We start from the raw sequence: 288,358 nt of genomic DNA, 5'->3' as shown, positions 1-288,358 counted from the left end.
CTGGGCAGAGTGGCGGGTCCGCGCGCACAAGCACAGTGGGAGTGGGCAGTCGTTACGTTTTGCGTTTCTTTCATTTTGATGACGGGCGGTCATAGATAGGACTCGAAGTTTGTGATGAATGCCTGATGAGAATCACATTTTCTCAGAGGATAGTCCGTGCTCCTCTCGTTAAAATCCTCAAAACAATTGTCTTTTCCTCTCTGGTTTGCGTGGTTCTTGAAAATTCAGTCCTTTTCTCATCTGTGAGTTGTTTCTAACCAAGCAGAAAACAAAGAAGTTATCTTCGCAAACTGCTACTATTTTGATGAGTTTGGCTTCAAAGTGAGGGTATCTTTTTCCTTCAAATTCGAAATACCGATGTTGCTGAACCATGGCAACTTATAGGTTGAGTGAGAAATGAGAAAGAATGGTGCATATTCTTTGAGGATATGGATTTTTCCTGGTAGATCGCTCCGAGTGGTGTATACTTCTGTTTTGTATACTTTAACTTGTAAATTGTTTTATCCCTTTCCGACAAATTAACTTTTTTCTGTCACTACTAGTTTTTATTCATCTGTAAGATTGTTTCACGTTGTCTCAGCGGATGGGAACCAGCATGTGCGGTTTGTGAATTTCCCATGGACTTCTCACGGGAGTAGAAGTTGACTAGCTCATTGAGAAGCAAAATAATCCTTGCTTTTATGCATCTAGTATTTATTTATTATAAGCACAGGTACAAGGTGGAAATCCTCTTTCACAGGGAAATAGTGAATGGAATTCTCCAAGCCAAAAAACTTGAAGGCAGTCATTTACAAAGAGTAATCAAAGGTTGAACTTTTTCAGAAGCACAGTGCATCATCTCTGTCTTAGAATTGGCCTGTGTGGTAAGACAAAACCCTATTTTTCAAGATTCCCCGATATCTATTATCAGGAGCGTCGCTGATCTGAAACACCCAGAATTATTACGTTTAGGGGAAGCCACAAGGAACAGACAACCTTACTTGAGTAAATAATCGAGAAGCCTTTGAAGACTGGGAACTTTTTGTTTTATTTTCATCCAGGTTATGATTTTTCAGGGCAGCATTCTTTTTTTTGATTCGTTTTTCTTCAGTGATTATTTCACAGGAAAATCCCATTTGACGGAAGGCATATGGAGGGGAAGGGGGGTTGTTCCTAATTGAACAACCTAGCACTCGTGAGGTTAATTACAGATATTAACGCAGTGGTTCTTCAGCTTCTTGCCCTCAAGAAGCCTCTAGCTTCCAAATGACCTGGCTCCAACAAAGAGACTCTCTTTAGCCCATTAACTAATTGATAAAAATGTGAGTGTTTCGAATGAGTCTAATTAAATCACCGAGCCTTACAATTACTAGTCCATTTGGTGGCTGTTGGGGGATGGGCAACCTCAGCTGGCATTGTAGGGGAATAAAAGATAAAAATAAAAGGGGGCTTAAATAAGATCATTCTGAAAGCTGTTCATTTGAGGACAAAGTACACATTTGCCCGAAACGTCTACGTTTGCCACTTCAAATGCGTTCCCTTTCTGGGGTAGCACAATCTGGGAAAAAGAAAGTCATGTCTTTTCTTCTTCTTTAAGAGCGGGCATGCTCCACTTTGCCTAATAAAGTTACACGAGCGGCTGGGACATTTTTTCTGCAAGAGCATTAAGCAAAATTTCCTTAGAGCTTAGAACATTGAGGTTTGTCCCATCGAGCTTTCGTTCAAGGGCCGGCAAGTGTTTTGAACAATAGACACTTGAAAACCCAGAGTGGGTTCCCAAACTTCTTACTTTGCCCTGAAGCTGTTTCTAACTCACCATGGCTGCAGCAGCCCTGATTCGTGGTCTTTCTCGAAGTTCTCAAGGCTGGAGTCCAACAGGGCCGTGATGGGAGGGACAAGAACCACTGACTCGACAGTGGCAGGTTCAGGGGCACCTGGGTGGCTCAGTCAGTTAAGCGTCTGCCTTCGGGTCATGATCTCGGGGTCCTGGAATCGAGTTCCGCCTTGGGCTCCTTGCTCAGCGGGGAGTCTGCTTCTCCCTCTCCCTCTGTTCCCCCCCTGCTCCTGTGTGTGCACTCTCTCTGTCTCTCTCTCTCCCTCTCAATAAATAAAAAATCTTAAAAAAACACGAAAAACAGTGACAGGTTCAGCAGATCACGTACAGCACGCCAGCCATACAGCCCACCTGGTTACTTCTCATGCTGAGAGATGTTCATGGGCTCCTTAGTGGGGGATAACGCAAAGATGATATGATATCCTCCGTACTGACATTTTTATTTTTTATTTTTTAAAATGCTTTATTTATTTATTTGAGAGGGGTGGGGGGACAAGCCAGAGGAGAGGCAGAGGGAGAGGGAGAAGCAGACTCCCTACTGAGCAGGGAGCCCAACGCGGGGCTCAATCCCCAGACCCCGGGATCATGACCTGAGCTGAAAGCAGATGCTTAACCGACTAAGCCACCCAGGCGTCCCATCACTGACATTTTTAAAGCAATCTATTAATCAAAGAGCCAAGGGATTCAAAAGGGGGAAACATAATTTCTGAAGATCTAGTGAATATTTTTCTCCATTTATTAAAAAAGAATACTCTATGGCCAAAAAGCTAATTTATCCTGATATATCAGCTAATCTACATTGACATCAGACTCTACTGAGACAGGCGATATAATGGATGGGCGAGAAATTGGATCAGAGTTCTCTGTTTTTTATAATACCTTTGTAGTAGGTGGTCGTAAAAATAAAACTGTAGGTTCTCGAATGAACGCTCTCATACTTAATCAGGTGTTAGGGTCTTCACTTTTGGCTCTGAGAGATGGTTACTTGTTACTATTGGAAGCATTGGGCTGGTGTCTAAGCAACAGTTTTCAAAGTTTTTGTGATGTCAAATGGATGAATATACATATTAGCATCTGTCAATTCTCCCGAGGCACGTTCTCTGCCAGAGACATTAATATTGATAAACAACGGGCCCATCCATACACTCTACATTAGTATGAACTCAAGCAAAAAGTGTTAAAAGCACATTCCGCTTTTTAATCATTTACTCCTAGTCTCCAAGAGGAGGTATTTCGTTTCTGATTATCCTGTCATTCAACTCATGCTAATTAATGAGTGTAACAGAACTTCAGCAGACAGTTTGGTTGCAGGTGTATTCAGACCAAGGGAGATTTAATTACTTGCTAATTGCCTGGTGTCCAAGGTAACATAATATTATAGTTGCAAATGCTATGGTATTAATCCATCTTAAAGAAGAGCAGTGTGGCTCGGTCTCTATATTCAGAGACTCCTGGAGGACGCAGTTGGCATTGCTACAAGTACGTTGAGGATGGGGGATCGCGTCTTTTGTATTCGCCGCTGAATACCCAGTGTCTGGCTTGGGGCAAGACACATAGTAGACGCTCAGTAAATATTTATTGAGTAAATGAATGTGAATGAAAGTAAGCCAACCACAACACAGTATGAATTATCTGAGCACAGAAAGGAAAGCTGTAACTTAGAACCTTAAAAACAAAAGTAAAGAGAAAAAGGAATAGAACCAGCATTTTCTGAGTACTTTCTGCCACATACCATAATTTACTAAATTCTCTCCCTTTATTATCTCAGCAGGATAACTTAGTAATTAAGGTTGTCTTTGGATGAGAAAACTGTGGGTTCACATCCTAATTCTTACTAGCTCTAGGTCCTTGGCCAGTTCGTCTAAAAGCCTCAGTTTGTGCATCTATAAATGGAGGGTGTGGGAATGATGCTTAACTCAAGGAACAGTTGTAAGAGTTCAACAAGATATATAAGGTCTAGCCGATGTGGGCAGCCAATAAATCAGTCATTACTTTTTATCGTATAATTGTATATAAAGTAGATATTGTAATTGCCATTATACAGAGTGGATACTTAAGACTCAGAGAGCTTAAAGAACTTGCCCAAATTCACGGAGCTGGTAGGGGGCAAACAGAAGGGCCTGACTCCACATCCCATGCTTCTTCCATTACGTGAGACTACTCAAAGGATATCTGGTATCTGAGTAGCCATGGCCTGACAACTCTGATTTTGCAGTGAATCAGCCCCTAAACCCAGCCCGTAGAAGTAAGCCGGGTAGTTCGGAAAGCTGCTCTAATGCTGGAGCCCAGCATACAACATGGCAAAAATGAATCTCCAAGTGTGTCATGGGTTGTGGTTTGCCAGCGTTGAAAGGCCACTTGCTGTCTCATCCCGATCCTGGGGTGGACATACTGAGAGGATGGGGGGCAAAACCATCAGGAAAATGCTGTACAGTTACCGAAAATCAAGTAGCCAAAAATCAGATCAACAGAAGAAATGTAAGGGTATAATGACTTACGCGTCAAACTTCACAGCCTTGTGCTGGATGACCGGGGGCATGCACCTTCTAAGGAGCCAGCTTGCCATTCATCTTAAGCAGTAGAGTGGCTTTTTAAGCCAAAAGTTATATAGCATCTTGGGCCCAACCTCAGGTCAATCTGTAAGTGTCTGTTGCAAAGAAAGTGTTTACTTGTTAATCTGACCAGCCATACCCAGAAACTTCTGATGCCATCTTTGATTAAGGACAATGGCTCCTTTCATCTGTGGGATGAATGCTGGGAAGTAGAGACACCTGGATTTTTCTATATGCTGTTCCTGACGCTGGCTTTGCAGATCTCCATAAACTGAAATCAATCACATTCACCCTTCTTTTCAGAGCTAATTCTGTAAGGAGGTCAATTTTGCAATTTTTTCGATGGCGATGGCTAAAGGCTTATGGTTTCCATCCTTCTGTGTTAGCCACATAGATCTGTTTCTTGGTCACAGGTTTTGGTCCCTCCTCTGTCAGTCATCATATCATTGGCCATAAGCAGGAACTTGTTAGACTGTGAACGGCTCAGGGTGATGTCAGCCTGCTGGGAAGTTGTCTTAAAGAACACGATGGACCATCAGGTATGGCATCGTCCCCTTGGAGATATTGTTCTTTCACCTTCCTCCTCATAGTTCCAGTCTCCTTGCACTTCCCTTCCTAACAAAACCTCATGCCAGCCACTAACATTATTAGCTGATGCTTTATTTTCCCAGGGATCTCTGCCTTTCAAGCTGTGGGGCAGAGACGTCCAGCTGTTCACCAAGAATGTCTCCTCTTCTTTCTCTCTACCCAGACAGTCTACAATTCTCAGATTCCTTTGCAGTTATGTGTGACCATGTGACTGAGTTCTAGACGGTGTGAATGGTTCAGGGTGACGTCCATGCTCTTCCATGCTTTTCCCCATTCTGGCTGACTGGGGTGTAGAATGATCAAGGGGACTTGGGAAGTCATGTGTTGAAGGTGGCAGAACCTCTGGGTCCCTAAACATTCGCTATCTCTGACCAACACGTGCCTGGAGTATTTTAAGAAAAAAAGAAAAAGAACAAGAACCTTGTTGTCTATTTGTGACAGCAGTTAGCATTACCCTAACTCGTAACTGGGTTTCTACTGTGAAATAAACAGCATGATCCAGCACAAAAGGAATACCAGGTGCCGCCGAACAGATGGTGGGAACCTTGAGGGTTAGGCTCGTCTTCAGTTCTGCTTTTCCTACCATAGAGGTGACTTCCCTTCCTACATAGATTTCTGGATTTGGATGACATTTGGGAACAATTAAAATAATGCTCCGCCCCCCCCAGCTTGTTAATTTGTGAGGCGAGCCTCATTTGTAGTAGGTCCCGCCCCATGGAGCTTCTCAAATGCAAAGTCAAGCCATTGGTCTAAACGGCGGCGGGGCTCTCCCTGGTGCAAGGAGCAAGGTGAAGCAGTTACAGGAAAGTCACTAGGCATCCAGATAGTTTCCTACCTTGAGGGTTTTCTCTGTGCTCAGGCCGCAGATGGAGGCTGCCCATATGATGTCAGAGAGAAATATTTCTAAGCAAAGCACACTAGTCTGCTCTTTCCTAACCCATTGTCACCAATTGACCATTTGGGGAGGAAAGGCTTGGTTTTAGTTCTGTCTGAATCTATAGGATGCTTATCCTACTGATTCATGGTTAAGAAATTTATTTAGGTCTGTGAATTGCCTCAGAGGACAATGAACCAATGAATTTTTGACCTGAGAAAATGTCATTAGACAGCTCATGTCTGTAAAGGCAGGTGTTTTAAGATTAATAAACCCATTCTTACGTTAATAAATTTCAAGATTTGCACTGTTCCCTGGAGGGGTAAATCCACACATTTCCTGTCTTAGTCCTATGCAGGCTCCCTTCTCAAACTCTGGGATGTTATCAAGAAACTCAACTTTGGTGGGACTCAGATTTCTCATCACACTTTCCAAGAGAGGTTAGAGGCTTTCAATCATTATCAGTGTGGGAGAAACAAAAAGCCAAAGGCTTTTGGATCAGAATCTAACAAATGCCTCAGACTCGAGTAAATCCCCACCAATAAGCACATTCTCTATCACAGCAAAGTTGAGGAACAGAATCTGAAACCAGAAAGGGAAGCATCAGGCAACCGGGAAGTATATGAAGATAATCATCTGCCCAAATCCCCAGCCATTGTCTGTGGGCCAAGGTGCCATATGCACTGTACGTTGATTATGATAGTAAAGGGGTTATAATTCATCTTGTATATTACTGAAATCCAACAGATGGGAAATTGGCAGGTCCTGTCAAAGAGAGAATTCAACATTAACTCAAGTGGGCTGATAAAAATCACCATAAACCATTTTAGAATATCCCTCAACCACAAAGTCAATGACTAAATCAAACAGCTCTCCGCTCTCACCCCGTGGTCATTTCACGGCGTGTTAGGGCTATAGGTTGCTTCACCTCTGAAGCTCAGAGGTCATAATTTCAACGTACACAGACCCAGGTTTATGACCCTGTCAGAAAAGCCTTTTGAAGTCTGTCCCTGAAGAATATTTAGCCAGGCAACACTTCAATAGGGCAACTATTTTTCAAAGTGGTTGATTTTTCACTGCTTAAGGGCAGGATTCACGTAGTATAGACAGATTCGATCAGTCAGTACAGGGCTAGCTACACGAACGCATTGACAGACGGCTAGAAGATGACAATGTCTCTACATTAGGTTGGAAGCTTTCCAAAAGGAAGTGTCATGGCCGATGCTCGCTCCTTTGTTGCTGAGAGATGGGGAGGAGACTGGAGGCGAAGAGGCAATTTCTTAAAGGTGAATATGGCGGACGAGCAGCAAGTTTCTTCAGAGCAGGGCAGTGCTTGGGAAAATGGGTAGGGTGGCATCAGAGTGGGGAGCAAGCGGTACACCCCAAGTACTGATCACAGAATCCCAAAGGGAAAGGAATCATTGGCTGGACACACGGGCTGCTTTTTACAGTGAAGATCCTTGGGTCCCTGATTGTGGTGAGTTGAGCAGGCCCGTAGTAAGCCAAATATCATACCAATGGGCCTCTCTGTGGGTGGGTTTGTCCTGACATTAGCCTCACCTGTCATCATCAAAACCTGTCCTCATTCTCATATAAATGGCAGTCATTATTCACTCAGCCACTGTTCTTTTTTTTTTTTAAGATTTTATTTATTTATTCGACAGAGATAGAGACAGCCAGCGAGAGAGGGAACACAAGCAGGGGGAGTGGGAGAGGAAGAAGCAGGCTCATAGCGGAGGAGCCTGATGTGGGGCTCGATCCCATAACTCCGGGATCACGCCCTGAGCCGAAGGCAGACGCTTAACCGCTGTGCCACCCAGGCGCCCCACTCAGCCACTGTTCTATGCCGCGCACTGTATTAGGTATTCACCTGCAGCATTACTAATCCACACACAAATCCTATGAAATAATCTTATTTCCATTTTTACAGTGAGGAAAATGAGGCGCAGAGCTGGGAAGTGACTTTCTCAAGGACGCAGAGACATAAGCAACTAATGCTGGATTCGAACCTGGTCCCTCTGATTCCACTCTCCCGTGCTGTATTCCCTTCGCAAGGTACTTACACCTTGCCTGCTTGCGGCAAGTTTTGGAGGCTTACCTATGTCACCAGAATATTCAGTCAAGAGAAAGCAAAGTTTTTGCACAGAAGATATCTTAGAGCATTTTCATTTCCTTGTGTTCAGCTGGACTTGTGTCTTTCTCTCACCCCAAATTGCTTCCTGGAGAAACCTAAGCACCGAGGAGAATAGGAACTAAAAATTATATGCTGTGAACATTTTCCAGGAGAAAACATCATGCTGATTTTATACAGGCCAAAAGCTCAGGTGTATTTTATGCAGATTTTCTCAATTGGTGGCTGCCACCTTTTTGCATGTGGCCCTTGTTAGGGGCTCTCCAGGGATGTCCTGCTCCTCGGAGCCTCCTCCCTCCGAGGTCTCGCAATCTAGTCAGGAGGCAAAACAGACACACAAAGTAAGCAATTAGAGAACAGGGAAGTATCCAATTGTGTAGAGCCGCTGCTGGAGGTGAAAGACTGTAGTGTGTGCTGGGACGGGATGCGGGAGGTGAGTTAGAAACCGGCTTATTTGAGAACATGTTGCATTTCAGGAGATGAGGATTTTTCCTGGCACAGACACCTGGAAAGTGCTGGAAATCCAGAATTAGAGCCAGGGTGAACGGTCAGCACTGCAGAAGGAGGTTTCCGAGTTCTATATAGGGTGGTATGAGGGACACAAGAATAAGTTCTAGACAGTTTGAATTTAGAAAGAAACAAGTAGAGGATTAAGGAATACCCACCGTCAGAGGACCAGAGGGAGAAAGGCCCGGGAAGGCCATGGTACAGAAGTCAAAGGTATGTGTGATGGAGAGAGGTCTGCAGTGACACCAGCGGCAGAGAGCAAAGGCTGGGGTTCCCTTGTGTGGGGGCTCAGCTCTAGTTCAGCGATTCTGAGCTCCTCCTAGGTAAGAGGGCTGGCCCTCCGGCAAAGCTCGCAAGTTCACAGCCTCAGTTGAACCACCCAACAATTTAGACAACCCCTACCTGGAAGCGAGAGGCGTCTACACCAATGAATTTGTACAGATCCCAAGATGTAAGGCATTAAGTGAAATGAGAGTCGACTTCTAAACAACAAGTGTGCACCGCACGTTCGAATAGGCAATGACGTGCTTGCCGGTAGTGTGGGGCACACAGCATGCCCCCCTGCAGCACAAAGCAACACATTTCAATTGCGAACTAAAAAGCGAATGCCACACTTCAGAGGCTGGGCTTCTGCGTGGGCAAGTGCAGGGTGAATCTGGGAAACCATGTCACTGTTCGGAAAAATATTCCTGTCATCTGCAAAGTACTCATTGGTAATATCTATTATCATTTTGTCAGATCTGAAATATGGATGAATGCTTTAGAAATAAGAGCACATGAACTAAAACATCTTAAAACTTTTCTTAAAATTATAATTTACTCTGAGAAATTAAAAGGGCATTAGGATATGCCACAGGCAAAGAATTTGCCAAAAGCTAATGTATTAGTGTCTTAAAATGTTTTATCCAAATTGTCTCTTACTCCTCTATGCTTTGGGACAGTCAAAGCAGTATAATACATACAAGGGACAGATGTGGCCCAGAGAGGTTGATAAGCTTTCTGAAGTAACACAGCTACAGTGAGTTGAGGATCCAACCCATGCTGTCTTCTTTCTCTAACTCTGGTACACACGCCACCTTAATTACAATCCTGACAAGCATACCTCATCCTGCATCTGATCCCTTAACAAATATTTGCTTATATAATGAATAAGAGTCCCAAATTGAAATGGCCAACCGTGGCAATAAACACAAAACAGCTGTCAGAGCTGCTGGTGTAAATTCCAAAGGGTGGTCCATCTTCAGGGTCTACCCCCAACGCCTTAGGGAAGGGGCGTTTTGGAAGTGCAAATGTGACACATTCACTTGTTAGCATATTTCCTCTCTGACTGCCAGAGAAGACCAGAAGAGCCAAGTTGTAGATTTAACTAATTAAAACACTGTCAGTATCAGCAAAGATCCGAAACGGGGTTCCGGCTAATTAGGAGCTGGGCCTGTGCCCTGACGGTGTAGATACTGAAAACAGTGCGTGAGCTTTCAATGGGCGTTGCCCTGACCTAGCGCTTGCCCTGGGCGTCACGCAGGTGCCCCACCGATTCTTCTAGTAGGAATGACTTGATTGTGCCTTACTGATTTCTGCCTCTACTAATAGCAACTTGCTTACCATCACTGTTGTGTCTATTTCTGTATTATAAGAAAATGACAACTGACTCCTTGTCCCTCTCGTCTTCAAGACTGTTCATGGAGGATTTTATGAAGGGTTCTTAAGTTCAAGTGGAAGAATCAGGAAGCCTTTGTGAACTGTCACCGGTCGGAGAGACAAAAGAAAAAGTGGCTTTTAACCTTCAGGAACGTGCCATTTATTTGGGAAGATGAAACGTGCGTATACGCAAGGTAATTAGCACATCATGGTAGGCACGGTTTGACCAGGAGCTAGGCTTTTGGGTTCTGGCTATAAACGTAGTGGGAATTCACAAAACCGCAGGGGCAGCTGTCACGCGTTGAGGTTTTGTGATGTGAAAGTTGTGTGCCTTGCAGAGCGCGTCTGGGTTAACCTCTGAAGCCACCCTGTGGGTGAGGCTCTGTTTGATCGCGAGGGAAACAGAGTCTCAAGGAAGTTAAGTGGCAGCTGGTGAGCCGCAGAGCCAGAGTTTCAACCCAAGTCTCTGGGACTTCGGGTTTCCGCGCGTTTAACCGTCGTACGACACCGGCTTTTCATTCGGGGATCCGGAATTCAATTATCCCCACGTTTGCCCTCCTCCCTTCCCGGCCGTTTGATTTCTGGATGAGGGTCAGAAATATTTTCCTCGCCGTGTGATTTGCTTCGGGCAGAAGGCACTGGCAGGCTGAGAGTGGCTTAAGGAAACCTCAGGATCCAGAGTTCTGGTCCCGCCACCCCTCTTTTCAAAGCATCCCACAAAATGAAGCGAGGCGATGTTTATCAGTGGCCATGACGAGACAGCTTTTATAGGTGAGTGGATCTCTGCCCCCCAATGAGTCTGTGCTTCATTACCGGTGCTGAGAAGTACAGCACGGTTCGGAAGCCAACGGGGGAAGAGGACACGGCAACCTAATTGGTCACTGCCATGAATCTATACTCAGGGGACCGATAGCACGACCAGAGGTAATAGCTTACACACGTATTCTTGAGCTGTGCAATAGATGGAAAAGGGTCCCAGATGGATTGGGCAGGGGCTTAGTTCCGGGATTATGATGAGACAGTGGGTAATTATTGAGTGGCAGGGCCTCAGCCCTGATTAGTATCTGCAAGCTCGTTCCCCTCCTTCCGAGGAGAGCATGATAAAGATGAACCACACCGCACCACGTCCTTCCTGTGAGCACAGAACAACACATTTCAATCTAACAGGATCAGGTCTCCACTTTGATCACAATCTGTTACCTAGATGTCTTTGCAAATTAATCAGTCCTGCCTGTTTAGCTCCAGTCAGTTTATACTGCTAAATTAATAAATATACCGGGAGCAACAGAACACGTAATTAAATTCTACAGTTTAATCTCCACATAATAATTTTGACCTTAGTCCGGGTCCTCCGTTCTAGCCGGTAGAATGCAGACCAGACCCAGCCTTCCCTGGGTGGCTTCCACTAACAGGGAACCCTATAGGTGGCCCCCACGGCCCTGCAAATCAGAGGAGTCCTGGTAGGAAAATGCAGAAACCAACAAATGAAAAATCATGCGCTGGGCTTCAAGGCAGGAAAGGCAGGGGAACGAAGCAGTTGGGATTCTGGGCTGTCTTTAAAATAGAGAGCCCCCTTTTGGAAGAATTACAGAAACTTTCTCATTTCAAAAACAAAGGACATATGTTTGTCAAGGGCAATGCCCTAGGAGATCGAAAAACAGCACCCCACTCACAGGCTGGGAGCTCTTCTGGAAGAGAACTTGGAGCCTGAGCGTGGGCTCTTTCATTATGGTCTGATGTCACGTGTTTGCTCTACTCGAAGGTCATCAAACTGATGACCCAGCTTGTAGGCTTTGACACCAACGCAGATCTGAAGCTCGTAAGACATCCTGGGCCTGAGTTTTCCCATAGGTCTTAAAGGGCTTTATGTAGGTTTTTCATTGGGTCCCTCTTAGGAATGTGAAAATGTTCTGGTTTATTTTGTGAAGACTCGTGTTGTTTTGGTTTGGTTTGGTTTTTTCATAGTGTCTCTCGAACCCTTTTCCCACTTCGGAATTACGTAACGTGCTGGACGTCATGCTCCCGTGTACTTTTAACAGCTGGTCATCTGACTGTTGGTGGAACATAAGCAGAGAAAATTATCCGATGCTCCGCTGAGGTGAATCGTTGCATTTGAGTGGGGTTCCAAGTCTTGGGTGGCATTTTACTGTCTTCATTTAAAGTTCAGCGTTCTGTCTGGCACCATTTCCTTGACTTCTAGAGGCAATGGAGTCAGGTGGCAAGATAAGTGTCAGTTGTAAGGATGCTGAGCCGGGAACTGGGAAATGTGGGCTCCTGACTGGACTCTGCCACCACCTACTAACGACCTGGGCAGGGCGCTTGACCTCTGTGGGGCTCAGTTTTCTCATCTGAAAAATAAGGGGGTGAACTAGATAATCTCTGAGAGACTAAAATTCTGTGTCTGTGATTCCACTCACACTGAGGCAAATGGGAATTAAGGCAATTATGGGGATAATATGAACCAAAGGGACACTTTCTCCCCTCTCCATGATTGCGGTATTTCAGGCAAAACTGGTTGTTGAGTTTAGGTTTTAACCTGAATTATATAGATAATTGCCCTAGTTCTGCCATGTAATTGTGTGTCTGTCAGCATAGGCTTGATGTTTCTACCAGACAACCAATGATTAAAGTATTTGGTTAAATATTTGGCAGTATGGAATTTTCATTCAGTGCTACTGAAAAAAGGAGTGTGGGGTGGGGCCGGGGGGAGTGTGCATGCGTGTGTGTGTGTGTGTGTGTGTGTGTGTGACCCAGGGGTAAGGGAGGGATTATGCATAATTTGAAAGTGTGTAATATTTGGGTCACCAATGTTTTACCTAAAATGAATTGATTTCATTTGAAAAATAAGTTGGTCTTGTCACAAAAGATCTCCAACATAAATTAAACATGAGGAATGCAGCTGTGCAGTAAGATGTTAAAATACAGATGGTTTCTGAAAAAAAAAATAAGAGAGGCTTAAAGGAAAGGTTTTAACCTGAAATTAATTCAAGTATTATTTACTTAAATATTCTGGCATGCATTTGTGTAAATGCACCATCTATTTTTATAAGAATGATTTTATTTTGGCACTTTGAATCATGGATTAGGAACGTCTGATGGGGGAAGAAAGACTAGTTTATACATCTTCTAGTTTTCATCTGAAAAGATTGAGAGATTAAAATAATTAACTTCATTTTTACAATAAGACAACTCATTGCTACTTATACAAAATGGTTTATATTGGAGTTCCCTTTCAGTTTTTCTAAAAGCACCATCGATGTCATTTAATATGTGGAACTCCCTGAGGAAAATCTATTAAAGTGTCCGTATGTCACCCGTGTGAATAACAAATGAATTAATTATGACTGGTGCAATTACAAGGAATAGTTAATGAAGCCATAATGACCAGACTCTGGTGGTTAATTTTCAAAGCACAGTGAGAGGGAAGTGTGGCAAAAGGTCCCCAAAGAAAACAATACGCTTTGTGTACTCACCTTGGAGTCAGGGTCTGTGAGTGTGCCATGAAATAAGGCTGGAGAGCACTTAGTGTGCAGATGGAGCTCTTGCTACGGTCTATGACCAGCGCCCACAGGTACAGGTGTCCTGGCAGCAGCTCAGCCAAGTCAGCAATGACCACCATCCACTTACTTCCCATCGACCAGGGCTCCCAGCAGCGTAAGGGTCTCACTTTGAGGAAGACATGGTTTTCACTGAATGCTTTCATGTACATTTCACCTTTTCCAGAAACAATCAAGGGCAGTTTCCAAAAATACACAGAGTTGAGAAAGACAAATTAAAGTTGGGGTGCCTGGGTGGCTCAGTCGGTTGGGCATCTGCCTTAGGCTCAGGGCGTGATCCCAGGGTCCTGGGATCGAGTCCCGCATCGGGCTCCCTGCTCAGCGGGGAGCCTGCTTCTCCCTCTTCCTCTGCTGCTCCCCCTGCTTGTGTTCTCTATCTCTCTCTTTCTGTCAGATAAATAAATAAAATCCTTAAATAAATAAATAAATAAATGTACGTGATGGGGCACCTGGGTGGCTCAGTCAGTTAAGCATCCAACTCTTGATTTCAAGCTCAAGTCATGATCTCAGGGTCATGAGATTGAGCCCCACAGCAGGCTCTGAACTCATTAGGGAGTCTCCTTGGGATTCTCTCTCTCCCTCTGCCCCCTCCATGCACCCCTCTTCCCACTTGCATGCTCTCTCTCTAAATACATACATACATACATAAAATCTTAAAAAAAAAGGGGGGGGGAAGTGAGAGGGGTGCGTAGCTGCCTCAGTCAGTGGACCGTGCATATCTTGATCTCCAGGTTGTAGGTTCGAGCCCCATGTTGGGTGTGGAGATTACTTAAAAATAAAATCTTTAAAAAAATAGATACATAAAATAAAAGTGAGAAAAGTGAAGTGAAGAAGGGCAAGAAAGTGAGGTGCAGTCAGAAGGGAGGTTGGTCCACAAACTGCAGGCGTTGCACAGGCCTCTCACTTTCTCAGCTGGGGTCAGCTTCTCATCTGAAAAATAAGGGGTAGGACTAGATCATCGCCAAGGGATTAAAGTTCTGCGTGTCTGTGATTCACTTATATTCCATAGTTCTGAAAAGCAGTTTGGACTGTTTATTTCTACTGGCCATGTTGAAAAGGGGACACACTCCTGCTGGTGAGACCAGACAGCAAGTTCTGTATGGAAGTAACACAGGGGCTTGCTTAGAAATCCACCTTCTTGGGGCGCCTGGGTGGCACAGCGGTTAAGCGTCTGCCTTCGGCTCAGGGCGTGATCCCGGCGTTATGGGATCGAGCCCCACATCAGGCTCCTCCGCTATGAGCCTGCTTCTTCCTCTCCCGCTCCCCCTGCTTGTGTTCCCTCTCTCACTGGCTGTCTCTATCTCTGTCGAATGAATAAATAAAATCTTTAAAAAAAAAAAAAAGAAATCCATCTTCTTAAAACACACACAGACACAGGCACAGACACAGACACACACACACACACACACACCCCTCAGGCTATCAGAGACATATTTTTAAGTTAGGAGATACAGAACCGTATTGTAACGTTGTTAGCAATTCCTACTTGTCAGTTTTTAAAAACATGAGGTTGGTGGGGCGCCTGGGTGGTTGACATCTAACTCTTGGTTTCAGCTCAGGTCACGATCTCAGGGTTGTGAGATTGAGTCCTGTGTCAGCTCCGTGCTCAGTGTGGAGTCTGCTTGAGATTCTTTCCCCCTCCCTCTTCCTCCCGCTCTGCTCCTTACCCACTCCCCCACCACACACTCTCTCTCAAAAAAATAAAATTAGGTCGGAGAGCTTGAGTCCTTACAACAAGGAGGAAACTCCTGGTTCGATCGATTGGGTGCTCACGCCAAGCCGCTCTTCCTGAGGTCACGCTCCTCCTGATAGGAGCAGGAACTGGACGACAGTCAAGGACTAAGGGAAGGTGATGATTGCGAGTTCTCCACGCAGGAACCCAGAGGATCAAGTTCTAATGCCACCGCCCCCTTTCACCCCCATGAATGTATTTATTCACCTCTGTGGATGGGAATTAGCTAATATCTGTCAAAACAACAACCAGCAGGGTCCAAAATACACAGAGGACTAAGTACTTACTACCTAGGGTATTTTGATAGTGGTTTATCTATGTAATCTACGTTCACATGTTTTTCAAGGTTTAAAATCCATGTCAAGATCTATCCTAGCTGTCCATCTCTGATTGGCTCACCATTTTTGAATGTCAAGAGGCATTCCATTAGGAAACTCTCTTCAAAGACATTTGTGAGCACTGCCTCAACGGAGAAGGTTCTTACACATTCTGTCTTAGACAAATATTGATGCCCTACTGTGTGCCAAGCACTTGGCTAGGAGCTGTGGATCCGATGATAAACCAACTCAATACCTATCCTTGTGAACCTTCTCATGTGGTGGGATGCCAGACAAGTAAAGAGACACTCATACATGAGTTGGCATTCTCTACGTAGGGGTTGACAGGGATGAGGAAAGCCCCAAAGGAAGGGCCCCTGGTCTTGGCTGGCCCTGAGGGGGCTTTTCAGAGTAGGCTTCCTGGAGGAAGGTGGCTTTAAGCGGATTCTAAAGAGTGAGGGAAAAACAAAAGGGCGCACATGAAAAGTGTGAGTGTTCTAGGTATAGGGGACAGCAAAGGGGAAATCCTGGAGCTTCCGGGGGTAGCTAACACGCATTGAGGGCTTACTATTTGGATGGCAGTCTTCCAAGCACTGTATACATATACACCACCCCCATAATAACTCTATGAAGCATAGTAGTCTCATTTTATAAATGGGAGAATGGAACCTACCCAAGGTCTTGGAGCCCGTAGTAAGAAGATGGCAGATCCAAGTGCAGGTCATCTGCTCCAGAGCCACCATGTTTAAGACAAACGCTAGACTGAATTCTCATGGTGCTTTAGGGAGCCGAAGTGGTCAGCGTGGTAGGGGTGTGGCAAGGTGAGGCTAGATGATGCTGCAGACGTTAGCAGAGGCCCATTCGTGAAGGTTCTTTTATAAGCAGGGCCCTTTCCCCCGTGAGTACCTGAAAATAAACCTGAGTATGGAAAGATGGGGGGAAGGAGAGTCCTATGTGGCTTTGGATGACTTTTGAAGGTGCTGAATTTGTTTTTGGTTTTGGTTGTTTTTTAACCCCTTTTTTCAATTTGTCTGCACTAAATATAGGAAAGAGTAACTTGATATAAATTAAGCAAAATAGAATCCACCGGGCTTCACTAGCGTACAATAAGGTAATATAATGACGACGTGTCAAATAGTGTTAGCAGGAACCGGCTGACGCTCGCCATGCTGGTCCTGCAGACTTTCTTCATCCTGGGCTTCTCAAGGGCTAGAACCTTCTAACTTCCATTTATGACCCCAGTAGTTGGGCATCCATCCAGGAGGCCTCTCAGAAGTTGTTTGTTGCCAAGGCCATAGATAGGAAACCCTGTTCTCTTGCCTTAGGGGGGTCTGAGGTCCCACACCACACCCCTGCTCCTCAGCAACTCTGAGAACCTCTGTCTGATCATCTGACCTCATTTCACGAGAGCGACGAGGGTACAATAAAGCTGCAAAAAATAACAAGGGTGCTTTTCCATCAAGTTTTAGAAGTAAACATGAAAGGGGAAGAGAGACTCTACTACCAGATGTCACAAGAAGCACAATGGATGGATTTGAACACAATGAGAAAGAGAAATGTACTCAACTTCTGTACTTTCGAAAGAACAAAAGAACTATATTTTAAAGAAAGTTGACATTCAGTTTATTTAACCCCCTCTTGGGATCCCGTTCTACCTTTTATAAAATAGGGTTAATGTCTTATCTATACAAGGGGCTGGACCCACACTAAGGGAACTTTTGAAGTCCCCAGCCCTAAGATCTGGGAGCTGGTCGGCCTTCCCTTCGTGCTCACCTTTGGCAGGGCTTGAGTGCAGGGAGAAGAACTGGTTGACAAGGAGGCAGCCCTGTTGTCACTTATGATTAAGTTAAGGAGACAAAGCAAGTACACAACCCTTCCGTGTGTCAGGACTATGCCCTTCTACAGGTGAGTGATGGAGGGCCCGAGAGATTAAGTAATTTGCTCAAGTTCACGTAACTGGTAAATGTGGCACCAGGATCCAAACCTCATCTGTTTTATTCTAAGGCTCACATATTGAGCCACAGGAAGTAGTGTTTCCAAGGGTACTCTGGGGCTACCCAATAAAGTATAAACTAAATTTGTGAAAGTCACATAAAGGATGAAGAGAATGACTCATGAAATGGATATAAAGGAGAGAGAGATGTGCAAGTAAACTTTATTTCTGCTTTAAAGATTTGTTTATTTTAGAGAGAGAGAGTCACGTGCATGGGGTGGCGGCAGGCAGAGGGGGAGAGAAAGTCTTAGGCTGATTCTGTGCTGAGCACTGAGTCCGGAGCCCCTTGCATCGCAGGGCTGGATCCCATGACCCTAAGATCATGACCTGAGCCAAAACCAAGGGTCCGATGCTAAACCGACTGTGCCACCCAGGCGCCCCTATTTCTGCTTAAATATACTATCTTTGGTATTTGGTTATCATCTCTTAGATCGAATACTAAGATCTGGTTTTAGAGATGTATTTCTTTTTTTTTTTTTTTTAAGATTTTATTTATTTATTTGACAGAGAGAGAGACAGCCAGCGAGATGGGGAACACAAGCAGGGGGAGTGGGAGAGGAAGAAGCAGGCTCCCAGTGGAGCAAGGACCTGATGAGGGCCTCAATCCTAGGACTCTGGGATCACGCCCTGAGCTGAAGGAGGACGCTTAACAACTGAGCCACCCAGGCGCCCCGCAGAGATGTATTTCTGATTCTAAGCACCTTAAATTCATCTCTACATCTATCTTATTTTAATTTTTCTTTTTAAAAAAATTTTTAAAAAGATTTTATTTATTTATTTGAGAGAGAGACAGGGAGAGAGAAAGCATGAGCGTGGGGGGGAGGGGCAGAGAGAGAAGCAGGCTCCCCACTGAGCAAGGAGGCCGATGCAGGGCTCTATCCGAGGACCCTGAGATCATGACCTGAGCCAAAGGCAGATGCCCAACTGACTGAGCCACGCTGGCGCCCTTATTTTAATTTTTCAATTCATCCCCGCATCTATCTTATTTTAATTTTTTTCTCTTTAAAGTTTTTTCCTAAAGAATTATGAAATTAGAAAAAATGTTGCTATATTGAGAGATACCATTTAACTAATGTTAAACTCCTATGTCAGTCCTGTACCTGAAACCATTTCAGGAATGCAATACGGTATCTCTTCATATTAAAATTATAAAAATAGTGGGGTGCCTGGGTGGCACTCTTGATTTCAGCTTGAGTCATGATCTCAGGGTCGTGGGATCCAGCCCTGCATCACTGGGCATAGAGCCTGCTTAATATTGTCTCTCTCCTTCTCCCTCTGTCCCCCCCCCCACCGTGTTGTGTGTGCAGGCGGGGGGGGGGGGCGCATTCTCTCTCTTTCTCTCTCAAAAATAAAGAAAACTTGGATGAGGGGGCACGTGGGTGGCTCAATCCATTGAGCATCTATCTGCCTTCTGCTCAGGTCATGATCTCAGGGTCCTGGGATCGAGTCCCACCATCAGGCTCCCTCCTCAATGGGGAGCCTGCTTTTCCCTCCCCTGATCCCCCTGCTTGTGCTCTCTCTCTCTCTCAAGTAAATAAATAAAAAATCTAAAAAAAAAAAAAGAAAGAAAGAAAGAAAGAAAGAAAGAAAGAAAGAAAGAAAGAAAACTTGGATGAAATGAATAATTAAAAAAAAAGTATATAGAAAATTACCCCTTCTACACTTGTTCCCCAGTTCCTTTCACTAAAGGCAAACAATGTTAACTGTTGTTTGCTTATCAGTCTAGAGACATTTTATGCATATTCAAACTTACTTGTATGTGTTCGCGCCCTCACTCCCATCTAAAAAATGTGACAGCCTACTGTACACACTGTTCTCCCTTTGTTTTTCTAACTAACAATAGATCTGGCATATAGTGGTACAGGAAAAGCTTCCTCGGTTTTTATGGCTTTGCTAATAGTTCACATAACCGCTTTCCTATTGATAAACACATTCTGTACCCAAACTGGGATGTCTGCAGGAAAAAGTCCTAAACGTGGAACTGCTGGGTCAAAGTGCACTTGTGAACTTGATAAATAGCCCCGGACGGCACTGATCTAAATGCCCCCGGCTTTTCTATCTGTGGCCATGCCCATCTCCCCACCTTCCCGCCAACACAGCACCTTGCATTACCGTTGATCCGTGCGAATCTGATAGGTGGAAAAGAGATCTCAGAAGAGTTTTAACTTGCACTTCTCTTCCTATGAGTGTTGCTGAGCCAGAGGTGACAATTTACATTGCTTTTATTCTTCTTGGTGCCTCTGGTGATGAGAAGAACAGAGGCAGGAGCGGCTAATTGCACACCGTTTGAAGGATTACCGAGGGAATGACATCGGCACACACTCACATGGTCTGAATGGTCAGGCCTTAAAAAAAGAGAAAAAAGTCAAAAGCAACACTCAGCATCAGTCACTGAAGAAAATACACAAATCAAAGGCAGAGAAAGCAATTTGCAAAAGGTGAGGCAGCAGGTTGTCAAAATTATGTTTCTTCGCCTTGCTACTTAGATTTTTCTAGATTGGGGGAAAGCTCTTCAAAGGGTAGAGATTCCATCGGGAGAGGCTTGAGAATTAGCTGCCAGCCTGCCACCCTTAGACAAATCTTTGACAAATTCCTGCTTGGAGGATCCTGGGAAAAGACCTCACTTTCCTTTAAAAGGGTCTCAGGATCACTTTAAAGTCGGCAGTAAATCCCAAATGCTCCTAATTAGGCCTCTGTTTCGTTAATTGCTCTGGGAACTCCCCGGGAGAGGGTAGAAAGCCCCGGACCTGCGGTGGTTTGGCTCTAAGTGTGTGCGATGGCCCGTTGAGATCAGGACCCATGTCTTTGCTCCAAGCAGCCTGGCTCCTTGCAAGCTGCCCGGGGCCGCCTAGACAGCCACAGGGAAGAAGCCAGCTGGGCCTGGGAACAATACATTTAAGAACAGCATGCCGGGCTCCTGCCTGAAATGGGAATCCGGGAAAGGTTGCCTTTTAAGCACAGCAATGTAAAACACGCTTTTGCAAAGCCCGCGCTAGCTTATCGGGCTTTCCTACAAGTGCTGCAAGGGTCCAAAGTGCCCAGCCCTTTAAAAAGAAAGTCCGAATATGAGCTTTACCACCTCCCTTCTCATCCACATGGCCGTCTAATTTCTAACAAAGCCACTGTTTTGTAATCGTTGCAGTAAAATCAAATAGCAATTTGGGAGGCACATTAGAGGTTCTAAGGCGTTTTCATTTATGTTCACACATATTAGCACATCCGTCCTCACCCCTGGTTGGCAGAGCCAGTATTATGATGAGTCCCACTCTGTCCAGGAGGACCCTTTAGCTCCTGGAGGTCAGGGGACATGCCGGAGGGACACACAGACACAAAGAGTCTGAACTCAAACTGAAACCCATTCTGTCATGTTTCTCATCACTATTCTGAGGTCATAAATCTGGCTCATTTAAAATATATTAATTAGTTAATTCAATAAGTATTAATATCTACCATGTGTCGCCAGTTAAGGTACTAATCGCACAAAACACGCAAGCCTCCTGCTGCCCCGGGGCTGACACCCTAGTGCGTGAGACAAACGATAAACAAAAAATGTATGTCAGGCAGTGATTTCTCAGGTAATTTTTATTTTCCAAATCCTTTTCCTTTTGAGTGTGAAAAAGGGGAGTTTTTATAATTACTTTCGGACAATTGGTGTAAAGTAGGAGTGTCCTGAGCAAAATGGACATCTGTCCACCCGAGCTGTGAAGAACAACAGAGCTAATAAGGTCACAGAGAGTGGCCACACGGACGCAGGAACCCGGAGAGCCGGATTCTGGATTTGAGTCATCTGTGGAGCTCCCGTGTTCCTGTCCTCAGTCACCTGTTTCTGTGGGCTAGTTTGGTCCCACCGTGAAATAGGTGCCGGCAACCTGCCACCTGTATCATTTGGGCGAGTTCAAGGAGTTCTACCTGCAAAATACATGGTCTCGACAGAGGAGTGACTCACGGTCTAGAAACCTGGTCCCACTCCTGCCTTTTCTACAAAGAAGCAATACCTCCTCAGTGTATTTATCCAGTGGCCGAGTTCCATTCTTTCCATCCTTTGCCCTTTTTCTCATCGTTTACTGAACAACTCTATGTTCTCTCCACTGGAGTGTGCTTCCGCATCCTTCTCGAATGGGGGTAAGAACACCTTCCCAACGTGCCTTGTCCATTTTCAAGGGTTGTAAGTCACAGCTCTTAATGCTAAAGGATCCTGCGAGATATTTGATCCAGCTTGGGCTTTTCCGGGAGTGGGGAAGAGTTAAAATAGCATTTTTTTCCATGTTGCAAATGAGGTCAGAGGCCCAGGGTTCCATAGTGTGTGAGCAAGAGAAGGCACGTGCCTCTGGTTGGCAATGCCGGATTTTGCCAGCTACCCCATACGGCTTTCAAACTGGAGGTTCACCGGAAGAATGCTTTCACTGAAGTCATTTGTTTCACTCCCCTCTCCCAGAGCTTAGGGTTGCTTTGCTTTTCCAAGTTGGAAAGCACTGACACAGTCATCGATCCTCAATTGTAAAAATCTCTAACTGGGAAAGATAGTTTTGTCTCCCCTTGTTATGTCCCCCCATTGTTTCTTTTTAGTTTCTTTTTAAAATTTTTATTTGATTTTGATTCCAGGAGAGTTAACACGCAGTATTATATTAGTTTCAGGTGTACCATACGGTGATGCAACTCTTCTATGTATTACCCGGTGCTCCGCACGACAAGTGCACTCCTTAATCCCCATCACCGGTTTCCGGTTGCTTCTCTTTTTAAAAAAACAAGAAAACCACACAGGTTCTATCTTCTGGCATATCTACACTGCATTCCAAAGGCACCTGGATGACCGCAAAGAAAATGCAAAAGCAGAAGGGCATTTTCACAGCAGGAAGGGGCCACATGCAAATGCCCGCGTGACAAGGAGGTGAGTCCTCGAGTGTGTCGTGGTCCGCCCTCCGGGGGCAGGGCTTGCTGACCCAGCCTTCCCCTGAGGGCCTGTTTACCCAACAGGTTGATATTTTTCTCAGTTCTTGGGAGGTGATAATGTGCTCCACATATGAAATTCATATCATTTGTGTTTGCCCTCCTTTGCCATTCTAAGGGTTGCGAGGGGCACCATTTTAGAATTAATTTGCTGGGCGTTCTGTCTATCTGTTAGGAACAGGAGGAAGCAGGCCGGGCCCGAGTATTTATCAGACACATGCCGCCCATCTGCCGGAGCTGGGTCGAGGAGGATTTGCCGTTAATCCTCCAGACCCATCTGTAGGGGGTTCAAAATGCTGACCAGGAAGCTAGACAAGATGAGGTTTATTTAATTAGAAAAACGGCTCTGGAGGTTACTGGAAATCACTCTGAAGAAGGAAGGGCTTTTGCTCACGTCACTCCTGCAGGGGTGGGGATGGGCTGAAAGCGGGGACAGCGCAGAGATTGTTTTGTGCTGGGCCTGGGGTGGTTTGTTTCGGTTTAAAAGTGGTGCGGCCCGGGCAGGGGAGCAAGCTTCCTCCCTGTTCGGCAGGAGCGGACCCAGCTTCAGCTCGGCGGTTCGGCAGGAGGTCCGTGTGCGGGAGGCGACCCGAGCCACCGGAAGACCAGCGCTGGGCTTGCGAGTTTGGATCCGGTGCGAAAGGCCGAGGGAGCTGGAGGAGGCCGGGGCAGGGCTAGGTGGGCCGCTGAATCCCACACTTAGGCTGACCTGCAAGAGCCCGAGGGCAGCTTGGGGCAGGAACTGTTGCCTCCACTTTAGTCTTCAGAATTCACTAGAAGATTCTTGTAACTGGGGTTTATTGCCGTTTGAGATCCATTTTTGAGGAAAGGGAAACAACAAAATTGCATTTAAATTTTCCCCAATGGAAAAAAATGACATCCGTTCAAAACAAAATAACCAGCAATCGTGCATTTCCTTTTTAGTATGAAAATATTATTCACATAATTGGTTTCTGCAGGGCTGCCATTTGGGACAACCGGGCAGGGAAAATTGTGTGCCTTCCCCCAGCTTCTGATTGTTATTTCGTGGCAGTATAAAACATGACAATTTCCATGAAGTGGGTCGAGATAAACGGTCCCCTCTCTGCCTCGGGCTTTTTGAAATGGCGTCCCTGTTGCTCGCCAGATTCCTGGACACTGGTCTCCCAGGGATCACATTTTTGAGGCTGAGGGTTTTTTAGGGTTATCATCCAGGGACCAGAAACCAAAAGCTCACCTGGGGGTAGGTGTCCAATAAAAGCGGTTGTTAGCTGGAAAGAACAAAACATTTATTTTAGGAATTGTCAACCAGAGGAGCACGAAGCTCTGGCCTGCTCTCTGTGCACCCCTGCTTGTCCCAAACACTAGGGGATGCACGGTTTGCCTGGTGACGTGGCCCGAGGGCATCCATCTTCCCAGCTCACTTTCTACCTTAGAACTTCCTGGGAATCCCTTCTCCTTCCACTTGGGAAACTCTGGCTGACAGGGGATGCCAGGAATCCTGGGAAGGCTGGGAAACCAATTCCCCTCAGCTGCCCAAACTCAGCAATGTAAAGATGTCCCGAGCATGCCTGGGAAGAAAGAGAGAGGGGTTCTCAGAGAACCCTCCTCCCGTCAGCAGGGCTGTCAGATGCAGACCACCCCAACCGCGTGGCAACATTTCTTTCGACGCCGAGGACTAACCAGCCGCTTCAGTGGAAAGCAGTCCATCAGGTTTGGGGTCAGGTAGGACACAGAGCCACTTAAGTGCTTGTGTTTCCCATTTCCAGCCATCCAACCAGTTATACTGGAAGGTTTGGGGGAAAAAAAAAAAAAAAGGAAGTAAAACCCAAAGCCTCTTCTGGTTGTTGAAAATAAAATTTAATTCTACTATAAAAGAGAACTTCTAGGGGAACCTGGAAGTCGGTTAAGCATCTGCCTTCAGCTCAGGTCACAATCCCAGGATCCTGGGATCGAGCCCCCATTGGGCTCCCTGCTCAGCTGGGAGTCTGCTTCTCTCTCTCTCTCCCTCTGCCCCTTCCCCTCCAGCTCATGCACTCTCTCGCTCTCTCTCTCTCAAATAAATAAATAAAATCTTTTAAAAAAGAGAGAGAAACTCTTTCCTCAGGTATAGGCTTTCTGCTTTGCCTATTGAAACATACTTCCTTTCTTTTCAGGTCTATAGGAAGGGATATCATATTGGTATATTTAAAAAAATGCATGTTTTATCCCTAATTATTGATGACTCATTTTATCTTTTAACTAAGAACCCAAAATGTCTTTGAACAGGTGGTTATAAGAAATGTGATCTTCAACGTCAGGTTAATACATGTTTGGAAACATGGCTTACACTTATTTTTTAGATTAAGTATGTCTCTTCTTTCGTGTAAGTTGAGAAAAGCAATACGTGAGTGTGTGAAATATTTAGTGTGGACAATTCCTTGCAGTAGCACACACTGTAGAAGACGGAGTAGGGGGGCGCCTGGGCGGCTCAGTCACTAAGCGTCTGCCTTCGGCTCAGGTCATGGTCCCGGCATTCTGGGATCGAGCCCCGCATCGGGCTCCCTGCTTGGAGGGAGGCCTGCTTCTCCCTCTCCCACTCCCCCTGCTTGTGTTCCCTCTCTCACTGCCTCTCTCTCTGTCAAATAAATAAATAAAATCTTAAAAAAAAAAAAAAGGAAGAAGATGGAGTAGAACTTTTTCACCCTTAGGGGCGTCTGAGTAGTTCTGTCCGTTAAGCACCCGACTCTTGATTTCGGCTAGGGTCATGATCTTAGGGATGTAAGATCGAGCCCTGCTTGGGGCTCCACACTGGGCATGGAGCCTGCTTGGGATTCTCCATTTCCCCCTGCCCCTCCCCCGCAAAAAATTAATTTTTTTCACCAGTATTTCTCATTAATCTTCCTCTGCATAGGTTTTTATTGAATACTGGGCAATTCCATGCATTCCTATTTTCTGGAATTGTTTTAAAATTTCCCTATGATTGTAATTAGAGTTTGTAATCACCAATAAGCTGAGAAGTATCAACTCAGCTTCCTCTCTTGGTGATGGCATTACGGATCATTATATGATATTCTTTTTTTAAATGCCAAATCAATCATGAGACTTGCAAAATCACAAAAATTACCATCTTACCACTAGAGAACACTTTCCATGAGGTGACTTCCCTTTTCTTCCCAGCTGTGTAGGGATTTCCACTGAGTTCTCCTAACCTCATGAAAGGGCTAGAGCCCAAGGACAACACATTCTAATGAAGTTGGAGAAAACGGGAGGGCTGGCTACTGGACTACTGGAGGGGTGGCTTCCTCCTCCCTCCCTGCCCCCCGCAACTCCCACCCCTCGCCCCTCACCCCTCACCCCTCTCTCAGTGACTCTGCACTGGCAGGATGGCTCCTCTTGGCTTTATTTTCCTCAGATATTAACTAGTAAGCTTGGTGGGCACCCCGAGGTTGTCAAAGATTGAATTTAGACCAGGAGGACTCTTAACCTGGGCCCATGGTGGGCTTCGGAAGGCTGGAGATCCTCTGGAAATATTAACCCATGTGCGTGTCTGCACACGGATGGTTGTGTTTCTCAAGAGAAGGATCATAGTTCACATCAGATTCTCACAGCAATCCCCCAAAATTAAAACAACAGATTTTAGTGCAGAGGTGGGCTCTCCACCACGCCCTCAGGTAAGGGACACTTGAGAAACCCCAGTGTGGTCTTGGCAGAGCCAGAACTTATTTTATTTGACTTCTAGGCCCTTATCACTGGGTACCTGTATTCCCATATTTGCTTGTAAATAAGTTCTTTGTCTTCATATCTTGCCCCTCGAGAACTTTTTTTACTGAGGTAATACCTTTGTAGGCCCCGCCCTTGGTTATTTCTGGTTTTTGCTGTTGGTAATGCTCAAACTCTTTGTTAACTGATTAATCATTCTGGAATCAGCCATTCGTATTCAAGTTTAGATCTGCCACTTACCGACTATGTGCCCTTGGGTAAATTAGCTTTCCTAACCCCCATCTGAAAAGCCAAGATGACGATAGTACTTACCTCATAGGTGTATTGTGAGGATTAAGGATGATCCTGCCCGTAAAGTACTTAGTTAAATGCTGAGAATATTGTATATTATCAATAAATTGTAAAAAAAAAAAATCAGACATTCCACAAATATTTAAGGACCACTGATGCCAGGCACTACGCTAATTGAAATCAACGTGACTGAATAACAGATTGAACACTTCGTTCTACTGGGCTCCTGGTCTTTCCAGTAAACACCTGTTATCTGCGGCAGGATGCTCGAAAGTCCATTTGCAGCATTTAATTAACACGTCTTTGCCTCTGTCCTGGCCGTTCCTTCTACCAAATAATAATAGTGTAACACCAGCTACAAAATGGCAGCAGACACTGATGTAGTGTTGCTACATGGGGGGGCCGTTCTAAGCACTTTCCACATACGGACTGGTTCAATCTTCACAATATCCCTTTGAGATAGGAACTGCTAATCTCTTCATTTTGCGCATGAGGAAACTGAGACAGAGAGGGAAAATAACGTGTCTAAGTTCACACAGCTGGTACGAGGCTGAGTCGGGTTTGAATCCAGCAACGTGGCTCCAGGGGTGGTCACCCAGACGGCAGCATACTTAATAGTAACTGGGTAAGAAGACTGAATAAGCATGGGCCCCCTCTCTCCTTTCAGCCATACCTCCTTTAAAACCTGCCTCAAAACTCCTTTCCCCCCTAAAGCCCTGCCTGACATGATTTGCAAGTCCTGCCCCTTAATTATTCTTTGTACGCCCCTGATTCATCACCTCAATACGTTGTTTGCAAGTGTTCAGCTGTTTCTCTCCAGCTAGCCTCACATTCCTCAAGGGCAAAGATTGTGTCTTTTGCTTCCCTGGAGACTTTCCTGGTGTCTACTTCAGGGCTGTGCTCTCGAGGAACCATCCGAACATCTGAGGTGATGTATAGTTATCTGGGGACTCTATTATTCATGCAGCGAGTGTTTATGGAGTGTCTATACCAATGCCAGCTGTCCCCAGCACTGCAGAGACAGCAGTGAAAAGCATGGTGCTCAGGGTGCCTGTGACCTGCTGGGGAAGAGAAACATGTACATGGACTCTGGGCAAGTGCTCCAAAGAAGGGCACCCAGCTGTAGGATGGTCTACAAGGGATGCAGTTGGACTTGGTCTAGGAGGTCAGGGAAGACTTCCTGGAGGAAGAGATGTTTTAGCTAAGATCTGAGGGTTATCCTTGCTTTTTCACCCTAAACATTTATCACCTGCTAATGTATTACAGATGTCACTTGCCAAATGTATTGTCATTGTCAATGTGTCCTTGTCAGCTGTTCGAGAGCAGAGATCTTTGTTTTGCTCACTGATGTATCCCAAGGGCCTCGGACAGTGTCTGGCACATGGTAGACACTACCCGATATTTGTTGAGTGGATAAGTAAAAATGATTTTCTTTAGCAGGATTGTTTATAGACTCCCCAATTTGTTAGAAGACTAGAGTTCATGTTTATATGTCAAAATCATGGCGATGATTAGTTGGAGTAACTCCATGAGCAACCTTCGCTGACATACGTTGTTTCAGTGGCTAATATTCAATCGTTGATTAGATCCATTTTGACCCTTTGTTTTTTAGTTTTATGAGGAATGGCTGCTGTTTCATGCTAGGTAGTATTTGTTGAGCTTGTGAAGATGAAAAATTGTGCTTGTGTTTTCTCTTCTGCTCCCTATTTTTCTTTATTCACATTGTGTTGATGTGAACATTTTAAAAATATTTCGCTAACTAGGGCATGGCCGGGTCAGTGGTATATTTCCTTTCCTCCCTCATATCTGATGGCCAAAGCAAATGGTTCTCAGTTTAACCACTGCCCTCAAATATTGTCACAGTAAGTACTTCTTGGAGATTTTTGTCATGAACTGATAGTGAGTCAAAACCAGCCAGAGAATTTTAGTGGAATAGCAAAATGACATGTTCATTCTTCATTGTCCTAGATCCTCCAAGTTCTCTCACTCTAAGTAAAGCCAGAGAAAACACAATAGTTAGCACTCCATTCTCTCAGCCCCTGCTCCCCTTCCCCAAAGCCACCGTTAAACTATGACCGTTATGACATCACAGTGAACGGGTGGATGGAAGAGTTCTCTTTGACTATGTAAAGCCAGATGGGACAGCATTATCCTGTTACCCCATACACTGTATTCATGAAATCACAGCATAAACTTCTCCTGGAAATCAGTTCCTAGAAAAGAATTTTTCATCAGTCAAGCGTGTGTGTGTGTGTGTGTGTGTGTGTGTGTGTGTGTTGTGTGTGTGTGTGTGTGTGCACGTGCATGGGCTTGGTGTAGAAGGACGCCATGTAACCCAATATACTTTCCTCCTTGTTTTAGTTACCTAGAGACTTGAAGCCAAAATCAATTTTCAGCAACACTAATTAACTCCTGTTAGAGAGTTCCTGGAAGACCCACTTCCCTGCTTCCCGGATGGTCTCCGTTCTGTTGCTATCTTTAATTGTTCCGTTCAGTATGATTTTTCACACCGTCAGTCATCTGAAATCCTTTGTGGAAGATGTGAGATATAATCTGAATTGTGGTCAGTTCTTCTGGTCTAGGCTCCCATTTCTTAGAAGGGAATCAGAGGATCTCTGGAAGCAATAACAGGAAAAGTGGACTTTTACTTTCTACCCCAGGAAGTAAAGTGCTAAGCACTTCCCATCCTGCGCAACAGCCCTAACTTTCTGCATGGAATTTTCTGTTCACAAGTGCAAAATTGGGATTCTCTTTTTTTTCTTCTTTTTTTTAAAGATTTATTTATTTATTTATTTACTTTTTTGAGGGAGAGAGGAGAGAGAATCTGAAGCAGACACCCCACTGAGCCAGTCCTTTACAATTACAACAGAGAGCTTGATCTGGACCCTGAGATCATGACCTGAGCCAAAACCAGGAGTCAGACGCTGAACTGACTGAGCCACCCAGGCATCCCAAGGTCAGGATTCTAACTGCCAGATTCTGAAGCCTGTGTACCATAGGCTGGGACAATGGTGTGGAGAGAGCCGCATGTTTTCCCAGGTGTACTGACTCAGGAAGGGGAGAACCCCAAGCTCTGGGCCCAGCTGGGGCCTTCAGAGCATCTCCCCCTGTCCCCAGCACCTCTGCCTCATGGGGCCCAACAGTGGGGAGAGGACAAGGTGACATGGATTCTGAGGCAAGGGTTCCACAAGGCACCCTCCACTCTTGGCACTCCCCTTCCATGCCCCTATGAAAGGAAATAAAAAATAACCCTCCCTCCTCAAGTTGAGGGTAAAAAGACCTCCCAGTGACGTTTACCCCACAGGCTGGGGCCAGCATGGGGCTTGTCCCCAACCTCTCCAGTTTTGTTGGATCCTACGGAGAATGAGCGTCACTACAATGGTGGCTCTTAGAGGGTAGGGTTGGGATTTCTTTTTGAGATTCTCCATCCCAATCTCCAAACACTCTCCTTATCCTTTGTGAATTAAAAAAAAAAAAAAAAGGCAGTTTTCCAGTAGAGCTGGCCGTGGTACCCAACTCCATCCTCCTGCCCCAACATTCCTTTCCCCCAACCCTTCTATCTCCTTACTGGGTTTGCATTTTCCATTCACTGGATTTTAAATCTCAAGCTCCAGTCCTCCCCCATCCCCCTTAATTTTTCTGTTTTTCTTTCTATTTCCCTGAATAGCGTGGTGTCATGTCAAGCCTACCATCCCGTACTTCAGCTATTAAGTTGTTGGCTATATTACACAGTGGATTTTGATTCGGATCAGTTAGAGCTAATAGCAATTTTCAGTAAAATATTAACCAAACACACACAAAAGTCGCTCGTGTGGCTCCATCCTCCCCTTCAATAGGATTAATCGAGTTAGCTATTTACTCTTTCCACCACTCCAGTGTTTTCCCACCTTCCACTCCAAACAAGAAAATGACACTAAATTCATTTAATACAAATTTATATTATTGTCTGAGGCATGTTAAGCAATGCTTAATTTAATTTCCTTGTTTGGAGTGTGGTATTGGAGAGCAGGACCACAGTGTAATGTAAAAATAGGATTCGCACCTTCACCAGGCACCCAGCTATATTCTCCAGTGATTCACGAGAGCTCTGTTTACATTCAATTGCAATTCAAATGTGCCAAATCATCTCTCTGTCCTGCAGTGGAAAGAAAAGTCAGCCTCTGAAAGCAGATCATCCCACCCCAGGCTGAAAAAGTCCAAAGGCTTGACCTTCGGGATGTGGCACAAGTCCTCTGATTTGATTAGACTTTTGACAGGTCAAATGCGTTGACTGTTCATGTTCTCTTGGCGTCATTATCAGTTAGTTAGAATTTTAGTCCTTTCTGCTTGGAGAGATGGAAATAATCTTTATTGAGCTTCTATAATGTGTCAGGCATTAAAAAAAACCCAACAGTGTCCCATTTTGAATCTCTTCAAAGTCCTGTGGGTAAACGGGGTAGTATCCCCATCTCACATCCAAGAACACCGGAAGCAGAGAGGATATGTGATTTGTCCAAGGCCACGTGGCCAGTAAGCAGTTGCCGTGAGTACAACCATATGCCGCACAGTGCTGGCACTTCGCATCGTCTCCCAGGCCCCTGTGGGGGGGTCATCCACTGTAGGGCAGAGTTTCTTAGCTAGGGGTTAACAATGGTGAGCTTCGGTCAGGTCGCCAGATCCCTGAAACGTTATATAAAATTTGTATGTTTGCGCACCATTTGGAAGAGTGACCCACAGCTTTCTTTAATTCTGAAAAGGCTCCATCATTTAAAAAATCAGCACTACTGCCCTGGGTTTTCCAGAAGGCCAGTGACCAAGGGTTCTGGGGCACTCAACATACATGCTGCTCATTCTGCACCTGGCCAGATTACTTGAGTAACAATAATACATCAATAACCAGCATGTGCTGAGGACCTACTATGTGCCGGCTCTGCCGAGAGCTCTCATCCACGGGAAGGGCTGGGGCAAGGTGGGCGGGAGGGCAGCAGCGTCCCCTTAGAGAACCTCGATCCTACCTGCGTGGTAATAAGAACAGAGTGTCCTACAGCTGCTGGCTGTAGGAAGTCTCCAGGCAGCTTGGATTTCTAATATGATGCTCTCCTCTTTGACCCCAGCGTTCCTGGCCCCCTGACTGGAATAACCCCATCAAGCTTCATGGCTCTGCAGCATACAGAGCAGGGTGGCGGGAAAAGAAGGGCAGGTGGGAGAGCCCACAAGCTGGGCTTCCAGCAACTTTTCTGTCATCAACTCCAAATGGCTTAGAGTAGGATACTCTCGTTACGATCAATATCCCCATCTCAAAAATGAAGTTAAGACCTACCTCCAACTCTCCATCTTAAAAAGCAACAAAACACAAAACAAGTCTAAAAAATATGTGGGTGTTACTTAAGATGATCGAACAAATGGGATCCCAGTTATTTAACGCAACTCGCATCAGTGTATTTCATTGACATCTTGGAATCCTTGTTTCCGAACATTACGCTATGGGGATAAAATAGCGGAGACCGACCCCGGGCCTCAAGGAGATTATGATCTGCTCTACAGGGAAAGGCAGCTATATGCAGGGACTGTTGTACAGGGTGGAATGCAGTCCACATCGTAAGAAAGCTGTGATGACTTGCTGTGGGAGTTCAGGAGAGGGAAAAACATCTTGCTTGGGGAGTTTGATCAGGGAAATCCTAGGTGGCAGGTGGCATTTGAAGGTTTGAAAGGATTTCAGCAGGCAGAGGACATCTTTGAAGCATGAACAGAGGAAGCTCTGTGAAGGCAGAAGTCCGGGGCATAGCTAGGCGATCGCAAGCAGGGAAGCCTGCCCGGCCGGTGAGGCCCCTGTAGGCCGACGGCTAGGCTGGTGGAAGGGCCAGATGGATTCGCCAGATGGACTTACATGTCACCCCTCAAGAGTCTGATGTAAAGGCCTCAAAGTTTGTACTTGGGAAAATTTTAAATCCCCGGGGATTCTAATCTGTAGCCAAGTCAGGCTAGATGGTCTTCAGGTGCTTACAGCCCCTGAGAGAGCTGCACCCTTTCTGATAAAAGTGGCTTGGTTTGAAAATGTGGGTGGCTGGTTGTAATTGCTGAAAAGCTGATTTGAAGCCATTTGTCCTCAGGCAATGGGTCCTTGAATAAGCCTGGAGGACTGTTCTTTCTTTTTCTTTCTTTCTTTCTTCTTTCTTTCTTCTTCTTTCTTTCTTTCTTTCTTTCTTTCTTTCTTTCTTTCTTTCTTTCTTTCTTTCTCTTTCTTTCTTTCTTTCTTTCTTTCTTTCTTTCTTTCTTTCTTCTTTCGAAGATTTTGTTTATTTATTTGTCAGAGAGAGAGAACAAACGGGAGGAGCCGCAGGCAGAGGGAGAAGCAGACTCCTTGCTGAGCAGGGAGCCCAATGCAGGACTTGATCCCAGAACCTTGGGATCATGACCTGAGCCATCCAGGCGTCCCCTGGAGGATTGTTCTAAGAGTGAGGTCCAAAGCCCAGATCTACCCGTAATAGCAATGAGTTCAGTGGGTCCGGTAGGGGCTGACACCTGGTAGTCCCGCCCCATCCACAAGGGGCAGTCTCTGCTCAGCTACCAACAACTGCTGCTAAGTGGGGACATGGGCCCGGGCTTGCTAAATCTGGTGACTTTTCTTTCCTTTTTTTAAAAGATTTTATTTATTTATTTATTTATTTATTTATTTATGAGAGAGAGAGAACACGAGTGGGGGGCAGGGGCAGAGGGAGAGGGAGAAGCAGATTCCCCGCTGAACAGGGAGCCCAACATGGGTCTCAATCCCAGGATCCTGAGATCCTGACCGGAGCCTAAGGCAGACGCTTAACCAACGGACTGAGCCACCCAGGCGTCCCAATCTTGTGACTTTTCAAGAGAAGACAGAAATCTGGCATAAGATCCTGATTTACGTTAGTGAAGAAATTATGATAGTAAACAGTTCAGATTCTTGACAAAATACAATGGCAAGCCCGATTCAATCAGGAAGTCTTTGGTTTGATTCCTCAATCTTGAATCGAACTGGCTTTCGATTTTATTAAGTGATTGCTACTTGACAAATAATCTTTAGAGAGGCAATCCTGTGTTGACCTCATGTATTTTGCTTTTTTTTTTTTTTCTGTGATATCTGGCTGAAAAGACATAAAAAACTTCCATGTGCATTTTTCAATTAATGGTCAATATTGTCTTACCTATGCTCACCCCTTCCCATATTATCTTGAAGCAAATCTCAGATATCATATTATTCACAAACATTTAAACATAACCACAATACAGTTACCACGCCTAAAAATTAATAATATTCCTCAGCAATATCCAGTCAATGTTCAATTTCTAATCATCTCAAAATGTCATAATTTAAAAGAAAAAAATCCAGTTGTGTGACTCAGAATCCAAATAAAGGCCACACATTGCAGTTGGTTGGGATATGCTTATGTTTGCTTTTGATATTGTTTTTTGTATGTTGATTTTGCTGAATTGGCTATTATTAATGTGTTTGTGTGGCACCTCCCGCTAAAGGATTTGTAAAAATGTGAGGAAGGTTTGCAAGGCCAAGCTCTGCGATTATATTAGGAGTTAGCTTGATATAGTAAGTCTTATAAACAGCTAAATTCTGTCAAAGAAAAATCCATTTTTAATGCATGATTGAATATTGATAATTAATGGGAACTATGAGGAAGTCATATGCAAAGATTAATTACCAACTGAGCTCTGAGAACATTTTTCTTCCTTTGTAATCTCACCTCCTGAGAGAAATAGTCTATATTGGTCCTAGAGCGAATTGACAGATTTGTCCAGAAAGAAAAGCCACATTTAATCTTTATTGGTCATGCTTAATTGGATGTACTATTATTTTTTATTTGCAGAGACAATATTTTCCAGTTAATTCTTTCTGCAATGCTGGAATGGGAAGGTGGGGATGCTGAGGCCTTTCTCACCGTGCTGGATGTGGAAGGTTCTGAGTGCCAGGCTTCTGAATATCTCTTTGTTGGAAGTGTTTGAACTCCTCTCTATGAGGGAAACTCCAATTGCCGGAACCAAGGTCATCCATCCTCCGTAGGCCAACTCTCTCCATAGCGGTCACTCAACTCTGACAGAAAGTGACGCCCGGGGCTTTCTTCTTCAGAAAGTAACTTGAGGGGAACCACCCCCTGAAATCCAAGTTCATTAACATGGGGGAAAATATTGTGAGTCCATCACGTACAAAGCCAGACAGGCCTGGCTGTTTGCCCCTACTGGTGAGCACAGTATTTGTACATCTACCTAGCCTTCTGCTAAGAGACGCCCGCCGGCCAATCTGCGACTGGCAACAGCTCAGATCCAGTTTGCAAAGGTGGCTGGTGGCCGGTGGCTAATTACACGTTTGATGAACTTCTTGTTAAGACAATGCCGCCCGTGTCCTCCCCCCGGCTGCAAACTGCCAGGTTACTGGAGAGTTTCCTGTATGGATACTAATTAGGCCTAATTTGGTCCTGAGAGTTCCTCATTTGTCTTTCTGTCACAAAGTTTGTGGTTACAAATCGCTCCTGTCGATGGGGAGTGAGGCGGCATTTCTGATGGCTCACACATGTAATAAAGCCATTCATGCAAGCAGCGGTGTTCAGCCGTCTTTACAAAACACAGAACATCCACGGGTATTTGCATCCCCGAGAAAAGTTTGCTTTCTCCAGGTATTTGTTTTCACAGCGCATTAATCACCTGAAAAACAGAGACAAAGCTTCCAAATGTGGCGCCGTGTGGCGAGGACAGCCCCGTGCCACCTGAGAAGGCACGGCCATGAGGTTCCTGGGGGGGTGCATTAACCCCACACAGGCAGGCGGGGGTGTGTGACCTGGTTCCCCAGGGGGTGGAGGAGATGCCATCCCACTGTTCTCTCCCAGGTCTCACCCTGAGAGGCCCTGTAGAAGAGGGCCTTGCTTGGCCACCGAAAATGGCAGGCAGCCCCTTTGAGAGCCTTCACTAGCCAGGGGGCTCCTCTCGACCGGGAGCTCCACTGTCAGCTGGGTTCCTGTCTCTAGGGGTAGGAACACAGGCAAGAACGGAGGCCCTCGGGGTGTGGTTGGGGAGGCCTCTTGCCCTTCTTCACATGTGCCTAAAGGTTTTTGCAAGGAGCCTGATTAAGACCCCACCTCTCCAATATTTTCCTCCCGAGGTAACTCTAATATAGGATTTCCTCTCCGGAGAACAGAGCCTGGTGAATACCCAGGCAGCAGCAGGAAGGCCCTGAGTCCAAGCCTGAGGGTGATGTGTGAGGAAGAAGGGGAGGGAGGGGAGGGGAGGGGAGGAAGCATCAGGAGACGGCAGAGGTGAAGATGCATGTCCATGCTGGTGTGGCTACGGGTATGGGGCTAGACGGAGAGGCAGACAGTGGGGGGAAGGGGGAGGGGGATGGAAGGGATTGAGGTGAAAGGGTCCCTCCAGCTGACCTGGCTGCAGGGAGGGTGAGCGGGATTGAGCAGGTGCTGCAAGGATCCTGCCTCGGGAGAGAACGGTCAGTTGAGGACAGACCCACACCCAGTGGCCGGACCCGTCTCTGTCCTTGCCGGTCTCTGAGCTGGGCCTCAGGTTGCCATCTTTATCCGTCTTTAAGGAACTACAAGTGTCTGGAAACAGCCATGGACTGGAGAACTCCCTTTGCTCGTTTATTTTATTTTAATTTTATTTTAGTGAGCTCTACTGTCCGTGTGGGGCTTGAACTCACAACCCCAAGATCAAGAGTCGCATGCTCAAGTGACTGAGCCAGCCAGGCGCCCCTGGAGAGTTCCCTTTGAGAAGAGCTTTTTGTGCTATCTTCCGTCAGCTAAGTTTCTAGGTGTTTTGCAAGATATTTTGAGTCAGTAAAGTACTAACTGTTAAGGTGCTATGAACTGGTTTTATTTGGACAGGGGGTCCTCTGTTCACCTAGGAGATGGAGGTGACCTTTGCTGCTCTGTCAAAAAAGCCTTCTATGTGACCACACAAATCTGAAATCGAGGGGTCTAAGGCTTCCCCGGCTGCCCGTGTTAGCATAACCAGAAAAAGACTGTTTACTTGCTGTCTATAGGTAGTCTGTCTCCCAGTAGGTGGTCAGAGATCCATACAAAGCAACTAGAGTCACCCATGTGACACTAGAAATGAGAAAACCAATCCTGTTAACTAATAACCCAGATAAAGTCAACATCCCTGACCATAAAGATTAGTCAGGCAGCGGCTCACAAGGCTGTGGAGAAAAGCTAAGATAGCCTTGTTTTCCCTTAAGAATGGCAACGGCCAGGTGACATTGAGGTCTGTAATCGTGTCGCTCTCGGGTCCTTATCTGATTCCACCAAAGGTAAGTATAAATCAGGACTATATATATAACACTGAGCAAGGTCAAGCCACCATGGCTCCATGTGAGGTAATTTTGGTGAGGACCACCACTTACGTCGGAAATGGCATCAATCAGCAAAGATTAAGTTTGCTTTCTTCAAAAAGCACAATGCAAAGTTGCAGTTGTGTTTTCCTTTGGGCTTAATACAGTTCAAGGTGAGGGCTGGGGAGACGGTGCAGGGGTGACTGGTTGACCGAGCAAGGCTTTCTCCGATGGTAAACCCTGCTAGACCCGTTCCGTTTCCTCATCTGGGAAAAGAAGAATCCACTTGATAGGGCAGAAAATGCATTGAGAGCCTGAATTTGGCCTTGCGTTTTGATTCCAGGATTTTCCGCCACTTACCAGCTACTTGAGTGTGGGCAGTACCCCAAAGTCTCCGTGAGTTTGGTTTCTTCATCCACGTGAGATTCAGTTCTTGCCTCAGAGACAGGTTGTGCAGATTAAACAATAATGAGCATAGGGAAGCCATAGCCCCCTGTGGCCCTCAAACCACAGTCACCCCAGCACTCTGTCAGTGACCGAGCCAAGTGCTCCAGCCCTGCTTCCCAGAAGGGATGCCTTAGGGAGACATTCCCATGTGTCCTGCCCATGGAGAGGCCTGGGGGATGGCCTGGCTCCTGATCCTAACTGAGGCAGAAGAGGGAAGCCAGCCCAGTGCCTGTAAAGTTGGGTGTTCCTCAAAAACAGTATCTCTGCTTTACCTCCACCGTCTCCAGCCCTGTTGCCCATGAAAACTTCCATTTCCAGGGTGTTCCAAGTTTTCCTGAGCATCAGAGGCAAGACCTGCAGTTGCAGGCCCTCTCGGCAAATGGCGAACACTTTACTGTTTTTCCTGGAGAGCCTGTCCCGGTGCAGAGCAGACTCTAAGCCTAAGAAGTAAGGGCAGGGGTACGAGTGGATGGGGGTGGAGGTGGAGGCGGTGGGGTTGGTGGGATGACGGTCAGACTGGGCACTAGTTCCTGGATGGGCCCCCCAGCTGACTCTCAGCAGAAGCTGCCTTGGTCGTGGCCTCCCACAGGCTGCCATCTTCAATAGCACACCCATATGTTTACTGTCGCCTGGCTACTCCACGAAAATTTGCTGCGGGCAGAAATCTGGCATGGATGTCTCAAGCCAAGAAGAAGCTTTTATTTTTTTCTTTTGATAGATTTTGAATCATAGTCATTCAGTCCATTTGACCCAGGAAAAGTTACCTCAAAGTAGAGCTCTGCCCCACTCCAATCTTCTGGGGGGTTCTAGCGCCAAGAACAACTTCTCCAAGATGACCTCAAACTACCCTTCTGGGACTGAGCCTTCAGGAGCTTCGCCCACAGCCTATCCTGAGCATGCTGTTACTGTCTTATTGATGGCAAACATCATAACCTCCTCTTGGCATCATTTCCTTTTATTTATTCTGTGCCCAGAACTTCCCTACGCTCTCATGAGAATCTTACAAGTAGGGAGAAGCAACTTCTGTACAGTGTAAAAAGCATTAAAAAAGGACGGGGGAAAATGAAGGATGTTGGAAGTGCTTAAATCTCATGCCAAATTACTAAGAAATTAACATTTTTGCTGGGAAAATTAAAGAAATTTGGAATCGAATACAAAAATCTTTTTCAATGCAGAAATATAAATTTTGCATCTTAGTGTTTGATCAAAGGAAAGTCCACTGACAAATGAGAGCCCTTGAAAATGCAGTGTAGGCTACTTTCATTAGAATGCAATTTATTGATAATCAAGGGCAAATTATAGTACAGCCTTTACTTTTAGGTTACATTTTGATTGATCTTACTGTCCATTCATTGATTCATTCATCAGATGTTATCAAGCATCTACTATGAACCAAGTTCTCATTGAGAAAATGTTATGTGGTTCTTTTTTTATGTATTCCTTGGTAATCTTGTTATTTTACATTACATTATCAGAGGGCATCTTATAAAATGCAGTTCTTATCATGAAAATTCATTCCTTTACACTTAGAACTTCCCTCCATACGAAGCTGAGACGCCAGAGAGAACCCACCATGCTGGAAGCTAGTTTGCATCCTCGACATCAGAGTTGGAACTCTCTACCTTGACTCTCTTGGGACCAAAGTGGAGCACAGGTAGGGAGGAAATTTTCTTGTGTAGCCATTAGAGACCAGTCACTTTATAAAACTAATCTCATTTAATTTTAATTCTCACAACCTATCGGTAGATAAGATTTCCATTTGGTAGTTCAAAAAACTGAGGCTGGGACGGCTGACGAAAAAAACTAGTAGGTTTTGGCATCTCTAACATTCACTGACTTTAGGCACATCACCCATTTCATGAATTCGTATTTATTGAGTGCCTGCTGTATCCTAGGCACAGTTCCAGGCACTAAGGATAAGTCGTCATCCTCATGGGGTTTCCAAGCCAGTGGTTAAGGCAGTAAACAGACTTGGTGAGATGCTGGGCGGCGCCAGGGAGATGAAGAAAAGAGGAAAAGGTGAGGGGATGGGGAACGGGAGTCCGGGCTGGCCGTGCAAGGTGCAACATCTCCAGTCTCTTCCGCCGATGAGGAAACTGGAACGTGCGCATGCGTGGCCACCTGCATGCCTGGACCGCTGCGGGTGAGGGCCGCGAGGAGTGAGGAGGAACAGGAGCCCAAGGAGAATTTGCAAAGAGGGATTGTTCCTCGGGCTTTGGTCCGTTCCTCTCTGTCTGTCCTCTGTCAGCTCTGTGATGACCTCCTGGCGCACCTGGTCTTTCTCGTCCCACCCGTGAGCTTTGTTACACCCTCCGCTTCCTGGGCGAGTCGGCTCTGAAGGCGATCGCTATCACCCCCTTCCCTCCCAGCTCCCTGGATGTCATCATTTCCTAGTGACCTTGCCTTGTCTCCTTGATAATGTACACATCCTGTGTTTCAATCCTCCAGGGCCCATGAAGGGATCAGATAGCTAATTTTTTTCTATACAAAGTTAGCTTATTTTGCATTTGTAATTACAGTTTGATAAGCTGCAAATATGCCTAATGTTGATGCGCCCCAGGACCTCTTTTTATCTTCACCTGTGCCTCCTTGGTGATCTCATCCAGTTTCAAGGCTTTAAAAAACATCTGTAAATAGATGACTCCTGCATTGACAAGTCCATGCCCTCTGCCTACCAGACTTTTCCATGGGGAAGTCCAATAGACATCTCAAAATGCAGACCGTATGCCCGAGCCCTGGTTTCCATTTACAGCCTTCTCCATGCAAGTAAACGGCATCTTCACGGTCCCAGCTGCTCAGGACAACAGCTTGGAGTCCTCCCTTACTCTTCCTTTATCCCCACATCCCGGACGGGTTGGTTTGCCTTCAAATAAATCCAGAGTTCAGCCTTTCCTCAGCTTTTCCTCAGCTACCACCCTGCTCTAAACTGCCATCATATCGCACTTTGGCTGTTCCAACTGGCTTCTCGTGCTTTCTCCTTTTGGTCTACCCTAAACTCAGCAGCCGGAGTGATGGGGCTAAAAAGCAGATCACATCCGCTGGCCCCTCGGTCTACACCCTCCCGTGGCTCCCACTTGACTCAGAGGAGTCAAGCTGGAAACTGTTCTCTTCACCTCTGCTTCTCTGGATGAAACGAAAACAAAAAACCCGCCCTGCCTGCTCTAGGCCCTTCCCTCGTGTTCTCCCTCCCTCTCCTGTGGGAGCGCCCGGGCAACTCATGTTTACAGGGCCGCACCCTGGCTGCGGAGGAACGCTCACGTGCTAATCACTTGGTCATTTGAAGCTTGGTCAAGGTTAGATTTGCTAAGAAATGTCTTCCCTGAGATCTGAGAACTCTCCTTACCAGCCCGGGAAGATAAGACCTTCTAGTGGCTTTATCTAAGGAGAGATTGTCCCCTATGTCCCCACCCCCGACCCCCATAGGAATCCTCCTTCTGTCTGTCCCCACACAGCAGCTCAGAGCCCACACCTACAGGAAATGCCTGTTTGTTTCAACTAACATTTAACTCAGCAGCTTGCTTCTCCTTGGGCCTTCACCTACTCTCTCTCTCTCTCTCTCTCTCTCTTTTTTTTCCCCTTTAAGAAAACTAAGTCCATTTTAATTTTATGGGCTTGACAGAACTAGGACAATAGGACAATGTTTCCTCGGATCAAATTTTTTTGTGAGAATTTTTTTGGCAGAATCAGTGTTTGCAAGAAGCAGATAAAACTTGACTGTTGGAGAACCTCGCAGTAGCAAACAGCTGCCTGCCAGCAAATCTCCAGTTAACAACAGAGCTGGAGTCATTGTTAGCCAGGTAGGAGAGATGGGGGTGTGGGGGGTGGGGGGAGAGAAAGCCCTAGAGCTTCCTTGTTAGGCTCTAAATGAAGTGGTTGTTTAGCAATTACCGTAAGACAGCAGATCTGGGTACGTGAGCTCTCTAAAGATAACATCTCAACTTGGTTCGCCTTCCTTACACAACCCGGGGACATAGGCATCGAGGAAGCCCCACAGCCCCGAGATATTTTATTCACCTCACACTCGGAGGAGTTCACTGACTGGAATTCAATAGAAACTGTTCTCTGTGTGAAAGTAATTTCAGAAAGTAATCTAGTTTATGGAAATGAAAGGCATCAAAACACAAAAAAACACTGTTTCTCTACAAGTGCTTTGCCTCAAATATTTGACATGGAAATTTGTCTAATCCCTCTGGGGGCACGTGGGTTTCACCAGTGTTAACATCTTTTGAAATGAATTTCACAAATGTTTATTTGCCGTGCCAGGCCGACAAATAATTTAGAATATCGAGGCATCTTACCGGAATCAAACTTGATAGGGATCTCAGATGATTGTGGAGGTTAAAAGGTGTGAATCCGAATTGGGTATTGGGGTGACGTCACTTTTAAATACTGCCCCGGGGAGCAAAGGTGTCACTTGGCTGCTCTGGGTCCCCACATCTCCTTGCCACGTAACGCACCTCAGTAGTGACGATGGATCATCCCCCGCCGCGGCCTGCTTTCTTTTTCGCAGAGGAAGCAAGCGTTTTGGCACCGGTCCGGAGGCCCGGGGCGGGAACGGATGGAAACGGTGGGCAGGCTCGGATCCGATGTGGGCCCCCGGTGAACTGGGGTGGGCTGCTCCTCACGGGTCATTACGAAAGGAGTGGGCGCAAGATGAGCCCTTGGGAAGACAGGTTTTAGGGTCGCGTAGACTCAAGGAAGAGCGCGAGAGAGGGAAGCTTGTGTTTCCCATCGTCTGACCTGGAGCGCCCTTTTCTTCCTCTGGGGGAGTATTGGCTTGTCATTTTAGAGGCTCTCCTGGGGTCCCGGGAGAACCCGTTCCCTAGTGAGGGAAGACCCTTGTAATGAGGGTCCTTCCCTGGAGCCATGGTCCCCAGCCAGCCAGAGTCAGCACCCTCCTCCTGGCTCACCTGGCGGCTGGAACTTGGGGTTCACAGGTCGGCTGAGGGGCTGCATCTGCGCGGTGGGTCGGAGAGAGCCAGCTGCAGACCGAGATTTGCTGCTCTTTGGTCCAGCATCCCCCTCGCCTCCCAGTCAGCCTTCTGGACCTCGACGATCACACCGTGCCGGCGGCCGGACCCAGGCCAGAGCAGGGTCCGAGGGAGAAGGGAGAAGACCTAAAGCAGGGGTCTGCGGACCCTACAGACAGATAGAGACCACAGGTGGGACGGCGAGCTTCTGGCTTTACTAAGCCTCCACCGGCGACCTGTTCCGAGTGTGCCCGACACCCACTCGGCTGTCTGGGAGACACCTCAGCCGAGGCCTCACGAGCGCCTCCCACTCCACGGCTTCCACCCACGCCTGTTCCTCTTCCTGAATTTCCATCTCTGCCTATGATTCCAGTCCTCAAATCTAGAAACTTCAGCAAGGCCCTGATTCGCGTCTCCCCCTAGGCTCCTCCTCCATTTCATTGCATACTGAGTTCTGTTGACTCAGCCTCTCGAGGCGCCTTCTGTCTACGAGTATCATTCAACGGGGCACAGTGGACACGACGGTTCTTCATTCTGTGGGGCTGTCCTCTGCATTGCCGGTCATTTAACATTTCTGACCCTGCCCACCAAATGCTAGTAACGCCCGCCCTTCACTGTGACACAAACAGCCCTACACGTTCCTACGTGTCCCCCAGGCTCAATGTCTCCCAGCTGAGAAACACCTGAACTTTCCTTCTGTCCCTATCTTGGATTCTGACAATTTGCTTTTCATCTGAGATGCTGGACTTTTGGATGATCTAACTGGCCTTCTCCCTCCTAATCTCTCCCTTCTCCGAGCCATTTTGCACAAAGCTGTTACGTGACGTTTCTGAAGCACAGCTCTGGTCACATTACTCCCTGTTCAAGTCACTTAGTGGCTCCCTATTGCCCGTGAATAAAATCTAACTCCTTAGCCTGGAATTCAAGACTCTGTACAAACTGGCCTTAATATCCCTTTCTCTCTACCGCTTCCTCTTCAAGACCCTTATGTTCTCAAAGGGATGGTGAGTGACTGAATGAATATTTGACCCGAGTGCAAACACGAGCCAACAGTGGATGATTTGCAGGTTGTCCTGTGAACTAAAGCTGCATGATAAACCACTAAAAACTTAGTGGCTTACGACATCGACCCATTTTATTTTTATTATGAATTCTTGGATCAAGAATTTGGGCAGTGTTCTGCTGGGTGATCTGTTTGTTCCGGTGGTACCAGCTGGGATATTTGCTGGTATCAGCTGGGCTGGTGGCCGGTCTGGTCCGAAGAATCCAAGACAGCCTCACTTGGACGTCCTGGTACCCCAGCACAGACTTGGGCAGGCTGGGCTCGCCTGGACTCTCCCCCATGCAGTCCCACTCTCCAGAGAGGGGGTGGGATTTCTTCCTTGGTGGCTTAAAGCTCTAGAGGAAGGAAGCAGAAACTCTAGGCTGGAAACTTAAAGGCTGGGCCCAGAACTGGGACAGCAGTCACTGCGCCTGCCCAGACTCGAGGGGTGGGGTGCTGGGCGGCCCCGGGGGTGCAGATGCACCTTCTGATGGGAAGGGTCTCGGGATTTGCAGCTGGCTCGTATCCTCCACAACAGGGTAGATGAAACTGTATGGATATAACAGCACAGATGTCAATCTGTGGCTCCCGCTTCTCCAGTTCCACAAATTTCTTCCAGACACTGTTGTTAGCCTAGCCCTAAAATGGGACAAATCTTCTATCTAGTCTCCCTTGGTCTGACCTGCTTCCATCTTCCGCTTTGGAAAACCTTCCATCGATGAGGTATCGTGGCCACACCCAGGACCTCCGCTGGACAGCACGGTCTAGAGGTGCTCTGTCCACCGAAAATAGAATCCAAGCCGCTTGAAGAACTTCACATTTCCTAGTAGCCACATTAAAAAGTAAAAGGAGGGGCACCTGGGTGGCTCAGTTGGTTAAGCATCTGACTCTTTATCGCAGCTCAGCTCTTGATCTCAGGGTCATGAGTTCAAGCCCCGAGCTGGGTGCCATGCTGGGCACGGAGCCTACTTGATACAAAAAAAAAAAAAAAGGTAAAAAGAGGGGCGCTTGGCTGGCTCAGTCAGTAGCGCATGTGACTCTTGATCTCAGGGCTGTAAGTTCAAGCCCCAAGTTGGGTCTAGAGATTACTTAAAAATAAACTACTAAAACAAATGAATAAGTAAATAAACATAAAAAGGAGAAAGGATCAGGTGAAATTAATAATACCTTTTATTTGCCCCAATGTATGAAAAAATGATCCTTTCAACAAGTAATCATTACATAATAATATTGAGATATTTTACATTCTTTTTGCATGCAGAGTCTTCAAAATCCAGGGTGTGTTTTACACATACAGCCTATCCCGATTCGTCCAGTTCAGTCTAGCCACCTCTCACGGGCTCCACAGCCACATGTGGCCAGTGGCTACCACATTGGACAGCAGTGGCCTAAAGCTCTGTCACTCTTATTTGTCTTCTCCTCACACTACCATCAAAAAGTTAGCAACAACAACAACTGCTCTAGAACAAACTAGAATAAGCACTCAGGCATCCTGGAAGGGGCAAGCCACCCACGGATGTCCAGGTGAAGGAAAATTCTCCACTGTCACTTCGGCGAGAGTGGGCTAGAGTGAGGCCTGTTGGTACATTTTTCTGCCCTCTGCAGACCCAACCCCTTCTCAGTGGTTGTCTTTCCAAGTCTGATCCTCAGTCTCTCTATCTTCAGCAAAGCACTCTACATAAAAATTCAGATTTGCTAAGGAGCTAAGTGGTTATTCAATTTAAATAAGAGTCTGCTTTACCAAAGGATTCACTTCAGAATTGCTAAGCTAGAGCATTTCTCTTGTGTATTCCAAATACATCCATTTAATTTTAAAAGATTTAATCACATTTCACCGACATCTATTGAATGAAATAAATTATCCCTTCACATGAAGGCTTCCTGAAAGTTGATTTTGGGGATGAGCATGAGCAGAGAGGAAATACTCTAGAATGTTAGGGCTGTAAGAAAACTTCGAGCTCACGGACTCACGGTCCACAGATGGTGAATGCAAGCGCCTGGGCCAACACTTCTCGTGGGAGACAGCATGGCGGCCTGCCCTCATGACTGTCCAGTGTGGCCCCAGGCATCTTTTCTCCACCTCTCTGTAAGCCCTGGTTACCAAGCATCTTGCAGCAGCACTGAGGTGACATCTGCTTTCTCTGTTCTTACACACAGGACACATAGGCACATAGGTCAGCCATGGGACTACCTGCTGGGCCTCTACCAGTATTCTGAAATTCAGCTGGGCTCCCATGCAGGGTTGACTGGTCTAGAGTGGGCACCTGACCTAATCTAGGCTGGGAGGCCCTTCCCAAGAGTTCACATTTAGGAGACCAGGGGAGCAAGTTAGTGAGTCTCTCTGGTGGCTGAAGCTAGAAGACAGAAAACTCAGGAATGGTCTAGACTCTGTTTTTTCACCAGGGTGAAACTCTTCCTTGGCTTCCATGATACCACAGCAACCAACCACTAACTTACCTTTCTGAGGAATGAGTGTGACTTGGCTTCTCTCATTTGGAAGCCTAGAGTCATAACTGCTGTGTAGTACTAGCTTCATGGGTCTGAGACCTGTGCCTTCCCACATGGCCCTGTCCTTAGAAAGGCACTGTGCTTGGTTTAATGCTCTGCTGCCGCCATCTTGAAATTCTTAATTTTTGCAAAAGGGGCCCTACATTTTTATATTGTATTGAGCCCCCCAAATTATGTAGCTGGTCCTATGACTACAACTTTATTTCATAGGACGAGGTGATTAAGACTGAGACAAAGTCAGTAATTCACCCAAAGTTGCGGAGCTGGGTACAGAATCCATGGGCAGTGCAGTGGAGTCCGGGTTGGGACCAAGAAACTGACATAAACAAGTGAAAAGGGGGAGAGAGAAATACTTTTATTTCTGTTGCTTTTTCCATGACACAGAAGCTCCCTAACCACAACCCCCCTCCTTTTTTAAAAAAGATTTTGTTTATTTGAGAGAGAGAGAAAGGGAGAACAAGTGGGGGGTGAGGGGGGCAGAGGGAGAGGGAGAAGCAGACTCCCCACTGAGCAGGGATGGACCCCAGCACCGGGCTCCATCCCAGGACCCTGAGATCACAACTTGAGCTGAAGGCAGACGCTTAACCGGCTGAGCCACCCAGGCGCCCCCCCTAACCCAAAACCTTAATGACCATTGTTCTGCTTCTCAGTTTTCCCATAAATAAGCAGGAGAAAGGGTAGGTAGGAAAAGGCTGGCTGGTGTCACAGACCAATTGTTCTGAGAGAAGGAAACATTTGCCATGTTGCCAAAGCCGACCTCATTTCCCAATTTCCCAAAGACCCAATTTCCCCAGCTGCTTTGTTGACATAGCAACAGTGAACTCTGAAAGGGTTGTTATAATATTAATATGTATTTCATGGGGGGCTTGCCCTGTGTTCCTCCCTAACCTTGTGATCCAGGCCTGAAAAGAGGGGCTTTTGGCATCTGGCCACTGAAAATAAGAAACGTGAGGCCCAATCCTCTGAGTGGGATGAGAAGGTAAGTAAGGAGCAGGGGCCTCAGCACGTTCAGAAAGGTGGGTACGCCAGCCCCCCAGGCTTCTCAGCCTTCCCCAGAGTGAAGGGGCTGACTATGTAGATATTTTAAGTTAAAGCTGCACCTTGGGATACATTTCCATCCTCCTACTACTCAGGGTGTTAAATGTAGCACCTGTGAGCCATTGTGTAGAAAATCAATTATACCTTGGGCCCAGTGATAAGAATTCATCCCCCCCTGAGCTCAATTTTCAAAAGGCTTCAAAAGGCCTCCCACCTCTTTCCTTTTTTCCAATGCAAATGAGCAACACTCGGGAAATTTGCATGCCAAATTCCAACAAGGGTTTCAAGCGAGTAAATGGTCATATTTATTAGTAATAGCGGTAGTAGCTGAGTAAGAGGTATTTAATAAATGTATGTTCAATGTGAAGCATTTTTGTAGCACTTGACAGTTTTCAAAGCTTCCCCCCTCCCTGTACATCACCTGTTTGATTCTTTCACAGCCAACAAACCAACCTAAAAGCCCTGCGATGAGGATAGAGGGGGATTATTATCCTCATTTCCCTGATGAAGAAAATAAGGCTCGAGGAAGATTTTGTCTTGTCTGACGTCACATAGCTGGTTCATAATGGTCAGAGTTTCGATTAGAGGTTGCGGGTGACTCCGGCTGGCGCCGCGTCACCACTGTACCATCGCCACATGGTGTTTCACGAGGGACAGAGGGACAAAACGGAAGTTGTATGAAGTGACTGCGGAACGTGCAATCAAGAATAGCTAAAATCTACTCAAGACTTACTATGCGTCTGTCATGGATATCAACTCGTTTAATTATTTTAAGTAAACTTTTAGTTGGAGATAATTGTAGATTCCCATTGATTGTAGGACACGCGAGAGAGCCTGTGTGTCCTTTGCCCAGTTTCTCCTGGCGATACAATCTTGCAGAACTGTAGACAGCATCAAAACCGGGATAGCGACATCGATACAGGCGAGATACACAGTATTTCCATCCCCACTGGGACACCCCTGTTGGCCTTCTAGAGACACACCTACACCCCTCTCACCCCCTCTCCTCCATAACCCCCGCGACCACTCGTCTGTTCTACCTTTCTGTAAGTGTCATTAATGTAAGTGGAATTGTGCGGCACATAATCTTTTGTGGGTTTTTTTTCACTCAGCATGATTTTCCGGAGATTCGCCCAGATTGTTTCATGTGTCAATAGTTCATTCCTCTTTCATGCTGAGTAACTATTCCACGGTATGGCTGTACCACCGTGTGTCTAACCATTCACCAGGGGAAGGACATCTGGGTTGTTTGCAGCTTTGGGCTGTTACAAATAAAGCTTCTATGAACATTCCCGTATGGGTTTGTTTGTGAACATAGGTCTTCATTTCTCTGGGGTGAATGCCCAGGAGTAATTACAGGGTTGTATGATAGTTGCACGTTTGGTTTCTTACTGTTTTACATTCCCACGAGGAGCGTATGAGTGATTCGGTTTCTCCACATCCTCACAAGCATTTGGTGTTGTCACTATTTTTTATGTTAGTCTTTCTGGTAGATGTGTACTGACATTTCACTGTAGTTTTATTTTGCATTTCCCTAACGACAGTGAACATAATTCCATGTGCTTATTATCATTTCTATATATTTTTGGATGAAATGTCTCTTCACGTCTTTTGTTCATTTTCTATTGGATTTTTTATTTTTTTACTGTTGAGTTTTGAGTTTTTGAGTTTTACCTATTGTAGATACTAGTCGTTTTTTTTTAAAAAGAAGTTTATTTATTTATTTTTTAAGTAATCTCTATACCCAATGTGGGGCTTGAACCAATAACCCCGAGATCAAGAGTCACACGCTCTACCGACTGAGCCAGCCAAGTGCCCAGACACTATTCTTTATTGGAATATTTTCTCCCACTCTGTAACTTGTTCTTTCATTGTCTTAACAGGGTTTTGTGCAGAGCAAACTTTAAAATTTGATGAAGTCCAATTTATCAATTTTTCCCATTATGGATTGTGCTTTTGGTGTCAAGTATAAGAACTCCTTGCCTAGCCTTAGATCCTAAAGATTTTTTCCTTATGTTTGCTTCTAAAGATTTTATTTATTTATTTGAGAGAGAGAGAGAGAACATGAGCTGGGGGTGGGCAGAGGGAGAGGGACAAACAGACTCCCTGCTGAGCAGGGAGCCTGATGAGGGGCTCGATCCCAGGACCCTGGGATCAGGACCTGAGCCGAAGACAGACACTTAACCAACTGAGTCACGCAGGCCCCCCTGTGTTTGCCTCTAAAAGGTTTACCGCTTTCCATTTTCCATTTAAGGCCAAGGTCCATTTGGAATTACTTCTTGTATGCGATGTGAGACTAAGGGAGGGCCTCCCTGTGCCCCACACCCAAAGGCTGTCCAATTGCTTCAGCACCAGCAAACTTGAAAAGACTATTTTCCTCTATTCAATTTCTCTTGCATCTTCGTCAAAATTCAGCTGGGCGTATTTGTGTGGCTCTGTTGCTGGGTTCTCTGTTCTTTCTTATTTCCTTTTTAACAACCTCTTACAATAGATACTACTGTTATTTCCACTTCACAGATTAATAAACTGAGGGGCAGAGTGGAAGCACGGTTTCTGTCATCTAATATTTGCTACTGTAAGGGGCAAGCAATGAACACCAGCAAACACTTCAGCTTATAAGGAGAGAAAACTATATTAAAAATGGGCTCAGTTGCGTTACAATAAGTCAAATCAGTAAGACATGTCCACGCTTCCTTTGGGGATCTCCTCATCCAGCTTATCCGAAAAGCAGCAAGACGCAAAATAACTCACCTTAGACGCAAGAAAGTGACTGCAGACTGGATTTATCACTCTATTAGGCTCAATAAACATCCTTTGTTTTCCCTCACACACTAATGAGACCCGTTATTTGTTCAATAAGGTAACCATCAAGTGAAGAAGAAAGCAATGTCAATGGGGGGCTCTTTACCTGGTGACAGACTGCTGTGATGGGAAGCCTGGCACTGCGCCGTGACTGCTCGAGAGATGTTATAAAATTCCCGATTCCGGAGCCACATCCTACAGCTATTCAAGCGGAGTCTCCAAGCTGGAACTGCTTCCATTTATTTATTTATTTACCTCTTTCCTCCTGTTTGTACAAGGTTTTAAAATTCTCCTGAGGAATTTTAATGCAGCTGGTCACTGGATGGCCAAGAGTGCTAGAAGAAGTTTTTAAAAATGTGGCAGACACTACCTTTTATTTTTTTAAAAATTTTTTAAAGATTTTATTTATTTATAAAATTTATTTATTTATAAAAACATATGACAGAGAGAGCAGTGAGAGAGGGAACACAAGCAGGGGGAGTGGGAGAGGGAGAAGCAGGCTTCCTGCTGAGCAGGGAGCCCAATGCGGGGCTCGATCCCATGACCCTGGGATCATGACCTGAGCTGAAGGCAGACGCTTAACAGCTAAGCCACCCAAGCACCCCCAGATGCTACCTTTTGGAGAAGAGGGGTCCAGTCCCATTTTGGGAAATTGAGGGGACATGACAAACCCTTTTACAGTGTCCTAGGTTTGGTTTTACAGGAAAAAAGAGCTTCCAAAAGTTTCCCACATACTTCTTTCTCATATCCAGGCCTGGGTGTGATTGTTAGAGATTTAATAGCATTTTATTTTAACAGAGATTGCTCCGCAGAGTGGAAGAGCATATTTTATGGACTCTCAAATAGTCAGTTGTGAAGTGCAAATGTACCCCGATGTCAAAAAATCTGTATCACCCGATTCAAATTGTTTAGGTAGAAGGCACTTTTCAGGTAGAGGGTGGTGGTGCATTTAGGTAAGATTCTAACACAGGTAACTAGAATTGTCATTCTTTTCTCTGATGATCAAATTGAAGATTGAGAAATCAATCTGGTCAGTCCAGAATGACCTACTCTGTGATTTCTGTGTCATTTTCAAGAATCTCAAAGATTTATATTTTTTGTCTCCTTAGTATTCAAACCACCTGGAATAGATAGACGGTTCAGTCCCTAACATCCGCCCCACTCCAGATCAGCCCGTAATCACGGCTTGCTTCTCTCCCACCCCCTCACAAGCTGGACGTGGTGACAGAGACTTTCCAGCACCCTCCTTATGTGGTTCTCCCGTCCATCCCTAGGGCAGGGGAAGATCACACTTCTCCATCCCCTTGCAGTTGGATGGGGCTGTGTAACTAATGGGTCATGAAGGAAAGTGCCAAGTATCACCCCAGGCTTCAGCATTAGATTGCTGCACAAGACCTTCCACCACTCTTCCTCCGCCACGCTGATTGTGGAAGAATGTTTGGAGATGCAGGTGCCGCCAGACTTCTGAGCCAACGACTCAATTTCTCACTTAAATGGGAAACTAAATTTAAAAGATCATGTACAAACTTGCAATTGTTTCAAATGCTTCATAGTAGGTAAGGCTTTAAGACTCCACTTAAGCTAGTGAGAGACCTTCCAGCTGTGGGGATAAGGGTGCTGAGCCTTCCTGGCTACAGAGGGGAGCACGATCACTCCAGCTCCGTTCTCCCATAGAGGTCCTGCCTCCCCACCTGCTGGGCTCAGCATCTTCCCAGGGGGAATATACAGGTCATGGAGAAAAATCATCACAGTTGCACAGGAAGTTTCAGACAGAGGGTAAGGGAATCTGCACGGAGCTTGCTGGCACCGAGACGCCTCTCAGGGTGAGTATCTCTTCTTGGTGCCAGCTTCCCAAGATGGCTTGGTCTTTTATTATAGGGAGCCAGGTAAAATATGGGGACTACGTGCCTTGTCACTCCAGTTCTGAGGGATCCTAAAAACTCATAGAAGACCTGAAATTCTTGATAGGACTCCCTTATCCCCTAGAGGAATGTCTGAAGGAAAGTCTATGCAGATCCAAATTATACCTAAAAGATTACCTGGGAAGGCAGAAAAAAGGGCTCAAGTTGGGACGCGCTCCTCAGTGGCTATGAAGCGAGAGGCTCAAGAATGATGACCAGGGAGGGGCACAAGGATGACAAAGGTGCTCTTCGTGTGTGCGGGCGTTTCTTCCTCTAAAATGTACCTCAATTCTGTGAGATTATTTTTATGCTATATTATGTTTGCATTTGGGGGGATGTAAATGCGGTTAGGTAGGGTGAATTGTTAACTATGAGAGGTGACATGCGGCAATCATGGGTCGTTTGCATTCACTCATCCAATCTTCCATCCATCAAGAATATGTTTATTCAGTATCGACTCCATGCTGGACATGGTGCTGGGCACACGGAGACAGGGGAGATACTGTCCCTGAATTCAGTATATTGGAGAGACAAGCCGATAAGCAGGTCACGACAATCCAACATGACAAAAGCCATAAGAGATTACGCCTTGGTAACTGCGGGAGCGCAGAGGAAGAGCACTGCCGCCAACACGTATCCCACAGCACAGAAATTCTACCTGCAAAGATGCAGTGTCTTCGATTAAGAGAGTCTTCTTAAGAAATCCTGTTAGAAAGGACGTTTTGCCTTGGGTTCGCCCTAAAAGCAAGGTCTGAGATAAGGGCCTATGTGCAGGCAGTTTCTTTTGAGAAGTAAACTTGGGGATCTAGAGTGGGGGAACCGGAGAGAACAAAACAGGGAGGAAGGGAAAGGCAGTCCAGGGGTGCATCTGGGAGCTGGCTACCACTGTGGGCAGGCAGGTCAGTACCCCAGGGGGAGCTTCTGGGGAACCGTGGCAAAGACATGGGAGAGGGGAGTTCTACCTATGGGCTTGTGTCTCTGTTGGTCAAAGTGTGCTCTGGGCAGCGCTGACTCTGGCACCCCTGCAGGCTTGTGCATGTGTGCGTGCGCACCTGTGTGGACATGCACGTGTGTGAGCACGGCCGGGCTGCTTCCCGCAGGCGGGGGGGGGGGGCGGCGGCGGGGGGGGGGAGAGGCCCGGGGGCAGAACGCAGAGGGAAGGAAGCACAGGTGAGAAAAGCGGCTCCAGGCTGCAATGGAGCACAGGTGTTGCTACAGTCGCAGCTGGAGGAACAGGTGACCTGGGTCCATGTGAGCCACGGTCCCAAACCTGTCCGCCATAAAGGAAATGTTATCTCCGGGGGAGGAAGTCACTATTTCATTAGGCTAGCACCAATGGCTGAATGCAGGCATCCAATTCTAATCAAGCTCTTACTAAGCTTTCTACTGGGGTGCCGGGATGCTCCTTCAGGGTCCTCCTAAGGAAACGGAGCAGAGGACGGGTAAAACTTGATACGTCGGTGGGAGGAGAACAGTTTGGGGCCAGCGAGTGACGGTAGAAAGAGGAGACCCATGGGGCCAATTCGGGCCACCAACTGCCTGAGAAGAGTATGGCAAGAAGCCTGGGGTCCCCCGTGGAAAGCAGGAGAAGGCACCCAAAGCAAATCACTCCAACCTCACTCAGGAGGACTCCCTCTAGGAAGAGTTCCGATGAAGATGCTTAAAGACAGGACGACATTAGGGACTTCAGGGAGAGGTCGGCTGACACGTTTTGAGAGGTCTGAGGAGCTGCACCCTTAGCCTGCTTTGTGAACAAACACCACGCTGCAAAACCAGGCCATTCCACATGCTTGAAACATAAGACATGTTTCCGCAGAAGGCGAGGCCAGTTTCTATAAAGATTGGTCACAATGAATAGCCTTCTCATTGCTTCCCCAAACTTGGGTTTCGTTGGAGTTGAGTTACTCCACTGCTGCTTTCAACAGACAGAGCTGGGAGCGGACACACCGCCTCCCTGGCCGTAACTCTGCATTGTAATGGTATTAACTGTCAGAACCACTAGGCATCAGTTCGGACTCCTCTTTCCTCATTGGTGTTAGAAAATACCCTAATGTGTTTCAAAATAAATGCCCAGTGTTTTATCTTGGAAGGCGAAACATAGTCTGGAATTCCTCAAGCAACCTGCCCCCCCCCCCCAACTGGTTTGTTTAATTGAATGTGTGGACCTATAGTTACAAGGACCCATGGCTGTAATTTTCAAACCAGGAGAGGATAAAAGAGAGAAAATCATCCACAAATAAGGAATCAGAGTTTCAGATCTCCCAAGCCATGGACATATTTACTAATTAGAGCTACTGTTTCTCGAACACTTACTCTGGGCCAGGCCCGCACGACTTGCAGTCATCCCATTTGGCTCTCCCAGCACAGCATGAAGTAGGGTTAGTTTCTCCACCCCCCCTTTTATTTTTTTTTTTAAGATTTATTTATCTTGAGACAGAGAGAGAGCACAAGCGTGCGCATGAGTGGGGGTGCGGAGGGAGGGAGGGCAAAGGGAGAGAATCTCAAGCGGACTCCTCGATGAGCGAGAAGCCTGCCACGGGGGCCACAAGGCTGGACCCCACAACCCATGAGATCCCGTGGCTTGAGCTGGAACCAAGAGTCAGAATTTTAACCAACTGAACCACCCAGGCACCTCATTTTCCCTATTCTACAATTAGGAAAATTCGATAAAGTAACTTGCCCAAAATTGCACAGTTTGAAGGCAAAGAGCCAGGACTCACACTTGGGTCTGATTCTGAAGCCCAGGCTTCAGACATTGAGTTGAGAAAAAAGTGATTTTTATAAACAAGAATAAAAATACAACCCATGAAAACACTCTCTCTCCAAAGGGATAGAGTTGAGACTTTTTTTTTTTATTTTTAAAGATTTTATTTATCAGAGAGAGAGAGAGAAAGAGTGAGTGAGCACGAGCAGGGGAGGGGCAGAGGGAGAGGGAGAAGCAGACTCCACGATGAGCAAGGAGCCTAATGAGGGGCTCCATCCTAGGACCCTGAGATCACGACCCAAATTGAAGGCAGATGCTTAACCAACTGAGGAGTTGAGACATTTCTAATAATTTGTCAAAACTGCTCCAGGTTCTTGGTTTCATGAGCAGAGATGTTACCCTTTGTCCTCCTTGATGATTCTTCCATAAAATGAGGCCACTCAGCAAGGGCAACCCCCCTCTCTGCACCCCAAATTACAGCCAATTAGTTCTACACACTCCTGCTAATGACACTGAGTTATTCAGTCCCTTTTGGAGGCAGAGGGAATGATGGGGCCAGCTGGCCATTAAATATCTTTCTTCCATGAGGAATATTCCTCTCTGGGGCTGAAGACTCTTCTTGGCTACCCAGAGCTGAGGACATAGTAATGTCGTTGAGCGGAGGGACTTTTCCTTCCTTTTTTGACTGTAAGGGATGTTTGATTGCATCCCATGGTGCTGAAAGGAGAACGCGCTGGGTAGATCTGTTGTCAATTTTGACTCTCTCCCGACGGTTAGGCTGTGGGATGATTGATTCGCCTCTACAGAGACTTCCTCTCTCACACACGGATGCCTACTGAACCCTTTGGAGGCCACTTGTCAAGTAAAATGAGGCTTTTGCAAACAACTGAATGAACAACCTCCTTTTTCAAATTTTAGTCGATTCTTTCATTGTGCCCTTGCTCTTGGTGGGGGACTTGGTATTTTAAATGCACACCTTTTCTCCACCGTACCCTCTTACCTGCCCTTGCTGCCTTTCACCTCCTTCTCGGGAAGCAGGATCCATAGTCTGTTACTCTCTGTCATTTGGACGTGACTTCGGGCAGGCAGTAGGGGCTTTTTGGGTTGTTGTTGTTTTAAATAATGTCCGGAGCTCTGCTGTCCACACAAATCAACAACGACGAGAAGCAAGAAGTGGATTACTACCGAAATCCTTTTTGTTCTAAATTGTAATCAACTATATTGGATGCGAGGGTTGTCCATTTTAAAAATTTAATAATGGGTTTTGGTCCTCTTGGTTCTATAAAAAGGGCATTTATAAATATTAATATGGAATACCAGGGAAAGAACAATACATAACAATAATGAGAATCACAAAATCCCATCACATTTGACACTGTCATATCACCAGCTTAAGGATTAGCAGGTTAACCTTAGAGTTAAAAATATTGCTTCATGATTAAAAAAAAAAAATCTCAGCATTAAAAAAGCTCCTTGTCGCATTATATATTCCTTTTGCCTTCCTTATTTTTCTTCAGGTTATGGGATCACTGCTTCGATTAACATTGTTGGGGAGAGTGGGCTTCGGGGAAGGTGGTGGGTTGAGTTATCTGCATTCTTTCTTGCCCACGTCGTGCTCAGCTTGGCTTCTGTATAATTCTAACCCCTGACACTGCTTGAGTCAAAGGCCTGGCGACTAATACCCCCATTTTAGCGGGTTTTTTCTTTCTTTTTTTTTTTTTTTTTGTCCACCCGAAGCACCATTTTAAATGATAAAGTTACCCAAGGTGTCAGTTTTCACCAGTATTTCTAAATACATCTAGTAAAAATGCAGCAATTTCATAGAGAATCCAAGCTATTGAGATCGAATCGCGGCTTACGCTGCGGCTTTATACAACTCTGGATCACCAATATGGCCTCAGATGCAAATGGGGTGCAGAGAGAAATAAGGCAAGAACACCTGTGATGGCCTTTCCCTCCGCTATTTGATGCCCGGCCCTTATCGGTCAACTAATGCCGCTCAACTTCAGGGGCAGCCTCGGCGGAACGGCCCCACTGGCGGCTGTCCTCCTCCAGCCCCAGCCAAACAAAACACACTTCCAGTGGCCTGAATATGAAACGGAAAAAAGGGTCAAACTAGACGGGCTTTGCCAAATAAATCCCGAAGATCCATTCTCATTTCCACCCGTGCATCTTTTAAGTCGTCCTGGATGCTCTTTGTGATACGTTGATCCACACTTAGTTTCATTAAAACTTTGTGACTTGGTATTTTTCAACCCGATAGCTTCACTAAACTAGTTCTCAGAGTGTTCGCTAAGCTGCTATGCATAAAACTACTTTGCTGTCATGGGGGCTTCTAATATCACCTAAATGCAGGCAGCGGCCGTTCTGGAAATGAACCTGACCTACATGCATTCCATCTGAGCTGGGGAATTACTTTGCTTTTGCTTTTACTGGATGTCTTATGAGGAAGAGGTGCTGGCCCCTGCAGCCCCCACCCTAAGCTCTCCTGAAACTGAATGCTAAATTATCTACCACCCCGTATTTGTTCTGGAAGCAATCTACACAGAACACGACTTTTATCTGCTAAGGTTTCCAACTGGGATTAACAGATGCTAAAACATTTGGGGAGGAGGGAGAGAAGGAGGGGCCCACAGAAGAGAAAAGAATTAAAATGGTCTCTTCCAACAATGGCACAGCAAACCGAGGAGATTCAGACTAGGCTTAAGAGGCAAGAGGTTTCTCCGAGGGCGCACCATGAACCTGGCTTCACTGACATGAATTTTAAAACGGTGAAAGGAAAAAACAAAAACAAAAACCACTCTGGGCTCCCCTGGACACTACCTCTGGGCTGGCTGGGTGTCCCTGCTGATTAGGGCCACCTCGGCCTCCCTCTGCACCCTGACATCTAACAGAGGCCTTTATTTCTTTATCAGTTGCCGTGGTCCATCTACGTCACTGCCGTCAACAGAATGATTGGCAAAGGGTTTCAAAAGAGGTGGAGATCATTTTTCTAGGGGGAAAGAAGGGATTAAACATAAAATAAATAAATCAGCAAGGTAGGATAACAGATTCCCAGCTCCAGGTGAGTGTGTCCTTGTCCTGTGTTAGGGTGACACGGTGTCCCCCAAAGTTCCACCCAGCACGACAGGGGGATGGCCTTGCTTCGCATCTACTTCCTGGGATTAAGGGTGAGAAACCAGTCCTCGCTTGAGTTGACCTTGCCTTCTTCCGTCAGCTTTGTCTCAGGCTGGGAAAAGTATGGGCTAATATCCGACACCAGGCCTGCATTCACATTTATAAATTGTCAGGCTCTGCGATCAAATCAACCCGGATTGGAAACCTGACCCTTGGGGCAGCTAGCTTCTCTGAGAGATGGTAAGAGCGCCCTCTGCGAGGGGAGATTAAATGAGATGCTTTGTGGGAAGCACCCGCCCAGTGGCTAGCACATGCTTGGGGCCAGGAAAGTTCTTCTCGTGCCAGTAGGATTCTGCAAGTACTGAGAGCTGGCCTGAGTGTGACTGTCCACGGGGCCGACTGAAGAAAACGCTCACACCCCGAGGTGTAAACTTCCACTTGCTGAGGGTTGTGAAAGCCTCTCCCTAGAACCACACCTTGCCCGTGTGCCCCCCTCACTTGGGAGCCGAGGATATTTAATTCCACAGCCCGCCCAGGCCCTACCCCATCACCGGATGGTATGTGGGAGAAGGAGAGGACCACCACGGGGCAGGCTTAAGTGTCCCAGGAGTCCTGGGACAAAGTGAACAAGCCTTTGGGGGAACTCACAGAACACAGCACAGAGGGCTCCGCTGGGGAGACTGGGGCGCTGCTGGCCTTCTCCTCTCCGCTCGCCCCGGGGCATTTCCAAGATGGCCACAGGTGCTCTGCTCACAGGACCCCACCGACCGACAGTTACGGACAACGCTCAGTTCTACTTTCTTTGTTGAGACTCTGTAAGCTCTGGGAACCTGGTTCAGGAAAGCGAAGCCTTGTGAAGAGAGACCGATGGGTGTAAAGGCCAGAGGGGTGGAGGAGGAATCAGACACAGGATGTGTCTCCTGTAATCGGGAAGAATCCAGTTTGGAGCTTCAGGCTTCCAGAAAAGTGTGAGCACCTTTACTGATGCATGAGAAATGAGTTAGTCCCCTCCCCGTCGGTGGCATCAAAAAGTTTCTGAAGACCGGCGGTGCTGCCAGAGGCCTCCTTCAAAGAGTAGGTGGAAAGAGCATTGGGCAGAGGGGTCAGGGACCCCTGTCCTTGCTCTGCCGCAGAATCACGGACTTCACCTCTCTGAACCCAGGTGTCCACATCTTGAAAATGAGGGATTATCTCTGAAGGGTAAGATAACACGAAGAGCTTTCCCTCCCTACTCTGAAAAACTCTACTTGTTTTTAAAGAAATTCTTTTTAACGGCATATTTGTATTACTTTTACGATATAAATTTTTTTGAAGTTTATTTATGTAATTTTTTAGCCATCGCTGTACCCAATGTTAGGATTGAACTCATGACCCTGAGATCAAGAGTCCCATACTCTTCCAACTGAGCCAGCCAGGCACCCCTACAATATAAACTTCCCATTGAAAATGAAACTAAAGCAAAAGGCTGGGACTAGGGGCGCCTGGGTGGCACAACGGTTGGGCGTCTGCCTTCGGCTCAGGGCGTGATCCCAGCGTTCTGGGATCGAGCCCCACATCAGGCTCCTCCGCTATGAGCCTGCTTCTTCCTCTCCCACTCCCCCTGCTTGTGTTCCCTCTCTCGATGGCTGTCTCTATCCTGTTGAATAAATAAATAAAATCTTTAAAAAAAAAACTTTAAAAAAAAAAGGCTGGGACTAGAGGTTCTACGAGATCCAGATTACATGGTACACATGGATTGCAGAGGTGGCCAGTAAAGACACAGTTTGGGACAGCTGAGGAAGCCATCTCTGAGCTCTTGTCAAGCTCAGGCAAGACAGGGTCTGGACTATCAGCACCAATGTAATCCGATGAAATTGGGCCTATAAAACCCAGGTCCTACTGAGACCCGCTTCTCACAAGCTGGACAATCGTTTGACCAACGCAGCCCCTCCCTTCACTCTGCTGGTCCTTTCAAACATTCCCGGGGCACCATGAAATGTGATTTTGGAGGGACGGGGAACAATAGGGCAGCAGCTGCCCTGCAGTCTCTCTCGGCTTGGAAAATGGCCCCTGTTGCTGAGGCTGGGTTTCTAGGATGAGCATTCAAGGTGAGGGTTTGCTTGTGCTTTGCAGACTGACCCCGCTTCCCTGCAGCTTTGGTCTATACTCAGAGGCCGTGGGTCTAATACCCCATGACGAGCCTTTCCTGGCCCAAGGTAATCTTCCTGGGTAGCCCTGCCCTTCTCCCCACTTCATGCCCAGGCCCTTTTACTGGTGGTTTAAACCAGTCATTCTGCATCTCAAACCTGGCTGCGTAACAGAAGCACCTGGGTAGTGAGTTAATAACATAGATTCCTGAGTCCCAACCCAGGAGGTTCTGGTTCAGTGGGTCTGAGTGGGACCCAGCCATCTGCATTTATTATGAAGCGCGCCAGGTATGTCTGATGCCACCAGGCCAGGGCCATGATATCCACTGTGACCCATTACCGGATGGTTTCTTCAGGGCTTCTCAGGTTCGGTGGTCTGGGCCTGAAAACACAGTCACCCATGGACAGACCATCTGGACAAGTGAACCTAAAACTAATACACGCAGGTGGGCATTGGCGGTGGGAGCTCCACACGGGCCACGGGTGTTTTCACTCTCCCAAGTACCTCTCCTCTACCCCCTCCACAGAGCATCACTCGCCCCCCTTCCCCCTCCGCCCAATGGCAAGTTAACGCACAGATGGAACAAACCCCTGAAAGCAAACTCTGCGTGAAGCGCCCTTGGCTTTGGAGAATTCAGTCCAATTTGCCACCAGTATCTAGGCTGGCTTTTGATTATGTTGATGATAAAGACTGTAAACAACACAGCCTTTCTCTACTAATTAATTCCCTTCGAAGAACTCTAAAGATCTTTAATTACACAGTTTGAAAAGCAGCGGTTACCCGATCGGGCTGATGGGCCTCTGCGTCCCTCTCTCTGCCCACCTGAACGAAATATTTTCTTGTTTTCTCTGCTTCACACACCTAGGATGGGCTGGCAGTAAATCCTGTCAACTAAACGCCTGACAAAAGTGCTCTGATGTCAAGTATAAAGAATGCCACCTACAGCTTAATGTCTGAAAAAAAATCCCAAGGGCTGCAAACAATGAAGGTTTTTGTCTTCTTAATGCCCAGTATGCAATCGAGTGGAAATGCTACTTCCATCCGTAATTTACAAATGAAATTAAAGTTGTTGAAAGACACAGGGTAAACCAGAAGCCTTTGTTTCTTTGCAGAACAGGAAAAAATTTAAACCACTAAATGTTTTAGCAGATTTACTAAATTTCCAATTAAATCATGAAATCTATTATTGCAGAGCTCTGAGAGGGCAGTGTGTCTTCACGCATGCGCACGCTCGCTCTCTCCTCCCCACCAACACTCACACATGGTATCAGCAAACCAAACTATGTCCCCCCCCCCCCCCGCCCCGCCCCGCCCCACAGCCTCATTCTGTTCTACCTACGGGGAAACCGGGGTGCAGAGAGAGGCACACACGCTCGAAGGGGAGTGAGGCCGGTTCAGCAGTGGTTTGGGGGCACAGCTTTTGGAAAAAAACAGCAATTTGCCCAAGTGAGGGCTTCAGGGCCCCCAGCTGGTGGAGGCAGCCCAGCTGGAGCGGGAAAGCCCCGGGAGCTCCTTCTGGGGAGGGAGTCCGATCTGCTGTACAAGAGCACCCTCTGCCAGTTGGCACAGAGGGCTGGCTGGAGAGGCCTGTGGTCCAGAGGTGGGGGAAAGGGCACAGGACCCTGAGCAGTCAAAGCCAGCGGGGCTGGGGTCCAGGCCGGAGAGAGATTCCACCTTCCAAACTAGACAGAACGACTCACCTCTGGAACAATAGCCAGTGCGGACAGGGTGGATGCTGATTTTCCAAGGGCTCTCCATGTTAATCCGCCCCACCAAATCCAGCCACTAGGAGCCTGAATGGTCCTCCAGACACCCATTCAGTAGAAAATGACGGGTGATTTTTCCCCTTGTCTCCCGAGATCTCTGGTGAGCACCGCTGCTCTGGCTGACATGTGTTTGTAAAGATAAAGCACCAGGCTACTTTGGGGGCCCTCCCAGGCTATTACAAAGAGCAAGTGGTGCCAACTCGGGCTCTGCATGGCTTTTTAGAATTGAGCTGTTAATTTTTTTTTTTTTAATACACACCTCTCTCTGAAAAGGATTTGAAGCAACTTACAATAAAGGCAAACACAATAAGGTCATTCAACTAAAATTAGAAAAGCAAAGCCATAGAAAGGAGAAAGAAACAAGCGTTGACTGTCAGGTGTACCAGGATCACTGTGATTTAGCCTCAGATTAGGTACCGAGCTTCCTGGCAGCCAAGGCAAAAAAGGATACCCAATTAGATAGTCCACATAACCTACTAGAAGGAAGCAGAACAATTCTCCAAGAGAGGTAAGCTTTTTGTCTGGCATTAAGTCTATTTGAGGAGACTTTGTATAGGAACTCCAAAAGCATCATACAGTGTGTTCCACAATCTTTTCTTATAGCAAATGTAGAGGCAATTCTGATATAGCTATTTCTTGCTATAATCTTTGGCAATTGTCAAGGGCATACATCAGTCACGACTCAATAATGCTAAATCTTGATGGGAGGAAACACAGTGGGAAATAGGGAGTAGCTAGACGAGTGTCTCAAATTTTGGCTTCTGAGTGTTTCATTCACTCATTGATTCATTAGATATTTCTTAAGTCAGGTTCGGATGTGGGGGATAGAACAGAAAACAAGCAGGCAAACTCTTACTCTCAAATACTAAGAAAAAAGTTAGTATCCTCAGAGGGATGGTGGATAGCAGGCAAGCTCCCTTTAGCTTCGTTGTTGCATAAGGGCAGTGTTAACAGATGGGCACTTTCAGATGTGCAGAAATCCCACCTCAAATTGCCTTAAGCAATGAAGAGATGTGGTTTCCTTGACTCAGCAGCTCAGTGATGCTCTCTCTATGCTATACCACATTCGCTGTTGGCTCCATATTCCAGCTGATAGCAATATGGCTATCGAAGTTCTGGAAGCCACAAAGATAGGACAACCTTCAGAGCAAATCAAGAGACTATTTCTTCTCGTGGCTTTCACTTACGATGGAGAAAATTTTTTTCAGTCTCTGTACCCACCCCACTCAGCAGACTCTCTCTTTTGTCTCACTGGCCACATGCCCATTCCTGGTCCAGTCCTGGTGACATGGGTGAGGTCACCCTTAGACCAATTAAGCCACCCCTGGAGTTTGGACTAACGTGGGCTTCCCCTGTAGTACTTGGTAATGTGGGAAAGGAGGGTACTTGAGCAAAACTGGTATTGTGTTAGGCAGGAAAAGAGGCAGGGGATAAACGGATGTTGAGGGAGGCAGTAACACCGCCATTTTGGTCTTTCAATGTCACCTCCCTGGCATATCAAGACTAGTTGAGGTGAATAGTGATCAATGCTGTTGTAAGATCTGTCTGCTTGGCTTCCTCCAGAAAAGAAGATCCTTACTATTTGCCTTATTTCTTGAGCTAGACTAACCATTTCCCATACCTTCTGCCACTTCCTCAGTTTAGGTCTTTATTCTACTTGTACACATTAAAAAAAAAAAAATCTTCCTAAGTTGTCTTCCTATCTCCAGTTTTAGTCAAATTGAATCTGTCTTCCACACTGTTAGCAGAACAATCTTCTTAAACGTAAATATACAATACCACTCCCTTCCTTAGCAACGTCTTTCCTATCTTGTACAATAGAATGTAAACAATCTTGCATTTAGCACACAAAAATGAAATATTTAGGTATACATTTAACAAATATGTAAAAGATCTATAAGAAGGGAACTAAAACAACTCCAATAAAAGAAATCAAATAAGATCTAAATCAATGGAGAGCTATTCCAGGCTCACGGATAGGAGGACTCAATATTGTTGAGATGCCAGTTCTTCTTAACCTGATCTATAGAGTTAATGCAATCCCAATTAAACTCCCAGCAAGTTGTTTTGTGAATGTTAACAAATTGATTATAAAGTTTATATGAAAGGCAAAAGACCCAGAAGAGCCAACACAATATTGAAGAAGAATGAAGTTGGAGAACTGATACTACTTGACTTCTAAACGTACCATAAAGCTATAGTAAATTGAGACAGTATGGTACCGGCAAAAGATGAGGCAAATAGATCAATGGAACAGAATGGACCCACAGAAATAGACTCATATAAATATTGTCAATTGATCTTTGACAAAGGAGTAGAAGCAATTCACTGGAGAAAGGACAGTCTTTTCAATAAATAATGCTGGAACAAATGGATATCCACATGCAAAAAAATGAATCTAGATACTTCACACCATTCACAAAAATTAACTCAAAATAGATTATTGTCCTAAGTGTAAAATGCAACACTGTGAAACTTGTAGAAGATGACATAGGAGAATGTTTAGGTGGCCGTGGGTTGGGTGATGACTTTCTAGATACAATACCAAAAGCATGAATATAAAAGAAAAAATTGTTAAGTTGAACTTTATTGAAATTAAAAACTTCTGCTCTGCCAAAAACATTGTTAAGAGAATGAGAAGGCAACCTACAGACTGGGAGAAATTTGCAAAACACATATCTGATAAAGGACTTGTACCCAAACTATACAAAGAGCTCTTAAAACTCCACGATAAAAAAAAGATACAACTCAACTAAAAAATGGGCAAAAGTTCTCAACAGACACCTTGACAAAGAAGGTATACAGATGGCAAATAAGCATATGAAAAGAAGATCAACATCATATACCATTGGAGAATTGCAAATTAAAACAAGCTACTACTACACACCTATCAGAGCAGCTAACCACTGACAACGCGAAATGCTGGCAAGGATGTGGAGCAACAGGAACTCTCTTGTTCATTAACGGTGGGAATGCAAAATGGTACAGCCGCTTTGGAAGGCAGTTTGGCAGTTTCTTACAAAGCTAAGTAAAGTCTTGCCACATGACTCAGCAATTGTGCACCTTGGTGTTTTACCCACCTGTACGGTCCCATGTGAGTAGTGTGCCCATTCCACAGGGTGGCAAGTGAGGCTCAGGGAAATTCAGGAATGTAGGTCGGATGGCTGGAAGATGGCAGAATTGCTATTCAAACTCAGGTCTTTGGAAGAACGGAATTCCTAACATTGTGCCGGTGGCTTCATCATGGACAGCCCAGAAAGTAGCCTGGTAGGAGTTCATTTCAGACCGGACGCTGGTCTGCCCAAAAAGCCGAGCTAAATCTAGTAGGGTCTGTCCATAAAGTGAAGGATTGAAGAGAGTCTCCAACCCCGTGAATAAATGGAGACACGGACCCAGTCTCCTCAAAACCTCAGTGTGGCAGAGGAGGGCATCATTAGGTTTCACACTATGGCATCCTCTCTGCCTAGTATAGTGTCCAGCCCACACAGATGTACTTTAAGTAGCTGCTGACCAAATAAAAATAAATCATATTTTATTTTCTAATATTTATTAAGTGCTTATCTTTTTAAAGACACTTCCACCTGCACTGTCTCGGATGTGCACATTAGCCATAAGGACGGTGTCAAACAGAATTCATAGCTCTCATGCTATGATGAAGGAGTCAGGACCAGAATCCAAGGCTCCCCCTGCCCAGGGCAGGGCACAATCCCTGTGTCTCAGAGCCACCCTCAAAGAAGCAAAGGCTCAGTGAGTAGAACAGGCCAAGAGAAGAAGGCTAACATCTACGAAGCACCTGTTATTGTATTATACAATTTAACATTCACACGATCCTGGGGGATAGATATCAGTACTGCCATTTTAGAGTTGAGAAAACTGAGGCTCATTGGAGGTCATCACTTGCCTAATGTCGCAAAGTAGATAGGTGCCAGAGTCTGGATTCAAACCCAATTCTATTAGTCTCTGAAACTCATGAATTTTCTTTATTTCACGCCAGGATACCTCCTAGTTTTCTAAATTATGGAACTTTGAAAGGGTTCTATAAAATAAGTCCATTATTTTTGGAATGGAACCTGGCTCTCCGCTATTCAAATAAGAACTAAATAGTGGTAATGCACGAGGTTCGGTGGGTTCAGCGGAGGGTTGCGGATCTACGCAGCCGCCAGCAAAGGGAGGGGCCGATTCACTGTCCACCTAGCCTCTGTGCTGCTCAGCTGGCACCTGTGGCTTTGAACCCATTCCTGTAAGCCACTTTTCCAGAGCAACATTGACCTTTAACCCCATGGCCCCAGAAGTGACCACGATGGCTGGTATGAACCTGCGAAGATCACTGTTTTGGGGAGGGTGTGAGGAGATTAGTTGTGCCTAACCTGGAGAAGACTGAGGGAGGCCTTGTGTTTGGTAAAATCTGGAAAGTACTACTAGAAGAGGAGCAGGGGATTCACCCAATGTGCTCCAGGAAGCAAAACCATGACCAACGTATAAGAAAGCAAGCTTCAGTTCACAGAGAAAAGAGTGCCTCCAGATTAGGGATAAAGTGAAGGTCAATTCTAAGTTAACAGGGCCTCAGAGGCTACTCCGCTCCCTGGCTGGTGGGGGCAAGCGTGAAGAGGGCCTGCGGCAGCTGGGGACTCACTGCTCGGTGAGCTGGGAGGTGGTTCGGACAGAGAATCCAGGGGCCGTCTGCAAATGGGCAACTGCTCCATCACCTCCAACACCTCCGTTCTGGTCTGGCTGAAGCATCCTAATGGGGGAAGCAGGCTGTGGGGTGGCACAGGGCTCTCACTACACGTTTGGCACCTGGTTGTCGTGTGGGGGGCTACACACCACCTTGGGTGACCCTGAGCCCAAGCATCGAGGGGAGGCCCTCCCACTCCCTCTGCATGTTTCTCTGGCCTCAGGCCGCCTCCGCCTCCCCCACAAAGTTCCTTGCCACGAGGGCAGAACTTACCTCCCCCACCTCTTGACGTTGAGTTTGGCCAAGTGACTTGCTTTCACCCGTGGGACGTTGGCATATGGGTTGTCAGCAAAGGCTAGAGGCGCGCTTGTGTGGCTGGGCTTTCTCTGCTGGCTTCCGCCACTGCAATGAGAGGGACACGCTCTGCTGGTCCCAGAAAAATGAGAGGTACTTTGAACAGCCTGGACCCGAAGCCAGCTGTACCCAACCCAGATCAGCTGAACTCCAATCTAATTGCACATGTGTAGGCAAGAAACCCATCCTGGCTGTTGTAAGCTGCTGCCCATTTTTCTGCGGCCGCTCCTGCACAGGACGAGTCCCTCTCTCTACGCGTTCTCCCTGCTGTGTGAGGCGCCTCAGTCTCTCAGCGGTGTCCACACGTTTCTTGGCTGACTCCTTCTCATCAGCACTCAAGCTGGCTCTGCTCTCTCCAACCATGACATTAAAACCTCCCTGTTGACCCCTAGCCCTTCTCCAGGAATCGGCCTGTTTCTCCTTCTCAGTCTGATTTCCTGGAAAGTGGTCCATCCTGGCTGCTCCACTTCCCTCCCTCGTCCCTCCGCAGGGACCTCCTGAAATCGGATGGTTGCCTCTGCCACCTCGTGAAGCTGCCCGTCTCGGACTGCCTCCTCTCAGCCGCACTTGACTGGGGCCCACTTCCTCCCTGCTGTGCTCTCTCCCCTCGGTCCCTTGATGCCACATGGGCTGCTGCCCCCTCCTCTCCTTCTAGGGCACCACTTTCTCTGCCCTTCTTTCAGGTTCCTCGCGGCTCCGTCCTGGGTCCTCTTTTTCTCCTACTCTCCGCCCTGCCCGTGGGAGATCACGTGCACTCCGGAGGCTTCTTGCTCCCTCTCTCTGCCCATGGCCTCCAGTCCTCCTCTTCAGCCCAGAACCCACTCCTGAGGCCCAGACTCATAAATCCAGATCCCTCATGGAATCTCATTCGTTCATTCAGCAAGGATTTTCTTGGGGACTCCCAGCTGCCAGACACTGTTGTAGGTCCTGGACACGCAGTAGTGAAAAAAAATCCTGTGTTCACAGAGCATCTGTTTTACTAGAGTAGGGGAAGTCAGACAATAAATAAGATAAATAGTATTTTAGAGCTTCTGGAAAGTGGTGAGCAGAGGAGGGATATCATCTTCCCATGTTTTTAAGGGCTCACTAGGGTGCCTCCCCTTGATGCTTGTGCTCAGGGTCACCCGAGGTAGTGTTTAGCCCCCTGCACGACAACCAGGTGCTAACCGTATAGTCAGCGTCTGCCTTCTGCTCAGGTCATGATCCCTGGGTCCTGGGATTGAGCCCCACATCGATCCCCGCATCAATCCCCACATCCAGCCGTGCACTGGGCTCCCTGCTCAGCAGGGAGTCTGCTTCTCCCTCTCCCTCTGCCTTTGCCCCTACTTATGCTCTCTCTCTCTCTGTCTCAAATAAATAAATAAAGTCTTAAAAAAAAAAAAAAGGCTCACACTGGCTGCTGTATTACAAACAGATGGGCGCAGGGTGGGGGTGGGGCAGGCAGAAACAGGGATACCAGTTAGTTGGCTTCTAGTTTTGACTGCCTTACAGGCACCTCAGACTCAAAACTTTAAAACTGAACTTAGTACCTTTTCCCAAATTTGCTCTTCCTCCTGCGTTCTGCAACCCAGTGAAGGGCGCCCAAATCCCTGACTCCAGCCCAAATCTGGCTGCCCCCTCCCCTCACATCTAGCCAGTCATGAGTCCTGTCCATTCTAGCATCTGAATACCTCATTCATCCTGGCATTCGTTATTTCACCCATTCACCAAATAGTACTGAACACTCACCAGGTTTCAGACCAGTATCAGAGAGGTAAACAGATACGATCCCTGCCCTCTCACTGCTTAGAATTTAGGGTGGGAAAGAGACAATTAAAAACAAAAATGAGCCAATAAATATATGATTTCCTTTCACAATAAGGGCTATAAAGAAAATGCCCTAGTTTCAACAAAGAAGAAAGCATGCGAGAGATCTTCAATAAGGGAGGCCCTCCTAAGGAAGGCACAGGGCTGAGAAGGGCTGGGTCGTGTAAGGATGGGGTCTTCAGTTCCTCAGGCTGCCATAGCAAATGCCCACAACCTGGGTGGCTGAAGACACCAGAATTGTATTCTTATGGTTCTGGAGGCCAGAAGTCAGAAATCAAAATGTCAGCAGGGCCATGCTCCCTCTGAAGGCTCTAGGGAAGAATTTTCCCTTGCCGCCTCCTAGCTGCTATCTTGTTGGCACTCCTTGGCTCCTTGGCTTGGAGAGGCACCACTCCAACGTCTGCCTTTATCTTCACATGGCCTTCTTTGCACTGTGTCTATGTCCTTGTTTGTTCTCTCCTCTTCTTATAAGGACACCTGTCATTGGATTCAGAGCCCACCTGAACCCAGTATGACCTCATCTTAATTACATTTACAAAGACCCTACCTCCAAAGAAGGTCACATTCCAAGGTTCTGGGTGAACCTGATTATTATCAATTACTATTCAACCCGGTGCAAATGGCAAGATCGTTTTCAGACAGGTGGAGTGGTTTTCATGCAGGCCCTCAGGTAGGAAAGGGCTTGGATCAACAGGGGCCAGTGAGGCTGAAATGTGAAAGGACCCAGAGGAGGGAGCTTGGAGAGAAAGGCAAAGCTGGATCATGGAAGGAGGACAAAGGGAGAGAGAGACAGAGAGGGAATGAGACACCCGTGATGCAGAAGTGGCCCAAAGGAACAGAGTCGTCGAGAAGGCAGCCAGCACAGGATTTCAGGTTATCATGGGGTTGGCGTATGATGGGCGGTCTCGGGAGCACAAAAGGGGAAGAGAAGGGGCACAGAAGCAGGTGGATCTGATGGTGAGGGAGAGAGAAGTCCTTTCGAATGGCTTCTATTTTCTCAACTACATAGGAGACAGCTAAGAGGTGAGGGAAGGCGGCGGGAGTTGAGAGGAGAGAAGGAAGCTGGTTGTGTTGAGGGTGAGAGATCACGCTTATGGGGGCTGCTGGGGGCCTTATGGTTCTCTAGGACATGCCCATTTCCTTCATGCCCACTGCCACCCAGCTCCGGCCACACCGCACCTCTGCATGATGGCAACCGCCTCCCATTGGGCTTTTCTTCTGCCCATCCTGCCTCTGCTCCCAGGTAGTCCCTCCACCGCATCCCACCCCAGTCTGCAACTTCCCATAGTGTCCCTTTGCCCTCAAGATACAATCCAAACTCTTTAATGTGCCTCCTAAGGTCCCGTATACACCGGCCCATCACACGGCTTCCCGATTTCATTTCTTGCCCCTTCCACTTGCAATTCTGCCTCTCAATCAGCCAGAATTCTTTTACCACCCTTAAAGGCGCCATTCTCTCTCTCCCCTCCAAGGCTCTGCACTTGCTCTTTCCTCTTCCGGCAATACTCTCTCGCTCCTGCTGCATAAGCCCCCTCCCCTCCTCTGCCTGCTAACTCTCCTCCCCGTCCCCTCTCCCCTCTCCCCTCTCAGCCTGGCCTGCTCCCCAGTACAGCCTCCCACTTTGAGTCTGGGTAAGTGTTCTGCATAATCCTCTATGCTTCCCTTACTACCGAAGTTACCATGTTGTCATGTAATTGCATCTTTACTGACCTTCAGCCCTCTAAAACTATAAACCCCGTAATGGACCATACCTCTGTTTTTCATATTACTTGACATATAGTGGATGCTCAAAAAAAACAAAAAACCCTGTTAAATAAGTAAAACAGTCCGTGTCTATGCTGAAGGTCATAAGTAACTCGGAGCTTTTTTTGTTTGTTTGTTTTAGATTTTATCTATTTATTTGAGGGGAGGGAGAGAGCACTAACAGGGAGAGGGGCGGAGGGAGGAGCAGACTCCCTGCTGAGCAAGGAGCCAGGATGCAGGGCTCCATCCCAGGACCCTGAGATCATGATTGGACCCAAAGCAGACACTTAATTGACTGAGCAACCCAGGCATCCCTAACTCAGAGCTTTAGAACAGTTGATCCTGCTTCCCCTCCAGGCATAATGCCATTGCACTTTATACTGGTGACATCAGGGAACCCCACTCTGCGTGGCCGTCAGGACATTACTGCCTGTTCATGCTCTGGTTCTCAGTTGGACTTGTAACTGTCCAGCTTAAATTGCATGAAGCGTTGTGAGGTTTTCCACCGGGATAATCTCTGCTGTGTCTTGCTGCAAACGTCCACCTCCTGTCTCTTCTGCAATCTCTGGTCTCTTTTATTCGGTTGTAGGTTATGCTTTTCTTTGTAAGTGGCCTTCCAGTTTCTGAAAGCCTTGGGATGGTGTATGTATTGTAGTCTCTTGGTCATTTGAATTTGAGTTCCCCAAAATTCTTTTCTTAAGCTGTTCTTTTCCTGTAGCACTGTCCCAGTTCTGACACTTGAGGGGCACTTCCTACTCTGCCTTCCAGCAACGTCCCAAGGATGGACTTCTACTCATGCCCATGTTGTCCTAACATGGCTTCTCAAGTGACAATGGAAAGTGGAAGATGCTCTGGTTTCTGTTTTGTGTCTCTCCTATGGGCATGCCCTCTGATCTTTCTGGAAGCATGTTGATTCCATTGCTAATGCAGGCACACCCAATTCCTACAGATGGCCATGACCACTTTATATCTGTTGCCTATTCCATTAATGATGCAGTTGTTCTGTTTCTTACTTCTAGTCTTCACAGCAGGAAAGTTCCCACCAGCCTCCATGTCATTAGTGGGTAAACTCAGCTGCCTCTTGCCCTTCTGCTCCGTGTTCTAATCATGTCCTGATTACCATCACAGAAAGAGACACAACACACTGATCTTTGCTAATTCCTCTATTCTATTGCTAGGACACAGGAAATAAAATAATTCCCTTCCTCCCCTGCCCTTTTTGTGTTGACCCCAGTACCTACAAATTCCTATTGGAACAATCCTGCATTACTAATTTGTCCATTTCTAAATGCACATTTTTTTTTGTTAAAAAAACCTATTTGTTCTTGGGGCGCCTGGGTGGCTCAGTCGTTAAGCGTCTGCCTTTGGCTCAGGGTGTGATCCCAGCGTTCTGAGATCGAGCCCCATGTCAGGCTCTTCTGCTGGGAGCCTGCTTCTTCCACTCCCACTCCCCCTGCTTGTGCTCCCTCTCTCGCTGGCTGTCTCTCTCTCAGTCAAGTAAATAAATAAAATCTTAAAAAAAAAAAACATACCTATTTGTTCTTGTGTATAGCTTATAAACAAACTTTTTTCTTAAAGCATGTTTTCATCTCTGTAATTGTTTGCAGTGTAGCAAATACAGTGTATTAATGCTCCACATTTACTCCAACTACCTTCTAGAATGCTTTCTGTACTATAGAGGCTGGGACATGAAAACTGCATTTCCCAGATGCCCTTGCAGCTGGAGTTTCAGATATGAGCATGGCTCAGCCACTCAGATGCACTCCATGGGATTTGTAAGGCAGGAGCGAGACATAGCCTTCATTTCTGCTCATTTTGTTGGCAAGCACAGTCAGGTACATTAAGTTTCCCTCTGTCTGATCACTAGCTTTGCGAGTGTTGAAAGCAGTGGTGGGCCAGCCATTTGCTGGCATGGACTCCAGTGGGCACTTGGGAGGTTCTGGTTGGAGCAGGTGCAGGGACTTCGTGACCATGGTGATGCTGAGGTTCTGGAGCTGAAGGCAGGAGCAGTAGCGTCCAATTTTGACAGAGAGCTTCCTGGTTGTAGAAGGCTATAGCTCTGATGGTGGTCAGGTTCTGCAGAGCAGTATGGAGGTCGTTCTGGAAGGTTAATGAGCCTGACTCTTCAGACCTCCCTGCAATCCTGAGAGCCAGTTAGAGCCTTGGAATCGTCCCTTTCTTGCTTCCCTAGCCGGCATGGATTCTGTCCTTTGCAACAGAAGCCTGACTCATATACCACGGGAGTACTTATTCACAGTATAAAATATAATTTCTGATTAGAAAGATCTCAAGGCAGGAGAAGCAGCTATTTGAGAGGCAAGATAAAGGCATTTTATTGGCAGCTGCAGCTATATAGGAGCCAAATCAGGGCTCTTGCCCCTTGGGGTGTGCATGCGACTTTCTGTGACAGCACCAACAGGATTTTGAGGCATGGCTGGGAGGCAGAGTTCTGGAGACCTTAACTTTCATATTAACTTGAACTTGTCCTCAAACTCAACCCTAAACTGATAAGCCTGCTGGTCAAATTCTTCTGCCACAACCTTTCTAATGACAAATGGCCTTTCTCTCTTCTCTCTCTCTTGTCTCTCTGTCCTTCCTTCCCCTCCTGCAGGAGTCCTTCAGCACCACCATCTATTCGCACAAGATACACACACACACACACACACACGCGCGCGCGCGCGCACACACACACACAACCCCATACACGGGAGGAGTCCATTTGTAAAGAAACCTTGTGATATAAATGACACACCGAAGTTTCAAGGGAGTCATGATGACAAGCTCTGCGGTAGAACACATGTCTGGGAGAAAGGGCCAGTATTCCTATATGAAAAGCACAACAAGAAGAAAGTAGTTCCCATGGCAGGGGAAGAAGCTGACAAGAAGCACAGGTCTAAGAATGGGCAAATCACTCCTTATCTGCAGGTGTGGGTTCCATTTTGCTAGATCAGGCAATACTTGCTCAAGGTACAAAATTTACAACTAAAAAGGACACTCAGCAAGTCTCCTGCCACCCTGGAGCCCGTGCTCCCGGTTCCCCCTTCCGAGGCCCCCTCTCTGGTGAGTTTCTGCCCCAGCCCATTTTCCCCGTGGAGCACCTCTGCTCTGGGTTGGGTGTGGAAACCTCCAAAATGGTGGTGAAGAGCTGCAGAGGGAGAAGAGTCTGTGGTAGGGCCTAGGATGCTGACAATCAGGATTCCAGAATCACCGGCCGGTGCCTGGCCACGGATCGGGTCAGATCACCCATGTGGGCAGGACCCCGGGGCTTACCTGCTCCTGGCCACCCTTCAGGAGATGGCTGACTTGCTGGCAGGAGGTGGGCCCATGCCCTTCCCCTTAGCACAAGTTCTGTCTGCTTCCGTGATGCTGCGTGTCATGCCCACAGCCTTCCCTTCAGCAGCGGGGCACCCCGCTTGTGGTGAGTGTTTGTTTATATATGTCATGCCGTTGTCCTTCTGGGTCACAATATGTGCATCTGAGGCAGAAGGCTGCTTGGGTTTTAAACTAAGAGGGACTGCCAAACACCCTCTCCATTGTGGAACGTTGCCGTACTAGGAGTTGCCGTACTAGGAGTTTACACAAGAAAAATCTGTGCCAGGGGTGCCTGGGTGGCTCAGTCGTTAAGCATCTGCCTTTGGCTCAGGGCATGATCGCAGTGTTCTAGGATCGAGCCCTGCATCGGGCTCCTCCGCTCTTCCTCTCCCACTCCCCCTGCTTGTGTTCCCTCTCTCGCTGGCTGTCTCTCTCTGTCAAATAAATAAAATCTTAAAAAAAGAAAAAAAAAAAAGAAAAATCTGTGCCAGTTATAACAGGTATTGAGAACGAGGGAGAAGAAGAGAAGAGGAAACCTGAAAAATCCTTTGGCAATTCTGAGTGTGACACAAGATTCTCTTCCTTCTTAGCGATTCTGTGCCTCGTTCCTGATAATTTTAGGGTCTGCTATGTCTCTTGCTATGAGAATTAGCATCAGCAGCTTTCAAAATGACTTACCAGTTAACCCCTCCAGAAATCTTAAGACATTATTCTTTTCTTCTCCAAATTTCCCATCCCTAAGCCTTCTAATTCTCCTTCAAATTTCCATCTGTAAAGTTAATACAATCCAATAAGAAAATAATGTGCTCTTGAGACGCTGACATGCTCAGAGCCATTTTATCCTGCCCTAAAGCCTGGAAAGTTTGAATTTTCCTTAGGATAAAAAAGTAAGAAATAATAGAATAATTCACTGTACTGTAACAATTAAATCCAGCAATTTAACATTGTGCATTGGTAAATATAATGCTCGCAACAACCAAAAGTCTCCCATGTATTGACAGACAAAAACAAAGTTATAAATCTAAACTTCCTATTCCGAACCACATTCCAAAATGTAAATAAGCATCCAAGCATGTTGCTACATATCTTTACAGAAGCAATTACAAACAAGCCTTATCAGTCGCTAAGTCGCCGACGCACACAACGCTTATCTGCTATGCCCTCTACTGGATAGAGCACACAAGGCAAGTCGCATTATTTCCAATTAATTTTTGGCATCATCACACTGCATCTGCTTTAGGAATGCAAGGCGTGAAATTTATAGTAGCAGGTTTAATATTCTATCCAGCCAAAATTATTTCGCTACAAGGACTTACCTTTGGTGGAATATTTTGGGTTGGATTTCTTTTTTAATACATAGATTGCTTCTCCCCTTCTTGCAACCCACTGTCCAAACTCTCAAGCTGTCACCAAACTCAGTACGTGGCAGGAATAATTTCATGCTGAGTAAAATGTGTTTAATTTCACATCCTGTAAGAATAATTACTTAGCATAATGCCACTTAAAATGTATTTCTATCTGCAAATGCTAATGAAGCTACGAAAACCTGAATCATCTTCGGAAAGAATTAGGGTATTAAGGGGGCTTCTCCTTCACTCCCTCTTCTCCTGTAGTGACTGCCTGAAGAGAGAAACCGGGACCACAGAAATAATCCGAGACTAGATGCTGCTGTCTTTAAACTGGGTGTGAGTCCAGTGGCTTGCGGGGAATTTAAACCCACAGACCTCTGCTGGGCCCCCACTAAGATGCTGAAAACAGAGCCAAAGGCTCCCTGGAGATGCCCAGCCCTCACCCTGGTCCCACTCAGTGGCTGCTAGGAAGGAGATCAGGTCCAGGGCCAACAAGGCCACCTAACCTCATGGCAGGGATGGCAGCAGACCTGTGGCCTCTGGCCTTAGGGAGCTTGTCTCTTGGTCAGTGCTGTGCCCAGGTAGTAAAGACCGCTGTTGTAACTACTGTTCATCTTGAGGCTTATAGCAGGCAACACAGAGTGACGAGGAGCAAAAGGGAAGAGGAGTCCTTTGCCATTAAAGTAGTTAAACACACACACACACACACACACACACACACACACATACCACTTTTATTTTGAAATAGTTTCAGAATTACAGAAAAGTTGCAAAGATAGTTCAGGGAGCTCTTGAACACCCTTCACCCAACTTCCCCTAATATAAGACCTTACATGACCACAGTACAAAGATCCAAACCAAGAAACTGTTAGTACAGTGCTGTTAACTACACGACAGACTTCAATTGGAATTCCACCCATGTTCCCACTGATACCATTCTTCTGCTCTAGGACCCGAGCCAGGACCCCACATTGCATTTAGTTGTCGTGTCTCCTTGGTCTCCTTTAATCTGGGACATTCTCCATCTTTTCTTGTCTTTCATGCCTTTGACACTTTTGAAGAGTAGTGGTGAAGTGTCCCTCCGTTTGGGTTTGTGTGATGTTTTCTCACAAGGAAAGCAGGTTATACATTTTGGGCAAGAATACCACAGAAGTGCTGATTTCTTCTCACTGCTCTGTAGAAGGGGGACCTGGTCCTTTCCTGCAGTGAAGTTAAGCGAGGGCACGTGTGGAAGGCCTGCATGAATAAGCGCACTTCTAGAACCCGAGTGGTGGGTCTCAAGAGAGGTAGGCACGAGCCTAAGAGCACTTGACCGGCTTCTCATACCTGTGTCCTCCTTTCTCTGTTACTATGGGAGGCGATGAGAAAAGTGAGGACGTTCCTTTGCTATTGGTAGACAGCACTGTATTTCTTTCTTTTTTTTTTTTTTTAAGTAATCTTTACACTCCCCATGGGGCTCAAACTCACAACCCCAAGATCAAGAGTCGCATACTGTACCGACTGAGCCAGTCAGGCGCCCCAGCACTAGTGTTCTTTTTAATCCGGTGCCATCGAGACATGCAGGACAAGAGGTAGCCAGGGAAGGCAGAGTATAGGTGGATGGTAGTGGGAAAAGGGTGGGGGGTGGGAAGAGGAGGACCACATGGCAGTGGGCCCAGTGCAGCCCTCTGTGGACCCAGCAGGACTCTAGATAACCTGAGAATGAGATGCAGACCTCTCCATGGGTGGGAACTTGTTCATTTGTATGGAGGGTGTGGTGGTCAACAGTTTCTCATCAGCATTTGTGACAGAAGAAACAGGTGTGATACCCTCAGTGGGGTTAAAGAGTAGTAGTGGTGGTGAAAAAGGACCCTTGGGCAGATTTGGAAGATTTGCATTTTGGCTTTCTCCCCCTCTGCAAATAGAAGCTCCACAGGGGACAGACCCTTGTCTGTCTGGTTCCCCCCTCTCTCCGAAAACCCAGTATCCAGGCTTGGCACGTTGTAGGAACTCAAAAAATGTGTTTTGATGAAATGAATTAAAAAAAAAAATAGGTGAGTGGATGCTGTAGTCATCTGTTGAACATACTGGTGGGCACTCCACTCATCCCCACGGGGAAATCCAGGACGCTGTCCCAGCGTGGTTTTAGGAGCCCAGCAGCAGTCCTGAGTTCAGGACTCCAAGCTTTCTGCCCCATGCCAGTCCTCTAAGTGCTCCGTGAAGCTGGGTCGAGGAGGAGACTATTCTTCCAGAGGTCTCTGGGAAAAATGGAATCCACGCTGTTTGGGGGAAGGTAGAATCAGACGTCCAGATGGCAAAATCCGAGTTGGGGGAGAGAATGCAAATGGTAGTAACGTTGAAGCTTCCTTGCAGATGCACCAATAGGAAGAGGGAAGGACCGTCACGGTACCGGGGTCACACGGGACGGATCGTACTTGGGTGCACGCGCACGCATGCGTGTACACGCACCCGCTCACAGACTGCGATGCTTTTCTTATTCACGGGACTGCTTTCAATTCTTCGTCTGCTCAGTGCTTCTTGGCTACTCTCTTCTAATTGCCAGTTTCCCATATAAGTTATATAATATATATATATTTATATAAAGTATATATAAAGTAACACGTTATTTATAATTATCCTTGTAATTTAAATTGAACTATTTAAGTTTCCCAGAAGCCTATTTAGTGAGGACTTTTAAAAATATACAAGAGAGAAGCAGAGCAGCAGTCCGCGGAAGGCTCTTTAGACTTATTTTACTGAGGTGTAAAAGTGGGTGCGAGCTGGTTTTGCTGGCATATTAATGAAAACAGCTGGCACTGTGAACAGCTGGTATGTTCGAAGCCCTTTATACATAGCCACCCACTTCATCCTTACAGACCTGTCCTCAGGTACATCTGATCTATCCCCATTCTACAGAAAAGGAAATTAAGGCACAGAGACTTGCTCCAAGTCATCCAGCTAGTAAATGGCAGAGCTGGGAGTCTAGCTCTGATCACCACACGACACAGTGCTTCTAGTGCCATCCACAAAAGGCCTGTGCTTTCTGAAATAGCCTGGAACCTGGGAGAGTAAGTGGAAGAGTTGGGAAGGACTAAGTTTCTGCTCTTTGCTCTTTTAGGGACAAAATGAGCCCAGGAGGGCACTGAGATGGGCACTTTCAGGGACGAGACAAAGGTCTTTGTTAGGGTATTTCTTTAATCCTGTAACAGTCCTGCACTATAAAAAAAAAAAAAAAAAAGGAACATAGAATCTCCATCTTACCAAAATTCCAGGAAACTGCTTTAAAACCAAGTTCTAGTTTTGTTCGATTCCTGTGTCGGTTCACACAGTACCTTGTTACGGGCTCATAATATTCAACAGGCACGGGTTCTGTGGATCGACGGACTGTTCACAAGGGACACGGAGAAGGAGAAAAGTACTGTCACATAAATGCTAACGCTGCCAACGGGGTCACCTTCACCTTTAGCCCAGAGAGTGTGCAGCACGGTTCGTGTGGTCTTTGTCTTAGGGCTACACCAGACGTGTTTGCTTCCCAAAGAGGAAGGGCCAAACTACTTCCGACTCTGACAGTAAGTGCAGGACGTTTAGGTGATTTCAGATCATTGAAGCCGTTCGATGGCTACTAAATGGAATTAGTTGTTTTAGCAACAACCATAATAGTTATTGATATTACCATAGTTATATATTTTTACAAATCATACATAGGACTCAAGAGCCAAATTTGGAAGAAATCACTATTACCTAAACACTGAATTGGTAATGTTCACAATTAGGAAACCAGACATTTAGGCCTCCAAAGAGGAATCTGCCTTTCTGGACACTTAAAAAATTTAATAGACTGGCCAAACCAAACAGAACTATCATGAACACTAGCTCTAGATGACCTTCGTTTCTGGGAAGAAAAGTCTAATTCCCAACTCAATGAACATTCCAGTGGAGCTGGGACATATTTCCTTCTGCAAAACACAGAAATACTATTATGCTATGAACCCTGCTTAGAAGGGGTAAGGGATATATAAATTAGGGCAACATTTTTCAAACCGAGCTTTCAGTAGATGATTCAGCTGGAATATAATCTATGCTAACAAGTCCCAAGATTTCTAAGTGACTTCTTCTTACCACACCAAAGCATTTTAATTTAGATATATGTTCCTAAATCCAGGAAGCATAGGGAAATTCTCTGTCAAAGGCCAAGGATGCAGGCTCTGCCTAAAAGGGAAGGGAAAAAAAGAAATTATGTCCCAGAAGTTTGGAGAAGGGGAAGAAAGCTGGTCAGTGTATAGCTTTTAAACAATATCCTACAACACAGTTCTCAAGCTTAGATACAATTTACCTCTAGAAAAGTCTATCATAATTTTAATATGGCCGCATTATTTGGGAATTTTAATGTGACACACAACAGACAGTGGAATGTAGCTGGTTTTACTTACCTGTGATGGAAATCACAGTCATGCTCTGGTCCCAGCTCTGCTATTACCTAGCTGTGTGACATAAATCAAGTCGCTTACTGAGTGTAGGCCTGTTCCTCATTCACCAAACTAGATTCATTGTGCTGGTTATATGAGATGATCCCTAACTAACTTTTTGGCATTCACGTTCACTAAAGTTAGATAAATTCCGCTCAGCCAGTGGCTTTCCAATCTATTCTTTTCTGTGACCCGCAATAAGAAATACATTTTATATTATGACCTAGTTCACACACATATATATATTTGTACGCAAGTGCTTTTTACACACAGGCACACACCACACACATACACACACACACCCCACATAGCATATGTGTTATACATGCAACTACACACATATGCAAGGAATGAAACTAGAAGTTTCATGAAAGAATACTTATCCTTGTTGCCTTGGATGCATCATGATATTTTTACTCTATTTCATTAAGAAAAAGATGGTCCTAATTTTCACTAAATTGACTCCATGACCCAGGTTAACAAACACCAGAACCAGGCATAATCCTGGGCCCTGAGGAACGGCCTCGAGGGGAACGCAGGTGGTCGTGTAGGTTAGTGGTTAGAATTCTGATCACTGAGGGGCGCCTGGGTGGCTCTGTCAGTTCAGCATCTGTCTTTGGGTCAGGTCATGATCCTGGGGTCCTGCGATCAAGCTCTGTGTTGGGCACCTTGCTCAGCTTCTCCCTCGCCCTCTGTGCTCTTTCTTCCTTGCTTTCTCTCAAGCAAATAAATTTAAAAATCTTAAAAAAAATAAAGAATTCTGATCACTGAAAGAAAAATATAAAAACTATGGAGACACATAGTTGCAGGAATATTGAAGGAATGTATTCTAATTGTAGTGAACACATTATGACATACTAAATAAAAACTACCACTAAGTACGAGTGCTCTCATCAGTGAACTTTCCTGTTTTAAGTGCTGCACAGTTGAACTTTGGGTTTTCATTCTTTTATAAACAAAACTTTTTGAAACTTCCTCTCACTTGTTAAACCGAAGAGTCACAGGAACCCTAGTGTTTTGATAAATGACTCATCTTCCATTTATAAACAACCTCTTTTAAAGTTTCTGTAGCTTTTGCTAGAGTAATTTTTTAAAAAGATTTTGTTTATTTACTTGAGAGAGGGAGAGAGAGCATGAGTGGGGGGGAAGGGCAGAGGGACAATCAGACTCCCCGCTGAGCAGGGAGCCCAATGTGGGGCTCAATCCCTCCACCCCAAGATCATGACCTGAGCTGAAGTCAGACACTTAACTCACTGAGCCACCCAGGCACTCTTGCTAGAGTACTTTAAAAGAGTCTTTGTTTTTTGTTTAACTTTTAAAAGCACTATTAATAAAAATACAACTATATAATGTTTTCCTTCCACTTTGGGAACGTATTTTTAGGGGAGATACTACAAGAAGACCCTAGTCCTTGCACCTTTTACCCTGTCCTCAGATCCTAGATGGCCCCTGTTGCAGTTTTTGAGTTCACACCTTGGCATGCCAGGGTATCACTGGGATTTCTTGTGTCTTGAACGACACTCAAGGATCTAGGGTATCAGGTGACCCATGTAGGTTCCATCCCACCATAAGCCCACGATGAGAAAACTGGGTCTCACTTCCCAAGCAGCGTTCTCTTTTGGGTTCGATGGCCCACACTTTTCCATATAAGCAACAACCACAGGTGGGAAGGGTATTTCCAATGGTTCAACCATCCAGGGAATATTTCATTGAGATGAGAGAAATCTCACAATTATCTTTTTTAAAAGGTTACATTACAAAATCACCTCTTTTTAGGTAAGATTTCTACATAGAAGATGATTATGGTGTGCATATTTTCAAAAACAGGACATAATGTCCATTTATCAGTTTATAATCTATAATCTACAATTAGCTTACCAATATAAAGACTATACTCCTATTGTACTTCTTTCCCCTGACACTATTTATACAGACTTGCAGCAAATTATAAACAACTGAAATTATGAGAGGGTGAAATCTTAGATCTGGATTTCTATTTACCTTTTGTTAGAGTGTTATTTAACATCCTCCTCACCTAATGGCAACTATGGAGGCGGCAAGACTACTGGGCTGCTGGAGAAGCTCCATCACTAGGATGGAAATCGGGCCAGCTATTTGCCTTTGTGTTCGATCCGTATCTTGCAAGTTTCTCGACTTTATCAACACGACTTTTCTCAAATCATCACAATACCTATGTCATTGAAAATGAACCCCAACCAATAACACCTGGGATCTGAGGAAAAGATTCAGACAACTCCACTTACAGGTCAATAACTGCGGGCTTCCTGTTTATAGTTTTGGAGCCTCTAGCCATCTCTCCCCCTACTTTTTTCTTTTTGCAATATGACATAAGCTAACCTTTTGTACATATCCTTTCCACCAGATATATATTACAGTGTTGAAGAGCAATCAGAATTTTTTTTTCCAGAAAAATCCCTTTCTCAAGATATAGTCCTGTTAGTTTGCTTTCCTATATCCAGGTAAACACATTGTGTTATTCCTGAGGCTTTTTTTCCACCGTCCAATGCTGATCCAAATCAAACAGACCTTTTGAGGGTACTGACAATGACGTCTTCATTGAATATGATCGCTGCTAAAGCTGTAGCTCCCTGTTTGCTCTGTAATGCTGTGCCAAGATCCTGGCCTTTAGATGTTCCCAGAATCCCTGGAAACAGGACTTATTTGTTTGTGAGTATACGCTCTAGAATGATTTTGCATCCACAACAAAATATGAGGATGAATAGAGCAGTGTGACTCTTTTCCTGGGCTGGAATTTTATTTCTTCACCTAACCACAGGACTTGGAGCCACTAAGAAGAACAGTAATACCCTACATTGGTGCATTTATAAAATATACCAGCATTAAAACAGAGTGAAAGGATTTGCTGTAACAGGATCCATTTTTTTTTCAACCTCTGCTATTAAAGCTTTTTTTCCCCTGAATATTAAAAGTATCAACATTTCTAAATTCTGAGGGATATTGGTGGAAACTGTGATTAAGGATTCACATTGTTTAACTTTTAAAATATAAATTTAAAAAACTAGTCTTCATATATCCTAGCCTGATGACCTAAAGAAATCAGCTGGGTATCCAAAAATTACCCTGAACACTCAAAATGAGCTTTGTTTAGGTATCATAAAAGCTAAGTAAACATAACGGCTCTATCATCAGAAAATACAAGGAAGACGAACGGAGGTAACATTTCACAATGTCTATTAGAAGACCTCAAGAAGTCTACTAGTAATTGATGCCTTTCCATTTTGGCTTTATTTTGAGTCACAGGACAAAAGCATTTTTTAAAATGGGACCTTTGAGAAACACAGAGCAAAGGGGAGAGTCAACAGTAAGAACGGAGCCTAGCTCCCCTCCGTGGACGTGGGGCTGGGGGGCTTGGTTCGAGGGCCCAGAGCCGCAGTCCCTGCCCCACGCTCCAGTGTGCAGCCAGCCCGGGGCTGGCCAGGAGGGCATCGCAGAGCGGGGAGAGGCGGGCAGTCTTGCCGGCTCCCACTTGCTCCTCAGGCCAAAGTCCAGGCAGAAGTTGGCCTTGTGGGGTTCCTGTCGTCCTGCCAAGCCGCGGCACTCCGGGGACATTGCTAGGAGGATCCTGGCCAAATCCTGCATGAGAAGTCACCTCCTTCACATGCTCTTCCATGTCCGGGGGTTAGACTAAAGGAGACCCCTTCTGTCGGGTTTGGTGGTCGTTGTGCACCAGCCAAGGAAAAGTAAGGGAAAGAAAAAGAAAGCAACTTGCTTAACGGCACACAAGAGAAAGAATCCTTCAGAACGGTTGATCTGGGAATGAAGCCCAACGCGCCCAAGCTGGCTGTTTTTTTCACGTACTGATGGTTTTTAGCGATTTCAATAATTATGACCCTACCTTGGGCCATCATATATATATTACTGCTTTTGCAAAGAGAGAGTGGTCCAAAGCCACCGCTGCGCAAAGTATACTGTAGAGAAGAATCTATGTGCCATTGACCACAGTCAATACACGAAGTATATATTCAGACATACATACGGCGCGCCTCCTTATAGACGCAAACTCAACAGGCAGATAGCCTCAAAAGAGGCCTTCATTTGCCATGCTTTAAGGCCACACATAAGAAATACTCCTTTCCATAAGGTCCTTCCGACAGCACGTGTATACAGATGCCCAAATGCACATTCCCGTCCATGTATGTACTGAGGTGCCGTCGCCCCAAGGCACCGCGCAAGCCGTCTCTCTCCTGAACCCAGAAAAGCAACGCATGTCCAGGGAATGTTCATTTGAATTTTATTGTGCTTCTCCTCTTTAAGAAAAGTGGAAACCTGAATCTCACCCGATTTCTTTCAAATGGATCAACTTAGACAATTTATCAACGCTTCCTTAAATTTTTACGCCACGCTGAATCCAACAGGTTTTTGTTTTAAGGTAAACCAGGTTTTTGGTTCTTCCCTGTGGAGAAGTTACTTTCAAGTCAGTGAAAGTTCTTGGCCCATGATTAAAAGTCTTTGCCAATTAGTACTCAACAACTCCAATTCATTTTTTTCTGGTTCAAGATGAGTAGGAGCCTAATAAGGCTGTGATAAAAGGGCAAAAGGCACCGAGAGCCAAAAGCGGATTAATGAGCTCCTCCATTTATTTGTCTTCCTAACAGCTGAACTGTTACAACTATTGACACTCTTCAAAAGGTCCCGCTCTGAACCCTGTCCAGGCTCTGCAGGGTCCAATGGCCATCTTCAAATCCGGAGAATGGAGGGGCAAGAGCTTCCCCTGTGTGATGCCAAAACCAACAAAGCCCCATGGATCAGGTAATGAAACTTCAGCTTTTCCCCCTTTGAGATTTATTTACTGGCAGCTGACAAGGGGCAAATTCAGCTCGAATTGTGCAGTCAAGGCCCTGTCAAGCTTTGAGAGGCACCCTTGTCTTGAAGCACCTTCATGACTGGCATTTCACTCAAAAGCCCTCGGCACTGGTCCTTAACAGCTTATGACATCACAAAGGACACTCCAGACAGATGCCTACATGGCATCCTGCAGCATTTTAAAAGAGAATTAGTGGTTTTAATTATGGTCGTGGTATGAAAGGGAACCATGCAAGCTCCGCAGGAGACCTTTGATCAGCCCCTTTTGCTAGTACAATGCCACGGAACTGTGACTATTCCTGGTAAGGGGCCTTTTCTTGCTGAATGACTCACCAGTGATCTTTGAATGCAGACAAGCTTCTAGCCCTCCCTCTTCATTAGTGAGCATTTCTATACAGGGGCCTATATAGCGCTTGGAGTCTAGGAGCTATACAATTGGGGGGAAAAGAATCCCTACAGATTCTGGCCTCTACTTAGGAAGTGCTGAAGGACTCGGAGTGACTTTATTCATTAAAACAGGTTGCTATTAATTAACTGTCATAATAAAATAAAGAACTATTATTTGCATTTCTTACTATGTTCTCTTTAGTAATATGTATAAAAGATGCTTGTAACAGAAATGAATTTATTGAACCACTTCCCCATCTCCCCGCCCCCCAATCCCCGCCTTTTTTTTTTTTTTTTTTTTTTTTTTTTTTGCATTTTGGCAGCAGTGGCCTCCTAATTATTGGGCCCGGATTTATGAGGCCAAACAGAAGTAAAATATAAATATAAAATGAACTACGGAAATACAAAATCCTTTTTATTTGCCACTTTATGCAACTGAAAGAAAGCAAACAAATCAGCTTTATTTTTTTCATGATTTCAGAGAATTATCAAAGACCATAAAACTCCCAACTTTTTTCAAAATATTCACTGGCTTGGTGTTTAGCTTGAAGTGTGAGATTATGTAACAACTATAGCTACTCAAAAAAAAAAAAAAAGGATTTTAACTTGAAGCAGAGCAAGGTTCACTTTAAAAAAAAAACACTTTTGGGAAACAAAATGTGTCTTTGGTCTGTTACCAGTATTTTATGAATTTTAACCTTCAAAACTGATCCCAATAAAAGAGACAATTGCTATTTAAAGTACATGAAAATAGCCCATTCTCTTCTAGCATCTAATCAAGCAAAGTCATTAGGTGAAAGAGTGAGGAAGTAGGAAGGTTTTCTGGAAGATTCTCACTGAAATGCTAATTGACATGGGATACACGGAATTCACATACGTAGCACATTGCGATCACTCAAACACCCCACTAAACAGTACCGCTGTACCATAGCTGCAAGATGACTTCGTCTTCAATTTTTTTTTTTTTTTTTACATTTTTTTTTCTTGGAGGAAAAACTTTCGGACTTTGGAATTTTGGAAGCTGAACGATGAGCAGGTTTTTCACATCCTGCTGCCTCAGACATTTTTCCTATTTCTCAGACTTTGCAGTTCTTTTCTTAGGTGCTTTAGAGCAACGAAAATGTCAGGCAGCTGTGGATCATTCCCTGCTTTCTGGGTGTAGAGACGGAAGTGTCTGATGGTTTCAGATAGCAAGACTTCAGGGTCTGCACCCCTTTCCCGAAGGCGTAACATCCGCTCACAGGCGATGGCATAGTTCTTGTGCCAATTCGCTGGGTGTTCCTTTTGTAAAGAGACAATCTCCTTATAAAGCTGAAAAACAGCAGAGATGTTGGTATTCCATTGTTAGCCCCTGACTTTTTTTCAAAACACAGAAAACACAGAGGAATTAATCACACAAGAAGAAAAATCCAAGCAGCCTATGGTAAAAATCGAATCGTTGCTAGGCCATGCAGAAAATGCAAGAATGTGACTGTAATTATTACAGTGGCAGGAGGCAAATGTGCTTCATCTAAAACTGCTTCTGGGGGTTTTCGGATGTTACAGAGGGAACCTAAGACACACTGTCCGGACAAAATGCTCTTCCTCCAGAAAGATGTTCTGGGAAAGGGATTTAGTTCTAATTCATGGAAAGCTATTTACTCAACAGGCAGAAAGGCTGAAACTCTAAATTTAGCTGTTGGAGGAAAAAAACAGCTTTCTTTAGAAAACTGCATGGAAAAAGAACAGGAAGAAATTTAAAATTCTGACCCTCCTTTTCACATAAATTTCTCTCTACATTAGAAACAACAGCAATAACAATGGCAACAATAAACCAGCTCAAACAAATCCATCATCGATCGAATAGGCATAAGAGAATTTAAGAGACATCCTTTAGAGCGAGATACTAAAAATCTTCAGGGCACCCTACAATTACAATTTCGATAGTTAACATTTTGCCCATGGAAATCAGGAATTTTGCTTTGCAACATCACAGATAGTATGAATTTGGACAGAGTCTGAGTCTTTGATATTGAGTTTTCCAGGGAGAAACACCAAAATTTAACAAATAACGTAGACCTAAATCTGCACAATGGAATACTAGACTTGCTTATTTGGAAATTCCACAGGCTTTTTGAGGGCTGGCGAATTGGGAGTTCGATCTGCAGGAACGGGAGGTCGGCCACAGACTCGGCAAGCGCACAGAAGAAGGAACGATGCTTTCTCCGGGGCCAAGGGCTTCTGCAGTTAGAACTGCATCCTTCACATCATTCAGCCGGAAGGGACCTAGTATGTTAGCTACCGCCCCACCTTCTACTCCAGGGCAGATAAATGCACCCTACCTAACCTACTGTTTAAACAGCATCCACAGGAAAAATCCCAGAGTTCATGTCTGATGTGTCATTTTGGTATTTAATAAGCTTCAGTCTTCAAGCTGGCTTTAAAGCGGTTCTCCCCTTCGCTTCTTTCCCTCCAGAAAAAAGGGAACAGTCACCTTGTGCTTGCATGTACATCAAAGCTATGAAGCTAGCCTCCCCCTCTTCCGTTCTCTTGGTCAAATATCCAATGCTTTCCCAAGTTTTCAAAGTCCTACCAAGGTTCTGGAGTTCAAAACAGAGGCAGGCCTTCAGTGAGCATTTCCCCAACGACTCAAGAGAATGAGAGGCTCAGTCGTGTCCTCCCCATTATATAGTCACTAGCTATTGGAACGAGCATACTACCTATTTCTAGAACACTTGTTACTGACACATCATCGACTTATGTTGGGTGTCCCTTAAGCCACGTGTGATGTATCTTAAGATGCCGGTCATTTTTCATCATGTGGAATTATATTTCCTCCTGTATGTCTTACTGTGACATTCGTCTTAGCAGACTCTGTTCTGTTTACTGGGGACACCCATTTAACAAATGTATTCCCAAAGATAGTAGGGATATTCCCTGCTCCCCCACTACACCCAAACTTAAGGTCCCCCAAACTTAAAGTTCTGTATGAGCTATTGAGTGGATGACTATAAATAACAACAAAAATGTCTTACACCTAACAAGAATATTCTTGAAAAGCCAGTACCAGGGGATGGATTTGTGTAGACCCATCAAGTATTTGACCCTCTTTGTCTTGCAAACAAGATCACACATCTGGAGACATATGCAAAGAAGAGACCTATGGTCTTGTGTCCACTGAAAAGAGTAAACTTTACAAGCCCAAAGGGACCAAAAATCCATGAATTAGCTTCAGTAGTGGACTCGCAGCTGATCACCACCAGGTCACTGATGAGAATATGAAATAACAGTAAGTCTCAGATTTCCCCCCACTAAATACTACTTGGTTTTCACATAATCACAGGGTATTAGAGATGAACAGGTTAGGACATGACAAGGTCACAAGAGATAATCGATAAAGCTTAAGCCCCACTTTTATTTTTAGAAGAAATTGAGGCCTGGAAAGGTGAACTGACTTACAGTTGACAATTCACGGTGGAGCTGGCCTTGAACCTGGACCTCCCAACTGCCAGACAGAACTCCAGCTCCCGTCTCCCATAATCCACCCCTTGCTGTCCCCAAGTGGGCACCTCAGAGGGTTCTGCCTTTGTCCCCATGGACTGTCCTCCCACGCCCACCCTCTCACTACTCTGCCCCACCATGTGTCTGGCCAGCTTCTTCTGCTCTTTCAAGATGACGCTCCGGTGACGTCTCCTCCAAAGGCCCCCTCCCGTCCTCACCAGCCCCTCTCCAGGAGGGTGGACGCATGTACAGCTTGCGGTGCCCACAGCTCCTCTGTAAACCCTTCACGTCCCTTCCAAGACTGAATGTAACTGAGGACTCTACCTTCTGTCTCCCTCTGCAGGCTGCTACCTCTTGGGTAGCAGGGACAATGCTTGGTCGTCTCCACAATACTGGGTACAGACTGGGTGCTCAATAAATGCTCCATGAGCAAGTGAATACATGAATAAACAACGAACCCATGATCACGACATTCAGGAGTAAAATGAGTCGTACCGATGGGACACTGTGCGCTCTGGACTCAGGGCTAAGCCAGTGCCCTGGCTGGGCAGCCCCACCGCAGCCTGGGGGTGGCTCAAACACCTCAGTGGCTCACACAGACGGCTCCGGGGCTCGGCTCTCACGGGCCCCTGCCAGGACATCTGTTTCCTAGACAGCAGGCTCCCAGACGGTCTCTGAAAGTGTCTGAAGAGCCCAGGGCTATGAATCACAGAAAAGCAGGGGCTCGTTAAAACGGGGTGACAGCAAGCCTCTGCTCTGTCCTCCTGATCCCCCGCAGCGAGGGCCACCTGCGTCAGAGCCTTCACGTGGCTGGGCCCTCTGATGGTTGGTTTGGCCTCCCGGAGCCACAGTCCCAGGACAGAGCCACTCTCCGAGACCCGTAATCTTTCTCACGAAATCCCAATCAGCCACAAACCTATCGCTTCAAGGGCAGCAAGGTCAGGACGTCTGCACGGAGGGCCACCTGTCAGAACTTGTTTGGTGGGGGCTGTGTCTTGTTCCAATTGTTTCCAACTGTTTCCTATTCCCGTTGCTGTTGGAACAAATCACCACCCACAAAGTGGCTTAAAACAGCATACATGTATTATCTTACACTTCCGGAGGTAAAAATACATAAAGTCAAGGTTTTTGTAAAACCAGCAGGGCTGTGTTCTTTCTGGAAGCTCTAGAATCTATTTCTTTGCCCTTGGCAGCTTCCAGAGGCTGTCTGCCCTTCCCAACTTGTGGCCCCTTCCTCCCCTTCCAGGCCAGCCACCCAGTACCTTCGAATCTTTCTCTCTGCCCTCTGCTTGCATTATCACCTCTCCCTCTCTGCCTTGGACCCTCCTGCCTCCTCCTTAGAACGGCCATATGATTACACTGGGTCCACCTGGACGATCCAGGATAATCTTCCCGCCACAAGATCCTTAACTTAATCACACGTGCAAAGTCCCCTCTGTCATGTAAGGCCGTCCGTACACTCACAGGTTGTGGAGATGAAGACAAGGGCATCTTTGGGAAGGGGCTATCATCGGCCAACCACACGGTTTACTTTAGACATTACATACACGACACGGACACACACAAGTAGTCTTCCACTTATACCGCTTTATAAAGCCAAATAAAACGAGAAACGACAAAGTAAAAACTCTACTGCGATACACACTCTCCACTCCGATCACCACCACCTTCCCACCAAACATATTCACAGGTATAAAAAGTGTAACGTACGTTATACGCATGAGTGTAGAGCTGAGCCTTCACATCTGAAGGTAAGTTCACGGTTTCTGCCAAGTTAAAGATGAAGAACGGTGTTTTCATCCTGGAAGGCGGGGTGGGGAGGGGAACCTTCATTAAAATCATGTTGTCAAATCCCACATTTAAAGCTACATCTGCTAGACTTCCCACGGATAAGAACATACAAAACCCTTTATTGCATACTTTTTCCTCTCTCATATTCATCGAAGTTTACTCTGAACCAGCAGCAACCCCTTCTTTCCCCGCAGCCAACACGCTGCATTCACACTGTTTGTCAAAGCTTTTAGGAAAAAGCTTATGTTCGTCGTCACGATTATACATCGGTTCTCCGCCAGATGTACACCAGTCATGCGAGAGCAGCTGGGAAGGGGAAGGGGGACTCGCTGAGTTTGTCAGCACAGCCCTGAAGGTACCCATCGCAACGGCTCATGCCATGTGTGACCGGTTCTTCAAAGGTAGCTAGACTCTTTGACCACATGAACTCATCCAAATTGTCTTCAGCAAACCCATTAAATCAATACCTGCCTGAATAATGACCTGCTTTCTTCTTTTATGTGATTTCTTCCCCAGCTTCCCTACATTCAACCACAGCGAAGAATTGTGCAAACACACGATGCATCTTTGATCAGTTCTTCAAAGCAAGGATTTGTCCCCATGACTAGGCTGATAACTTGCAATACACTGTTTCCTGACTTTTTGGAGAACACTGCTGCATAAACAACAGTACGGCTATTTTTGTAATTGCTATTTTGAAGCTCTATTTCTTGACAATTTTTTAAAGACCTCTTTAAACTTATGTAAATCCTTTATATCATAACTGAATCCTCGGTGCAAAGCAGTCTCTGGCTCAGACTGGGCACCCTTCCTTTGCTGAAGGAAATGCTTCCTATGTACTTGGTATCCCCATCTGAATGCCACTGAGGACTTTTCTATTATATTTAGGCCAAAGTCTGTCAGTGTTAGACATTTTAAATATTTTAAAATAGCGACAGGAACCAAGAACATCCAGAACGTCACTGCGCAGTGGCCCAGACAGGAACAACAGCAAGCACCTAGCACGTTAATATTCGAATCTCTTAATAAGTCCGTCTGCTCCATTAGACTGTGAGCTCCTTGAGGGTGGCAACTGTGCTGTCCTCCTGTGTGTAGCTTCCAAACCTGGCATGGTGTCTGGCCTCTAGGAAGTACTGAGTAAGTGCTTAAATAATTAACCGGCACATTATACCCATGGCTTCGGGGCATCATCAACTTCTCCTCAATCAATGACACTCACTTTGGTTTGGTTGAGGCAGGAGAGCATCAGAGCAGAGCAGTGTTCCTGAGTCAGGCACATGGGAGTTCTAGACTCTATCACGTGTAGCCATTTGGCTTTGGACAAGTAACCTCTCTCCCTCCAGTTTGTCCTTTTGTAAAATGGGGATAATAGCAACTTCTTGATAGGTTGTTGTGAGGGCGAAATGAGACTATGAATGTACAGCAATGAGCACGATGCCTCAAACAAAAGGACTGCTCGTCAACACTATTTTATTATCACCACTGACCCCAAAACAGACAGCGAACACAAAAGTGTGGGCTAGTCACCTTGCTTGCCACATCTCTTCGTTGGCCACAGATTCCCAAGAAGATGGGTCAAACCTGCAGTTATAAGAAAACAGTGACATTTTCCGCCGGCTACAGACACGTAATCCTTGTTTTATAATCTTCCAAGGCAAATAAAATAGGTTGGATCTTGAAGTACTGATAGGGACCGAAATAGGTCCCTCCTAGACAAGTCTGATCGCTCGGAAGTTGAGAGTTTGGTACATGTGTTCTTAATCTGCGTAATGAGCCCCGGTGCCCCATGGGAGCGGACAAAGGATTAGTGGGAAGAGGCTGGAGGCATCTGAAGAGCCAGCTGTTCCTTAAGAAGTGCTAGATGGGCAACGGGGCAGGGGCGCGGCCTGCGCCGCTCTATGGACGCAGCCGAGAGCCAAAGAGCCAAGAAGCAAGGCGATAAGCCTCAGAGAAGGGGCTCCTGGCTTTGCTAACATCACTGCTGGAGCCAGGATGCTGCTCACAGGACACTGGCTAAACCATCTGCTGGATTTTTCTTTCTCCCAATTAAATTTCTTATTATGTGTCTATTTTGATGGAATGGACATAAAGAGTAGTGTTAGGTACTTGTACTTTAGGCAGCTGTTTGCAGAAAAGGTTATATTCTTTCCTTTTTTTTTTTTTTTTTTAAGTGAGTTCTATGCCCAACGTGGCGCTCAAACTCACGACCCCAGGATCAAGAGTCGCGTACTCCAATGACTGAGCCGGCCGGGTGCCCCAGAATAGATGATTTTCTACCTTTTCCTCATGATGGTTACTGAGTACTTTGACACAGACCTGCTTAACCATCTCTGGTTGGTGCAATGTGGTCTGTTTGCTCATAAATGAATCCAAAGCCCCTTTGTAGCATTTTTCATATCATCTTGCCAGTTCTTGAATTATAAGCAATAATTATCTAATCTTTGAATAATTCATAATTTAAAAATAGGCAAGGGAGACCCATTTCTATAGATGGTGACTCAATTTCCATACGGGAGTCAGCTCTGTAGGGATGCTTGTAGGGAGACTGATCATGCCCCAAACAACACAATCAGGCTAATGGCGAACAACTGTGAAGAACGAGTTACTCATCAAAGGCCAGTCTCCCCCCAGAGAGAAGTTATCTGCCATTCCCAAAGAACGACAAATAGGGTACATTCATGCATTGTGCAAACTATCACGGGACACGGTGACTCGTAAAGCTCTACTGCAGGCAAGGGATGTCTTCCGCTTTGAGGGTGCGAGACAGAGGATGACGGACAATATGGCATCATGAGAGCTGGCGGTGGAAGGTGCCGCGCCCCGAACTGTTGGGGAGCCCACCCAACCACAGCCCCCCTTGCCCTCCCATCTCCCTACTGTTCTTCAAACATGAAGATAAGAAATACATATTCTCTATTATGATTCGCATGGGCAGCAAATAATAGTATTAATAACTAATAAAAAAAATAAAAAATATGCAGGGGCACCTCAAAATTTAGTAGGTTTTTTAAGCACACAAAACTGCTATGAAAAATACAGCTGCTGGTCATACCTTCCATATTCTTCAGTCCAGTTATAGATATTTCTTGTAAGTTTAATCCACTCCTCAGGGTTGAATACAATCTCTGAAGGAACTAATTTGTCACAAGAGCCCCAAGGCCACAGTGAATAGTTCTTTTTCCAGGTTGGGTCACCTTCATGAATTCCTATGCAAACAAATGTTTTTTTTCTATTGAAAACAGAAAAAAAAATATTTTTAACTCAAAGTTCTAAATGTTAATAAATATAATTCGTGAAGGGTCATTTTTGACTCCTTAAACCTCTGTGATCAATAAAACGTCTGCAACCCTTCTGGTTTGTTTAAATCTTTCCCAAATGGGCTGTTCAGAATTTACATTAGTATAAAAAAGCTGCTTGGGGAGAGCTGGGGGGGAAGTTAACAGACATAAACGATAAAACTGATCTGTTCATAACATTGTAAGAAGTCACTTGGGGACAAGCATTGTTAGAGTGACAGTTTCTGTGGTCCTGTCTCACATGTAAACAGATACTTTATTTGACACCTTTTTTTTTTTTCTCATTTTACCAGTGGAAATATAAGGCTGCATTTGTTTCCCTACTTAGAAGTATGTCTCCCCTCAATTCCAATTGCACTTTATTTTTTGTCTCTTTTATCATTATTGTATTGTACTTATTGTTTGCATTCACAAATCTCCCGAGCAGGGCAGAAACATCCTGAGGCTAGGCTATCTCCGAATTAACTCTGAATCGCACACAGCACAATGCTTAGCTAATTCACAGTATTTGCTGAATAAAATTAGTTAGATTGAATAAAGCATTAGAAGCTTCAAATCCTGCAAAATTTAGGAATAGAAATGGTTTAAATAAGCTTGGTTCAAATTCACTATAATTGAATAGTCCTGTTCCAATTTGTGGTGTATGCCTCAGTAGCTATGACTAAGTAGGGGGAAAAAGCATATTAGAAGAAATTACTTGAAAGTAAAAAAAAACCTGATGAACTTTGAAACAAGATACTTCTGGCTTAGATTTTAGATTTTTCCCCACCGCTTATGACCTCTATGATTTGGAGGAAATCACTTCACCACCTGTGTCTAGTCTCCTCTCTGAAGTGGGTATAACCCTTCCAGAGCTGTTTCAGGTTAAATGAGGTATCTGACCCAAAGTGCAGTGATAGAACGTAAGAGCTCTGGACTCTCCTCTGTCTCTCGCACTGCACGCTAGACTTCCTGGACAGAATGCGTGGAATCTGAGGACTCCGAAAAGCAAATGGTGTAAAGCAGGATGGGGAAAGACACCAGAATTCTAAGTTCTACCAAACCTGTAGTGAGTTTGCCATTTTTCCCCTTCCGGTAGTGCCTCGCCTGGACTCCAGGGAAGCCTAAAACTTGGAAGTACATACCAAGCAAGGACAAAAAGAGCTCCAAGTAAAGCCCAAGGAGGAGGAAAGGGAACTCATAAACTCTGTGGAGAGCAGAGGGAATCCCCTGGCTTGCCCCCATGCTCTTCTTCCCCGGGCACCAGGCAGTGCTGTGCCAGCAACGAGGCAACGGCAAGCAATGGCAGTGGCAGGTGGGCCGGTTCCTACAACTCGGAGAGAAAAGAACACTTCTCTCTAATCAGAGGAGCTGTGGTTGCAAGAGCGGGGAGCAAATCCTCTCTGTGTCTTCTGGCAGTCTGGTCCCAGACACAGACACGGTCACAGGAAGTGCGTGGCAGAAGAGGGAAATTAAAGAGCCAGTTTTCGGGCCAGAGAACCGGAAAGAAGCCTCCAAGGAGGGGGAAGGGCCAGGGTGAAGACAGAAAGGAGGGAAGTCAAGAGAGCAATCCCATAAAGTTGTGTATGAACTCCTGGCTTATCTCTGAGCTCAGCATGTGTGGATCTGACCCTGAAGAGATTTTGGGAGATGAGCCACTGGACAGATGGCCACGCAGGTCCCAGACTGGGTAATGGGCAGCACACACAGGGACTGATTCAGATAGCCTGCAAATGCTCTGAAAACAGAACCATCACTGAAAATAAAGGCCTCAGAAGGCAGGTCAGAACTTGCAGCCTGAGATTTACCTGACTGACGGCCTGCTAAACAAACAAACAAACAAAATCAACATTCTCCTTAGGTTTTAAATAAGGCCCAAATATTTAAAATGTCCAGGATACAATCCCAAATTATTTGGCATATGAAGAACCAGGAAAATCTCAACTCACAATGGAAAATGCAATCAACAGATGTCAATTCCAAGATGAAACAGATGTTAGAATTGTCAGACAAAGCCTTTAAAATACCTATTATAAGTATGCACCAAGAAGTAAAGACAAGTACTCTTGAAATGAATGGAAAAACAGAAAATCTCAACAAGGAAATAGAAGATATAAAAAGGAAAAAAAAAAAAAAAGAAGATATAAAAAGGAACCACATGGAAATTACAGACCTGAAAAATACAATGATGGAAATTAAAAACTGACCAGATGGGCTTAATACTAAGTCTGCAGAGACAGAGAGAGAGAGCGCGAGAGCGAGCTGGCAGGCAGTGAACTTGAAGACATACGAAGAAATGATACAATTTAAACCAAGAGCAAAAGACTGAAAAAAACATACCGTCTCATGCACCTGTGGTCTAATGTTCATGTCATCAGAATCCCAGATGGAGAACAGAAAAAATGTGAAGCAGAAAAGGTAAAGAAATAATGTCTAAACAACTCCCAAATTTTGTGAAAGACACACTCTCACAAATTGAAGCAGCTCAGTGAACCCCAAACAAATTGGACTCAAAGAAATCCATGCCCAGATACACCATAATCAAACTGCTAAAAACTGAAGACAAATCATCTTGAAAGCAGCCAGAGAAAAACAACACATTTCACACAGAGAACGATGACTTGAATGACTGTGGGTTTCTCCGACAGAAACCGTGTAGGTCAAAAGGATGCAAAATAACATTTTTGAAGTGCTGGTGGGGGGAAACAAACCCCTAACAACCCAGAACTTCATATCCAGAAATATTCTTCCACAATGAGGAAGAAATAAAGATATTTTCGGATAAAGGAAAACTAAGAAAGACCGCAACCGCAGGGGCCATGCCCAAGCGTCTGTAGCTTGTACAGTTGCTGGGGCATTGTGGCCACTCAATATTTATTAAATAAATGTGGAATGAATGCTCCCGGGCAGAATTAATTGCTTCTTCATCCATGCTCCCAGTTAAATGATCCATCCGGTAAACACATACTGAACTGGGTATCACACTTGACAAAGCTTGTCAGTATAGTAGAGAGCTTCCGCATTATATTACAGCCAGTCATACGCATATCTAGGTACAGATGCAACTGGATTGTGGTCTATTTGAATCTGGAACTGAGTCTCACTTTACTGCCAAGGCCTAACAATGAGCTGGAACATAGTAAATTCAATAAATGTTTGTGGGGTTGAATTAAATAAAATTCACCAAAAAAATGCCTCTTTAAGGATGTTAATGGCTCTTGATATTTTATTCCAAAAATAGAACAATTAAATGTTACTCTCATAGCACACTGATACTGATTACTTCTTACTTCAGGAGCCACAGGAAACTTCAGGCTCTGAACACCAAAAGTACCACATTATCATATTCTTTTTTTTTTTTTAAGATTTTATTTATTTTTTTGACACAGAGAGAGACAGCCAGCGAGAGAGGGAACACAAGCAGGGGGAGTGGGAGAGGAAGAAGCAGGCTCTCAGTGGAGGAGCCTGATGTGGGGCTCGATCCCAGGACTCCGGGATCACGCCCTGAGCCGAAGGCAGACGCTTAACGACTGAGCCACCCAGGCGCCCCACATTATCATATTCTTAGTAAGGGATAATTTTAACTTTGGAATTTAGAATTTCTCTAGTTCCCTTTATAAGAGAATAGAAATTACAAAACAAGTCTTCCCACTCTGGACAATCCCAAGCACTTCATGGCTAGGAAAAGTGTTCAACACTATACCACTGAAGGAGTTACTCATTCTTGACCTTAACTATGAATAATTTTATATTCTTAAGTATAGAATTCACAATTCTCATATGTTATCTCAGCCAGCATAACTGTAGGTGTTTTTCTTATTTACAAAAATGCCTTATCCTTTATTAAAAAAAATCCTTAAGCTATTTTTATATAGTGATTATTCCTGGAAAACATTTGCTTTACACTTAAAAGGGGGCCACGATGTTGATCGGGGGAAGCTGTAACTGCTTACGACCCACCTGCAATGATTTCAAGTAGACAGGCACATCTCCAATTTCTCTCAATTGTACTAAGATCTTATTTGCTATTCTTGTTAATCTGTCTTTATTTTTCCTTTACCCAGAACAATAACATTTATTTCTGCCTGGCTTCATTTATGCACAGATATTCAATTTAATTACAAAGATAATCTCACCGGTGACAGGGAAATAGGTGCAGAAAATTGGTCTTTTGGATGAGGCACAGCTGCTACATAAACAATTTTAGAAAAGCTTAAGATTTTAGAAAAGCTATTATATGAAAAGAATGCTTACTGTTTATTTATTTCAAGAAAATGATAAAGATTAAATGTGACCATTCCACCAGGTAATATTCCTTCCACAGGATTCCACCGGTCTCCAGGAAAGTTGACACCTGGTAAATGCTTTGCCATCTTGGGTAAATACCACTCGTAAGTCATCATCTATCAGAAAAATAACAAATGATGTCATACTTTTGATATGCTTCTTAAAAAAGAATCAAGTTTATCAAGTACAATGAAGAAGTTCTAGGAGGTGGATATACTCATTAAACATTAACATCACAACTCACATATGTGGCACTGACTTCTCTAATGACTGAAACCTTGGACTTCATTTCTTAAGCTGTGACACGATTGGTAACATCAGCACCTAGTTTGATCTCACCTCCGTGCATTTGACGGACTACCCAGAATGACCTTCTCCCAGCCTCCTAGCTAGAGAATGTGTACCCAACGTTCAGACCAAGCCGAAATGTCACTTCCTCGGTGATGCCCTCCCCAGGTTCCACAGCAGAATGATATGCTCCCACAGCGCTTTGCACCTGCCTCTGTCACAGCTCTGACCCCACTCCTCGCTAGCCTGTGAGCTTCTAGAGGGAAGGGACTGTATGTCTTCAGCTCTGTGCCTCTGTACCTAGCACGGGGCCTGGCATTGAATGGTTCTCAAATTCTGTTTGCTGAAGTGAAATGTCTATGGTGGCCAGACTAGAAAACCTGTGCTGTCCTTGAGAAGCTCAACGTATAATCACCTAGCCCTCAAAGAGAAAAACCCTTTTGGCCAAATCATCTGAATTTACTAGTATGTCCAATTAACTACATATCTGCACATGTTCCTTTGATTAAAATAAATCATTAATATCAGAAAAAACCACCTTTTCTTAATTCTATACTTAATTCATACTTGTCTATACTTTTATATGCACAGATTTACTTTTTTTAAAGAAAAGACTCCTACTTACACTTTCAAAGCTTTGTTATGGTTTAGATATCATCTTTTGAAAAATTATGCTTATGTTTTACTTGTTTTATACAAGTAATTTAACTAGAAATGACAAATTTTCATCTAGGTGTACATTGTAAATACTCAAAACATACTTATTGAATTAGATTTTATTACCTAACAGTTTCAGTTCTTGGGGATACTGACATTAATTCTATACCTGCTATATGCTATGACCTCAATATTTCTCATATAATTCTCACTGCAACCTTACTGTGCGAGAATAATTACATTAGACACCGCTGATTGCCCACTCAACAGCTAATACCCTCTTCTTCCTCACTCACATAATCCTGACTTTGATCCGGTCGTCCAGGACAGCAATATGCTTGGGTCTAGTCTTTCTCCTTTACTAGAAAGTAGTTTAGGAATGGGCATATGACCCAATACTGGTTACGGGGACCCGAGGGGAGGTCTGCTAGGGGCTTCTGGGGCACATGTTACTCTCAACAGAGAGAGAGAGAGACAGAGAGAGAAAGGAGGGGAGAGAGAGAGAAAGAGAGAGAAGAGAAGGGGAGGGGAAAGGAGCAAGGGGAGAGAAGGGGAGAGGCACTCTGCTCCACTTTAGGATGTGATGTTTGGAACCGGGCATTCATCAGTTCAAGATGGATGTAGAAAAGTGGCCCCAGAACACTGACATCGTTGAACTGCTTATATTATCCATCCTAAAACCTCCTATCTTCAGACTGCTTCTTATGTGAGATTAAAAACTCCATAGTTTAAGCTACTCGCAGGTATTTTTTTCTTGCATTCAAAAGCACCCTAACTTATATGACGATCATTTCCATTTTATAGATCAGGAAACGGACGCTGTGAGAGGAAAAATCATTAGCCCCGTGTCACACATCCTGGAAGTGACAGAATGAGGACTGGAATTTAGGTCTAATTAACTTTGAAATCCATGCTTCTCAACTATAGTTGCTGCCATCCTAAACGGTATTTAAAATCATGGTGGGATACCACATTATCAACTAACAGCCTAGCTTTTGTCAGAAACTAGACAAGATCAAATTGATCAATCTGTGTAGATGATAGAAATGCAAACTGCTTATAAAAATATGCATAATTTTAAAAAAGTTTAAAAATATGTGTAATTTGCAAATTTCCCTATATTTGCAAATCTCTTTATATAGTTTTCTTCAAAAAATTTGAATTATTCAACAAAATTTATTGAATATTGTGCCTAATAATTTGCTCAACCAAACTAATCATAGTATTAAGATTCGTGTCAAGATGAGGAATTGCTCTTTCCATGATGACAGCTCTGAAAACTACCAGAGATAGATTTGTTCCTTTTAGGTATTTATGGTTTAAATTATAAATCTTATATCTTAAATATATTTCTTCTGTTCCAGAAGACTGTTTTAATAGACCTGGAAATTTTCACAAGTCCTCTCCAAACATATCTTTGTCATAAGACCAAAAAGTTTACACACACATTCTATAGCAGAATTATGGTTGATAATTTCTATTTTGAGTGAAATGTTTACTCACCTGCAGTATGACTTATTTTATATCCAACCTAATACAGTTTAATCCCTGGACCAGGGGGCAGTGTTCATTTGAATGGCTGGGTTGGCTGAATGTCAAAGAACTATTTAAAAATAAAATTACAACACAGTACTTTCACGGTTTGTCATATGAACTAGAGACCTGGATTATTATCTGATTCTCACACAAAAAACATAAATTCTTAAGACATTCAGTTTAGATGAGAAGGAAGCAATTCATATGGCTTGTTCTATTAAAGTAAACAAAAGAACATGATAGATATTCTATCTAAGAGTGGTTGAGAAAATCATCAAAAGTTAGTTTAAAAAGTATTTGTTTTAAAGTGATTACTGTTACTACATTCTAAGCATATTTTTTGTATACTTACTTCCTGGTCCACTAGTGAAAGATCCGGCCTCAGCCCTTCACAATAATGCATGTAACGGACAGAATTCCCTGGCAAGTCCCCTCTGAGTAAGATAATTGCGTCATGAGGCATAGAGGCTAGAAGGTTCTTTGCAAATTTATCAATCACATAGTTGGTCCTTTGGTCACAAGCGCTAAGTAAAAGGATAAGGAAACAGTAAAAGAGCAACATCCTGCTAAGGTTTTAACAAGAATGGGGTTCGTTTCTGCTCCATTCTTTGCCCATCACGTACTCTACATGTAGTGTTTCAAAGCATTCTAGTTTGTATCTTCCAAGAGGATGCATATATTTGAAAAAAGAATGCTATCATCTGAAAGAAAAAGAGAAGGAACTCGTTGTGCAACTAACTAAAAATCAGTGTACTGCTTTACTGCTGGAATTTATAATCATTCCTATAAAGAGGGAATTAGTGCTCAAGAATAAGTCCTTTTTTCCCCTAAAGGACATCTAATTTCACTAAAAAGAAGTAAGGCTTCTGATTTCGCTTGAAATTCAAGGTAATTGCATGTCAATTCCATTTAGACCAAACGGATTTTCAGAGATGCAAAAGGAAATCTGCCCGTTTCTAGCATAACTTTGTATTATAGATTGGTCTGACTCTCTTACATGCAAGCTTGATTCTTTCCACCACTTCCCCAAACCACAGGCTCCCTGTGGTCCTCTATCCCTTCTAGACAGAGAAATCATTAGGGAACGAGACCAATAAGAAGGAAGGGAAGGAGTAGTTGGTTGAGTTGTTTACTTCTCTCCATATATTTTTGGATATTGCCAACAAGGGCAGTACAACTCCTTTCAATGATAGAGTGGACTTTCAAACTTCAAAGAAAACTGGCATGAATTCTGAGAGCTTCCCACGAAAAAAGAAAAAGACTACAAGAGAGTAAAAGCATCAAAAAATGGAACAAGCATTGTCCTTCCTGTTATTATCAGGTCTGTTACATGTAATGGTTCGTAGAAACACAGCTTCAAGTTGAATCACTGGGCTGGCATCACAAAGCAAATGAACATTGCTAGGAACAAAATATGCACCCTTGCCTTTGTAGTTGATGCAACTGCTTCTTACTGTGACTCCCTACTTTGCACGGTGATGCCTCACACAGCAAAGTTGCTATCTATTCCATTCCCCTGGGACAAATACAAGAATCAAAACAAAATAAAACAGTCCAGCCTGTACAAGCATCCTTGGTGTTGAACCTGGGTTGCAGACCCAAGTCAGGAGAAGACTGGGACAAAACGAACTAGGGAAACACAGTGGGCTTTGCAAGCCCCTGTTGAGCTAGCTATGGAGTTGTATCTGGGACAGGCATCGCCTTTCCACCAGACCTCCTGGTGACGCAGGCTTCCTAACACTGGCTCTACTCTGGTATAAAGAACATCAGTTTTTAAAGTTAAGTTGAAAGGGGAAATTCAAGCGCCTGAGTGGCTCAGTAGGTTACGTATCTGACGCCTGGTTTCGGCTCAGGTCATGAGATCGAGTCTCTCCATAGGGCTCCCTGCTGAGTGCAGAGTCTGCTTGAAATTCTCTCTCCCTCTCTCTCTGCCCCTCCTCCTGCTGTGCTCTCTCTCTCCCTCACGTAAATAAATCTTAAAAAAAAACAAAGGGGAAATTGAATCTTTTAAAATACCAATCAAATCTCACTACAATGAAACTCCAGTGTACTCTTCCGCTGCTGTAATGTTTACTCAGTGCTGCTGGAAATGAATGAACTTTCATCTAAAACTTGGACATGTTTTATGCCAGACTTAGATTTTCATTGGAAAGGTTACTAAACAGAGTTTGAAAAGTATATATAATTTCACAATGCATAAGGGTTAAGAAACCTTTAGAACTTCAATTATTTCAAAATAATTAACATTCACTACTATGCAGTGAACTGGACAAGGGCCAGGTGTTACTCCAAAGATGGAATCTTCAAAGCATAAAAGGGAATTATTTTAGGACATACAAAGAGGCCCAAATGTCTTTAGTCTCCATCTAAGTGGTATTTTAGATCACGGACTTCTATTACATCCTCCAGATCCTACCTAGTATCTCTAGGGTTCCTCAGAGGAAAATACACAACTAGTTAATGTTTCTCACCCCAGCCCTTGTTTGCAATGGCCTGCAACCACACATCACTCGTGCTGAGATTCTGTTCAGAAGTTTAAGAAGCACTATATTCAGACGAAGCTGCCTCACTCTGAAAACCAGGGGAGGTTAAAGGTGAAATAAAGCCCAAGAACCTAAATATCTAAGAGTCTCTTGCTTGAGTGCTACTTTTCATAAAAATAAGCACGTGTTACCTGAAATTAGAATATATTTGGTAAATGATAAAAACGGCTGCTGACAGCCATTCCAGACACTGAAGTCCGTTGGTGTTCAGCACTCGGTTGCTCTCAGAAACCAGCGTGGCCAAGCCGATGCCAGCGAGGACAGCCACCACCGCATTGCTCTGCATCCAGAATCTTTCCACCTGCGACAGAGACAGGCAGACAGGACACCCGGCTGACTGGTTTACGCAATCCATCAGGTACTTGTCTATTTAACGAACACTCTGTGTACAGACAGCTGCTTATGCCCGCTGTCACTCAGGTCTCGCTCACGGACTTCCCCAACCCAACTCCATGTCACTTGAGTTTCAGTTTTCAAGTATCTCTCCTTCCCAGTGTGACACACGAATCTCCCTCTTTTGGATCCACACGTTCTTTTCGATTCTACGGCGTGCACCTTGAACTCCTGCCACTGGAATGGTGGAGGAGATGGAGAAATGTTCTTGCTTTACTCCTGAGGTCTCCTCCCCGGTGGGGAAGCGCCCCTAGTCTGACTCCCCTCACTTCTGCCTGCAAGACTGTAGGCACTGAGCTGAGGCGGGGTCTGGGAGCTGGGAGTGGGCCCACACGGCCCTGCCCTTTCCCCCCACTCTTCCTCTGGGAAGCGACCTGCCCACAGGACAGGACGCACGTGTCCAGCGGCAGAGCCCGTCCCTGTGGTGGGATGTGGGGGGGGGGGGGCCTGCGACAGCGGGGGGAGGGGTGCAGCATGAGGAAGCCCCCTTGCCCGCAGATACAAACTACCCTCTCCAATCTCAGCGTTCGCAGTGTAAAGGTGGTTCACCCGTTGCTGTGGTGCTGGTTTATCTCGTTTCTCAACGGACTCAGAACGCAGACGATCCCAGGCCTTTGAACACACACGGGAGACTTGGCCTTAGCCACTGAAAAGCAGCTGCCTACATTTACAGTTTCTACCACAAAGAGAAGAAATGGCGGCCGGGGGAAAACAGAAACGTGGTGGGTCTTTCGCGCGGGCCTGAGCCCGCTGAGGTAAAAACCACCGCAGTGTGGGTAAGAGCCCCCAGCTACAACCTTTATCTCTTTGCTGCTTTTCAACAAAGTTCCAGGAGATCCGCAGGAGTACTTATATCTGTAAGCACATACATAAAATAACTAACTTCAAACTACGTTATGTTTATTTTTCTACCTAACTATTGTGTTAACTAAATGCTGCATTTTTTTCCCCGTAAAAAAAGGCCACAGTCTTTCTGGTTCAAGAATTTAACTTTTGATCTATAAAACTGTATACACAATTTTAGCTATTTCTGAGATCAGTTGCTCTTTTACAAGATTCATAAGGACAAATTTGGTCACCAACTTTCTGGTCAAAGGACATATCTAAGTAAAACTTACCACACCCATGAAGAGTGGTTTTGAAATATCTAAATTCGCCCTCCAAGCAAAGAACAATGAATAAATGCAGAACATTCCAGTAAAAAGCCATACCAACGATGGATTCTGTCTATCCCTATAAAAAAATTAAATATATCCAAAATTATTTATGTGCATGAATATCAATAATAATATTACACAGTTTTAAACTATAGGAAAAAAATTATATCTATAAAACTTTCTATTTTTAACTAGGGACAAAGAAAGATCTCAATTAAAAAAATCCGAGCTGGAATAACTAACTGAAACATAGGAATCAACTACGTACTGCACTGCATATTACAGACAACTTCACTTGGAACTATGCAGCAAGAGACAGAAAGTTAAAATTCGGAGAAGAAATACAAATGATCAATCTTGTTAAATTTAAGATGTAATTAAACATATGCAAAACGAAAGGATAATTTCATGCCTCAAAATAATAAAGATTTTAAAACAGCAAATCTCAATATTGGTGAGGCTGCCACAGAATGAACGTGTATGTGAGTATAATCCTCAAGAAAAATTAATTTGATAATATATATCAAAAGCCTTAAAAATAATCACACTTGGGGCACCTGGGTGGCTCAGTCGGTTAAACAACTGCCTTTAGCTCAGGTCATGATCTCAGGGTCCTGGGATTGAGCCCCACTTTAGGCTCCCTGCTCGCGGGGAGCTGCTTCTCCCTCTCCCTCTACTCCTCCCCCCTCCCCCTGCTGTGCTCTCTCTTTCTCAAATAAATAAAATCTTTAAAAAAAAATAATCACACTCATTTACCCAGTAATTTGACATGTAGGCATAAATCTTTAAGCAAAACCAGAAATGTGGATAAAGATTAATCCATAAAAATGCTTTAACACTACTTATAATAGAAGTGGAAGCAATCTAAAGATTCCCAAATAGCAAAACACTTAAGTTAATTCTCTTAGGTCAGAGAATGGAATTTTATATAGACATTTAAATGACCATTTAAGTCTTTTTACGATATGGGCAAATGCGTACAATATAACGTTAAGTGTCAAGGAAACAGAACTATAAATGTGTGTACAAATATAAATTTACATAAAACAGGTTAGAAAGTAAATGGACAAAAAATTAATGGAGGTTAAGAGTGTTGTATTTTTTAGGCTTTCTTTCATCATCAGAGGTTACTTTCTTCTTCAGAGGAATTCAAATAGTTGTTTACTTCTTTTGCAATGCAGCAAAAATGAGTAGCTACGGGTACATTAAGGGATCAAACCAGAAGTTTAAGACATCAAATGACTTGCTTACTTAGATTGTAATATACTGCTCAATCTTCCAAAATCATTCACTTATAATCGGAAAAAAAAACCCCAAAACTAGCAACAAAGCAATACACACTTGCTGTAACAGAAATGGTTAGAGTCATTTATTTGGAATATAAAATAATACTGGCAATGTTCTTCCATGGCATATTAAAAATATGAATTGAATTAATGAATATGGAAAAAAGAACAGGAAAAGAAATTATATTACTCACTTTCTTGCTAAACATATATTTGCCCAAACTGCAAGGGCTTGAATGTTGAGTGAGAGTTGGGTCCTCATACTTGTTACTTGAGAACTGTAAAAGACAATCTAACTTATCATGGGTAGAAAACAAACTTGGTTAGTTCCAAATAAAACATTCTTTGTAAAATATGTCTGATTATGCACTGAATAGTTCTAAGGGCTGAAGGCAGATGTTAAAATTATTTTGTCTTCTTTTAAATTTGGGAGGAAAAGTACCATAAGAAAGAGTTAAACTGTTCTAAGATGTTTTCCAATTGTAATATTTGGTTACCAATTTATTATTTGGGATAGGCTCAGAGCAAGTAATTCTTCTGTATTTGTAATGCTGGTATGCTGTATTGATAATATAAACCAATTTGGATCCCTCAGTTGGTTTGGTAAGAAGTCATCTGAAATGGGTTTTTCAACTTCTGTCAGCAGTGTAGACATGGCTTCCTGTGATTTAGCAACTGAAAACAAAATTAACACGGGGTGCCTGGGGGGCTTAGCTGGTTGAACATCCAACTCTTGATTTTGGCTCAGGTCATGATCTCAGGGTTGTGGGATCAAGCCTGCTTGGGATTCTCTCTCTCACTCTCCCTCTGCTCCTTCTCCCCACCCTGCACATGCACTCTCTCTTTCTCTCTTAAAAAAAAAAAAAAAAAAAAAAAAAAAAAAAGGGTTTCCTTGTTTTCTATATTGTTTGGTTCAAAAATGTTTAAGCCATATCTGAGAAATGTATTTTTTTCCTATAGTTAAACTAAATTCTTCCATTAACTAATAAGCATTTCCCAGGTGTTATCTGAGTTCTGAAATAGCTCTAGCAGTCTCCAGTTTTTAAAAAAGAAATGACTCTACACCAACTCGAAGAACTTTCTTCTCCCTGCTGGCAATTTTACTGGAGAAAATGTGATGCCATAATTATGGAGACCACACAATGTGTATTTTACTAATGGAGACTCATCTACTATGAGAAGATATTCTTACTCATTTTCAAATACACTTGAAAAAATTGATTCCAGCATGAGGCCCATTTCAAACCATTCTTCAAAAGGAACGAAGTCAGTCTCAAAATTAATTCTTGGAGATCTGTTGCTTAAATGTGAGCTCTAAATCATGGTCACTGCCTAGGGTCAGATTCAACAATTTCCTTGTACAGGATTGCAATTTAGAGATATGCATGGGGGAAGAATTTAATTTGCTTGACTGGAAAGGGAGAGATGATTAGGTCCCATCATTTTGAAGGATTTTCTAGTACGTTAATTATGAGTTGCTTTTCTCAACACTCCTGTCTACTTGAAACAATTAAAGACTAGAAATTCTCTCACTCAGTCAGAGAGTGCTAGGATCACGCTTCCATTCGACGTTACGATTTGGTTCGAACGAATAGTGTGGGTATGAGTGATCACCACTTCCGTCAAGTACTTTTTCTAGGCATATCACCTAACTGCTATTACTTCAAAAGAAAGGAGGTTCTTACGTTCCCCAATCGATGAGTTTTATGTGCAACTAATAAAAGTTAGATGGATGGTCCAGCATTGCTCTTGAGAGTGCTTTGGAGTTCATGTGTGATTTGTTAAGGCAAAATATACTATCAATCTCAAATGTGACAACAACGCTATATGACGTTGGTAGAAAAGAGAAGGCAATGAGTCTTCCGGCATGCAGCAAAGTAGAATCAAGCAAAAGCCCACAGACACTGGTAAAGCTGTCTTTCATAACGGAGCTTCTTGCTACCTTTTCCCCAACCAAAAAGAAAAAGGAGGCACAAAAGTTTCAGTCAGACATAAAAAAAAAAAAATTTAAAATCAGTTATGAGGGGGCGCCTGGGTGGCACAGCGGTTAAGCGTCTGCCTTCGGCTCAGGGCGTGATCCTGGCGTTATGGGATCGAGCACCACATCAGGCTCCTCCGCTATGAGCCTGCTTCTTCCTCTCCCACTCCCCCTACTTGTGTTCCCTCTCTCGCTGGCTGTCTCTATCTCTGTCGAATAAATAAATAAAATCTTTAAAAAAAAATAAAATAAAATCAGTTATGAGAACCAACAAAAGGTTACATAAGAATAATTGGTGGCAGGGGCGCCTGGGTGGCGCAGTCGTTAAGCGTCTGCCTTCAGCTCAGGGCGTGATCCCGGAGTCCTGGGATCAAGCCCCACATCAGGCTCCTCTGCTGGGAGCCTGCTTCTTCCTCTCCACTCCCCCTGCTTGTGTTCCCCCTCTCACTGGCTGTCTCTATCTGTCAAATAAATAAATAAAATCTTTAAAAAAAAAAAAGAATAATTGGTGGCAGGAAAATGTTTTCAAGATACAGTAAAAAGTGCAAACAGGCGGGCTCATAAAACAGTATGCACAGTATGATCCGATCTTTTAAAACAAAAATATAAAAAATATTGAAAGGATACGAACAAAAATGTTAATGGATTAACAATAGTGGTTATCTCAATACACTGGAATTATAGTAATTTTAATTTTCTTGTATTTGCTTACCTGGATTTTCTAAACTTTCTATAATGACTGTGTATCACATTTTGGGAGCAGGGGAAAGGGACATTTAAAAAGAAAAGAAGGGGGGCGCCTGGGTGGCACAGCGGTTAAGCGCCTGCCTTCGGCTCAGGGCGTGATCCCCGCGTTATGGGATCGAGCCCCACATCAGGCTCCTCCGCTGTGAGCCTGCTTCTTCCTCTCCCACTCCCCCTGCTTGTGTTCCCTCTCTCGCTGGCTGTCTCTATCTCTGTCAAATAATAAAAAAATAAAATCTTAAAAAAAAAAATAAAAAATAAAAAATAAAAAGAAAAGAAGGATGGAAGGCAGCAAACAAGCTAGCAAGGTAACAAGACGGACTCTGAGAGAACCTATGACCTGCCTCATACATAGAGCTGAAATATTGTCCCCGTATTTTAAAAATGGTTTTCAAATAGTCCTGGGAATCCCAAATTAATAATCAGTTAGGAGATCACTTTAGAGTCATAGAGGACTATTCTTCCATAATTTTATATTGAAAATAATACAAAAATAGTACAGGATTGGTATGGATATTTTTCAAGTTGTCTTAATCTGTGTGGGTTTTAAAGCAAATATTAACCCATTTTTCAAAGAACTCTAGTGGGTAATACAGATGAAATATGTGTGCTTAAGCAGCTCTAAAAAGGTTGGATATTAGAAATCTTTAAGTCCAAAATAGAGCTTAAGGACAGCCTAAAGAAAAAATCTTAAGAGACATTAAATAAATGAAGCTCTAAAGAATTTAAGAACATAGGTCAATCCTGGAAAGAAAAGAATCAAATTGCTAAATATAATGTTATAAAATGTCTGAAAAAAAGACGAAACCAGAACAAAGGACAAATGATGTCTAAAGCAACACAGCATTGGGTCACCTCGTATCCAAACGGAAACATTCTAGGTTGACAGTCTACTAATAACTGTGTGCTTACTGCTCACTTCTAGCTTTGTCTGAAGGAAATGCTCGAATGTTTGCCAGTACACACAAAAGACGAGTGACCACGCCGGCGAGAGCCACTTCTCAGCACACTGCTTCACAAAGACAGCCCAGAAGCCCCCCAAATCACTTAGTCTAGGAACTAACAGAGAATTCACTTAAAACCAGTTTCAAATATTTCATACTCACAGCAGAATTTTAGACATACTGGATCCTGTTTCAGACTTGGCCTAAACATAAAAGAGAGAAAGAAGTCTATTTGCGTCAGCCTTCAACTGCAGCTTTGTTAGGCTACTGCATTTTAACTGTCTTGATTTCGAATATACATGTTTTAAGTAGACAGTGCAACATCTCTCTTCATTCGGTCTTTGCTTCAGAGCCTTACTGAGTTTTTGAAGAGAAGTCAGTGGAAACTGAACACAGACATCCTGGAGGAAGAACTACAGAAATAATGATGGGCTAAAAATCAGTTAAACTATTTCCAGCAGGAACGATTAACACACTGAGGAATTAACAGACTTTACACTCTTGTTACAGAGTGTCTTTAAGGCACTTTGATTAGAGCTCATTATCACATGTTAGTCTATAATTTCACAATTATGTGTGAATTATACAAATTTCAAATCTGGAGTGGCCCTCAAGCAGTATTGTAATGGAATAACCCACAGAAGTAAGCCAGAGTATAAATTTAAAGAATCAAACTAAGTCAAAAAGTAATTAATAATTAACCTTTCATTAAGCTATTTTATTACGAAATATCTCCTACATACGAACAACACATACAATGTATATTTAAGGGATAAAGAGTTTTTAAAAATCTAAAGAGCCACCAGTCACTTAAGAACTGGAACTGCGTGAATACCATAAAGTACCTCACAAAGCGTCCCCAGGCCTCGCTTTTCTCACCCCCCCAGTGATAACGACTACCTTGAATTTTGTGTTAATCATTCCCCTACTTTCTAAAAATATATAGTTCTACTTCTTTCGTAGGTACCTTGAGCAATAGATTGTTTAATTTTTGCATGGTTTAGAATTTTGTACCAATGGTGTCATATAATACGTAGTCTTCAGAGACCTGCCTTCTTGGGTAAGGCACAAAAAGCACAGAGCAGGACAGAAAAATCCGATACAACGGTCTCTATTAAAAAAAACAAACAAGCAGGGGCGCCTGGGTAGCGCAGTCGTTAAAGCGTCTGCCTTCGGCTCAGGGCGTGATCCTGGCGTACGTGGATCGAGTCCCACATCAGGCTCCTCCGCTATGAGCCTGCTTCTTCCTCTCCCACTCCCCCTGCTGTGTTCCCTCTCTCGCTGGCTGTCTCTCTGTCACATAAATAAATAAAATCTTAAAAAAAAAAAAAAAAAAACAAACAAAAAAAACCCACCATGTGTTTGTCCTTTTATTTTGCAGAAAAACCTTCGGTGTTTTTTTTTCCTAACTTACGTTTCAGGGAAAGCAAGGCCTTTTGAACTTTAAAAAACACGTCCAGTGAAATTATATCTTATAAGGTATTTACACATAGGTATTACACTAAATACCACCATGAACACTATTTGTCAAATATGAAAAAAGAAAGTGTTTTGGTCAAGGTAAATTAAAAATTTTGAGGGTTTTTTTTTTTCCTTAATCTTTTCCAAATATTTTAAGTCACAGACCAAGGGACCAAAGTGATACCCAATGCTAAGAGGAAAGAAATGTTTCAAGTGCTGGCAGAAGAGTCTTTTTCATGTTTATTATTCTGGAAAGCACATTCAGGATATACAGCATTATGATGTCAGGTTAAAGGATTCCAAGTTCTTCCTAATGTACGTTAAAGGCCACATTCCAAGGAGCAAGGCTGTTACACAGATAACTGAAATGAAAATTCTATGTGCTGTCATTGGTAGACATTGTTTTTTTTTTTTTTTTTTTAGTCAAGGCCCAGGCAGAACACTGAAGTTTCACCACTTACTTCCTTAAAAGGGCTTTAAATATAAGTTTACCAGACTGAATGTTCCGTATTCTTCCCTGAGAAAATGCGTCAAAAATCCTGGCAATGTTGTCTGGTCTCCCCAGGTCCAACGGGCTTGATTGAGGTAGGATGAGACAGGAAGGTAGGCGTAAGGCAGTAAGCCAGCAGAGAAGCACAGACTCAGCTTCAACAGGGTGCCCAGGGGGAGCTCCTGCATCAAAGCGTAGTGTGCAACAACGTTTACGTTTAGTCCAGTCATCCTGGAACTTCAAGAACACGTCAAGGAAAACATCAAAATGTCCACTCAGAGCTGATCTCTCAATTTCTATTAAGTCACCACAGAATACTACTTTGTTAAACCTTCTGAGTACTGTGGATTACTAGAAAATTCCATCAGCCTGAACTCCTTTGCATGGCAGGTGAAATCTGAGTGAAGCAAATAATATTAGGGGAGACTCCAGAGTATCGTGTTTATATTTAAAACTATGTCATGACATGCAGCATTACATGGCTGAGATAACACACGTGCGCGTGATGGTTTGGCTGGTTTTGAATATACCCAAAATATTGTTCCAATACAATTCCCTTCATCACCATCACCAGCAGCAGACTTCAACTATATTCTCTATTATGATGACACACTGACAATATGATTCTTTCCGCAAGGGTTTTGGATATTTCATGGAAATATTTGTCACAAATATTTTAGCTTTTAAATAACCTCCCAATTCATCCAAATGCTCTTTTTCCTCAATGTACATATAGGACAAGTACTGATGGAAATTTCTTATGTGTAACAATGTTGCCTCATAAGAGAAGGTATTTCTCATCTGTCCTTTTATTTATTTATTTATTTATTCATTTATTTGAGAGAGAAAGAGAAAGAGAGAGAAAGAGCAGGGGGGAGGGGAAGATGGAGAGGGACAAGCAGACTCCCCGCTGAGCACGGAGCCTGACACAGGGCTCGATCACACGATCCTGAGATCATGACCTGAGCTGAAATCAAGAGCTGGATGCTTAACCGACTGAGACACCCAGGCGCCCCCTCACCTGCACATTTCTAAAATAAAGGACAATACTGACAAAGTCTTATAAAGATTACAATCAAAAGAATTCTGGTATCCGAAAAGATTCAAATAGTGGTTGCTTTAGTACTTGGGAAAAGGGGTCTCTTACAAATATCATAATCGGAAATTCCCAACTTTTCCTTTACAAAAAAGGAAAATTCACATGTGACAATGAATATAAGAACCAAGGTTCACATTCACCAGAAGTAGAACAAGCAGTTGACTTATATTAGCATTTTCAAATAAACACTCTTAATTGAAAATGGAGTCTTTTTACTATAGTACTGATTTCATTTGATATTTCTAAAGTGGTAATGAGATGCATAAAAATAATGGCATGAAAAGAGTATAAGAAATAACTAATTGAGCAACATGCCTTTGCTATTCTTAAAAGTAGTTTCAAATAAAACAAATGTTTATATTTTGACAGTTTCTGCACGTTATAAAGTTCAATTTAGAGTGGCATAATGCAATTGACGGAGAATTTTCCTTTTGTGTGAGAAATCAACAGGGAGACAATTACACGAGAGCTTTTTCAGAGAGCGCAGGAGAGTGACTCTGAGTCCTAACTACATATACATTAGAATCCCTGCAGAGCTTTTTGAAAATGTCCATGTCTGGGCCTCACTCCGGACCAATTAAATCAGAATTATTTTGGAGTGGGATTGGCATAAATATACATACATATACAGAAATATATGTATGTATACAAGCATATACACATACGTACACACATACACACACTTTTTAAAAGCTTCCCAGATCATCTGAGTAGACAGGGTTGCAACCAACTGACTCAGGACTTCTTACTCTGCCTCAAATCATCTGACCAGTGAGATCCAACTCCCCTGTCGCTTCATTGGTAGATCTTATTTTCCTTACTTTCTCTACTATTTAACTAGTGAAAATGAAATTGTCCTTTGAAGAGTCATACTTCCCCAAATTTCATTATTCATCAGTAGCTGACCTAAGTACAGAATAAACAGGCTCTCAGATCAGGCTCCTACCTTGTCCACTCTGAGTCCTGCACGTTTTATACAAAGCATACGGTTCTCCTTTCAATTAACTAACACAAAATATTTACTTTTTAAGTTCCTGTCAGTCAACGCACCTCTCTATTATCTGAAAGCCTGCCTAGGAGGAAAGCCATCAAGATGGCAACACAGATCATTCCCGACTTCAGTCTCCCTCACAAGAAGACCAGCTAGTAGCTATCTGCAGACAAGACATCATTGTGAAGAATCCCAGAATCCAGGGGTGAGGCTAAAGCACGTCCTGGACCATACAGACTGAGAAGAACCACATTCGAAATAAGAAGGAGCACTCTGACTGCATCACTCCTCCCCAACACCAGCCAGCACTGCACGAACAGAGCTCCCCTGGGGCAACAGTTTTTCCAGTGGGAAAACAGAGTCCAAGGTGGACATCCAGCTCCCCCAGCACGGCAGGACACTTCCCAGGAGGCTCATTCAGTTCTCACCTCTTGATGACCATGGTGGGAGGAAGGGGTCTGCTGGGATCAACCACTGGGGATCACGCAGACAGAAGGGAAGCAGGGCTGTCGGCAACCGGTGCTCAGATCTGGCAGACTGTGTTCCTGCTTGCAGCTGTGCCCAAGCAGAGATCCCAGTCGTTCTGCCCATCTGCAGAGCTGAGCCGGTAGCTGATCCCACCCTAAACTAATTCTGATTTAGTTGATCTGGGGCATACTTTAACATAATAAAGTCCATATATGCCAAGCCCATAGCTAACATCATCCTCAATGGTGAAAGACTGAAAGCTTTTCCTCTAAGATCAGGAATAAGACAAGGGTGCCCACTCTCACCAATTCCTGTTCAATACAGTCCTGGAAATCCTGGTCAGAGTATTCAGGCAAGAAAAAGAAATAAAAGGCATCCAAATCAGAGAAGAAGTAAAACTGTCTCTATTTGCAGATGACATGCTCTTATATAGAGAAAATCCTAGACTCTACCAAAAAAACTGTTAGACTAATAAATGAATTCAATAAAGTTGCAGGATACAAAATTAATGTACAAATTTTGTACATTAACAATACATGTTTTGTAGTACATTACCAATACATGTTTTGCACACTAACAATAAACTATAAACTGAAAGAAAATGATCTCATTCACAATAACATCAAAAACAATAAAATACTTAACAATAAATTTAATCAAGGAGGTGAAAAATCTGTACACTGAAAACTACAAGGCATTGATGAAAGAAAATGAAGAAGACACAATAAATGGAAAGATACCCCTTGTTCACAGATTGGAAGAATTAATATATTTTAAGTGTCCGTATTACACAAAGCCATCTATAGATTCAATGAAACCCCTATCAAGACTCCAATCTCATTTTTAACAGAAATAGAAAAACAAAACCTAAAATTTGTATGGAACCACAAAAGACCCCAAATAGCCAAAATAACCTTGCAAAAGAGGAATGAAGCTGGAGGCATCACACTTCCTAATTTCAAACCAGATTATGCAGCTATTGTAATCCAGAGTTTAAGATGGCGGGGTAGGAAGATTCTCAACTCACCTCCTCCCGCAGACACGACAAATCTACAAAGACCTGAACACTATCTGAGCAAGTGCTTCCACAACAAAGAATAAAAGGGCCACATGAAAATATGTGGGAGAAGCAGAGACGTGGTCTCACCAAAAACCCCACCCCAGTGCTGCAACCCACAGTCAGGAGGGATCTCATAAATACAGGACTTCTCCCTGAGGAGCAAGGGGTTTGTGCCCCATGGAAGGCACCCCAACCTTTGGGTCCTGCACCAGAAAGATGATCCCCCACCAAATGTCTGGTTTTGAAAGCCAATAGGTCAAATGTTCAGGAAAATTATAGGACTGTAGGGAACAGAGACGCTGCTCTTAAGGACTCATATACAGACTCGCTCACCCCAGAACCTGGTACAGAAGCAGCAGTCTGGAAGCAGTGCAAGACCATAAGTGAAGAAGATTCATTTGCTAATCTTAATATGTCTGTTGTAAGGACAGAAGCCTGGTAGAACTCTCTCTGGGGACAGAGACATTGAAGCATGCCATTTCTGGCGTTCTTCCTCTATCCTGCTAGTGCCGTGAGTGTGCCCACTCCTGTGTGCCACTCCATCACAGCTCTGCCAAAGCCAGCCAGGCAAATGCCCAACCTCACATACCCCTCCACCACGGCTCCACCAAAGTCAGCCACGGTGCACAGCCCACACAGTGGATGCCCCTTAAGTGCCTGGATCTGGTGGCCAAGGGGAATTGCATTTTTGGGTCCAATGGGTCTAAAACAACTGGAAAGACAGTTCTTGGCAGGCTACCATCCCCAAGGGACTGCACTGACAACAGACTAAAACAGCCCCTGGTCTTCCTATGAACAAACTTCAGGCTGAGGGGTAGGTTTCAGGTTTACCAACACATCTAAAGGCTACAGACGTGCTCTCAGGGAACACAGGCTGAAGGATACCATCTCTGAGTTCTCACCTGGCCTCATTACACCTTGCCTGCACCTGCCAGAAAGAAGCTCATACACTCATCTGGAACCCTGAATTTGCAATAGTCCTTAAGGGGAGACTCCCTCCCCCCCAGATCACTTGGTCTGGAGGCTAGTACGGTCAATGATTGCAGTCTCTCAGGACTATATACATTTGTATACCTTAAAGATGCTGACTGAGGGGCTGGTTTCCAATCAGCCTGAAACTAGGTGCTGACTGAGATCCCTCCCTCTGGAACACTCACAAGTCTTGACACAATAACTAGAACCTACCAAGAGAAACTCAGGCTGCTTAGACAATCATAAAGGTTTGAGAGAAAACCAAGAGCTAGAGCAAAGTTAAACAATGAGGCTCATCTCCTACACAGAGCCAATCCTGCAAGACTGGGAGAGACAGCTATTTTATCTAATGCACAGAAACAACCACAGAGAGTCAAGCAAAATGAGGAGAGAGGAATATATTGCAAACAAAAGAACAAGATAAAAGCCTGGGAAAAAATCTTAATGAAACAGAGATAAGTAATTTGTCTGACAAAGAGTTAAAAGTAATGGTCATAGGGGCGCCTGGGTGGCTCAGTTGTTAAGCTTCTGCCTTCGGCTCAGGTCATGATCCCAGCGTCCTGGGATCAAGCCCCGCATCAGGCTCCCTGCTCAGCGGGGAGTCTGCTTCTCCCTCTCCCTCTCCCCCTGCTTGTGTTCCCCCTCTTGCTGTGTCTCTCTCTGTTAAATAAATAAAATCTTAAAAAAAAAAAGTAATGGTCATAATGATGCTCACCACACTTGGGAGAAGAATGGATAAACACAGTGAGAAGTTCAACAAAGACACAGAAAATATAAGACAGTACCAAACAGAAGTCACAGAACTGAAGAATACAATAACTGAACTGAAAAATACACTATAGGAGTTCAACAGCAGACTAGATGAAGCAGAAAGAATCAATGAGCTAAATAAAACACAGGGCAATGGCACTCAGCCAAACCAAGCAGCAAAAAACTGAAAGATAGCTTATCTTAAAACTGAAGATAGCTTAAGAGATTTATGGGTCATATCAAGCAGAATAACATGTGTATTATAGAAGCCCCAGAAAGAGAAGAGAGAATGGGGCAGAAAGCTTATTTGAAGAAATAATTGCCAAAAACTTCCCTTACCTGGGAAAAGAAACAGACAACCAAATCAGGAAGCCCAGAATTCCAAAGAAGATGAACCCAAAGAGACCCATACCAAGACACATAATTAAAATATCAAAAGTTAATTTAAAAGCAAGAGAAAAAACAACTTATTACATATAAGGAAATCCCCATAAGGCTATCAGCAGATTTCTCAGCAGAAACTTTGCAGGTCAGAAGAGAATGGCATGATACGTTCAAAGATCTGAAAGGAAAAAAACTCTCAAACAAGAATACTACCTGGCTAAATTATCACTCAGAGAGATAAAGAGCTTTCCCGATAAACAAAAGCTAAAGGAGTTCACTGGCACTAAACTAGCCTCATAACAAATGTTAAAAGAATTTCTTTAAGCTAAAAGGAAAGGGTATTAATTAGTAATAAAAAAAATATTTTTAAAATATCACTGGTAAACGTAAATATGTAGCAGTGGTTTAATCACTTATAAAGCTAGTATGAAGGTTAAAAGATAAAAGTAGTAAAAATAACTGCAAATACAGTAAGTAGTTAAGGGATACGAAAATAAAAAGATGTAAAATATGACATCAATAAACCACAGGGCAAGAGGAATGAAAATATAGTTTTAGAATGCATTCAAACATAATTTGTTATCCACTTAAATAGCTTGTTATATATCTATACAGGCTGTTATATATGAGCCTCGTCATAACCACAAAGCAAAACCCACAGTAGACAGACAACAGATAATGAGAAAGGAATCTAAGTGTAATACTACAAAAGTCATCAAACCACAAGGTAAGAAACCAAGAGAAGAACAGAGAGGAATTACAAAACAGATGGAAAACAATTAATAAAATGGCAGTAAGTACATACCAATCAATTTCTTTAAATGTAAATGGACTAAATTCTCCAATCAATGGCAGAAAATGGCTGAACGGATAAAGAAACAAGACCCATTTATCTGCTGCCTGTAAGAGACTCACTTCAGATACAAGTACACACACAGACTGAAAATGAAGGATGGAAAAAAGATGTTTCAAGCAAATGGAAACCAAAAGAAAGTAGGAGTAACTATACTGACATCAGACAAAATAGATTTAAAACAAAGACTGTAATAACAGACAAAGACAGGCATTACATAATGATAAAGAGGTCAATCCAGCAAAAGATGTAACATTTGCCAATACTTACGTACCCAATGAAGAAATACCTAAATACATAAAGCTAATACCAACAGACTTAAAGGGAGAAAATGACAGGAATAAAATAATACGAGGGGACTTTAATACCTCACTTATATTAATGGATAGATCAGCCAGACAGAAAATAGTAAGGAAACATCAACCTTAAAACAACATTAGATGGAATAATGGATATATATATATATATACAACATTCCAACCAAAAACAGCATAAAACACTTTCTTCTCAGGTGCACATGGAACATTCTCCAGGATAGATCATATGATAGGCCACAAAACATGTTTCAGTAAATTAAAGACTAAAATCATATCAAGCATCTTTTCTGAACACAATATGAAACTGGAAATCAATTACAAGAGGAAAACTGGAAAAGTCATAAATATGTGAAGATGAAACAACATACTACTGAACAACCAATGGGTCAATGAAGACATCAAAAAAGAAATTAAAAAATACCTTGAGACAAATGAAAATGGAAATACAACACACCAAAAAAAGAAAATAAATACAATACACCAAAATCTATAGGATGCAGCAAAAGCAGTTCTAAGAGGCAAGTTCGTAGAGACAGTTAAGAAGAAAAATCTCAGATTAACAATCTAACTTTACAACGAAAAGAACTAAAAATATGAACAGATGAAGCCCCAAATTGTAGGAAAAAGGAATAGATCGGAGTGAAAAGAAATGAAGTAGAGACTGAAAAGACAATAGAAAAGACCAATGAAACTAAGAGCTGGTTTTTTGAAAAGATTAACAAAATTGACAAACCTTTAGCTAGACTAAGAAAAAAAGAGAGAGGGCTCAAATAAATAAAATCAGAAATTAAACAGAAGTTACAACTGATACCAAAGAAATCCAAAGGATCATAAGAGACTGCTATGAACAATTATACACCAACAAATTGAACAATTTAGAAGAAATGGATAAATTCCTAAAAACATACAATCTTCCAAGACTGAATCATGAAGAAATAGAAAATCTGACTAGATTGATTACTAGTAAAGAGATGGAATCAGTAACTTAAAAACTCCCAACAAAAGTCCTAGACCAGACAGCTTCACTGATAAATTCTACCAAACATATAAAGATATAATATCCATCCTCCTTATACTCTTCCAAAAAAACTAAAGAGTTGGGAGTGCTTCCAGACATGTTTTATGAAACCAACATTACCCTGATATCAAAACCAGAGAGGGACACCAAAAAAAATAAATTAAAAAAATTATAGGCCGGGCCCGAATCGCCAAGGAACTGTTGAAAAGGAAAAACAAAGCTGGGGGCATCACAATGCCAGATTTTGAGCTGTACTACAAAGCTGTGATCACAAAGACAGCATGGTACTGGCACAAAAACAGACACATAGACCAATGGAACAGAATAGAGAACCCAGAAATGGACCCTCGGCTCTTTGGGCAACTAATCTTTGATAAAGCAGGAAAAAACATCCGGTGGAAAAAAGACAGTCTCTTCAATAAATGGTGCTGGGAAAATTGGACAGCTACATGCAAAAGAATGAAACTTGACCACTCTCTCACACCATACACAAAAATAAACTCCAAATGGATGAAAGACCTCGATGTGAGACAGGAATCCATCAAAATTCTAGAGGAGAACATAGGCAGCAACCTCTATGACATCGGCCAAAGCAACCTTTTTCATGACACATCTCCAAAGGCAAGAGGAACAAAAGATGAAATGAACTTATGGGACTTCATCAAGATAAAAAGCTTCTGCACAGCCAAGGAAACAGTCAAAAAAACTAAGAGGCAGCCCACGGAATGGGAGAATATATCTGCAAATGACACTACAGATAAAAGACTGGTATCCAAGATCTACAAAGAACTTCTCAAACTCAATACACGAGAAACAAATAAATCAAAAAATGGGCAGAAGATATGAACAGACACTTTTCCAATGAAGACATACAAATGGCTAACAGACACATGAAAAAATGTTCAAAATCATTAGCCATCAGGGAAATTCAAATCAAAACCACACTGAGATACCACCTTAGCCAGTTAGAATGGCAAAAATTAACAAGGCGAGAAACAACAATTGTTGGAGAGGATGTGGAGAAAGGGGATCCCTCCTACATTGTTGGTGGGAATGCAAGTTGGTACAGCCACTCTGGAAAACAGTGTGGAGGTCCCTTAAAAAGTTAAAAATTGAGCTACCCTATGACCTAGCCATTGCACTACTGGGTGTTTACCCTAAAGATACAGACGTAGTGAAGAGAAGGGCCATATGCACCCCAATGTTCATAGCAGCATTGTCCACAATAGCTAAATCGTGGAAGGAGCCGAGATGCCCTTCAACAGATGACTGGATTAAGAAGTTGTGGTCCATATATACAATGGAATATTACTCAGCTATCAGAAAGAACGATTTCTCAACATTTGCTGCAACATGGACAGCACTGGAGGAGATAATGCTAAGTGAAATAAGTCAAGCAGAGAAAGACAAATATCATATGATTTCTCTCATCTATGGAACATAAGAACTAGGATGATTGGTAGGGGAAGAAAGGGATAAAGAAAGGGGGGTAATCAGAAGGGGGAATGAAACATGAGAGACTATGGACTATGAGAAACAAACTGAGGGCCTCAGAGGGGAGGGGGGTGGGGGGATGGGATAGACCGGTGATGGGTAGTAAGGAGGGCACATATTGCATGGTGCACTGGGTGTTATACGCAACTAATGAATCATCGAACTTTACATCGGAAACCGGGGATGTACTGTATGGTGACTAACATAATATAATAAAAAATCATTAAAAGTAAAAAAAAAAAAAAAAAAAAAAAAACTTAAAAAAGTAAAGAAAAGAAAGAAATAAAATTACAGGCCATATCAGATATCCCTGATAACATAAATGCAAAAATCCTCAAAAAATATTAGTAAATTGAATTTAACAATACATCACAAGGATCATATGCCATGATCAAGTGGGGTTTATTCCAGGGATGCAATGACAGTTCAACATCTGCAAATCAATCAACATGATACACCACATTAACAGAATGAAAGACAAAAACCATATGATCATCTCAATAGATGCAAAAAAAAAATTTACAAAATTCTTTTATGATAATGACTCTTAACAAAGTAGGTATATGGCCACTGAATGGCCATATATGACAAGCCCACAGCTAACATCATACTTGACAGTGAGAAGCTAAAAGCACTTCCTCTAAGATCAGTAATAAGACAAGGATGCCCACTCTCACCGCTCTTATTCAACGAAGTATTGGAAGTCCTAGTCAGAGCAATCAGGCAGGAAAAAGTATGAAAAGCATACAATTGAAAAGGAAGAAGTGAAACTGTCACTATTTGTAAGTGACATGATTTTATATAATGAAAACCCTAAAGACTCCACCAAAAAACTGTCGAACTATTAACTGAAATCAATAAAGTTGCAGGGTAGAGGGGGCGCCTGGGTGGCACAGCGGTTGAGTGTCTGCCTTCGGCTTAGGGCGTGATCCCAGCGTTATGGGATCGAGCCCCACGTCAGGCTCCTCCGCTATGAGCCTGCTTCTTCCTCTCCCACTCCCCCTGCTTGTGTTCTCTCTCTTGCTGGCTGTCTCTATCTCTGTCGAATAAATAAATAAAATCTTTAAAAAAATAAAAAATAAAAATAAAGTTGCAGGGTACAAAATCAATAATCTGTTGCCTTTTTTATACACTAACAGTGAACTATCAGAGAGAAATTAAACCAATTCTGTTTACAAGTGCATCAAAAAGAATAAAATACCTACAAATTAATGTAACCAAGGAGGTGAAAGACCTGTACACTGAAAACTGTAAGACACTGATTAAAGAAATTGAAGAAGATATAAATAAATAGAAAGATATACCACGTTCATGGATTGGAAGAATTAGCCTTGTTAGAACAGCCAAAACAATCTATACACTCAATGCAATCTCTAACAAAATTCCACTGTCATTTTAGAAATAGAACAAACAATCCATTTCTATGAAACCACAAAAGATCCAAATCGCCCAAGCAGTTTTGAAAAAGAACAACAAAGCTGCAGGCATCACACTCCCTGATTTCAAACTATACCTACAAAGCTATAGTATTTAAAACAGTATGGTATTGGCATAAAAACAGATACATAAATCAATGGAACAGCATAGAGAGCCCAGAAATAAACCCATGCATATATGGTTAATTCATTTACGGCAAAGAGGCAAAAATATTCAAGGGGAAAAGGACAATAAATGGTGTTAGGAAAACTGGACAGTCACATGCAAAAGAATGAAAATGGACCACTATCTTACACCACATACAAAAACTAACTCAAAATGGATAAAGACTTGATTTTAAGACCTGAAACCATAAAACTCCTAAGAGAAAACATAAAAAACATACATACATACTATGGAGTATTATTCAGGCACAAAAAGAAGAAAATCCTGCCATTTGCAACAGGGATAAAACTTGAGAGTATTACACTAAATGAAATGAGTCATATAGAGAAAGACAAATCCTGTATGACCTTACCTACAGCGGGACCTAAAAAAAACTGAACTCACAGAAACAAAGTAGATGGATGATCGTTTGAGGCAGGGAGTAGGGAATGAGGGAAATGGGTGAAGGTGGTCAAAGTGTGCAAACTTTCAGTTATAATATGAATAAGTTCTGGGGAATGTAATGTCCAGTATGGGGACTATAGGACTGTACCATGTATTTGAAAGATGCTAAGAGAGTAGATCTTAAAAGTTCTCAACACAGCCAACCGAAACTATGTGAGGTAAGAGACGAGTTAGCTAACTTCACTGTGGCAATCATTTTACAATATATCCAAACATCAAATCATCATGTTGTACACCTTAAATTTCCACAATGTACTATGTCAACTGTATGTCAATAAGCTGGGGGAAAAAAAAAGAGAGAGAAAGAAATGAAGACTGGATAAAAAAAAAAAGAAGCCTGGCCAAGATACCTGACAGCAGGATATTAATGCACCCATCTACGCATCCATCAATCCACAAGAAAAATATCTGGGTCTCTTCAGGTTTGTAATCCATAGAAAGGTCTTCACTGAATTATATTTTTTATGTCGTATCTCCATTTTTTAAAATCAAGGGTTTATAGAATAAAAAACCAGATAAAGAACCTTCTGTATATTCTATAAAACCACTGTTAGACACGACCTGTTATGCTGTTTAATATTCCTCATATAAGGTTGAACGTGACTGACTGAACAGAATTCAGCTCCAAGAAAAAGTTGATCTTTCCTGTCAATTGTTATTTCCGTTTTTTTAAACACATAAGAATTTTATAACCTCCATGCTATCCTTTTTGCTTTGTTGCCAGAAGCTAAAAACAAAATATGTTCAAGTACAGTAAATCCAATTACCTAAAGATTTGTTATAATTTCCCTATTTCTGTATAATAATTTTACTAAACATGTGTTTTCTAATATAATTCTGAGTATAGCAATAAATAATGAAATGATAAATAAATAAATGTAGCTTAGGTATAATTAACAAACAAACAAACAATCCAGTGAAATGACTCTAGTACTGGCTTTGTATTTAGATTGTTTTAACCTCTAGGAGGAAAACTGACAGAGTAAAGGGCTTCTATCTCTCCAAAACCTCATGTCTAACTCAGCTCCCTGCCTTCTTCAGTCCATCTCACAATGCCTTACACAGTATAGTAATTTTCTTACATTATTTTACACCGCCATTTAAATCAAGAATCAGTTTTCCTTTGAGGGAAAGGGAAAACTAAAGTAAATCATTTTTAATTCCAGACAGATCTGTTCTGAGAAAACGAGGTTGTTATTTACCAGAGATTTCATTACTTGGTTCACGATAGCGGCGATGAGGTCTGTTTTGTCGGGGGCTGAATCTCTAACACCTAGAGCGGCATGTAGCACAGCACAGGCCCACAACAAACAGCTGGGTCAACGAATAAACTATTATTAATACACTATCCTTTGTTTCAGGACAGATAATAAAACAACCAAGGAAATTTGCTATTTTGTTTTAACTCCTTGTAGCCTATTATTATCAAGGTGCTTCTCAGAATCAGTAAGAGAATTATGAATCAGACCAGATGCCACTGCAATCAATACTGCATAATTTTTGTAAATCCTATTTTTTTTTCAGTCAATGTTGTTAGACCCTCGGGTCATTTCTACTTTATATAAAACTAAAAAAAAAAAAAAAAGAAAGCCCCATGTTTTATGCCACAAATGTTATATCGGGCCTTAATAAAATATGAATTTTCATTAAAAACACCAGAAAACCTACCTTCTCTTTTAAAAGTCGAAAGAGAATCCATGGTATTATGCACAAAACATACAGTACTATTGTATGCTGATTACATAAGCTAAGGCCACAGCAGAAAGCACCAATTTTAGCTATCTGAAAAAAAAAAATAAAATCTAAGTTAAAATTTACCTAAAACTCTTAAGTAAGCACAATAGCAAAAAGTTATTCTTTATATAAGAACCAAGCATTTGTACCATAGGTCAGGCTAACATCAACCCCTTAGACAACAGTCTTGCTTCCACAGACACTAATATTTAGCAATATTTTTTTATAATATTTTTTATCACATCGTTGCAGTTTGACCTGAAATGACTGCCTTCAAAGTAAGTTTTAGAAATTCCGGTGTGATAACTAGGTAAGTCCTACCAGTAATAGGATATTGTGTAATTCTTATTAAAGTCTGTAACTAACACTCAGGCATTCTTTCCATTTTACCTTTTCTCCTATTAAATTAAATAAATAAAATAGAACACTTTTAATTTAAAAACCAGGTTATGGGTGCTGTTTTTGCTCTTTTTGAACTTTGGAATTTTCATAATCAGAAAAAAGTTTACTTTAGACAAAAAACGAACTCTAATAACAGCACACATCTGTTTATGGAAACCACTGATAAACCACGGTTTTCTTCTGTTCGGATATTCTTTAACAACAAAAGGCCGCCTTTACTAAGATGGTTTGTTACCTTCCAATGTGCAGACTGTAAGCTCTTAGAAGACAGGGTTCCTTCACATTCCAAATGATCTTGATATTATGTTTGCCTTATAATTCACTGTAACCTCTTCTGAACTACTTTGTTTATACGTGTGATACTCTTCTTTTAGTTAAAAAAAAAAAGTACAAATATGGACTTTTTTTGCAATTGGAGAGTAAGTCAATGTACCATAATGGTATATAATTTAAGGTGGTGAGTCTAGAGCTTGGCATCTTACAATCACACATGCACACGCACAGTGGTGGAATCAACCAACAAGCCTATCTTTCCCATAGGACTCAGAGGGGATTTCAATCCTCTCATTCTCCAAAAAACTTCTGAACTCTGGGAGAAGAAAAAAAAAAAAGGCCCATGTTTTATAAAGGCTATCATGGTTCACAGTACAAGAACTCAGAATATTTTCTCTCTCAACATGCCTAGATTACCTTGACAGTAATCAGGACAGATCAACAGCATCCAAAGTTAAAAAGAAATATAGCATCTGTCTAAAAATTAAAACAAAAAGTGATTTCACTTTGATCAAAATAGGTTACCTTTGATCTTTCTTTTGCAGTTGCTGCCTCCTCAAAATGTACAGTAAGAGCCATAAGCAGCCCCACAAACAGATTGTTTAAGCTAAAAACCTCTGCTGCAGTGGACCACTGCCATGTTAGACGGGAAAATGAAAACACCCCCGCAGCAAGGATTCCTCCAGCATGTGAGCCAGAAAGCCTGCAAATACAGATAACATGAAATCTTCTTTCCCAACAAAAAGAACCGACTTTCTTTTCCTTTTTATAAACTGTAGCAGCAGAAATGATGACAGTCACCCAGCACTATCCCAACACATTATATGGTTAATACATTACTTCGGATAATAATTTCCTCCAACAGATTTTAATTAGGCAGTCCATATATTATTAACAAACAAATGAACACACCCGCTCGGTCTCCTATGGACTGAATGAGGCTTAGTTCTCAGATGGAACCTCTAGGATTCAAGCCAGTTCGGAAAGCCTGAAGAGATAGTAGCTAAAGAGATAAAAAACCTGTGTCACTTTTCTTGCTCTATCCACAAATTACAACGATGGTCTGGTTGAGATGGAAATATGTTGAACTGTAAGAATTAATGAAAGGGCAAAATACCTATTCAGGGACACTGACTCTCACTTCTTGTGGAATGCTTGGGCCTAGGACCACACCAAAGTTTATCTCCCAACATATGGCAAAAATATCCTTGTCACGATATTTGGTGATATCTTAAGATCTTGACAGCTAAGTTCTTAGTTTCTAGTGATTTCTTCTTCATACAAAGTTGAAGTTGAAAATGATGTATTTCTTTAAAGAGAGGGATGGCAATGTGAACTTCAATAACACAAGAAGAATCAAACGCCACACCTGGAAACAAATTTCTGGACCCCAGTGCCAACGAGAGCCAGACATTTCAAATCAATCAGGAATCCGCATCTCAATTCCAAGATTTGATTTGGAGACTAGTAATGTGGTAGACAGAGCATATCAAAGCAAGACAACTTCCTACTTCCCCATAAACCTAAAGTGATGAAAAAGCTACTACCAAATATCTCTAACAAGTGTTATGATTCAGCAAGCATTACCGTGTCTAATAGTTAATGATAATATATGGCCCTAAATCATCACTTTTAAACTAAACTGTATCGTTTTGGATAAAAACTTGTGGAGTCATTCCATGGCTTTTAATTAAGCGTCCCAGAAAAAAAAAAAAGTTAAAATAACATTCTGATATCACCGAACTTGTTTTGGAGCACCTCTTTGCAATATACTTGTTTTCTTTCCCTTATAAAAATCAGTGTCCTATTTCTTTCATTCCCCCAGTGATCCTGATTCATCGCACTGAAGGCATTTCTTCCCTCTAAAGTACTTTCCAAATTCCTTTCAACTTGTATTCCTACCACCTTAGACTTAATTAAGCTTCCTAAGTGGTCTTCTGTTTTCCAAACTATTCTGCAATATAACATCACATTAAACTTCTTAAAACATACTCTTTATAACTACCTAGCCCCCCAATTTAAGGACTCTTCACTGCCTGTAGGAAACATTCTAAGTGAGTCAGGCTGGGATCGAAGCTCCCAATAAACGGCACCTAGCCACCAATCACCAACATTATTATCTCCACCAACCAGTTAGGCTCCTCAAAATTCCCTGATAAGACCTGCCTATTCCCAGCGCCATTACCTTTGCTCATGCTGTACCCATGAACCCAGTGTCTTCTTGGATTCCTCCTACTTATCAAACTCTACTCTTTCCTCCAATTTCTCTTCAGTTCGGTTTCTAAGTCATCTTGGAACACGTATAGCGTGTAGTTGCCTCTAATAATTACTTCGGCTTTGTTTCTGAAATGTACGCTGGAGTTAAACTTCATTTCTATTTCAAGTCCTTAGCCCCAAGCACAGAAAGGAAACTTCGTGAATGAGAGAATGAACTAATCTTAAAGAATGAGTAACATTTTTAAAGGAATTTCTACGTTTCGTCTGTCAATATTACTTTGGAAAGTCAGCACGAGATACGAGATTCCTTTCTCTACTTAAAACATAAATTAACTTCCTTAGAAAAATGGCTGATTCCAGGTCTGGGGTAGCTCAAGTACAAAATTAATCTGAAATATCTTGTGTCAGAAAGTAAAGAAGAGTTCAAAAGAGGACATGACAAAAGGACATGGAGCCAGCTTACAGGGGTCAAACCAGGGATAACTTGAACAGCAGTAATTCCAGTAATAGATTATAATGCAGTGAATAAATAATCTATGACTCTTATAATGCAATGAATAAATAATCTATGACTACAGTGATATGACTAAATAAATAGGGGAAGAGAAAGTCCACAGAAAGTCAACATAGAAGAAATTACAGAATTTGGCAGCCATTATCTTAATAATGGATACCAAGATCAGTGGGTAAAAGTTTTACAGAAATACCTACATAGTCTAAAGCGATCCCCCTGTAAACAGATTAATTACAGAGGGAAAAATGATAACTTTACAGGGGCAAACCCGGCAGACACAATCTTAACCACATGATCAAAGTTAAAGCCCAGGAATGGGACAAACTTCATATACTTCCTGATCTGTTCCAATGAAAAGAACAGAGCAACATTTCTACAGAATTCTTGCCAAAATGTATTACCTGAACCTACACACTCAAATTGAAGAACATTCTACAAAATAACTGGCCGATAGAGATCAAAGAAAATGTCAAGGTCTTGAAAGACAAAAATAAAAAGCAAAAGACCGTGCATCCATATGAAAGAGGCTAACGGGAAATGACAATAGAATAAAAGGCATGCTCTTGAATTTTCTTCTGCTAAATAGGATATTATTGGAACAACTGGCACAATCTGAATCACCTTCATAGATAACAATGTTGTATCAGTGACAACTTCCTGGCTTTCAGAACTGCACTGTGGATGTGTAAGACAATGTGCTTGTTTTTAAGAAACATACCTTGAAGCATTTAGGCTAAAAGGATAGCATCTATGCAGCTTACTCTTAAATGGTTAAAAACAAAACAATACACACATATTGTTTGTGGCCAATGATACCGAGCATCTTTTCAAGTGTTTATTGGCTATTTGTAGGTCTTCCTTGGAGAAGTTTATTCCGATCCATTGCCCATTTAAAAATTAGGTTGTCCTCTGTATTGTAGAGTTCTTCTCAACTTCCTTTTCATACATTCCTTTCCTGCTAAACACAGCCAGAGTCCACTGCTTGCACCCAAGAGCCCCGACTGAAACACACTGCCTTCCCTCTTTGTTATTCCTATTAAGGTTTCAAGGCAAATTGTGTGAGCAAATTCTGAAAATACATGCTGAAGAGGTCATAGCTTTGTGAAAAACAGAAGAGAGGGCAGTATGTCGAAGAACGGAAAGCTATGTGTGCATCCATATACAGAATATGTAGAATAGAAAACATTTTGGGGGCCTCATCATTTTACTGTTCGATTCGGGGGTTTTGTAGTGCTGTACATAAGCTAAGCTTGTATGAATTTCATTGATTTCAGCAGCCTTTACCAAACTGTGAATGCCCATTGAAACACACGTATTTTAACATACTGCCTTTAGGTTTGCTTATGCTAAGATTCAGCATCAATTAACATTTACTGACCATGTAACATGTACCAACTAGTGGACTAAAAAACAGAGAAAAGGCAAAACATCTGTTGTGGGAAAACTCCACGAGTAGAGGAGGGACGCATACAAGGATATGTAGGTAGCAGTAACTGCTGAGCTGAGGCTGCAGAGCCCGTGGATACGGAGCGGCAGGATCTGTCAGCATGGCTGTGCAAGGTCTGAAGCAGCCGGAGCTGGCCTGGGAAAGCTGGAGAGTCAGGGTTAGCGGCTTTACTATGCAGGCAGGACAGAAGGACAAGAGGGAAGGGAGTTTGTAAGAAGCCATGGGGCCTAGATTGGACAGGGAAGGAAGCAAAGCAGAAGGGGTTGAGGAAGGTAATAAAAAGGATGAGCAAAGGGTTCTAGGTCTCAGTCAAATGGAAGATAAGCGCACAGGCATCAAGGTAATAAGTGAACTGAAAGCTGAAGTCATGCCAGGCAGTAGAAAGTGGGTTGGTAAAGGGACGTGGAATCATTAAAGGATGGAACAGGCCAGTTAAACAAGACTGGACTCTTGTTGAGGGCAGTCTATGATGGAAAAGAGTTTAATAAAGCCGTTTTCAAAATCATAAGATTTTCATTAAAGCTAAGTGTTTGTCCCAAAAGACAAGCAGTACAGCATACACTACTAAGTCTGCAGGGTGAGCGTTCTGTAGGAAGACAGGTGTGCGGCCCAGGGCCACGACACCATATGCAAGCTAACAAGGAGAGGGGAGGGCCCACATCAGCACACTGCACACCGAGTCTGTGATGTGCTGACAAGCAAGGGATGTCAGCGGTGGTAGGTATGAGGACTTTCATTTTATTTTATTTTGAGAGAGAGACAAAGAAAGCACGAGCGGGGGGGGGAGGGGCAGAAGGAGAGGGAGAAGCAGACTCCCCGCTGAATGAGGAGCCTGATGTGGGGCTCAATCCCAAGACCCTGAGATCACAACCTGAGCCAAAGTCAGCTGCTTAACTGACTGAGCCACCCAGGCGCCCTAAGCCATGAGGACTTTCTGAAGATTCTGGAGGTCTTCAATTCATTCTCTGACTCTGTAGGTAGGCAGTCTCATTATATTGTGCAAGGCACATTACATTATCTGAGCTTGCTTCATTTCACCCTAACGAGACAGAGATAAATGACTAAAGAGCAGCTGAAGTCAAGGACGACTTCACCAAGACAGTTTAGGATCATAGCGCGGCTCAGTATTAGCTTCCTGCCGTCCACACCTGTAGACTCTATGCTCCGTTCTCACCCTGGCATTCTATTGAAATAGCACCCAACTGGCATCTACCTGCCAAATACCGCAGGCTCTCAGGACCTCTCTGCTGGATTGATCCCAGCCCCAGGCGCACTCTACCGAGCTGAGCCGGGCTCCACATCCCTCAGGGGTTCCTTCAGTGGTTCTGGATCTTCCTTCCGTGTCTTCTCTGAACGGCTCCTGTTCCTCCATCATCTCCTTTAAAGCTGGTGCTGCCAAGATTTCATTCTCGCATAGTTCTTCTCACTCTTCCATACTCCACCTTGGTGGTCTTATCCGCTATCTTGATGTCAGTTGCCAACCACAGCTGAGGTAACCGAATCTCTCTCTAGCACTACCTCCCCCTTAGTCTCAAACGGACAGATCTCCAACTGACTGCTAGACCTCACCACAAAGCCACTCCAACTCTGTGTGTCCCACTGAACCTTAATATCAACACGTGCAAAATTAATTTCCCACCCTCTTTCCGAAATGATTCCTGTTCCCATATTCTGTCTTAGTGATTGTCATTATCTACCGAGTTTAGTCACCCAAGTTACGAAACCTAAGAGTCATCGTCAAAGCTCCTGGCCCCTCTCCCCGTCGAACATATCACATCTGGCCAATTTCACTTCACAAACATTTTAAAAACTCATCCTCCTCTCCATCCATATGGCCATTGCCCTACCTCAGCTGTTAGGCTCACACCAATTCAACAGATTTGTCTGTGGTCAGCCTCCAGCCCTAAGCCCACTATTGCCACCAGAGTGAAGGATCTAAAACATATTCGATCTTGTACGTTTCTGCCTCCAACCCTATAATGACTCCTATTATAAAACATATTACAGGGTCGCCTGTGTGGCTCAGTCAGTTAAGCCTCTGACTCTTTGTTTCAGCTCAGGTCACAATCTTGAGGTTGTGAGATCGAGCCCTGTGCTTAATGTGGAGTCTGCTTCACATTCTCTCTCCCTCTCCCTCCCCCTTACACACACACTCTCTCTCTCAAATAAATAAAATCTTAAAAAAAAAAAAAGCATATTGCAAGCTCCTCATTACAACAGACAAGGCCTTTTATGATCTGGTCGCAGCCTATCCACAGCTTCATTTTTTGACCCATCTCATAGTTTGTGTTCCAGCAACACTAAATGAGCTGTAAGTTCCTGTACTTACAGCTGTTTCTCCTTCATCTCTGCGTTTTTTTGCAGTTAAGGAATGCTGTTTTGCCTTTATGTTGGTGACTCCCACTGACTGCTTCCAACTCAGCATAGACATACCTGACCACGCCGTTTTTTTTTTTAAAGATTTTATTTATTTATGAGAGAGAGCGCGAGAGCGAGAGGGAGAGCACTCATGCACATGACAGGGGGAGTGGGAGAGGGAGAAGCAGACTCCCCACTGAGCAGGGAGCCCTATGTGAGGCTCAATCCCAGGACTCTGGGATCACGATCTGAGCTGAAGATAGCTGGCTTAACCCACTGAGCCACTCGGCTGCTTAACCAACTGAGCCACTTGGGCACCCCATAAGAAGTTTTTCACTAAAGTATTTTCACTAAGACCAGGGTGTTTGCCCCTTTTCTAGAGTCTATTAAATGTATTAAATGGATACTGAATAACGGGTTTTTCTATATTTCTAAAACTTTGTAAATCTGAGGAATAGAAATTTTTAACTGTAACCTAATCTAAACTTGGAAAGGAAATCAGATTTAGGGAACTTAAAATCCTCTATGAATTACAAAGCCAAGAGAATTATTTTTGGATTATCGATACCACTGTATAGCCATTTCAGCATATTCGTGCATTTTAAAAATAAGTCCATCTCTCTTCACATATATATGTGTGTGTGTCCCTACAAAAGCCTTTTGTTTTTTGAAAACTAAATGTTTTTCCACGTATATATTTCAGACATACTGTATCTTTAGTTTTTAATGCTCTTCAAATTACAAAAGTTTCTAATTACCTCGACCTAAGTCCAAGTTTTCCAAATAATGCTTTACTATAGAGTTACGTATGCCATTATTTAGAATTTATTCTTTATTTTTTTAATTGCAAAAAAAATTGAAAGAAACGATGGCTCGGTATTGAGATAAATTTTGTTTAAGAACCATGTTCTTTCCTGTTGCTGTGCTTTACTATTTATAAAAGTCGTATCTTAGTAACAAATGAATTGAAGGAGAAATTAAAGGATTCATTTCAATTGTTATATTTTTATTACATTAATTTTTGTTAACTGATTTTTTTTAAATAAAGTGATGTCCATATGGATATATCTTACAGAAACTAAGGAATAATCATTTTTCCACCCCATACTTTTTTTTTTTTTTAAAGATTTGAGAGGGAGAAAAGAGAGCGTGCGGGGGAGGGGGCAGGGGGAGAGAGAGAGTCTCAAGCAGACTCCTGGCTGAGTATGAAGCCCGAGAGCAGGGCTCGATCTTACCACAGAGGTCATGATCTGAGCTGAACCAAGAGCTGGAAGCTTTACCGACTTTGCCACCCAGGCACTCCTCCATCCCATGCTTTAATTCAAGTGTTTAAATATTCTTTTGGCTTCAATGAAGCATGAGAGACTATGGACTCTGAGAAACAAACTGAGGGCTTCAGAGGGGAGAGGGGTGGGGGAATGGGATAGACTGGTGATGGGTAGTAAGGAGGCGTATTGCATGGTGCACTGGGTGTTATACGCAACTAATGAATCATCGAACTTTACATCAAAAACCAGGGATGTACTGTATGGTGACTAACATAATATAATAAAAAATATTATTAAAAAATGAATAAATAAAATAAATATTCTTTTGGCAAGCATATAGAAATCATAAATTTAAAATAATTTTTATATTACTTTATTCCTTGTCAAAATAATAAATATTTCAAAGGAAATGAGAACATATAGGTCTACAGTTACTCATATTTTTTCACATACTGACGTGTAAATAAAGTCCCTTACATTTTCTCACATTTTTCTGAAATTTCAAACAAAATACTTCAAACTTTTCATCTTAAGTCTTACTGAGCCAAATATCAATAAACCACCCATATCAATAAGTCACTGCAAGTTTGAGATAGAAGACATTAAATGTGCAGAAGATTTACCCAAGTGATGCTGTAAAAATCACATGAATATGTCTGAGGGCAAATCTAATTTTTAAACTTGTTAGGCAAACAAGATGACTGAACAAACCCTTTTATAATTTGTTTATCTGTATCTTTAAAAAAGTCTTTTGGGGGGCACCTAGGTGGCTCAGTTGGTTAAGCATCTGACTTCGGCTCAGGTCAGAATCCCAGGGTCCTGGGATCGAGCCCCACATCAGGCTCCCCGCTCAGTGGGGAGTCTGCTTCTGCCTCTCCCTCAGCTCATGCTCTCTCTCTCTCTCTCAAATAAACAAATAAAATCTTTTTTTTAAAAGTATTTTTGTATGAATCCACAGAATACCTAGGGCCTCCAATGAATCCACTGTCTATTCTGATTGTTGGGGTCTTTGCTATCTTATGAGACTGGCCAAATATGATCCCTCTCAATGAAGGGTGTCCCAGAGCAAATGCTTAGACAAGTTAGTTGTAATCTCTTTTGGGAAATAATTCTAACCAGAACACATACTCCACAAAATTTTTTTTCCTGAAAAGGCTGTAATACGTATTTATAATTTCGGGGGGGCGTGTGAGGGGAGGCAGTTAAATTACTAAGTAGAAGGAAACACTATTCATATGTCTTACTGAATGCAATACTGTTAAGTGATTGGTAGTCCAAATTTCTGGCTAAATAATCTTTCATTTAAAAACATATGGACAGGGGCGCCTGGGTGGCACAGCGGTTAAGCGTCTGCCTTCGGCTCAGGGCGTGATCCCAGCGTTATGGGATCGAGCCCCACATCAGGCTCCTCTGCTATGAGCCTGCTTCTTCCTCTCCCACTCCTCCTGCTTGTGTTCCCTCTCTCGCCGGCTGTCTCTATCTCTGTCAAATAAATAAATAAAATCTTTAAAAAAATAAAAATAAAAAAATAAAAACATATGGACAAAATGTCCAATCTGACATTATTCCTTAAGTATGAGTTTTAAATGAAATTGTTGTTCTGAGCCCACAAAATGAGCTGTTTGGGATCATCCATAAAGTCAGAGGTACAGATGGACTATAAATATAAGTAGCTCCAAAACAACTGTCGTCTACCCGTAGACTCGGTCTGATGATTTTTTTTTCCAAATGAAAATGACATAATCAGAAACACCACTGTTTCCACCTGGCAATCAAAGAGTCCTACTTTTCATTTTCATTTTATTCTTTTGAATAAACATGCTTATTACTTTTTACAAAGCAACTAAGGAGTTAGGGAATTTAATTATCTACACTTAATGTGCTAAAGTGGCATCTTAAAATGAGCTCACTAAATTAAAAGATACATATTTTTCTACTGACACTGATGAAACTAATTCAACAAAAAAGAGAAGAGAAATTCAAATGGAGTTGTGAATAAAATAAGAGATCTTTTCACCAGAACTCAAGAATAAACTGCAAAATAGTCTCAACTATTTTCCATTTTAATTTAAGGAGGACTTCCGAGGAATTAGATACAGTATGAGAAAAAATGTTTTCCATTCTCAATTTGATTCTCATAAAGCCTCATAGAAGGAGATCAAAAAAGACATTTCTTCAGCTGAAGTACGTATGTTCAGAATCTAACCTGAATTATAGAAGACAGTATCTTATGAGGGCTACATGAAATGATCGCATACTTACAACACCATTACTGCAGTCATTTTAATAACACAACCACTAAGTTGTAAAAGATAGTTATATGTGAGTACTAACAGTCAAAATCAAGTTTTTACACTGCGAGAGAGGTATGCTGAATGTAAGGGCTCATGCTAATGGACTAAAGCAACGACACAGATGATTCGTAATATCAAATAATCTAAACGTTACTGAAGTATATTTTATGTAAATAAACATGTTTTCATGTGACACGTAAAACATATTTTCCAGTGTATTTACAGTAAATAAATTTTCCTAATTGCTTTGGGCTTGGGGTAACACTAACATCACGGAGTTCACGTTCTAGTAAAGCACAGCGGTTAGTCAATGAAGAAAGATACACCTAGAGTATGATAGACAGTATGGGAAGGGTAATCAAGTATTTAAAACCTCACCCAGATAATGCAAATAACAAAAACTCTCCACCGAGCTAAGAAATATGGGGTAAGGATTAAGATCACCCTAATGAGTGTGAATCTCAGAAATTCTATGGTTACTACATAACTGCCTTGTTTTTGGTCCACAAAATCCATGAAAGCTAGATAAGATTCCTAGGAAAGGTAGTGATTGTGCAGGAGTTTTCTCACTGATGGAATACTCCTCATCTGTTGACACAATGGATAAATCAGGAGGTTACAATTCACACCACTGACACAGGTTTGCTATTGATGATAAGGTATATTTTTCTTTCCACTACGTGGTATTTGATTTTCATGTGTAGTCACATGTTTGTCTAACCCTCAATCAAAAGGCAAATAACAGAAACCTGAAATTCTTTCAGAACACACATTTGACGTGCCTCATAAAATTCATGAATGTATTTGTCTTCAGTGTTACTTGCATGCAAAGGACCCAACATGGAGGGTACACCACCCTCCCTCTACACTGAAACTCCTGCTTGAAGGCAGTAGGATCGAGTAGGCAGGCCACAATGCAGCCTCTGAGACTGACTGTTAAATAAATTACTATTAGCGTCAACTCATATTGATGACTAAAAAAATGTGATGGATTACAGGGAAGAAGTAAGGTAAAGCGGGACACAATCAACAGCAAATCTACCACCCCCATCCGCCCGAGTTCTTATCTTTCTGGGTCTTGTTCATGAAAATACATAAATGTTACCTTTTAGCTCAATCACACAATCAACACCCATATATTTATGTCCTCTATGTACCTGGAAATCAAACTGGGAAGCAGCTACTGCCGAGCCCCTCTTCCCATGACGGTTCACTCGACCCAGGGGCAGCGAATACACACTGAGCATCTAATATGTTCCAGATACTCTGTGGGCAAACTATAGCCAGTGGCCCTTTAAAAAACAGTAGAACCTAAACCTTCCTGTTCATTTTAAAGCTTGGACCTAATTAACATAAGTCAATCATTTAGGGCATGGTATATTAAAGTTACATTGTGGAAGCCGCCACCACTGCACCTAAAAAAACGTAAAACTTCTACCTTTAATAAACTTGCGCATAATCCCTTTTCCCACGTTTTATAAAAATTTACTTTCACTCCGGATAAAATCCTCTCAAGGTTTGTTCTATTTCCCAAGATTCAGTCAAAAGGAAAACTGGTTCTAGCCTGAATTTTCAGCTACATAAATACCAACTATCAGTACACTAAAAGGTAAAGTACGAGGTATTATTCCTGATTTTAAACCACTAAATAACACTGGGAGAAAAACTGTAGTCTTCAAAAAAAAAAAAATACAACTGACGTGGAGGGAGTAAGATTATGAATAGCTTCCGAAAATAAGATATAATCACACAATTCCCATTAAAATTCAGATTTATGCAGTAACCAATAAATAATGAAGTTACTCAAGATTTAGAACAATTCCTTTTACTACACTTCATCAACTTCTACCTAATTATCTAAAAGAAAACACACCGGGCTTCCCAGGAATCACCATCATACACTTGACTTTTTACGAAGTTCTCATGGTATGCCAAATGGCTTGCACAACGGGAGGCAGATCTTCTGAAAGCATAGCCTGGTTTAAAATAAGACTCCCAAATTACAAACTTTCATATTTTGTTCAAAATGTTTAAAAACACAGAAGACCTCAAATTACCTCGTTACTCAAGCTTGATGGTGTTATTTTGTATTCAGCAGCAAACCTGAATGGTTCAAGTGTATATTCCAGCATATTGTTCTCAAAGGCCCTGGCCATGGCTTGTCATCACGCTAAGTCCCTTTTCACTCAAAACTTAGAAGATGCTGCATACTTTTTAAAACATTAAGATACTAAACATATGGGAGGTAAACTTAAAAGATCCAAATAACTAAGATCAGCAGAATGTGGGTATGAAACTGTTTTCCTCAGCAACACTAACCAACTCAATAAACAACAGAGATTTAATATTAAGTAGTCTTATCATGCGAAGTTATGAAGCACGTCTTAATACTTCAATTCCTTAAGACCACTTTCTGTTTTCATGGCTTTGAAAAGTAGCAAATCTATGTGAGTTACGATCTAGAATTTTATTTGTAATTTTAAGAAATATATGCATTTATTATTATAGCCGTAATGACTGATGACTAGTTCCAGTAGCAAAATCTCGGCAGGAAACAGATTTAGCAATTTGAATGTTTTATAAGTTTTTGTAATTGAGGAAACTTTCCATAATCTGACATTTGTTAAAACCACTTATTAGAAATTATGCAGCACAGTAGCTGTGGAAATATGAGCTAGCTTCACAATTATAAAGTCAGCCTATGTAGCCCTTTCCTATTGTATATAGTGGCATAAACCCCACAGCGGCCTATCAGCTAACTGGCAGGCAGGGGGCTGCTCTATTCAAAGTGAGAGATACAAGCTGCAGGGCAAAAACCTGGCAGCTCCCATCTGACCCCACAATCCCCTACTGGTGACAGCTCCAAGCTCCATGGCAAATTAGGCCTTCTCATATTACAATTGGAGAAGACAGATTCCATTAGCAGTATCTGAAATTGAGTGGAGAGCTGCACTGTTATCAGACTTGACTCATAAGCACTGCTATTAATCAGAGCTATGATAGCATTTATATATTTCAAGCTATCTGCTGCCGCTGTGATATTCTGCTACAAAGGGTTGATGGGACTTAGGAAAGTGAACAATAGAGCTTTCTGGGAAAAGCAGAGTAAATCAAGAAAGTCTATGACTTCCGCACATTCTGAAGGGATTGTGGTTTACATAAATTTTCTCCCAATTGGAGATTGAGCTCTTCCTCATCTTACACATGGGATTTAGTTGTCACTCAATGGTAACAGCTGTGAAAAGGTGAAGCGGCCCACCGCTCAGAATATTGCCTTCGCTTTTAAAGCAATTAACCCATGAACAGGAGGATACCTGGTGATATCAAAGGGATTAGGCCAGGCAGTGCGTTATTAACATTTCCTTGAACGAATTCTAACTCTGACTAGCTGTCAGAAAAGACTCTACAGTCTTAAAAAAGAGTTTTTGCCCTGCTTTTTTCCCCTTCAAAATGAAGTGCTGCTATTTGAGCCTAATATGTCCCTCTACTTAGAAGAAAATGCAAATGAACCAAGCTCTTAATATGCTTAACCAGTCTGAGTCAATGCAATTTTAATACAAGTATGAGAGAAATATATGATCAATTAACCAGGGATCAAGACAGATATTCTCCTGAATGGAAATTAATGCTCCAGTACTTTCCATTCTTCTTCAACTACAAAAACTTGGTGACTATTTGTTACTTATGCATAGTTACCTCTGAAATTAGGAAGAGCTTCACATTATTCTCTATGGCAATAATCTAAAATACTCTTTGAGCTGGAAAATCCAAATGTCCCTTAAGCAGGAGATTCTACATTCTCTAAGGTATGGCATTTTAATTTTCTATTCTTTATTGAATGGAATCTTAGCTGGAGCTATAAGAATCGCAGACACAGTGCTCAGAATCAAGTATTCCTCTTCCAAAAGTTTAATCAAATTAATTTTTAGCAGCAGCGTAATGTTTAGAATTATGTAACTTATACAAAATAAAATAGCCCATAAATAAAATACTGGCACAAAACGCTCTGCCAGAAGATATTTAAATATCACTGCAATTGGTTGTCGGTTCTCTGTAGTAAGCAGGTACAGTTTCAATATACCTTTAACGATCATTAATATTCATACATGCTAGGTAACGTGGTTGACATTAAGAGATCTGATTTCTTACTGTACAATGTTAACAGTGTTAGAAAGCTTTTTAATGCAAAGTTCCTAAAACAGTACCTTCTAGGAAAAAAATATGAAAAACTGTTTATTCAATGGTTAGTGACTTTGTCTTAATTTCTTCAAATAAACACTGAATTTTGATCATAAGAACTAAAATAGTTTTACTTTCAATTCACAAGAGTCCTCAACAACATTGTTGAATGAATTCTTCCATACTTCCATTTGGCCCATAATAGTTTGGAAAGGATATCCTGACTCTCAAGCCTATTGAGAATAGATTTCCTGCCCTGGACCTACCAAAATAAATGATACAAGATATACCCTCATCTGAGATCATAAGCAATTTAAATCTCCCCTGAGGTAAGGAATTTTTATACAATGCTATCGACCTACTCCATTCTCTTTTAGTGATACCAGAGCATAAGAAATGTAAGCATGTTGAAGTTTCATGACAGTGATTTCAGTGCCCCTTCCTTATTAAGTATACAGGACCTAGTTTGAGGTTGCTTAGAAAATAAGTTTGAAATTCAAGTACTAAGCAATGCTAAATCACATTCATATTAGTGATTTACATGACCTATAACTTTTTAAATTTTGTATTAATAGGCTTTGCTAATTTCACGGGTGACACTTTAGATATTGTACCATCAAATTTAAAAATAATTTACTTCAACGGCCTTGAAAGAGAAAATCCCAGTTTCTATAAATCCTGTGTTACATGGTCTTAAAACACAAATGTACATGTTAATAACATAAATACTATTTCATATAAATGAAATGTATTAGATTAAACTCCCTTCACATAGTGAATGCTGAAAAATACCCCGGAAGGGGACAATACATAAATAAATACATACAGAAACAACTGCCACAATCTTCCTATTTTTAATTCAAGAAAGTATAGGGACACATACAGCTTTTAATGTGCTGTTTTACTCTGATGCTTTCTACATTAGGGCAAAGCGAATATACATGAGTTCTTGTCAACCATTAGGAAAGACTGACAAAAAATGCAGTGTTAATGACATCTTACGGCTCTTAAAAGCAAGAGAGAGATGCAAGGAAAGCAAAAATTACATAGTAATTGGAAACAACGAATAAATTGTTCTTTCAATCTAAGTCATGTTTACTGAAAAAATGGGAGCTTTTTACATCAACACATTTAAACAGAAATTTGCTTTTAAAATACAATCTTTGTTTAAAAGGTACAGAAGGTCTTTATGTCCACCCCAAGAGCTAAATATAGTGAATGCCATGTGAACAATTACCTGAAAAAAACCTAAACCTGTTAAAAGAATTAATTTACTGCACACCAGTCAGCACTAATCCTACGTGTACAGTAATGTTCTCTTAAGTGATGGGGGAAAGAAAGAATAAAACTGTTTCCTGGATCAAAACCCTTCAATATTCCACAACAAAATGGAATGATGATTTGGCCTGTCAATGAATAAAGTAGTAAAATGTCTCCTAAACAAATTCTGATAAAGGAGTCGACCTGTAAAGGAATACATTTACTATGGGCTGGACTGGAAAAAAGCTGTCACTGTAATGGCTGCACAAGAACTGTGTCCTGCTGTTGGGTTTATATTCACAGAAGAAAGGTTTTAAAGGTTAAGTTCGGGTCATACAACAAATGAAATTGTAACAAGCCAGCTGACATTGTATAATGTCTTCTTCCCCTCAATCAATAGGCTACTGTTAGTCCTATTACCATAGAGATGGCTTGCTCTTTCCTGAAGGGTGTCTATTGTTTGACAAAACAGATTTGCCACTTGAACTAGGTTGTTCCCAAAGGACGTGTACCTTGTCAATTATTTGTATTCAAAATAATGAAGTATTTTCATATTAAAATGTATGTAAGAGATAATATTGTTAGATCCCTTTTCTGAAAGAAAGCATGATATATTTGTATATATCATGTACTTCCCAAGTACAATATTACTAAAACATTCTTAAAACCACTCAAATATCCAGTTTAGTCATATTAAGAGTTTTTGATTTAAAGCCTATGTAGCAAATACACAAATTTACCATTAACATTGTATTAAAAAAAAAAGGGTCACAGGTTAAGTGTGCTAATCTAAAACGCATTATAATCAAGCATGATAATAAAAGCCATTTTAAAATGTAGACAACTCAAAGGAAAATTATTGTCCAAAGCTATTTGGATTCTGTAAAGATAAAGATTTTTATGTACGATTTTTACAGTGGTTTTCATGTGGAGTGATATCATCGATTAATATATTGAGAAGCATGGAAAAGTTTTAGAGAACAAATCACTTTATTTGCATAAGAGCTTTTTATAGCCACATAGCATTTAAATATATGTTATGGAAACGATCTTCTAAAATACAGATAAAAAATAAAAAATAAAATAAAATAAATTACAGATGAACTACCAAAATAAATACAAGTATTAATTTTCTTTAAATGCCTTTGTCTTAAATGTCTTGTGAAAATTATCAATTCATATATACAAGACAAGTAGTTCTACATTTCAACCTAGAAATTCAAAAATGTTAAAGATCAGTTTTTCTCTCAATACAAATAATGACAGATTCTTAATTATAAAAGACTCAGGAGAAACAATTCTAAAGAAGATTATTCTAATCATTTAGAAGAAGGTATTCATAATACTAATCAATCCAAGCAGAGATGTTATTTTCAACATTTCATACTGAAAGATTGGCTATCACTGAAGACCTGTAAGACTGAAATACAAATGAATTAAATAATACAGATACAAATGTAGTAAATAATTAACAGTTACAACATTTGAATCTGAAAGTTTTCCACAAATAAATTTACAAGTAAGCTTTAGAGTTATAATTAACTTTTACCTTTCTATAAATAATTAAAAAGCAGATTTAGAAAGAATTTAGTCAAAGGGCAATTTTATGACTAACGCAAATATAAACATTAGTCTCCAAAAAAGGCATTTGAAATTGTCTACTCAAATCATACTAGATATACATATAAAAATTCATTTTTATAACAAAAACTGCAGTAGTTTTTGAAAGAAGTGTTTTAATTTGGTTCTCCCTTTGCAGGAAGTATAACTTGGATTTTTTACTATAATCTCCTTAGGCATAGGTTAGACTGGCTAAGAATGAAGGAGACAAGGAGCAGCAAAGACAAGTAAGTTTACCAACATCCTAAAGTAATGACCCATTCTTTAAATGCGGGGTAGACTTCCAAACTAAGAAAACCTTCCATTAATGAAGTAAGTGGGGTCTAATTTGCCTACCTTCCCTACAGCTATAAGGGAAGAAAGTGAAACCTTACCAAAACCATATCCCAAACCCATCTCCTTAGTTAACTGCCTCATTTCAAAGAGTATACAACATGTGCATATTTGGAATACAATATAATTAGGTATTAGCTCTGGACCTCATAGGCAGCTGCCCGTCAGCAACACTGTGAGTAACTGAATGATATTTACCATTTACCAAAAGATGGACTTCACATTGTTGAATTAAACTGGCCCATCTGCATTTTCATGACAAACCTTATTAGTTCTGCCTAACCTGAGAACTGTGATCACGAACTGGTGACACCTTGACTCCACTGTAGACAGCACAACCAACTGTGTAATCATCTGAGGGGTCAAGCGCATATGAAATTATTGGAAATTAAGAAAGTGAAATCACAGGAATGATTAGGAAAACCGTTCAAGCAACGAAGAGTTTTGTTTTTTGTTTTTTATTCAATGTATGTACTTAGGCCATCAGAATGTGCCATCTCCAATTAGCCAAAATTAATTTTAACTCATCAACTACTTTACCTGAAAACGGTGAAAAAAAGTAACGATGCAGCTACTGCTCCAAAGAAGCCACACAGAAGATTGACGCGGTAGGCAACTGAACCAAAAGGAAAGAGTATAATTGCCAGTTTAGCCACCAGCGTGAACAAAGGATAGCCAGGAGGATGGGCAACCTATGGGAAAATCAGCGGGTTAGAAGGTTTTCACCTCCGAAAAGAATCACACTGGCTTTAATTGCAAAGTAGCCCTTTGCTCGGGCAAGTATAAAGATTAAGAGACGATGACTACATGTTTGAATAGTGGTTTTCTATTGTAATCCTTTTGTGCCAATACAAATAAATATTTTCTTTAGCAGATTTGGCAGTGTCTATCACATGGTGTGTCACCTAGAGAAAGGGTGACATATTTCATTGTCAGTTCTTAAGCAGTTTGTTCTCTGGGTTCACAGTACATTAGGGTCATTTAAAAGGCTATTGAAAAAAAGCTGGTTCTGAAATTTCGTATTGGTTAGAAAGTTGAAAGACCACACTGCTATCGGATTACCACCATGCTGACAGTCCTAAGGTCTTGCCTAAAGGGATCATGCACCATAATAAAGTTTATTAAATAATAAACTTATTAAAACTGTTAACCCGATTTATTTTATTCTCCATAGCTTATACAAAATTTGGGGTGATAATAAGCCAGCTACTGTATATATAGTAAAGGCTTTGCTTTATAATTTAGTTTAATTGGATTTAAAACTTAAAGTAAATTGTCACATACTGTACTTATAAGTTACTAAAAACTGGGGTTTGAAAATAAATTAATCTACTTTACTCCATGCTTAATTAAACTTTCTTAATTCCTAAAACTGTTAATGAGAGCATTGATTAAACAATAAAACTAATACTTACTCCAAGCTCATGTGCGGCTGTGATCAGTTCCCCTGTGAAAAAATAATGTAAAACCAATAATTACTATTAGAAAATGACACTCCTCCAAAGTTTTCAAAATCCAAATGCTTGCACTGGGGTTTTGCATTAATTTGACTGGATAAAACTGTAAATCTGTAGAGATTTAACAGCATGAAATAGGTCTAAGGATATTTTCTCCCTTAGGTCTTACACAAATGATCTTTGATAGTTTTTAATAACTGGTCAGCAGAAACATAGGTGAATTCTGGTTTTTTAAAAAGTGCTTCTTTTCCTTCCTAAAAGTTGCAAATATATAAAAACTCTTCTGGAATGGTAGTGTAATATGCTGTAATGTCCCTCGAGAATTTAGCATAAAAATGTCTACAAAGATGCAACTTTATGATAATGTAAAATGTGCAGAACTCTGAGGCTGGGACACTCATAATATGTATCATTCTGCCCTAAACTGGCATTTGAATATCTTCTCTACATTAATTATGCTGGATATCTTTAACTAATTGCCAAGCTCTTATTAGCTCCAGGTTATTTGGGTAAGCTCTGACTACCATAATACATTCTTGCAAACCACTAAATCATTATATTATTTACATAGTCCTTTGTAATTCCTCACCATCAGTGATTATTTCTAAAATTACGATGCAGTAATTCAATTCTATTTAATATTTTAAGTATCCAGAGCACAGGGTCTATTTCTGACTCATTCCTGTATACATTCCTGTATGCTGTAATACAGGACAATGTAAGAAATCAATGTTGATGGGTTATGAAAGTTATTAGTATCTATTAGGAACTGTATTAATGTCCATTTTCTATCCCTTGATGGGTATCAATGCTCCTTTAATTTCTACTGTCCCAGCCACGATATAGATCTTTACCCTCTGGCCTGGATGACAGCAAGAGCTTTGACCAGTCTTCTACTTCATTTTCATACTGAAATCACCTCTTGCCACCCCACCTCCCCAAAACAGATTGGATTGTATCACTAATCCAAAATTTCTCAATGACTGCTCTCTGCTTACTAAATGAAGTTCAGATTCCTCAGCACGACAGGCTAGCCCTCTAACAGCTTCAAGGTCCCTTTATAAGGCATATCAATGAAACCTATGCTCACTTCAGTCAAATCTGATTACCCACTGTTCTTCTGGAATGGTTCTTTTGCACTTCTTATCACTCATTTTCTCACCCAGTATTCTCTCCTAAATCCTTCAAGACCTAGTTCAATTGCCACCTTCTCAGTGACACCTTTTCTTATACATACCCCTCCCCATCCTCCTCCATCGGAATTAATCAGTTCTTCCTCCTCCATAGAACCGGCTCTAACCTATTTAGCACTTATTTAGATTGCCTTATACTATGGTTAGTTGTTTTCATTTCTGTCTTTTCTACTACGTTTGAAATATCCTATCCATTTCAGGGGTCTGTCAAGACACTACCACCTCTCCCTCCTCTAGTCGCACAAAGAAACTAATTCAAGTCCTGCACACAGACGTTGACAATAAGACAAATCATATTGTCATCCTTGCTACTCAGACACCCCTATCTTAGGATGAATGACTGCTTGTGGCACGGAAGGCCCATAAGGGCATCCAAAGACAGATATTGTTTACCTAAGTCAGTTACTTAAGCATACCTTTTAAGTTTTCTGGAGATATTCAAGAGCACTTCGGAAACCAAAGGCACTTTTTGTATCTTACAGACTTTCTAAAGAAATAGTTTATGGTCTAAAAATATTTAAACTAGGGGCGCCTGGGTGGCTCGGTCGTTAAGCATCTGCCTTCGGCTCAGGGTGTGATCTCGGTGTTCTGGGATTGAGCCCCGCATCAGGCTCCTCTGCTGGGAGGTTGCTTCTTCCTCTCCCACTCCCCCTGCTTGTGTTCCCTCTCTAGCTGGCTGTCTCTCTCTGTCAAATAAATAAATAAAATCTTTAAAAAAATATATTTAAACTAACTTCCCTTTGGAACTACTGTCAAGGACATTTTATAGGTTTACTCCAGAATGGATTAGCTTGTCTTCAGTCCCAAACCGTTTTTAATCAGCTTTTTGGTATTTCTGTAGGTATGATGAAACACAGTTAAGTTCAAATGTTCAAAGTCACCGTTTATTCTCCTCCATGTAAAATGTATTTAGAATTGCATTTAACATGAAGAAAAAATAGCCCACTTTCGCTAACTTCTTTTTACCATTAAAAAACATAATGCCGTTACTCTTTATTGAAGTTCTGTAGGTATAAAAATCGGGAATGTGACCAACTTCCATCACCTACTCTTATCAAATGTTAAACTAAAATCTAAATAGGAAAGATGGCTACTATTCAAAGTCTATAAATACATCCTTGAAAAAAGCTAAAGGGAAACATTACTCTTAAAATTGAATATGATAAAGAGAAAAGAGAATATGACTGGGGGGGAAAAAGAACCTCCTGGATGCTCGGTTACTCCCAATCCTTTACCTTGGGGCTTCCTCAAAGTTAAGTTCCACTACAACCTGCACCAGAATTACCTGGATGCTTTTTAAAAATGAAGATTCCTTGACCAAACCTACCTATATTAAGACCCTCTGGCCCTGGGGCTCAAGTTTCCGAGGCAATTCAGAGGTACGTTCAAGTTTGAGAATTACAGCTTTTCTGTCTGAGATGCAAACGGATGGCAAGCTCAGAATTGTTAGTGGATGCTTAAACTTTACAAAAACCAGCTCCCTCTGTATTACACTTTTTATATTAATTACCCAACTATATTCTCATCTAGCAAGTCTGTTAAAGACAGTAATCTTAAAATATATAAACACATAAACAAGCTACTTCATTTTCCCCAAGAATAACAAATAGAAGACGAGATTCCCACACTCTCCTCCAAGGGATCATGAGTATTCCCGCCAGTAAATCAACTATGTATCAAATAGTGCAAAAAATAATTTTGGCAAGGCTACACAATGTGACAGATGCATGGAGTATAATTTAAGACTTCTCAAAAAGAAAAATACATACTTTATATTGCTTTTGAGATGTGTTCTGTTTATTGATAAAAAATAGACTTCATAAACACAACATTCAAGGAGGACAGTATTTTCAACATATAAACAAGATTATCAAAGATATTATACAGATTTTACTGGCAATACTTGGAAAAGTTTATTTATCATTTCCAACAATGAACACCAAAATTATTAGAAGCAACCTCTACTTAGTATCAAACCAAACAAATCAGAACACCTAAAAAGTCTGGTAACTCGATGTAAATAGATAACTTTATTCTACTGGGAAAAAAATAACAGTATTAACAAAGATACCAATCATAGATTTTAAATAGACTTTAAATAACACTATATATGTGATGACAGATTTAACAAGGAACTTAGAGCAGAGGTTAAGAAAGTATGTTCTAAAGTCAATCTATTTGAGTTCTTTCCTCAACTGCCCCCGCGTTCTAGCTGTGTGATTTTGGACACAGCTTAGCCTTAGTTTTGTCAGCTATAAAAGGAAGACACTGAAAGTACCTACCTCATAGGGACAGTAACTGGATTAAAACAATAATCCATGTAAAGCACTTGGAACAGTGCCCAGCATATAGTAAGTGCTCAATAAGTGTTATTTTTATTCATCCAACCCAAAACTTCAGGCTCAAAGAACCATAGTAAGCAACTGTCAATGTTTTCTTTCTTTTTTTTTAAAGGTACAGAACTACTCAATCTTTAAGTAATGCTCTCCATTGTCAAAACTCTCACAACTATAGTTATTTCTATTATGTAATGTAAGCCTTGGAAACACGGTAACTCCATTCCCGACTATACTAATGAAACACTGCTCCTATTTGTTCAATAGGACTTGAAAGAAAGAATAAAGGTAATGATTTGTAAAAGGAACATCAAGGATCCTCAATGTGGAAGGTAGCCCGGAAGATGGCCCCCAGTGATCCCCAACTCCTGGTGTTCTCACTATATAATCCTCTTCCCCGTGAGCGTGGGCTGGATTTACAGGCTTACTGCCAAGAATAAAACAGGGCAGTGGTCTATCAATCACTTCCACGACTAGGTTTAGGAAATGACAGACGTGTCAGACGAAGGTGCCATCTCTTTCTTTTCACAAGAGTCAGCTTCCCGAGAGACCCACGTGGTAAAGACCTTGATTGAGGTGAGAAGCGAATCCTCTCCCAAGATGAGCCCTGAGAAGACTGCAGCTCCCGCCCACCCCATGACAACAACTCTGTCCTAGTAAAAGCACCCAGCTAACCTGCACCGAGATTCCTGATGCACAGGAAAGGTGAGATAATAAACATCTGTTGTTTTAAGCCACGAACTTTGGGGTCATCTTGTTATGAAGCAAGAGGTAACTAGTACACTCCATTTTTTCAATCTATAGGTTCACTACGAGAAGTTACAGCACTACTGCCATTATCGGATGGTCACTTAATCTGGCAGCAAGACAAAACCAAAAACGGAACCCGGCTCTTGCTCCTCATCCCAAATATGTGACAATCCTATAACAAACATGTAATAATTGCTCATGTGACTTCAGTGGTCCGTACTTTTCTTTTTAATAGAAGCAGCTTGCTTTAAGCCACCACTGGCTACCACTCTTTTAAGTGTTCTCCCTCAAATATTCTGCGTGGCCGGTTCCTTGTCAACATTCAGGTTTCAACTCAAGTATCCTGCTCGGAGGCCTCTGCCGGCGGGCCATTCTGCAGGAGGCACCAGCCGCCCCCGCCCCCACCTATCCCGCATTCCCCCCCCCCCCCCCCGGCGGTCGGCGCTGTTTAGTCAGGAGTGCGTGTACTGTCCCTACCCGCCCTAGAACGCTGCCCACCAGACCTGGTCACCACCACTGTGCCTCCTCTTGTCTGGAACACAATAAGGACTCAGTAAGTAACATTTGTGGGCTAAAAAGGAACGGAAAGCGAAAACTCGGGTCCCGAAAAATGATTTGGCCAGGTGCACAGGCCGCGAAGTCCCACCAGGCAAACAAGCCCCTTCTCCAAAGCCGGAGAACTACAGACACGAGCTACAGGAACGGGAACAGAAGTTGGTCCTGGCACGCAAAACCCTGCGCGGAGCACGGGCGGACGGGGGGCGCGAGCTGACCGACCACGGACAGGGGCGGAGGGCGGCCCTGAGATACTTTACCCGAGTCTCCCCCCGGCACCGAGGGGGGCAGCGTGAGGGTGAACACGGCGGCCACGGCGGCGAACACTGCCACGCCGCCGCGGAGGCCCCCGGAGCGCCGCGGCCCCACCCGGGCTGCCCGCCCCCCGGCCGGGCCCCTGCCGTCGCCATGGAGACCCATGGGCCCACGGGGCCCGGGGAAGGAGGCCGCGGCGAGCCCCGAGACTCGGGTGGCAGGGAGCTTCCCGGCGAGAGGCGAGCGCAGCCCGCGCGGCGGCTTCCGGGTCGGACCTCCGCCCCTCCCCGGACCGCACCTTCCTCCGCCGGGCGCGGGGAGAGGACGCGGCCCGCCTGGCACCAGCCGGCAGAGGGTTCGGTAGTAGCGCGCCGCGCGGTGGGATCCACGGGGTGATAATGTGCTTTACAGTCGCCCACCACGAGCAAGAGCCTTCTTTTAAGAAAGCCAGCCTGGGCCCGGGACTGCCGTGTGTACGGCCTCCCCCCCACACACTGACTTGGTCGGGTCTGACAGAAACAGAGCGGGGTCGCAAACCGGGGTGCGCGAGGGCTGCCTCTGCCCCCGCTGGTGTGGGGTGGAACTACACGCGAGGGCCGCGATCGCGAGCCCGAGCCTGCACCGTGCAAGAACCCGGGAAAGCGTGCGTACGGTGTGCGCGAAGCAGGCCAATACATCGCATCAATCGCATGTTTACCACGATTAATTACAAGCCCGTGTGCGAATTATTAAATCGCTGAGTTGTTTTCAGAGAGATTAAAATGCTCTTGTTAGTCTATTTTCTTCCTTATACCCCGAGGAAAACTCAACCGATGAGTTGAGAAACTTGAGTTTCTGTGTTAATACCAATAATTCATATCCTGCTAAAGTTGTCTCCGCTTTAATGAACAGGGTATGACGGTGGAGCTTTGACACAACAGGACAAATGAAACGGAGACACGTACGCTGTACGCCGTTAGCTGCAACGAGGGAAAGAACCGGGACTACTGGACAACCACATAGCACGGCTCTTAGTAAGATTTTTAAATTTACATTTTACATTATTACAGTAATTCTTCTGAAGTGGGAGGGGAGGAGGGCATCCTCTGTGGAATGCATCTCAAAGTACACCGGAGATAATCTAAAACGTGTCACAAGCAATCTGACAGGAACTCAGCGTCTCAGCTGTAGGGTAAAGTACACCTACCTAGATTGGCGCCGGCAATACCTTAGTCTTTCTCAGGTACTTACATAATACTTTCTCAGCCATACTGGGGGTTCCTGAAGGGCAGGGGCCGTGTGGTAGGAAGCTTTTAAAAGGGCTCCCAATGATCCCGGACTGCGGGTATTCATTCCTTTATGTAATCCTTTCCCTGGTGTGGGGCCCAGAGCTATCAGGAGCGCAAGGCATGAGTGATGGATGTCACTTTGCAGATTAGGTTTATAAAAAACTGACTTCCATCGTGCTAACACAGGCTGCTTTCTATTTCTTCTCCAAAAGAGCATGCCAGTGATTCTTGCTGACTGAGCCAAGCATGTCCATTTCATCTTTTGCTCCTGAGCTTTATAAAAAAGTTACGGTTTTATCATGGCAAATTATTTCAAAAAGGCATAATTCTTCGCCGGTGTATGGGTAGTAGAGATCAGTGTTGGAAGTAGGAATTTGGGAGTTCTCATGTAGGGATGAGAAGGATGAGTAAGTTCACCGAGGCTTAGTGTATCGAGAACAAGGTCAAGTATTAGCCCCTATCTTCATTTCGGGAATGGCAGAAGAGGAGGAGAGAACAGTGGTGGAGGGGAATGTGCCCCAAGAAGCCAAGGAAGAAATGATGTCAGTGAAGGATATGTCGTCAGGTTGTCACAGAGCAGGGAAGGACAGTGAAGAGGACCAGATCAAGGTTTTGTGGGGCTTGAGTTTATACAATTTGGAGAATCGTCTAAGCAAAAGAATTCAAAACTGTAGATACAAAATTAGGTACAGGCATTGAAAGGAGCCTGTGCTTCGTGACAGGCCGTGAGACTTAAGCTTCGTTAGCCTCACAGTTAATCCCCTTTGAGGATGAAGCAGGGCCAGTTTTCTGTCTGTGCCCGACTCTGCCTCTCAGGAAGTAAGCTGATGCCTCGCTCCCACCTGGAGCACTGTCTCCTCCAGGCTTCCTGGAAAGGACACTGCTCTGGCTCTCCTTCCACCACTGGCCTCGCTGCCCTGGCTTCGCTTTTGTCAGACCTCCAAATACTAGAGCACGCCAGGGCTTGCTTGTAGACTCATTTTTTCTCTTTCTGCCTCCTTTCCCAAAATCATTGTATTGAAATTTTAAGTAACAACTATAGTCTAATAAATCCCAAAACTACACACTACCATCCTTTCCTTTAAGCGACTGCTTTTAAGAGAAAATAACTGCAATGTGATTTCCCTATTTATATATCTAAACAACATTTCAAACCTGGCAGAATTTGCCTGTCTTATTTTCACCATATACCATGCCTAAAATGGTGACTGGCACAAAATAGTACTTAACATACTTTGGCATAAGGGATGGATCCATGCACGATAAGAGACCACTGGTGTATCTGTTAGGGATTGCATTTAGCTGCTGGTAACAGAGACTCTGCAGCACCGTCTTAACCATGCAGACATTTATTTTCTTATGTAGAGGTCTGAAAGCAGTCAGTCCAATGTTGATTTGGCAACTCTTTCATGTCATTAAGGAAAACACTGTGCTCCTTATATTTCTCTGCCCCATCTTACTCAACTTATGTCCTCAAGGTCATCTCTTGACTCATGACAGATGCTAATGCTCCAGACATTTCATCTGTATTTGAGGAAGAAAGAGAAAGGATGGGAAGCGATGGGAATGTCCCATCCTTTAAAAGAGGGTTATGGAAATGCCATTACACAATTATGCTACATCTCATCGGTCGCAGTTGAGTAACAGGGAACTCCTAGAGGCAAAGGCGGTTGAGAAATGCATCTTTGCAGCTAGATGGCTTTTCAGAATTCTATTACCAAGGAAGAAGGGGAGAATGGATATCGGAATGCAACTAGCAGGTGCTGCTGTAGTTAGATTTGGTGAGTTGGAAGCATATGATCCTTGAAAGTTCAAGGGGTGAGTTTCAGGAGAGTAGTAGGTATGGAAACCAGGCAGTAGTGGGTAGGAAATGAGGACATGGAAGAAGAGAAAATAGAATACATTTGTAAGAAGTGTGGCGGTGAAGGGAAAGAGAGAAGTAGTATGGGAAGTCATAGGGATTGAAGTGTCAAATGGCTTTTTTTGTAATCCAAGAGAGTATTGGGAGACAGACATAATGAAGTAAAGCTGTACAGGAGGCCAGAGGGGATGGAACCAAGGAAGAAACAAGAGGAAGGATGAAGACAGAAAATACTAGAGTTCAGGAGGGAAATTCAGGGAATGCATGACAGTTGAACTTGACCCTTGGGGACACTAGCGACATATATAAGGAACATGTACATATTATACATGTTCTGGTTCATTCCACAATGGGCTAGAGACAGCTACTGTAATACATACTATAAATTAGAAAAATATTTGTAGTACTTAGGATTCAGCCAGAGAAACAAAATAGTGGGAGATAGATGGGTGCCACAAAATTTATTGCAAGGAATTGTCTCTCGTGTTTGTGGAGGCTGGCTAGGCAAGTATGAAATCCCTAGAGCAGACCATCAGGAAGGGCAGGCTGGAAGTCTTGGGCATGGGGTGAAGCTGCTGTCCACAGGTGGAATTTCTTCTTCATCAGGGAGTCCTCATCTCTGCTCTGAAGGCCTTTCAAATGATTGAATCATGTCTACCCAGATTATTTAGGATAATCTTCCTGTCTTAAAGTCAATTGATCACAGACTTTCATCACAGCTACAAAATATCTTCACGAAATACTGAGATTGGTGTTTGATTGAAAAACTGAAGAATGTAGCCAAGGCAAGGTGACTCATCCAAAGACCATCACAGTATACATAACACAAATTCACAGTCAGGGAACACGTGAATTAGAAATAGAATATCAGATTGAAGGGAAGTAAATATATGAATGTATGGGCATATGGTATACCAAATTTGGCTCTGGGAGTCTTGAAAGCAAAACAAAAGGGAAATAAGATCATTTGTGTGGCCTCTTAGGTCCCCAGGGAAAGCAAAGTCTTCCTGGCATTTATGGCCAGTACCTAGCTTCTATGGATACCTAAGGGAACGGATCCTCAATATAGCAGGGCAGACATGGGCATTCCAGCTTCTCACTACGCCTCCACTGATACCTGCCTAGCTGGGCCGGGCAGGGGGAGGGGCTAGGAACATCTTATTACTATTCCGCTGTGGCTTCTGATGACACCACAGTGAGGAGGAGGCAGGGCAGGGAAGTGGCCTCCTTTTTTGGGCTGCTGGTGAAAATCCTGACTCCCCTTTAGGCTCCGTCTGATATCACCCTATTAAAGAGAGAAAGAGGGGCAGCTCACTACTGCTGGGTAAGGGTGGAAGTCTAGACCCCTTGCATGAACTCCACTGATATCGTGGAGAAGAGGGGCCCCATTACTACCCAGCCAGAATGAAAGTTCTGGCTCCTTCCTCTGCCTTCTCCAACATCACCCTGGTGGGTATTTGGGGGCACCCGGAGAGCATGGAAGTTTAGGTCGTTACTCAGCCTTTGCTAGAATGGGTAGGGGCTGGGGGCACAGTTTTTTCTTCGGTTTTTGGCTGTAGTAGAGATGTTACTTTCTTAATGTGTCTGTCCTGATGCTTTCCCCATCCTTTGACCAGAGAAAGCATGCTTTTGTTGGGGCTTTTTGGTCTATGCCCATTGGTGTCTCTGGGTTGTCAGCTTCTCTAGCATCCAGTCTAGGACCCATGAGGCAAAAAGAAAACCCAGGGAACTCACTATCAAGTTGTTGTTAAACTTCTGAGGCTCCTATCTGGTCTGCCTTCTTCTCTCCACCTTTACTCTTCTTGTCATTGTCTTACATATAATGTTTAGTTGTCAGAGCAGGAGGAATAGGGAAAGGTGTCTACTCCATCTTTCCGGAAGCAGGAGTCACTCCCCTTAGTTTTATTCTTTCTGAACATTCACAGCAGCTTCACAGAAATTAATGCACTGAAATCTGCCTTAAAAATTGTCATTTAGAAGTCATTATTACCAGTAAACCCCACTTAAAATAAAGTCAAGTGTGTCTTAATCTTACTAATACCTGTAAAATTTTAGATGTGGGACTTTAGATTAGAAATTAGATACCTGGAATACCAGCCAATAAACCATCTACAGTAGGACGATGCAAGAAGACTCCAACGTCCCTATACAGTGCCTTAGAAAATAATCTTAAACTCTCAAATGTACTAGTAGCCAAAAGAATTCGAAATAAATACCAAAACAAAGTCATTTTCGATCTTTCCACTTGTTAAAGATATTCAATATCTATGGAGTGTTGGTGATGAAGTAATTTGGTATCATGTTTTAGAGGGCAGTTTAGCTACATGTATCAAAAATCTATAAGATATTTATATAATTTGACCTAGAACTGTCAGTGAAAGTATGAAAATGTGTTCAACCTCATTAGTCATCAGAGAAGTGCAAAATGAAACCCCTGCGGGATACCACACACCTACCAGGTTAACAAAAATAAATGTCCAACTATATTTAATGTCAGCAAGTATGTAGAACAATGGAAATGCTAGCAGGAGTGTAAATCGGTACAACCATTTTGGAAAGCACATGTTTTTCTAGGAAAGACAAAGATATGCAGAGCCTGGATCCTAGCAATTCCACACTGTGTTTGTACCTAGAGAAGCCAGACACAGTTACAAAAAATGTACGAAGCATTATTGTTCATAAGAGCCCCCAAATACGAACAATCCCAAGCACCCCTCAACAGTGGAACAGAGAAATAAATCCTGGTATATTTCTACAATAACATGCTACACCACAAAGAGAATGAGCAAACTTACAACCACCACGGAAAAGTATGGATACCTCTCATGAAAAACACCAAGCGAAAGAAACAGTGATAAAATAGTACAGATAGAATGAGTCTAGTTGTTTAAAGTTAAAAGATAGTGAAACTAGGCTAAATTGCTTGGAGATCTATCCATAAAGTTTTAAACTATAAAGAAAATTTAAAAATCATCACTGATGTTGGGCTAATGGTAGTTACCTCGGGGGTCGGGGGACTATGATGGGGAGGGATACCTGTGGGCTTTACTGTGCTGTCTGTGCTTCTGTTCTTGACCTGGGCGGTGGCTACTTGGGTATTTTCTTTATAATTATTCCTTAAACTATCCATCAATGTTTTATGCACTCTCCTATCTATACGTGATGCGTCTCACCATGAAAACACGGGAAGGAAGGGAGACTGTGGAGCAGTTATCGAGCAGACAGTTTTGTAACGAATGCTAAGCAGAATATTTCCCTGAGTTGGCATGTGATAACTCATGATTGTCCCTGCATCTTTTTAGTTTGGTGTAATGTAAGGGATTATAGGGAGGTGTTTTATACTCAAGGAAAATAGATTTCAGCATGAAAGTAAATTTCCTTTCAAAATCCCTTCTGGTGACCTACTATATACTAAACTCACTCCTGAAACCAATTTACTTTCGAACATAAATTTGGTGAATTGTGCTCCAGACCTTTGGCAAAAGCAAATATTTGGTTTTATAGTGTGATGTCTATCAGTAGTCTTCAAAGTTGCAACAAACCAATTTCTTTAAACAAAACTGTAAGATAGCACAGAAAAAAGGAATATTATTTAAAGGCACAAAAGCGACAATTAGATAAGGTACTCTGACAACTCTCAAAATTAGAAGTGGAGGCGAGGATCAGAGTGATGAACCACATCCTCATTCTGTCTGTGTGTCCTACTCATTCATCAGGAGATAGTGTCTTAAATTGATAACAGGTAGCTTTGGAAGCCCATTAGTTAGGGAGGTAGTCATGAGAAGGACCAAAACCAGAAAAGGTTGAAAGTGGTTGCCTCTGAAAAAGGAGACTAGTGGGAGGAGAGAAGCAGGATGGAAGATGCTGCTTTCGTTAGGAGGTGTCCTGTACTATTATACATTTTGCCATGTGCATTGTATTACTTTGATAAAGAACAAGAAAGTATTTGTAAAGGAACAAATGAGAATGCAAAGCAGTCAAAACCACAGCTACTTTGAATTGCAGATTATATGAAGAGCCTGAAATATGGGAGCCATATAAATGTTTGCCCTAAATCAGTTGTTTTCTGTTTGAATTACATTTAAAAAGTTCTCTCATTTCACCATTCTACTTTGATTTGCAAATATAATTGTATCCATATTAGAGAAATTAATTTTTTATTAAGTATTTTGAAAATCTTTGTTCCAGTTATCTGCTGTTAACAACTACCCTAGGGGCACTGGGTGGCTCAGTCAGTTGAGCATCCAACTCTTGGTTTCCATTCAGGTCATGATCTCAGGGTCATGAGATCGAATCCCCCTCCCCTCTGGCTCGGCACTCAGTGGGGAGTCTGCTTGCCATCCCCTCCCTCTCCCTCTGCCCCTCCCCCCATTCGCATGTACGTGCACTCTCTCAAATGAATAAATAAATCTTAAAAAAAAAAAAGCAAAAAAAAAAAAAAAACTACCCTAAAATTTACTGGCATATAACAAAGCCATTTATTAAACACAATTTCGTGAGTCAGAAATGTAGACAGGGCTTCGCTATGCGTTTCTCCTGCTCTGTATGGCATGGACTGAGGTCGCTTGGTGGTATTCGGCAGGTAGATGGTCTGCAAGGTCCAAGATGCCTTCATTACGTGTCTGATGCCTGGGTGGGGATGGCAGGAATGCTGGGCTCAGCTGAAACTTTTGCTCTGGGTAGTCACGTGTAGCTTCTCCAGCATTGCAGTCTCATGGTACTTGACCTTATTACTGCTCAAGTTTCCTAAAGAATTATGAGAGGCCAGAACGGAAGCTGCAGGGGTTTTTGTTCTGTTCTGTTTTGTTTCATGTCTCGGCCTCAGAAGACCCAGAATGTCGCTTTTGCTATATTCCGTTGGTCAGACAAGTTACTAAGACCAGCCCAGATTCAAAGGAAGGGAAGTTAGGCTCTACCTATAAAGGGAATAGGAAAGAAATTATAGCCATCTTTAATATTCCCTCCAATAAGACCCTTGGTACAAAAATTAAGAAAATATACGGGGCAAATATTATTTTGTTTTTCTGCCTGACCAAAGAAAACGCATTTTTTTTTAAAGATTTTATTTATTTATTCGACAGAGATAGAGACAGCCAGCGAGAGAGGGAACATAAGCAGGGGGAGTGGGAGAGGAAGAAGCAGGCTCACAGTGGACGAGCCTGATGTGGGGCTCGATCCCATAACGCCAGGATCACGCCCTGAGCCGAAGGCAGACGCTTAACCGCTGTGCCACCCAGGCGCCCCAAGAAAACGCATTTGAGGCAGGATGGTTGGAAAAGTCAAACCATCAACACGATATGCATTTAAGAAAAGAAATGTCTGGCCCCAACACAGAAAAGTCTCATAATAAATATTATGGTACTACTGTTTCAAAATCTGGTAGACTTATACCTGAATAATTCAGCTAGAGTTTTTTAAAAATCTTTTTGTTCTAATTCAGAGTCAGATAATGAAGTTTTTTACATTCAGATGTAAAAGATGTAAAGATGATATTAAAATGTACCTATTAGATTGAATATGAATATTGAATACTAAAACTGTGGATTTATCCCAGTGCCTATCATGGCACCTACATAATAAGTACTCAAAAAGTATTGGATGATTAGCAGTAGAAATGTTGTAGAGAGGATATATAACTTTGCCAATTGTTTTCAGAAGAGATTATATCTAAACCACCCACTCTAAGGAAGATCATTCCTAAACCAGACTTAAGAAGATATAAATCAAATGTGACAAAAGAAATTTAAGAGACATATAACTACGCAGGTAATTTAGAAAGTAATTATAGCACATATGTGACATTAAGCATTTTCATAATAGTTCAGGGAGCAGCTTGTGTTAAATCCTGGCTCTACTAATTATCCTTGTGAACTTGAACAAGTTTCTTAACTTTTATGGTCCTCAGATTACTCATTTAAAAAATTAAAATGACAAAAAAATGAAAAATAAATAAATAAATAAATAAATAAATAAATAAATAGAATGACAGTAGTGCCATCCCCATAAATTTGGTCTGAATAATAAATAAATAATAAAAAGAACAAAACTTGGTTCATTGTGAGCCACAATAAATCTTTGCTATCATTACTATAACATTTGGAAGAAACACTCGAGGATATAATTTTAAAATAGGACAAGTAAAACTTACACTTTTCTACTTCCATTTCAAAGTTAATTTATTAGAAATGAAAATATATTACATCAAAAACCAGGATGTACTGTATGGTGACTAACATAATATAATAAAAAATATTATTATAATAATTAAAAAAAAGAAATGAAAATATATGAAAGAAACCAAGCATTCATTTGCAGCCTAGATGTGATCTGGGAAGATCCTTGCTCCCTGGAGACTTGGTCTACCTTGGATAAACACCTAATTCCATGGTCCAAACCCCTTCCTAATATTTCAGGGTGGGAAGTCTTGCCACCGTGTTCTCTGCCTCTAGCTCTTTGGTCATGCTGCATCAGCCCAACCTCAGCCCTTTTTCCAGTTTCCATGGAAATCCACTCGCGCCAAAGGAGTTGGTTCTAGGAGAATGGGAATACTTTTTCATTCCACCAACAGCCATCACCTCAGCTTCCTACCCGCTCCCCTCCTCATCCCCCTCTCTCCCAAAGCTGCCTTTGCAAACTCCAAGTTCTTCCCCTTTTTTCTGTACAGCATGTTAGGTTGCCCAAACTAGCATACTCAAAGTCATTGAAGGCATTTAGTTAGTAGAACAAAGGACCTTCCATGTGACAGGGTTTACAAGCTCCTAGTCACTGGAATAATGATCTAGTACCTGCCTCTCAGCCTAGTATATTTCTTTCTCTCGGGATTCCTGCATTGATGCTTTCAACATCTAAAGAAAAATTACTGAAGTATAGATATGTAACGTCTTGATGAATTTAACATAGTTGATAAAATGAATTAAATATTTTCATTTATATGTATACAAGTAGTGATTCTATATACAATTACAACTACAATGAGATATCACCTCACACCTGTCAGAATGGCTAAAATTAACAGCACAGGTGTTGGTGAGGTGTGGAGAAAGGGGCACCCTCTTACGCTGTGGGTGGGAATGCAAACTGGTGTAGCCACTCTGGAAAACAGTATGGAGATTCCTCAAAAAGTTAAAAGTAGGGGCGCCTCAGTGGCTTAGCCGATTAAGCATCTGACCCTTGATTTTGGTTCAGGTCATGATCTCAGGGTCATGGGATTGAGCCCCACATCCAGCTCCATGCTCAGCTCAGAGTCTGCTTATCCTTCTCCCTCTGCTCCTCTCCCTACTCTCTCTCTCTTTCTCTCTCCCCCCAACCTCTCTCATAAATAAATAAATAAATAAATACATAAATAAATAAATAAAATCTTTTTAAAAAAAAGTTAAAAATTGGGGCGCCTGGGTGGCACAGCGGTTAGGCATCTGCCTTCAGCTCAGGGCGTGATCCCAGCGTTATGGTATCGAGCCCCACATCAGGCTCCTCCGCTGTGAGCCTGCTTCTTCCTCTCCCACTCCCCCTGCTTGTGTTCGCTCTCTCGCTGGCTGTCTCTATCTCTGTCGAATAAATAAATAAAATCTTAAAAAAAAAAGTTAAAAATTGAACTACTCTATGATCCAGCAATTGCACTACTAGGTATTTACCCAAAGGGTACAAAAATACTAATTTGAAGGGATACATGCACCCCAATGTCTATAGCAGCATTGTCTACAATAGCCAAATGATGGAAAGAGCCCAAATGTCCGTCAACTGATGAATGGATAAAGAAGATGTGGTATATATAAACAATGGAATATTACTCAGCCACAAAAAGAATGATATCTTGCCATGTGTGACAATGTGGATGGAGCTAGAGAGTATTATGCTAAGCAAAACGAGTCAGTCGGAGAAAGACAAATACCATATGATTTCACTCATATGTGGAATTTAAGAAACAAAACAAATGATCATAGGGGAAAAAACAGAGAGACAAACCATAAAATAGACTCTTAACTATAGAGAACAAACTGATGGTAACCAGAGAGGAGGTGGGGGGGGGGATGGGTTAAATAGGGAATGAGAATTGGGGGCTGTGCTTGTTGTGATGAGCACTGGGTGTTGTATGTAAGTGCTGAATCTCTAAATTGCACACCTGAAACTAATATGACAGTGTATGTTAACTGGAATTTGAATAAAACTTAAAAAATTAAAAAAATAAGTAAAGTCTATTTATCATGGACTATGCAATGGTCTCTGTGAGTGTAGGCAGCGGAGTCCCTGGATGGTGCTCTTGGAGGATCGATAGCCCGAGACCCTATTGGGCAGTCAGGCTGTGACCCTGCTCTTTACTTCTCCCTGACCTGAAATTCTATGGTTAGTCATTCAGTCACACTAAACATGAAAGTTGGGGATGTTGCCTTTAAAAGTGTCGGTTTGCTTGTGATGATCTAATCTTGGAAGTTAGGGAGAAAAAAATGTAAAATAGGTGTCAGACTGAATTTTAATGATTTTCTAAGACTGATACTTTTCCTTCCTGTTAGAAAATAGTAGGACAGTAGTAGTTGGGGTTTAAAAGAAGGCAAGCATGGGCTCAACATGTTTTGAGAGTCAAAAGACAGCTTAGTGTTTCACGACCCATCAGAAGGGTGTCTTGTTAAATTTGTCTACCTAAGTAAGATAAGATGGATCTTCTTTCTTTTGTTTGGACCTTAGGAATAAAAAAGGACGAGCGAGGGAGAAGCCCCTTACCTCTCAGTTAACAGAGCTCAGTGGGAGACTGGCTTTTCTCTGAAGGGTGGGAGCTCCAATAAAGATGAGAGCTTAAGTGCAGTAGGGAGAGGGGGCACTTCTGGAATCTGAACCCCATGGATTCTGGGGCTGGCTTTACATCCTGTTAGATGATGCCCAAGTTCTATCCCTACTGCCTGTCTCTCTAAGATTGGAAAGGTGGGGATGCTGAGAGTTGAATCCTCACCTGGGAAGGATAGTAACAGCAAGTCCAAGTGCAGCCAAAGATCAGCCGAGACGAAGACTACCCGAACACATGAGACTTCTATCAGGCATCAGGAGAAGGAATATGGCAAACTGGGCAGTTAATGCCATTCCTAGTGTTTTATTTTTCCACAAACCCAGTAAAAGGGCTTTGTTTTCTTGTGAGAATACACCATATTGAGTACATCATTTGATTGAATCACGAGATTGGGCTCAGGACGTTTGCAATAAGCTGACTGCAAATGAGTGGAGTCTGGAGAGGCACCATTCATCACATGTTATCATTTGGATTCAAATATACTATGTGAAGGACAAATGAGAGCTTCCTCCCCCGTGCACATGAAAGAAGATGGGTTTGCTAGGTTTCCACCATAGAAAGCAGTGAGGGTAGTACATAAGCATACTTGCTTGTAGAAATGAAGGAACGTTGCAAGAGTAGTCGAAGGGGGGCATGGAGTGAGCAGACAGCACGCACAGATTGCAGGAAGCGGTCATGAACAGTGAGATGGGCCTCTCAGCAGAATGGTCGTCTCGCTGGAGTCCAGGAGCATGTGGTATCTGGCCTACCAGGATCCACGTTCCTTTCAGGACCAGAAGGCAATGGTTAACTCCATGGGCTTTGGTGTTCCTCTGCCTGAGGTCAGTCCCACCATGATCACTTACTAGCTGGACAAGTTGCTTCATTTCTTTTATCTTATTTTTCCTATTTATAAAATGGGAATATTACAAGAATTAAATAAAATAATCTAGGGTAAGTGCTTAGTAGCCAGCCCAACACAGAGTAAAGACTCCAACAAATGTTTGTAACAACATTTTTATTATATTAACAGTAATTATATATTACTAACAGTATTATTATTATTATTCACCTCAAAAATATCAACTGGGGTTCTATCTACTGTGTGCCAGGCTTTGTGCATTGGTAAACAATTATATGTATGGCAGGCATTATGTCTGTCCTCCCAGAGTTCACAGACCTCACTGTTCACAGACCTATAATCCGGCTTTTACAACCCCGTGTGATGTGGGCTCTGACTGGGGACATGCAGGCGATTATAGGATCACATGGGCGGCTTTAAAGAAGCTGAGACCTGAAGTGGAGAAAGAGTTTGGAGTTTGCCACATAAGAGCTGTCTGGGGGAAGTAGTGAACGGGGTGTGTGCAAACCCCTGGAGTTGAAGAGGACATGGTGTATTCAAGGAAACAGATCTGTGGACCTAGAGTGCAGAGCACAGGGTAGGCTGTAAAGGGTGAACCTAGGTAGATTGGGGGTGGGTAAGCTATTTCATGTGGAGATGGTAACCCAAGTGAACCAGAGAGGAATTTTAATTTACACCATAAGGGTACATTGACTTTATTTCAATAAATCAAACCATCTATTTTGAGTCTCTATTCCACTTGGTTTTCAGGAACTTTTCCCAGTCGTTACAGGGGCTCCTTTCCACTTTATCCAGGTCATATGAGAGTCTTGAGCCTTACACAGCCACAATATTCTGGGCTTAATCTGTACGGTGGCCTCTACTGGTGTGCCCATTGTCCAAGTCCACATTCTCTCTTGAAGGCAGATGTCATCAATGCCAATGCTAAGTTTGGGTCTGTAGAAATATTCCCCTTGGATAGGAAAGAGATATCTCTGTGTGTATGTAGTCCCATCCTAGTTCCCTTTACCTGACTTCAGCATTCTCCATCAGTGCTTAGTCTCAAGTGTTGCTAACAAGTGAACGTGGGTCTCTACCTGCTTGAAAACCTTCAAGAATCTGATCTCTTGTCTCTGGAAATCTCTCTTACCCCTCTAGTTTGACTACTTCTGTGTCTTAAATCCTCAGCTCTTCTGCCCTTCCTCTCCCTGTCTGGGACAAGCCAACATTTATGAGCCCAAATGTCACAAATGAAAGCTGAGCCTGGAGTTGTCTTCTTCCTGATAACCCCTCCTTTTAGTTCTCCAACACAGAGTCAAGTGAGCACAGGGATCTAAGTTCCTTCCTGGGATGGAGAAGGAAAAAGTATCCAGAGCAGCAAAAACAAAACTCAAGCTGGTGTCATATTTTATCTGCTCACACATGTAATTCTAAGACCTCTTTCCTAAAAACCTTAGGAAACTGTCAAAGGGTTTTATGGTTTATGCTGTAGAGAGTTCACTCTGGCTGCAGAATGGAGAGGCAGGGAAAGTGGTTAGCAGTAACCAAACTAGGAATCTAGGTGAGAGCAGACAGACTCTCAGTGGTCCTAAGGAGTAATGGTAGTGCAGACAGGGAAAAATGTAATCAAACACGTTATAGTATTTATATTTAAATAAAGCGCTTTCAGATGCCTGGGTAGCTCAGGTCATGCTGGGATTGAGTCCCCTTGTCAGGCTCTTGCTCAGTGGGGAGCCTGCTTTTCCCTCTGCCTGCTGCCCACCCCTCTACCCCCCCTCCACCCCTGCTCGTGCACTGGCTCTCTCTTTCTCCCTCTCTCTCTATGACAAGTAAATAAAATCTTTAAAAAAAATAATAAAGTGCTTTCTCATGCAATACTTAGATTTATCAGCACGTTTCTCATTTTTTCCCCATTATTTCTTCTTTCATTATGCCATTTCCTTCTGGGTTCACCTTTTTTTTTTTTTAATATATTTTTTAGTAGTTTCTGAATCTCTGTAGATCTATGCTTGTCTTTTGTTTCAGCCTGATTCTGAATGATGATTTAGCTAGGTATAGAATTTTAGATTCATCATTTTCCCCTCAGCACTTTTATTACTGTATTTTTCCCCCTGCTATCTACTGCCAAGAAATCCACTATCAATCTAATTATCATTCTTTTACCTATTTTGCCTTTTTTTCCCTTGGCAGGTTTTGGGATTTTTTTCCTTCACCTTTATTGTTTTTAAATTTTCTGTGCTATATCTGGGCATAGAATTTTCTACATAGAACTTTCTTATTCTGCTTGGTATTCACTTGTTCTTTTGGTTTTGGAAAATTACTAGCTATTATATTTTCAAAGATTGCTTCTCTATTATGTTGTCTTTCCTTTTTTTCTGGAACTCCAGTTGGATTTCTTGTTTCTGCATCTCTTTCATATTCTCCATTTCTTACCTCTCTGAGTTACATTTTGAGAGATTTACTTAATTCTTTCTTCCAATTTACTAAATATCTCTCCAGTTATAAATAGGCTACTAGCAAGCTCATCTAATGAATTTTTTAACAGTATATATCATCAACTGTATTTTTTCACTTCTTGATTTCTAATTACTTACTCTTTATTGTCCTATGCCTATTTCATAATTATAAGCTTTTCTCTCATAACTTCCAGTTTTTGTTTTATGCTTGCTATTTTCTTCTTAATGTCCTGAGACTTGTTCTATTGTATTTATTTCCTTGGATGTGGATTCTGCCATTTCTTAGATCTGTTGACTTTATTAGACCCTCATTGGTCTTGAGATCATTGTTTGCATGTGTATTCTATTGTGAGTTTTTCCTCATATATATTCAAAGACTATATCATAGTTGCTTCCCCTTTAACATGGAAGGATCCACAGCTTCAAATTAGGGCATAATAGCTTAGCTTGGGGTTCTACCGTAAGTGACACTGGTGGCAAGTCTTTAGTTCTGATCTTATTTTGTGATTCATCATTCATCCCTAGCACGTTGTTAATTTTCTTCTCTTCCTTTCTCTCTCCCTCCCTCCCTTCCTTCTTTCCTTTTTTCCTTACTTTTTATAATGAAAATATTCTTTTTTTTAAAAAAAGTTTTACTTATTTATTTTGCAAAGAGAGAGAGAGTGAGCACGAGTGGGAGGACAGAGGGAGAGGGAGGGAGAGAATCTCAAGCAGACTCTGTGCTGAGTGTGGAACCTGGCATGGAGCTCAGTCCCACGACCCTGAGATCACGACCCAAGCGAAAACCAAGAGTCAAACACCTAACCCACTGCACCACCCAGGTGCCCCTATAATGGAAATTTTCAAACATACGCAGAACTATGGAGAATAATATAATGAATCTCTAGAACCCATCACCCCGCTTCAGCACTTAACAATATATGGCTAATCTTGTTTCACCAATAACTCTCCCCTACTTTTTGCCTCACTGGATTATTTTAAAGAAAATTCCGGACATTATATCATTTCATCCATAAACGTTTCACTATGTTCCTCTCAGAGATATGGTTTCTTTTTAAAAAACAAAAACAAAAACAACTATATTACCATTATAACATCTAAAATTTAACAATAATTTCTTAATATTATCAACTATCCTATTAGTATTAAATTTCCATGATTATCTCATAAAATTTTTTAATGACAGATTGGTTTGAATGAGGTTCATATAGGGTCCAGACATTGCCTTTGGCTCATATGTTTCTTATGTCTCCTTTAACTATAACATTTCTGCCTTCAGAGTGTGGGGAATTCTACAGGACAAGAGAAGAAACTGGATTATTTATCCTGTAGGATTTCCCACATTCTGGATTTTATTATTGCCTCCATGTGACATCACTTAACAATTATGCACCCGTCATCCATTGCTTCAATAATGCTGTGTAAGAAAACCCTGCAAAACCTCAACGGCATACAACAGTAAGGGTTTATGTTTGCCCATGGGGAAGTCAGCGTGGTGACTGCTGATCTTGACTGAATTTGCTCACAGGTCTGAGGATCTGCTGGCTGCTAACTGGTCTAGGATGGCCTTGGCTGGGAGGGCCAGTGTGACATAAGAGTCTTCTGTGTGTCTCCCATCTTCCATCAGTTAGCACAGTCATATCCTTCTCAAGGTAGTGGCAGAAGAGCAGAGAGACCACGTGGGGTTAAAGACACAGAAGTCAGGAAGGAAGGCCTTATAAGAGGAAGCTCTTAGAAGGTGGCTGAGTCCTGGGGGAACTGGGCAAGTAGACAAGGTGGGAAGATCGAGTCTCGGATAGAGAATAAGACAGAGTGTGGCTGAAATTAGACCACAAGATAAAGGAGTAGTCACAGTGTACAAACAAGAGCCCAGATTCCGGCTTTTTGTTAAATATTTATTCAGTTCTTACCGTATGCTAGGCACTTCAGCAAATGCAGCACATAAATTTTAGAGTGGTGGCTGAGGCTGTGGATTTTGAGCTTCCCTGCCCGGGTTTGGACTGCCCCCCACCAGTGAAATGTATGAATGTGTATTCAATGCTTATCACACTGCCTGCTGTGTAATAAACACTAAAAAAATGTTAGCTGTGCTGCATGATCTCATTTTACATTCCCAGCAACCTGTGAGCTAGAAACCATTTGTATACCCATTTTACAGATAGGAAAGGGGGTTATGGAGAGGTTTGGTACCTTGCCCACATCACACAACCAGCAAGTGGTGGAGCAAGAGTTCACACTCCTACATTTCATGTCAGGGCCCCCACTTTAACCACAATGGGCAACTATCTTGTCTGTACCCTTTTATTTGACACTGAATCCTTGAGTTAATTTTTGAAGTGCCTTTATCTTGGGCTAGGGTTGGCCCTGGAACTTGGGTGTGTGGATGCGTGAGGGGTGGGGGTGGGGTGAGAGGGGCTGGGTTCATCCTGATAGGTGACTTCACCCATGGGGATTAGTCAGCTGCGGGACAGGAACCCAAGCAGCAGGGACAGTGTGGGGCTCCCAGTGGAGGAGGAACCCAAGGACATAGGAGGAACCAGAGGTGTGTGTTTAAGGCCACAGATGCAAAGGAGTGTGTCATGAAATCCCAGAGCAGGGAGCAGGACCGTAATGGAGGAAACTAGGTGGAATTGAGAGACATCTTTTTAAGCAGAGTGAGAAAAGAGGCGGGTTAAAGAAAGATCAAATGTGGCCAGCTTCCTAACAAGGCATTCCTTAAACTCGCGAATCATCAGAAACATGTGGTAGAACTTTTTAAAAATGTGGACTCCTGAGCCCACCCCTGGAGATTCTAATTGGCAGTTCCAGGTAGAGCCTGGATATCTGCACATTTTCAAAGCTCCCCATATGATCTTGCTGATTAGCGTGCCCTGGGGCTCACTGATCTAAAGTTACAACTCCTTATTTGACTGATAGAGAAGCAGACACCTGGAAGGTTAAGTGTCTCACCTGAGCCACACAGCTGGTTGATGGCAGAACTGGAACTTGGCTTTATATAAAGTCGAATGTTCTTCACAGTATTCTGTTCCTGCCACGATGCTGAAAGGGTAAAATGCTTTAGGGGGAAATACTCCCAAATATAAGTGCATTTGTATTGGTACAAGATTGTCAACTAGTGTTCGTCAAAACTGTAACTGTAATTATGCACAATAAATTCTATTGAATTCTATTTAACAATCTCTCTATAGTTCTTCAGTGTGTGGCTCTAACCCCAGGTGGCATGAGAGAAGCTCATGGGAACTGCAGTGTTTTCAGTTTTGTTTTTTCACTTTTATATCGCAACTTCTCCCCTGGCACATTTAATAAATTTCAGATAAGTAATCGCAATGATTTTTAAAAGCCAACATATTATGTCATGATCGGTGGTGAAAACTCAATATTGTGGTAGGAAAATATTTATTTTTGTGCAATTCTCAGAATGCTCTTTCTCTTTTCAAGTCTGGCAGATCTTAGTTGCTTTGAAATTACAGCTTGTTCGGTAATAGAAACCCAAGAAGGAATAACAGATGACTTCATTTTTAAAGGCAGTTTGGACAAATGTGATCCAGGGAACCACACGCAGATGAGCTGATCAGTGACGCACCCAGCTTGCCCCATTCTCTGCCTGAGGCAGTAGCACCGATTTTCACTTTTGGGGTAGCAGTATGCCACACTAAGCCTAGTTCCCATAGCACCTCTCCTTTATAAAAAAGGAAACTGAGGCCTAGAAAGTTGGAGCAAACTCCCTCGATCACACAATTGACAAGCTGAAGAATTTGGGGAGTGCTCTTTCCATGTACACAAGACCATGCTGCTGCCCCAGTGAGAAGGAGATTGCTGGGTTTCCATTATTCTTTTCTGGCCGAAGATTGTCAACAAGTCATACAAACATGGAGGCCAAAGGAACTTCAAGAGAGCAAGAGAAGAGTCAGGGTCGGCTTGGAGGCTTTGTTACCACACGAAATATCTCCATGAATGTGCTTAGAAGCCTATGGAGTATCCAAAAGTGGCATCTGGGAGGCTCCTGGTCCTGGTAGAATCTTGGGGTCAGCAGCAGAATAGATGCCTCATTTCCCGCAGGAGGCTTGGAGTCCAGGAGGGACTGGCTTCCCTGGGTTTCTGGGAGGGGAGTCTGCAGGACTGCCCAGGAGCCGCATCAGAGGAAAGATGGCTCCTGGACGACCATATGGATGGGGCTCTGGTTGGAAGCTGGAGGGGCCTCTCATGACATGACCTGGCTTCAAGTTGTACTTACATAGCAAGTGCACTATTTTAATGTATATTCCGCTTTATTTGAAGTGGCTTTGAAAGGGGCTAGGTGGCCATTGTGCACGGGGGTAGGAGGTGTCCCTGAACTCTGCCAAGCTACCTCCTTGTGTCCCTCCCGTACAAGAAAAACCTTTAACTGAAGAGATGCACCACACGGCCACGTTGAAAAGGGCGCTGGGAAGCTGTCTGTTCCCCAGCTAACTTGGGTTCATACAGAGAGGGGAGCACAAAGTCCCACACAGGTGCTGGGGGTCCCTCAAGGCCCAACCAGGGGCAAAGGAAGCCGGGCACACGGGGCCCCCTCAGATGGCTCCCTGGGCTGTGGTCCCTCTAGGGCCCATCTACTTCAGGGTGGCCTCCGGAGCTGGACCTGAGCTGAACTTCCGTCTATCCAGGCAGACTCGGGGACACACTTTCTGTGAAAGTAGTCTTGGGCTACCTTCTGGTCAGAGCTGGTGGCCACTGAAGCCTGAGCAGAGGGTCTTAGACATCTCAGGGAGACAAGTGGTCCCAGCTGCAAGGACCTTGCAGACTCTGCTGGAGCCACCGTGGCCGACACCAGCAGAAGGAAGTGACATTGGGTCTGAAGTTATTGAAAGGACCAAGAGCAAAAGGACTGGGGGTCACTGGGAACTGAGGGGCCACAGTGCCTGAAGAGAGTCTCAGTGATCTGCTTTCCCCGGGGGATGGGGGGGGAAGTAAAGCAAAAGACGGTGCTGAAGGACGGGGAGGTGCTGCTAACAGATGCTAGAAGCACGTGCAGGCCTCCAGCATGACCAGCCTCCATCGAGGACACCCACGGAGACCGTGCTCTCATCACTATCCTGCGGCCAAGGTTCTGCCAGGGGCTTCTGTGGGGACCTTGCGACAAGGACCACCGACACTCAGGAGTTCATTCTTCCCAAGTCACCCCACCGTACATCCCGGCCCTGGGGCCACAGCGACGCTATTTTATAAATAAAGTGAAAGAGTTATTGCCTGAAGATAGAGCTTGTGGGTGGAGGGGGAAATAACTATGTTTTACCACCCCACTGGAGCTAAGTGGAGCTAATTCAAATCCAAAAATGAACTCTGCCTAATACCGTCATGTGTTAATATTGAAGGTAAAGTCTTCAGTTCTACCTTAATCAAATCCATGAACATAATCCAGTCTTACCAAGACACTTCAAGGGACACTTACGCAATTAGATGGAAAGAATGTTTCTAGGCAGTTCAACCTCGTACCTTGCCAGCCAGCTGCGGCCAACCTTCTGAATCTTATGGCACTGGAGCACCCTCTAGTGGTGGTGAGGCAAAGCGGACACTTCCAAACCGCTCAACTGATTCATGGACAGGGAGCACGAGATAAATATTCCTTGTTTGGGCGAAAGGTTAGGTAGGCTTGCCTGAAGGCAGCAAAGGAAATGAATAGAACATTATACGAGGAGGACTCCAAGCCTTATAATTCTCCACTAAGAATAAGGCATGTTCTGTGTTATTCAATGTTCAATGCCAAAGGCAAACAAGAATTATTAAAAATCTTAAAACAATCTAAAATAACATCCTACCCAGTGAGGTTTTAGGAAAGCTTTTGATTTTTCGTTTCTTCTTAAATCCATGCTACATACAGACTTTCTCCTTGGAGATTCTGTTTAAAGAAGGGAGAGGAGGCAGATAATAGATATAATACCTTAAACAAACTCCCTTCAGCCATGACAGTGTTATTACAAACTTGAGTGAGTGCCATTATTGCATATAAACAAAAACAACGGACCAGAACCAATTTTGCCTAAGGAAATATCATTCAATTTTGTTGCGCCCCTCGGTTTACACTTTCCTCTGGTGTAGCAAGTGATGGTTAATATAAATAAGAAGGTCTGTCTTTGCTTAAAGATGGCACTCCTGTGAAAGGACATGTATACATTTAACCAAGTAAAAATGTTACCATCTTTTGCGTATGTGTCTCCAAACCGAAGGAAATACATTCGCTTGGTTTGAAATGTAAAATATACTCTTAAAATCTAACTAACACAAACTGGAAGAAAAAAAAAAATCCAACAACACACATGTAAAAATAAATAAATAAACTTTTTTTTTTGAAGCTCGAGGCTTTGTGTTCTATTGTGTTTAGACTTAAAATATGGAACTATTTAGAAAGAATTAAAGAGATTATGTTTATTTGATTTCAAGTTATCTCAGCAAGAAACACATTTTTCATACCTCTTTGGAAGAACAGCAGGTCAAATGACACATTTGTGAGTGACTGTTTGAAATATTTCAGCCACGCCGCAGGGTCCACCTGACCTGAGCACCACAGATTGAGGGAACAAAGGCTTGTGTTTTAAATGTTCCTTTAAGAGCCTTTCTGGGGGAGCTCGGGGGTGGGGTGGGGGTTGCGGGAAGCTGTCACAAGCCTTGCTTTTTATTTTTATCCTATGACACTAATCATTTTAATTATATTTCTGACCTCTGACTTAGGATCATGATTAATTTTCCCAAATGCAAACATTATATAGCATCATTCTGCAACTTTGCAGGAATAATACAATTTGTTTCAAAATCACCCACAATCCTGAAACTCCAAAGTTTCACAATATCTGTAAATTCATTCCTCTCTTTGAATAGAATTTTTTTTTTTAAATCTCTTCAGTAGCAAAGGTAGGTCTTTATTCTTAATGCTAAAATGAGGAGCACAACAGGTTTGTAAAAGAGGAGATCTAGGACCTAAGAAAGAGATTCGCTTTATTACATGACTAGATGAAAATCATACATTCATGTAAGGTTAAATGGGGCTGTGGTTTGTTTATTAAATGGAACGATTAATAATTACAAGTGCCCGAAGACCACGCTTGAGAGGACCTCAGTGACCAATTCCGAGAGTAATTAAACATAGAGCAGAACACAATCCCTGTTGAGGGTGTAACTCAATATCGGGACTTGTGAGTCAAATGTCGAGCCCCTTAGATCTAGAAAAACCTTTGTCTGTGGCCTTATTAAAGAAATTCTCCCATCTGCATTTAAAGGGATAGATTGCCCAGGCCTAAATAAAACGCCAGGACCTAAGATGAAAATGGTCTGACCTCGCTGCTACACCTGATACTTCCAATACTGATTTCCTCCGAGCTCCCCTTTCTTCACCTCCTTTGCCCCAGGCTTTCATAAGCCGGAGAGAGAAAAATGAATTTCCCTTCCCAAATGCTAGAATTGCTGGTGCAGAACGTCACTAAATATCAGCAGCTGTGCCAGGGCACCTGGGGCCGTAGAGGGAAACCTGACAAAAGACTTCGTTATGCACAGGATCCCCGATCCCTGTTCTTCTTGGTTTCATGCACTTTAAGAAGGGCAGGGAGAATTGCAATGATGCTCTTTGGGGGAAAAAAAAAAGTGTGTGCACGGGGGAAATTCATAGGAGAAAGGGAATAAAACAGGTGTTCCTAAAGCAACAACATGGGACTTAAGTTATGCCAATATTACTCATGACCACTGCTTCCAAACGTTACTGTATAAATGTATCGCTTGGGGATGGTTTAAGACGCAGATTCCGAAACACTAGGTCTGGGGTGGGGGCCTGAGAGTCTGCATTTCTGAAATGCTCCCATAGGCTGTTGGTGCTGCTGGTCTGACCACCTTTCATTTTTTATTTTTTAAAGATTGATTTGTTTATGTTAGGGGTGAGGGGCAGAGGGAGAGGGAGGGAGAGAATCTTAAGCAGACTCCACACCCAGCATGGAGTTGGACCCGGGCTCAACCTCACGACCCTGAAATCATGACCTGAAACCAAGAGTCAGACACTTAACTGACTGAGCCACCCGGGCGCCCCAGAAGACCACTAATTGCTAGAGCAATTCTCTGCCTTTCAAATAATCCCCCTTAGCCCAGATTACTATTCCAAAGTGGTTTCATTTAACAGTTGTTGCTCAACTCAACAAAAAATTTCCCGAAGACAGGCACTGGGTTTTCGGTCTCTCTGATACACCCCTTAGCACCTAGCATGGCACCATTATCAGAACGAGAAAGTGAAGTACTAACAGGAAGGGAGGCAAACGTTTTTCCGAGGTAATGGCAGCACCACCATGAGGAAGGACACAGGTTCAAAGGCAATCACGCGACACCGACACCGTGGAAGAGGTGTCAGAGGTCTCTCTTCGTGTCTTTATAATCTCTCGTGAAGAGTGTTTGAGAAGATAATCTCTGGTCTCTTTCCACCTCTCTTTCAGAGTTTGCAATGGCGGTGCTGTCCTGCCAGGACATATCGCAGGAAAGGAGTGGGTTTGGGGGCGGGCAGATGGGATAGAGCTTCTGTGACCTCGATTTAGCTGCGAGGCTTAGTTTACTCACTTCTCAAAATGGGAGGAGCATACCTCCCTCCAAGTTGATTTTAAGGATCAGAAAGGATCCACATAAAGCACCCAGCACAGGGCCTAGGAATCGCAGCCGCTCAGGAAGTGTTAGGCGTCAGCAGCTCTCCTTCATCTGGGCTTGTCCTATCCTTGGTTTTCAACTAAGACAGCTGCACGTTAAAATCACCTGGGGGAGCTTTGAAAAATCCTGATCTGCCCCTCCAGGCCAGACCTCAGCCCAGTGAATGATAATCTCTGAGCCAATAAGTGGCGCCATTTTTAAAGTCCCCAGGTGGGTCCAGCATTCAGCGTGGGTTGAGGACCGCTGGTCTGAATGTAAGGAGCAGTCACTTCTTTTTGGCCCAGGAAATGGCACGGGCTAATTAGCCTCCACCAGGGGTGGTGGGGAGGGAAGGGGGAGGGGAACAGACTTCCCCTTCCCTCCCCTGCACACCCCCAAGGCTTGCTCCTCTTCAAGCTCCTGCTGGGACAGCAATCTGCCAGCCTAGTGCTAATGGGTTTCTTCCTAGTTAGTGATCTGCCCCGGAGACATCAGCCCAGCACAGTGCCCTCCACCCCTGTCCCAGCCCAGCCCTCCGAATATTTGAGCCGGACTACTTTGTTTATCTGTAATTTGTGGTTATCTACCTTCTCCTTCTCCTCGGTATGATTATTGTATTATTGTTGCCCACATTTTCTGGGGTTTCACCAATAGTGACATCAAATGAGGTCACATGAATAAAATAGCCACCAGAAAAGCTCACCCCAGTATTCGGCCCCTGGAGAGCTTACCCCACAAGCTGTCTAATGTTTCCTGGGAGGTGCCTCACATGTGTTCTTGGACAAAATCAGTCAACTACGATCCTGTTTCTATCATACCAAACCAAGGAGATCAAACTACCTCAAAGGGTTGTGAAGAGTAAATAAATAATGTACCTAAAGTACCTTAGCCTAGTGTTTGCAGCAAGGTGTGTTTTCAATAAATGTTAGGGTTTGGTTTTTTTTTTAATTTATTTCTTTGAGAGAGCGTGCGAGCAGGGGGAGAGGGAGAAGTAGACTCCCCGCTGAGCAGAGAGCCCTGAGCCCAAGGCAGATCTTAACTGACTGATCCTGACACGCCCCTAAAAGTTAGGGTTTTTATAATGAGTAGGTGGCACCCTCGCTGGCACCCCTGATCTTTTCTGACGCTGTTCTTTCCCCATCACATTGCTTGCTCACAGAGCTCCTACCATTGTCTGGAGACGGCATGGGAACTTATGGCAAAGTTGGGCAGAGTCCTGCCCTTCGGGAGACACGTACTGTTACCCAGGTTCCAGGCGGTATTGCTTGGGCCTCAGGGTCTCACTAAGATTCACCTGCCTGCCTTTTCTTTTTCTGACTCCGGCATAAGTCCCCACCTCGTATTTCAGCAGCATTCTGCCCTTCGTTCCTGGAATGTTGCTGCTACGTCAGCTGCCCGGCTTGATAGCTCTTTCCCCAGTGGGAGGGCTGCACTGGGTCAGGGCCCAGCCGGGACACTGATGTCCTCCCCAACAGGAGAGGAACCAGGCCTTTAGGGGGATGGTGGTTTGCACAAAGCCGTCCACATCCTCTTCGCTACTAACTGATAAACAATTACTGCGCACCTATCATTTGGTGGGTGATGGATGCCAGACCCAGTCCTGCCCTCATCGTGTTAAGTCTGAGAAGATACAGGATATGGAGGAAGGAGTAATTCACACACTCTGGGTTACATTTAAATAAGGGCTAATTAAGAGAAATGGGTTATAACAGCTGGAGAAGATCATGGAAGAAGCAGATATGGAGTCAGCTTGACATAGGTTGGTCAAAAAGACTCTATAGATGAGATGAATCTAAGAAAATGTTTGAAGGAAGAACAGTGGTGTCCCCGAGGGTAGACCTTGATCAGGGTGGTCACCCCAGGGTACAGGCAAAACGGTGGGGCACTGTCTGAAGATAGTCTAAAAACAATAAAATCAACTAAAAGTGAGTCCACTTTTTATTATCACAGTGCATGAGGAATTCTAGACAATAAGACTCCTGGTAGTAGCCCTTTATTGCCTTAGTAATTCTTACAAAACATTGAGCTGGGTGCTTTCTATACATTCTCAGGGAAATCAATAATCTTTTTGTCTTAAGCGCTTGAACTTCCATTTCTTCTGTCAAATAAATTAAGATTTGTATTTTAAATCTCCCACTTCATACCGTTCCTAAGAGTGGTACTTTGGTGGGGGGGGTCCTTTCTGGAAAGTGCAGTGTTTGATAAAAATCAGGTCATTATCCAATTTAGAATGAAAATGGGACATCAGAAAGAAGATTATGGACATAAATAATATTTGGGGAATGGACAGTGGGTCTAGAATCCTAGACTTCTGTCTTCAGCCTTTATGCCTATGACTCCCCTATATAAGCCTGTTTTTCCATGTCTAAAATCAGCCAGCCCGTAGTTTGGTGGATAGTTGGCATGTGGACTCCGTGAGGGCAGGGGTCTTTTCACCAATGTATCCGAAGCAATAAGATTAGTGCTGGGCCAAGAGGGAATGCTCCATAAATATTTGTTGTGTCAGGGAAAAAGGAATAGTTTATTTCTAACAGAGGTTAAGGGCCCTATTCAGCTGATGCAAATCTGGATCTGAAGACACATTAACTCTCCAAGATGATGCAGTCTGGGATCTTACCGACTGAGAAGGGAGGGATGTGGGACCTTGTGGTCTGGCCCAGGTTACAATTCCTTTATCTGTAACTGCTGCAGTATTTGCCTTGCGGCAGAGAGCTGGAGCTTGCTCTGGGTTTTCATGACTCATGCTGGAGATCACTGAATCAATCTCATCCCAGGAACTGTCAGAACAGTTCTTCCAAAAGCTGTTTTTGTAAGCTTGGAGGTTGTCTGTTAATCAAGGTTCATGGGAGGGGAGGGAGGAAAAAAAGGGGGTGGGGAGAGAAAATAAAAGAGAAAAAGAAAAAGAAAGGAGGCAAGGGTTGAAGCAAGGAGAATGAGGTCTGTTTTCATCTTTTTATAGTTGAATGAATGAATGGATAATGAATGGGCAAATTACATTTTCTCCCTCCCCCATCCCAGTCATACATCTGCAGTTGGAAAATTGCTAGAAATACTTAAATCACATTAATTTTTTTGGATACACACACAGATCCAAGGAAGCTGCCACAAAATGTCCCCCTAAGAGCTCAGATCTCACACAGGAGATTTGCTACTGCTTTCGTTTCCAAAGCTCCTGTTTTAGCAGTCATGGTGAATTAAAGTCAGAATCACCAGAGGCATTTTAACATTTCTTGAGCGATGAGATCAGGACTGGGGTCCCCACTGAACACTTCAAACATATAGCTGAGAGAGAGCAAATCGGCCAAGTTCTACCGAGTTTTAAATCCCGTAATTCTGTGCTCGTATGTAACTTTGATCTGTTCTGGGAACACAGTCTGTGCTTCTAATCTGGGCCCATCATCTTGGAAATGCGTGTTCTGCTCATAAGAGATGCTGAGAAAGAAGGGGTACATAGATCATGGTGAGATAGTCGCCACCCCTGGGGACAGCACCTCAAAGGCACTGCTCATGCTAGATCACTATTGTCACCTTTAATAGGAAAGGTCCTGAATGTAGTTTTCAGAGGTATTCGATTTATAATTAGGACTGAGCTTGAATTTGGGGTTGATGGGGGGAAGAGATAAGGCTAAATGCTATTTTGCTTCTAGGAGGACTTAAAAAAAAAAGACAGTCTCTTCAATAAATGGTGCTGGGAAAATTGGTCAGCTACATGCAAAAGAATGAAACTTGACCACTCTCTCACACCATACACAAAGATAAACTCTAAATAGATGAAAGACCTCAATGTGAGACAGGAATCCATCAAAATCCTAGAGGAAAGCATAGGCAGCAACCTCTACGACATCGGCCAAAGCAACCTTTTTCATGACACATCTCCAAAGGCAAGAGAAACAAAAGATAAAATGAATTTGGGGGACTTCATCAAGATAAAAAGCTTCTGCACAGCCAAGGAAACAGTCAAAAAAAACTAAGAGGCAGCCCACGGAATGGGAGAATATATTTGCAAATGATACTACAGATAAAAGACTGGTATCCAAGATCTATAAAGAACTTCTCAAACTCAATACACGAGAAACAAATAAACAAATCATAAAATGGGCAGAAGATATGAACAGACACTTTTCCAATGAAGACATACAAACGGCTAACAGACAAATGAAAAAATGTTCAACATCATTAGCCATCAGGGAAATTCAAATCAAAACCACACTAAGATACCACCTTACGCCAGTTAGAATGGCAAAAATTGACAAGGCAAGAAACAACAATTGTTGGAGAGGATGTGGAGAAAGGGGATCCCTCCTACATTGTTGGTGGGAATGCAAGTTGGTACAGCCACTCTGGAAAACAGTGTGGAGGTCCCTTAAAAAGTTAAAAATTGAGCTACCCTATGACCTAGCCATTGCACTACTGGGTGTTTACCCCAAAGATACAGACGTAGTGAAGAGAAGGGCCATATGCTCCCCAATGTTCATAGCAGCATTGTGCACAATAGCTAAATCGCGGAAGGAGCCGAGATGCCCTTCAGCAGATGACTGGATTAAGAAGTTGTGGTCCATATATGCAATGGAATATTACTCAGCTATCAAAAAGAACGATTTCTCAACATTTGCTGCAACATGGATGGTGCTGGAGGAGATAATGCTAAGTGAAATAAGTCAAGCAGAAAAGACAATTATCATATGGTTTCTCTCATCTATGGAACATAAGAACTAAGAAGATCGGTAGAAGAAAGGGATAAAGAAAGGGGGGGTAATCAGAAGGGGGAATGAAGCATGAGAGACTATGGACTCTGAGAAACAAACTGAGGGCTTCAGAGGGGAGGGGGGTGGGGGAATGGGATAGGCCGGTGATGGGTAGTAAGGAGGGCACGTATTGCATGGTGCACTGGGTGTTATACGCAACTAATGAATCATCGAACTTTACATCAAAAACCAGGGATGTACTGTATGGTGACTAACATAATAAAAAAATATTATTATAATAAAAAAATAAAATAAAATACTTCAACAACAACAACAACAACAAAACCACACTATCCTTTCTTTTTCTTCAAAGCACTTGTCAAACTGAAAGAGTCTTCACTACTTAAAAATCTCCCATTCATTTGGAGTCAGCTGTACTGGCTCACGAGAGCCAATTGTGAGCGTCTCTCTCTCCCGTGTCATGATCAGTGATGTTAGCTCGGTAGCTTTAAATCAGCTACGGTGGGAGTACTTTTGGAAATCTCAAGAACTACAAATCAGGCTCCCCCAGCCCAAGAACCAGGGGGTTTAGCACTCCATGACCCCTACCCATCTTTCACGAGCCAGCTTAATACCCATTTCCTCATAAAGCTGCAACTGACTACTCCAGCCCAACAATGATTTCCTGCCTGCCACAAGCAGGCAGCTTATATACGATCTATCCTACTTGAGCAATATATTGTGGCTTTGATCATTGATTTTGTGTAATTTTAATATACCATTTAACCTTTAATGATTCTTTGTGTAGATTTTAAGTTCCATGAGAGCAGGAACCATGTACTACACACGTATATACCCCATGGGTTTTGTCAGAATGAAAACAAATGGCAGGAGCTCAAAATAAAATGTGTTAAAGAAATGAGTGATAATTAGGTGTTGGAAAAACCTAGGCAATTGGATAAAAATGAGATACATTTTGCAATATGTAAAATTGTGTTTTCAGAAAATAATTTAACCACATCTGTAGCTCTAATGCCACTTCCAATCTGTTGATAGTTGAACTGTTTATGGTTTTTGAAGACTTTGACATGTCTTTTGTGCTAATGACAAGACAGTGTAGTTGTGAGATCTGAACACTGATATGCTATTTGCTCATGGCAGACGTCCTTTGACACTGCAGTTGGACAAAGGCAGAGAAGCAAAATATGTCGCAGGGTACCTTCTTTTTATTTTTTAATTAGTTTTTTAAAAAGATTTATTTTAGAGAGGGGGAGGGGCAGAGGGAGAAAATCTTCAGGAAGACTCCAGACTGAGCATGGAGCTCATCATGGGGCTCCATCTCATGACCCATGAGATCATGACCTGAGCTGAAACCACGAACCGGGTGCTCAACTGACTGAGCCACCCAGGCGCCCCAAGGTGCCATCTTTTTAATCTGCTGCCTCACTAATCAGTTCTTCAACAGCCATCAATCTTTACTCAAAAAAGTGATGTAAGTAATAATCTGTATTCCCAACCCAACTTCACATATAGTCATGATTTCTACTAAATATTTTTGGGGTCAGGATATATCTTAATACCAAGAAATAAAGCCCTGTACCTAATGTCCCAGTAATGGATACATATGTTTTTAAATATTTGTTTTAATACTAATGTCAGATTAGTTAGGGCCTAATCCATTCTGTTGACTGGACCTAGTAGAAGTGAAAGGATAAAGATTTCTATCCCACATTAATACATTTTATGGGTTGCAAAGCCACTTTTTCTCATAAGGTCACGAACTAATAGAATCCTCACTTTCTGAGGGTTTCATTTGGCTTAAAAAAAAAAGAACAGTTTTAGAAAAGATTAATCCACAGGATAGGCTTGTTGAAGTACTGGGTAAATAAGATATCTGAGTTTTGTGAAATGTTGCTCTCAAACCAATGTCTGCTCCTCAAAACATTTCTGTTAAATTGAGTAGAAGTAAATGTTAAGAAGTACTCTCCACAAAGCTATTTATATAAATGTGCTGTCACAGATTAAAATTAAGTGACTGTGGCAATCTCCCAAAAAACAAACAAAAAGACTAAAAGGAAAGACTTCTGGGTCTCTTCCTATCCTTTCTCTCCCTTTAACTTATGGCCATTAATAGTTGTAATGCTCTATGATTTATTGCGACTGGATTTCATCGTCTGGTTCATTTTCCCCTCTATCACTTGAGTCTTCTTTGGCATTTATTTATTTATTTTTTTGGATCAGTAAATGACAATTTTATGGGTTTAAAAAAAGCAGGACAACAGGGGCGCCTGGGTGGCACAGCGGTTAAGCGTCTGCCTTCGGCTCAGGGCGTGATCCCGGCGTTCTGGAATCGAGCCCCACATCAGGCTCCTCTGCTATGGGCCTGCTTCTTCCTCTCCAACTCCCCCTGCTTGTGTTCCCTCTCTCGCTGGCTGTCTCTATCTCTGTCAAATAAAATTAAAAAGAAAAAAAAAATCTAAAAAAAAAAAAAAAGCAGGACAACAATATGATTAGCACTCTGTTTCTAAAAAACAAGATGGCCTCCTCTCCTTTACGTTCAGTGACTGCCAATCTCCTGCCTTACCCTAAAGAAAATTTTCTCTTTTTTTCTTTTTGTTCTAATTTCCAGGGTTCTATAGCATTCCACTGATTTCTCCTTTCCCAGAATAGCCCATTTACTCTTCTTTGCCCACTGGGGCAGAGTGGGATGAGGAGAGGGTGGAGACTGTCTGAGCCAAGTGACCTGATCCTATTTCCACCACCTGTCCTTCCTATTTGCTGCTCAGGCCCCTGGCAGTTGATTCGGGACTCATGGCCTTAGACCAACAGATGGAGTCCCCCTCCCCACCCAAAAAGCCTGGGACTAGCAGTCTCTTTGTTTGGTGTATTTGCTCTGACTTGTACCAGGACGAATATATTGCAAACTTAGCATCCTGCGTAAGAAAAGACTACAATAAGGACATTACCAGAGCTGTGAAAAGTTTCACATACCTAAGAAATTGTATTTGCCCAACAGGAACATAGTAAACACTGGGTTTTAGTTTTCAAAGAAAAGGAAACTCTTTAAAATTTCATGGTTTTCCCCAATGAAACACTGGAGATAAAGAGGCATGCTTGATTTGTCCAAGTAGCTTGGTATCGTCACTTCTTTTTGAATTGTTATATAGCGCACGTTTCCCCTGTCTGCCCCTATGGCATCTCTTAGCTGTCCCTTCCTCTCCATTCCCATTTCTGGAGCATTTTCTTGCCTCTGCTGCTACTGGCCCATATGTACCCCGTCTCGCCACCTTCAAAACCCTCTGCCTCATAGCCACCCGAGAGGTCTCCCCCAAACAGAAATGGTGTTATGTCATTCCACTCTGTAAAACTCTTCAACATTTAAGTCGTAGCTCCTTAAATGGCAATCAAGGGCCTGGACCCTTGAGAAAGTAAAAAGCATCCCTGGCAGCTAGTCTGTGATGTTCCCAACTGAACATGAACTGTGCTTGCTCATGGAAAAGGGATGAGACAACTTCGCTCCACAACCACGTCTGAAACAAAGAGAGACAGAGATACCCTGCGACCACAAAATGGCTAACTACCCCCTTTCCCAGTTAATATAGAAGACCTCACTGTGGAAGATGCTAGCCCCACTGCAATCCTTCTATCTCCTGGATAAAATGATTAAACACCCAATGACTGAATCACCCCTGCTCTTAATGGCCCTCAACACAGAACACTTCTCTGAACACTCTCTGCACTTTCTCAGACGCTCCTTAGAACTGTCCAGCAAGATCCCGAATCCTGTGACGAGCCCCTCCCAACCCTCCATTACCAAGCTGCACCATGGACCTTCTGCTGATGGTTCTCTCTTGCTACAAGTTAAATAAAACTGCCTTTCTGGCCTAGGAGGGGTTATTGATGGTTTTGGGCCATTGACTTCAACATACCTCTGCCCTCCACAGCATGTCCTGTAGTCAGAGCAAGACCACATGCAGTTTCCCACACACGTGTCTTTTAGCACCTTGGCTCTTAGGACCTTTTCTCTTTCTCCCCATAGAAGACTATCTTACTTTCAGAATCCAACTCACCTGTGAACTCATGAGTGAACATTTCCAAACCCCTACACATTTTCTTGGGCCAACTTCCCATTGTCTTGAATTAACTCTGAGCCAGATCCTATGAAGTAGAGGCTTAACATCTGTGGACACTGAAGTGAGAGAAGACCAGATTGAAGTTCTGGCTTTGGCAATGTACGACCTTGAGAAATTTACTTATGACTCAAATCCGGGCTGAGCTGGCAGATGCCATTCCCCCAACTAATTCTATTTAATTATTAGGATTCATTGACACTTAAGAAATGACCCTGAAACCAACTGTGCACATATTCACAGTCCTGGGGCTTAGAACAGTACATCTTTTTCTTATTTAGAGCTTAATAAGACAATGTCCAAGACTGCCAAAAAAATCACGTTCATTTCCTTCACTTCTTTCCTTTTCTAGTTTGCAAACTAGGACCTATCAATTTGATTTATTCTAGGGTACAGCTGTAATAGATTTATGAGGAATTGTGTCTTAAGACATGGCAGCAGAGGGTCTGAGGATTGGATCCAGGGCCTGACCACTCGAACAAGCCAGAGGGTCTCCATAGGGAAATTTGTGATACTACCATCTTTCTCTTAGGGTTAATGGGGTGGGATGCATAGACTTTCTAACGCAGAGGTTCTCCACCTGTAATGCACTTTAGAATCACCGAAAGAGCTTTTTAAAACATACTCATGCCTAGATGCCACCCCCTCAAAATTCCTGAGGGGGCCTGGGTGTCGGTAATTTTTTAAAGTTCTGTAGGTCTGATTCACAGTCTGCGGTGAGCATCGCTGGTCTAGATCTGGGCATAAAGCCTCTCCCAGCACCAGGGAACAGAGAGCATGGAAATATAAAACTACTAAGTGATGACTGATAAATGATCAAATTCTACGAAGGCCCCAAGCACACCTTCGCGAGGCCAAGACTCCCCCAACTGAAAAGGAAGCAAGTGATGGATAAATTCAGGCTGTAGAAATTTAAAACATTAACACATTTGGAAATGTATCCTGTTGCACAGATCAGGGAATATTGAAATGAAATGGGGCCAGAAGCTAATTATATGGAAATATTTCTATTTGCACATTTCTCCAGAAGGCAAAGTAGAGATTGCAACCAATATATCTATACAAGTGACAAGAATATTAAGTTTTCTTTCATTCCCCTAATATGCTACCTTTCTCAGCATGTATTCTGTCCTAGTTCTTGTGAAGGTGAGAATAATATCAAACTCATTAATTGTCTACATTTTAGATACGGTAAGACTTTAGTGGATGGTGTTAATTAAACTACAAAACAACTCCTCTTGCTGTGGTGTGCATTCCAAGTTAAAGCAATTAATTCACTCACTTAAACTGATCAAGATTTAATTACCATCACTCTGTGCAATTACTCCATAATTAAAGTAATTTGGTTCATTCCACTTGCTGACAGTGTCATTGAACAGCCATTCACAGAACCAAAAGAAGTGATAATTAACTTAAAGAATAGCTCAGGGCAGTTTTACACAGACAAGTTCACTGTTAGTTATTCCTAAAATACCTAGAATGAAGGAAGGTGTGGGGAGAAAATCCTGGCAGAATTTTAAAACAAAAATAATGACACAAATAAACAACACTTTGGGGTTTTTTTTTCTCTCCCCAAAATAAGGTCTCCAGCAATTTAAATGGTAGCCATTGTTACAACCTACCCATGAATTAGAGTCATGGGCAAAACAAACAGAACTAGAAAAAAATTAAGCACTTAAATATTGGTTAGGGCTAATCACTGTGGGGCATTAGTGCCTGCTTGGGGGTTGGTAGGTATGGTACCAAATACACTGGTACAAAAAGAATACTCAGGAGTCTCCAGAGAAGATAAAAAAAGGTGTTTAAGGATTACAAAACTCGAGTTTGGAAGAAGTTTTAGAAACATACATGCACACAGAGGCCATGGACAGGAGCGGTTGTCTCTTTACCTGTGGAATTGTTTTACAGAGCTGTTAATTGACTAGTTTTCCAACAAGGGAAACGTGGTAAGATGAGCTTCGGAACTGGGATAGAGCATTACTGGGAAGTGCTAGAACAGATTATGGGGAATGCGGCTTGTCCAAGGTCACAGGTCTAGAAAAGAGTGGAAGAGCTGGGGCCAGACCTCTCCTCCCTCAGAAGGCACACCCGGAGGTAGATTATACTAAACTGAGCAGAACCAAATTAAATTGAATTTCTGGGGAAGGACCAGATGGAATCTAGAGTGGCCTCCTCGCCAAAGGGCCACGTGAATCAAGATATACATGTAATAGGGGCTCTGCAAGGATTTATTGAAAATTGAGAATTATTTCTGAGAGCCCTACTTCTAAGGTGACCTTCCATTACACTCTGAGGAAAACATGAGCTTTGGACGGTGGTCCTTTAGAGTCTATGTACTGGATATGACACGTGAGGCAGCTTCTGGGTCCCACGCTCTGAGCCAGGGAGAAGGAAAGAGGCACGGCACTCATTCTTCTATACTTTTCTCAACATTATTTTGACACAAATTTGACATTTCCACCTTTAACAATATATCCAATGGAGCCTGTGAGAGAGGCCAGGAGTGAGACTTCCTTTTGGGTGTAGGTCGTCCGCACTAGGGTTGCGGCCCCAGAACTGAGCCCTCCGGGGAGGCCCCGCCCATGTCTTCACCATTACACCCACAAGGAAATTAGTTAACTAAAGAGCTCCCTTTAAATACTAAGATCTGGGAAGCAAGGAGACAACCAAGATCACAGGTGTAGATGGTGCCAGACCTGGAGCTGGAACCCCGGTCTCAAGTCTGCCTAGGCCATGCTCTTTCTCTGAACAATGGCTAATGCCAGCTATGCACAAGGGACTCTCTACTAATGCAACCGTTGTGTATTTCCCCATACATGACATGTCCATGTATATTTAGAACATTTACCTTAATGTACTTCTTAGCCTTGTCTCCTAAAAACAATTCCTTCAGAAATCCTTTTTCTTTTTCTTTTTTTTTAAAAAAGATTTTATTTATTTATTTGACAGAGACAGCCAGCGAGAGAGGGAACACAAGCAGGGGGAGTGGGAGAGGAAGAAGCAGGCTCATAGCGGAGGAGCCTGATGTGGGGCTCGGTCCCAGAACGCTGGGATCACGCCCTGAGCCGAAGGCAGACGCTTGACGACTGTGCCACCCAGGTGCCCCCAGAAATCCTTTTTCATTCCTGCTCCCATTTGAAAATATTAGAAGGTGCATGGTGTTAAAATATCATTCAAATGGTGAGACATATGCCCTCCGAAGATTCTTACTCACAAATTCGTAAGTCATCTATATATTATTAAAGGTATTTCCTGAGTATAACTAAAAGGATTACAATAAGAATCTATATAATGATAGTCTCAAAGTATAATCTCAAAACCATTAGGATCAGAGAACTTCATAGATTGTCAGAATTCACTGAGCACCGTAATTGGTATATGAGGAAATGGATGCCTAGAAGGGGTTGTGTGACTTGCCAGAGGCAGGTGGCTAATTGGTGACAGAGCTAGGACCAATGCAGATCTCCTCGCCCTCATTCGGGAAGCAGCGGTAGGAGGTCAGCAGATTCCTCAGCGCAGATGCTTGAATAGAACCTATGACTTTATGAGTTTCCTGAGGAGATGCTCACATGTGAGGGGCGGTATGGTGTTAAGGGCACAGGCTCTGGAGCTGGACGCCTGAGCTGGATCCCGGACCCACCACTTACTAACCTCCCCCGACCTCAGTGTCACCACGTGCAAAAAGGGGATAAGGACAGCAGCTCCTCATAGAGTTCCTGGTGGATTCTGTGAGCTAACTCAAGAGAAGATTTAGACGAGTGCCCGGCCCGCGGCATTCCATAAAGGCTGCCTACTGCTGTTCTCACCCCATGTTGGCAATGAGAGGCTGTCTTGGCAGCTGTGTGCTGGGACCGCCAGCTCACTCCAGCTGAGCGTGAGCCCTAGCTTCTCAAGGTTCTGATACTTCTGGGTTGGAATGCACTGTAGCAAGAAAACGTGCCAAACAGAAACCTCACATCTCACATTTGCCTATTCATGAAATCATTGATCCAGATCTGCAGGCAGAGCCAAAACCCCGGGCAGCTTTTTCCATTCTTACTGAAAAGCTCTGGCTGCCATCTCTTCAAACTTCCTACCACCAACCTTCTTTGTACCCCCAGCTAATGAATTCGATCCATGTAACCCTGATGGACTTCTCACCATGATTTACCTGAGTTCTATATCCTTCCCTGTTGGGTACAAAAACAAAATTCTCATTGAAGTAGGCCATTTTCCTTTTTAAAAAGTGTGTGTACACACACACGTGCACACCAGTGTCATACTGTGCGTGTGGTACAGTGTGCCAAAGCACTAACGTAGGAATTAGAGGACTTATTTCTGGTCCTGATCCATTCCCAACTTCCTGTGTGACCTTGAGCAAGTCACCAGCCTCTCTGGTCCTTAGTTGATTCAACTCTAAAATGAAGAGGTTGGATGAAAAGCTTTCTGTATTAGGGTTCCCCAGAGAAAAAGAACTAACAGGAGATGTGTGTGTGTGTGTGTGTGTGTGTGTGTGTGTATGAAGAAATTTATTATAAAGGACTGGGTTACATGATTATGGAGGCTGGCAAGTCCCAAGATCTGCACGGTGAATCAGCAAGTTGGAGAGCAAATGGTGTGGTTCCATTCTGAAGGCCAGCAGGCTTGAGACCCAGGAAGAGCTAATGTTTTAGTTCAAGTCTGAAGGCAGAAAAAAAGCTGATGTCCCTGTCAGAAGTTTTCGGGCAGGATGAATTCTCTCTTATTCAGGGGAGGGTCAGCCTTTTGTTCCATTCGGGCCTTCAACCAATTAGATGAGCCCCACCCACATTATGGGTAGCAATCTGGTTTACTCAACCTCCCAATTTAAATGTTAATCTCATCCAAACACTGCCTCACAGGAACACCCACGATAATGTTTGACCAAGTATCTGGGTACCCTGTGGTCCAGTCAAGTTGTCACATAAAGTTAAGCATTGCACTTTCTGAGGTCTCTTCCAATTCAAACTCCTAAGATATACAATCCTGTTTATCATTAATACACAGACAAAGCCAATTCTATAAGCAGACACTGTTTTCTGTCTCCTTAGCCCTTCCCTTCCCTAGAAGCCTAATAATTGCTATAAGAGAGGTGCATATACTACTGGGTGTTTACCCCAAAGATACAGACATAGTGAAGAGAAGGGCCATATGCACCCCAGTGTTCATAGCAGCATTGTCCACAATAGCTAAATCGTGGAAGGAGCCGAGATGCCCTTCAACAGATGACTGGATTAAGAAGATGTGGTCCATATATACAATGGAATATTACTCAGCCATCAAAAAGAACGATTTCTCAACATTTGCTGCAACATGGATGGCACTGGAGGAGATAATGCTAAGTGAAATAAGTCAAGCAGAGAAAGACAATTATCATATGGTTTCACTCATTTATGGAACATAAGAAATAGCAGGAAGATCGGTAGGAGAAGAAAGGGAAGAAGAAAGGGGGATAATCAGAAGGGGGAATGAACCATGAGAGACTACGGACTCTGGGAAACAAACTGAGGTCTTCAGAGCGGAGGGGGGTGGGGGAATGGGGTAGGCTGGTGTGGGTAGTAAGGAGGGCACGTATTGCATGGTGCACTGGGTGTTATACGCAAGTAATGAATCATGGAACTCTACATCAAAAACTAGGGATGTACTGTATGGTGACTAACATAATATAATAAAAAATATTATTAAAAAAAAGAGAGGTACATATAAAATATAGTGGGAACAGCAAAGAAGGAGATGTCAGTTCTGAGCAGAGCTCCTCTCACCAGACATGTAAGCAGCTCAAAGGCAGGAAATAAATACTCATCAAACTGAAAGATATAAAATGTATGAAAATTTGATAAATTGGAGAAGAAAACATTTCAAAACATGAAGCATGGTATGGAATTAACCAGGTCCGTAGGATGAGAAGTTAGATTGGGAAAGAGAAAGCTATTCTGAATTGAGATGAGCTGCCTTATAAAATACATGCAGAGAAAAAGACTTAATATGAAAAAAAGTAGGTACGATAGCTCGATAATTTTTTATACTTATTTTGTGTTGAAATAATACTGGACATTTGGGGCTAAACATGTCATTAACATTAATTTCATGTTTCCTTTGACTTTTCAAATGTGGCTACCAGTGAATTTAAAACTATGTACATGGTTTGCACTATATTTCTGTGGGACAGCACTTCTATAGAGTGTTGGCAAAAAGGCTTTAATAAGGTGGGAAGTGATGGAAGTTTTAAATGAGAAGATGCAGGAGGAATCCAGAAGGGGAATGATATGGTCACTTGAGTACATATACATACATTTTCCGAGAAAGTCTGTAAGACTTATTAAGGCATGGGTGTACAGAATATTTTTGTTAAATACTTACTGAGAACATACAGATTGAATATATCTCATTAGCACAGTAAGTAGTTATTGAGTACCAGGTATTGTGTCTGACATGGGTTCAAAAGCTTTATTCTGCTTACATCTCTGTGGCCAGATCTGGGTCACTAATCACCACAAAGGATTATGGGATTACCATCGATGGGGGAGGGGCATCAACTTTTCCTGAAATCAAGGAATCTCTCCCTATTATCCGAACAAAGTCTGAGTTTTTAAAACAGGGACTAAACGTGACAATTGCTGTGACAATGTCCAGGTTAAAAAAATGAACAGGCTCGTAGCATCTGACATTATAGGCTCCTTAAATTAATCATGAAAAACATCAATTAAGAAAATCATCCGGGCCCATTCACACTTGATCATCATCTACCCAGATCTTCAACCATAGACACAATGTTTAGTTTTGTTGACCTAAGACTCTAACATACATTTCATCTAGACTTAAGTTAGGGGAAAAATGGTTTCAAACTGAAAAAGATACACAGAAGCATATGGCTGGTTTTTTTCTTTTTCTTTTTGAATACCTAGGAAATGGGTATACCTTAGCACAGATTATTTTATTGGAAGAGGGAAGGGCAGGCAGGGAGGCTCAACGTTTTTCTAAAAGATTAGATTTTCTCAAATGGAGTATACTTAGGATTACATTTGTAAGGATGTATCATAAGTCACCACAACATATCTTTCTCCGTTGACTCAATTATGTATCCCCTTTCAGCCTGGACTGAAGTACAGATTTATATCATTAAACACGTGTCTATAGGTATACAAGCCCATCTCTTTAAGGCTTCTAAGAAGGCATTTTCAAACATAGAAACGAGAGGGGTTTCCACTGAATTGATTCAATAAGCTTTCTTACGCAAGAATGAGGCACATTTAGTAACAGGTGGATGTGGACATAATTCATACTCACCTTGCACATTTAATACCATTAATTTGTCAAAACTAATAATATTAATTCATTCAAAAATGAGATTAAGCACAGGCACCCCTTGCAGCCGTAATCCGTGACTGATGGCTCTGTGACTTGGGCCACAGAACACCTCCAGCGGAGCAAGCCGCGCTCGTGTGGTCAATTGCAATGGGAAGCCGTCTAGTATCTTCTGCCTTCCATTGAAAGCATCTTAAAAAAAAAAATTGCTTGTCTCTCTGCACTCCTTGAGTGTTATATTTTAGCAGCCAAACCAACGACTTCTATTTAATGACAACAGGGCAGGGTCACACAATTATTTTTCTAAACGGCGTTTAATAGAAATCAGCAGGTATGAAGAGTCCAACCAGGCTTGCAAAATGATGGTCGCGGCGGTGGACTTTCTTTCTGACTATAGGCATCATTAAAGGTAGCTGACCAAGAATAGCACAACCATGTTACAGGGTGTCGCTCTGAATTACGAAGGACACCCTCCCGTCCCTTCTCTTATTTCCCGCGCTTGCTTCTTTGCAATATAGTAACACTCCATGCCTACTTTGCTCCAGTCTTTTCTCTACTTTTATTTAATCTGTAAACATTTCCTGAGCACCTACTATGACTGAGGGGTTCTACTAGAGCCGGGCATTCATAGGAAATGGTAGTCTTTCCCCTGGAGGTCTTTGCCTATTGAGAGCCACCATGGTACATTGAATTCGAACATACAGATATACTGGAGTCGGCAGATCCAGTGTCTAGTTCTAGCCGGAATTCAAATAACTCGCTGTGTGACCTTGAAGAAATTACTTAGCTTCTCTGAGCTTCTATTTCCTCCTCTGTAAAATGGAGATACCTACCTAAATGCTGTCAACATTGTCATGCAAATAAACTGAAAAGTGTATATAAGACATTAGCATAATACATGGCAAAAGATAGCTAATGTTGCTTTTATTATTATATAATTCACCCAGCAAAGCACCTGTGTGAGGTAGACACTCAATAAATATTCAATCCCATCCGCCTTGCCAGTTAAGATGAAAATTCCTGGCACTGGCCTCGGGAGGTGGCGAAGTGGGAGAAATCTAGTTTGGGCACATTCTCTCTTCTGTGTCCCCCTTCCTCCACGGCATGCTTCCTCTTCCCACACTCCTGCATCTTTTGTTTAAAGCACCAATTTTGTTGGGAAAAAATCTGAAATTTCTCCAGGCTGAAAAATGTGGGTAAATAACTGACAAGGAGGATGAAACTCTAAGAGAAGTTTAGTCACCTGCCGTGTCCAGGGGAGCTCGCTGCTTTCATTCAGTGCCAGGCACTGGAGATACCAAGACATCGCACCTCTCTGGTTCTCATCACCAGCAGGGTTGGTGTAAATGGTGTATTCTTGTGGGGGCGCCTGGGTGGCACAGTGGTTAAAGCGTCTGCCTTCGGCTCAGGGCGTGATCCCGGCGTTCTGGGATCAAGCCCCACATCAGGCTCCTCCGCTGGAAGCCTGCTTCTTCCTCTCCCACTCCCCCTGCTTGTATTCCCTCTCTCACTGGCTGTCTCTGTCAAATAAATAAATAAAATCTTTTTAAAAAATGGTGTATTCTTGTGATACATATAAAAAACAACAAGCCAAGCCCCCCAAAAAACCCAAAAAACCTTTGGGGTCCCATATTCTACAGCAGGCTTTTACTGAAGTGTTTTTCCAATCAGAGACAGTTTTTGCTCTAAGATTAATTACTATGATAAATGTAAGAATTAAAAATAAGCATGTGATATTCCTACTATTTGTAGGTCCTGTGTGAGTACATAATATAGATTTTCTCCTTTCATCCTTGAAAAATTCTCGGAGGTAGGCAACTTACTATCTGCATTTTCCAGGTGAGAAAACAGGCCGCGGAGGCTAACCACCAGAACTCACTGATAGAGCCCAGACTTACAGCTCCTTCTGAATGAAGGCGGTGACGGTGTTCTTCCCCGTCTTCTGCTGTGGGACCATCCTCACAAAGCTGAGCCTTGATCAACTATAATGAAGTGAAATACAATTCTTATTTTATTACGTGTTTATACGCACACTTTTTCTTTACAGCTACTTTTCCTGAGAAAACGAGTCACACGAATAAATCCTTTGGGAGCAGCCGATGACTCAGGACTATCTTGCACGTGTAGCATGGCTGACAGTAGTCCGTGCTTGACTTATGAAGGAGAACTTGGGGCTTCATTGTCCTCTACAAGGCAGTGTCTTACACGGCAAAGTGTGGTTTTCCTTTAATACAGTCATTCCAATCTCTACTTTTTTTTTTTTTTTAAGGTAGGAATTAGGGACAAGCCAAGCCCAGTGGAGAGCAGCTTCCATAAAGATTCCATAGCATGAAGGTGCTGGGTTTTTCTGGAAATAATTTGGAGTAGGGATAAATGAGAAAAGGTGGCTGAAGGTTAAAACGGAAAGATATGGGTGCCTGGTGGCTCAGTCAACTAAGCGTCCGACTTCAGCTCAGGTCATGATCTCGGGGTCCTGGGATCCAGCCCTACATTGGTCTCCCCGCTCAGCAGGGAGTCCCCTTGCCCTTCCTCCTCTGCCCCTCTCACTGCTCATGCTCACTCTCTCTCTGCCTCTCTAATAAATAATAAAACTTTAAAAAGAACAAAATGAAAAGATAGACTGGGGCCTGATTGTTAACAGTCTTGATTATCAGGTTAACGGATTTGGGTGTTACCTGGTAGCAGTGAAGAGAAGCTGGAGGTATTTCAGACAAAAAGTCGTAAATGAATTCTGAGTTTTGGACCACGTGGGCTGCAGAGTGAAGGATGGAGGGAAGGCAGAGGGCCTGGAGACAGGGTGACCCACTGGAACACAAACCTGATGGCTCCCCTTAGACACCCTGGAGACCTGGATGAAAGTGCATGTGATGTGCATGAAGAAGAAACATATATTCAAAAGAAGCTTTGGAAACAGTATGTTGGGGGAGAGGGAGGCAGCCCATTGATTGCTGTATATAGATTAGGGATCATGAAGAAGCCTCAAGGATAGCTCAGGGTTTCTAGACCAGAGTTGACAATAAGATTTCATCTCCAATGTCAAGAGGATTCCGAGGTGGAGAGCTGGCTTAGTGATCTTGCCACAGGCACGGGAAGAGCTGGGGCAGTGTACTTGCCAGGAATTTGTCATCCTGTTCAGGCTAAATGAGTGGTTTGCCACGGAGTAGGCCTTTATCTTTGAGGTAAATTCATGTTATTGTCTAATAATGATGATTTTATTGGTCCCTTTCAGCATGAGTGCTAAAGATCAGATCATGCAACGAAATAATACAGAACCAATGCATAACCAGCTATATAGCTGAGCTAAAAGATTAGCAGTGTGGAATACCAAAAATATTAACACAATAAGAAAATATATTACAAAGTTACAACTAAGGTTTTTCCGACAATGTAAATGTCAGAAAGCTAAGAGATGAGTCCAGATTCCTCCAGATATTTTTGAAAAATTGACTCTAAAGCTCTCTTCAAAAGTATAGACTCATGCTGTTGTTTTGCTCACCTCCTCTTCACCACATGGATGGGAGCGAGAGCCTTGCCCTAGGGTTCTAGGGAGAGCTGAGTACACGACACTGGACAGAACTGGAGACCGGCAGCAGCTTATTAGTCCCATATACTCACAGCTTGGGGGAGGGGGACACCACACGCCATGCAGAGCCACGTAGGGATGGCACCGGGGAGCAAAGTGAAGCAGCAGGGGCTGTGGGAGGCTAGCTTTGTAGTAACAGGAGGGTGAGGTGACTTCCGGTTCCCAGAGGAGGATGTGATTGGCTTGTTTGAATAATTCCACAGGCTTACAGAGAGGTGAGGCTCATTAGGTTGAGGACCAGGTGGAACACAGCGGGTCTGGCTGCTGGGGAAACTAGCTGGGTAGGGAGCCTTTCCCACTGGGTGGCCAGAGCAGGGGAACTCACAGTTAGGACTTAGGGGCCCCCATGAGGCTCAAGGATGTCAAGGCAGCACATGAAATGTTAGCCCTTACAATACAGCTACCTAAAGCGTTAGCCACTGGCCACGGGCAGCTATGGAACACCTGAAATGTGGCCAGCCTGAACTGAGACGTGCTGTCAGTGTAAAATACACCACAGATTTTAAGGATTTCATACAAAGAAAAAATGTAAAAATATCTCACTAATTTTTGTTATTGATTGTATGTTGGAATGATAGTATTTTGGATATATTTTGGGGTTAAGTAAGATATACTACTGAAGTTCATTTTACCTGGATCTGTTTACTTTTGTTTCAATGTGACTACTAAAAAACTTAAAATGTGTTTCACATGAGTGGTTCACATTATGCTTCTGTTGGAGAGGGCTGGCATAGAGCTTCCTCTGGACCATCAAGAAATTTGAAATACCTAGGAAGAGTTCACTGAAATCTCTGTGGTATGGAAAACTCCTACTTAACGGACCATGAGATTGCTTTTGGCCATTTATTCTGGTTATCACTCCTCAAACAAGCCTCCTAGCAAACAGGTGTTTTTTGTTTGGTTTGGTTTGGTTTGATCTGGCCCTAACCAAATCTAACCACCGTTGACTCACATTCTAAAGTTGCTTAGCTGATGGCATTGAGCCCAATTGTAGCAAAGCAATGAGAGGGATTGGGAGAGGGCTGACGGCCAGCGTCTTGATACTGGGATGTGCGTCACAGAGAATGCTCTAAAACATCACACAGGATTTGTTTGTAAGCCCCTGGTATTTGGTGGTGCTGGACTAATATACCAACAGGCTTCAAGTAAAACTAATTTATACAGGCTTAAGAAAAGAGCAACAACTGATCATTGTTGAAACCAGGAAGCCAAATGCGTATCACACTAAATAAATCAGAATTAGGGCAATTTCACATACTCGGGAAATAAAAAGGAAGTGCTATCTTTGGAGGCAAAAACCTGTGGTGCCCAAAGAATCTTTTTTCTGGTTTTTCATCGAAATGAGCTATTAGATGCGAATTTTGCAGTTTGCTAGCGTGACTGCTGCTCAGGAATGAAATGCAGCCAAGGGATTTGGTTTCACTACAAAGAAAGCAACAGTTTGCTCTCCAAGAGTTAAAAATAGCTAGTATGCATTAGCAATAAGCCAGAAAAATCTCCTCAACTAAGGACGGAAGGACACAGTTTTTGGATATTGACTATTAGTAGGCCGTCCTACTAAGTAAGGTAAGGGTCCTTATAAAGCTGAGTTTGGTCAGCTGACTCCACCCCAATATCACTTCAGCACCTTGCCCAGAAGATAGTCCTCATCTCAGGGAAAGCTTGACTCTGCTCCTTTAAGTTTTGCCAAAGAAAAAGAAATACTTCAATCTTATTAATAAATAATAATAATGATAGCATCCAATTATTACTGTGAGCCAGGCATTGGATTGGAGTTATACATTTACCAACTAGGCTTTACAGAAAACCTTGACAGTTGAAGGTTCTATCCCTGTTTTGCAGATAAGGAAATGAAGCCCAGAGACATTAGTTTATCATTCAGAGGTGCCTTGGCTGGAAATAGTAGAATGTCTGACAGCTGGTGGCTTAAGCAAGTTGGAGTTCATTTGGCTCATGCACCAAGATGTCATGGGGAGGCAGTCTAGGGTCACTGCATTGGCTCAAAATTCCCAGGACGCAGGCTCTTTGTCTCTCCACTCTGCATTCAGTGTGTTGACTTTTGTCCTTGGATTCGTCATTGCCGTGTGGCTGCTAGAACTCTAGCAGGAAGAAGGACAGGGAGGCAAAAAAGGACCCTGCCAGCTGAGGCCACCTTTCCTAATTAAAAGTTTCCCCAGAATTCATATCCATATCCAATCATCTCATAGCCAGAACATGTTTCATGGCCACTCTGTCTGCACGGAAGTCCAGGAAACTGCATTTTTATCTGAACAAAGATCCCGAAGTGGGATTCTTTTAGCAAGGATAAGGGGAGAATAATTAGGCAAGTAACAATATCGTCTATCACTTCGAGATTGTGTTCTACGGTGACCCAGTTTCAAAACCCTTGCCACTTTGCTAAGTGGTGTGTCTCTGTGTGTGTGTGTGTTTAAAGGTTCAGAGAGCATCTAATACATGAAAAGATGTTCCCAAGAGCTAGATATAGAAAACAATCCCAAACTACTCTTGTCTCTTCTATCTAAGCCTTTACTAATAGCCCCAAAGACCTGCCTCAAATCCTTTGCATTTAAGTAATAAGCTTTTGGGACTAAGCTTCACATTTTTGCTAAAATGTTTTCTCCTTAGGAGACATGGGATGCTAAGTAGATGAAATGAGGAATATTTTGGTAATTGGGAAACAAATGAGTGATTTACGTGAGCCTGTGTATACACACGTGTAGACATAAAACCTGTGGAGGAAAGAATTTTCAGACAGCAGCTACTGAGACAGACCCTGGATGGCAGAGCTCAGGACGAAACGGGAGAAGCCATCGTAAATGTGACTTTCTTCTGGAATAGTGACCCATCCATCATAGGGAAACCCTATGGACGAGTCAGACTTTTCGAGGCAGTCCCACATTCAAATAATCTATCCTGTCACAGATCCAGCGTGTGATGGCGTGTCCTCATCTGTCATGTGTGAACTGTGGCCCCTTAGCCGTGAGCTACTGGTGATTACTGGGCTCATTTTCTGTTAAATGGTCCGAACTGCTGTAGTTCAGTGTCCGTGAAGGATTCAAACTTTGGCCATTCCCTCTTCTCTGTTCCTTTCTGGTGCTTTTCTTTGTAATAAGTTTCCAGGGGTCCAACTCACGTTTTTAGATTCAGACTACAGAGCTTGACGTGCTCTTGGGCCAGGCAGTTTTTTAAATTGGCAACCTTCTTGGAGTTGCTAATGATTCACAAACACAGGGAGATCCATTTTATCTGAAATCAATGAACTGGTTACAGATAAGCTAGTCAAGTAGATGTCGTTGTAGTGTTTTCTTCAAATAAGATGAGCAAAAAAAAAAAAAAAAAAAAAAACCAAAAACGTTTTACTTTAAAAGTTAACCCTTGCAGAAATGTTTGAATTTTATCATACAAATAGCATATTTTTGATGCAATTCTGTGGGCTGCTTGGCTGTTAACTAGGAATATCACAGTCATTAGAGGAATATAATTATTATACTAATTTATGCACACTGGTCAACTATATTCAATTTTTATATTTGCTTTTGATTTCATCCAAACTGTAATATTTTATATTGAAAAGTACCACATTGTCTACATATGGGGCATGGGAATGCCATTTTACTTATTTTATAATAAGATAATAAAATTTTATTCCGTAGTTTTTGGTTGTTGTTTTTTTGTTTTTGGTTTTTTTGCCCTTGCCCCCTTTCTTTTGCTGGAAACTTTCTTTCAAATTTTAATTTGAAAATGGCGATGGACCAGACTAATTAAGGGCAGTTAATCAGTGTTTTGCCTTATCTTCTGGCTTGTCGGCCCAAATTTTCAGTCCAACAAATAGCAGCAGTTTGGGGTGTTTCTTTAAGTTGGCATCTGGCTGATGGTTTCTGGAGACCCTCGTTCTATAGTCGGGACCACACCATCTCAACACACCCTCATCCATAATCCTAGGGTGGCTCAAATGCGACTAGACTGTGTGAAATGTTTTCATTTCCTATTGACTGGTTGTGTACTTCCCTTGTGTTAATCCCTTGTTAATGGACACTTTCTTTGAGCCAGCTGAGATCGGAGTTGTGTCGTCTTTGTGATTCTAGCAGATTTTATTACTTGGATATCTTTGTTTTCATTATTTTGAGATTTTGGGATTTTGTCTGTTTCATTGATATTGATTCTCTCAGTTAGAGACGGCCCGGCCTCCCACTGCTTCTGTTTGTGTTTGATCTACAAGCAGTGGGAGGGAATCCTCAGGCTGCAAATGTCTTGGTTCTGTGCTCCAACTGGGAAAGGCCTGGTAAGAGCCATTAGCAGCTTTCTCAACTGAAAACAGATGAATGTGGCTTTAAACCTAGGCGGGGGACTTGTATTTTGTCATTTAAACGACCTCAGGTTATTGCTCTGGGGTACTCATTGTAGGGGGCAACGTGGAATTTTGAAGAACTCTGGCAATCGCTTTCTGAGAAATCCAAAGAGAAGTACAGTTTGTTTCTTTGGTTATTACTCTGCCCCTTTCTAGCTGTGTGACTTTGGGCAATTCATTTTACCTTTCTGAGTTTTACTTTGAAAATGAAGATACTGGGGTGCCTGGGTGGCTTAGTCAGTTGGGTGCCCAACTCTTGGTTTTGGCTTGGGTCTTGGTCTCGGAGTCATGAGACTGAGCCTGGTGTTGGGCTCTGCGCTCATCACGGAGTCTGCTTAAAACTCTCTCTCCCTCTGTCCCTCTCCCCTCTAAAATAAATAAGTAAGTCTTAAAAAAAATAAAATAAAATGAAGCTACGAGGCCTGGTGATCTTTAAGTTCTCTCTCCCCTTGATGAATAGATGGAAAAGAAATAACATTTCTTGAGCTGTTACTGTATGCTCGGAGCTTAAATATTTTATTCAAATGGCATAGAGTTACTTCACTTAGCAACAACCCTGTGGGTAAGTATTATTATTCTATTTTGTGGGTGAACTAACTGAGTTAAGATATAGGTACATGTGCTATCATCTATATTAAGTTACAGTTTGGTATCTAACTGTTTAGATGGGAAAATGTCCTCTCTCCCCGTGAGGATTATAAATTCCTAGAGGGCTGAGACCACACCTGCCAAACACCCACTCCAGGGCTTGGTTTAAAGTGCCTGTTAAATTCAGCTACTCAAGAGTTTATGATAAGTGACGTTAAGATACCCCTTTGGCAGCAGCCCAAGCGCATGGGTCATGACCAAATGGCAGAATGGGCTGGAGGCCCCTGTCTTTGCAGACAGAGGAACTGGACCAGAGGTTTTTCAGGGGGAGGCAGGTACAAGAGTGAGACAAGAGGACTTCGTAACTTGGATCTCATTCAAACTGATATTCTTTACAATTCTGTTCAATATGTAGAAAAGTCTTAGGGCTTAAGGTAGGAAGGTTTGGGGACACCCGCTGCTGGTGTCAACAGTTCAGCTCTGGTCCCAAATTTCTCTTTCTCTTCTTTTTTTCTTCTGGCCCCAAAGTTCTAACTTCCAACCAGCAAAACAAAACTCCTACCATTAACTGAGCCCATTCCTCTTAGAAGGCAGTTTGGTAACCATGGGTTGCCCCTCAGAGCATGCCTTTTGGGGTTTGAATCATTATACTGTCAGAGAATTCCTTCCAACCTGTTGCAATTCTGTCCGTGAAAAGTGTCCTCGTAAGTATAGGTTTCTCCAACTCCTTCTATTTCTAGAGACAGTTTAGCAGGGCCTTGAGCATGTGTTTTGTTGAACCATCTTTAGTTCGACTCAGGGCAGGGTGATTCGGTTTGACACCCCCCTGCCCCCAGCTACCCTTGCACGGACTGACTTGTCGGGATACTTGAAGACTCTACCATTAGAATTTCTCAAATGACGATGTTGCTGGAGCAGTTGTTCTCAACTCTGATGCACATCGGAATCCCTCGAGGAGCTTCTAGAAATCCCCAAAACTCATGAGGCACTCCACACGAATACCTCCGAATCTCTGGGTGTGAGACCAGGCAGTTCTTTTAAAAGCTCCCCAGGTGATTCCGAGATGCAGCTGAGGTTAAAAACCATGGCTCTGGAAGGGCCGTGCTTCCTAGTCTGTCACCTGGAATTTGCGATATATTCATTTGGACATATTCACCTGGAATTTGTGATATATTCGTCTATCGCCTGTGAAAAATTTTGGCTGATTTATCTGCTGGTCTGGGGAGGTCTGAAGAAATGAGTTTTTCCCTTTTTTTAAAAAGAGCAAGGGCAGCAAGAGGAAGCAGGGCGTAGCTAACCACAACAAACCTTGAGCCCATAGCCGTGGGGGTGCTGTGCTCTCGGGAGCCACCGAGGGGAAGGGGTGGCTAACCCTGCCCTGGAGAAAACGTTAGGGAAAAGCTCTGTTGTGGAGAACAAGAGCAGGACAAGGAGAGGGGGACATGCAGCAGAAGAGATCTCTGAGTCAAGGATTCCACTTAGTCTGAATTGGAGAGAAGACGCACAATGGCCCATGTACCCTGCCCCTCCCCCACCACAGGACCTCAATCTTCTTTTTAATGCCCGTTGTCCTACTGAGGGCCTTTCCGTTCCTCTGCCCTGCCCTGTCTATACCACATTCCCCGCCTAGAGACCCACCTCATCTTTCATGTCCGGAAGGTTTATTGAGTATAAACAATATGCTCGGCTCTCTACAAGGCCCTACGGCAGTGGTTCTCCTACTATAATGTCCATCAGAATTAACCAAGGAGTATCTTTTTAACAGCGTATTTCTACCTCAGCCCTTTTTCTTATTATAAATGAAGATTTCCAGCGCTCATCCCAGTGCCTTTGATTCCGTAGAGCTGGGTGGGGGGCAGAAACCTGCATTTAAAAAAGTATTTTAGGGGCGCCTGGGTGGCACAGTGGTTGGGCGTCTGCCTTCGGCTCAGGGCGTGATCCTGGCGTTATGGGATCGAGCCCCACATCAGGCTCTTCCGCTATGAGCCTGCTTCTTCCTCTCCCACTCCCCCTGCTTGTGTTCCCTCTCTCACTGGCTGTCTCTATCTCTGTCGAATAAATAAAATAAAATCTTTAAAAAAAATATTTTAATGGAGGTATAATTGACATATAACATTATATTAGTTTCAATGTACAACATGATTCAATATTTATACACACTATGAAACAGTCACCACAGTAAGTCTAGTTACCGTCTGTCACCATACAAAGTTACAAAAAATTTTTTTCTTGTGATAAGAATTTTAGCAACTTTCAAATACACAATACAATATTATTAACTATAGTCACCACGATGTACATTACCTCCCCAAGACTTACTTATTTTATAACTGGAAGTTTGTAACTGTAGATCCCCTTCTCCTATTTCACTCATCTCCCAACCCCTCTTCCCTCTCGACCACCACCAATCTGTTCTCTGTATCAACGAATTTAGTTTTAGCTTTGTTTGTTCATTCGTTTTGTTTTTTAGATTCTGCATATAAGTGAAATCATATAGCATTTGTCTTTCTCTGTCTGATGTATTTCACTTAGCATAATACCCTCAAGGTCCATCTATACTGTCTCAAATAAGATTTCTTTTTTTTAAGATTTTATTTATTTATTTGACAGAGAGAGAGAGAAAGAGAGAGAGAGCGTGCACAAGTGGGGGGGGGCAGAGGGAGAGGGAGAAGCAGGCTCGATCCCAGGCCCCTGGAATCATGACCTAAGCCAAAGGCAGACACTTAACTCACTGAGCCACCCAGGCACCCCAAATTTTGTTCATTTTTAGGACTGAGTAGTATTTCTGTGTGTGTGTGTGTGTGTGTGTGTGTGCACCACGTTTTCTTTATCCACTCATCCAGCAACAGACACTTAGGTTGTTTGCATATTTTGGCTATTGTAAATAATGTGGCAATGAACATAAGCATGCACATATCTTTTTGTTTTTTTGTTTTTTGGGGATTTTTTTTTGCACATATCTTTTTGAATTAGTGTTTTTGTTTTCTTCAGATAAATACCCAGAAGTGGAATCGGACCATTTGGTAATTCTATTTTTAATTTTTTGAGAAAACTCCATACTGTTTCCCATAGTGGCTGTGCTAGCTTACAAACCCATCAACTGTGCGTGACGGTGCTCTTTTCACCACATCCTTGCCTACACTTGTTATTTCTTGTCTTTTTGATAATAGCCATCCTGACAGGAGGGAGATGATATCTCATTGTGGTTTTGATTTATTTGTATTTCCCTGACGATGAGTGATGTTGAGCATCTTTTCATGTGCCTATTGGCCATCTGTGTATCTTCTTTGAAAAATATGTCTCTTCAGATCCTCTGTCCATTTTTAAATCAAACTGTTTGCTTTTTGCTATTGAGTTGTGTAAGTTCTTTATATGTATTTGATATTAACCCCTTATCAGATATATTATTTGAAATATTTTCTCCCATTCGGTAAGTTGCTTTTTCATTTCGTTGATACTTTCCTTTGCTGTGCAGATTTGAGTTTGATGTAAACCCACTTGTTTATTTTTGCTTTTGTTTCCATTGCTTTTGGAGTCAGATTTTAAAAATCATCACCAAGACTGATGTCAAGGAACTTAACACCTATGTTTTCTTCTAGGAGTTTTGTGGTGTCCTACCTTACCTTCAAGTTTTTAATCCAGATTGAGTTCATTTTTATGTATGATGTAGAGTAGTAGTTCAGTTTCATTTTTTTGCGTGTGGCTGTTCAGTTTGCCCAACACCATTTATTGAGGAGACCATCCTTTCCCCATCATATGTTCTTGCCTTCTTGCCTCCTTTGTTGTAAATTAATTGACCCTATATGCATGGGTTTAAATCTAGGGTCTCTATTCTGTTTCATTGATCAGTGTGTCTGTTTTTATGCCATGGAAGGAGGTGAGTTCAGGATTTTCCTATGCTGCCATCTTGGACTGCTGGTTGAAATCTGCATTTTTAAATACACTGTTTATATGATTCTGATGCAGGTGGTCTGAGAACCCCAACTCAAGACACAGCTTCAGAGAATATAGAGGGTGGAGTCACATGCAGTTCTTAACCACAAGGAGAAAGTCAACAGCATGTTGTAACAAAGCTGTGGGAGCTAGCTTGTAGAACTAAAGCATAGGGTGCCCAGCCCGGGAGCAGTAGGAACTAATCCAGTCTGTGGTCCACTCGCCAAGCTTGAACTAACTCTGTCCTCTTACCTAGAAAGAGGCCATATGGACTAGCCACACCCTTGCTAGAGCGTTAACCCATACCACGGTAAGATCCATAGAGCATGACCTACTATTCCCCAAGCTAGTCACATTCTGGGCATTTGGGTGCTTGGTTTCTTCTACTTCATCCCTTCTTGTCTATCTGGAGAATCCTATCAATTCTTTAATAGTCAATTAAATATGCCACCTTCTGGATGAAGTCTTTCCTGATCCTTCCAAAGCCTGGTTGGTGCATCCCATGGGCTCTCATGGCCTCTTGTGCCTTCCGCTTCTTCTTCTTTCTTTTTTTTTTTAAGATTTTATTTATTTATTTTGACACAGAGAGACAGCCAGTGAGAGAAGGAACACAAGCAGGGGGAGTGGGAGAGGAAGAAGCAGGCTCCTAGCCGAGGAGCCTGATGTGGGGCTCGATCCCAGAATGCTGGGATCACGCCCTGAGCCAAAGGCAGATGCTTAACGACTGCGCCACCCAGGCGCCCCTGTGCCTTCCTCTTCTGCAGTGCCTGTCAATCTCAGTATCACCAGCACCTCAGCAGGTGCTGATACAGGACAGGTCCTGAATAAATCTTTGTTGGTAGAGTGTCAAGAGCAGGAACAGGTGACCAGTGGCCCCCTTCACACGGACGGGAGCATCCTGAACAGGGGGGGTGAGAAGAGAAGATGCTCCTCCTCCCCCAACATAAACATGCACGATTTCCCCCACATTCCAAGAATGGCGAGGAACAATGGGATATGAGCATACCACTGTGAAGACCACCACAGCGTGCAAGTGAAGGATGCAGTTCCTCCATAGCTCGTAGTCCCCAGACAGCTGGGGCAAAGACAGAGCTACCCAACAACCACAGAATGCGTGTGTAACAGATAGAAGTAGCGAACACGGAGTGCCAGGCCCTACTCAAAGCACTGACATGAGTAACTCACACACAACCCTATTTTACAGATGAGGAACAAAAGCACACGGTGCTTTGTTGACATACCCAAGGACCTACAGCTTGAAGGGGCAGGACTACAATCCAAACTCAAGTGCTCTGTCTCCTAAGTCCATGTTCTTAACTACTGTTCTCTAGCAATTCTCTATAAATATTGGAAAAGTGTTCATTTTATGGTAGAAGTGGCAGAGAAGGTCATCGTTTGTGTGGGACTCAATATTTTCATTTTATTGGGTTTTCGTATCACTGAAAATCATTTAATCCCATTTGCCAATCCATTTGCAGCAATGACTCATCATCATCTTCGGGTATTTAATGCCACCTGCAAATCTATATTAATTCACTAAGTTGAGACTTTTAGAATTCAACATTTTTGCTTACCTCTTCAGCTGCTACATGAGAAAGCAAATTGACCGTGCAGAATCCTTTCCACTACTTCGTATGATTTTATAGAATAAATTATTTTAGTTATTTAAGCTTAAATAATTTTCAATGATAATTGCCTAATGCTCTCCACCGAGCTTGCTTTTTTACCTCCTTTTATTGCTTCAAGGTACTCATTGAAAAGGATTTAAAATTATTGCTTAGAATGCTCTTTCCCTCAGCCAAGAGTAAAGGACACTCACTATACATCCAATAGCCTGTTAACTCACCTTTTCCATTTAACTTTTCAGAAAAGTTACCCCATGCTTAATATTTGCAAGCAGTGGAATAAAGAAAATGGCTTATATATGGATGATTTTCATGAATCAATGCAAGTGAGCTCAGGGGGAGCTGGCAGGGGCACAAGGCCAGCAGAAAAAAACCCTTAGGAAAGGCAGAAGGGAGGTACCCTCCCCAAAGTACTCTTGGCAGGCAGTGGGATAGGGACAGAGGCATTGGAAGATGCCTGGATGGGAGGCCTGGTGACAAGCCTGCAGCAGACAGATGTCTCTTGCTGCCCAAAGCGCAGGGCATTCTGCTGTATCAGCAACCCAAGAACCAGAGATTTAGAGATCTAGATTTTGGATTTGTTGGAAATATACACCAACTCTGATGAATCTCTTTTGTGAGGATTTAAAGAAGAAAAAAAAATGAAGGGGAAGGAAGAAATGAAGGAAGGAGAGGAGAATACCCCAAAAAAGAGAGAAACCAATACAAACTGCAGAGGTGGCAAAAAGAAATGGCAACCCTCCTAAATTCCACATTTTATCTCTAGTGACGTTCTTTCTAAACTTTTCAACAAGTAGATAAATTTGTATTATTTTGTTTTCTTTTTTTAGTGTTGAAAGATAACAGATAACTGATTCTTGGTCTAGAAATTTTCTGGGGATGAGTGAGAGGAGGGAAAGTTTGGGATCACAATAAGATAAAACTTGTGAAAGTGTTCTAAACTCACCTCCTTGAAATAGACAAAACATTTCACTTCTGGTGGGGATGCGATACTGGCGAGGGCAGCATTCAGTACTCTATGAACCAAATTCTAGCAAAGAAACTCAGACTGCACCCCTCCAAGAATCCATCCACCCTTTATCAGTATTCTCATAGTATCAACAAGGACATTTTGAAGCACAAAAGTTGCTTTCCCTAAAATTGTCTTCACAGATTATGATGGTCCTTTGAGGGCAAGAATGCAACTTAATTCCAATTTTCATTTTCTCTTCATCCTTCTTGTTTGTTTTTTTTTAAAATTAAAACAAGTTATTTAAAAAAGTTTGAGGTTTACAACAAAATTGAGAGGAAGGTAGAAAGATTACCCCTATGCTTCCTGCACCCACATACCCATCACATCCCCCAATGTCACTGACCAGAATGGCACATTTTTTAGCAAGGATGCACCTCCATTGACACACCATAATCACCCAAAGCCCATAGCTTACCTTAGGGTTCAGTCTTGCTATTATAAATGCTATGAGTTTGGACAAGTATAAAATGACATATATTCTTCATTGTAATATCATACAGAGTATTTTCACTGCCTAAAAATCCTCTTCGCTCTGCCTATTCGTCTTTGCCCATCCCTGGCAGCCACTGATCTTTTTCTTGTCTTCATAGTTTTGCCTTTTCCAGAATGTCATACAGTTGAAATCAGATGGTATGTAGCTTTTTTGAGATTAGCTTCTTTCACTGAACAATATGCACTTAAGGTTTCTACATGTCTTTTTCATGGCTGGATAGCTCATTTCTCTTTAGTGCCCAATGATATTCCATTGTTTGGATGGACCATGGTTTATTTATCCATGCACTTCCTGAAAGACATCTTTGTTGCTTCCAAGTTTTAGCAATTATGAATAAAGCTGCTATAAACATCTGTGTGCAATTCTCGTGTGGACATAAGTTTTCAGCTCCCTCAGGTAAATACTAAGGAACATGATTGCCGGACCATATGGTAAGAGTATGTTTAGTTTTGTAAGAAAACACTGAACTCTTCCAAAGTGGCTGTGCCGTTTTGCATTCCCACTAACGGTGACTGAGAGTTTCTGTTGATCCATAGCCTCACCAGCATTTGGTGTCAGTGTTCTTGGTTTTGGCTCTTCTCAGACATGCATAGAGGTATCTTATTGTTTTATTTTGCATTTCCATGATGATATAGGATGTGCAGAATTTTTTACATGCTTATTTGCCATCACGTATCTTCTTTGGTGAGGTGTCTGTTAAGATCTGTGGGCCATTTTTTAATTGGGTGGTTTGTTTTCTCACTGTTGAGTTTTAGAAGTTCTTTCTATATTTTGGATAATGGTCCTTTCATCAGATGGGTCTTTCACAAATGTTTTCTCCCAGTCTGTGGTTTGTCTTCTCATTCCCTTGATACTGTCTTTCATGGAGCAAAACTTTTAATTTCAATAAAAGTCCAGCTGATTAATTATGTCTTTCATGGTATATGTCTTGCCATTGTATCTAATAAGGCATGATCATACCCAAGGTCATCCAGGTTTTCTCTTATGTTATCTTCCAGAAGTTCTGTACTTTTACACTTGACATTTACGTTGGTGATCTATTTTGAGTTAATTTTTTGAAGGGTGTAATATCTGTGTCTAGATTTGTTTTTTTGCGTGTGGATGTCCAGTTGTTCCTGTACCATTTATTGAAGAGACTGTTCTTACTCCATTGTATTGCCTTTGCTACTTTGTCAAAGACCAGGTGACTACATTTATGTGGCTCTATTTCTAGGCTCTCTATTCTATTTCATTGATTTATTTCATTGTCTTGATTACAGTGTAAGAAGATATGTAGTAGCTTTATTGGTAAATCTTCAAGTTGGGTAGCATTAGCCCTCCTAACAAAAGCATTAGCCTTTGTTCTTCTCCTTCAATATTATGTTGGTTATTTCTGGGTCTTTTGCCTCTTTGTAGAAACTTTAGCATTAGTTTGTCAATATCCATAAAATAAGTTGCTAGGGTTTTGGTTGGGATTCCGTCGAATCTATTGATCAATTTGGTAATAATTGATGTCTTGACAATATTGAGTCCTTCTACTTGACAATATTAACTCTTCTTTGAATATGGAATAGTTCTCCATTTATTTAGTTCTTTGGTTTTGCTCATCAAAGTTTCCTTCATATAAACCTTTTACATATTTTGTTAGATTCATACCTAAGTATTTCATTTTGGGGGATGCTAATGTGAATGATATTGTTTTTATTTTTAAATTTTATTTTATTGTTTTTAAAATTTTTTAAAAATATTTTATTTATTCATTTGAGAGAGAGAGAGCACAATCTGGCGGGAGGAGCAGAGGAAGAGGGAGAAGCAGACTCCCTGCTAAACAGGGAGCTCGATGTGGGGCTTGATCCCAGGACCCGGGGATCATGACCTGAGCTGAAGGCAGACGCTCAACTGACTGAGCCACCCAGGTGCCCCAATGATACTGTTTTAAAATATAAAATACATCTTTATATTTAAAGTGGATTTCTTGTGAAGAACATACAGTTGGATCATGTTTTTTGATCTACTCTGACAAACTCTGTCTTTTAATTGGTATATTTAGACCTCTGACATTCAAAGTGGTTATTGATACAGTTGGATTAATATCTGTTATAGTCATTACTGTTTTCTATTGCCCTTCGTTTCTATTTGTTGTTACTATTTTTGTGTTTCACTCTTTTTCTTTTTAATTGAGCATTTTATATGATTCCATTTTCTCTTTTCTCAAAATATCAGTTATATTTCTTTTTTCGCTTTTTTTTAATGGTTGTTCTATCCTTCTTATTTAGTAACAGAAAATTCTTCTTCTTCTTTTTTTTTTTTTAGAGAGACAGGGGTGGGGGTGGGGGCAGAGGGAGAGGATGTTAAGTAGGTTCTACACCCAGCATGTAGCCCGATGCAGGGCTCTATCTCATGACTCTGAGATCATGACCTGAGCTGAAAAGAAGAGTTGGATGCTTAACCCACTGAGCCACCCTAGTGCCCCAATAATAGAAAATTCTAATTTTTAGTTATACACATTGCCATCTAGTCAAAAGAATATGCTCCTCAATCTTCCTTGTAGCCGGATGTGGCAAATGATTGAAACACGGCCAATGACATGTAAAAAGAAACGTTATGTGTCCTGAAAGGGAAGATGTATACTCTTCTCTGATTCTTCCTTCTACTTGGAAGGTGGACATGATGACTGGACCTGAGCAGCCATGTTGAAACATGCAATGGCACATAAATGATGGCAGAGCATCAAGCTACAGAGTGCTAGTCCTTTATAATGTTGGAGCTGCTATGCTAGTCCTGGATTGCCTTCCTTTGATTTCTTTCATGTGAGAAACAAAGACACCTCTATCTTTTTTAAGCCTGTTTGGTTTTTTTGTTTGTTTGGGGAGGTTTTGTTTTTGGCCATGCTCATTAAGTTTCTGTTATCAAGTGATACAGTTTTTCTTTTCTTTTCTTTTCTTTTTTTTTAAGGTGGGAAAAGCTGGGACAGATTTTCTCAGAGACCTAGAACTCAGAAACTTGTTGGTATACCGAGGTATATCTAATACCCCCTTTTGCACAAAATCTACAAAACAATGACAAAGACAAGAACAACAACAACAAATACAACTGAATTTGGTGAATAAAGAAATTTAAAAATTAAAAAAAAAAGGCTAAGCAAAAGATGTTTTCTGAAGGGGTAAATGATTTGCCAGTTTTAAATTCCCCCTCTTCCTAACAGCAGTTCTCCAAAAGAGGAACCCATTCGAATGTCCCAATAATTAATAATAAACATGGCAAACATCAGTCTGACCTTCTGGTTCTTAGCAATAGCTGGTGCTAGCATTAATCCTATTATTTCACTACCTTTTTTTTTTTTAATCAATGCAACTCAACTGCCATTTCTTCTTGCACTAAGTGAACTGAAGCCCTCAGCTAGCACACATCACACTTGAAGATGTGTGAAAAACTGATACTCACAACATGAATCACCATTCCTTTCTGTCCTAAGACCATGCACGTGACTCAATACGTACATTCGGGCTGTCAGGAACAGGCCAGCTCAGTGTTAGGAAAACAACCCAACGCCATCCTTAGACACAAGGTGTCATTCTTCAGAACATTTTAAAAAAGAAGTTTACATTTTCTTTAAGCAGGGGGATGATTGGAGTATAAGATAGTTAGCCCCTAAGAATGCGCTTTGCAAAAGACATCCGACACAATTGTCAGTGTTGTTGAATTTCTTCAGGAAGAAGATTAGTGAATAGGGTATTATTCACCTGTGGAGAGTCCTGGGGTAGGTCAGCAGGGTCACGGCCCCTCATTTACTCCTCTGGAAGGCAAAGGTGTCTCATTCGGATCATGAGTGGTGGTTCTAGGGTTGAAATAAGAAGGGTGCTTTGGAGGACACATGCCATTTTCTGAGAATGCAAGTACACTTGGGCTTGGTTCTGGCAAAGAGTTACAAAAATCACTAGCAGTTAGATGTCTGGTTTTTAATTTATGCTCATCTCTCTTTTTCTAGATCAGTCATGGTGAACATGAGGCACTTTTTTCTTTCCACTTCCCTTTCATGCCCCTGGAAAACATTGTTGATTCTTTATACTCCTGCCTCCTGAGTCCAGAGCTGACTTTGGAATACTTCTTGGCACAGTCTCTAAGCATCTACTACCAATATGCTGGCTTTGTCCTAACAATGATTATTGGTTCCCTGTTCTGGATGCTTGAAAGTTCAGTGAATGTTATTTTATCCGACACAGTTAGATGGGAGCCAAGGCCTCACAGTTGCCTCTGAGTCTGCTGGTTTCTAGTAATGTAGGCCTAGAACACACTCAGGGTACCTCATCCGTGGGTTCTAGTTTTGGTTTCTTTTAATTGAAGTGGAAACTTAATGTAACTTCTGGAAACTTCTGTAAAGTAACCTATGTTCCGAATCCTTTTCCATTTTTATAAACCTTACTTTGTTCACACCTGGTACATCTGCAGTATTTTTTTAGGGCTCACCTTTATCAGGTTTTGCTAAGGCATTCAACTTGGTTTTCATAGAAACAACAACTGTCTTCTTTGTGAGCTCACATTTCATCAGCTTACATAACATTTAATTAAGTTGCATAATTAAAAATAGCCTGGTGTCAACAGGTTTGGGAACAATCCTAACTGATTCTCGGGAGTCCTACAACAAACCAGCGGGAGCAGAAGGCGCACGCATAGCTCCAGGAGCTGAGCTTTCAGTTTTCCTGAGCCTTGGTCAATATATCTACAGATGCAGCGGAATAGTGCCTGCTGACCCTTGTCAGTTAAACAGAGGTCAGTTAGAGACCTCAGCCAAACACATGCCCCCAACTCTCATTATAGATAACTACACATGTTTTCCTTTTTTATGCATGTTTTCTTTAAAAAGAGAAGCCAGTTAGCTCTGAATGTCCTCATTACTTTTTGGGAGGCATCATAATTTTTCACGGGGTAGGTTTGTTTTTGTTTTTTGTTTTTAACAAATACACTGGAGAATCATGCAGTGTTGCCAGCGTTGGACACAATTGTGGGTCACAAGTCTACACACACCTTGGTAACTGGCTCTTTGATGGCAGAAACTTTCACCTCACCTTTATAGTTTGCTATGGTTGGCTATGGTACCTGAGTAATGGTCTAAATACAGGAACACACCATCTTTCTCCAGGATGACTTTTGAATTGAATTACTTTTGAATTCAACTGACAATTCACTATTGGCTGAACCTTCTTTCCGAGCTCTGGTTTGCCTTTCTTGACTGTGACCATCACCAGGTACCCACACCAGCAGCCGGAAGTCTCTTTGGCCATCCCTTGACCCTACTTCCCACAGGTGATATACAGAATTTTGACTCCTGTGTTATCAGCTCAGTTGGTCATGGCTCCTACCCGAATACCCAAGGAAAAGGGAAATTTTGCACTGGAGGACCTACCACATCCTTGCTTCTATGACTTGAACACAGGAAGAGGCCACATTGCTATTTTGTTTAGTTGTGGTAGACAATAAATATGTAAAATTGACCTTTCTAACCCTTTATGGGTAAATAATTCAGTGGCATTAGAATCTTATGTTGTGCAACCATCACCATTATCTATCTTCAGAACTTTTTCATCACCCCTAACAGAAACTCTTCTTGTACCCGTTAAACACTGACCCCCCATCCCCTCCACCCCAACCACTGACAACCACTATTCTACTCCCTGTCTCTATGCATTTGACTGTAATACATACCTCATGTGAGCGGAATCACACAATATTTGTCCCTTTGTGCTTGGCTTCTTCTCTTAGCATCATGTCTTCCATGTTCATCCATGTTGTCTCGTTGTTTCCTAAGTGGTTTCCCACTCAGACCACACAGCACAGTCTAGAGTCTTCTGTACATTCCCATGAAGGCCATTTTGAGATTGCCTTTCTTTCATCAGCCTCCTGGAAAGTGGTAGTCACCTGTGCCCCCCAACCTCCCCCCCCCCGCCACCGTGTGAGTGACAGCTATGGGCTTTTTATGAAGACCACCTCACACTCCCACAGACGTGGTTGCTGGGCCACATTTGTCCTTTCCAAGGTTCTAGGATTTTCAAATGCCTATTAAATCTTCTGCAACAATCAATTCAAATACACAAGTTTGGCTATTCAAATTACTTTTTCCAAAAGTACTTTAAAATGCATTAAGTTATTAATTGCCTGCTGGCACTTTAATCAAATGGGAAAATTGACATAGCCAGAGGCATGTATTTTTGTGGAAAGAAAATTTATTTAAGAAGAAACAGCAGCTCTTACTGCTTAATTTAAACTGAGAAAACTGTGGAAAATCAACTGCTATGGAAAATTAATAAAACATTTCCAGCTGCAAACAGTGACTAATTGTACAAGATGAAGACTGCCCGGAATTAATAACTTGCAGTCTTCTGTGTGAAGAACCCCCCACCACTTCAATTTACTGGGAGATTAAATTACTTCTAAGTTTGCCATATTAAAACAGAACATGAGTAAAACGTTAGTGAACGCACATCTATTATTTACTGTCTGTGACATGGATATAATTATTTCCAAACAACTACAATGTGACGTGACCAGTAATATTTAAATGACTCTTTTAGCAAGAGAAGCTACTGCAACATTTTTTTACCCAAAAGGGAAAAAAACCTCTCTCTTACTTCTAAAGTAATAAAATGATGACTAGTGGCCTTCTACAGACCACACGTCCCTGCCCCAATGGGCTGAAACATGCTCAGTGTCCGAGCCTATACTTCTTTCTGCATCAGATACTTTGTTGGGGGAGCACGTGCAAAAGAAAATCCTAGCACCTCATTTATAAGCTCTGCGCTTAGATAGAAGCTGGTCCTGTACCCCAGAGGACACCAGTGTAGATGCTTGAAGGCTTCTTCTCATGCCTGACGTGACCATGAGCACATGTGCCCAACAGAATAGATTTCTTTATTGCGAGGTAAAAGGGAAGGCCAGAACTCTTTCCTGACATAATGGTGAGCGTTCATAAGGGACATACATTCGCACAGGCCCCACCAACATCATGGGCATATCCTCCAAGCTTGCTTAAAACAGTGCGTTCCTGTTAGGCCTTGGTGATAAAATGAGGATTAAATAACACAAACAAATGTTGTCCCTTTTCCATCTTTTGTTGCCAGGATTGGATTATTTTCTTGCCTCAGACACCTAGAGGGTCCGTCAGTTTTCCTCGTGCATTCAAACTATGAGATCTGAGAACTAAGGTAGTGTGAGAGTACGCCATTCGGTGACCAGGAGAGATCTGTTTAAGTGAGAGGGCTAAAGAAAGGGAATTTTGGAAAGGAAGAATTCTATTTTTATGGAGTGAGAGGAAGTTTTTAGGTTTGGTTAGTTTGTTTGTTTTTAAAGTTTTACAGATTAGGAAATAACTCAAGAAGCCAAGAGGGAACGAGCCAATTTGATAACGAGTGTGGAGGAGACGTATCAAAGATGGAGATTTTCTCAGCAGAGAAACATTGCCTCCTTTGGCTGTTTTTCCTTTAAGCTCACACAGAGGGTACATTCAGCCTCTTGCCATTTGATATTGCTGGCAGGAAGGTCCGAGTATTGGCCTGGAGAGAATAAAGGCATGTTGTTTAGAAATGCAGAGGCTTAACCCGAAGCATAACTGGTTAGGGGTTTACCACAGAAGTTATCTGGACATATCATTTGATTTCCAGGTTTTAAATGTAATTCTAAACAAGATCTGGCCACACAGCTCTCCGCTGTGTGACACAGAGAGACTTTATCTGCCACCAAATGCCATTCAGGCTTAATGCTGTAGCAGTGAATTGTATAAATTGGGGCATTCTTTGAGGCCCGAAACCATTATGGCCTCTCTGAGGAGGAGAGATGAGGCCTGCTTCCTCCTCCCCGTTGCTCAGCCAAGACACTTTAGAGGTTGTTCCTCTCTACATATTTGGGTTCATTTTGGTTTTCCTCTTTTTAGAAACACTTAAGGCTTGCTTTAGCAGACCAAGTATTACCTAGAGGCCCGGTGGGCAGCTGCAGATGGCAGTGGATTTGAGGAGTCACGGGGAAGGTTCCTTGGGAAAGCCTGCCCTCCTGCTGGCAAACGTGGGGCGATACATCGATTTGTACTTCTGCTAGTGACAGCTACCAAGCAGAGTTTGAGGGCACAGACCACTCCATCCTGAAGGGGGAAGTATTATTAGGGAAGGCACCAGAAAAGAAGAAGGGACACAAAGTCAGACTGCCTGGGGCCTGAATTAGCCAATCCCTTTAGAAGTGGCCGGCCGACCTACCTTCTGGTCTCACGTATCATTTGATCTGTGATGTTTGCCCCACCTTTGAATTTAAACAGAATATTTTAAAATCAAATTTCTTCTACAGAGTTGTCTATATTCAGTGTCCCAACTCCCCTCATTTTCCTTGAATCCACATAAGTCATTCCTGCTGCCCGTTCAGAATTGCCTTTGTCAACGTCACCATGACCTTCACATTGCCAAATCCAGTGACAGTTCCCAGTACTCATTTTATTTGGCTAACAAGATCATCTAATCCAGGTGATCTTTCTTTCCTACCTAAAACACTTTTTTAAAGATTTATTTTTATTTATTTATTTTAGAGAGAGCATGTGCACGTGCGTGTGCGTGCACAAGTCCGGGGGGAGGGGCAGAGGGAGAAGCAGGGAGAGAAACTCAAGCAGACTCTGTGCTGAGTGCAGAGTTTGATGCAGGGCTCGATCCCACCACCCTGAGATCATGACCTCAGCCAAAACCAAGACTCGGTCCCTTCACCCACTGCACCACCCAAGCGCCCCCTCCCTGAAACATTTTTATACTTAGCTTACCAGAAGTCACACTTTTCTCGTTTTCCTTCTATCTCCCCGACTACTCCTCAGTCTGCTTTTCATGGTTTGTTTCCCTTCCTAAACCATAGCATTTATCATCACCTCATATTCAATATATTCTCCTCATTATTTGCTTACCATCTCTTTCTTCACAACTAGACTGTAACCTCTATCGAGGCAGGGAATTTGTGTTTTGTTCATGTAGTCTGTAAATGGTAGGCACTTACTAAATACTAATGTAATGTTGAAGGAATACAATGGTTTATAACACTCCGTTTAAATCAATTTAGTGATGTCCTTTTTTTGCAGAGTATGTGAAATTAATATAGTAGAATTATATCTTATATAGGGATTAAGCACTAAACTCAGCATTTGAGGAGAAAATCACATATATTAAAAAATCTATCCTCAAAAAATCTCTGGAGTGGGGCCATGTTGGATACTCACATACTGATATCTGAATAAGCTCAATCCAGCCGGTCTCTCCCCTAGAACTGGAACAGGAATTACAATTTCCTTGGTTGAGCACCAGATGAAGTTGTTGGTTTGATGTTAGAGCTATGAGGTACAAAAATACATATTTTAAACACTAGCTTCTCACATTTGGAGTGGCAGCGTGCACACACTCTGAGAGGCAGGTGGCACTCATAAGCGAACGGATTCCTGGCTTCAGTCTCCTGGTCATATGTGCTCCAGAGTTTATGCACATTGTGTGGCAGAATAAAAGAAACTACCCATACTCTTTGCTAATTTTTTTATTATTATTATTAAGTAGGCTCCACACCCAGCATGGAGGCCAATGAGGGGCCTGAACTAATGACCCTGAGATCGAGACCTGAGCGGAGACCAAGAGTCAGACGCTTAACCAGCTGAGCCACCCAGGTGCCCTAAAACTACCAAGACTTTCCAGATTGTTATTTCTCGCTGAGTTCTTAGGTTTGAATCCACCTGTGTGACGTTGCACACACAGGCAACTCCACTACGGAAAGACGTGCCAATGTTTCTCAACTCTGGCCAGACACTGGTATCATCTCTGGAACTCCAAAAATATTCAAGACCCCATTCCAGATTTATGCTGTCAGAATCTCCAGGGATAGAGCCCAAGTTTCTATGTTTCTTTTTGAACTTCCCTAGTAGAGTCTGATGCATAGCCAGGGTTGCTAGCCGCTGCTAGGATACTTGATTCTATTTTGCATTGCCACAGATGGGTTTGAAACCATTTAAATTTAATGCTTCCTGAACTCACCTATGTCTGAAGGCAGTCTTGTTTTAGGAAACCTAGTTTAAGTGCTTGCTCTGCGTTACTGTACGGTCCAGGTAGTGCATCACCAGGCAAAATTATAAAATGAGCATCCTTTCCCTGTTAGGGTCCTTCTCTGGGAGGTCTCCCTCATCCCTATCCCCCTGGTACCTGAAGATTGCCCATAGGCAGAAAGAGTCTACTAGAACAATGCATATTCCAGAAGTATCCTGTTGGGCAAAAAAACCGAACATTTCCTTCCTCTCTCTCCCCTCCAATTCCTACTTGCCTTTAACATTTCCTTTTAGCTAGAGATTATTCTCATAAACCAACATTGTTGTTATGGGCTGAATTGTGTCCCTCAAAAATTCATATGTTGAAGCCCTAATCCCTAGTACTTCAGAATGCAGTTAGATTCGGAGATGGAGCCTTTAAGGAGGCGATTAAGTTAAATTGAAGTCCTTATGGTAGGCCCTATTCTAATCTGACTGGTGTTCTTATGAGAGGAAGAGATTTTGACACACAAAGAGACATGGGAAGGGGCAGGGTGCACACACCAAAAGAGACTTGTGAGGCCACAGTGTGCGAATGGCCATCCACGAGCCTAGGACAGAGGCCTCAGAGAAAACCATATCTGCCAAAACCTTGGTCTTGTTGGACTTCTGGCTTCCAGAACTGTAAGAAATTAATTTCTGCTGTGTAGACCATCCAGTTTGTGGTATCTTGTTATGGCGGCCCTAGCAAACTGATGTACTTGCCAAGATGCAAAATAAATTAAGTATTAATCAAGTATTTATCTCTGTAACTTATATTAAGATAAAAAATATAGAAACTTTGGCCTCAAGAAGCTGGCCATGTGTTGCCCATGTAGGGGTACTTGCATTTTGGGGATTATTCTAGTTGTTTTCCATTTCCCTCACTAGATCCATCCCACACTGCCCGGCTCACTGCCCCGGGATGCTGATCCAGTGGGTTACATCACCTGGGCTCTCTTGCCCTCTATCTTCCAGTTGGGTTTGGCCAATGTAAACTAATAGCAGGAGACTGGGGTAGAAAAGAAGGGTAAGTTCTTTATCAGGGGCCAGGTTTTGCCAATGCCTGGGTTCCTCCCTGGCTAGAGTTTTCTCTAGGTTCTGTTATCTCTGTTCCCTTTCCTTGTCCCTTCAGGCCTACAGGTGGTCATGGCTTCCCGCTTCTTCTAGTCCCCAGGTGCTTCCTCTTGTCAATTCCCTTAACCTTGCCCACACCTCTATAAAGAATCCTTTAGTTAAGCCGCTTTCGATGATACCTGTTTGAATGTGATATTTGTTTTCTGCCAGAACTCTGATACAGAGACGTAGAGTGGTATGATGAGAAAAACCATCACTTTGTGTCTGACAGCCTTGAGTTCGTATGCCAGTCCCAACCGTAAATAGTTGTGTGACTCTGTGCAAGTTTCTTTATCTCATTGATCCTCAGCTTCCCCATTTCTTATTTTTGTTTTTTATGTGAAAATATACATGTCTTTTTTTAAATTTATCAATTAGCCAACATATAGTATATCATTGGTTTCAGATGTAGAGTTCAGTAATTCATCAGTTGCATATAACACCCAATACTCATTGCATCAAGTGCCCTCCTTAATACCTGTCACCCAGTTACCCCATCCCCCCCACTCAACTTCCCCATCTATAAAGTAGGGATAATGACACTTATCTCAGAGTTGCTGAGATTAAATACGATGATATACAATGTCTGGCAAATGGCAGGTGCTCAACAGTGCTATTACAGAAAATAATGGATGGAGTCATTAGTTTTACTGTACAAGATACTCTTAGAGATACAAGGCTTAAGCCCAAAGGAATGGCTCAGTCATGAGAGAGTTTTAGGTGCCACAGCAATTTCAAAGAATAGATTGAGGTTCTGACAGGTCCCCTTCAGTGGGCAGAATTCTAAGATGGTCCCAAACTTTCAGCCATGGTGTGTACACCCCTTCTCCCAGGTATTCAGTCTAACACTAATATAGGTATTACTCTGAAGGGATTTTGTAGATGCAATTAAGGTTCCACATCAATTGACCCTAAGATAAGGAGATTATCCCAACGGGTCTTAACAATCATACGAGCACTTTAAAGTCAGAGTTTTCTCTGGTTGGTCACAGAAAGGGAAAGCAGAGAGATGTGCTCATGCTGGCCCAGAGGAAAGAAAACCATCTTGGTTGGGAACTGCCAGTGGGGGCCCCACGCAAGGAACCGCAGGCAGCCACTAGAAGCTGAGAGTGGTACTCAGCCAACAGCTGGCAGGAGAATGGGGACCTCAGTCCTACAACCACAAGGAAATGGAGTCTGTGAACAAGAGGACCTTGGGCCAGGTGAGAAAGATAGCCTCAGCTGACACTGATTTTAGCCCAGTGGATCCTGACCAACAGAAATTATGAGCTGATAAATTTGTGTTGTTTTAAACCACTAAGCGTGTGGTAAATTGTTTCACAGCGATAGAAAATGAATTCATTCCCAACCACTATGCCAGCAAATTCCTCTCCTGACTATAAAGAAAATGCATTCTAGTCCCATCTCAGTCTGAATCTGTTGGCTCCCCCATCAGCAAAATGACACATGCTCCCTCTACGCTTCCAGCTCACTTATCTTGAATGTTCACCCTCCAGGAGCAAGATTTCAAACAACGTTAAATAATAACAACCACACATCAAGCTTCTACCCATGCTGGGGAACAAAATCGTCTGCACAGCTATTGGCCAAAGGGATAAACAAGTCAGGAGAAACAACACAGAAGAGGAGTTTCTGACTTTAAGGGAAATTTTTAGTAGGCTCACTTAATTTTCAAACTGATGATGGAGGATTTTGGAAAGTTTCACAGTGCAAGATAGGAAAAGAAAGACTTACCAAAAGGGGGACATATTGGCACATGCGTTCTTGGCTGTGCCACCCGTTTTTTTAGCTGCTATGCTCTCTCTTTCTCAGCGGGCCAGAAAGCAAACACTAACGATCTTAAAGAAAGTAATCAAGTGAAATAAAGCACATAGAGAACCTTGTTTAGGTAATAGAGGCATGCCTGAAAAAGAAAACTGAATTTAAATAACTCTCATGGTAAAGCAGAGCAGATATTAGCCCTAAGAATCAAGTCTACTGTTTAAGGAACTTTTTGAAGTCTGTATTTATAAGGGATTATAAACTCTAAGGGAAGAATCTTATTTTGGTGGCACATATAAAACCATTTAATTTATCCATTATGTATTTTTTTTTCTATTTTCGTCTTATACTAAGGCACATATTTGAAAATGTGTGCCGCAGTAGATTTTCATGATTTGGATAGATGTTTTAAACACTTCGTTAAACATTTAAGGAAATCTAAATTCTTTTCTGAATTCTTAGTGTTTCTCTGTTGTTCTAGGAAATAATGTGAAAAACTGAGCTTTGCAATACAGTGCTAAGGTCTTTGTTCTGTCATGGGGCTAATTATTACCACGGGTCATTATAAGATAAGAAACCACAAATACATTAGTAATGGCAAAGATCGAAGCAGCTAATATAGTGTACATGCATGGATGGGGATATATTCTTGCAAAGATATCTTTACATTTTAGTAATTAAGTGCGTCGTATTAATTGCATGGCCCTTTCACAAAACCTCACAAAAAAAAAAAAAAAACCCACCAAGAACTTTTCCTCTTGATCTCAGATTAGAACTGATTGCATAATTACATTACCTGGATAATTAAATACAAATTTAGTAGCCTTAGAACTGTACAATATTGTGGTTTCATTTTCTAATAGAATTACCCTGTCTTTGGTGCAGAATTCTTGCTAAGCAATGGAGATCTAATTAGTTAGTGACATGACATTAACCCCTCGGGGAACTTTTGTTGGAGAAGAGGTGCAGATTAAAAATAATTCAGGGAACTTCTTTCTCATTTCATTACAGGGATCCAAGTCGTAGGAATTAGATATATGAGAGATCTATTAGGCTTTCTTCTCTCTTATCCAGGGAGCAGGAGAAGAATGTTCGTCAGGCATTGTGTGCTTCTGGGTTCAGTTAGGTCCAATTTAGATAAGAAAGAACCACCTCCGGATGTAACACATTGTCGGGATGCATCCCTCCACTGGCCCCTGAAAGACGGATCATTACTGACATCTCACAGATCCTGTAATGATGATGTGAGAACACACTGGTTTGCCAAGGTACAGGGTGAGAACATGGCTGTGCTTCTGACAGACAGCTAATTACTTCATGTAGAAAATTATTTTAGGCAGAACGAACACAGGGATATCCTCATGGGAGGGGTACCTTTGATAACCTGGAAAATTGGAAAGCCATCACTGTTTGGTTTGATAAACTCATCTAAAAGCCACTTCTGCAAGTCAGAGCCCAAATAACTTCATAGTTGTTTAAACTTACACCAACTTCAACTTTCTGAAAGGTTTTCAATCAGGGTGTGACTTTACTAGTGGGAATGACAAGATAAAGCATGTTTTCCACGTTTGCAGTTTGTGTCACTCTGTGTTTCTAGGTCATGCGTCTGCGGCCATCTGGAAGTCAGCTGGGTAGCTCTGCTGAACTTGGTTGGGCTTGCTCCCATGTGTGCGGTTATGCTGGCTGTAGGTTGACTTAGGCTGGTGTGACTGGGGTGACTCAGCCCTTATCCAGCTTCGGCACTTTCCCATTATGTTGGCGGAAGTGCAAAGGAAAGCCAACCTGATACACAAGCCCATGCCAAGGCCCTGCTTGCATCCTGTCTTCTAAGATGGCAGTAACCAAAGCAAGCCTTATGGCTAAGGCCAGTGTCGTGGTACAGGGCACTAACATAAGGCTGTCCTGCTCATGATGGAGGGCAAAGACACATGACAAAGGGCATGGATACAGAAAGGAATAAAAAAATTGGGGCCATCATTACTGTTTACCACACAGTTCCCTCAGCAACTATGAGACTTCTCTTTGGTTTAATCTGGAAAAGATGCCCTCTTTATTATTAAACTGTCTGTTTAGATGACTTCAATCCTAGATCAGGTTTAGAAATGAGCCATTAAATGGGACATTGTGGAAAAAAGTATTTAGTCTAGTCTTCATTATCCCTGAGTCCTTTAGTGGTGACTGAAATTGCTAACTGGAAAGATTAATCTTGGACGCAATTGATATTTTACTTCTCTATCTTGATTAATCAGAAGCGTTATTCCTTGGGTATAACTGTCTTAGTCTTCTGAGGCACCATAACAAAATGACATGGATTGAGTGGCTTAAACAACAGGAATTTACCTCTCAGAGTTCTGGAGGCTGGGAAGTCCGAGATCAAGGAGCCGGATGAGGGAGTCACCCAGTGAGGGCTCGCTTCCTCACTCAGACAGCTGCCCAGTCACTGTGGCCTCACAGGGGAGACAGACCTAGAGCAGAGAGACAAAGCTTCTTTCCAGCGTCTCTTCTCAGAAGGATGCAAATCCCATCATGAGAGCCCCACCCTCATGACCTCATCTAACCCTTATCACCTCCCTGAGGCTCCCTCACGTTAAGGGTTAGGGCTTCAAAATACGAATTGGGGGGGGGGGCACAGTTCAGTCCACAGCAATAGCTATCACCCGAATAGATTCTTCAGTGTGTGAAGGAGCTGCGTGAGAGCACTGTCTCTGTTGCTTAAAGTGAGACGTGGGTTGTAATGGAAGTGGGGGGAGGGGTGAATTGGGAGGGAGTAGTGAACAACTTAGGAAGCAGCGGACTTCACACCGCCCACTCCGTGATACAGCACCCCTCCTGTGGTGAGTTACATCGTCTAAGATTTGGCAAGACAAACACTGCCTTTCCTTATGACCCCAGTGAGACCACACTGGGGGTGGTAGTGGTGATGGTAGGGCTGGTAACAGGCAGTGTCTTCGCATTTCCAAAAAGACCCCAAACTTCGTTAGTTTACAAGTGCATCAGAAAAATGAAACATAACGTATTTAATACTGTAATTAAAACGATTATTAGGATAATAATTGTCCATGTATTTTCATTTGAATGATATAGTAAAAGAAGTATTTTTATTTTATAAATTAAGTGTGGATTTCTTTCTTACATGCAGAAGATACTATTCAGAAGATAACTCTGGTTTTATTTATTTATTTATTTTTTAAAGATTTTTTTATTTATTGATTCGACAGAGATAGAGACAGCCAGCGAGAGAGGGAACACAAGCAGGGGGCGTGGGAGAGGAAGAAGCAGGCTCATAGCGGAGGAGCCTGATGTGGGGCTCGATCCCACAACGCTGGGATCACGCCCTGAGCCGAAGGCAGACGCTTAACCACAGTGCCACTCAGGTGCCCGATAACTCTGGTTTTAAAACAATAATATTTGATATGCTAAAATTACCAATTCAAAAACCCAGCTCTGCCATAAGCTTTCAGGTTTGGCTTACAATTTTTATTATTCTGTTTATTAGCCTAGCAAATTTGAATAATCACTTTTTAAGTTGGCCTTTGAATAAACTTATTTAATTAATAAATGACATATCTTAGAATACTTTCAGTTATATTTATTAATTTATGTACTTGATTGCCTTTTATTTATTTTTTAAGATTTCATTTATTTATTTGAGAGAGAGAGAGAAAGAGAGCATGAGAGGGAGGAGAGTCAAAGGGAGAAGCAGACTCCCCGTTGAGCAGGGAGGCTGACGTGGGGCTTGATCCCAGGACCCTAAGATCATGACCTGAGCCAAAGGCAGGTGCTCAACCTACTGAGCCACCCAGGTGCCCCCTTGATTTCCTTTTAAGGTCCTTTAATTGTTTGATTAAGTATCCTTCTCAAATACTCAAATTACTCTTATAAATCCAATAAGTGCTATTCATATATGCTGATTGTTAAGCTCTCTTAGACAGTCTGATGATGTTGATAACCTTAGTTAGATTTCAACTTAAAATCACAAGTCTGAATCAATTACTGACTCAAACATTTTAGTACTGGAATCATAAGGCTCATCAGTTACTCAAGTAGGACAGATTCTCTGAACTATGACCGGTAGTAGTATACACCAAATACACAGATACCCTTCCACTCAAATATTTTGAAACTGGAAGTTTGAGCCTCTTAACCCTTCTCCATCGCATGCTGTCTTCCCAGAGTTGGAAGACTTGAGTTAGCTCAAGCCATGTTAAGGATTAAGCTTGCACACCGACCAGAGGTTCCAGGTCGGACTAAGCCTGCAGTCTCGTCAGCAATCCTGATAGAATGTGCTGCTTCTGCTTTACAGTCACTACATTCAAACTCCTCCAAATGGGTGGGCCCAGGTCGGCCGTTGCTCTGGGTTCCAATTACATATGACCTGATTCTTTTGTAATTGCAGAGTCTTGAACATACCCCCTGCTGGGGAAATCACTAGATTATAGTTGACATATTTTGGGCTCTTAATTGTATGTAAATTTCTTTTCTCCCCCCCTTTTTTTTAAGAGGAAGAGAGAGAGGAGGGGTAAGGGGCAGAGGGAGAGGGAGAGAGAATCTTAAGCAGGCTTGATCCCACAACCCTGAGATCATGACCTGAGCTGAAATCAAGGGTTGAATGCTTAACTGACTGAGCCACTCAGGCACCCCTTTTGTCCCTAATTCTAAAGATCTTTAAACTTACCAGAAGTGTCCATTCTTTCCATATACATTTTGTCTCTTATGACCACACAACTTTTTCAGATATAAAATAATACCCAGTTCAATTGTGGAGATTTCTCATGGCTTTGTTTGACCAGTTTGGTCACAACTTTCAAGGTCATTTTAATGACACAGGTGTTTTTCAGAAAGTTGAGTCCAAATGCTATCAGGTTTCTTCATTTCAAACCACTGATGGCATCTTCCAGATGCTGCATTTTTCACTGCACAGAAGATCACAATATGATTTGAATTTTTATTAAGTATTCAAAAGTAAATGACAAATGTTTCCAAAGCCTGGTTTAAACTTTGTGTGTTGGCCAAGAAATGTCAATGCTTCATAAACAAATTTTGAATATATTCAAATATTAAAATTTTCTTATGTTTGTGTCTTGTCTCAAGTAGATTGTGAGGCCCTTAAGGAGAAACACCTGGTTTTATATTTATTAGTGGGGGAATATTTATTCACTAGATAATGAAGACAAGTTATTTAATTGGGACCTGCACTTTTGCTTCATAATAAAAGAAGAATATTTTTGTTCTTTAATTCAGATGCCCAGTGCTGTAACAAGAGAATGAGTTCTGGGGACAAAGACACTGTTTAGCCCGTGAGATTTACTTAGAATCCTTAAATCGAGGGCCAAGGACATATTCTCAGAGGACATTGCATTCTCTATAGAAAGTTGTTGACTTTATACAGAAAACTATCTTCGAACAATGTCATATAATCACATTCCAGATCATCTGGATGACATATAATAGAATCCTGCCGTGGAATTTCAGCACCAAAGTCCGTGATTGTAGCATCATTGGAACCCAGAAGTACATTCACTGTTTCAGGCTAATGAGTAAAGAATACAGGTAAATTCAATACATAAATCACATATTAAGTTTTTATAGTTGCAACAGAAAAATGAAACAAAATATATATTACAGTTGAAAAGATCATGATGATAACAACTATTCAAAGAAGTAATGTGAAAATAAGGATCAAATGATGTCATAGTATTTGGTTTGAAAAAAGCTTTCCAGGGGTTCCAATAGCTGTACTGGTATGCCAAACTCAAAAGAACACTGGGGGGAGGGGGGGAGGGCAGGCAGCACCAAAATCATGTTATAAATGGTAATTCAATTTCAAGAAAACATTGTATGTTACATTACTTCAGTGTTGTCAGTTTGAATTTTACTGTTTTTGCCATTTGTAATTAGTGCACATACTTTAGTTTTATAATTGAATAAGAACTGCAACATAAGGAGTATGTTTATGTTCATACATGTTTAAGTAATATTATAAACATAATTGAAATCAACATCTGGGCGTTGATAGGAGTTTCTTATTCCCTTTTAAAGGAATTTGTGCAGCACTTGAGTTGAGAAACTTTGATGCAACATTTACATACTATTTCCATTTTCCAATTTTATCCTAGAGAACTTAAGTATTTTAAGATGATTTAAGTACAATAATCGATAAATACACAGATTATAGATCCATATGTATGCGAGTGTATATAGGTATATACCATACCAAAAACTACACAGTGCTTTGAACCCCTAGAAGGTAAATTATGTTCACATATGTACTATAACAATAAAAGTTATTATAACATTGCATCAGCGTATTGAAAATAAAACCCAATGTGGCTAATCCTGATCCAGGACTGTAAGTCTATGTGGTGAGGTAGGAACTCTCACGGAGTAGAGTTATCTTTAACCCTTCAGGATACCCTGTTTCTTGTTTGCATTTCTCTCTTTGGGATTTTCACACCAAATGCAAGCCCCACAACGGAGAGTTCATTCTGTCTGCCTGTTGAACGGATCTAAATGGCACTCCCTAATTCACCTGCTCATTGTCACTGTTACATGTTTGAGCGATGGGGGCCCGGGAGGTGCCTGAACAGGAGTGTCATTTGATCAGGGAGATGCCGGGTGCCTGGTCTTTAAAAACAAATAGGAAAAAGCATTCTCAATCTGATCCTCTTAACCAGAAGTTCTTACCCGAGGGAGGACTCCAGGATGGGGGGGGGGTGGGGAGAAGAAGGGGAAAAAGCCTCCCCCCACCGTGGAGAGCAAATTGAAAGTCACAGAGGGGTGTGCCTCAAGGCAGTTTGTAAATCCACTTCCTTTGTCATAACATGAACAAATCCCACCTTTGAAGTTTTTCCTTCTTGTTACAAGCGGAATGTCTTTTGTTTAATCCATTTTAGCCCTTAATACCTGACCTGGATCAATCCTGTTGGTTAGATTACACAGCATTCATGCTGATTTTAAACTGGCCTGGGGTGGGGTGGTCAGGGGCACCAGGTTCTGTCTCATTGGTGTGAGAATCTCAAGAATAATCAACATGTACACCCAGACCACCTTTATTTTTAAAAACAAACTCTCCTTTTACACTTAAATGCATCATCATGATGAATATTGTTAAACAGATTTTGGTGTGTTCTACAAATGATATATTTTCGAGGGGCCTTGAAAAACTGATTCTACTCACTTACTCAGTGTGGCGGAGTGAAGGACCGTGATGTTCACCACACGTACATAACGCCTTCAGTGAAAATTCAAGGACCGCCTTCTTTCCCAGGCCCCACATCAACTGTAGGTGCAGATTTGAGCAGTAGGGGACACTTTGCTTCTCAATCCTCACCTCGGTGTCCTCTCTTTTTCTCAGGGATCTGGTTATTGAATAAGAAAAAGAAAAGAAGGAGAAAGCCTCTTTATAAAATGCAGCCCCAGTTCTTCAATCTCCAAAGAGCTTTTAGCTCCTTCCTTTAAGAATTCTCAAAGCCAGTGATGGGCAAAGGTGAGGAACCCTCAGAGTAAGCCTCAAAAAGGTCAATTGCTAATTAGGTATTTTTCTAGGCAAGTGGCTATTAATTGGTTCTTAACAAAACACTGTTTCTCAAATCACTTCAGATTGCCTGAGTACAGAGGAACCTTCCCAGAAAATCAAACAGCTCAGCTCAGAGGAGGGGAAAAGGAGCAGGTGGCAAAAGCCCCCAGAACTTTGACTTACTCCAGTGTCTTGAAGGCGCAGGAGACTCACAATCACTTCTCCCCAGCCTGGTGGGCCTTGGGAAAAGTCAACCATGTAAGAATGACCAGAAAATGGCCCAGTCAGTGGGGACAGGAATGCGCATTTGATGCTTGGGTAAAAAATGTGCCATTGGCAAAAGGACAAGACAGGTTGGCTCCTGGTTTCTTCATTTTGGCTGGTTGTGTTTGTTCTGATAGTCACCCAGACTTCCAAGGGCAGAAACTGTGCTTATTTATTTCTTTGGCCACAAGTCACTTCACGGGGCTGAGGGCTTTGTGAAGAGGATTGGGGTAACTAAATACGTTGATTTTGAAAGTACATTGAGGGTGCCCCTCCAGAAGAAGGTGAAAACATTTATTTTGTCACCAATAACGATCAAGTAACAAATGTGGAACATGCTACTTTTTCTCTGTTGCAGTCAGGAGAGAGTACTTTTTACATGATGGTATTTGAGAATTGATATTGCTCACTGGGTGTCCTATTTATTCATCTAGTCCCATGATGCCTCTGCATCTCAGTCTTTCACACTGGCAGGGAGAACACAATGTTGCTGGAAGGAAATGATCCTGAGAGACAAAGCGGACCACCACGGATTGCATGGAGTAGATTTCAGAGTTACTGATTTATCGATTTGTCTTAATATATAAAAATGAATGTGGATGCATGATGACAAGCCGAACCTTAGTTCACGTGGAAATGCAAAGGACCCAGGAGAGCCAAAGTAATCTTGAAAAAAAAAAAAAAAAGAACGAAGTTAGAAGACTCACACCTCCCTATTTCAAAACATATCACAAAGCTACGCTGACCCAGTATGGTGGTGCTGTCCTAAAGAGAGACATAGACTGTGATGGTCGGTTTCGTGTGTCAGGCCCCAGTCCGTTTTTCAATCAAACTCTAATCTAGGTGTTGCTGTGAAGGTATTTTGCAAATGTGACTAAAGTCTATAATCCGTTTACTTTAGGAAAGGAAGATTATCTTAGATAATCTGGTGGGCCTGATTCAATCAGTTGCAAGGCCTTAAGAGCGGAACTGAGGCTTCCCTGACGAAGAGATTCTGCCTGTGCACAGAAGCTTTACCTTGTGCCCGCCCCTCCTACAGCCTGCCATATAGATTTCAGACTTGTCACCATCACATAAGCCGATTCTTTGTGATAGACCAATCTCTCTCTCTCTGTATGTATATATGTGTATATATATGTACAAACATATACAGGTATACATATCTATATATATACATATTTCTCTTTCTTTACATCTCCTACTGGTTCTGTTTCCCTGACTGATCAACAGAATAGAATTGAGAGTACAGGAATAAGCCCTTATATTACACTTATGGTAAATTGATTTTTGACGAAGGTGCTAAGACTACTCAATGGAGAAAGAACAGTCTTTTCAATGAACAGTGCTGGTACAACTATATATTTATATACAAAAGGATGAAATTGCACCCTTCCCTCATAACATTTGGAAAAATTACCTAAAAATTAATCGAAGACCTAAATGTGGCAGCAAAAACATAAAAGTCTTAGAAAAAGACCTAGGTGTAAAGTTTGTGGTCTTGGATTAGGCAATGGTTTCTTAGGTATGGCTCCGAGAACATGAGCAACAGAAGAAAAAGGAAGATAAATTGGCCTTCATCAAAATTAAAAACTTTTGTACCTCAAAGGACACGATGAAAAAAGAGAAAGGCACCCCACAGAATGGGAGAAAATATTTGCAAATCATATATCAAATAAAAGTTTAATACCTAGACTATATGAGGGATGATTACGACTCAACAATAAAAAGATGAATAACCCAATATAAAAATGGGCAAAAGATTTAACTAGACATTTCACCAAAAAAAGATATTCAAATGGATAAGAAGCACATGAAAAGATGCTTAATATTACTAGTCATTACGGAAATGAAAGTCAAAAACTCCATGAGTAGGATGGCTAAAAAAAAGGCAGTAACAAAGTATTGGTCAGATGTGGAGAAATTGGAGCCCTCAGACATTGCTGGTAAAAATGTAAGATGTAGTAGCCACTTTGAAAACAGCTTAGAAGTTCCTCAAAAGTTTAAACATAGAGCTAGCATATGACCCAGTAATTCCACATCTAGGTGTATACCCAAAAGAAATGACAGCATGTGTCCATACAAAAACCAGTACACAAATGTTCATAGTAGCATTTTTATAATCACCAAAAAGTGGAAACTCAGATATTTATCTAATGATGAATGGGTAAACAACTGCGGCATATCTATATAATGGAGTATTATCTAGCCATAGAAAGGAAAGAAGTAGTGAAACATGCTACAATATGGATGAAGCTTGACATGATGACGCTAAGTGAAAGAAGCCAGACATTAAAGGGCCACATTTGTACGAATCCATTTATATGAAATGTCCAGGATAGGCAAATCCGTAGAAACAGAAAGGAGGTTAGTGGTTTCCAGGGACTGAGGCCCGGGGGTGGGAAAGAAAATATGGAGAGTGAGAGCTAATGGGGTTGAGATTTCTTTTTAGGGTGATGAAAATACTCTGGAGTTAGGTCGTGATAATGGTTATACAACTCAGAATATACTAAATCCACTGAATTGTATACTCTAAAGGGTGGATTTTATGGTATGTAAATTATATCTCAATGAAAGAATGAATAGGGGGTAATTATAAATTCTTTTACATACATTAGAACACATATTACCTTACTGTAAGTAAGCCTTCATGCTTACATCAAGATTGGTACATAAGGGGCACCTGGGTGGCTCAGTCGTTAAGAGGCTGCCTTTGGCTCAGGGCGTGATCCCAGGGTCCTGGGATCGAACCCCGCATTGGGCTCCCTGCTCCGCTAGGAGCCTGCTTCTTCCTCTCCCACTCCCCCGGCTTGTGTTCCCTCTTTCGCTGGCTGTCTCTCTCTCTGTCAAATAAATAAATTAAAAAAAAAAAGATTGGTACATAAAATACACAATGGTTTCTATGGGGATATTCTGTGACTTTTGCTTGAAAGTAGGGATATAATTATGCCAGGTTTTTTAAATATAGAGCTGTTTAGATATGTACATGATATGGAGCTAAGGAATTGCCTAACTTCATTGTGTGACACAAAACTCTTTGGCTCTAAGGCAGTGAAATCATCCGCAAATAAGAGAACTTTGATCTGATAAAAGTGCATCATTGAAGATCTAAGATGCATTCATTAACAATAATACTTTTTAAACATCTACCATGTTGTGAGCACTTTACATGTGTTATGTCATTTAATATTCAAAATAGCCCTGTGAAAGTATCATTATCACATTCTACCAGTGAGTACACTGAAGATCAATGTTAGTTAACAGGCTAAACATGTGTTGCTCTTTTGTTTTTTTTTTTTTAAAGATTTTATTTATTTATTTATTTTGACAGAGAGAAAGCACAAGCAGGGGAAGGGGCAGAGCAGGCTCCCTCCTGAGCAAGGAGCCCGATGCGGGACTCAATCCAAGGACCATGGGATCATGACCTGAGCCAAAAGCAGACACTTAACTGACTGAGCCACCCAGGCGCCCCTGTGTTGCTCTTTAGTAGAACAGAATGATGGCCAAGCCAAGATTCAAAGGTCTAAATCTCAAGCTCTTTTCCCAAAGACGCACTGCCTTCCCAGAGGCGGACCATGGAGGAGCAGTCTTACTCCACCACATACATTTGGGGACCCGGAGTAGATAAGGGGATAGTGAAGTGTCTGCTGATACTAGAAGCCCGCAGTCAAATGTAGAAAAGACAGGATCATTTTCAATTTGAGACAGCCCTTCTCCTTAAAAGGTATAGTCTATTACAATCCCAAATAATGAGGTTTTCTGTGTGTGCTTTATCCAGAAATGCCATTTCCTAAGGGATTACAGCATGGACCAAAACTCTTTTTTGAGTTCTCAGACATTGCTGGTCTTGGGAATGTGAATATGACATATAGAAATAACGACTCCTTGTGGAGCCCAATCTAGTGGCAAACAAAGATAAGAGGCAGCCACAATTCAGCATGATATATGACAGGGTCAGGTTTGTTGTGGTAGCCAGGATGGACATGCCTAACGCTGGGACAAAGGTCCAAGAAGGTCTCATGAAGATGATTCAGTGCGATCTTAAGGATGAGTAGGACTTTACTAGAAATCTATCCGTGCATGTAAGGAGAGGTCAGTTCAGAGGAGAGGGGGAAGGAGAAGGCTGTGGGAACATGTGCAGAGTGGTGGAGCCTACTGTGTTTCCATCCCATACCACGCTTTGAGTCTGACATAGCAAAGGGTCATGGTAGACACTTAGTTGTCTACCCAATAATTCTCCTCCTTGCTTGCTAATGGAACCCCATTGTTGTTTGTGATAACAAAATGGTCTCACCCTTGCAGATGAATCATGGCTAAGAGAAACCAGTCACACCAATCCTCTTCCTCGTGTACAGACATTCATTTTCCCAGTCCTGGCCCATAATAAGTGTTGGGAAAAGTTTCTTCTTTCCTGATAGAAGGGGCGGAAGTAACTGGTGCCACATGAAACAACAAGCAACATGCTTAGAATGAGGAACAGAAATGAGGGAAATAACCTGTATCCCTGATGCAGCGCAGAGAAGTTGCAACTACAAAATCCATCCACATAGGACTTCTTGTCATGCAATAAAATAATACGCCGTCATTATTTGGCTTGTTGTAAGTAGCAATCAAAAGCATTTCTATATGATACAGAACATGTCCAACTGAAAAAAGACAAAAGACATTTTCTCCCTATCCCTCAAAAGCTTTTCTTAATTTGGTGCATGGACCACTGTGGAGAAAGGCTGAGCAATGTGGGTGCCCTTCCTAATATGCATTCATTTCCAACTCCATTAGCCCTGGGAAGTTACCAGAAGAACATGACCATTCTGCCTTGGCATAGTCATGATAATGGAGCACCCATGGCAGCCATCATAGAGTATGAAGTCCCTGGGGCCATGGCAGATAGCAAATGGCAATGGTGGAGATGACCCATGATCCTGGGGCCATGCACATGTCAGGTTGCAATTACCAGAAAGATTTCAGCTTTTGCTCCTGGCAGACAACCTTGTTTATCTTTGTCATTGGCACCATGGCTTCTACCGCTAGGCCAAAAGCTTATTAGCCACTGAAAGTTGGCAGAGGAACACAGACCAGAGCAACTGACTATGACATGAAGAACTGATATTCTTAGAGACTTAACAGTGTCTCCACTGCTGCTTCCCATTGGCCAAACTTATGATGACTCACCTCTAACAAGGCTATATTTAGTCATCTGTGTCAAATCCAGCTCCAGCCCAAAAGTCAGAGATAATTTAATACTAGACTTGGATGGATTCTGTCAGTTTTTTACTTCATGTTCCATGTAAGAAAAACCCACAAGAGAAACAGCCTCAAATGATTTTTCCTCCTGGGTTGAAGCCACCTAGATTTTATACATCAGTGAAAGCTCTGAGAAATGCCAGTCTTGTGAAAATACACATGCTCTTTTCCTGTGACAACCAGAGACTTGGTTTTGTATGATCTCCGTTAGGAAACTGTAAGCTCGCCGAAGACAGAAGCAAGCCACTTATCTCACCACCTCCTGCAATTTGGTGCACCCTTCTCCTTACTTTCACCTGTGCTGATGCTTTTCCTCACTCCCCCCCTTTTCTCTATTGCCTCCCTCATCCTCACCTTCTGGAACTTTTCTCCTCTTGGAGTTTCCATGTTCGTCCAAAGGAAGATTAATTTAGCTTATCCAGGTTTCTCCAACTCTGCGTCTGCACCTGTTACCCTCAAGTACAACGAAGGTGGTTAGCAAAGCAGTGCAAACAGGGTTTCTATTTAAAGGATGAGGGAAGGGAAAGGCTGTGAATGTTTTTGTCCGTGTAACTCCCATAAATCATGCTACCAATATACTTCTTGTCTCACATAAAAACCCTCTGCATCTCTCTTTGCCTACCAAATAAGTTCCATCCTCTTCATCTGACATTTAATATCCTCTGTGACCAAGACCTCCCTTCCTTAAAAATGAGGTTTCCTAATATTGGCACTATTGACATTTGGGGCTGGACAAGTTGCATTGTGGGGGCTGTCCTGTGCATTGCGGCAACCCTGCCTTCTACCCATTAGATGCCAGTAGCAGACCCCCACACAGCTGGGACAACCAAAACTGTCTCCAGATGTTGCTCAATGTCCCCCCGAGTGGAAAAAATCTCCCTGGGCTGAGAAATATTGCTTTAAAATCTTTTCACCTCCTACTTCCCATACTTTGTCTGTACTCCCTCTATAATCAACATACTCTGAATTATCTCACCTTCACGCCTTGGCTTACTTTGTCTTTTAGGTTTTGGAGTGCCCTCCTTTCATCACCCAACTTCATCAAACTAAAATCCTATTCATTCTTTAAGACCAAAATCATTACTCCATGAACTATTACTTCATTCCCTCTTACTAGAAACTTCAAGTGTTCTTCCTTTGAGCGTTCCATAATATTTTGTCGATACCTCTCATAACTTAATTCTTTATTTCCATTTGACTCCTTGAGTCTAGTAACTATTTTGTATGTGCTCAACAAATGAGTGTTTGCCAGATGGATGTGTGAATTCATCTTTTGTGGTGGAAAATTAGAACACGGGAGTAGGAGATAATGTTCTCTCTCCTCGGCAAAGGAGGCCAGATGAGACTCTTTCTCTAGCTTTTTGAATCATTCTTACTGAGTTAGTGGCAATAGGGTAGCACAGACCTGAGGATTCAGTAGCTTCTGCCCTACTCAAAAGAATGTCAAGAAGCCAGCAAGCTGATCTTGATTATTCCCTCCCTCTAACACATATGATGGGTGCCCTTAACTACTCTCATTGTTAAATGACTAGAAAAATCTAGGCCACTCCCCTTTTGCAGTGGATCCCTGGAAATGCGTAGGTCCCAACCTTGTCTGACCACTCCCAGCTCTCACAGCCATTAGCACTCACATTTGGGAAGCCTCTTTTGCCACAGTAAGCCACATCAGCAACAGTGAAAAAAATTAAGTTTTTCCTGTACAGGCTCAGGCTTTTCTCACCTCCAGAGACAAGGCAGCTAGAAACTCAGTAAATTCCAATACAGCCTTCCAGTTGTCATGGCGACCAACCCAATGTGGTTTTGGAAACTGTCCTTACAACCAACCAACCATTACAGAAGTCCTTCACGGACTAGTTTGACCTTAGCAGGGGAAATTCATTTCTAGTATCTCCACACTGCCACCTTGCGTTCACTGGGAATAGTGCGTCTTTCTTTTCACGGAACAGACAACTAGCTGCGTGATTTGCATGTTCTCTGTGCCTTAAATGACAGGCACTGCAGCAGGCTCAAGTAACAAACCTTGTCCTTGTCGTTGGACTTTAATCCCTCAAGCTAGGCAGGCCTGGCAATGGAAACATCTGATGTCTTAGTGCTCGATGGCACAGCCTAGACATATCAGGTTGCTTTAAGAGAGATAGAAGGAAAAGCTCAGAATGAAATGGAATTAAAAACAAAGATTAAAAAAAAGAAAATCCCTTTCAGATTCTCTGCTCCCATGAGACTGACCAGGACTCAAACTTTCAAAAGCAAAAATAAGAATAGTGACCAAGGAACGTGTGTGTGTGTGTGTGTACACATATATATGTACACGTGTGTTATATATATATATATTACATATAATATATATATATGAATGTGTATGTGTGTAAAAGATGGAGAAAATATATTGCTTAATTTCCCCTGACTGTCTAAATATTGTTGTTTTTTTAAGAGATGGAGAAAAGGTGGGGGAAGGGCAGAGAGGGGGGGGGAGAGAATCTTAAGCAGGCTCGATGCCCAGCTCATAACCCGACACAGGACTCGATCTCACAACCCAGACATCATGACCTGAGCGGAAATCAAGAGTCGGATCCTTAACTGACTGAGCCACCCAGGCGCCGTCGCCTGACTGTCCAAATAATTTAATATCACTGAAGTTAATACTTTCTCATTCTATACAATGAGATTTTTAAAGCCTGAATAACATCTTTAAGCAGGAAGTCTATTTAAAATTATTTCACTATTTGTAACTCTGGAATCAACTTTTTCTCCTGGGCTTGTACCTGGTGGCTGGTTGGAAAATCTAGAGGGTCTCCCCTCCACCTTTGTTTCTGGAGTGGGAATGTTTTTCTTAATGTCTGTCACATTAATGATTAAAATCAATTAAGTTCATCTGGGAAGGTGACGTAAAAGAGTTCCTCCCTTCAGTTAAGTGATTTATCGCCCTCTAGTGGTGTGAGAGACTAAATATTGATGTAAAGCTAAGGCAGAGCAAATCTGAATTCATTCACTCAATTATTTATTGAGTAGCTACCCTATGCCATGAATAGTTCCAAGATCTGTGGCTATAGCAGCAAAGAAGATAAGCCAGAATCCTGACTTTTAATGGGATGTTTTAATGGGAGAGATAGAAAATTAAAGTTTAAATATGAGTGGATACTTTAGGTTGGAGTGTCTAGAACGGCCTCCCTAAGAAGGTGGTGTTTGCCCCTAGATCTGAATGCCAAGAAAACAAGCCACAGGAAGAGCAGGGTGTAGAGCATTTCAGGCAAAGGGAACAGCTAGAATAAGAATCTTAAGACAGAAATAAGCTTGGGGCGTTCAAGGAACAGAAAGATTCAGATTGGCTGGAGCCTGGGAGGTGGAAAGGATGGCATAAGATAAAGGTGGAAAGAGAGGTAATGGCCAGATCATGCAGGGTCTTGAAAAACCAAAGAAAGGCAAGTCGAAGGACATCAAGCAGGGGAATAACATAATTTGATTCACATTAAGAGCTTTCTCCAGTTACTATGTGGAGAATAATAAATTGTAGATGAGCAAAGTGGGAAGCTTGGAGACCGCGAGGAGGCTGCTAGAGTAGTCCCCCATCAGAAATGGCGGTGGCTCGCTCCAGTGTCACAGTGGTGGGAATGGTCCAGCACTGGTGTGTCTGGATATGTTTTGAAGGTAGAATCAGCAGGATTTGTTGAATGGCTTGGATGTAGGTGTGAGGGTAAGTGAGGGCTTGAGAACGACACCTCAGTTTTTAATTGAGTAACTGAGTGGAAGCAATGGTGTGGACTAAGATGAGGAAGATGGCCTATGGATTAGTTCTGGGGAGTAAATCAGGTCATGGCCTTCATGGCTTGGATACAAAATGCTGTACAATTTTTTAAAGAGTGTGTTATACAATGATGTCAGGACAATACCTAAATACTTTTAAGTTTCAAGAGGTACAGGAGAGCTATAGAGTTTATCAACAGAAATTAGGAAGAACATCTCCCTGATTGCAGTGTGAGACGACCCGAACAAGTAGGGAAAGAGAATTTAGCATGGCCAAGAGCCAAGAACTTTGAGAGCTTCTATGGGGAGCTTCTCTCCCATTTTCTGTGATTTGGGGGCTGCCATTATGTACCAAAGAGAGTATCATGAGAATCACAGGATATTAGAGGTGAAAAAACCTGGAGGAAAACTACTTCTCCAACTCCCTTCTTTTACAAATGATGGTGTTGATGGGGCGCCTGGCTGGCCCAGTTGGTTAAGCATCTGCCTTGGGATCAGGTCAGAATCTTAGGGTCTGAGATCAAGCCCCACGTCGGCCTCCCTGCTTGGCAGGGACTCTGCTTCTCCCATTCACTCTTCCTCTGGGCTCTCTCTTTCTCAGATAAATAAATAAAATCTTTAAAACAAAACAAAACAAAGAAAGGTGTCGAAGCCTAGGGCCAAGTGGGTGGAGGGCACACAAACGTTTGCGGCTCTCTGGCAAGATACCAGATACCATACGAAGAACTTTGTGTATCTGACCTCATCAGTTCTTTGAACAATCTTGCTAAGTATGTATAAATTCCCATTCTCCAGCTAGGAAAGCTGAGGCTTTGAGAAACCAAAGGTCCTATAAATAGCTACTAGCAGAGATGGAACTAGAACTTTCAAGTTCCAGTGCCCTGGAATCCATGCAATGCTCTTCTAAAGAAGATTTTTGAAAATGTGAAGAGAAAAATGAAGCTAATTTGGATAACTCTTCTTAAAGTTTAACATCCCATTCTTCCACTCAAACGTATGGGGGGAAGCCAGGTTGCAAGGTTTCTGTAAAGCAGCCAGGTGAGTTCTCCTGGTAGGCCGGAACCGGCCTTGGCGATGATGATGGTGATGATGATGATGGAGCTGCCATTTTCTAAGTGCTTTCGAAGTTTCAGTGTTTCAAACATTCTTTTGCCTAATCCTCATAACAGATTTGTAATCTGTTACCTTTATTTTATTTTAAAGATATATTTTATTCTTTATGTGAGAGAGAAGGCGTAAGTGGGAGGGGCAGAGGGAGAGGGCGAGAGAATCTCAAGCAGACTCCTCCCCACACGGAGCCCCACGTGAGGCTCCATCTCACGACCCTGAGATCATGACCTGAGCCAAAATCAAGAGTCAGATGTTCAACTGACTGAGCCGCGCAGATGCCCCTGTTACCTTTATTTTAGGGATGAAACTAAGATGTAGAGTGGTTAAATAAGTCATATCACTATTGTACTCAATGCAGAAGCTTGGATGTGGGCAGAGGGAGGATATGTCTTCCTTCTAAGAAGTTTTATAACTTCTCTTCCTCCGGTCCTAGTGCAATGGCCCACACAGGCCTGTCCTTCTTTGCAGGGTGGGGGGATATAGGAAATGGGACACTGCAGGGGCACTCTTGGCATCAACAGTCTAGATCTTATCTAGCATTGTTTTATGACCCACAGGACAACGGGGAAAGGGAAAGAAAAGCAAATGTGAGCCAGCAGAGGGCCTGTCTCTATGCCTGGGAACTCTAAAGGCCCTTTCTGAAGTGGAGGAAAGGCCCTTGTGATAGATAGCGGGCATCTCTACAGGCTTAGGGAGAAACCCTTGGGGTTGTCCTGATGAGCCAGTTATGCCCAATTCAATGAGGAAAGGCTATGAAGCTGAGAACAAAAAGCAGGTGAGGATGTAGGCCTTTTCCAAGTAGAAGTCTCTGTAGATTATAAAGTAGATCCCATGGCTAATTGAAGGGGCTGTTAATATGATTCAGAGATACCTGAGTGACCATCACTAGTTTGAGTGAAACTAGACAACAGTAGCCATGAGAGACCGGACACCAAGTTCACGCCTGAGTGTGCCACACACGGTGCTGTGCTCTACAGCTATGCATATGCTGCACGTTGCTGACCTTGCGGCCCCACATCAGACCCAGAGAAGTGGTTGTTGGCATATCGCAGAATTGTTAGTGTGCAGAATGCTCCAGTGTCATCAACTTGGAGGAGGACATTTCATCCTCCTGGGGTCCTCAGTCACAAGGATATTTTTGGCCCAACTATGGACTCCCTTTTGTGAGGATTTGGGGATCCGAAAACTTGTACCTCTGCGTGCCCTAGATGCTTCCATGTTCATCCTGACTGCAACACTACTGGATTGATCCAAATGATATTTGAGTCTGGTTTTTTCATCAGTCCCAGTGTGGTATTGACATTTGTTCACGTAGTCACCTTGCAGATTGGAGACAGAGGCGGGAGTAATGACGCTACTCCAGACCCAGTAGAGATGAAGGGGCCAAGAGGGTACCAGTGTTGGGCTGACGGACAGAGCATCTGCAGTTTGAGATAGCTGAGGACACGAAATGTGCAACAGGAAGAAACATGTGCACAGCGGTGGCCTTTATCCCTCTGGATCTGGCCCACTAACTTAAAATAGAGCAAAGCTTTTTTTTTTTTTTTTTTCCAAAGGAGTATACAACTAGGCAGACCTTGGCTATTGTTTGCCGCTCTGGTGAAAATCACTGAGCCAATAGAGGGAGCTAAAGCAGCACAAATGGGACTTGCAGACACAGACTCATTGCAAGGAAATTCCCAAATATTTGGAGAAGGGCTTAGAGTTACCCTATTCTATGGAATTTGGGGATGTCACAGAAAAGAGGCAAAAGATCAATAAAAATAATACTGCTAACAAGATTCTGTTGATAAGTGGCGATTACTTCAATATCTACATATTTAACTATAATGAGTGTTGTGAATGAGAAGCTTCTTAGCTATCATCCAGGCGACTAGGTACAAAAAAAGGTACCCTTTTTCCTGTTTTAATTGGCTGTGCTAAATGGGAATCTCTGGATTTGCCAAAGATGAGAGGTCTGATCAATTTTAAATAGTGCAGGCTTTCAATAAACAATAGGAAACAGAATGTTTAATTTAAAAAACAGCGAATGCACGGGCCTTAATAGACACTAACTTTACACATTTGCTCACTTTGGCCATGAAAACAGTAAGTGGGACCTATTAACTTACTGCAGGATGAGCCCCATAATTGTAGTAAAGAAAGTTCAGCAAGCTGGAGAAGAACAGGTTGCAATGATTGAACTTTATATTGCCTTCATGACGCCTTCTTTTCTACCCTAAGAGAGGGGACAAGAAGGAGCCATTTGCTTTTACATGGAACAGAATACAGTATACTTTTACTGTGCTGTCTTAGGACTATATTAATTCTATTTTTGCTAATAATTAAGTAAGAAGAAATCTGCCCAAGGTAACCACAATCTTTTTTTTTAGTAATAACTTTTTATTTTGAAACCATTTAAGATTAACCATTTTTTAAAAATTGGTGATAATTAAGAAGAACATTCTTATCTGTAGAAGGAGATAGAAAATATGACATCCGGGGCGCCTGGGTGGCACAGCGGTTAAGCGTCTGCCTTCGGCTCAGGGCGTGATCCTGGCGTTCTGGGATCGAGCCCCACATCAGGCTCCTCCGCTATGAGCCTGCTTCTTCCTCTCCGACTCCCCCTGCTTGTGTTTCCTCTCTCGCTGGCTGTCTCTATCTCTGTCGGATAAATAAATAAAAATCTTTAAAAAAAAAAAAAAAAGAAAATATGACATCCTCTTTTTGGCTGGTGACTATACCTACAGGCTCATACCATAAGGGTATGGTCTAAGCATATTCAATATATCCTTAACTAGAAAAATAAGCTGAGAACATTTCTAATTTTACCCTGAGATGGGAGCAAATGGGCTGACAGTTATTTGGATACTGAAGAAGTCATCTCATACCTGGGCGTATTTTGGGGATCTCTTTGCCAAATTTCACATTGGACTATTGCTTTTAAGTGAGGAGAAAAGCAGCAGATGCCACCCTTGAATCCATATGAGCTTTTGGATTTTATAATATTGATAGTCTCCATAACAGAGACCTATTGAGATCAGAGACTCGGACAGAAATCAAGAGGAGCATTAGACATCAGATTTAGAACTTGATGATTACCTCATGCAGCTGCATATCACACCCCTTTTGAAAGACCATTAAGGGTCTGCTATTGATCACTGTTTAAGATGGCATGTCCTACAGAAGGACATCAAAAATAATTCTAAGATTAGAAATTCAAAACTGTCTTGGATAACATTTGAAATATATATAGATGTTAGAGGGGAAGCTCAAAAAATATTACTGATTAGATAGAAATGGCATAGTAAGGAATATACCAGAGGATGTGAATTGACAGTAGTCCACTGGATCCATAAGTGGCAGCTGCAGCCTGGAGCCCCAGCTGTCCTCACCGTATTGTTAGGTATTATTAAGTATTAGGGGTTGGTGAGTACATGCGTACTTGAATTCAAAAGAACATAACTGTGGCCAAATTTAGTTGGCTGAGCTCTGCCCAATTAACTCAGAAGGGTTATGGAAGGCTGTGACCATCTACTCAGCCATCATCAAGACTCTGCTGCAAGGCAACTATAAGTCCTGTTCGATGGGATAAGTAGGAAGTACTCTGGTTGACTTTCCCACACCTCTCCACACAAGAACTCTCATATTACTATGTATTTTTATGCACTCTTAGCTAGTAGCAAAGACCTTCCATAAGCTCTTGGGCTAGAATTTGTTTTGTCTGGCACATTAACGTAGCATAAATCAAGGACAAGATTTACTCAAGTAAAGTACCATAACTGAAGGACAAGAAAAAGCCATGGGCTTTCAGATCTCAGGTATGGCTTGTTCATGTTGATGCCCATGCGTTCCATAGGCATGAGAAAGGTGGTGATGACTGGAACATTAAGAAAGATCTATCAGTGAGGGTTTTAAAGGTAGTAACTGGGGTCCACAAGATGAGTGGATCCCGAGACACCATGAACTATGAAACATTGGGCTCTACTGTGATGGATCCCTTTGACATCATCTAAAACTGTTTCTGTGTGCCGGGATTGCTCAGGTAGCCAACAAAAGACAAAGCCACTTTTGTTCAGAGGACAGAGCCCAGAGGGATGTGGGCCACTATGTACTGCTGGATTGACTATATTGAACCCTTACCTACAGCGCTAGGTAGTTTTAAATTATACCGCCTGGTACTGACACTTTTTTTCTGGTTTAAACTTCATCCACTCTCAGCATAATCTACAATTAATGGGCTGGAAATACAGACTTCCATTAATCCTGACTCTCAACTGACATATTAACAGAAAAGAAAACGCATTCTATAGAATGAGGAGGGCAGGAGTGGCTGAAAAATACGAGACCAAGGAGTCTTTTCATTTTCATATTCCTTCCACAGTAGCAGTGTGACTGAAAATGAGAATGGGCAATTGAAGCGATTCTTATACAAAAGTGATGCCAAGGACGGGACGGCTCACTGGCTTTCTGGACAAGGAGAAACTAAACACGCCACACTACAAAAGCAGGTCGTTGGCTGAACTGATTTCTAAAGCATGGAATAAAAAATGAGTAAGTGAGAAACTGTGAATGGATCCATATCATTCATACCGTTTTATATGCTTTTGGGGGGCAATCCATAACCAAGTCCTATTAATTTGGAAGGGCTTTTTGGCACCCTCACATTATATCACCAAGTACGGCTGTGTCCTTTCTGGCTACTAATACTGCTAAGACTACTATGGACAATATTAATAACAGTTAGTGCTTACTATCCGCCTGGCACTATTTTAAGCACATTAGTGTCTCTTTATGTTAATGTGGGATTAATTGACTCTGGCAAGTCACGGATTTCCAGAGAAAATTGGGTCCTTTTCTCAGAGGTGTTGGAGCAAATACCTTCACACAACTTTTGAAAGGGGGAGAGAGAGAGGAGGCAAAGGAGGAATAAGAACATTATTAGTAAAGTGTTAGAGTGTTTGCGTTACACAGTACAACAACTTCCACTCCAAGAGCTTAGGCCAGATAGAAAATGCATTGGCTCACATAACTAGAAAGGGAAATGGTATTGCTTGAAACAACTCAAATGAGAAAATAAATATCATCAAGATACTTACCTCACATTCTGTCCTTGCTTCTCCCTGAGTGACAGCTTCACTCTCCCCTACCACAAGTCAGTTTTCTCCTTGGGGCTAGAGCCTGGCCTCTGCGGCTTCCTTGGCTCATATCTTCCCAACGTCGCCATTCAAGAAGAAAAGGGTTTCCTGACTTCAGGTCCAGTTTCAAGAATCCCAGAGAAGGACTCTGACTGGTCCAGCTTGGCTCATGTGCCCACATCCTGATCCAAACCCCATGAGCAAGAGAAAGGAGTACAGGGATTGGCAGCTGCCATCAGGACCACCTACTCTCCACATAGAGGGGCCAGATACCTCCCTGTATTTCAATGGCAGAAGGAGAAACTGCAGGAGGCCCAGTGAGGCCAGAGTAGGAGAAAGGGCCTGCAAGCGTGAGATCAGCCAGAGCTGCTCCGCATAACTCCCAGGGCACATTTCATGGTATTCTGCGTGAATGAAGCCCCTCAGGCGTGCGAGGGAGCAGCTGTGGCACAGCTATGGCAGAAGTCAGGGGCCGGAGACAGTGAACACCACAATAACCAGAAAATTGTAGCTGGTCCCTAAGTGAGCCTAGGAGGTGGGGGAGTCTAAAAAGGCATGGAGGGACACTTGGCGGGGGTGGGGAGTTAGCATTTGGAGACCTAGTGGTCTTGCTGTGAAGACAGCAGATGGGGTCAACGTCTATTACCATTGGTAGCCCTGTCCTTATTTGCTGTCCTCCACTGGCTGGTATGGCCAGGGGAGCTGAAGTTTACACCTCTCTTCTTAGTCCTTGGGAATAGAAATCCTAACGTTGGTCAAGACGACCTAGCTTGAAAACGATGCTACTGACAGAGGGAAAAAAGAGGACTGAAGAGTCCAGTATGAGATTGACACTCTTCCCAACTACATCTAAGAACAGGGGGAGCGTAACCACACATAGCCTTTCACACTCGAAACAACTGGAAAAGCAATAGAGCAGATCATAAACTTCCCAAGGCAACCAGTGTTCTTATTATATTTTAAAATTATTATTATTATTATTTTAATGAGCGTCTTATTTTATCTTGTTTTAGGGGTATCATCAGATGATACCCCAAGGCCAAACAGTGCCAGTGGGCAGACACCGGTCCTGTGCCTGCCAAGCATTTTGGTGATTAATGTTCTTGGCCCAGAGAAAAAAAACATCCTCTCTCCAAATCCAGAATTTTTTTTTCTTTTGGCATCAAATTTTGGAAGCTATGCCTAAAATTCTGTGACCATTTTGTCTGTTCTAGCCTAATCATAGGATTCATAGTATAAGGTTTATTTTTACAACCAACGAGAAATAGTAGAGTTCATCAATTCTAATCTTTCCTTCCTTCCTTTCTTCTTTCTTTTCTTCTTTCTTTCTTGTAAGTTTACTAATATATTTAATTTATTTTAATTTTTAAAAAAGATTATTTATTTGAAAGAGAGAGTGCAGGGGGGAGGAGCAGAGAGAGAGAGAGAGAGTGTTACGCAGACTCCCTGCTGAGCGCAGAGCCTGACGCAGGGCTCAATCTTACAACCCTGAGATTATAACCCGAATGGACACCAAGAGTCGGACTTTAAACTAACTGCGCCACCCAGGCACCCTTAATTTTTTTAATTTTAAATTACATTTTATCTGATTATAAAAGTAACATATATTAAAATTTAAAAAGCTGGAAACAGAAAATTTAAAGTAATTCCTCACAATCTTCTATCCAATGATAAACACTGTGAACTGGTTTTTGTTTTCATTGTGCAATTTTAACTCACTCCCTCTTTTTGCTCTTTCCCCAAACCTCACCTCTTCTCCAAGGGACGGTGGCCCCTAAACTTTTGATTGGATGGAGGCATCTATCCACTAGGGGGGAGTCAGAAAGAACCATCCCAAAGGTCTTGGGAACCTGAAGACCTATTAGAATGTACCTCTCTCATTTTCAAGTAGGGAACCTGAGCTCCAGAGTCATTTGCCAAAAGCTAAAGGCTCTATTGGGGCTCCTCTAATATAGTAGATAATTGCTTCAATATTCACGTCACTCCTTTTCAAGTGCGAAGTCCAGGAAATGCACAGAATGTGTCATGTGATAGGATGCCAGAAAGGCCACTGATTTTCTCTGTGGAAGTTTATGTCTCATCGATGTGTGAAAACAAAGTGCCAAAAAGGAACATTTCTTAAATTAGACCAAAATGGGTAACAATCGTATATCAAGAAAAATACAACTGACTCTGTCTTCTCCTATATAATGAATAAGTGGTAGGCAAATCCAGTTTACTAAGTATCTACTGATGTTAATAATGTCCAGCTGAATTGAAATATGTATACAGATCTTTGAGGGAAGGAAACATTTTTATGATTCTAAACGGCCTTCAAGGTGTCATGTACTTTAGATGTCCAGTAGAGATGAACTCTCTATGTGGAAGTGATGGTAGATTTCACTTTTAAATGAAACAGTCAGCAAAAATCACTAAGCATATAGATGAGGAGGCAAAGTCCATACAAATGCCATGGAAATATTCTGTTACCAACTTTTAATTTACAATGTAGGTCATATACTGAGAATTTCTGTGAATTAGTATCGGAAGGTATTCTGAGCCCATCTTGTACAGTCTTTCCATAATCCACTGTCCATGTGCAAAGTTGACACATGGGTTGCTGTTTTGTCAAGGGCGGTGTTGGCTTTGTGCTGGGCCAGATGACCCTTGCCCACTCCCACTTCCATCAGAGGCATGGAGTGAAGGGCTAGACAGTTCACTGATGTAATCGGCTGCCCCCAAAGAGCCTCACCTGGCATTTGCCTTCTTATCAGGACGGGTTATCTCCCTGTCATTCGAAAGTGTCAACTGTGAACCAGTGGCATCAGCCCCAGGCTCATTGGATGGGCTTGAAAGCAATGAAGAATCATGTCTCACTCCAGAACTACTGAATCAAACCCTGCATTTTAACAAGGTCTCCGAGTGACTCATGAGAACATTAAAGTTTGAAGAATCACTGGGCTAATTGATGAGTAAGAGTTACAGTGCATCTGTTTGCTCTCCTCTCCGTGGCTCAAACGACCCAGGCGTACGCAAGCATGCAAACACACACATGATTCAGGTTTAAAATTATAGAGAAGACACAGTCCAAAATCATAGATTCATGGTATTCAATTGCTGGATGCAATGGCAGCCAGTAAAGGTTTTTAATAAACTCATCTTGTACAGTTTTAAGAGTTTTCAGGTATAGTTGGTATGTGGCAGGTGGTTATGGATCTATGTGTTTGCATTAGGTTGGGACAACGGTGCAGCATTACATTTCCCTGTTTGTTTTGTGGTCATGCCTTAATCGTCGTTAAGCCAAAGTTGTAAAGACAGTTGAAAATACCAGCGCATGGTGTTGTTTACATGAGGATGGTGTATTGGCACCACAGCTCAGACGTTCTTTGATTCAGGTAGTCTTTGGCTAGCACAGACTACTTAGGTTTTTCTAGAACCATATTTCTACTAATATAAGTTAAATCGCCTCCTGCTATACAAAGACAAAAGTTCTCGCCCAGTCACTCTGGTTGTATTTATCCAATGCTTAAAAAAATAGTCTATACAAGCTAGTTATAAAATAGGAAAAACGAAGGGTAAAATGTCATCCCAGATTGCCCTCAATAGCAGGCAATGCATTACAGCGTTGTCCCCTGAGGAAAAGTCTGAAGGGATGGCATATGCAGGTATGCGAGCAATATGTAGATTTATCTTATTTTTATTAATCATTGCTCATCACGGACACAATGGACAAGAGATCATCCACCTCACAATGTGTTTGTAATATTGATAAGAGCTCAAAAAATCAAATAGAAAGTTGTCCACACTGATAAAAATAATTTAAAAATTTAATGTAAACAAAATCATTTAAAAACATTCAAGCACATGACAAAAATTCTCTAAACAATTCATATCTCTATTTAGCTTGTTTTAATTTTTGTTCCAGGAATAAACTATATCCCCAAATCCATCAAAGTCTCCTTCTGCTTACACTGGGGTTCTCAGTCTTGGTGGCATATTAAAATCACCTGGGAGCTTTAAAAAATTATTACCTAAGCCCAGGCCAAACCCAAGAGATCATATTAGGATCTGTTTCTAGGGGTAGGACCTTGACATCAGTATTTTCACCCTCATTTGGACGTAGCGAGAGGTTTGGTTGGTCAACAGGTGTAATCTATTAACCAAGGGAGACAGATGTTCATTCAAGATAAAAGGACACCAGATGTTTACCAGGCATTCCATTCCAAGAGCCATTACCTTCCATCTGAAATACATTTGCTTCATCAGTTAGTTCGTGTCTCTTTCACCGAAGTCACCAGGAGGATTTAGTGTTTGCAAAATAGAGGGGCCCTCTTCTAAAAAGGGCTCTTCGGAAAACTTAAACCTGAGAGAAATGAATAGTTCCTTGTCCTCCGCGAGAACTCCCATTTGGCTCATTGAACTGCACAAAGGTTTTTTAAATAACCAGGTGATATCTTCAGCAGGTGCTCTGTAGCCATTAGTCTTCCCAAATGACCAGCCTGGTCCAGCCAGTTCTCCCATTTGCCCTTGAGCTCAGAGGCTTTGTTCCTAATCTGTCAGCACAGGAAATTGCTGGCAGGTATCTTCTTTCATGCGAGAGGCAGGGAAAACAAAGAGGTCAGAATGCTCCTGGGTTGGAGAATGTGTTCAGCTGGGACTGGAAAATTCTCCCCCAGACAAAATTGTTCCATCTCTGGTGAACCAGGCCACCCATGTTAAGGACCACAGACAGCATCCAATGTTCGGAATGTTTCTGTGCAAAAATGAAAATGAGCAATGATTTTAGTAAGATTAGTAAACAGCACATGCGATGTAGCTTCTAAAACACAGAATCGTTCGGATTTCTGTTCACTGACTTCAGTTTTCTCGGCTGCACATCAGACGACACTTCACAACGTCGCTTTTCTTGCTATTCCTGTTCGGACCTGTCTAAAACTAGACATTTAAAGTTGGGCGTTTATTCGGACCTGTCTAAAACTAGACATTTAAAGTTGGGTGTTTAGAATCATTAAATCACCATGAACTGAACTGTAGTGAAGAGTAAAGAAAGGTGAGGATTTGGCTAATCAAGGTCCTCTTTAATTCAGTAGACACCCGTTGCTACTCCAACGTGTACAAGGCGTGTATGTGAAATGAAGTGATTTCTCCTTCGGCCTTATCAGTTCCCTGTCGTACTCACAGGGCTGACGTCAAGCTGACGTTTTGTCCTCTTGGACTATCCAAAAACTTCACTTCCCTGATAAAAGATCTATGCATGACGTCTTCTGGACTTTTCCTTAGGGGACAACCCAAAATTTTCATTTCTCCGCCTTTCTTTGCTGAGAGAGGTGAACTCTGTATTGATCCTTGGTTCTTATTTTCTATTCTCCAGCTTCAAATATACAGAGACTCCCTGGCATTACCGCTATTTCAAAGAGGACATATTTTCAAATTTGTAAAATTTCCAAAGGAATATAATCTTCGGATGTTATTTAAAAATGTGATGGCTTAGCTTTCTGAGAACCTGTCATAATGTTCTTGCTACAGTCTTCACATGAAATATATCAGAGCAAAAACAAAATATTCCTTGACATCCTTCATTTCAGAAAAGAGCCCTTGATATAGTCCATAGCCGTTTATTCAGTCTTGTGGGAGATACCAAGTGTAAAACACAATGACTTCACAACCAGGAGTTTCTATTTTTATTAGGAGAGACAAAATATGAAGCACTTAAATTATATATATCTACATATTGTTATATAAAGTTTAAATATTTATAAAAGATATTAAGTAATATATAAAATATATACTATTAAATGTATAATATATAATGTTAATATATAGTCAGTTTAAAGGGTTGAGATGGCAACAAAAGTTTTAATAGGCTTTCCAGGACAAAGGGAGAATGGGAGAGAAGAAGAGAGGGAAAATCTTACACTGAGTTTGGGGTGAGTGTCCTCATGCATGGAAAAATTCACAGCAGAGCAGAAGCCTTCTTTAGCTTATCTGCTTTGAAGGGAAAGGATCTTTATAATAATGACAATGTTAATAATAATAATAATAGCCAATATTTATTGAGTGTCTGTGCCCCACCAAGGCTGATATAAAACAGTCCTTGGTTTACTGTTCACATGTGTGTTCACGTTACACACATATATACACAGACACACACACACACTCTCACACACACACACACACACACACACTTTTGAACATTTACTGTGGTGAGAAATGTGGGGGTGAGGAAGGAAGAGGGAGGGTAGGAGATAGTTACGCCAACGAACACGCAAATAAACAAAGCCATAATAGGCACTGGGTGTGGCCATGATTCCCTCTAGACTGGCAACATGTTCTCGATTTTTAGACAGAAATAGAACTCTGTGGGGGGACTTTTCATGGGTGCCTCAGAACCTGAAATACAATGGGATATGGTTTTCATCTCTGTGGTATTAACTTTGGTCAAAAGATGGCAGCAAAGCTCAACTAGTTCTTCAGCAGTCACTTCTCAACCACTAGGGTAGAAGGGAATGGCTATTCCCATCTAAGCGGTCACGGTCACGGGTAACTGGGAGAAAGACTGTCTTGGTAATTACACACGGACTTCATTTTCTGATCATGTACCACAATATGTATTAAATATTAAAAACATCACAAATTCAATACAAGCCAAGTTGCAATATTAAAATTACATTTATTCATTCGTTAATTTACAAATGTAAATATCCATTTAATTTCCCAAATGTTTGAGAACCTGGTGAGACCTGGCACTGTGCTGAGGGCTGATGATGCCTGTCAGCAAAAACACTCAGTCCTAGCTCTCCCTGGATACACACAGTGTGGGCAGAAATGAATTTATAATTATTCATAGGAATATGACTGCACAGGTTGAGAGTGGGGATTTTTGTCTATCTTATTCCGTGGTGGATCTCAAGTGCCTAGAACAGTGCCTGGCACAAAGTAGGTGGTCAGTAAAGGGTTGTTGAGAATGAAGGAGTGTAATTACAAATCTGAGATGCGTGTATCCAGAACATAATTCTATGTGAGTGTCTAGCCAAGGAATATCGCCTGGCTTTGAGGAAACGATACCAGAGACAAGGTCAGAGAGATAAGCAGGTGGTAACCAGGCGGAGGGGAGGGAGGAAGGAGTGGAATGGGGAGCACAGCTTAATGAAGGGAACTAACAGCCAGTGTGGCTGCAGCTTGGAGTGAGGGTGGTGCAGTGACTCAGGCCAGATCAAATGAGGGATGTGAAGAGCCTCTGGGGTAAAGAATAAGTAAAAGAAGACAAGGGGTAGACTTCAGGGGGACGGGTGGAGGTTGTGTATTGCAGGTCCAGATGAGAGATGACAGGAGCTTAGACTGGGGAGGTGCTGATGGAGAGGAGGGAAGCTGTCACGGCCGCCAGGTACCCAGCAGGCAAAACCAGTAGGGCTTGGTGTAGTGCACAGGCTCCAGAGGGTGAGGGAGAGAGGGGTCCAAGGACGACTTCCAGATTCCGGACTCACGCAGTGGGAGGTGTAGTAGATAGGAAGTCTTGCAGGAAATCCAGCTGGGGGGAGGAGAGAAGATCACGAGTTCTATCTGCGGTGGGTTGGCAATTTGAGACATCCTAGTAGAAATATTACATGCGTGTTTGGATATAAGGGTCAGACTGCTCAGAGAGGTCTGGGGTAGAAATGGATTTGGGAGTTTTGGCCTGTAGATGACATTTGAAGGGGAGGGCGTGGTTGAACCCATTTAGAGAGAGAGAGAGTAGGAAGAGAAATGGAGCCCAAGACTAGCCTGGAGGAGTTCCCACAGTTAGGGGCCAGGAGGAGAAGGATGAGACTGCACACAAGACAAAAGGAGTGGCCAGAGGAAACAGGAGGAAAACCAGAAAAGAGTGTTGTGGACAGAGCTCTCCAGAAGCAGGGAGATCCTCCCTGTGTCCTGAGAAAGACAAGTCAACACGTCCGTCCTCCACCACGGTCCTTCCCTTCAGTATGCTCATTCATTCATCCATCCATCCATTCATTCATCCATTACCCCTACGAAGGCTGACACAGATGTCCTTGGCTCCTGGTAGATCCAGACCCTAGGATATAGTCACTGTAGAACCATCAGAACCATATGTCAGGTCAGACAGGAGTAAGGAATAATGGCATGAGAGAAACTACAGTTAATTAGTAAAAGAAATTTATTTAGAGATACAATGGGAAATATGACTGGAATAAGTAAGAAGCAGGAAACCTGAGATCCCGTCCGAGTTACCCCACTGGCTGCTATGCCAGCTCCAGGATCTGTCTCACAGGCTTGATTTCAGGGTTAGTATCATTACGTTGCAGGGCAGAGGACAGCGTGTGGGTTGGTAGGTGGGGAAAGAGGAGGGAAAGGGAAAATAATACTCACTCTACAAACTTTGTGGGACTTGTATGCAGATCTTACGAAATCACGTGTCTAAATGTGCTCTGGAAAATACATATCATGAGATGTTTCTATATGGCATTAGGGTTTTTCATTAGTCTTATAAAATAAAACAATATAATTTCTAGATCTGGAATGTTTCCAGGCATTTATTCCTAAAAAGCTATGTGGATGCTTTTATTCCTTTCTAGCCTGCTGCCGGCACCGTATTCTCTTCTAACAAAAAGTAAATAAAAACCAAAACAAAACAAAGAAAACACCCCTAAAATCTATTACTGATGCAAGTAAAAAGATAAATATAGAATTTTAACAGGACAGATTCGGGACCGCCCAAGCTAATGGATTTCAGGCCAACGGTGAAAACAAAAGGATTACCGCTAAATCCTCAAATCTGCTTTAAAAGCTGAGGAGAAGGGAGAGGGCTCATCCAGCCATTACCTGGAAAGCCCTGACTCTGTGTGGTGGCTATCTGGTGACCTCTCTTCGGGAGGGCCATCTGGTGCCTGGCTTTTTAATCAGCCTCCTTCTGAGGGGCGGTTGTGGTGCCAGTGTTGGTGGGGCAAAGCCTTTCTTATTTCAAGCAAATTATCTTTAGAGCAACACAGCATCAGCCAAAATCATCACGGCCCTGGCGCAAGCACCTGGCTCCAGCCCCTTCTATAACAAACCCTTGTGTTTGAACTGCTCTGACGGGAGTCAAGCTTTCCTTTCCTAAATATGATGTTGACTTGAGAGGGTGGACATCTCATTCATTTCCTTCAGTCCTGCTTTAAAAGTCCTTTGAATCTAGAGGCTGATGTACCACAGACTCCAGGGCTTCTCGATGGAGGAGCCTTTTCTCAGGCCCTGTATTTTGTCTCACTTTAGTAATTTGGTATTATTTTTCTTAAAGAGCCAGCTCCCCAAAAAACCTGCCCTGCCCTTGCTCTGAACTAGCAAGAACATGCCAGACTTGCAAATTACCAAGACATTAATGGCGTAGGGTTTGATGACTTCAGTCCACTTTCCTGTCCCATTTCGCTCCAGACGTTTAAGGTATTTTTATAGAACCTGGGTTCTCAAATTCTCTAGGAGTCTGGCTTCATTCTCTCTTAAGTAAGAAAGATGAATTGAGCCCCCCCTTTCAAATTCAAATAAATGTAGGGAACCTACTGTGTGTCCCCCATTTCTAAAGTTTCTTGGGAGCTGGGTAGAGAGGAGAGGGGTGGCTTTTCTCTTTTCCCTGTTACCTCTCAGGCTGAGTTCCTCCTCCTGGCCATCTCATCTTCTATGGCTACTGTCCCCTCTTCTCACTACTTCTCATGTGTGAGCTCAGCCGCACTTCTTCAGTGCCAAAGCATGCCTTACATAAGGCCATTGCTGAAGGTAACAGATTTCTACCGAAAGGCTGAGGGGACTGAGGGCAATTCAAGAATAGCAGGAAAAAAATTGTAAATCAAATACTGGACACGATTTTTCTTCAAGACAATTCTCTTTATGGAAGGTTCTGCCTTTGCGGTATTAGCATCTGTTCTCTTGTGGAATCTGATCCCTCTTCCCCTAACTTTCCCTAAGTCCCTCAGGGGCCATACACTTCTTCCCTCTAGAGAAGCTACGAGAAAACTCTTGTACTTGATTACACAGACCAGTTTCTCTCTCTTCATTTTCATCTTCCCCTCAGGTTCAGGCCAGGGAGCTCTGCCGTTCACACCTAGAAGGCTACGCAGTGATGCACGTCTCCATGACCCTCCGAGAAGGAAGGAGTATTGATCATTCCCTGCCCCGCTTCAGATACAAAGTTCGTTTCCATTATATTTGAAGCTGAATTATTATTAACAGGCTCCAGTTTTTGAGAACATTCAACATAGCTCATACCTTTTTGGGTTTGCATTTGTAACTTTTAGCAAACCGGCCCTTCACATTCTGGATAAAGTAGTAATTAGGAAAGTAATTCTGGACAGAAGAAGTAATTCTTGTTTTCCCTCCCCATGCACACAACTGTCGTTTCCTCCGATAGTAAATTTAGAATGTTTCAACTCAATGCTTGGGCAAGTTGTTGGCAATTTTAAACCCACCCGGACTTTGGGCATCTTGAAAAATAAGCCACACGGGTGTTTTGTGGAAACTCGCTTTTTGGTCTCTGATGTTAACTGAGAGCTGTGGCCCCTAACCTGCATTATCAGTTAACCTTTGGTTACTTGCCTTCTTACTCTGTGAGAAGCAGACCATTGTCACTGTGTAATTTTCACAAGGTCAAAAACATGACCCTTATACGAATGAAATGAGCACACACTGAAGATTTTATTTCATTAATGAAGGACCAAAATTGGTTCAAAAGAATGTAGGAGAATTAGATTTGTATTTGTCGTCACTGAAAGGAACCACACTGGACTAAGTGACCGAATTAGACACACAATTGGTTTGTGTTATACAGGACAAGAAAACTGAGACCCGTGGGTTGTTATCTCTAATTACCAAGCAGAAATCATCTCTTTGTGGGCAAAATCCACTTGTATTGCTGTCACACAAGAATCACTTGCATTGCTTTTAGTTTACTACAAGTTAACATACACAAATTAAGAGTAAATAACAGGTCCAACAAAGGTGCACAGCACACCTCTGTAGAGAGTTAGGCGATCCTTAGGTGCGCCCATCGGACGTGCTCCAATGTGACAAAGAGAGGGTAGGCAGTCATCCTTTTTCCGATTTCCAAGTTTTGCATATATTTTGTCCTTAACATTAGAAAACAACTGTATTTCCCTCTCACCTTCTCTAGGTATATGTTATTTAAAAACTCTGCTCAACAACAATTTCGATGATAAAGCCGATTATTGTAGAGAACAGTACACCTCGCACGGTTCTGAGTTTTAAGCCCTCCCTAAACCGCCCCTCGCCCCAAATTCTCTCTTATTTAAAATACTCTATGAAAGGCTTAGGTGCCCTTACCTAATCCCCTAGAACAAGATATTTACCTATGTACAGAAAACTGAAGAGCACTGGCTGTGGCTCCTGCCACGTGACACCTCACAGGACCCGACACTGCGCTAAAGGGATCAGAATGAAGTTTTCATTCAAGATACAAAGACACGGTAGCTTATTTCCTCTCCATCAACTATCGCGTATTAAACTCAAGTTAGAAAATCTTAAGAAGAATTGAAACAACAGATTCTTCTAGGTTATGGCATGATTTTAAATGCGTCACCGGGAGAAAAGTATAGAATGTATCTATCTTCCGAACGCTTAACTTTGGGCGGTCCGTGGCTCACCAGAGAGCGATGCACGGTGCTGGGACGGGGAGTGACTTCTGGAGTTGCTCGTGGGAGTTGTGCTCCTCGTGGTGACCGCCTGGTTCTTCCCAGCCCACCTCCGGGGACACCACCTGAGGCTACGGGAGGGGAGCTCCCAGAAGTGCCTACTTGTTAGCGCTGCAGGAAGGAGCCTATTCGGAGCTAAAGTAACACAGGCAACAGTTAGCTGGGCTTTGGAAACATTTATGTAACCAATAGCTTAAATGTCCATCTGCCACATCCCAGCCTCTGTGCCGGAGTTCCAAATTCCAGCTCTAATCCCACAGAATTCCCACCGCTCTCCTTTGGCTGAACTACCGCGAAAATTCTTTTTGCAGCTGTTGGGGAGGCTGGTTGCAATCAGGTCAGAGTAGCAGTGACCACACTGAGCTACTGCCCATCCAAAACTTAGTATCTATAGTCGCTGAGGGTCAGTAGAATGAGAACAATTTGAAATCTACTGATAATCCCTAAACGTAAATGTGGATTAGGCTGTAATAAACCCCATGTTGCCAGAGGACCATGCATTGGGCCAATAATCAGCAGTAATTATAAAGTTAAATTTATCCTCCCTTTATTTCCCTTGCTTATTCCTGTTGAGAAACAATATGGAAAAATTGGCCAAAGGGTGATGAAGAAATCAGTATCTCTGAGTTTCACAAAACCCACATGTCTATTTATGTAATTTGGACTACACTGGCATCATACAGGAAACACCGCTTTTTTTTTACATTTTTAAAAATTAGAGCAAAATATACATTACGTAAAAGTTACCATCTTAACCATTTTTAGGTGTAGAATTCAGTGGCATTAGGTGCATTCCCCATGATGTTCAGTGATCACCACTGTCCATTTCTAGAACTTTTTCATCATCCCGAGCAGAGGCTGTACCCATTAAACAGTAACTCCTCATTGCTCGTCCTCTAGCCCCGGCAACCACCATCCTCCTTTCTGTCTCCATGAAGGTACTGTTCTAGGGCCCTCATATAAATGGAATAACACAATATTTGTCCTTTTGTATCTGGACTGTTTCACTTAGCATAATGTTTTCAAGGTCCAACACTGTTTTGTTTTTAAACAAAGTTACTTTCAATACTTCCCTAGTCTCTTACAGAGAGAATGACTTAGTAGTATCTTGTAATATGATTTAATATGTCTCAAACTCAAAATCCCCGGTTTTGCCTTATAAAACAGCTGGCAGTTGGGCTCTGATGACTTTTTTTTTTTTTCTAAGCTGGGTATTGGCTCTGTAAAATATCAACGGGGAAAAGGGCACAGGAGAAATCTTCCCGAAGTGATTAATCTTGGCTGCAAGTTTGACTTAAAATTCAGTCATGAAATGAAATCTGCTCCTTGTACCTAGCCTGAAAAAAAATCAGCCACAGTGTGTTCTGTTCATTGCTCTTTCTTGTGAGCCACAGAGAGATGGGACCCTGACGGACGCCAGTTGTTAGATGATAATGGCATGCGGTCGGTGTCCAGCAGCCCCTGCAGAAATACTCGTAAACACGAGAAAAATACGCCCAGGTGGTCTTCTTCATTTTTCAAACTAAAAAAGCCAGTTGTCTCTGCACTCGGTGCCTAGAATGCTGCCTTCTCTAGACAGAGGCTCAAGCATGGACCTCCAGGCCCAGAGAACCGGGGTGCGTGTTAACCAGCCAATCAGAGCCCCTTTCATCCCAGCTCCCTCCCTGCTCATCGCAAAGGGCCATCAATACCGGATCGGGAGGGGGGAAGGAATGAACAGAGAAAACAACGTAATGGGAAAATAAGATCAACTGTGATCGTGACGTAACCGCCAACCTAGCTTCCTCCCAGCTGTACTCCAGTTATAATCAGTAGCTCCCAGGTGTGCAGCGAAACAACTGTCGCAAAAAAGTAAATTCTTCTCTAGGATAAGCTGCTCGTGAGCAGTTCCAGTTGGATCCAAACGCGTGCCATCAAATGAAAGCCTCAAATTATGTGAAGCTTAAAGCACAAACACACGCGAATACACATGCAAGACCAAAATGAGATACAGTGAAGAGAATAAATTAGCACCAGCTGCAGCCCAATTAAGCAAAGGCTTCCACAAGGGAAAGCTTACTTATAATTTACCTAAACAAACCCTCTTCCTTTTTGTTGCAATTTGCTGCTTATTAATTTTTCTTATTAAAATGACTGCAAAGAGCAACCAAGAGCATCGTTATCACATCAGGAAAAAAAAAAAAAAACGTTTCTTCCAACCAAGAGAACACTTTGGAGGGGTATTTTTAGCCAAACATGTATGTTTGTAACATTTAAAAAATATTTAAAATTTAAAAAACTCAAAGTTGCACAGGCACATAGTTAAGAAAGCCAAAGTTTATGATAAAAATAGTAATTTCCAGCTCCATCCTGTCTTGCCTCCTCAGAGAACACAGCTTTCAAATGTTTCTGCTGTTTCTTCTGGTATTTGTCTCTGTATTTCTAATAATATGCTTCCATTGTGATTTCTGGATTTCTGAATTTTTTAATTTTATCTGTTGACTTTCTATATGATGAAGATTTTGCTGCCTTTCATTATGAGTCCTACCACTTCTAACCTCCCTTCCATCCCCCCAACTCCCAATATAATTCTATTGAGGGAGGGGGGAGAAGAGGGTAAAGTAAGTCTGAGGTCTTATTCTATGGCATATTGTGAAATGCATCTGGACAAGCAAAGAAGAAAATAAAATAACAGCAACCTCTTACCCAGTGCTTGCTTTGCACCGGCAGGATTCCAGGCACCGTATGTATATTAATTCACTGAACCCTCACAGCAATCCTACAGAGTAGGTACCAGGATTATCCCCATTTTAAAGATGAGAAAACTAAAGCACAGTTTAAGTAACTAGGAGAAGCTACCTCGTCCACAGTCTCTAGACTAGATCCAAGATCACAGATGTGACAGCTCTTTGAAAAACTGGAAGCAGAGGAGATCATGGTAATGCTGACGATGCCTGGCCGCTACTGGACACACACGTAAAGCCAGGAGCCAGAGCAAGAAGGACACACGAAAGCTCACCCAGGCTTTGTGGAGGAATGATGTGTGCGCGGTTTAGAGGGGTCACTCTTTAAGTAAAAGAGTATGAATTTTGGTACCAAAATGAATATTTATTTAGAGTAAAAAATGAAATCAAAATGAATTAAAAATCTAAGATAGTGATAAATACCACAAACATTACAACATGCAGAAAAACAACACCATGTGTTCATTAACAGCCTGACGTGCCTCCCTAGTCCTTTCCCCCCTTATTTTAGCTGCATGCTCTTTGATTGCCTTTTCATATATCAACAATGTTGTAATATCACTTGCTAAAGAGAGCCCAGAGCGAATTCATTCTTTCCTCTACCATGACTGATTAAAAATGTGTTTTTAATATTAATAGTGTAGCACTTTTAGTTTTACAACTTGTTGGAAATATCATGTGAATCTTAGGATGTTGTCCAATTTGAGAAAAATCTCTAGTATATAGATTTTTTCATCATGGGCTGATAATTTCAGGGCATTTCCAGGGTCGTTGTGTTTTGACAGTCTTACCTATGCTTTGAATTGATGACATTCATAAGCCAATGACTAGAAAGGGACCCAGAGTGCAGAGCCCTCCAACTTGCTGCCTCTGAGGGTGTAGACCCCCAAAGCCATGAGCCGCTGCCCCCTACCGCCCAGGCTGCTTTGGCTGTCACCTCTTCGATGTTGCCACTCAGCTCCAGGCAGCAGAGTCTGTTGTTTTTCCAGGAGGTAGGAGGACCAGACTGCCCCCAAGAGCCGTTTAGATTTCATCTCCTAGGCTGAAGACAGAAGGGCATTGACACAATGGCCCTGTGATCCAAGGCCAGCGCTGGCAGCTGGGGCAGCCGCAGAGGGGCAGGAGGCTCAGGCAGCCAGCAGTTAAAGCCGTGACTTATCCCAGGAGGGAGGCCAGGGCTTGATGGGCAAAGACTGAGCCAAATACACTAATGCGTGGGCTAGCTAGACTCTGCATGAGTGGAAAGGTAAGTATGCATTTCATCCTTCAAATCAAACACCTGCGACATCCCACCAAAATAAAGTCATAAATCTTCATTTGAACAACTTTCATTATAAAGCCATGGGAAGAGTGTAAGTCAGGTAGCTAATTGGGCTAGCAGATAGGAGATGGGGGTTTTGCTGCCTGTTCTCACCTGCAGTGAACAACCTTTTCACACACACATCCTCCCCGCCCCCCCTACAGTTCCTTACCCTAAATGGGAAAGCTGGAATGGATCTCCAGCTTGGCCCCTTTCAGGACCCTGGACTAGCCACACAAGAGTGGGAATTGGAATCCCTACCCCTCATTTCCCAAACCAAACCAAACAGACAATTAGCTGCGTGGGAACCCAGTTCTGGCCACATTTACTAGGTTCATCTCAGAGCGGCGGGGGTCATGCGCCAGCCTGGGAATGTAAATGGAAATCCAAAAGAGGGCACCCTAAACCATTCTATAAGAACAGAATAATTTCTTTTTTTTTTTTTTAATAATGATTTTTTATTATATTATGTTAGTCACCATACAGTACATCCCCGGTTTCCGATGTAAGGCTCGATGATTCATTAGTTGTGTATAACACCCAGTGCACCATGCAATATGTGCCCTCCTTACTACCCATCACCGGTCTATCCCATTCCCCCACCCCCCTCCCCTCTGTAGCCCTCAGTTTGTTTCTCATAGTCCATAGTCTCTCATGTTTCATTCCCCCTTCTGATTACCCCCCCTTTCTTTATCCCTTTCTTCCCCTACTGATCATTCTAGTAAGAACAGAATAATTTCTACCATCATCCCAGAGTTTTAGAAGCTGTACGAATTCATGAAAACTTGGTGCCAGAAGAGTTAAATAGAAAAGGGGGGTATGCCAAAGATACAGACGTAGTGAAGAGAAGGGCCATATGCACCCCAATGTTCATAGCAGCAATGTCCACAATAGTTAAATCGTGGAAGGAGCCGAGATGCCCCTCAACAGATGACTGGATTAAGAAGCTGTGGTCCATATATACAATGGAATATTACTCAGCAATCAGAAAGAATGAGTTCTCAACATTTGCTACAACATGGACAGCACTGGAGGAGATAATGCTAAGTGAAATAAGTCAAGCAGAGAAAGACAACTATCATATGATTTCTCTCATCTATGGAACATAAGAACTAGAATGATCAGTAGGGGAAGAAAGGGATAAAGAAAGGGGGGGTAATCAGAAGGGGGAATGAAACATGAGAGACTATGGACTCTGAGAAACAAACTGAGGGCTTCAGAGGGGAGGGGGGTGGGGGATTGGGATAGACCGGTGATGGGTAGTAAGGAGGGCACGTATTGCATGGTGCACTGGGTGTTATACACAACTAATGAAGCATCGAGCCTTACATCGAAAACCGGGGATGTACTGTATGGTGACTAACATAATATAATAAAAAATCATTATTAATAAAAAAAAAAAGAAAAAAAAAAGAAAAGGGGGGTATGAATGAGTCTACAAGCACCTTTTTCTAGCTGAAGGCTTGCAAAGTGCATCCCCAGTGATGGAGATAAAAAGGAGTATCATTTCCCAAATACAGCATCCAAATGCTTTGCACCTCCTCCTCCTTTTCCTCCTCCCCCACCCTCCTCCTTTTTCTTCTCATTAATGTATAACAAAGAGAGGTTTGTCGCCTTCTAATTTGTGTTCATGTAAGCATCTTAAAAAAGACTTGTGGGCTTTTCTAGTTAAAATCTTAGGAAATAAGCTATTGGCTACTCCTTCTCCAATCCATGGGAAAAATATGTTTTAATCATGTGCAGTGTCATTGCATCCCATAAATAGTAAAAAACCCAAAACCCAAAAACAAAAAAAACCTTTCCCCATATTCAGTCGCTGGTGTGCAAATCTGTTTAGAGGAACACCCTGCTTTTCAAGAATAACGTCATCAGATCTCTGGTGTCAATTGTTTTTAAGAATGAGTGTCAGCACTTTTTTTCTGATCAATATTTTTTTTCTTATTTTAAGAATCATTGTTGTTATCTCTGATAATAAAAGTAACACATGGCTGTAATAAAAGTTACAAAGTGCATGTCATAAAACAGTAAAAGTCCCTATAACCTCAGAGATAAACACTGCTTGGTTTATATTCATCCAGATATTTTTTCAGTGCATGCTATTATAGACCTTTATAGTACATATAAATTGAAATGAGAACATACATAATGCTGTTTTTACTTTGCCTTTTTTCTTTTTTTTAAAGATTTTATTTATTTATTTGACAGAGAGAGACGGCCAGCGAGAGAGGGAACACAAGCAGGGGGAGTGGGAGAGGAAGACGCAGGCTCTTAGTGGAGGAGCCTGATGTGGGGCTCGAACCCAGAACGCCAGGATCATGCCCTGAGCTGAAGGCAGACACTTAATCACCGCGCCACCCAGGCGCCCCTGCCTTTTTTCTCTTTAAACTTGGTTCTCAGGAGTGGACGTCTTTCTGTGTCCATACATGGAGAGCTGCTTCTCTCTTGCCATTCCATCACAGTGCCCCCTCGTATGGAATTATCATGATTGCTTAATCTGCTATGGATATGCAATGGGGTTGTTCGAAGTGCTCCTGAATAGGGACAGTAATGAATAAAATTCTTGTATAATAATCTGTGTCCACACCTGCAAGTGTTTCTGCAAGAGAAACTCCTAGAAAGGAAATTGCAGGGTCAGGGACTATGCACATCTTAATTTGAACACATACTGCCAAACTGTCTTCTGAAAGGATTGAATCAGTTTTATACCCACCACCACGATTGAATAAATTAGCCTGCCTTTTCCTCTCACACTTCTGCTAACACTTGCACTCCTACGTTTTGTTTTGTTTTGTTTTGTTTTTAGACAAGGGAAGGGGCAGAGGGAGAGGGAGAGAAAGAATCTTTAGCAGGCTCCATGCCCAGCACGGAGACCACTGTGGGGATCCATCTCAAAACCTGGAGATCACCACCTGAGCTGAAATCAAAAGTCCAATGCTTAACCAACTGAGCCACCCAGGCGCCCCTAAACTTTTAAAGCCTTACCGATCTGATAAACAACAAAAAAGAGATGTCTTGTTCAAATTTCTCACATTTGGATTTATTGTAATTTAAAATATAAAGACATTATGTATGGAATCACTAATGATAAACCACTAAATAGTAAGCAAGTAAATAAAGCAGTAGTGAAAAAATTTAGTACTTTTTAAAAAAAGATTTATTTATTTATTTATTTATTTGAGAGAGAGAGTGAGCGCACGAGAGGGGTGAGGGGGAGAGGGAGAGAACTTCAAGCAGACTCCCCACTGAGCATGGAGCCCTATGCAAGGGGCTGGATCTCACGACCCTGAAATCATGACCTGAGCCAAAACCAAGAGTCTAAAGCTTAACCGACTGAGCCACCCATACGCCCCAGTACTTTCTTAAGCTTTCTCTGTTTCTACACCAAAATTAATAAATCATCAAATAAAAGTGCAGGTGACTAAGGGGGCAGTTACCTATTGGGAGTAGTCAGGATCCACTTCATTCTCCCAGGTTTAGGGAGTTCCAGAGTTGAGGATGTGCTCAGGGTCCTGCCTCCTTCCTGGCCTGCCCTAATCCCCATGAGCCCACACTTAAATGAGAACTACTCACAGAGAGCCAGGCTGGGCAAAGAGGCTAAAAGAACATTGCAACAAGAGCATGAAGGGAAAAGGTCTCTGTGATTCCTTCCTTCAAATTTAAAGAGAGCCCTAAATTCCACGCCTGCCTCTTTCCCTCAGTGAACAAAGGTGGTCTTCATTTTATTTTATTTTTTTAAAGATTTTATTTACTTATGTCAGAGAGAGAGCGAGACAGCACAAGCAGGGGGAGCAGCAGGCAGAGGGAGAGGCAGGCTCCCCGCTGAGCAGGGAGCCCGATGTCATGACCTGAGCCAAAGGCAGACACTTGACCGACTGAGCCCCCCAGGCATCCCCAAAGGTAGTCTTTAAAATGTGATTGGCTAGGAGGGCAAATGGTCTCTCCACTACGCAACCAGAGCTAATGGGATGGCAGTAGCCTTTGTCTTGGAAACGGGGTTCTCTTTGAAAGGGGCCTCCTTGGTTTGTTTCCTGGTGTTTTTCTCTAGTTGAAAAAGAAAAGCATGACCGGGATAAAAGAAAATTCTAGCAGTATTAGAAGACCTAATGAAAACTGAGCTGCTCTTGAGGTCCAGACCTCCAGTCTTGATACACCTGTTAATAATTTCTGGTGTACCCTTCTGGTAATTTTCCATGCATATATCAATATTTTCGTAAATGGAAGCATACTGTGTACACTACCGTGTAGCTTGCTTTTTTCTCAGCTAACATGCTATGTGGGTTATTCCAAATCTTCATATGTGGATGTATCTCGTTTTTCTTAACACCTGTGCGGTGTCTGACGGTGGCTCTAATCTACTTCGCCTGTGCTCTGCTGTGCAGGACGGAGGTTGAATCCATGGTTCGGGTATGACACAGCCACACGGCCCTTTATGCTAGTACATGTGCAGAATTTACTCCTAACGTGGAATGGCTGTGTCATAGTATTTTTGCATTTTTAATTTGGCTAGATATTCCATAATCACTTTCCAGAGAACTTATACCATTTCACATTTCCACCAACAGTATATGGAGGGGCTTTTCCTCATTCTCTCAGAAGAAGCTCTTTAAGGATTATCAATCCCACGTGTACTATACAGAATAAAACTGTCCCAAGGAAATGGATTTGTAAATGGCAGTCCCAGATTATACAAATCAGAAACCTTCAAAGTAGTCAAATCAGGTCCATTGATATGAATCTGTCTTTACGATGACTTTGTATGTCTCCGTTTACTCTGCGATCTTGTGAGCTGCACCAACTCTGGCAATTTTGCCCGTAAATCACCGTTTCTGAAGGTGGCGATGGTTTCAACACCACTTCAGTGCTCATACTGAAAAAACTTTCTAGCACGTTCTCCCATTCTGAAGTTTGAGTTTACCCCTTTCCCAAGTTATTACCAGGATAATTTTCCATTGCCCCCAAATAACCTCTGCTCTAGCCACTGGCTGCACAAAGAGAAAGTGACCACGCCCACTGTCATTAGCAGTAATGCTGCCTTCGGGTCATATAGAACTTCTCCACCCACGGGCCTTAACATTTTTGTGTATGTTATCTCGTCTACTCCACAGCACCCGACCGAGCTTGGGAAGGTGTGCTTGAAATCTGGAGCGACACGCTGAAGCTATTTGATATCTTCTATAGCGGCCATGAAAACAAGATCCCGTATCAAGTGCCCAGAGTAAATCAAGGTGGATCCGAGGAAACCAGGTACCAGGACTTAGAAGAAATTCAGTAAGTGATATTACTTGTTTTAGTCTCTTTGGGATTTCCTCAGGATCTGTGGGGACCTTTAAAAATGCAGCCTCAGGGCACTGAGATGCCAGACCTCCTTCCAGCGTGAGTGTTAGCAGGTGAGCCCATGCTCTGATCTGGCCACCCTAAATCTGAATACTGAGGGTACAGCTTCCCATACTCTATTACCTACGGAAAAAGAGACGACAAGGTAGGAAGATGTGAGGATGATTAGGGAGGGAGAGCAGGTGGCAGTGGGAAAAGCACACCTGGCGGCTTGAACCCTGCTGCCAGGCGATCTGGTACATGATGCCGGGGTGTCACTAGGCTCTCTTAGGCATTTTCAGAGGCAAATTTACATTAGGATTCTTTAGCGGTCACAAAGGTCACTTCAAGTAGGGCGGCACTTTGGCTGAGAAACCCCACAGCTCTGAAGGGGCCTATGTATCTCGTATAGGGTCTAGTTTATTCAGGGGAGTGACGTATTTTGGGTTTCAGAGAGTAACAAGAAGGTACCTGCTGCTGTTCTAAGCTCTCCGGTCCAGACAAATGTAGACGTCACTTGCCCTTTGCACTAGTACCCAGATGTCCCAGGACTGAGCCCAACTCAGAGTCCACTGTGTCCCTGAGGCCACCATTCCCAAGTGCAACCAGCCCCTGGCCTAGGAGCCCCATTGAGTAGATTCTGAAGTTTTCATGCTGCTCAAGGCTCTCCAGCCCGAAACGGCATGACATCGTCAATACCAGTCAGGGCAGAGCTGGCACATCCCTAGGCCTCCAAGAGAAGGCCCGGGGTAGGCAGAGGAAAGGAGGAAGAAAGTTAACTGTTATTATACCTCTGTTCTGTGCCTTGAGCTGTGTGTCACTTCCTTGGTGGCAGGGACTAGTGTAGTTATTCTATAAAAGGGGACCTGAGGAACAGAGAGGTTAAATAACTTGCCCAGAGTCGCAGAGCACTTTAATGTCTATGTAGACATCTGTTGATTTGGCCTGCTTTGCATCCCTTCCTCCTTCTCAAGTAACAGTACCATCTCTTCCAGGTTTAAATGGGACCCCCCCCAACCCCGCCACCAGCCCCATCCCACCCAGGGGTGAATACGTGACTTAGAATTGGTCAATCAGAAACCTCACCAAGAACTTTGTTGCACCCCCGGGAAAGAGACTGTCTCCTTCCTCCACCCATCCTTAGTACTAAGGACCACGTGAGTCTAGAGCTACCGAGGAAGACTCCTTAGAGTGAGGTCAGAGATCCACAGAGAAATAGAATGGAAAGAGAGAACACAGATTTCCAATAACATCTCTTGAGTGCCTGAAAACAAAACAACTCCTTGGACCTTTCAGTTACATGAGCCAATATAGCCTTTGCTTATACTGTTTTGATGAATGCAGTAAAAAGCTTGAATTTGAACCCAGCATTGTCTGATTCTAAAGCTAATGCTTTTCCCCTGAAACAGAACAACTTCCCCAGACACAGCAGGCCAACATTAACCCTTTAGTTGCATTCTTCAGGGTGGAGAACAAGTCTGAGGCAGTCCTGGCCTTGAGGACATTTCTAGTATTGGCCCGTTAAAAAAGTCAACCCTCTCAACACACAAGTTCCTCTGGGGGTTGACGGCTAATAAGAGTTTCCCTTAGTATCTGGTCCCCAGTCATATCCTGGGGTCTTGGACTTTGTTGTGTTGCAACCTACCAAAGCTGTGGTGATATGGGCCCCTTAGAGGTGCCAGCCAAGATCTCTCCAATCGTACACACATGTGGGGACACCAAGCATTCCTTAGAGGGTGGATGGCACCAGCAATTGTCACAGCGTTCATGGGAAAACATTGCCGGGGGATTGTCTTCGTCTGGGATGCCGTAAGAAAATGCTATAAACTGGATGCTTTAAACAACAGGTATTTTCTTGCAGTTCTGGAGGCTGAAGGCCCTAGATCAGGGTGCTGGCCAAGTAGGGTTCATTCTGAGGCCTCTTTTCTTGGCTAATAGATGGCCACCATCTTGCTGTATGCTCACATGATCTTTTCTTGCTTATGCTAGAGAGAGGGAGAGAGGAAGGGGGAGAGAGAGTCCAGAGAGCATTCTGATGGTGTCTTTTTTATAAGGATACTAATCCTATTGGATCAGGGCCCTACCCTATTTTGAAATATGGTTATGTTGGGGTTAGGCCTTCCACACGTGAATTCTGACGGGGCGGGACATAAACATTCAGTCCATAACAGAGATGCACTGGAAATTTCAGTCAAGGAGATGTGAAGAAATGTAGAACAGAGTCTCCAGAAGAACTTAAAGGCACTGGGTGCTCTTTCTCAGAGCCTAGGCTCAGGCTCTTTGCAATGATCAGGACAGATGTCTTCTGGATCTATGCTCCTTTGTTGTCTCATTATAGGACAAAATGCTGGATTCCTCTTGTTTGGGCGGCAATGTATGTCAGGGCTTCCTGGTTTCAAGATAAATCTGCATGCTAACGTTGTGGTATCCCAACTGGGAAAACTAAATTAGTTAACTGAAAATGAAAAATAGGAAAATTAAACCAGCAAGTTCTCGAAACATATTGGGCCAATTTAAAACCCAGGTTAACATTGATTTATTGTTTTAATAAGATTCCTGTGTAAGGAAAAATGACTGGTCTAGAGCGTAAATAAGTGCGGGAATGTGTTTATTTGGCTGCAATATGCGGAGCAACAGGGCAAATGACTCCTCAAGTTTTCTATATTTTTCCCCCTTATCTTTAAAATCACTGGGCCTTAAAGCATTATTTTTTTTACCTAAGATGAATGTCCCCAGAATGATGTTAGAGACCGTTAGTATTCTGAGTTCTGTCTTCACCAAAAATGACCCATAGAGGGAGAACTCTGATGGGGGCCTGAGGAGGCGCTGGTCCACAGCTCTCCAGCCAGGACACTTCTGTGGCCAAAAGAGAAGCTCTGCTCAGAGGAGGCCAAGGGGAGAGACAGCTGGACCTGCCCCCAGCCCCAGGACCAGCTCAAACTGGGAGCAGCTTCCAGCACAAAGCTGTCACTGCAGGACGGAGTTTACAGGAGGCAGTGGGACCCCTGCCTCCTCAATAAGTCAAGTCCGCCTCGAGTCTAGAGATCTTGTCCAGCTCCCCTTGACCTCTCTGGCCAGCCATAATGCAGAACTATGGTCAAGAATTTGGGGCTCTCCCATTGAACATTCTGGAACGGGCAGTCATGTGCACTTCCATCTGACAAGAAGGCCAGGATAAGAGTGTCCAAAGGTCACCGCCAAGGCATTGCACGGCTAACCTATGGCCTCGAAAATCTCATGGTCATCCCTAACTCTGACAGCACAGAGGCGGGAGATGTAAGGGTCATTTCCAGGGCCTTGCAAAGAGGCGCAGAGCCAAGCAGCCAAGTCCCCAGGCTCTCGGGAAATAACTTCTTAGGAGTAACAGGCACTGTGAAGAAGGCACGGAGCCTAAAATGAATTTAACTTTGTTTCCTGTGTTTTATTTCTTGAGCCAAGTGGTGGATACAGGGGTATCTTTTATATTTTTCCATATCCTTTGTTTGAATGTCTTAAATATTGTATAATACATTTAAGAAATAAAATTACGTTACAAAAAGAAGACATTAAAGTAGGACCGTTGGGATACCTTTTGAAATTCAAGATGATTGATGAATTTGAGGGGGGACTGAAGAGTTATGTGTGTATAAGATGTCCAGATAAGGTACTCCCCATCCAGGGCCTACAGATATAAGTCTTCTCCCAGGGTGAAAGAATGCAGTCCGTCAGCTATTGAGTCAAATCCTAAAATATTAGCAACAGAACATTCTGCTTCTTGCTTGGACCCGATAGAATAGGAAAGCTACAACTTTTGTCTTTTTGTAGGTAGAGTGCATTTAATCCCTACAAAGCTCGTTTTCATTCATGTAGTTCCCACACACAGCCTCAGAAAGATGGTGGCCTTTTGCCTTTTTTCACTCTGGAGAATGAAATTATGGGCACATCACAGGAGGCTGAACACACTCTGGAAAGGGGCAGGAAGGCCAGAATCGGAAACAGAGCCATTTTGCTCCACAAACCCTCACTCCCCACCAGAAAGACTTTGCAGGTGTATTTAGCAATCCGGTGTGTATCAGATGTTAGATAAAGTTAATTGGGAGCAGACATTTATCATTACTGATTTGTATTTGATGGGCATTTATCACACGACATTGTCAACAAACAGTAGAAGATAAGAAGGCTGAGTAGTAACAGGGATCGGCAAGGTTTCACGAGAGGGTGTGATCATTATCATGAGGCACTCGCCCACAGTAACAAGTCCATGAAATTGAGTTCCATGGAAAATGCTTTAGAAGAAAACCCAAGGACATCTTTCAGAATTACTGAAGCTGTTATCTTTTGGGGATGTCTACGCATATGTACATATGTATGTTTTTTTTTTTAAGGATTTTATTTATTTATTCAACAGAGATAGAGACAGCCAGCGAGAGAGGGAACACAAGCAGGGGGAGTGGGAGAGGAAGAAGCAGGCTCATAGCGGAAGAGCCTGATGTGGGGCTCGATCCCACAACACCGGTATCACGCCCTGAGCTGAAGGCAGACGCTTAGCCGCTGTGCCACCCAGGCGCCCCTATGTATGTGTTTTTAATTGAACTATTTCTTACTTTGGATAATAGGGAGGTCTAAATAAAAAGTTAAGGCCAAAAGGCCTTGTTATATGCAGTAAGCTCATATTTCAAATATATGAAATGTGGCTCCATTCATTGCTTCATTAAAAGCACTGACTTCAATTCGATTAGGTTGATTAATGACATACTAGTTAATAAATGAAAGTAAAGTGAATATTATTATATGAGAAGTGTTGATTTGGGGGGGGGGCGGTTAAAAGAATACAGTGGAACTGTTTGATCAATATACAGCCGAAATACCCACCTGGAGAACCGTAGCCCCGACAGTTTACAAGAAAACCTTCAAAACTATGGTGTGATGTGGTGGGAAGGAAGGGCGCTGGCTCAGGAGTCAGGCAGATTTGGGCGGAACTCGGATACACCCTTTATTAGATGTGTGACTTTGGGCACCAGGCTCCTCATCTGTAAGAAGGGAGTAATAATTACCCACCCAGGTGGTGGTTGGGAGGGGGACTGAAGCCACGCACGCAAAACTCTGAGCCCAGGGCTGGCAGCTAGTACGCACTGGAGTCGGAGTTACTCTCCCTTACCTCCTCAGGAAAAGATGCTTGTATCTAGAAGTCTCCTTCTTTCGGAGGAAGAGAGTCTAGGTTTGAATTTGTTGTGGTAACAGTGAGAGAAAATAAAGTAATGGGATTTTATCAATAGTTTCTCCCATGGCTCTCAAACCCTTTATGAGCCACTGTAGAGTTCTTGCTTACTAACGGTGGCAGCCAGGATGCAAAGTTCTAGCTCTTCCAGTTGTAAAATACTGAAATGCTTTCTTACCCATTGCTAAGTTACACTGGACTGAGTCCCTCTGTGACCACCCAACCATCTCGGAACCCCTCTTCCTCCTTGATCCAGCAACCAAAGGGTTGATGCTTACTCATTAGGGAGGGGGGGTTAGAAAATCTTCTAGAGAGTTCTGGCTAGTTGTCCATTTGGATACACTGGAATGTATCACTACGCCCCTCTGGTTCCTAAATAGTTTAGAATCACTGTTTTTTTCTAACCAGTTGTTTCTTCACACACCTCTTTGGTCCCCAACTTCTTTGTGGGAGAGCAGAGAACTTGAAGTCACTCTCCCCTGGGGAGGTCTCGTTGGTGGACTAGAGCTGGCTGTCCTCGCTGGCGTCTCGTCTCCTTGGATAGTTTCCCCTCTTAGCTCCAGCTGCTGTGGGGTCACTTTTCCCTGCAAGGTCTGTAATAGAAACCAAAAGGGTATAACTGAAGTCCCAGCCTACAGGGTAGTTTTGTTTGTTTTGAAGGATTCTGAACTATGAAGGAGGGATCTCAACAATGTGGTTTCCTGTGGGTGGGCCTGTTGTGAACAGGCAGTCTTTCCCCCGAGGGCCGATACATTCTTGGAAAGAGCTGACAGAGCTGCTCCCAGACCCAGCCCATGCAGACACAAAACTGGGCAAGTTAGGTCCCTGTTTCCCTCCAGTGGATCCCCCTTCTGTGAGTCCCTCCCCCTAGGGGGTTATTGTAAAGAGGCCCATGAATCCATATTCGCAACAACCGCTGTCTTTATCCGTTCCACTAACATTCACATACTTTGGGCCAGGTGCTGCAGCAGTCTGCGCCCTCGCTGGTCTGTAAATGTTACTAGATACTGTTGTGATTAATAAAGCACAAACTTATCCAAAAGCGTACTAAACTCAAATGCCTTTGTTCACATATTATTTTTAAGTCAACGGATACTAAAAGTACAACTACTATCATGTGGAAGGCTGTAATATTTGACATGAACTAGAGGTCCTCATCCTCGAAAAGTCGGACAGTATTGTAGCTCATTATGGAGATGACAAGAAGGTAGGTAATTTCATGATTCGCATATTAGCAAAGAGACAAAAGAATGCCAACTCACCCCTCTTCTGCATGGGAGGCCACCATTCCAGCCAGTGGGGTGTTCCCACTTCTTCATAACTGCAAAGCGAAGAGGAAGATTAGGATAATTCCAGAGACTCGCAGCACTCAGGAAAGCATGGCCACAGCCAAACAGGACTTTTACGCGCAAGACCAGTGATAGCTGCTGAACACAAGTATGTCACCACCTCTGGGAGCATGAGATCGAAGGGGGCTAAAGGCCAACGCAATTCGTTGTGCGTCTTCTCTTCCCTCCCTCCTCAGCCCGCAGCCCTTCTGTTCTTTCCTCCTCTGGCTGGTCTTCAGAAAAGTGTTGGCAGGTGGCATCCAGCTGGGACGGCTGCCAGGTTTCTAGATGGAGGAGCTGTGTGGCAGCTGTGCTGGCAGGGTAAGGCCCGGAGGAGCCAGGGGAAACGAAATTAAATCCCGATTCTCCATGGTGAGCTACGGGACATTTCTAACACACGGGGGCAGCGGCTGGCTGCCTCGCTCCGGCTGGTACTAAACCTAGCGCTGCACATAGAAACAGCAGCAGTGACCGACAGGACGAGAATCACCATGCCAGAGCAGTGCGGGGGGGGGGGGGGGAATTTGGTCTTCAACAAAACCCCCACATAAAGGTTTTTTTAAAAAGTCTCATTATTTGCTGGTGATGTTATAACACACCTTCATCCAAGCCGCACTAGTTTGAGCAAACATCTCATAATCTTTCCCATCTAATCCCCAACCGGCAGTAATTTTAAGGAGTGGCCAGTTTCCAAGGGCAATATGCCAGGTCTTTACAGAATCAAATAAAAGGGGGAACTGGCAAAGCGAAGACGGCAAATGTATGTAGTCATCTATGTCTCGGATCCAGAAAACATTACTCTTCCCTCAAGGAATCAGATGAGTCGTGATTGAACAGTGGAGTGTTAGAGGGTCCTCCAGACTAAACTAGCTGATCTTTAAAACTTCCGCAGGAGTTAATGCCTGACAAAAAATATTAACGTATTTAACAAAAACACAGAAAATCACTTATGCTTCGATATCATTGAGTAATCACCCCCTCCGACAACCATCAAAATGTCCACGTCCTACTCCCCAGGCCCTGTGCACGTGTTACCTAACACACCATAGGGATTTTGCAGGTGTGATCAGTAACCTTCAGATGGGGCGATGGATCGGGATTATCTGGGCAGGCCTGCTGTAATCACAGGAGTGCTTATGAGTGAAAGAGGGAGACAGGACGGTCAGTGTCGGTCATGGGATGTGAGAAAGACTGGACCGGCCCAGCTGGCTTTGAAGATGGAAGGTCATGAGCCAAGGAACGCAGGCGACTTCTAGAAACGGCAAGGAAACAGACTCCCTCCCAGAGCCTCCAGAAAGGAACACAGCACCACTGATAATCTTGACTAAAAAATTCTTTCTATATTTCTTTCAGGATTAAAGATAGTCTATTCCATTTAGAATAGATCCTCTGGCAACATTTCGTTACAAGAGCTTTCAAAAGATGCTCTTTTTCTTAGATCCTCTCCTCAACAGGGAGGTATCAAACCCTAATTGCATTAGATAATTGGGTCAATGGGACACAAGGTATATTTGCAAAACCTAAGTCACACAAAAAGTAGATGGCAGACAGAAATGGACCCTTTGGTCTCACATGGGTCACTGCCATGAGAAATCCCGTACCTTACTGATTTTGGAAATAAGCAAATGTTCTAGATAAAACGCTCTTATGTTTCCACCCCTAGATTCTGAAATATGTCAGAGATTCAGCCTTCAGAATTGGTTAGTACATCAGTAAAATCAATATCACCAAGAATTCAAGACCGAGAATTTTACTGGCAGAAAACGAAAGCATGAGATTTCTCCAAAGTTACAACTTTCACAAGAGGAAGAAGAATAAAGACACTTTTACTTGACTTGTTCAGGTTAAGCTATTATTTTCCCAGGTGCATTTCAATGGCCTTTTTTGGGCCAGGTGTGCATTTCATGTGATGTGATCTCTAATTTCAACAGGTTTGGAGTGAGGAAAAAAAATACATATCGTTGGCCTCATGTCAAAACACATCTCAATCCGGTACATACCTGAAAAATACAAGCCAGGGTAAGATTGCATGGGAATATGTTTTCCAAATTCTATCTCTATTGAAATTTCTTTGCCAGTCGATTGTGGATCAGCTGCAAGTAATCGTAGGCCCCCAAAAGTGCGCTGCGGGGCAACATAATAAGCTGGAATCGATAGGGGTCTGGACCAGAGGGATGGCCCAGGAACAGCACTGGCCTCTCAGGAAGAGGACCAGGACCCCAAAGGTAATGCATTAGGAACATGGGAAGCTCGGGTCCCCCCAGGATGGTGTTACTCTTCAAATAGTCTAACTGGTGGTTTGTATCTCTGGACAGAGAGAATATGCCTTAGGCATGGATGATAGCAATGCCTTGTAAGAAGTGACGGGGTCCAGGTGGGTTGAAGCACAGCGGCTTCAAGCGGAGGTAGAAGGAGGTGGGTGTGTAAGAGCAGTAGGCAGCTGTGCAAGGAGAGAGGCGTAAGCAGGTGGTCATGGAGTTAAACCAGGGGCTGGCGTTCATGGCAGCTCCAGGCCAGGAAGGAAAGAGAAGTTCATGAACCAGGACAGAAGCTCCTTGCTACACGGAACATACATGCAAAGGAAGTTACTTAAGCAAACCGTGGCTCCTAGAGCGGCAGCCACCAAGCTCAGGAACCTAATTCTCCATCCCGTGGCCCTGCAAATTCGGCTTGCTCTCTGACTGCCTTGGAGGCTGGCTCCGGTTGGGCCTTCCCACTAGAAACCACCAGTCCCTGCAGCTGGGCAGAGCCGTGGCAGGGTAAGAGGCATTTCCAACGATGTTGGCTTCATTCCAGTGGATCATTACATTTTTTTTTCAGCAAGAAGCTGCAAGAATTTGAGTTTTACATCCTTTCTCCAATCTTAAGGCTGTGGAGTTCCCATCACATGAACATCTCACTTCGTGATTCCATGAAGTGAGCCTGAAATTAAAAATGGAGACCATTAAAAAGGTCACCATAACATTTCATCGCGGGGGTTGGCCTTGTCCGTGCTTAGCCTCAAAGTGGAGGCAGGCAGCCAGTGAGAGATGAATCTGAGGAGAAGGGAGCAAGGAAGGGAGGAAACAAAGTGAACTCTCTGAACTGAGTCAGAGCAAATGAATCAAAGCACAGGAGTAAGAAAGGTCCAGCACAGAGGATGCACCATGGCCGTTCAGGGCTTCCTGAAGACTTCTAAAGAAGACCCAGCACCACAGAGAAGGCCAGTAGAGGCCCAAACACGAGGCCATTAAGTATCCCAGCTCTTGGGAGGCGAGGCGCAGCTGAGTTGCACAGAGACAGCACATGGCTTTTGCAGACAGGGAGGCGGGAGAGACTGAGAGCAGGCAATCCACTCTTGGTATCACCAGGCTGGGAGAAGAGGTTTTGGTTCCCATGAGAGGTCTCTTAGGTTTCAGACCTGACATATTCCTAAGCACAGGCGGCTAATTGTACACCTGAATTTACGGAGGGGGAAGGCCGGGGGAGCAGAAGTCCTCCCCGGGGATTTCGTCAGGAGCTCGTAGCTCCGTGCAGGCTGTTCGAAGGACGGTGAAAGGACATCTGCACAGAACCTGGCCTTCAGGGCTGGTACGGCTGGTTAGCAATCTTCTTGTCAGCCTCTGATTGCTGCTGTTTCTTAAATTCTCTCTCCTGTTCCTTCTTGCCACCCCTACTACTGAGCCACCAGCGGTGGGGGTGGGGCAGGTGAAAGGGGGAGGCGAGTGCAGAGAAATCTCGCTGATCCCTTTGTCAGACTGCCAGTGGCCCTTGCGTCCCCCTTGGGAAGATGCTGATCTTGAACTTCAAGGATAAACAGGGCCTGTGGCTCACACAAGATTTGGCCACTGAATTACGAGGTGACAGGCCAAATAATAGCTCCTTTCTTTTTTTGCAGGTTCCCTATTTGCTTAGCTTACCCTAGCCTGCCTGTCAGACCAAAAGTTATATGGGGCTTTGTAAATAAAAATGCCAGTTATGAGAATACATGCCACAGTGGTCTCAGGTGGGGTCTCGAGAAAACAGAACCTCAGACGGTGATTGCATGCAGGTGACTGGTTGGGCGCGGGCTGGGGGATGCTGTCTGTGGAGGAGCGAGGGAGGTGGGATTGGCAGTGGAAGACGCTTGCCTGCCCTGCGCTCCCGAAGACAGTCTCAGCTCCTCCCCCAGGGAGCCCTGAGGTGGGCTGGCTCTGCAGAGTTGTCCTGAACTGGGGAGAGGGGGCCAGAGCTTCATCCTCCTGCATGGCCACTGAAGGTGGGCTGCCTCCAAGAGCGGGATGTGACTTGGTCCTGGTGGCTCTCTTCACAGCAAGTCCTGGAGAGGGACTCAGCGGAAACTCAGCTCCCCCACAGGAAGGGTGGGCAAGAGCAGCGGGTCTGGAGGTGGTGACTGGGGCAGGGTCCGCGCCGTCTGCGGCCCAGGCTTCGTACTGCTCCCACCCCCTCGCGTCATACATTATGTGCTGCGGGCAGTTCGTCCAAGATACTGAAGGGCCTCTTTGCCTGGAAAAAACTTCTAAGACAAAATTTCGTAGCATGAACTACAACTTCCGCTGTGGTGGGCCTCGAGGTGTAACTGGTACTCATCATTCCTCTCCTTCCCCACCCGTTCTAGAACCCCTCTACTCCAGCATCTCTTGAGCATGACCTGGTGGGTGGCCCATGCCCTCCTCCCCTGAGCTCCTTGTCACCACGCACTTCTTGAATCATGGAAGTCGCACCTGTCCGCTTTCCATTAATACTGGGCAAGAGCATATCAGGAATCGAGAGAGCACCTGGGACCATGTCACGTCTCTCCTGCCCCATCACGGGACAGCAGCCTGACAGCCTCCTGATCATGAGCGTCAATTACTCGGCTCGGGTGGGGCCTCCTCTCCTTGCCTGCTGGCTTCCCGGCGTAAGAACCCTTCAGTAACCAGGTGGAAGCCATAGTCTAAGGTTTAGTGGGATGCTTGCTGTGTCCTGTGGTAGAAGCAGATTCCCCTGGGAATCTCTAAACCACAGAACCCGGAGCTGCGGGGCCAAAACCCACAAATTCTCTAAGTAAGTCATCGGTAGTGAGGAAAGTGGAGCCACCCCCACTTCTCCCTCTGGGTTCCCGGTACCCTGTATTCTATTGGTTTGATGCAGGTGGTTTACTGGGGAGTGGGCTCCGTATCAATGCCTGTACAGGAGTGAAGGAAGCGGGACTGGGCAGTGGGAGAAGGACGGTGATAGAGTCACAAGAAAAGTCTCATTTTTATTTTTATTTACAAAGCCCCATATGATTTTTTTTTTTTTAATTTACTATCTTGACCTGTGGGGAAAGGGAGTGGTTTCTGTTTGGCCTTCCTCACCACGAGGAGAGCTCTTACCTCATAGCTAACGAGCTAACATGGGTGTTCTGCCAACTACCAATGAGGTCTGTGCCAATCGCACATGCCAGGTCTGTGAAGAGACCACCTGGTAGGCCTGTGACCCTGGCGCATGCCGAGAGTTGGACCTGCCCAGGGTGACATTTGTCATCTAGCCTCCATCGTCCCCACTCTGCAGGGGGCTGAGATGACACCACGGCTCCCCAGGTATCACCAGAAACTCAGATCTGGGGCGCCTGGGTAGCGCAGTCGTTAAAGCGTCTGCCTTCGGCTCAGGGCGTGATCCCGGCGTTCCGGGATCGAGTCCCACATTGGGCTCCTCTGCTGGGAGCCTGCTTCTTCCTCTCTCACTCGCCTGCTCTGTACCCTCTCTCGCTGGCTGTCTCTCTGTCACATAAATAAATAAAATCTTTAAAAAAAAAAAAAAAGAAACTCAGATCTGCGTGCAACAGCGTGGGAAATGTTTGGGCGACCCCTCTTTGCCCAGTGTGTGTGTACCCAGGTCCCGGAGAGCAGCATATGCCGAGGATTTTCTGGCCTTACACAGAATATCCATGCCAGCGTGCCCCATTCTTTGAGTCTCCCGGCCCTGCCTTCTGCCGTCTTCCACGGTGGTTCTGGCACTTCCAGTTCAAATGGTAGGAGCCACCCACTTCTCCAGGCTCCAAGAGGCCTTCTAGCAGCATGCGAGACTGCTTCCCTGAGTCCTTGTCCAGGTGTTGCATTCTCTATCACTGGCGAGCGTTCCCATATCCATAAACGCTCCCTTGTCCAACTTTATTTTCTGCCCCTTTCCCCCGCCCCCCGCCCGACCCAGCACTCTGAGGATCCAGTCCCATCAGTTGTGCACGTTAGCCAGGCCCTACCGCTCCTTCACAGCATAGGCCTTTCCCTCTACCAGACCAGCCCTTCCCCAGACAAATTCTGGTGGGACTCAGCCCTCCCCATTTGTCTATGGGTCAAGAGAAGAGCTGTGAGTGGTGTTTGGGGAGGAGGAGTGTGTTGTCTTGCAAAGCACAGACCTTGGCACCGTCCTTAGCCTTTAACAGGGAGGAGTGGGCCACATCTGTGGGCCCAGAGGGCTCCCAAGAACCTGGGAATTTATGTTTTTCTAGCACATCAACCCAGGCATAGCTACCCCACTCCTGGCCTTGGCGCAGCAGACCCGTGGGGGCCCAGTGCCCAGACCTCTCTGCAGCCCCGCTACTCCGAAGCATGTTCCTTCGCTCTTCTGCCTTCCGACTGCGGGTGAGTCTCCCCCCAGGCTGTTAAGGAAGCCCTCTGGCTTTCACACTTAGCCTTATCACTCTGAGCACCAGCTGTTGCAGGTCTGGTTCCCAGGGAAGCAAAGTCGGAGACAGAGATTTGACCCCAGGAAGCTTAGGAGGAAGTGGAAATGCCCTCGGGGTCAACCCTTGTGCAGGGAGCAAAGGAAGTCACATGGTCAGAGGGGAAGATGAATCATTATGGGGTCACACCAGAGGCCTTAGCTTACCCTGTGGGAGCTTTGAACCGGGATGGCCCTGCGGGGTGGTCTCAGATAGGAACGGGGCCAGGCCTTGATGCCCTGCAGCACACAGTCAGCCGGTAAGGGCTGCCCCTGGGAAGGAAGCACGACCTTGAGCAAGGAGAGCAAGCTCTCTTTGGCCCAGAGCCAGTGCCAGAAAAGGACTCAGCTGAGGACTGCCAGCCTCTGGCATAAAGTGTAAAGTGAGGAGTGAGTGCTTGAGTCCTCCAGAGAGATCTGGACCAAGAATCTTGACGTCTACAGCCCCAACCTACCTACTAACATAAATGTAAGTTTAGAAACCTTCACTGTACGGCAAGAAACTACTTTCAGATCCTCGGGTGAAACATAAAGTGAAATATGCCTTTGTAAGCCTCAATGACACAACATCTTCAGTTTTCTAGGGGTCCCAAGTCTCAAAACATCCTAAAATCTTTTTGTTTTCCTTTTTTCTTCCTAACATAGACAACGAACAGAGTCCGTTTGGCATTTGCATCGACAACCCTACTGATCTTCCTGGAAATGGTCTTAGGCTTTTAACCTTCTTGTCTACCTTCCTGTCTTTGAGGCTTGGAGCTAAGAGCCACATCAACTCCCTAGGCAACTCAAAACGTTAACAGCCCCATGGCATGTAGATATGTGTTCTCTGGGCCCTGTTGAGTCATGCCTCATGGTCCTGAGCTGCCCGGAGCCATGCACTGTTTTGTTTTTTTTTTTAAAGATTTTATTTATTTATTTGACAGAGAGACAGCCAGCGAGAGAGGAAACACAGCAGGGGGAGTGAGAGAGGAAGAAGCAGGCTCCCAGCGGAGGAGCCTGATGTGGGACTCGATCCCTGAACGCCTGAACGCCGGGATCACGCCCTGAGCCGAAGGCAGACGCTTAACGACTGCGCTACCCAGGCGCCCCAGGAGCCATGCACTGTTAGCAACGGGTCTGCAGACAGCACACTGCCTGCCCACGGTGCAGAGAAACAGTACAACAAGCGTGGCCCATTCCTTAGCCAGGAAACACACTTGAATGCTGTGTGCTGAAGACAAATTGGCCATAAATTCTGCAAGCCATGGAGGTTATTTCAGTTACTAAGTGATTAAAGTCTCTAATCTCTGAAGCGGTGATAAAGAACACCAGAGAAGGGGGCTGGGCTTCTGATGCTGGGGGAAGGTACAGAACGTCTCTTTTGAGACCATGCCAGAGGAAGCCCACCCCATAAAAGAACCACAGATAAGTAAGACATCATTAATAAATCAATGACGGGAAAATGAGAACGGAAGCCGACGAATCAGCTACGGATCAGGTCGTAGATGAAAACCGGCACATCTGTTTCTACCTTTGGTGCATTAACAAAAAAGTCTGCTGCATCAGACGGTCTTTCATACTTACACTTGGAATAATGAAGCTTCAAGAGCGATTAAAGCATAAATCAATTTTTAAATGTGTCTTGTACCTCCCCCAAACAGCAGGAGGCATATTTTTCCTTGCTTTGAATTCTTTTTGGCAGTCAGCGGGAGGTGCGGGGATAAAAAAGCGCTGCCTCATTTTGGCTCCGCTGTAAGGGACCAGCACACAGCTAATTTAGTGTTTAGCCTTCTGCTTTGAATCTTACCAGCTGAAGGCACTGAGCTGTGCTTAATCGATATGTTAAATCCGAGCCAATGCGTTTCAGCTCGGGCAATATCCACCGGCCTCCTTGTCCAGGACAGCTCGGTTCTAGCTCCTTTTCCTCTTCGTGTAGACATTGATTTACATTTTGTTTTGCTTTTGTTGAAGACTTCAGCAAAATTAACAATTGAGGTGGGGAAGCATTTCTCTCTTTTGAAGCATAGCTTCTCCTTTATATACAATGAAAAAGCTTGCTTCTCCCTAATGGCCAGGTTTTAGGTCATGGAGGATGGACACGTGCAACTGATTTGGTAAGCTGTACGTCCATGTCCAAAGGGGGACAGATGTACTCTCAACATCTTTTTTATTGAAGTATAGCTGACATACAATATTATATTAATTCTAGGTGTAAAAATATGGTGATTGGACAACTGTATGCATTACTAAATGCTCCCTATGGTAAGTGTAGTTATTATCTGTCACCATGCAAAGTTATTACTGTATTATTGACTATATTCCATATGCTGTACTTTCCATCCCTGTGACTTCGTTATTTTTTTTTAAAGATTTTATTTATTTATTCGACAGAGATAGAGACAGCCAGCGAGAGAGGGAACACAAGCAGGGGGAGTGGGAGAGGAAGAAGCAGGCTCCCAGCGGAGGAGCCTGATGTGGGGCTCGATCCCAGAACGCCGGGATCACGCCCTGAGCCGAAGGCAGACGCTTAACCGCTGTGCCCCCCCGGCGCCCCGACTTCGTTATATTATAATGGAAATTTGCACCTCCTCATCCCCTTCATCTATTTTGTCTTTTGCCTCTTTTGCCCCCAGCCTCCCACCCCTTCCCCCTGGCGACCTCCAGTTTGTTCTCTGTATTTATGAGTCTATTTCCCCTTTTGTGTTTGTTCATTTGTTTTTAAATTCCACATACAAGCAAAATCACATGGTATGTCTTTCTCTGACTTATTTCACCTGGCATAATAGCCTCTAGGTTCATCCATGTTGTTGTAAATGGCAAGATTGCATTCTTCTTTATGGCTGAGTAATATTCCTTTGTGTAACAGGGAGAAATTTGGCATGTCTGAGAAACTTAGAAACCTCTGCTTAGCCCTGCACGTAGGTGTGTTACAGCTAAGATTTGAAAAAACTGCTCTTTACCAGAAACAAAACCCACCTGAGGAGATAAGGAAGCACATACAGAAACGACTATGCTGGCTTGACAGGAACTACATGACCAGATTTCTGTACTTAAAGATCAACTGACCAAGGACGAAGAAGTTACACCACCGTTTTCAGGTGTCTTGAGATGTCAGTCACCTTTTGACCCCAACTCCCTCCCCTTCCCCCTCTTCCTAACGTAAAAGAAGCTCAAATCTCATGCTCTAGGAGATGGTTCTTTGCAACAAGAGCCCACCATCTCCTCAGTTTGTTGGCTTTTTGAACAAAGCCACTTTTCTGACCCCAACACCTTACCTCTCAGCTAATTGGCGGGTCATGGGGCAAGCAGAACAAGCTCGGGCCCAGTTACTGTTTGGTAGCTCAGCCATGAGCAGGTCCCGGCCAGCCGGCCTCACACGGGGATTCTCCAGGTGAGTCCCAGCAGCTGTCCCAACTTCCGGGACAGCGGCACCTGCTGCCCCGGCCCCTGGCCGGCGGGACTTGAAAGTAGGGTAAGTCACTCCAGCGTCTACAGCTGGAAACCCCCTTCCCTTCCGTTCGGGTTTGTACTTGGGAGAAGCCACTTTGTTTGCGTTTATCTCTAGGACCCGTTGGTGAGGGCCGTAGCTGTTGGACTCACACCCAGTGTGTTCGTGAACCAGTTCCTTTGGGCTTGGTTGGTTTGTTGGCTTTGGGTCCGGCTTTGGGTCCAGCTTGGGTAGCTTTGGACAAACCCGGCCCTATTAGATTTGTTTTGTAGAAGACCTTTAATGTTCTCTCTATAAATATTAGCGACTTGTAGCTTTCTTCCTCCCATTCAGTTGCCTCCGAATAGGGAATGTTCTAGGAAGCTGTTTGGTTCCGTTGGAGAGACTCTGACTTTAAGGGAGAAACTAGGAAATAAGCTGTTTGGTTCAGTGGCTGAAACCCCTGACTTTTGAGAAGGAGTGAACGTTCACAGAAGTGCTCTGGGCTTCATTTAGTCCTGGTTGGGTTTCTTCTGTGTTTTTTTCTGAACCTTTGCCTAGGAAGATGGGGGAATACTCCTTCTGTTGCCAGAGAAAGAGCTTTAGGACAGATTTTGAATAACTTGTGCTGAGGGCTGAGAAGCAACCAGAGAAAAAGCCGATCTTGCAGGAGGGAGAGACCGGAGTCGGAGCTGAAGGAAGGTTAGCGCAAACTTCGGATCTGCCTCCGGCAAGGCCAGCGGCCGCCTCTGCCTTCCCTCCCCCTGTTCCTGCACCACCACTGGCGGGGCTCCCACAGCACCATCGGGTCAGCTCCTCCTGCCCTCCCTCTTGAGGAGGGACCCCAAGCTGTAGGGCCGTCTCCTAATAGGTTCAAAATGAAGTGCCCCACCCAAAACAAAGGGGCACAGGGGCTCCCCTGGACTTAACCTGTGTGCTTCAGATTTCCCCACCGGTGCCCCAGGTAAAACTGTGAGTGGGGAACAAGCGACGTTTCGTAGACACAGGTGCAGCATACTTGGTACTCAAGCTAATTCAAGGTGGTCAATTTAACTAAGATAAACCTGTCTTTAGACGTGTCAGCACGAAACATAAAACTTTCATCCTGCCAAGCTTACTAAACAGGCTCATGTTATCTCTGTTGCAACTTGCCAGCAAAGAGATGACTTAAACTGATGGCTGATTTCATCTGTCTCTTGCGGTTTTCATGGGTGATTTTTAAGAGCAAGTAGGTTAAATAAAAGGGTTTATAGGCAAACTCTTAAATAGCTTTCAAAATCTTTGGTAACCTGAAACCTTGAAGTTTTGCTAAGTTAAACAATAAATTGAGTTGAATTCATTGGATATCTAAGTCTTTTCCAAATAAGATAAAATACTAAAACATTAATGACTGAACATAAGTTTGTCAGCTTTTGTCTTGTCACAGAGAAACTCAAGATACTTGGGTCTGTTAGTAAACAATTTATGTTTTATTGAAAGTTGTACTATGAAAAAACACATCTAGAAATTACAAAATATATTCAGAATTTGCCAATCTAAAGAATTCTGGTGTGACGTAGTTCATAATTGGTTACTACTTAGTTTTCATTGGAAACTAAGGTCTCTGGGAGTTAAAATTCCAGTAAATATAATTAAGACTGCTAGAAATGGGGGCACCTGGGTGGCTCAGTCAGTGAAGCATCCACCTCTTGATCTCAGCTCAGGTCATGATCTCAGGGTTATGGATTCAAGCCCCACCGTGGGCTCCACGCTGGGTGTGGAGCCTAACTGAAAAAAGAAAAGACCTAAAAATGTAAGGAAAGCCACTCTGTATGTAGGTAAGGTAGGAGATGCATAGGAAAGGCATAAGAAATGAGAACACATAATATAATAAAAAAAATTATTATTAAAAAAAAAAGAAAAAGAAATGAGAACACATTTTTGTTGAGGGAAAGGAAAGTAATTTTGTCCTGAAATGGGTTTGGTTGTTTAGAGAGGAGAAACTTAGAACAAAATCTGAATGAAAAAGAATGTTGTAGGAGGTTTGTGAAGTGGAATCGCTGATAAAAATTCTATGCAATGTCAGGACTAAGATTGGAATGAATGAGTTTTTAAACACTGGTTTAAGACTGGAATTTGGTTTTTCTCTTTGTTAAAAAGACAAAGGTTTCATGGATTATTGGTCTGCTCTTGATAAATCATAAACAAAGTTTTTTTTCTTTATCTGCCCAGAAAAATAAAGTTTCTATGTTTTGTCTTTATTAGGTCTTTGATTCCTCAAGAAAGTTAAAAATTCTCAATTTTAAGAGAGGTACGTTTTGCTAACAACTGTAAAGACCTCTATAGAATCTCTTATTGCCAGTTTGGTTAACCACATAATTAAATATTAAGTTTTATAATAGTTGCTAATCTTATTTAGGCACATGCTTTAGAACCTTTTGAGATTTTTTAACAAACTTCCCCAAAATTCAAAATTAAATGAACTTGGGCTCATTTATTTTGTATGTTAAGTTACCTGGGAAGCATTGTCAAACAAATGATAATAGGCCTTCTTAGCTTATATTGTGTGGGGAAATGCTAGAACTGTTCCAGGAATTATATAAAATTCCTAAACTTTTAATATGCCCTGGTATAATGTCATCACATGGAATCCTAATCATTGGAAAGTTGTGTGTCACAAAAATAACCAAATATCATTGTCAACTGCATTATAATGAATCCTCATCAGATTTTGATCATGGCCATTTTTTCGTTTTTTGTCATTTATAGTTATTCACTCTGATGCTTTTGCCTGTGTTTCAGTTTCAAGGAGACTCATGAAAGGACTTTGGACAAATACAGGTTTCTGATATCTTTGATATTACAAAACTAAGAAATTCCAGAACTAATGAAAAAACTGTATTCAAACAACAAGAATTAGTAACATGGGACAAAATGAATTGAGGAATATGATTATCGTTTACATGACTCTCGTCTGAAACGTTGCTGGTTCTCTAATATTTGCTCTTCTAGATCCAAGAAAACTTTTTCTCTTAAGATATCTATGACTTACAGGAATTTGATAAAATATTCCTTTGTAAACAAAAAGGAATATTTATCCTTTTACCCTGCTTGAATTCAGAAACTCTCAGTGAGTGTTCTTTCTTTCATGGTAGTTCTAGTTAATTGCATAAGTTCAATGAGACTCTGTTCTCCTTGTCACAGGACACCATTGAAAACATTAGTTATATTACCAAGACTTTGACTGGAATGTCATATTTGAGAGATTCATAGACTCAGATATGACATCTTTAAGGAACTAAGGTTGACTTTATAAAGCCAATAGAGCTCCTTGAAAATGTTGGCCTGATAACTTGCTTCCAAAGTTCCCAGCATCCTTACCAGGTGAATAAAGAATGTTCCTTCCTGGCAGGTGAAGGAACCTCAGATAGTTTAGGGACCTTGAGAAGAGAGGAATTCACCCAAATCTGTAGGGATTACAGGCAAATCTGATAGCAAGTGTTTGGCTTGGCTTCTGACCTTGAGAGGCTATTAAAAGTTCAATCTGAAATCGCTTATAAAAAGTTCCAGCAAAGCAGATTTAAAAGAATCTATATGGCCAATTGCTATTCTTGCTGCACTTATATAAATAATTAGGCCAAGTTTGTTAAAAGTAAACTTTTTTTAAAAATAAAAACTAGTCCTTTTTTAAATTTATAATGTATTATTTGTTTCAGGGATACAGGGCTGTGATTCATCAGTCTTACACAATACACTGTGCTCACCACAACACATACCCTCCCTAATGTCCATTGCCCAGCCACCCCATCCCCCCACCCCCTCCCCTCCAGCAACCCTCAGTTTGTTTCCTAAGATTAAGAGTCTCTTATTGTCTCCCTCTCTGGTTTTGTCTTGTTTTATTTTTTCCTCTCTTCCCCTATGGTCCTCTGCTTCTTTCTTAAATTCTGCATATCAGTGAGATCATATGATAATTGTCTTTCTGTGATTGACTTATTTTGCTTAGCATAATACCCTCTAGTTCCAACCATGTCATTGCAAATGGCAAGATTTCATTTTTTGATGGCTGCATAATATTCCATGGTGTGTGTGTGTGTGTGTGTGTGTGTGTGTGTGTGTACATCACCTTTTCTTAATCCATTCATCTGTCATGATGGACATCTGGGCTCTTTCCGTCGTTTGGCTATTGTGGACATTGCTGCTATAAACATTGGGGTGCAGGTGACCCTTCAGATCACTACATTTGTATCTTTTGGGGTAAATACCCAGTAGTGCAATTGCTGGGCTGTATAGCATGAACCAGTCTTAATTTGGCTATCTTTGATAAAAATGAGGGTAATTTTAGAGAGAAAAATTACCTTTCAAAAACAGAACTTTTGTGGATGTTAAATTCTAGTTCTGATTAATTGTCTTTGAGTGTTTGTTGTTTGCTTATAAAACTGGACTGGATCCTGAATTCCTCTGCTTTCCCTGAATATCTGGCTATGACTCTCCAAACTGAGGTTTTCAATTTTCTCCCATTCTCTTGACTTGAAGTCTTTGAGAAGTAAAACTGCCCTTTTTCCTGAAGCAACTTCAGAGAAATTGCCACAATGGCTCACGTATAGACAATCTTCATGTCTGTTGCTCTGGGAGCCACTCAAAAGGATCACCAGGGACATTTGAACTACAAACCAGAAAAATCCATCAGATTGCTGCTTCCTCCCTTGACCCCATCTGAGGATACTTTGAGCCCAACATCTAAAAATCCTCTCACTGGCAGCACTCAGGACTTAAACACTAAGCTTATAATTTGCTCCAACTATTAACCTGTATTTTTCTTTTGTTTCCATAGAAACACCTATGCTTACTTCTAAAACCCCAGTGCCAAAAAGAGGCACTAAGAAATATTTCATAAGTCAAATCAAAACGTTCCATTCTGCAACTGCCCCTCATTGACCCTGCCCTTCACCAGAGTATCTTTGATTTAGAGATGTTGGACAATATGGCCAGGCCAAGGTGGGGTGGTTCAGACTGGGAAAGAGGGAAGGGCCAGAAAGAACACATAACGACAAATAACAACAAACTCTGGTGTGGACAAAGAAGAAAAGAACCTGATTTCCACAGTTCTAACATTATTTCACTGAGATATCCAGTTTTTAACAAAGAATTACAAGGTATGCAAAGAAGCAGAAAAATATCTGTACCATTCATAGGAAAATAATTGTCAGTTGTGATTGTCCTTGTCTCTAGTAGGATGTTGGACTTACTGTATAAAAATTTTAAATCAACTATTACAAATATGTTCAAAGAACTAAGAAAAACCATTTCTTTTTTTTTTAAGATTCATTTATTTATTTTAGACAGAGTATGCAAGTGTGAGTGGGGGGAGGGGCAGAGGGAGAGAATCTTCAAGCAGACTCCCTGCTGAGTTTGGAGCCCGATACGGGGCTCAATCCCATGCCCATGAGATCAAGAACTGAGCCGAAACCAAGAGTCACACACTCAACCAACTGAGCCACTCAGGTGTCCCAAGAAAAATCATTTCTAAGGAATTAAAGGCAAGTATGAAAATAATATCTCAGCAATTAGAGAATATCAAAAGAGCGATAGATTATGAAACAGAACCGAACAGAAATTCCAGAGTTGTAAAGTATAACTGAAATGAAAAATTTACTCAAAGGGCTCAAAAGAAGATTTAAGCTGGCAAAAGGAAGGATTTGTGAACCTGAAGATAGGTCAGTTGAGGTTTTCCAGTCCAAGGAACAAAAAAAGATTTTAAAAAATCGCCAAAGGCTAAATCTGTTGAACAGCATCAAGCCTGCCGACATATGCGTGGTGAGAGTCCCAGAAGGAGAGGAGGGGCGAGAGCGAGAGAAGGGCAGAGATAATACTTGAAAAGTAATGGCTTAAAACTTTTCCAATTTGATAAAAACCTTAATCTGTACAGCCAAGAAGCTCAATGAACTTCAGGTAGAATAAACATAAAGAGATTCACAAACAGATACATCAAACTGTCAAAAGTTAGAGAGAAAATCTGAACACAGCAGGAGAGAATGGCTCATACATATAAGAGATCCTCAGTGAGACGACCAGTTAGCTCTCAGAAACTGTGGAGGCCGGAAAGCAGTAGGGAACCTGCCCACACGCACTAGGACGGCTGCAGTAAAGAGATCACGAGTGTTGGTGAGGATGCGGAGAAATTGGGAATGTAAACACCTTGGAAAACAGTTTGGCAGTTCCTCGAAAGATTAAACCTAGAGTTACTTTATGACCCCATAGTTCTGCTCCTAGGTATGTATGTGTGTTTGTATATATATGGGTGTATGTGTACAAACACATATATATAGGGATATATATATAAATACCTATATATATGTGTATATATACGCACACACACACGTATGCATATACATACATATATATACATCCCAAAGAGAAATGAAAATATGTTCATGCAAACATTTATAGATGGATTTTCATAGCAGCATTATTCATGATAGTCCCAAATTGGAAACCACTCAATTGTCCATCAGCTGATGAATGGATAAATTTAAAATATGGTATATCCAGTATGGTGACTAACATAACATAATAAAAAATTATTATAAAAAATATGGTATATCCATAATGAAATAATATTCAGAAATAAAAAGGAATGAAGGGCACCTGGCTGGCTCAGTCGTTGAGGCGTCTGTCTCTTGGTTTCAGCTCAGGTCATCATCTCAGGGTCATGAGATCAAGCCGCTTGTCCAGCACCACACTGGGCATGGAGCTGCTTACGATTCTCTCTCGCCCTCTGCCCCTCCCCCACTTACTCTCGAAAGAAAGACAGACAGAAAGAGAAAGGCAGTCTTGATTATGCTATAACATGGATGCACCTTGAAAACGTGCAGCCGTGTGAAAGCAGCCAGCCACAAAAAACACATATCATATGATTCCATTTGCATGGAATTGCCATAACAGGCAAATCTATGGAAACAGAATGTAAATTAGCAGTCTCCAGGGGCTTTGGGTAGGACTAGGTTTGGAGGGAACTGAGGAGTTGTTGCTAATGGGGATGGGGTTTCTTTTTCATGTGGTGAAATGTTCTAAAAGTAATTATATTATTGGTTGCACAACTCTGTGAATGTACTAAATGCCTTTGAAATGGACACTATAGAGGGGTGACTTGTAGGGTGTGTTAATTATATTTCAATAAAGCTGTTGTTTAAAAAAAAGAAGAAACTTCCTGATAGGATGAAGGAAAAAATAAGTGAGGATGGAAATGTAGTCTCCAAGTGGACTGCCATATTCCCAGTTCTATTATTTAAAGAAAGAAGGCAGGATGGAGATCTGAGAAAATTTCTCAGATTCTGCCACATATTTCATCCCCACAATGTTGTGCTCTCTAATCGCCTTCATGTGCACAGAACAGGGTAGAAGTCCTGCAGGACATCCTTCCCCAGGACTGAGGGACTTACGCGACCCTGTTAGCCACTGTGACCACTTCCCAACTGGCCCTGCTCCACTCGATTGCAACTCACCCACCACTGAGTTTACCCACTTTCCTGAGATAGAATTCTTTTTATTCGAGATGGAAAGGACATGGCCAAATCTGGTATGACATCTCCACTACTCTACACCCAATGTCTTGACCTACACGAGGTCAAGTCCGTCTGGCTCTTTGGGGTTAATACGTCTTTGATAGAAAGCTTACTCTAAGTTTCTGAGGGCTTCAGCCAGACGTCGTACGGATAACTGTCTGGTGGCAAAGTCTCCACTCCTTACCATTCCTCACCTCACATCTTCAATGACCTTCCTCCTGAAGGTGAGCTCTTCAGTATTCTTTAGTATTCTGTGGGAGTCGGGATGGCCTCCATCTTCATCAATATGTCGGGGGCCTTCACCATCACATTATTCCTAGGGCCTGAGGATTCTCATTTCAGGAAGACCTGAAATCCCTTATTTCTAATAGTAAGTAGGTCCTTCTGTAATCCTTGGTACATTTGTAAAAGAAAATTGAGTAGGTGTCAAATAATTGCTCTATTGATTCATCCTCGTCATAGAACTGGTGAAAATTTAGTCTGAAAAGAAGTAAAACAGTGCTTAAAGCTAATAGTACACAGTAAATTAGGGGTGTTGCCAGGGTACCTCAGCATTCCCCTTTATTAAATAAGAATGTTGTTTTTGAAGTGTTTGAGCTTTGTCCGATAAACACTAATATGGCAGGAAAGTGGGTTCAGCATCTGAGTATCTGAAAGTGGCAAGAGCTGACAAAAAAGCATTTCCTCCTTAGCCCGGTCTCTCGACGACACAGGAAGAACACAGGGAAGAGAACCTAAGAGAAGGACCAGTTCATGACTCAACAGACATCCTTTTCCTTGCTTACTTTCTCTTTCTTCTTACTTGAGCAAAGTTAAAAATTAAGTTTCCTTGCTGAGCAGGTTTTTTCCAAAGTATTCGCTAATGTGGTCAGTAATTGGGATACATTTGTCCACGTTAAAGCTCGCAAATTCAAAAAGTAGCTGAGTTCAAACTAACGTAAGTGTGATATATAAAGGGCTTTAGTGATCTTGAACCCAGACTATAATTAGCCTCTCTGGAATATGGAAAAAACAGAACAATTCGATAAACTCACATTGTGCTGTAAGGGCTGTTGGCATTCCATATTCCAGCAGATTATGCCTGGGTGGGCTTTTCTTTTCTGGGCTTCTTGAATTCTATATTTTCCTAATGATCCCTGTACTCATTAGAAGCCGTTAGCATTTATGAAGCACCCAAGGGGGTACGTTAGTCTCATATTTACTCTTTCATTCCTGAGGCTAATGCTCACATTTTCCTTCAACACGGGCTCTCTTTCCAGAGCACTCTGGTGTTTTGGAAACAACACAACGAAGGCCAGCTTCACAGGAGAACGAGTTGTGTTCGCCCAGCACCCCATGTGTAGGGGGACCCCACACTTGGAAGGACCCCACACTTGGAAGGACCCCACACTGAGTTTAATGTACTGCTGTCATTGTCTTGAAATTCCTTGTGATTTTTGAACGATTTTTGAACATGTTCATTTTGCACTTGGCCCTGCCGAGTCTATGAAGCTAGGACTGAACACAGTACTTTCAGGTCTCAGATTTGAGCCTTCTTAGCTTTGGGATCCTGGATGGGTTTCTTAACCCCTCTCAACTTCATTTTCCTTAGTTGTTAAATATAGAAAGAATACTAGCTGTCTCATGGAATTGTTGTAAGAATTAAATGAGATCGAAAAACACGCCTGTGCCTGGGACGTGGTTCTAGTAACTAATCCTTGTTCATTGCTTACTCTGTGCTAGGCACTGTGCCAAGCTGTCTACAGAGGTTAGCTCACGTGTTCCTCACGACCGTGGCCGAGAAGCAGCACACCCTGCGTGTGCTCCTAGGTTTTTCACAGCCAGCACCTCTTCCCATTGGTCCAGCATCCCCTCTGCTTGGTCAGCATCTGTGATCGTAGCGGTTATCATCGGCTCTGCTCTCTGTGCTCTGGGTGGTCAATAGCATCTTACAAATGAAGGGACTGAGGCATAAACATACTGAGTAACTTGCCCAGGGCCACACAGCTTGTAAGGAGGCACCTTGAACTATGAATGTCATAACCTCTAGTAAAGGGCAGAGACTGTAGTAGAAGTGAGGTCTTTTAACTTGAAGTTTAATGTTCTTTCCTTCTGGCCTTCAAGATCCTTTACCCCCAAGGAGTTACCAACCGAGTGATGGTGATAAGGCACATATAAACCTGGCTACTGCAAAGGACCGTCCATTCCTACCTGCCCCATCTCTCCTGCCGCTCTCCAGGCCTTTGATTAGGTTTTCCCCTCACCTGAAGGCTCTCCCCTATTTGCTGCTCTTCATTGCCTTCCATAAAATTCCTTTTTTCCTTCAAGTCTCAACTGAAGTGCCTCATTCCTCAAGAAGCCCCCTCCTCTGAGCACTCTTCATATTTTATGCATAGCTCTGTCATGGCGCTTCTTCACATCAATTCCCATGGCTGGTTTTCTTGTCGGCCTTCCTCTAGGCCTGAAAGATCTTTGATGAACAAAGATTGCTCATCTGGGTGTTCCCAGCACTTATGGAAATGTGACTGACACATAACTGCTGTCCAGTAGGTGACAGAGGCCAAAACGGTGCTATTTTCCAAAGAACACCAAATGCTCTGTTGGTTCAGCAGAGAGACAGATGAACTCAACTGATGGACAGAGGCTTCACAGGAAAGGCCATTTGCATGCTAGGTCTTGAAGGATGGGGAGGACTGAAAGTAAGGATGGGGAATAGAGGCAGAAAATTAGTTCAGCCAGAGGGAGTGGCTTGAGCAGAAGTGGAACTATGGGAAGGTTTAAGACAAAGCTTGCTTAGAAAACAGCAGGTAGGCCATTTGGCTTGGAACTTAGGATTTTTACAAAGCAATGAATCCCAAATTCAAATGCTTCTTGGAACCAGGCTTATAGCACAATAAATACACGAAACATGGCTCCATGTAGTGCAATAGGGAGGGGAAGGGACTGTGACAAACTGGAAAACACACGCCCTGCTTAAAGGGAGAGCCGCTGCTCTACACCAAACGGTCACGTGTGGACCTTTCGATTTTCTCAGAGAACGGGAAATTCGGGTGTGTGTGTGTGCGCGTGTGCCCGTACATGTGTGTGTGTGAAATATTTTTAAATTTTTTGTTTAAAAATAATTTTAGACTTACAGAAAAGCCGTAGAAATAGTAAAAAGTTTATGCATACCGTTCGCCCAGCTTTCCCTGATATTCGTGACTTACATAAAGTAGCATAACGATAAAAAGGACAAAATGAACGTTGCTGAAAGAGTATTCATTAAACCGTAGTGCTTACTCAAAGTTCAGCTGATTTCCTCGTTATGTGCTTTTTCTGTTCCGGGATCCAATGCAGGGTCCCACATTGCTTTTAGTGGTTGTGTTTCCTCAGCTTCCCCTC

The 288,358-nt window shown here is 42.9% G+C and overlaps 1 protein-coding gene and 2 long non-coding RNA genes across 10 annotated transcripts; 1 reads left to right on the top strand and 2 right to left on the bottom strand.

Annotated features, from left to right (window-relative positions):
- Positions 1 to 69,800: 69,800 nt before the first annotated feature.
- TMEM260 (transmembrane protein 260) lies at positions 69,801 to 148,725 on the bottom strand. 7 transcript variants are annotated; one of them, XM_057318431.1, is made up of 17 exons: positions 148,466 to 148,725; positions 143,330 to 143,361; positions 142,455 to 142,606; positions 124,950 to 125,127; positions 123,684 to 123,797; positions 110,566 to 110,745; positions 108,775 to 108,815; positions 105,141 to 105,224; positions 103,622 to 103,736; positions 102,242 to 102,411; positions 99,920 to 100,091; positions 97,054 to 97,202; positions 92,577 to 92,753; positions 91,052 to 91,105; positions 89,444 to 89,534; positions 78,675 to 78,764; positions 77,797 to 77,939 (listed from the first exon to the last, which is right to left on the bottom strand). In XM_057318431.1, exons 1-16 carry the CDS (start codon positions 148,623 to 148,625, stop codon positions 78,708 to 78,710), a joined length of 1,926 nt encoding a protein of 641 aa, XP_057174414.1. In that variant the 5' UTR covers positions 148,626 to 148,725; the 3' UTR covers positions 77,797 to 77,939; positions 78,675 to 78,707. The 7 variants fall into 7 exon arrangements, with proteins under 7 accessions (XP_026336101.1, XP_057174414.1, XP_057174415.1 ...); XM_026480316.4 differs by having other exon boundaries at positions 69,801 to 78,764; XM_057318432.1 differs by lacking the exons at positions 77,797 to 77,939; positions 78,675 to 78,764 and adding an exon at positions 78,818 to 79,036.
- Positions 148,087 to 260,903, top strand: LOC123000159 (uncharacterized). Of its 2 annotated transcripts, none has more exons than XR_006407935.2 (4): positions 148,087 to 148,203; positions 149,352 to 149,473; positions 239,120 to 239,289; positions 260,656 to 260,903. It is a non-coding gene; the product is annotated as an uncharacterized LOC123000159 (long non-coding RNA). The 2 variants fall into 2 exon arrangements; XR_008961367.1 differs by having other exon boundaries at positions 148,098 to 148,203; positions 239,123 to 239,289.
- LOC130544781 (uncharacterized) lies at positions 258,566 to 267,713 on the bottom strand. Its single transcript, XR_008961366.1, has 4 exons — positions 267,323 to 267,713; positions 266,485 to 266,653; positions 265,715 to 265,872; positions 258,566 to 263,318 (listed from the first exon to the last, which is right to left on the bottom strand). It is a non-coding gene; the product is annotated as an uncharacterized LOC130544781 (long non-coding RNA).
- Between the last annotated feature and the right edge of the window lie 20,645 nt (positions 267,714 to 288,358).

The sequence above is a fragment of the Ursus arctos genome, unplaced genomic scaffold (genome assembly GCF_023065955.2).
Source record: "Ursus arctos isolate Adak ecotype North America unplaced genomic scaffold, UrsArc2.0 scaffold_25, whole genome shotgun sequence".
NCBI lineage: Eukaryota > Metazoa > Chordata > Mammalia > Carnivora > Ursidae > Ursus > Ursus arctos.
Note: the sequence above shows the minus strand (reverse complement) of the source record. Positions and strands in the feature narration are given on the sequence as shown.

Excerpts from the sequence above, each read along its gene's own strand:
- TMEM260 (XM_026480314.4), bottom strand. The coding sequence starts at position 148,625 with ATGGGTCTCCATGGCGACGGCAGGGGCCCGGCCGGGGGGCGGGCAGCC. Across the intron at positions 142,607-143,329 it reads CAGCCGCACATGAGCTTGGA|GTTGCCCATCCTCCTGGCTA; the intron begins GTAAGTATTAGT and ends ATTTTCCCATAG. Across the intron at positions 97,203-99,919 it reads TTTCACTAGTGGACCAGGAA|ATGATGACTTACGAGTGGTA; the intron begins GTAAGTATACAA and ends TTTTTCTGATAG.